This window comes from Gigantopelta aegis, chromosome 9 (assembly GCF_016097555.1).
Source record: "Gigantopelta aegis isolate Gae_Host chromosome 9, Gae_host_genome, whole genome shotgun sequence".
In the NCBI taxonomy this organism is placed as follows: domain Eukaryota; kingdom Metazoa; phylum Mollusca; class Gastropoda; order Neomphalida; family Peltospiridae; genus Gigantopelta; species Gigantopelta aegis.
In genome coordinates this window covers 51,201,683-51,482,067 of record NC_054707.1, presented here as the reverse complement: position 1 = coordinate 51,482,067, position 280,385 = coordinate 51,201,683, and the positions used below count along the sequence as shown (strand labels likewise).

At 37.5% G+C, this 280,385-nt stretch overlaps 3 protein-coding genes across 4 annotated transcripts; all 3 read right to left on the bottom strand.

The window, feature by feature from the left end:
- Positions 1-46,442: 46,442 nt before the first annotated feature.
- Positions 46,443-201,297, bottom strand: LOC121381627 (corticotropin-releasing factor receptor 1-like). Its single transcript, XM_041510963.1, has 13 exons — positions 201,275-201,297; positions 116,695-116,966; positions 95,654-95,890; positions 67,069-67,169; positions 66,029-66,135; positions 65,144-65,264; positions 60,345-60,498; positions 58,766-58,826; positions 53,956-54,022; positions 53,233-53,318; positions 50,345-50,480; positions 49,615-49,656; positions 46,443-46,667 (listed from the first exon to the last, which is right to left on the bottom strand). Exons 1-13 carry the CDS (start codon positions 201,295-201,297, stop codon positions 46,443-46,445), a joined length of 1,632 nt encoding a protein of 543 aa, XP_041366897.1.
- A 40,428-nt stretch (positions 201,298-241,725) lies between these two features.
- LOC121381626 (ATP-dependent DNA helicase Q-like 3) lies at positions 241,726-243,090 on the bottom strand. The gene is given in 5 exon segments (XM_041510962.1): positions 241,726-241,847; positions 241,850-241,972; positions 241,975-242,075; positions 242,341-242,460; positions 242,954-243,090. Coding segments are annotated over 5 exon segments (603 nt in total).
- Positions 243,091-265,197: 22,107 nt separating this feature from the next.
- On the bottom strand, positions 265,198-278,880 carry LOC121381889 (collectin-10-like). Of its 2 annotated transcripts, none has more exons than XM_041511285.1 (3): positions 278,386-278,880; positions 266,811-266,996; positions 265,198-265,585 (listed from the first exon to the last, which is right to left on the bottom strand). In XM_041511285.1, the coding sequence occupies exons 1-3, from the start codon at positions 278,705-278,707 to the stop codon at positions 265,362-265,364; spliced, it is 732 nt and encodes a 243-aa protein (XP_041367219.1). In that variant the 5' UTR covers positions 278,708-278,880; the 3' UTR covers positions 265,198-265,361. The 2 variants fall into 2 exon arrangements, with proteins under 2 accessions (XP_041367219.1, XP_041367220.1); XM_041511286.1 differs by lacking the exon at positions 278,386-278,880 and adding an exon at positions 270,285-270,409.
- Between the last annotated feature and the right edge of the window lie 1,505 nt (positions 278,881-280,385).

Genomic DNA, 280,385 nt, shown 5'->3' with positions numbered 1-280,385 from the left:
TATGGCCCTTGAACTTATGGAATACAGAAATATGTTTTCCCCCAATGCCTCGGGCTATTGAGCTGAAATTTTGCTTATAGTTTATAGTGTATCATTACAGATCAAGTTTGACCTTCATGACGATTTACCTATTTTTGTCAGATATATGTCCCTTGAATTAATGAATTTAGGAGATACGAAATTTATTTTTCCGAACTTTATTTTTGCAATGCCTCAAGATATTGAGCTAAAATTTTGTATAGAGCTTTATCATATTACAGATCAAGTTTGACTTTCATGACGATTTGGGAAGGGAAGTACCCCAGTGGTAAAGTGCTCGCTTGATGTGCAGTCGGTCTGGGATCGATCCCCGTCGGTGGGCCCATTGGGCTATTTTTTCGCTCCAGTCAGTGCACGCACCATGAATGGTACATCAAAGGCCGTGGTATGTGCTATCCTGTCTATGGGGTGATGAATATAAATATCCCTGGCTACTCCACATTCATTACAATTCATTATTATAATATGTACTCCACATTCATTAGTATACATGTACATAATAATAATGTACACATCCTATTTATACACTTCATATTCATTACAATACATATAATCTACACTCCACCTGCTTTATTATACACATGATTTACACTATTTTCTTTATTATACATATAACCTACACTCTGCATTTATTAATATAAATGTATTCTGCATTCCACAATTATGATTATATATATATATGATCTACTCTTCACATTCATTGCTATACATACAAAAAGGAATGTGTTGCCTCGATTATATGAATAATAATTAACAGGGAGTGCAGATTATGTGTATAAAAAGGCATGTAGGGTGTAGATTATAAGTATAATAATCAATGGGGAGTGCACATTATATATATGTATATTTAAAAACACAAAATGTCATTTGGAATGATTGTCAATTGATAGTAATGAAGGGGTGTGTATATTATATGTATAATAATGAATTGGGAGTGCAGATTATATGTATAGTAATGAATGGGGATTACAGATTATATGTATAGTAATGAATGGAGGGAGTGCAGACTATATTTATATAGTAATGAATGGGGAATGCAGATTATATGTATGGTAATAAACGGAGAGTGTATATTATGTGCATAATAATGAATGGGGAGTGCAGATTTTATATATAATAATGAATGGAAAGTGCAGCTTATATGTATAGTAATGAATGGGGTGTGTGTAGATTATGTGTATAATAATGAATGTTGAGGGTAGGTTATGTGTATAATATTATATGTGTATATTATTGTATAATACGCTGATACCCACATATGTTACTAACATGCACCAAAATTAAGTTACCTTTATTTGATTTTCATTCTTCAAGTACAAACATTTTCCATTTTTAAATAAAAATCGTTGAAAGGTCGTCTAAAATTCGCTTTTCTTCCATTGTCTTTCAGATCGTCCATCTAACTTCCTTTAGTTAAAACATCATAAATGTCGTTAAACAAACAATGGTTGTTCATGTTGGATCTTTAAGCATACTGAGGTGGGGTGGGTCTGATATACTTATTTTGTGATTAAACAATATGAACCTGTTTAAGACCAAGCTTTGCAATGTTAACTCCATATAATTTCTGTCATATTAATCGGAAGTAAGAGAAGCCAGTGATGGGTGAAGAGATTCTGGGATCCATCCGATCTCCACATATGATGAGTTATTAGTTTTATTCTGCAAATTTGCAAGGGCGGATCCAGACGAGTTTTAGCCTTTTTGGGTCTGCCCCTGATTCATATACACAACACCCTAGTTTAGATTCGCCACTGAGATTTCTACCAACTTTTTCAAAGTGCACTGGCTATACAAAAGTCAAAAACACTAAAAATATAATTATAATTATGTGAGTGGTTAAAGCTATATTATACCCTACGTGTAATAGGGGATGGCATATTATTCAGAGGGAGTGCATATTATACATATAATATAGACGGAGGGAGTGTATATTACACGTATAATATGCACTGGGGAGTGCTTATTCTACGTATAATGTTGACTGGGGAGTGCAAATCCAGGGGAGTGCAAATAATATGTGACACCGGTACCAGGATGCGAACCTCTCTGATTGTACGTTCAGCGATTGTTTATACTTGTCAACACTTCTGTCATTGGAAATGTCAAAGGTTAAAAGAGCCACCAAGTTATTATATACTCTTCAAAAAAAGAAACGCAAAAGGGTACAAATGGGTTATAACTCCGATTTTATGTTTCCTACCGGTTCATGCTTTGTGAATATAAGGTCATTGCATGTCCCAAACACATTCCCACGGTTACATTCGATAAAACGCAGCTACTGTACAATAAAGTTCCAAAATGTGAATATTCGCAAAAACGCAGCCACGTGCAAACCATGTCACCACTGCACGTGCGTTGTCTGCACGTGCAACATGAACACCGACAGTATAAAAGTGCAGGGTGTTCGCTTGCCTGGCCTCTGTATCCGGCCGACAGTTGACAATCCAGGACATGCCACGTCTCAGTGAACCGCAGAGAAACAATGCCATCGGCCGACTAGACGCAGGCGAATCCAGAACGGCCGTTGCCAGGGCATTCCATGTGTCCCCAAGCACCATCTCCAGACTGTGGGACCGTTACCAGCAACATGGATCAACACGTGACCTCCCTAGATCCGGTCGACCACGGGTCACTACCCCCGGGCAGGACCGCTACATCCGGGTACGCCACCTTCGGGAACGATTGACTACTGCCACCTCCACAGCCGCAGCAATACCAGGTTTGCGCAGGATATCCGACCAGACCGTACGGAACCGCCTACGTGAGGTAGGAATTCGTGCCAGACGTCCAGTTCGAGGTGTCATCTTAACACCACAACACCGTCGACTCCGACTGCAGTGGTGCCAGATTCATCGACAATGGCCTCAACTGCGATGGAGACAGGTGTGGTTCAGTGACGAGTCCCGATTTCTGCTCCGACGTCATGATGGAAGATGTCGCGTGTATAGGCGTCGTGGTGAACGTTATGCGGCAAACTGCGTGCAGGAAGTGGACAGATTCGGCGGGGGTAGTGTCATGGTGTGGGCAGCCATCTCACACACTGGCAGAATTACCTGGTCCACGTGCAGGGCAACCTGAATGCACAGGGCTACATTGACCAGATCCTCCGGCCACACATCGTTCCAGTTATGGCCAACGCCAACGCAGTGTTCCAACATGACAACGCCAGGCCTCACACAGCACGTCTCACAACGGCTTTCCTACAGAACAACAACATTAATGTCCTTCCTTGGTCATCGATATCACCGGATTTGAACCCAATTGAGCATCTATGGGACGAGTTGGACCGACGCCTCCGACAGCGACAACCACAGCCCCAGACCCTGCCCGAGCTGGCAGCAGCCTTGCAGGCCGAGTGGGCCACCATCCCCCGGGACGTCATCCGTACTCTGGTTGCTTTAATGGGCAGGTGGTGCCAGGCAGTTGTCAACACACGCGGAGGCCACACCCGGTATTGACTCCAGATGACCTTGACCTTGGTGGTGTGTCCTATCACTTACTCACAATGGACTAGAGTGAATTGTGAACAATCCTGCAACATTTGGTAATTATCGGACTCACCATTCAATAATGAAATCAATTCTCCAAATGTTACGACAATGTGGTTTTGCGTTTCTTCTTTTGAAGAGTATATTTTACCATATACATGAACTTATAAAAAGGAAAGGCAACCCAGCGCATTGTTTCTTCAGCTGCAACATGGGTGAGATGAGAAACACTTTCTTTGTATATGCATCAATTTATAAAAAGGAAAGCAATGTTTGTTTAAAGACACAACAGCATAGTATTTCACCAGCTGCTTTGATAAGGTCAAAGTTCAGACACAGTAGCTTTCAAACAGGTATAATTTTCAATGGAAAGGAATGTTTGCTCATCGACCAATGAAAACTGAGCATCTCGAACATTACAGATTTGAGTGCCAAAAACATGTACATATATGTTGTTGGGTATCCAGAGTTAATTTTTTCTAATTGAAAGTACAAAGGATGAAGCATATGGTGGCCACCTTGGATTTTAAAAGAAAAGGAATGTTTTAATGACAATTCGCATAATACTTAATCAGTGGCAGGGCCAAAGTTCAGAAACAGTAACTTTGTTAACCATTCATGAAACATCCTTCTTTTAACAGAGCATAATTCATAAATGTATTAAAAGGAAAGGAATCTTTGCTCAACATGGTTAGTTCTGTCAGCATTGACCAATGCAAACTGAGCATCTCAAACATTATGATATTGGTAACTATGTTTTTCACTATGCCTAATTCATTTTTGCTGTAAGTGTCTAGAATAATTTCTCTTCCAACAACCAAATTATCACCAGGAATTACTTTATTGCCTATTGGTGGCTAATATTAGGTTGGATACCGTTATTGCCGCTTGCGGCTATATTTTAAACTTATTTTCATGCTTATATCAAATTATTGTTCAAGCACTCTTTCCTAGTACACACACCTCAACTATCTGGGAACTCTGTTCAGGATAGTGGTTTAGCTGTTAGTGGTTAGTGAGAGATAAGTAGTTGTAGTGGTCATACACCTACCCACTGAGCCGTTGAAACTCGCTCTGGGTTTGAATTGACATAATTAAATAGAAACAAAATATTTATTAAAAGAAGAAACCTCAAATTTCGTTTTATTGAAGCATAGTTGCTCGTGTAAATTTGAATACAACTGATTCAAGAGAACCAGTCACCCACGTAACTGAGAACTAAGAATTGACAAATAGAGCGCTTGTCTAATTTATATAATTTTAAACAGATGTACCCCATGAAGGGAAATGAAACAAGAGAAAAACTGAGAACATTTTAAGCCATTTTAAGGAGCATAAGTTTACAACTTCAAAGGTAATTAGGACAACTTCCAAAAATTAACTTAAATATCAGTGCCTAATGAAATGAACTGAACTATCTTCTCTTAATTTGTAAATGGTATGTGTTCCAACGTAAAGTTTACTGGTTATCCATTTATCAAAAAGTATATGCACAGCTATCACCTGCCTTGTGGTGGCTGGAAAATAAACGAAGTACTACGTAATGAAGACATGCAAACGTCACTGCACACAGTCCACAACTGAACTCATACTATGTTCATTTTCAAAGCTTCTTCAGACTTTAGGATATCGTCCATTTCGTTTCGAAACTCCCTGTAGGATGAGTAGATGGTTGGTATTTCTATAAGTCGTCCACAAGTGTGTGCTATGATGCGTCTTTCAAGGCGGTCTATTGGGCAAACATTAATTTCAATGTGTTTTACACTTAGCATGTTAGATCCTGTGAAGAATCTCAAAACCCGTGTTTAACCTTTTTCGTCTTGAACTTTCACATACTGGGTTAAATATAATAATACCCGGTGTCGGTCCCACACGGTGTTAAATAGCCCAATAATTTAAACGCATATAAAACAAAATGTAATAATCATTCTGATTTCATTGCAGTAAAGATTTGACAAGTATTAATAGTAAGAATGTGCCGAGCTGTCTGTCACTGTGCAATTCTTCGACTAATGGAGTATTTGCCGTGACTACAAGTACACGCTAAATACATTGTCTGACTTAAATACCAGTGTCTGTGTGCATAAAAAACTCTTTCAATCGCCTTAAAGGGACATTCCTGAGTTTGCTGCAATTTGTAAGATGTTATCGACTAACAAAGACTTGTTAACGATTGTAATTACAAATATATTTTTCTGCATAAAATATTAGTGGCCGTATATTAAACGTTTTTCTGATCGTTCTAATATTTGTACTAGGTTAAATTTCATTTTATTTCTTAAACTATATTTTTTCATACATACGAAATTATTTGAAGACAAAATCCAGTTTGGGCTTCTTACAAATATTAAGACAATCAGAAACACATTGAATATACAGACACTGATATTCTAAACAAGAAAATATATTTAATATGTAAGTCTAATCGTAGAAATATTTTATTAGTCGGGAAACATCTTATAATGCAGCAAACTCAGGAATGTCCCTGTAATGTGTGTAGAATCATAATAGATGTATCTCCCAATTTTATTTCATTTCAACTTATTTTCGTGCTTATATCCAATTAAGATTCAAGCACGCTGCCCTGGGCACACACCTCAGCTATCTGGGCTGTCTGTCCAGGACAGTGGGTTAGTTATTATTTGGTTAGTGGTTAGTGAGAGACAAGAAGGTGTAGTGGCCTTAGACCTACCCATTGAGCACTTGTGCACTCGCTCAGGGTTGGAGCCGGTATCGGGCTGCGCACCCTGTACCTACTAGTCTGTAGTCCAATGGCTTAACCACTGCGCCACCGAGGGCGGTTATCTTCCAATAAGGCATTTTAGTTTTTCCAATATGCCTGTAGCCTATATTTAGTGTGTATCTGGTCGTCATGATGTTTGTGATAGCCCAACAGCGGACACTTTCTAAATATGACAAGAATGACAACGATCGTTTGCTGCACTGATGGAATACCATTAAAAGAACTCTTTTTTTAATGGAACATTTTCAAGTTGAAAATGTTATATTAAGGGGAAATAACTCTGTTAAGAAAAGATTTACAGAAGACCTAAACATAATTGGCAGTAATTTGTGTTTAATATAAGCCTTAGTTTGGGTTAAAATTCCTTTATTAGCTGTAACCCTTTCATTATTTAATATTTAATTATGTATACATGAATACAGTATGTTTTGGTTTACAAGTTTATTAGATTAATTAAATCAATATAATTAAACATTATATTTATAATACATATAATAATCAACCGCGGATAGAGGGGGAGGGTATTAGGAGGGGGGAGTGCACTCCCATTTCAAAAACGCCCGGAAATTCTATTGTTTAACAGATAAATACATACATGTACAATGAATGTTCTAAAACATCGACCCCTCCTTTAAAATCCTGGATCCATCCCTGAAAATGTGCATTATATTATGTATGTATGGTATTATGGTTCGGCCCAAGAAAACATATTTTACAATGATTAACATTACCAACATTTTCCTACACTTTTACAATAAACGTCAGCTGTTGATCTTTAAACATTAAAGATAATACAGTCTATTTTTAAAAAACGTTAAAATAATATACATTTATCCTGCGACCATCGTTTTTATTGACAGAATATAATGACGGATAAAGTAAAGTAATATCCTGCTACTAGCAGGATATGACTTTTGACATCACTCATGTGACGTCACACGCATAGCTTACCTTACAAAATCGCTTATTTGACCTCTAGGTCATCGTACAATGTGACTGAAATAACATAAATAATAGCTTTTTCCTTAATTTTTATTGTCTGCAGGATAAAGATAATAACTAGTTAATAACGTCGGATATCTGCTTTATACTGTTCAGGCCGAATGAGAAATTCCGCTGGGCAGAGATTCGAGGAATTTTCCATGTTATCTTCACAGGATAAAGCAGATATCCGACGTCATTAACTAATTATTCTCTATGTCTGCTAGTTAAACAGGTTTCGTTAAAATATGTCATTTTTGGACGGTCTGTCTCATCAAATGGATAAGTTACTTGGAATTACGTAGGTAATTAAAACAGAAACAAATGTCCGCTATTTAGGATCCACAGAAAATGCTCTGACAGGACGACGTGTGTAACGTGCCATCAAAGTTATATAATAATTCTAAACATCTGAATTTATGGATGGATTAACAACTGTTATATTACAAAAATAGACACTTGTCATGATGACAACACCACTATTTTTCAGTAACTAATGACGACATCCTTAATTTCTAACTAAAATAAATTAAAGGGACATTCCTAAGTTTGCTACATTATAAGATATTTCCGACTAATAAAATACTTCTACGATTAAACTTACATATTAAATATATTTACTTGTTTAGAATATCAGTGTCTGTATATTTAGTGTGTTTCTGGCCGTCTTAATATTTGTAAGAAGCCCAAACTGGATTTTGTCTTCAAATAATTTCGTACGTACGACAAAATATATTTCAGGAAATAAAATGAAATTTAACCTAATAGAAATATTAGAACGATCAGAAACACGTTTAATATACAGCCACTAATATATTATGCAGAAAACTGTATTTGATATCTGATTACAATCGTTAAATAGAAAGAAGTGCTATGATGCGTATTTCAAGACCATCCATTGGGCAAAAGTTAATTCCAATGATTTGAGCTTTTGCACAGTTTTAAAGTGGTTCTTTGTTAGTGAAGTTTAGGCTACAGCTGCTATAGAGTCTAATGCATATTTTGGTTTCTGTATGAAATGCTCATGGGCATTCTAATTGTTTCATGTAACAGTCTATCCTCCTTGAAATAGCCAATCATTTCGTTTAAAATGTTAACCCTGTTTATGGTGAGAGTCCGGATTGGTGTTGAGATATATAACAAAGGAGATTGGCTTGCAGATTCTCTTAATGGTGATGATGTGGATACTTGGGAAGACTGAAAACGTGTCAGCTCATCTGACGACACGTACCCGTCTTGCAGCTCCTGGAAGTGTTCGACTTCTGTGCTGATAATGGTACAGTTAGGCGTACAGCTTTCTCTTGCAGTGCAATTCAATATGTCTAGCAACTCGTTCCATATTTCTTATTTCGGTAACTCTTGAAATTCATTTCTATCCAATTCTTCCATTGTATGTACTACTTCGGTGACTGGTTGTTGCAAAGGTATTGTGTCATTCAAGGTGTTTATTGTGTTGTGGAACTGGTCCAAATTCTATAGTCATGTTATTCTCCTGTGAATGTCCCCCTGGCTGTTTCTTTGTACACATGTATAACCGTAGCATTTTAACTCTTGTATTCTCATATAATTTCCAACAGTGATCTCATCGTCGATATAAAAGTCAGTAATATGACATTCAAAGTTATCTTCGGGTCCTTTCATTAGACGTTCCTCCAGGAAAACCCCCAACTCTTTTGCTTCATCGAGTAAGTCTTTGGCTCGTTTTGATATAGCTACGATGCGTTGCCGAGTACCCCCACCCTTTTGGCTGCGAACTTGTTTGTAGTCCGACATATCTTCACTGTAAGCCATCCAGCCCAGTTCTATACGCCTGTGTTCCCGTTTTGCGTATTGTCACGGAGATCCTATAATACCCGTAACTGAATGAAACACGATTGTCCAAATATCTCTCCTAACTGTATATCTATTAGATCTCTCTGTAACGGGCGGTTATACCCGCTGTGTGGCTCGTCTAGGTATGATCAGAGATACGATCTTATATAAAGTATATGCAATATAGCACGTTTAGTTCACTAGAAAACACAACAAAACACAATACACTTTGGAATCTGTATTAACCTACGCTGACAAATGTACTGCCGCAGTAGTTAATTAATAACAACAATAATAACAACCCAGAACTGATCACTTAATTAGTTAATCTCTAGGTGTCTAGTTTACACAATACGCTAATCACTTCACCGTGACACAACACTCACACGTGTGATAATTGAGAAACGCTGCCAGGAGAACTTAATTAATAAAGGAATTACAACTCTATTCCTAACTGGTTAATTTTTAATTAACCCTTAACTACTCATTCAGTAACCTTGTAACACAGAATTAATACTGGTACCTATCACAATAAAGACAATAACCTACAGTTTACCTAGGTCCTCTAGGATGACTGATTAAGCTTTTTATAATTATTTAGGACAGTGAGCCTACAGATTACTGCGTCAGATGACCGGCAGCACCGTCTAAATAATATTGGTATAATACAGTATTAAAATATTTAAAGTCACATCAATCACATCAAGGTTATACACAGAGCAGAAATAAAAATTATTTACCAGTCCGGAAGGACAGCGATCCCTGGAAGCCTTCCTATGTTTCTCCCCGATATCTCTAAAACCCTAGCTATTTATTCAAATCTCCCAGAGACAGCGAATATCGCCTGGGGTACAAGGCGGTACCTCACGTATCATCTGATATTTCCACCTCTCCCAGAGTTGGTATATTTTTCTCTGATCGTCAGACTGGCTGTCGCCATTCCGCGAGCAATCCCCTGGTTATAAACAGCACTAGCGGAGTTATTACGTAACTACTGGCCACATGGCTTCCGCACCTACGCTAGGTGTGTATTAGAAAAGCTCGACGACCGTCGCGCAAAGGTATCACGTAACAAGTTTCCCCTCTGGGCTAAGTGCATATTGGAACAGCACACGGCCCTCTAAAACAATTAATATCGCCACAGGCGAAAAGAAATTAAGAGCATGTACCGTCACACGTATATATTTCAAATGTTTGAGTTAGACCTTGCTTCATGTTCTGCGTGTTTTGTTTGTGTACCATCTAGCCCATCTGGTAGACGTTTCACCAGCTTTTTATTTTTTCTTTCCTTTGGGACATGTCCTTTGTAAAATGTATTCTGGCGAAATTGTCTGATGCTATTCTGTCACCATATTTAGGCAAATACTTTGCCAGATCTTCATCAAAATAATTACCAGTACATTTTTTATCAACCTGAATGAAAATAAATGTACACATTTATTACAAGTTAGCAGATTGGCCTAATTTTGACTAGAATGCTGAACATGTAGAGATGCACGACAAACTCGATTAATCGAAACACCACTTATATATAATATGTGTGCGTGCGTGCGTGCGTGCGTGCGTGCGTGCGTGCGTGCGCGCATGCCTATTTTGTCGTACGTGTCTACATGCTATATAGACCAGTAAGTAATTGCAATAGATGGGTATACCCACCTGGCAACGGGTTCTCATCTCCGGGCCAATCGCGTTATGGAAGTACAATATTATTACGAAGGAACGCACTATTAGTATGAGGGAACATGATATTATTATTATGAAGGAACAAATATTTATTATGAGGGAACATAATATGATTATGAGGGAATACAATATTATTATGAGGGAACGCAATATTTATTGTGAGGGAACATAATATTATTATGAGGGAACATAATATGATTATGAGGGAACATAATCAAATTATTTTCACGTCTGTCGTCTCCGGGGCTCCGTATGAAAGAAATAATTGACGAAAATCATATTTGTTCTATTTCCGACACTACTTTATTTTAATATTTACTCTATGTATTTTTATTTCAGTATCTGGGTTACGATATTCTGTTTAGAATATAGTATTTCGTGTGGACAACGCCGGCACGATAGCCAATAATGTTATTTTGTTTTATCACGTGATGTTTCATGTAACGTCCGTACAACATTCATACACTGACAGAACATCATAAGATTGCAACGAAGAGAGTCTGCCAATCTTTTCTCTTGATGCTCGTTGATTCCAGCATGGGTTTGAATAATATACATGTATCATTTATTGTATTTGGGACATTATTATAAACTGTATAAACCTATCTGGTAAACTGTAACTAATAATTAATAAATGAACATATATTAAAGTAATTTTTAGAAGTTTAATTTTAATGATTTAACTAAAATAATAATGAACAAAAAATGTATTTAATTAAAACTAGCTATGATAAATCCATGAACTCCGACTCCGCCTTCTTTTTCCAACGAGTGTGTTACACTGATACATTTAAACCAGGCATAACATTATCATGAACAAGGTGTGGTACAATCACATGATAAAGCTAGGTTCAGAATATCATGTGCCAGCATAAAGTTGGAAAACTTTCTGCTGTCACGACTTCTACGACTGTCCAATTGCTACTCTTAGCGCTCTTACAACTCGATTCTCGTCGTATAACCAATCCATTAGTTGTTACTCTAAGCGCACTCGTCATAATTCGGGAGTTGGGGAAATTACAACGCAACCGTCCAGTTGGCCAACGTCTTCGTAACACTTGACAGTCTGACCTTAGCATTTCATGGATAAAAAGTTAAACACATTTACATGTATAGTTATTTCATATTTAGAAGTTGTTGTTATTGGTGCCATGCTGTTAAGTCTTTTAAAGGTACAAATAATTACATGAACCATCCACAACCGTCCCCATTACTTCGGCGTATTCATCTCCTTATAACTTCTCGTAAATAAATCACGGCAGCTTAGAGTAAAACATTAGCTTTAGAAGATAACTGTGGCACACATGCCGAATTGGTAAAGTCGAGTTATTTCCCTTTGATAATAATTTTAGTTCAGCAACTGTAGTTTTTATATACTCTTCCAAAAAAGTAGGGGAACTCTAATAAGAATTTACAATTGCCAAAATTGTAAGGTATATTAGCTGTGGGGAATGGTTATATGACAATAGTGAATTAATTGGGCAAACATTACACCCGTTAGTTCAGTATTACAGTAGGTTTTACGACCACCAAAAATCTTGAAGGACGACTGGGGTCAGAAGTGAAATTTGAAAGTTGATGTTTTTTTCATCAGTAGTGGGTGATGTCACGATGTGTCAGACATTCATTCAGTCGACGAGGCATACCGCGTACGAGTCTCCCAATGGCCATTTGAGGGAGTCTGTTCCACTCCTCTTGCAGCGCCTGACCAAGTTCTACTAACGTGATCGGCGGTCTTTGCCGTTGACACACACGTCTCCCTATCATGTCCCAGACGTGTTCAATGGGGGAAAGGTTTGGGCTCATTGCCGGCCATGGCATTCGATATATGTTGTGCTGCTGGAGGTGAGCGTTAACGATTCCTGCACGGTGAGCACGGGCATTGTCGTCTTGAAAACCAAAACGTCGACCCACACGCTTAGCAAATGGGACGACAAAAGGTGTCAGTATATTGTCCTGGTAGTACTGCCCAGTGACCCTTCCTTGCACAATATGGGGGGGGGGGGGTGTGTGTGTGTCTGTCAGTCATAGCGATACCACCCCACACCATAACCGATCTAACGCCCAATCTGTCATGAAATCGCATTGTGACGTTGGCGTGCCGTTCATTTCGTCATCGCTAGACCCGACCACGCCTGTCAAGTTCAAAGTGAATAGGGACTCATCTGAAAACATGACACGTGACCAGCGACGAATACCCCAGTTCTAACGCTCCTTGCACCATTGGCGATTTGTCAAGGTAGGCACAACCCGGGGCGCTTAATGAAGTGTGAACCTTTTCAGTTTTCTTAAACCCCCCAATTAATGTACTATTAACATGAAGTTGTCTGACATTACGTAATCCTACTATTCTGATACGACTGCTAGTGATTAAACACGTCTTCCAATGTCTGTGATATCCTTAACACCTCTGACCCTAGCTTTTCGGTAATGTAAAATATGTTCGTCTGTTAGAACCTTTTCACCATTAGGACAACACAGATATTGAGAGAGGAAACCCGCTGTCGCCACTTCATGGGCTACTCTTTTCGATTAGCAGCAAGGGATCTTTTATATGCACCATCCCACAGACAGGGTAGTACATACCAGTCATGGTGCACTGGCTGGAACGAGAAATAGCCCAATGGGCCCACCGACTGGGATCGACCCCAGACTGACCGCGCATCGAGCGAGCGCTTTACCACTGGGCTACGTCTCGCCCCTCCGAACTAGTAATGTTCGAACAGATATAGTGCCAACTGTTGCCTTTAAAACTAAATATCGCCTTAGGTGCTTACGTCATACGATCGCATCACAGTGCTCCACGACTGGCGTCATGTCTATGGGGAAATGTAGCGGGTTTCTCTGAAGACCTACGAGTCAAAATTACCAAATGTGTGACATGCAATAGCTGATGATTAATAAATCAATATGCCCCTCGGGTGATTTTTAAAACAAGAAAAAACTTTAACAAATTTGTTAAAGACTAAATACTGCCATTGGGTCGATAAAAGGATGAATAGAAGACAGGTCTGTAGCTTCGCTAGATTTCCCGTTTTCACTTCATCATAGCTACTGGTATCATGGGTGAAAAACGGGTACAATGCAACATTCAGCTTTGACGACTTGTGCCATTGTAACGTGTACGACATATGGTGTCTTTGTTTGTGACTAAAATTACCTATTAAAGATGTTTTCTTGTTTTGAATATCAGTATCTGTATATAAACAAGGTGTTTGTTGTCGTTCTAATGTTTGTAGTAGCCCAAAACAAAATATATTACGAAGTAAAATGAAACATGACTGCTACAGTAGCACACGACTGCAAATACACTGGCTGTACAGGTACTGGTATTCTGAATACGATGACGTTTTTCACAGGTAATGTTCGTCTCCATAAAGACTCTGCTAGGTAGAAACGCCTTACAATGGTTTCAAACTCAAGACAGTTCCTTTAAAGGGACATTCCTGAGTTTCCTGCAATTTTTAAGATGTTATCGACTAACAGAGACTTTTTAACGATTGTAATTACATATCAAATATATTTGTCTGCACAAAATATTAGTGGCTGTATATTAAACGTGTTTCTGATTGTTCTAATATTTGTACTAAGCTAAATTTTATTTTCTAAAAATGTTTTTTTCGTACGTACGAAATTATTTGAAAACAAAATCCAATTTGGGCTTCTTACAAATATTAAGACGACCAGAAACACATTGAACATACACGCACTGATATTCTAAACAAAAAAATGTATTTAACATGTAAGTTTAATCGTAGAGATATTTTATTAGTCCTAAACATCTTACAATGCAGCAAACTCAGGAATGTCCCTTTAACATCACCAGTTCACGATAAATGAGACGTTGTACAGCCACTACATCGTCTGAACATGTCGTCGCGCTAAATATAAAGGACAAGATCAAATATTCTAAATGTTTCACTTTTAATTAGTAGCATAGCGAGGCATGGTGGGCACTGTAATTTGTCTTAGTGTTTCAACTATTTTCACTGTAAATGCTGCACTAAAAATAAACTAACTACAGTGCTATATTATTTGGTCTTTGTGTGTGTTACTTTTATCTTCATTTTCTACAGATCCAAGCATTGTAATCTGGAATAGAGAAACAAATCAGAAAGCGCACAGCACAAAGTACTGGATTAAAAAGAAATGAAATACGCTAAAGGCTACACGTGGAAAAACCCGACCTGATGCACCGCGTAAATACAACGTTACTAGATGGTTGAAAAACGGCTTAATTTGTTTTAAAATGACAGCAGTAAACTGCAAACTTTATGTGTAAAAAAACAAACAAATTACCTTTACTGGTAATATACTTTACTTGACTTAATCACATTTTTATACACAAATATTTAAAAGCCTGTGTGGAAAGTAGCCCAAACCATTAATGTCAAATTCTAAATGTCAGAAACTTGTATCATGATTTTTTTATGCTACCCCCCCCCCCCCCCCTCTCTCTCTATCTCTCTTGAAACTGTGTTAATATTATGTCGACTTGTTACCTAATAGGTGCGGGACGTAGACCAGTGGTAAAGCGTTCGCTTGATGCGCGGTCGGTCTGGGATCGATCCCAGTCGATAGGCCCATTGAGCTATTTCTTGCTCCCGCCAGTGAACCACGGCTGTTATATCAAAGGCCGTGGTATGTGTTATCCTGTCTGTGGGATGGTGCATATAAAAGACCCCTTGCTGCTAGTATAAAAGAGTAGCACATGGAGTGGCGACAGCGAGTTGCCTCTTTCAATATCTGTGTGGTCGTTAACCATATGTCCGACTCCATATAACCGTAAATAAAATGTGTTGAGTGCGTCGTTAAATAAAACATTTCCTTCTTCTTGTTACCTAATAAAAACAACAGGCTAATAAAGTTGATAAAAATTGCCTTTTATAGATGAAAAATTACTCGTGGCACTTTGAAACAGGGGCCTATTTCACAAAACATTGTAAGTATACGTCTGCAACTGGCTGTTATACCAGGCATATATTTACACGTGTTTGGCATCTATTTCACACAGAAAAAAATTACACCATTACAGAAGATGGAGCATTTTAAAGACAAAAAGAAAATGAAATACGTGCACTTTTAACTATATTTGTTGTACTATAATAGTAATAAGAATTGTGGTTTAGTCGTAGACTTACGTTTACGTGCTTAATTAGGCTTACGATGTTTTGTGAAATTGGGCCCAGACCTGTGTGTTACGCGCGTGAAACTGCATGCATTTACAATGTTTAACCACCTGCGTTACGCGCGTGAAACTGCATGCATTTACAATGTTTAACCACCTGCGTTTATGAAAACCAGGCTTCGTAAATCCGGCCCGTCATGTGTAGTATAGTCTGTTGCAAATTGTGTCTGTATTTTACATTTTCAAACTGTCTGATGTTTATTATGCCCGTGCTATACAGTAATAGGTCCAAATAATGGTAATACAGTTTCAAACACCCATTGTATAAAATATGTATATGGAGAATGAGAGACAGAGAGAGAGAGAGAGAGAGAGAGAGAGAGAGAGAGAGAGAGAGAGAGAGAGAGAGAGAGAGAGAGAGAGAGGGGGGGAGGTAGATAGACAAATACATACACACGCGCACGCACGCACGCACACACACACAGATCCAGAGAGAGAGAGAGAGAGAGAGACAGACAGACAGACATACAGAGAGAGAGAGAGAGAGAGAGAGAGAGAGAGAGAGAGAGAGAGAGAGAGAGAGAGAGAGAGAGAGAGAGAGAGAGAGACGCCAATTCTTTTCGTTTTTCTCTTGACCACAGTGTATTCACAAATTACCAATTACATAGCACAAATACGTCTTCAAGCTGTGCCGATTACTTTCGGAAAATTAAGGTTACACGCAAATGTTTGACCAAACCTATGAATATCTTAGTAGAACGCGTCGAACAATGGAAGGAAACAAATTAAACTGATTGACAACTAAAACGTGTGAAATCGATTGGTCCTCGAGGCTAGCTCAGACCCTCCAGAAATGATCGTGGACACCAATAGAGATGTTGGGGGTTCGCTTGCGCTATTATTCCCCAGGCACTTTAAGTAATTTTCCGGCAGTTAGCCAACTTATAATAGCATCGTTCCTGATGACGGAGCCTTAAGCGCAGTCACAAATATGCTTTTTAATTATGACGGCAAATGATTTCCTTCATATTGGTTTCATCTAAGCCGAATGAAAAACTGAGTACTCAGAGGACTCGACCAGACTGGTGAGGTGTTTGTTGTCGACTCGCTTTAATTACCCACCCTCAAGTTAAATGTAAAACATTTCGTTTGGATGCGGTTGAGAAAAACAACTCACAATACTGACAACCATAGTGAGACTATCTGTCTGAACACAGGGACAGAGCAGGCGCGCGTGCAAGAATGTTTGGTGGGTGCGGAGGTCGAGACTGTTGCGAACGAAGTTTATATAGAGGTTCAACCGGCTTCGGTGGTCTCGTGGTTCAGCTATCGGACATACGGCTGGTAGGTACAGGGTTCGCAGGACCGGTACCGGTTCCCACCCAGAGCACGTTTCAACGACCCAATGGGTAGGTGTAAGACCATTACACCCTCTTCTCTCTCATTAATCACTAACCACTAACACTGTCCCAGACAGACAGCCCAGCTAGCTGAAGTGTGTGCCCAAGACAGCGTGCTTGAACCTTAATTGGAAAAAAGTTTGAAAATAAGTTGAAATGGATTATAGAGGTTTAAAGTTTGTTTTCTTTAACGACACTACTAGAGGACATTGATTTTTTTAATCATCGGCTGTTGGGTGTTAAAAATTTGGTAATTCTGACATATAGTCCCCAGTAAAATGTATTGGAAAAAACAGAGAAGAAAATCATATTTTTATATGCTGGGCTAGGGTAGTCAAAGACTCTTACCGTTATACCTCAAACTTGAAGCTTAACTCCCAATTTTACCTGACTTACTTTAAGGGTGAGGGGTTGTAGTATGTATGTTGACAAAAACGCTGTATTTTAGCCACATATGTTACCATTGGCGTCTATGTGATTTCATTTGGTGATATCCTGTGTAAATCGCTAAGCTGTTGATTTCAAGCTAAACCTACATTTGGCGCTAAATGAATGATTGTATCACATAAAATTTCAGTTGAGGCAGTTAGTAATAGTGTGTGCGTCACAGGTACTAACACTGTTTTGACCTTGACGTCTCCACCTATCACTTGTGGAGTGATACTTTGATACAAAACGCTTATGACAATACTTTGTGTTGGATGTTCCACTAAAGGCTGAATAGTTTGTCAATATTTTACAGTGACCTGCTTGTACGTTTTGACCAGCACTTTACACTTGAAGTTTTATATTGATTGTGATCATCATTTCATTTTTGCATTTACCTTAGTTTAACACCCAATTGCTAATGTATTTTTATTTTTCGTGCTTGCGTATCGTTAAAACTTCATTAATTAATTCTTGAAAACAACTTCTTTTTTTTTGTTATGGTACTGTATATACATTGGAGCTTTATCAATTTAATTATTTTTATTTAAAAAAAAAAAAAAACAGTGAATAATCCGGGGATTTTCTATGCACCACCCTAGACACCACTAAACCAATAAACTAGTTAAAGCAATCGACAAAATATAATTTTAATTTCCCTATAGCAGATGATATTCGTCTTCGTGGGCAAGCAGTACAGTTTGATTTATTTATAATCTTGGATAATGTTTTTAAAAGAACGAAAGAAAGAAAGACATGTTTTATTTAACGACGCACTCAACACATTGTATTTACGGTTATATGGCGTCATAGTCCGGGATCCAAGGGCTTGAAATTTTTATGGACCTGACTCCGCACAACACACTTTTACTATTATTTGTTAGATCAGACCTCCAGGGTAAACAATTGGGTGGTCTGCTTTGCTGGAAACATTGAAAACAAAAAATATGACCATATGTTCATGTATACTGCTTTTTGTTGAATCGCGGGCTCTATTGAATCAGGGCATTTGAGATTTCATCAACTGTTTTAGCAGTTAACCACATATAGTTTTAATTACTTTCCCTATTGGACAGGCAGAAGTACAGACAGCAACCAGCCACGCAAATTGATGTATATCCATATTGTTTTTTAATTTTACTTTTGAAATTAATGTGTTTTATACCCGAATCTAAATTGGTTAAAAGCACACTATCTGTATGTACATTAAAACAACTGTAGTTTTAGTATTTTATAACTATCAAACCCTAAACATATGGCAAACTGTCATATGTATACGCCTGTTAATATTTACATGCTAGTGAGTAATGTTAGTGAAACTGTAAAATTACACGTCGATCATTTTATGGAAGCAGATAAAAGCTGTAAAAATTAAAACCGTAATAGAAGGCAGATCAGTAATGAACTTCACATAATATACTACTCAAAAGAATTTAAGGGTCAAAAATTTATAACCAAATAAGTTTCAGAGTGTATTAGATTGATGATGTAAACTACACCAATTTTTTTATTTATTGTTCCATATTTACAAAAAAACACAAATAAACGTCACTGTATACAAGAAAGTCACATGACATGCTGTCAAAGTTGAAGGTTGTCAAACATGGATTTTACACATTAGAACATTCGTTTAATAGTGTGTGAATCCACCCCTGGCGCGAATACACTCGACACATCGTTGCCTCATGCTGTTGATCAGACGTCTGAAGAACTCTTGGGGAATGGCCTGCCACTCTGCCATAAGAAGTTGACCCAGATCATGAAGGTTGGCCGGAGGGGCATGGTTTCCCGAACTCTCCTGCCTAATTCGTCACAGGCGTTCTCTATTGGGGCCAAGTCAGGCGAATATGCTGGCCAATCCATCCTGGCGATACCTTGTTGTCTGAGAAAGTCCGTTACCACCCTGGCGCGGTGGGGTCTGGCATTGTCATCCAGCAGAACTGCCCCGCCGCCAATCTGCTGAAGGCCTGGGAGAACCAACGGCCGGATAATCTCATTCAGATAGCGGATTCCATTCAGATTGCCATCCACCACATAGAGGGGGGTCCTGTGGTGGATAGAGATGCCGCCCCACACCATGACGCTGCCACCACCGAACCGGTGACGTTGTCTAACGTTAACGTCAGCGAAGCGCTCCCCAGGACGTCTGTAGACACGAACCCGATCGTCGTTGAACTGGAGACTAAACCTGGACTCATCAGTGAACATCACTCGACCCCACTGAACACGTTGCCACCGCAGATGAAGCGTGCACCAGTGACGTCTGGCCGTTCTGTGACGTGGTAGGAGTGGTGGTCGAACAGCCTGGCGACGGCAGCGTAGATTATTGGCTCTCAGACGATTGCGTATGGTTTGATCGAGTTCCAGTCGCAGTCCGCAGATTGTCACGTAATCGGCGTGCAGTGGTTGTGCGTTGACGTAGAGCCATATTGGTGATGTAGCGGTCCTCTCTATTTGTAGTGCTTCGGGGTCTTCCCGAACGTGGACGATTTCGAACACAATTCGTTGCTTGGTACCGTTGCCACAGTCGGCCAACGACACTCTGACTGACACCAAGTCTCAGAGCAACATTTCTTTGCGTATTGCCATCCTGAAGCCAAGCAATAGCCCTTCCTCGATCTTCGATAGTCAGTTGAAGTCGTACCATTGTCGAATTTGGAGTGTGCACCGTACACGAACGCAAGCTCCAATTATACGGAAATTCAGCATTGGGAACATGGAATACACGTGCAAAGCGTGCAAATGAAGCGCTTTGTGAAAAAGCAAGTCATGGGCACTTAGCAGACCTTTCGCTTTCGCCCTAATTTACGTGCAAATGTAAGCATGTTTTCGCCATTAGAACTAGTTGACAGTGTTAATGACAGTGGATTTTAATTAATTTATGGGTTGCTTAGACCCACTTTCGTCAAAATGGAACAATACCATGCGTGACATTATGGTCTAGCTAATATAATTGACATTCAGAAAATAATGTCGAAAATATCGTCTGACCCTTAAATTCTTTTGAGTAGTATATATATATTATTAACAGCATATAATTGAGTGTTTATTTAAATAAATATTAGATGGTTATTTAGATTTTATGTCCAGGTCAGTGGGTTAATGGTTAATTGTTTGCCGTTACTAGAATGCCTTTAATGAGCTACAGTAACAAGAGGTTTTGTAGGGAAGAACATAATCATTTTTTTAATATTATTAAAAAAAAATTGCTACAAAAATATTGCGTAGTATATGTATAAATGTAACCATACTATTTGTTTGCAAAAATTTTGGCAAAGCAGACCACCCAATTCTATCACAAGAAGGCCTATTAAAACAAATAAAATACAAAATAAAAGTGTGTTAGGTGAAGTCAGGTTCAACCCATTTTTGAGGGCTTTGAGACCTGTGGATCCCGGACTATCAGACATATGGTTAAGAACCACACAGATACTGAGAGAGGAAACCCGCTGTCGCCACTTAATGTACTCTTTTCGATTAGCAGCAAGGGATCTTTTATATGCACCATCCCACAGACAGGATAGTACATACCACGGCCTTTGGTGTACCAGTCGTGGTGCACTGGCTGGAACGAGAAATAGCCCAATGGGCCCACTGACGGGGATCGATCCCAAACCGACCGCGCATCGAGCGAACGCTGTACCACTGGGGTACGTCTCGCCCAACATTGTTTAAAGTGCCTCTGTAAGAACACATTTGTATTAGATATATGGAAGGAAATAGTGATTACATTAATATATCCGATAGTTAATTTTTAAAAACGTGACCCGTTTTTTAATAGTAATTTTTGTTTTCTGAAACGTCTCGATAGAAAAACACCTGTCCGATGACAGCAGAGCTAATTTTAGCCTATTGCATGCAGAAATGGGTTATTTCAGAGGTTCCCAGCGAACTCGCTACCACTTTACAAAGTGACGGAACGAAGTGATGTTATTGAAGATGGTTCCTTTTTCGACAGTTTCTTGGACTTATTCTTCACGTCAAAAAATGATAGTGATAGACAAAGCAAAGGTGACTTGCCGTATCAGTTCGAGCCTGAATTTGATAGTGATGATCCCGAGATAGAAATGCGATTATGACTGTCGAGATCATATCGGACCAGTTGGAAAAAGCCAATGCCGAACGTTTTCAAGACTTGAATAGTTAGGAAGGTAAATTTTCACTTTGTTTTGTTTTACAAACTATATACTCCTGGAGCTGGGGTACTTTTTGCATGCACGAGAGGTCCCCTAAATCACCCTCCATATTTGGTGAGGGAACAACCTGGGCCATCATTAAAGTCAGGGTGGACATTCTGATTCCTGGCAATAAGTGAGAAATTTGAAAATTAACATGGTGAAACAGTGACAAAAAATTAGGGGTAGGAGAAATTAAATTTTACATATCTTGGCGAAATATCAATATATCATAACATTTTACACACCAAAATGAAGCTTGTAGTTTCCCCTGTAAAATAAAGACGTTTTAGACTGGACTATTTTCAAGGTCAACACAGGTCATATTATGACGTCATACGGGTGTTGCTTTTAAATTACGACCCCTCCAAAAGTGTAATGCACCCTAAAAAAATCAGAATAAAGATAGACATTGTTTATTTAGCTTTTCTGCACGAAGACATCCTAGGTACGTTTTTTTTTAATCATAACCTTTGAAAAAGGTAACATATTAACCACTTAGATGACATTTGAACTTTTGACAAAATCCCCTATTACTAGATTTTTGGTAAGAAGTGAAAAACTTCACAGAACTTGCAACAATAATGTTCCATTTGGTAAATTTCATCATCTACCAATGCTAAAGTGCAAAGAGATATCTGAAAAATGTTCTTGACGTTAGCTGACCTTGATGGTCGAATATGGGGTCAAAGGGCTGCGAAGCTAGCCATGCGATGTAATCAATGTCCGGCAATTCGTGGATGTTCTATTGTCCGTCCCACAGTAAACGCCTTTTTTCATACTATGCAATTTACTACAAATTATTTGTTTCTGAACCGATTGATTTGTTAGTTGCAAAAACAAAATAGTCTTTTTCATTATTTCCAAAACGCATTTACTTGTCTTCTTACGTCAAACCAAACTGAAATTATGTACAAAAAACAAACAGTATTCACATATCTGTATTACAAAAAAAGAAAATTGAATGGTTTCGTGCACTGATTTTTCGTATTTTGGTTCTATGTGTCGGCTTGGGGCAAAACATGCACCGAAGCCGAAATGTCTCGAAAGCGTCGGTGTCATACATTTTGATTACTGACGGGTAGCCAAGCCCCGGTGTGACGTCTCATGTCATTACGTAACTCGGTGTGTAGCTTCAGTTAAAGTTACAGTCTCTGGTTACCATATTATAACATCATGTACAAATATGAAATACAAGCTCAAATGCACTTTTAACAACCTCGTGTGTGTTCGCTATGAACGGAGATCGTCAAAAGTATACACGTGCGTTTGCCGATTTCAAATTGTAGGGTTCGTCTCAAAAATGGAAATGAGAAATCTTGCGCTGTACGAAGAACGTTCGGTTGAGGATACGGTACTAGAGTCTTTCGTTAAAACCGGTTTAATCTTGACAATGTATTATCGACAATCGTACCTTCCTATTTCAGAATTAATATTTTATAAAGTGTTAGTAGAACTTTTAAAGTTTAGTTTGTATACTAGTAACACATTGATCATGTATATATTTTAAAAATAAAATATACTAAAGTAGACAATGAACGTTTTCACTTCTTAATTTTACGTGTGTTAAAATCGACAAATTCAAATAAATATTCTTTCGTTTGGAAAGGGTAAAGTTAGTTTTTTTTAGTTGTTTGTTGTTGTTGGGGTTTTTTTGGTTTTGTGTGTTGTTTGTTTAATGACATCAATTGGTGATTTTGACATATAATCTTAGAGAGGAATCGGGTGCATGTGCAGGGGGAGGGTATTGGAGATCCAAACCCTTACTTGCCCATTCTTAAAAAAAATGAAATATATTTTCTGGGGGAGCATGGCCCTATATAAACTTCGCTCAACACAGTCTATAACCCCAACCCCGCTGAAATACCTGCACACGCGCCTTGGAAACCCGCTACATTTTTTTTTTTAGCAAGGGATCGTTTATATGTAACATCCCACAGACAGGATATCACATACCATGGTCTTTTATATACCCGCCCATGAGGATCGATCCTAGACTGACAGCATTTCCCCAAAACACCTTTTTGTGTCTAAATAATGAATAAAAATAACACATAGTCTTGAAAAATGTTACGTAAATCGAACACAACACCCTCTTCCTCTAGCCCTAAAGCGTTACGTAATTATTAACACCCCCATACATGTAACGCGTATGCTAATCGCTGGCCACTGTAAAAATGTCAAGGCAAATCCCTCACCGACCCCTGAAAAGGTGTTGTACCATACCTCTATGGATATAAATATGTTTTGGAGATATGAAACGACCCCTCGATCAAGACAGTTAAATTTGTTAAAAATCACGTAAGAAGTTCATCGCCTGCGCAAATCACGTAAAGTCCCAGTTCTACTGGCGTCTCGCTAAATGAAGAAAAGCAAAGCTGGCCATTGCGTTTGTAGTTGACCTAGATAATGTAGATAAGCGAGCATTGTGAAACTATAGCGATGTGGTGGACCTTTTATGTACCAAACAGAACTGGATCATCTATTCTAAATGCTTAAATAATAAAAATATTCCACGGACTGCCGCTTTAAGTGTTTTTTCCAGAGAGGGTTAAAAATGCGATCGATTATTACAAATTATATGGTGGAAAAACCCCGGCTTTTCGGATCTTTTTCAAATTTGGTACGATTCATATACATTGTAAACGTGATATATAGGTAACAAAAGATAACAAAATACGTGTTTTATTACAGAGGCACTTTAAACAAATTGCACATAAAAATCGAACGCTTTTGATATTTCCAAAACACTTTTCATTTTCATTTTACGTCATTCCAAACTGAAATTACTGACACAAAAGCACGTTTATTTGGGACAATGGTGAGACTAGATGTAGTACATACAACAAGTAAAACAAGCCTGAACAAAAGAACAATCGTCTGAAACAAGTATATCGAACTCGGTGTCAGCGGTATGACCCGACTGGTGACGTTAATTTACACTAAACGATATCGTGTCGATAGACAGCTCATCGGAGTCGCTGGCAGTTTGACATCTCAGTCGATCCACTTCCCAATAATACAGCATTCAGCGGCAGATGAAACGTACTTATTGTATCACTGGCTGTATAATATCGAGTGGAGATGGGGCAGGTAATCCATAGATTGGCGGCACCCGCCCGCCTTTTTCTCTCATGTCAGTCGACTCATTTGTGTGGAGTACATGTCATTTAAAATAGGATCTATATATAGGCGAACAGGATGTCCTACTTTAAAAACGGAATGATTATAATCTGTTAGAAGGATTTTCATATAATTTATCAATTCTTACAGGCAGACTGCAGTCTAAGTTATTTTCCTGGTTATGTTTTTTTTTTTACTGCTTTTATCAGTTTGTTGGTACAGGTGTTGACGGTCATGACCAGGAGTGCATTTGACAGACTTTGAACCAGACATGGAGCCAGAGGGGTGATGTTAAACATGATATGAAATTCGTGGTGAATGAGAGTTGATGTTGGTTTTGGATTGAATACTTTAAAGGGACTGGTGTGAGTCTGCAATCATTGGAAGATATTTCCATCTAACTGAGCTCTTTTTGGCGACCTAAAATTAAGTTTTCAATACATTTTCTTGTTACGAATTTCAGTGTCTGTATATTCAATGTGTTTGCAGCCGTGTCCCAATGTCTGTGGTAGCCAATTTTAATTTTATTTCGTAATATATGTGTGTGGGTTTTTTTTTTTTGCACGTACGGAATTATTGGACGGTAACAAACATTTGGACGACAACAAACTCTTTGTTTACACAGACAGTGATATTCTAAACAGTAAGATGCCTTTAATATGTAACTGTAGTCGTTGAAAAGGATCTGTTAGTCGTAAACATGTTACAATGTTACACACTCGGAACAGTCTCTTTAACGTTGGTGCGACGGGATTTAGCTCAATCGGTTGAGTACTCGCTTGAGCTGCTTGCGTCGCGGGATCGAACCACCTGTCTGTGGGGAAATACATATAAATGATCCCTTGCTGAATTAGGAAACGTGTAGAGTGGATTTCCTTTAAAGGGACATTCCTGAGTTTGCTGCAATTTTTAAGATGTTATCGACTAACAGAGACTTTTTAACAATTGTAATTACATATCAAATATATTTTTCTGTATAAAATGTTAGTGGCTATATATTAAACGTGTTTTTGATCGTTCTAATATTTGTACTAGGTTAAATTTCATCTTATTTCCTAAAATACTGTGTTTTCGTACGAACGAAATTATTTGAAGACAAAATCCAGTTTGGGCTTCTTACAAATATTAAGACGACCAGAAACACATTGAATATACTGACACTGATGTTCTAAACAAGAAAATATATTTAATATGTAAGTTTAATCGTAGAAATATTTTATTAGTCGGAAACATCTTACAATGCAGCAAACTCGGGAACGTCCCTTTAAAGACTGCGTGTCATAATTGCCAAATGTTTGAACTAATAACCTACTATTAATTAATCAATGTGCTCTAGTTGTATCGTTAAACAAAACAAACTTTAACTTTAACTTTGCATAACGATGCTAATTTGTACAATTGAAAAGTTTTAACGAATACAAATTTAAAGTTTGTTTTGTTTAACGACACCACTAGAGCAAATTAATCAATGTAATGAAATCATATTTAACGACACCCCGGCACAAAGAAAGTCCACATCGGTCAAACTAAGTTAATATGATGATCAGCATCAATCTAAAATTACTGACAAAAATAGTGTATAGATCTATGAAAGAGTCACATTTGTCAACTTCTGTCGACTCTACAATTTTCTTATTAAGCTAATTTAATATACCAATACTATTAAATATTCCATAGTGGTATGTAGACTAAAAATAATTAAGACCTATACTAAAACACTCATAAATTAAGACCAAACCCCAACATAATTAATTTCCCCAACCCTAACTATTATCTTTACACTATATTTTGATTAATTATATGTTACGTTGATCATGTAGGCATTTTGGATTAACAGCATTGGACCTACAAACGCAATTGTAATTTATCCAGTAACGAAAGACAGTGTAATCAGACGTAAAGTAAAAGGCGAATAAAGTGAATGTGGCCTCAACATAAACGATAGGAAGATCTATGCATTTTTATTAACTTTACGATTAACGAATATTTGCAATAGAATGACATAGCACACACAACTTGACATGAACATGACATAGCACACACAACAGGACATGAACATGACATATAGAATACACAACAGAGCTTGGCATATCAAAGACAACAAGACATGAACATAACATAGCAAAAAGAACAGAAGCTGAACATGACAAAATAATCACCATAAAAACTGAACGTGACATAGCACTTGCGACAGAACCTAAACATGACATAGCACTCACACCAGAACATGGACATTACAGAGAACTCACAACAAAACCGGAACATGACGTGGCACACACAGCAGAACCTGCACATGACATAGTACACTCAACAGAACCTGAAGAAGAACATGACAGAACGCACATACAACATATCATGATCGTGACAGCACAGGCAAGAGAACTTGAACATGACATATCACTCATAACAGACCCAGAACATAATTTAGCACACACAACAGAAACCGGAGGATAGATCACTTAACACTCAATAAAGCGCGGAGAGAACACTGCACACAACATAGTCCGGGGAGATCACTGAACACGCATCATAACCTAAAGAGATCACTGAACACAACAGAACCCGATGAGATCACTGAACACAATAGAACCTGGAGAGATCACTGAACACAACAGAATCTGGAGAGATCAATGGAAATTCAACAGAATATGGGGAAATCACTGGACATTCAACAGAACCTGGAAAGATCACTGGACGCACAACAGAACCTGGAGAGATCACCAAACATACAACAGAACCAGGAGAGTGCACTGAACACAAACAGAAACCGGAGAGTACACACAACACACAGCAGAAGATGGAGGGATCACAGTTCACTCAACAGAACCTGGAGAGAACCCTGCATACTCAGCAGGTGGGCATGGTATAGTATTCACTGCTTCTGGATTTGATATTCAGTGCACACCCTCATTGGAAATGTAATCCTTTGAATGAGCTTTACTTGAACCTGGTGTATCCCAAACCAATAAGACGCTAAACATAGTGTCTTCATTAAAGGATCCCAGCTTCAGTTTGATTAACTATTCTGGTTTGTCTGATACACTAGCTGATAAACCAGGTACTCTTGAAACTAGTGAAGCGCACCCTAAGGCAGCAGAACCAAGACCTATTTGCAAAAGACTCCCATGGCGCAAAGAACACGAAAAGAACACTGCACGCAACATGACATCAGCATTTCTGATGGCTCATGAGGAACGAACACTTGACACTTGCCTCAAAAAGGAAAAGGTTTTGTACGGACAAATAATCTGATTCTGATGCACCATCATCAAACAACGAACATGGAAGACTACCACCAGATAAGGTCACACACAATCAAGGGTGGGTCAAAGAAAACAAGGATTTTACGAGTCAGAGTACGTTTTTCACATTATTATTTTGTTCAACTGGTGATTTTATTTCTCATTTTATTATTAACAAAAGTAAAAATAACGTTTTCACATAATATTTTGTTTAACCGGTGATTTTATTAATAAGTACTTCTACTTGTTTTTCTTTTTGAATGTTTGCTTGTAAATTTCTTTTTGTTTACAAGTTTTTTCCCCTTTTTTAAATAAACATGTGATTTTCAAAACTGAAATGTTTTAGAAGTGATGGTTCTTTCGGTATAAAGATTCAAATTTAACTTGATGTACTGTTGGTCGTAAATGACGCATTTAATTCAATCATGAATAATTGTCGTAACTACTACTATTTAAGCATATAACTAAATATATGCTATAAATACCGCAAATATACAAATAAATCGTAAATATGTCCAGGTTTCGTTGTTATTAGACAGGACGTTGTCCAATGGTAAATAGTTCGCTTGATAATCGGTCGGTCTGGGATCGATCCCCGTTGGTGGGCCCATTGGGCTATTTCTCGCTCCAGCCAGTGCACCACGACTGGTATATCAAAGGCCGTTGTATTTGATAACCTGTCTGCGGGATGGTGCATATAAAAGATCCCTTGCTGCTAATCGAAAAGAGTAGCCCATGAAGTGGAGACAGCAATTTCCTCTCTCAATATCTGTGTGCTCCTTAATCATATGTCCGACGCAATATAACCGTAAATAAAATGTGTTGAGTGCGTCGTTAAATAAAACATTTTCTTCCTTCCTTTCCTTTATTGTCATTGAAACAAATTTAACATCTTAACTACTGATCAAGAAAAACAGTTTTTCTTCATTATCTCGGCTTTTTAAAATGCATTTTGATGCACTTACGTCCTTCTGGCTCTCACGCGTGTGAAGTTTCATAAAAATCGGATAAGAAATGAAGTCGTTAGAGCGGCGACATTGTATTTCTATTTTAGTAACAGTGACCTTGACCTATGACGCAGAGAAGTACATTGTCATTCAAGATAACATTATCCTTTTCCTATATATGTGAAGTTTCATGAAAATCGGTGAAGTTGCTAGAGCGCTGACGTCGTGGTGTCACATACTGGCAAGATCCTATATACTCTCGACGACTCGTCGCGAAGCGATAACACTCAGTTCGAAAGTAGTGTTAAAGTTTTGTATTTAATCTTTCTCAATTTTAACTTGTAACGGGGATAATGGCGCACTCGGGGACTAATAGTCCACCAGATAAAAACGTTAGAAGACAGAGATGAAAAACAGAAAAACAAAATTAGAGTTTGAAGTTTCCAGAAGGTTTTTATGAAATCACTCTATTGTTTTCCTACAGTGATTGTAAAAGCAAAAAGATGGTACAAACAGGATTTATATTGACTTCTGTCATCTTGAGATAGCCATATTTGAAACGGAATCGATACCAAATGCACAGGAAATGTTTATTTTTGTAAATTATCGTGGTACAATTTCTTCTTAAAACTAGATTTGTGCAAATGTTACTTGCAGCTTCCAATTAGACGGATATCAAGAAGACATCATTATCCACCAGGAACAGTTTATTTCAGTGTAAAATAGTTTTATTTGGTATAATATCAATTCCAGTTGTCCCCAGAAGACGGAAAAGGAAATTATTCGATGGGAACAGGAACGTAGACAAGTTCATTGATGGTATCTTGGTGAAAGAACATTTATCGGTACAGAGAAAGGTTCTCAAAAGACTTCAACAAGCAAACCTCACAGCTAAACCATCTAATTGTTGCATACGCCTACACAACTTGGTGGGTTAAAGGGACATTCCTGAGTTTGCTGCATTGTAAGATGTTTCCGACTAATAAAATATTTCTACGATTAATCTTACATATTAAATATATTTTCCTGTTTAGAATATCAGTGTCTGTATATTCAATGCGTTTCTGGCCGTCTTAATATTTGTAAGACGCCCAAATTAGGAAATAAAAGGAACTTTAACCTAGTACAAACAATAAAACGATCAGAAACACGTTTAATATACAGCTACTAATATTTTATGCAGAAAAATATATTTGATACGTAATTACAATTGTTAAAAAGTATCTGTTAGTCGATAACATCTTAAAAGTTGCAGCAAACTCAGGAATGCCCCTTTAAGTTATAGTATTACGACTCAAAATCATACCTCTGCGTTACTTTAAAACATGTTTGACACAATGTTTCATAAACTATAAATTTTAAATTATTGAAACGACCAATAATTGCACGTATGGATGACTCTCTCAGTGCGTACTTAAATTTTTTATTGAAATTATATATTCACTGTATAGTAATATTTATGTGTCCTAATTAAAAAAATATCGTTGATTAAAATCTTTTTTCCACACGTTAGTTTATAATAGGCGAGACTATTTAATATTGCGAAGTTCATGTTCTCCCTATTTTGGTACATGCATTCATACTATATAGTTTAAATGATGGAAGGGAATGTTTTATTTAACGACGCACTCAACTAGTTTAAATGAGAAAACGTCAAGTGTAAAGTTGTCTACTCACTTACGGATTTTCATTTAATTTTCTTGGAATTACTCCTTTTACAGCAAAAGACCTAGATATTTCGGCCGACTTTCCTTTCACAGCATACCACAATCAATAATAATGTCAATCGTATTTTAGATTATATTTGGACATGTGTTTTAGTCATTAAACTGTGGATTACCAACTTCGTGCAAAACCTATTCTGAATTCCAAAATAACGAACAAGGTTTAATTATTTAAAAGTAAACTCGCTAGATATTAGGTTCAATGGTAAGAAACATAATGTCTGTCACAGGTGTCTCGCTACGCGAAGAGTGTCGTGGCATCGGAATTACTAATAAACAACACCTGTACTCATCACAGTCAGTGGTGACTGAACGAACACAGCAGAACTACCATTTGTAGGAGCATATACAGGAACAGAGAAACAGGGGTGCTGCTTGGGCTATTCCTCCCCTCTCCGCCACACACACACACACACAACAACACACACACACACACACACATACACACACACACACAACACACACACACACACACACAACACACACACACACACACACAACACACACACACACACACACACACACACACACACACACACACACAACACACACACACACACACACACACACACACACACACACACACATACACAACACACACACAACACACACACACACACACACACACACACACACACACACACACACACACACTCACACACACACACACACACCACTTTTCCTTGTTACTGTACTCGGAACGTTTGAAAAATGTGTTGAGTGCGTAGTTAAATAAAACATTTCCAGAACGCTTGAAATGCCGTATTTTATCACATGGAATTAAAACAAAAAATGCTTTGAGGGAACATGCCCCGAATTCTTAGCTTCGTGCGTTCAAATACATACATAATCACCACACTGACAGTACCTCACACCTCACTTTCAACTAGACTCCGCGGGTCCTGATATGTTACCACAAATTGTCAGATAACGTCAAGACATTATATAAAAGTACAAGTACTCAAGCAGTTGAAGCTGTCTGTGTGTGTGTGTGTGTGTGTGTGTGTGTGTGTGTGTGTGTGTGTGTGTGTGTGTGTGTGTGTGTGTGTGTGATTATAGATTACATTAATCGTCAAATACATAAAATAATAAAATGGTATCGATATCTTCCTTCGTGGGCCACGTGGGAAATACGGTCGATAATTATACTACGTGTATATCAGCTTCTCTTAAACCTAATATTGCCTACCTATCATTTATGCAGAAGTTGTTCTAAATAATTAATATGTGACACTACGAAGACACCCTGCACATGGGACTATGATGAATAATCACAAAGCGTAAAGCTCTTAAGTTCATTTCTCAGTGATTCATCAGTATAAAGCTGTGTTTATATTCCACTGAGCTCTGTCCAATACAAGTTTAGGTTTTTATAAGCTAAACTGGCAGTTCTCCTACAAGCTGTGCAGGAGGGATGAACCACCATGTTACGGATCTCCTAGGCGAGGAGCGGTCTTCCTAAGGACGAGCACCTGATAGTGCATCATGGTGAATCACGACTTGGCCTAAAACATCCTTTCGACTCTACCGTGTGCAGAGATACGATTTTGATCATGGAATACGGTTTTTGTGATTTAAATTCTTTAACATACTTTGATTTGGTAACCCTAAAATGGTGAATTAGGTTCAAGTACGTCTGTTTCAACCAATCTCAGAATTGTCGGGCTGGTGTGTACAAGACAGGGTGGTTGGTGGGGGTAATACGGCTATAAAATTTACAATTTTAATTAAGAGAAAAAAAAATCAAAACTAAAAAGAGATTTGTTTGCGTCAGCCGTAAATAAGGAATAAATTAGTTGTAAATGGATCTGGCAGACAAAACGAACAAAACAAAAGAACCGTTATTTAAAAAAAAAGAGAAACAAAATTCTACTACTTAAGCTCCAGGGCCCCGTTCCACGAAAGAATTGTAGCTAAGATAAATTGTAGAGACTTACGGTGAATTTTACAACTGGCACCGTAAACTTTACAGCCGTTCCACAAAGCAACCTTACGGTAGTCGTAAGTGCCCCTTTAGTGATTAAAATATTCTTTACGAAGAAGTACGAATTAGTTAAATAATGAATTGGTTACCGACTTTTCGGAACACCTTAGATGTATTCATTGGTATCGGACATCCGTGAAGTAACTTTGTCAGTTTATTTGCTAAGCGATAACTCGCTCGATGCGTGGTCGGTGTGGGATCGATCCCCGTCGGTGGGCCCATTGGGCTATTTCTCGTTCCAGCCAGTGCACCACGACTGGTATATCAAAGGCCGAGGTATGTGCTATTCTGTCTGTGGGATGGTGCATATAAAAGATCCCTTGCTGTTAATCGAAAAGAGTAGCCCATGAAGTGGCGACAGCGGGTTTCCTCTCTCAATATATGTGTGGTTCTTAACCATATGTCTGACGCCATATAACCGAAAATAAAATGTGTTGAGTGCGTCGTTAAATAAAACATTTCTTTTTTCTTGCTAAGCGATAATTGCCGAATGCATAAGACATGAGAGTTATCTCCCGTATTTTCGTGTGAAAGTCTATGGCCTAGAATGTTTTTCATCGAACGCCGAGTTTTATAAAAGGTATTTGGTATATATTAGATCTATTTTTATACAAAAAGTTAGTATCCTTCTTCGAAAATGACCAAATCATCATTTAACTGCCATTTGACAGCTACGTTAGTGGCTTACAACTGCCTCGTACCTATTGTAAAATGTTCACAGTAATTTACGCCGTGGATAGTAAGCTACGCCTACGCTGCGTCGTGGAACGGGCTGGCGATCGTAGAACCTTAGTGAAGGTGGCGATGGTAGGCATTTACGGCGATAGTAGTGCTAAGATAGCTTCGTGGAACGGGGCCCACGAACATAAGCGTACGAGACAGAGGGACAGGTTCTGGAGCAAAACCTCAAATTCGGGCAAACATAGATACACTCGGGATGTTGTGCTAACCTGAGACCTTTCTACTACGTATTTCCATTATTCTACTCCTACAAATTAGTTGTAATTCATGTAAGAATGCATAGAAATTCGTTTGCAACCCTAGATAGCTGTTTGATAGTAATTCAAATATAAATAAATATTGTTATCCAGATTCGGGCAGTTTCGTTTATTTTTGGCAAAAACAAGTCTGCCCCCCCCCCCCCCCCCCCCCCCCCCCCAATAAAAATGGAAGCCCGTACACCTATGCCTAGGAAGTGATTTTAGTGCAAAGGTTAGAACATAGGGTTAATAGATATTGTAAATTATGTTAAACCTATGTCCGGAGATATTCGGTTAAAGGTGATGTCTGGTAATACAGTAAGCAAACAACTATTATCATGTTCACCAGGAAAGTCACGGACTCAATAACTTCCAATTTCCTAAGTTGATATTGATTACTTATTACCCAGCTGCGAATATTAGTTAAACAAATCTAGATGTGTATGAATTGCACGATGTAAACAACATATACACGGATGAGCAGAGAGAAAATCATGGATGATTAATGTCTCTCTCTCTGTGTGTGTGTGTGTGAGAGAGAGAGAGAGAGAGAGAGAGAGAGAGAGAGAGAGAGAGAGAGAGAGAGAGAGAGAGAGAGACAGAGGGACAGAGAGAGACAGAGAGAGAGAGGAAGAGATTTATTTCTGTTGCTACATTCTTTTTTGACACCCAAACGGCGATGTATTTTGTAATGCTGCGGTGTTATGCATTCAATCGTAGCGGATATATTAGAAGAAGGGGGTGTTGGCAGCGTGGCAAGAACGGAGTGGATACAAATTTACGGTTTACGCCATAGACGAAAGTTACAGGCACAATTGTGATGCATATCTTCAGAGTTCGCTTTTGTGACTGCTACTAGACCATACAAGTAAGCCTAAACTAAGTAAATGTATACGTCGTACAGCTGACCTCGTTTATTTTAGGCTTACTTAGGTTACTGCCAAAAAATCTATCGACATTCATTACAGTAACCGATGTAAGCACTTTAAAGCTGAGCTGTATGCCCAGGACAGCGTGCTTGAACCTTAATTTGATATAAGCACGAAAATAAGTTAAAGTGAATGGACGTCCTTGTGGGTGACATTAATGCTAATTGCTAAGCCAGGGCAGTAATGTATGGGGGAGCAGACCCTATATTACCGCGTTGATGAACAGTCCTGCCACTCTGCTGGACACATGGACATGATTCGTCCTGTCGTTAACGCGATATGATTGGCGTCACGGCCGCCATGCGTGAAGGCATGTTATTGGAACAATATTGGGGAAAACTTAATGCTAGGTACTGTACTAATTAAACGAGAGTTTGCTGCCATAGCAAATGTACGAATGACTGCGTGTTAATAACAAATTGTAATTTATGTTATTTTGCGCATGTATCCAAACAGAACAGAAGACGGCACCTGTATGTAGTACTAAACCAAATAACTTCCGGCTGAGTCAAAGTTCGAGGTGCACCTAACATTTGATAGAGCGGTTAATACGACAAGTCCCGTCATTGGTAATAAATGCGAGTGAGTTTGTTGTAAAAAAAGGTTTCATATGCACAAAAAATTAACGCAATTTTATTTCATCTAGTATCACTATGTCAAGTTGCCTTGTGCTTGGAACATTAATGGCGTATCTGTAAAAAAAAGTACACAAATGTTGTACGGAACTAGGGTAGTCATATACGCTACCCGATATCTCTGACATGAGCAGCTTAACCCCCTTTTTTCTTATTCACTTTAATGGCGAGGGGTGGCAGTATTTATATCCGTGGCGTTTATATCGATTGATACGCTACATGTAGGAGTTTTAACCACATATATTACTATTGTTGTCTATGGGGTTTGCTCTCTCTCTCTCTCTCTCTCTCTCTCTCTCTCTCTCTCTCTCTCTCTCTCTCTCTCTCTCTCTCTCTCTCTCTCTCTCTCTCTCTCTCTCTCTCTCTCTCTCTCTCTCATTGCTGTTGTGATATGTACACTGTATGTACATGCACTGGCCTCTATCTGCAAGGTAGTGATATCATGACCCCCCCCCCCCCCCCCAAAAACAAAAAAAAACAACAGAAGAACAAAAAAAACAAAACAAAAAAAAAAAAAAAAAAACAAAAAACAGAACAAAGCCAACAAACAACCAATATATGTCATATAGGTATTTTATCAGGTATTTGCTAAATTCCTGTTGTATCATTTCTTTTCTGTGCCTTAATCTAGTGTTTGAAAGTATGTATTCACGAACTAATCTTAAAACAAAATATGGTTTGTTTGTTTTGTTTAACGACACCACTAGAGCACATTGATTTATTCATCATCGGCTACTGGATGTGAAATATTTGGTAATTTTGACATAGAGTCTTAGACAGGAAACCCGCTACAGCAAGGGATCTTTTATAGACCACTCGTGGCACACTGGCTGGGACGAGAAATAGCCCAATGTGCCCACCGACGGGGATAGACCCTAGACCGACCGCGCATCAAGCGAGCGCTTTACCACTGGGTTACAACACCTTGGGACATTTGGATTTGTAGCTTCATCAAGATTCAATAATTAATGTAAAGCTCTGTTTGCAGTTCATATGGTAATTGTGGATCAGGGGCAGCAGGAACTTTCATCTCAATTACAAGATTCCACTAAATGTTCATATTTCTATAAATATCTTGATAACGAGATTAGACTACAAAAATATCTTTCCATACCCTTCTCTACAGTATACAAAAGATTGATTACTAAGTTTAGGTTATCTTCACATAACTTGGCCATTGGGGTTGGGCATTACAACAACAACACTCAACGTAGCGATAGATTATGTATTTTCTGTGATATGAACGAAATTGAAGACGAGTTCCATGTTATCTTAAGTTGCCCTTTCTTTGATGACCTAAGACTTGTATATCTAAACAAATATTATTGAGTCCATCCATCCATGTTTAAGTTGGTTTCATTATTTAAAACTACATTCCCTGGAATATTTTTTATTATTTAAGCATATAGAACAGAAAATCCAATTACGTTTGGTTTCACTACGCTGGCTTATCCAGGTCAAAAACAAAGCCAGTATTTTGAAAGTGGGACACTTTTGACGGGCTCGTACCGATCTCGGTTTTCATTGGCTTATCACAAGTATAGAATTCCCCAACAAGAGATCACGTGAGATTTCGCAATTTTTGAACAAATTTAACTGTCTTGATTGAGGGGTCGTCTCATATCTCACATCATATGGATATTTATATCCATAGAGGTATGGTACAACGCCTTTCCAGGGGTCGGTGAGTTGGGGATTTGCCTTGAAATTTTGACAGGCCAGCTGTTGGCATACGCGTTACATGTAAGGGGGTGTTACTAGTTACGTAACGTTCTAGGGGTAGAGGAAGAGGGTACTGTGTTCGATTTACGTAACATTTTTCAAGACTATATGTTATTTTTATTCATTAATTAGACCTAAAAAGGTGTTTTTTGGAAATGCACGGTCAGTCTAGGATCGATCCTCATCGGCGGGTATACAAAAAGTCCATGGTATGTGATATCTTGTCTGTGGGATGGTACATATAAACGATCCCTTGCTATAAAAAAATGTAGCGGGTTTCTCTCTGAGCTGGATATAGGGGTACAGAGATTTCTTTAATAATCTTTGGGTACTTATATTTTCAATGGATAAGGGATACATTACCAAGTGAGTTATGTCTGCTGTAAACATAGTTCCAGTCCAGTGGATGTTCTGTTCACAACGCTTCCCCTAAAACTAAAATTACTTCTGATATTAGCGACTATATTGTCATCAGTGCATTAATGCCCGCGTGCATTACACTCTGTTCGAAATGTGTATGTTGTTGTTTTGTGCCGATGAACATCGGGTTCAAGGCTGAAATAAAGAACTGAAATTGAAAATTGAGTCATTTGACGATTCTGAGAGGTGTCCATTTGATTTAAACGTTTTTGAATAAAAAGAGGTGATTACACGGAACTCCATGTCAAATGTATAAACGAGCATCGCTAGGGGAATCCTAATTCCATTTTCAACGAGTGTCATCAATTCCAGACATCACAGACGACAGTGAGTGTAACTAGCTAGTTGATAACCTGATACCCCCTCCCCACCTACTAATACATCACCTACTAATAGGATATTAAACGAGCTTCCAGTTCGTTTCATGTTTATTGCCAGAATGAAATACATTTCAGTTGTTTCACGAATAGCGAGTTTAGCGAATTTATATCACTCAACTCGCTTGGTTTACGTTCCTGTAAAGTTGTAGTGCGCCAATCCATGATGTCATCGTGTGACTTCGAAGTGTCACGTCCCACTTGGCGTTCTAGAGGGACGTATCACTTTGATATGTACCAAGATATGTTTAACCATATGGGTAATAAAACGACGTACATGAGTCATGAGCACTGAGATAATCACGTTTGTATTATACTTTTAAATCGTATACTTTCTGCCGAAATGTTTGTAAACCACTTCAAATGTAACACCGATGGTGTTGTGAGCGAATAAAGTTCTGTTCTGTTCTGTTCTGTTCTGTTCTTGTCGCAAGACAACTTTCTTTTTTTTTCTTACGTCCGCCATCATGACAAAGACATCCTTTTAACTCTGCCCAGCAGATTACGAGTTCTAATCTGAAGTCTGTAAGTCTTGTTAAAGTATTTCAGCTTATCTCTTCAATCATACTATTCATTCGGCTCAACTTGAGACTATTTAATTAAAGATAATTGCCTGTATTTACCTTCCTTGTTGGACGTTGATGATCTCAAGTGAAGCCATTAATATTTATAATATTTCCACGCTGGCTTGATGATTTGATTATTTATTTTACAGTTCACACCTTATGTGTACTCCACGCCGCAAACAGGGTTTCCGTTTGAGCATGCGACATTCAATTACGTTTTGATTTGATTTGCAACTCTCTAGTAATTAGTGCTGAAACAACCATTGCCAACTGTTTGTGACCTGCTACTAGTAACTGGGTGTTATTCGATTAACAGCAACCCTACTCCTCTAGATGTAGGGCACGGAGACGAGCAACAAGAATATGTTTCTTACGGAAAAAGACGAGCATTGAGTTTTCGCTCGGCTCAAGTTGTTTAATAAAGAAAGATTTGGAAACTGAATTTTCAAACAATACTGGAAAAGCAGAAAGGGGTCTTTCATATGCATTTTCAAACAGACATGCCAGTACATACCGCGATTTGATGTGCCAGTCGTTGGGCATGAGATAGGGGGGGGGGGGGGGGGGGGGGGGGGGAAACAAAAAGTCCTTCGCACCTTAAGCACACGTTTTAGCATTGAGTTAATCCCGACTATATTACAAAAAACCCCAGAATATGATCGTGATCTAGGGCGGTCGGTAAAGCGTTCTCCTGATGTGCTTGGGTCGTAGTATCCAATCCCAGCGATGGATTCATTGAGTTTTTCAGGTCCCACCCAATGCTTGTCGACTATCAAAGGTCTTGCTATGTGATTTCCTGTTTATGGAATCCCTTGCTGCTATTCCAGATTGGCTGGCGTGTGTGTCGGTAGCGTGTTTGTTTTAATTTTCTCAAACATATACAATCATGAATTTACGCAAACCGAATTTTTGGAGGTCCATAAAACCTAATATTGCATTCACTGATGGTCAATCACGGTAATAATTTATTGTGTGTACTGTATTTAAAAGCCAACTCGTGTTTTCAGAATATACTATGGACTGGTGATAAAATGTATCAAGTATTAAAACTCACAAGTGGCAGGAAATAATTATATGTTTAAAATTAAAAGTGGCAGAAAATAATGATATGTTTAAAACTCACAAGTGGCAGGTACTAATCATATGTTTTAGACATCAAAGAGGTAAGACGCCCAGTGGTAAAGCGCTTGTTTGATGCGCGGTCGGTTCTGGGATCGATCCCCGTCAGTGGCCCCATTGGGGATATTTCTCGTTCCAGCCAGTGATCCACACCTGGTATAACAAAAACTGTGCTATGTACTAGTTATCATCTTGATGCTTCATATAAAAGATCCCTTGCTGCTAATAGGAAACAGTAGCCCAGTGCGTAGTGGCAGCGGGTTTCCTCTCTCATTATCTGTTTGGTCCAGTTCTACATCTTTTCCACAGTGCTGGAATAGATATTATCTTGTTAGTATGGTGTTTTGTTTGTTGGTTTTATCAATGTGTTTGTGGTTTGTGGTAAAGTGCACTGGTACTTCTGTTACTTAAAATATGTGAATCCATGACAGCCATTTTAATGACCGTCAAATTGAGGAACAAGATACGTTAAAGACAAACATCGAGTTGTTCTTGCTGTATTATTAAACTATCTGATTGTATACGGCTTAGCTTCAGACAAATAGGAAGCTACGAGTTTGTAATACAAACAGACATTCACAAGGTCGCGTTTTTGTCTCGTTTTACTTGCAACTGGGATAATATTTCAGGATTTTAGGGAACTGGAAATCTGTTCACGTGAGTGTTATTTAAGTAACCAATTGTTCGGTTAGGTCAATTATTTTTACAAACCCGGCAAAGTACCCAATCGTAGCACACCAGTACCATGGTTCTGTACTACGACAACATTCGAAATGTATTTTAAACTAATTGATTTTATCTCGAGATTTTTCAAATTTAATTTTTTGAATATGTGAATAAAATTCCACTGCTTCTTTGCTTGTATTGTTTAACGACACCACTAGAGCAAGTTTTATTAATCATTGGCTATTGGATATCAAACATTTGGTAATTTTGACATATAGTCTTAGAGAGGAAACCTGCTACATTTTTCCATTAGTAGCAAGGGATAGTTTATATGTACCATCCCACTGACAGGATAGCACATAGCACGGCATTTGATATACCAGTAGCTGGAACGAGAAATCCACTGATCCTAAGTTTGGAATTTTAAAATGTTTGATATAACAAATCAGCACATAACCCACTGGCAGTTCACGTGATTTAAAGGTTGCCTACTCGATACACGACAGAACGACGGTTCGCGTGAAATATTCGGCACTGTCTCAGCATATCATAAACCTTTGTTTACGTTGGCTTTCATACAAAGCTGTATGATAAAAAGAGTGACTATCCAACAGTAAATTTTCCCTTCATGTTGAGCAATATTTCTTCTGCTCCAGCATTTTGTGTCTATATTTGGCAACTTCTGAGATACCTTAGGGCATGCTCATCGTATGCCAATTTCAAAGACCGACATATCGTTCTAGTTATTTTTGTTAACAGGGTTACAACATCCAAATACTCCTGAAAGCCTCCAAAACGTTTTTATTCTAGAAAGAAAGAAAGAAATGTTTTATTTAACGACGCACTCAACGCATTTTATTTACGGTTATATGACGTCAGACATATGGTTATGGACCGCACAGATAATGAGAGAGGACACCCGCTGTCGCCACTTCATGGGCTACTCTTTTTGATTAGCAGCTTGGGATCTTTTGTATATGCACCATCCCACAGACAACGTAGTACATACCACGGCCTTTGATATACTAGCTGTGGTGCACTGGCTGGAACAAGAAATAGCCCAATGTTTTTTTTATTCTAGACACACAAAGGCCATCTCACTACATGACATATCACTGACTAACAGTATGTATGACGCAATATCATATTTTGATTCTGTGCATGCCTTTCCATATTTGTGATGAAAATCGTGTATATTTCGAGAATACCTGATATCATCACTGTTTTACAGTGATTCATGAGTGCATGTCGTCACAGGTGTATATTTCCAGCGCAGATATACGATTTCGATCACGAAATACGGTTTTGTCATTCAGATTGCGTATCCATGCTTATTACTACTATCGTTAATATGTACAGTATACTCTATTCCATCACGCTACTGTCACTTAGTATTAATCATGGTAGTAGCATTTCAAAGTTAAAAGTCTCTAACATGACAGAGGGCTTCATAAGTCGTCAAACTTGTGCCGATTCTTTTGTTCTTTGTACAATAAAATATCTTTTCAATTAACGACAGCTTTTATGAAACTTGGTCGCAGACGATGTGTGACAGATTTGGAAACGTTAGATTTTATTTTATTTCAACTTATTTTCGTGGTTTCTTTTCTTTTCTTTTTCTTTCTTTTTTTTAAATCAAATTAGGGTTCAAGCACCCTGTCCTTGACACACACCTCAGCTACCTGGGCTGTCTGTCCAATAACAGACGTCAGTGCTGTGACTTTACAGCCTATTGGCCGTTAAAGCAAGCTCTCTCTCACTCACTCTCTCTCTCTCTCTCTCTCTCTCTCTCTCTCTCTCTCTCTCTCTCTCTCTCTCTCTCTCTCTCTCTCTCTCTCTCTCTCTCTCACACTCTCTCTCTCTCTCTCTCTCTCTCTCTCTCTCTCTCTCTCTCTCTCTCTCTCTCTCTCTCTCTCTCTCTCTCTCTCTCAGAGTGAGAGACAGTACCGGAACGTGAACCCAGTACCTACCAGGCTCAAGTATCGTGACTTTACCACTACTCCACCGTTGTCTGTTACATAAAATGTATGGAAACATTGAAATGTGCGTCTAGTCTGTGACAATCTGCGGCGTGCTTTAGATTTTATGAAAACCAGGTTCTATTCACTACCAGTCAAGCCGTACAGCCTGCAGCAGGGACTGTCATACGAAACCAGTGACTAGCAGCGGTGTACTGGAGTTAATTTGGCAAGTGGATTGTGTTCTCAGTTACAGAATATAATGACGACTCTACATCCTGCAACAGATCACATGCCCCGGGCCCACGACCCCAGCGAGTAGCTTCGTTTGACAGAGAAGTGTGTAATAATGTTGGTGTAAAGAGCTCCTGTTGACTTCAACGAGAAAAACAATTCAAGCCATTTGTTTTAACACACATGGTCCCTGCATCGTATTACCTTTAATTTAACAACCGAGGCGTAGTTATTGGCTACTGCGTTGCAGACGTTTCAGAATATTTCCAGTATGTATATGCGTTTCTTCTCGATGTCAGTATGCTATGTGTGCGTTATTGGAATTTTAAAAATGTCAACAAGCATAGTGATTGTCAGTTCTATGGACATTTATTTCACAATATTACAACAGAAGTGGCAGATATCTACATTACAAACTTCTTAGTTCAGATAATGATTTTATTTTCTGCTGTCTAACATTTCACAGCAGAACGTGTGGCACTGAACTAGCATTACACAAGAAAACCCCCACAAACACGCTAATTAAAGTGACAGACCCTAGTTTGTAAACACCAAGGCATATTTTCACTAACAGAGCCATTTTTTGATAACTAAAATCATACTTTACTTAAATTTTATTGTTTAGCTTATCCATTTCTGTACATCCGAAGTGTTTCTGGTCATATTGGTGTTTTTAATATCACAAAATGCCTTTTTCATAGTTTTAAAAGCGCATGTGCGTCTGCGAAATAACGGTTAGGAAGTCGATCTTTAAATGTATTTCACCAACGTCACAAACTTTTTAAATTTTATCCAAATGTGTTACAGGTTTGTAGATTAACTAAATTTAGTATCTATTTTTACGGGTCAAAACTAGGGTCTGCGACTTTAAAATACTGACAGCCAAACCTATCGTGTTCTGTCTATTTTACACCACTAAACAACTTCCTAGACTAGCACTTACGTTTTACTTAATTATACATCAGTAGAATGTTTTGAAAATATATACACATGCATTTCTCTTGAGCAAATTAATATTTCTTAAAGCCATTCAGCCCGAAATATGACATGTTATAGTTTAATTCAACAGACCCTGCCGAACATATCAGATGACACATTTGTCAGCTTATTTCCCTTACTGTAGAAATTCAACAAGATATAATAGACAGCGGCTAATGCACTGTTATTATATTTTGTGTGGATAAAATATAAATGAAGAGATATGGCTATCACTTGAAATGAACATTTGACTTTCAATATAAGCAGACAAACAATATGATTTAACATCAATATTTCTTCACAAAAGGACACAACACGTTCATATACCACAGTCTAGAGCGCAGCCGCCATCCTTGACTATAAAGGCCAGAGTTTCCATCGATCATTGTCACGTTTCATCCTTTACCAAGAATAAGTCTCGTTCTTCGTTAAAGTGTAGTAACAGAACCGTGTATGCACACACACACACACACACACACACATGAACACACACAGATATATGTATATGTATACGTATACGTATACATATACATATGCATACACATACACATACACATACACATACACATACACATACACATACACATACACACACACACACACACACACACATATATATATATATATATATATATATATATATATTATATATATATACCGCAATCACTGTATTCATTGAAAATATATGATGACTAGATAAATCTATATATTTTTGGTCAGTGACCAAATATAGGTCACGTGACACAAGCCCGACTCGACTCGAGTATTTCAGACTAGATTTTCAAAAAAACATACTCTTTAAATAATTTGTTTTTGTATAGTAAATGCAAATAAAGTTTAGTTTTGCGATAACTACAACACTTGTATATTTGTTTATGAATTGGAGTTTTAAAACGCTTTTTCAGTGTGACAGAATGTAGCTAGCGTCTTACAAAGAATTACGTCATGTATCATGTATGACGTCATACGGCAAAAGCCTTGCTAGGTTGACGATATTGATTTGCGTACACAAAAATGGAATAATTATTTTTCGACTATTCCTGTAGGATTGCAGGATAAAAGAAATGACTGGTTGCTGTCTTAAGATATCGGCTTTATCCTGCTCAGGTCGAATGGCGAAGGTAGTTCGGCAGAGCCTCGCTGCATTCGCCATTCTAACCTTCGCAGGATAAAGCAGCTATCTTAAGACAATAACTAATTATTCCATACATATATATATATATATATATATATATATATATATATATATATATATATATATATATATATATATATACATATATATAATGCAAAGCATTGTCACGTAACAGACGTCTATTGAGTACCTATTGAATCTGAACGCAAATAGAATTATCAAAATTGTCATCTCTGCATATGCAAGGTGGTTTGACAATACTTTGATTCACGAGTCCAAGTCCAGTCTTTCATCATTAGGAACCTTCTTACTTTGTACTGATGTTTCGTACTTTGTACTGATGTTTCGTACTTTGTACTGATGTGTCTTACTTTGTAATGATGTCATCATGATCTGGAAAACACATTTGTTTGATCCTCCTTTGATCCGATGCACTATTTTAAAAGCAGAACACGAGATTATAATGACGCTTTCGCAGACATCTTTGTTTGGATGTCTTTTCTGGAAACAACCTGTCATTATAAAGACAATCTGTCACACTCAGACCGACACAGCACTTTGATTTTCACTTATATATTAACGAACAGGAGAAAATTACACCCTGAATCATAAATACCATCAGACGATAGAACTCGCTGAGACGATGATCCTTTGTGTGCACAGCTTGTTTGCCAACTGTAACCATTCTCGTTCACATGAGTAGTTTGGTGAAAGTTACAAAGCCAAGTAAATACTAAGATGTAAACAGAAATGTAAAATAAAAAATATTAGAACTGTATGCAACAGAGTGGACGCTGACGAACACATCTAGCATTGGTGATATCAGAATATTATCAGAGCCGCGGACGTAGAACAGCTGTATATCAGAGCAACTTCGTCTCTTGTGTGAGCACACGCAAGAAAACCCACAGGCACATACATGGTACACACTGCAAACCTCTCTCATCAATATGAATTTCTGTTCAAATGTGACGAAACATCAACCACAAGCAAACCTCGCCTATTAAAGGGAGCTATCACTCTCGCTCCCCATCACTCCCTTGAGACTAGTTCTGTCATGTGAATTTGTATGGTACCATTATGATAACATCATAAATGTCTTCCCATAATCTCAGTTAGGGAAGCAATTAATCACATTAAGTTTGTTTTATCCATGGCAAGGTCTGCATAAGCACTCAAAAGATTTAACACTGAGCAATAGATCCACAATCCTTTGGAAGTTCAACGTCAGGACGACTCTTACACAGAGTAACAAACACAATCTCCAAAACCTTTCAATGGACCATTCATTGAGTGATTATAACATGTTTTCGTCCTCGAATGATTACAACATGTTTTCTTCCTTGAGTGATTACAACTTGTTTTCTTCCTCGTGTGAATACAACATGTTTTGTTCCTCGACTGATTACAAAAGGTTTTCTTCCTCGTGTGAATACAACATGTTTTGTTCCTCGAGTGATTACAAAAGGTTTTGTTCCTCGTGTGATTACAACATGTTTTCTTCCTCGAGCGATTATAACATGTTTTCTTCCTCGAGTGATCACAATATGTTTTCTTCCTCGAGTGATTACATGTTTTCTTACTCGTGTGATTACATGTTTTCTTTCTCGAGTGATTAGTACATGTTTTCTTCCTCGAAAGATCACAACATGTTTCTTCCTCGAGAGATTACAACATGTTTTTTCCTCGAGTGATCACAACATGTTTCTTCCTAGAGTGGTTACAACATGCTGTCTTCCTCGAGTGATCACAACATGTTTTCTTCCCCGAGTGATTACATGTTTTCGTCCTCAAGTGATTACAACATGTTTTCTTCCTCAAGTGATTACAACATGTTTTCTTCCTCAATGACTCGGGACGCGCCACTGTTGCGCATGCTGGCGCTGCCGTTGTACTTGCCGTTGATGCTGGTGAAAGCGATGCTCGTGCTGGGAGGGTCGCGGATGCTGGAGCGTGCCGGGGATCCTATGAACGACGTCTTCGTGTACCTCGACGTGATGCTACGACTCTCCTGGATGTTGCTCACCTTCTTGCGCAGGACAGCCTTCACCTGGGAGGCAAACAGCATGTATGATCATTAAAAGGGGACAGTGTTAGATTTTGCAAACGTAAAACTTTAAGTTACTTTCTAAAAGGCATATGAATTTTCTTTTCTTTTTATGGCATGATACACACACATACATATACAAAGATGAATGGATGGATGGATAGATAAATTACTGGATGCAGAAATGGTTGGATGGAACGAGAAATAGTCCAATGAGCCTACCGACGGAGATCGATCCCAGACCGAGAGCGCATCAGGCGATTGCTTTACCACTGGGCTATATTCTGCCCTCACTTTCGCCTGTGATGCAAACAATAAAACATGTTTGATCAAAGGGTCAATGTACGGTTTTGCAAAAGGGTGACTGTATGGAAGTAAATAGTTTGTTAAGCTGATTTCTAAAAGCCATATCAATATTCTGTTCACTTTATGTAGCGATACACACATATACTCCCCCACACGTATATATTCACGCAAATGGGTGGATGGATGGATGGATGTACTGGCATACAGAGACAGACATACAGGTAGATAGATAGGTAAAGTTTGTTTTGTTTAACGACACCACTAGAGCACATTGATATATTAATCATCGGCTATTGTTTGATGTCAAACATTTGGTGATTCTGATTCATAGTCAATAGAGGAAACCCGCTACATTTTCTTAATGCAGAAAGGGATCTTTTATATGCACTTTCCTGCAGTCAGGAAAGCACATACCAGTTGTGGTGCACTGATTGGAAGGAGAAAAAACAGTCAGTCGAACGGATCCACTGAGGTGGTTCAATCCTGCAACGCAATCACCTCAAGTGAGTGGTCAACCGACTGAGCTAAATCCTGCCTCAGATAGATAGATAGATAGATAGATAGATAGATGGATGAATAAGCATACAACACCCGTAGATAGATAGATGGATAGATAGATAGATAGATAGATAGATAGATAGATAGATGGATGGATGGATGGATGGATGAATAAGCATACAACACCCGTAGATAGATAGATAGATAGATAGATAGATAGATAGATAGATAGATGGATGAATAAGCATACAACACCCGTATATAGATAGATAGATAGATGGATAGATAGATAGATAGATAGATAGATAAATAGATGAATAAGCATACAACACCCGTAGATAGATAGATGGATGAATAAGCATACAACACCCGTAGATAGATAGATAGATAGATAGATAGACATACAGACAGACATATTGATAGTTAGATATATAGACAGCTATACAGGGACACATATACATCAATCAATATATACCTTAATGGAAATCGATATGAGATAATTTCAAGAGGTATGTAACTTTCAAACACGTGGGCTTTATTATGGGTTTATTCTTTTCAATGAGTTGGCTATATGTGAACGAACTATATATAACAACGTTGGTCACCTAAATCTCAAATCAAACACATGCACTAATACACTAGATCACAAACACGCTACATCCATCCATACACCATACCGAAAATATCTATAGCTGCTTTAAATAGAATAAATAACGAGAAATGGTGACACTAGAATTATCATGAGAGGGTGAATATAAGGAGGTCTGGTATTGACGTTTTCATCTGGAGATGCAAACTGGAAATAATCTCTACAGACAGCTCACTCTCAACACTAATCAAACTCACATAAAAGAAATATTAATTCTCTGATTTATTCCCCCATTCCAGGTTTTGTTAAAGTGGAATAAATCCACCAAAGTAAAATATTAATTCTTTGATTTATTTCCCGATTCCTCGGTTTGTCAAAGAGGAATAAACCCCATGGTATTCTTCAGTTATTGGTAGGCTATCAGTTATATGTGGAACTGAATCCAGACCTTGGAATCAAATCCGATAATGTGATGTAAACGTGTAGTCAGTGCCGGATTTATAAGGGGGCAAAGGGGGCAATTTCACCGGGCCCCATTGCCAAAGGGGCCCCCCAGACTAAGAACTTCCTTTATCAAAAAAATTTAGTAATTATAAAATTAGTTAATTTTTTATTTGTCATGTAATTTAATTTCTATGTTGAGGGGCCCTCCGAACCTAAAGTGCCCCAGGCCCCCAAGGTCTAAATCCGACCCTGCGTGTAATGCTGTTCGGCTTTCTGATATCATTTAAAACATTTTTATTTGAAAAAAGCCTTGCGACTCTTTAGCTATAGCGAACAGAAATATACGCCTCCACAATGTATATTTTTAATGTGGTCACGAGTGCATTTTTCACAGACAGCGTAGTACATACCATAGCATATGATATACTATTCGTGGAGCACCAATTGGGTCAATCCACTGACGGGAATTGAACCTACAAGCCATAGTAAGTACTCTGCTACTGAGTACAACCCTATATGGTATGGCATGCAATTTGTTTCTACTGAAATGTTTCCTCCCCTTTGTATTAACCACTGACAACTTGCTATATCGGGTGGCCCTACTGAATATGGAATTTGTATACAACAATGTATAGGGACTGTAACTTTGATATTTGACACCCATTACTTTCAAATATCCATATATTAATGGCGTAAAATATCAAAATTACAGTCCCCACACTTTTTTTTTAATAATTCCATATTCAGTAGGGTTATCGTGTTTTTCCGCCTACCCGATATAATTGGAACAAAACCCAAAACACACCGAAGCTGTTTTTTAAGAAGCGATCTTAGCGCTAAGATCAGCTTGAGTTCCCAATTACCTTATTCGCTAAGAACACCTTAGGTTCATAAGGTAGATATTCACTTAAGGCGATCTTAGGGCTAAGATGGCTTCATGGAACCGTGCCCACATCTGTAGTTCGCGTCAACACAGACGCAGGGCGCTTTGTCACATTCATTTCCGTGCGTTCCTTTCTCGATCGGTACCATACTCGCCAGACCCAAACCCTGACCAAGACCCAGCTCCGGTATACTTAACAAACGTCAAAGAATCCGCCATCAGATACTCACCTCACCATTGAGAAAACAGTAGAATACCGCCACAAACAGACCCTAGGGGAAAAAAGAATGAAATGTTTTATTTAATGATGTACTCGACATTGTTTACTGTTACATATATATAGGATATCTAACATATGATTAAGGACCACAGTGATGATGAGAGACGAAATCCCATGGACTATTGTTTTCCATTAGCAACATGAATGAATGTTTAACGACACCCGAGAACGAAAATACAATGACTACAGGGTGTCAAACTAAGGTAAATGCAAAAACGAAGTGTCCATTAGTAACGATGCAGTCGAATTCAATGCAGTCGAATGGGCGTTTGGCAAAATAATTGTCGATTCCATGAATGTCTGTTTAGTAGCTCGTCTATAGGAGGACAGCCACTTATGAGGAGATCTTTTACTCGACAATACACCCTGTACTTATTCTAATGAGCTCTGTCCGCTGCTAGTTTTGATTTAGTAACCTATTGGAAGTGGCAGTCCTCTTTGTGACGACGCAAGAAGGATGACATCTCCCGTAAAGCATCTTCTCTGGAGTTGGTGTCTATAGACACAAGTTCGTGGAATCAACCACTCTTTTGCCAAATGCCTGTTCGACTCTTCATTGTGCAGAGTTACGGCGCTGGTCACAAATTACGGTTTTTTATATCAGATTTAATATCGATTAGTATATCCATTTGTTTCGGCCTGTGACCGGGGACACCAAGTGAAGGATGAATGTGAGGTACCTGGAAGGACTGCAGCAAGGCGTTGGCGTACTGGAAGACTGTGTGCACCACGTGGTTGTTGCTCGGCGGGATGAGGAAGAGCACGTACGTCACTCCAAGCAGAGGAAACAGGATGATGGTCGCCTTCACGGCTTTTCTGAAATACACGTAGCAAATACACTGGTTATTATATGCATACGGGGCAGCGCTCCCATTTTTGTCAAGGGAAACAGGTATTTGGTCAAATTATTAATAAAATAAACAAAAATGCCCGAATCTGGATACAATTTTACAAGGTTTATTTATATTTACCTTACTACCAAACAGCTATGGATTCCAAACGAATCGCTACACATTTTTATATGGATTAATTTTAGAATCAGACAATCAACTGTCACGACTGTCAACGTTGTAATTTCCCTCACTCCCAACGTACGACGGTTGTGTTCAGATCAACAACTAATCGGTCGTAGGAGTCCATTGCGACTAGAATCAAGCGCTCAGACTAGCAACTGTACAGTCGAGAGATCGGTGAGTTGGCCAACTTAGTCGTGACAGTTGGTAGTCTGACACTAGCATAATAATATTGTGAATAATGGAAGTGCATAGTGAAACGTTTCCAAGACAGCTAATGTTTCCCGAAGGAAGGAAGGAAATATTTTAGTTAACGACGCACTCAACACATTTTATATGGCGTCAGACATATGGTTAAGGACCACACATATATTGAAAGAGGAAACCCGCTGTCGCCACTTCATGGGCTAGTCTTTTTTATTAGCAGCAAGGGATCTTTTATATGCACCATCCCACAGATAGGGTAGTACATATCACGGCCTTTGATATACCAGTTGTGGTGCACTGGCTGGAACGAGAAATAGCCCAATGGGCCCACCGACGGGAATCGATCCCAGACCGATCGCGCATCGAGCGGGCGCTTTACCACTGGGCTACGTCCCGCCCACTTTTTCCCGAACGTCTCCATCGCTTTTTGCATGAAAGCCCAGATTTGCCTAGCACCGCGGGCAGTGTGTGTGGGTTGGGGGCAGGGGGGTGGGGGTGGAGGGTGTTAGGGAATGAGGTTAATGGACGTGGAAGTGGTGGTGGTGGTGGTGGTAATGGTGGTGGTGGAGATGGAGGGAGGGCCTATGATTATACGAGTAGTAAGATAAATAGTATCTAAAAGGTTTTAAAGACATTTAAACGTCTTTTCCGAGTGTTTTTCCAACACTCAAAAGTGTTTACAGATGCACTTGCACAATAACGTATACACCTGTATATTAAGATGGCAGTGGGATGTTGTAATGTTACATTCAGTGTACGGTTTGACTGTGGCGTATAGGTCATCACCACGAAGTGTTTAAAACTGATATCCAACATATGTGGTATTATCACCACGTGATAACAGAAATCTTACATAGTGTTTTGTTCAACGCGTGTGTAAAACTAACTACATGTACTAGTATACTAAAGTCGCCATACACGGCAGTGGTACATTAGTTTATAGCTGATGTTATTTTTTCTGAATATTTATATTACACATTTTGTAACAAATTATTGAGACATTACTATTCATAATACTGTTTAAACCAAAATTAAACTATATTTTAGTTTTTAAGTTTTAGCACGTTTCAGCCACCATAGTTTTCACAATGGCTGCGTTATAATGTAAACTGTTGGAATCAAAAGTATTGAAGTCGATTCCGCCCAAGGGTGTTCGGGTCCTGGTTGGAGTTTTTGGGTGTTTAGTTAGACTGTACATAAAGACGACACACAATACAGCGTAGCGCGCGTGACGTCACACTGACGAGTTTCATCCACTGGTACTAATTAAACACACAGCAACTCCAACCAGGACCCGAACGCCCCTGGTTCCGCCGTCCATGATGTTGCAATAAAAGAAATATAATGTTTCACCATTATTACTAACGACATAGTGTCCTATGGTGTAGGAACATAACACGAAACAAAAATAACCCTCAATGAGTCTAGCTTGTGAAATATGTCTTGCGCTATGCAAACATGGCGATTAAAAAGAGTCTTAAAACTTCAATTATAACATCATCAGCAAAAATATTGCTTTTAATGGTCAATACCTAACTGTAAGTAAATGATGATGAATGTTTATACTGTAAAATAAACGTTCACAATGTAAATACTAACAGCTTCTGAGCAGTTTTCAGTTTACGAGAAACAGCTGCTGGGAGTCTATTAAAGATCAACATTAATCATGGCAGGATGTACTAATGGCGCCACCACATCGAATGTTACGACTATTCCATAAGGTGGTAATTGTCAGCTGTTTGAACCTAACAAATTAAAATAACATCTCTGTCTCTCTGTACCTGTGTCTGTCTCTCTATCGATATCTGTCTGGCTACTCTTTCTTTGTCTGTCTGTATGTCTGTCTGTCTGTCTGTCTCTCTCTCTGTATCTCTCTCTCTCTCTCTCTCTCTCTCTCTCTCTCTCTCTCTCTGTGTGAGTCTCAGTCTGTCTCTCTGTCTCTCTCTCTGTCTGTCTGTCTGTCTGTCTCTCTCTCTCTCTCTCTCTCTCTCTCTCTCTCTCTCTCTCTCTCTCTCTCTCTCTCTTCTCTCTCTCTCTCTCTCTCTCTCTCTCTCTCTCTCTCTCTCTCTCTCTCTCTCTCTCTCTCTCTCTCTCTCTCTCTCTCTCTCTCTCTCTCTCTCTCACACACACACACACACACACACAAACACACACACACACACACACACACACAGCACAGGAATGCAGATATGATACAGTCGCTAACGCAAATTCATACACACACACGTGCACGTGTGAACATGCACACACATACATACACAACCAAAAAAGAAGAAAATACGTTTTTAATAAAGGTCTATGAAAATAAAATGTGTTTTACAGCACAGAGTTGACTGTATTAACATTACCTGTACTGTCTTGTCTCGATGTTTGGTGATGCTTTCAGCTTTGTTATCAGTACCCAGATAATTGAGGCCAGAAAGAACATATTACTCTGGAAGACAGACATGGAAAAGATGCAGTTAATTAAATAATTAAAATGAATTACTACAAATTCAAAACTCATGAAAATAACACTGCAAAATAAAATATAGTGAACAACAAAAGAAATATACGGAAGCGCATTATGCGAATCATTTAACATACTTTTTTTATTATAAAATTAATTTGGTAAATAGCCTGTCAAATGGGCTTAAAATGTTCACAAGACGTTGATAATTTTAATAAATATAAAACTTAATAGGATTAACCCTGAACATTTTAAAAATAAATTAAAAAAAACTCAAATAATACTCGCGTTTCTTGTGTTGATCAGTATTTATTTAAGGCTAATACTCTGAAGAAATAATTATGATAAAAATGTGCCTGATCCATTTGTTTGAATCAATGTAATTATAGATGCGTATGCAAATTGTGAATCTACTTTATACACTCTTTCGTTCAACGTGTGTCTTAGCGTCTTCAAAAAATAAGTACGTGTATATTGAAATACAATTTGCACAGATTAAAGATTAATGTTGTAATTTTTTTTTAGAATATTCGTTTTGTAATGAAACCATGCTAGACAGAACACCGGAAATCGGTTTCTGTTTTATTAGTTATTGTCTGTGAAAACATTCTGAAATCCTTACCACTAAAACCCAAAAGATGGGCACATGTAGAATGAAACCGTAGTGTGTTTGAGATGGAAACCAGCAACTGCAATTAAATACAGAAAATAAGTTCCAGTTTTACCAACGAGCACTCACACCAAATCAATTACCATTGGCGATAATGCTAACATCATCCAAAGTAACGTAAACACCGACGAATGCACACAAAGAGATTGCAGTCCGTATTTAATCTTCTCGCACGGAAATGGGTGCTACACGGAATTTAAAAAGATTTAAATAAAGTTATTACTAGCAATCTCATTTCGTTGAAAACTGCAGTTGCAATTTTTATGTATCTTATACGGGTTTTAATCCTCAGAGGTCGATACATAACACCTGCACATTGAATTTACGAGTATTAGAAAGAAAAACCAGAGCTGAAAGTACTGCATTGGGAAAATGTTTGTGCAACTGTAAACCCCTTAATCAGGCCAAAGGAAAGATATCTGGAGTCGGGGATACAATCTGTAGTGTGGGCGCAAGCCAGGTGTCGATCAAAACAGCCGTACGGTATCGGCCTGTTATTTGGTGCCAAATACATTTCAGTTGCATTCGGTGATGTTGTTTTGTTTTTGTTATTGTAGTTTTTGTTTGTTTGCATAAGCGTATGAGAATGGGGGCGGGGGTAACTGCCCCCCCCCCCCCCCCCCTTCCCCCTAGTGCTGAAGCAAGTCCTCAAAAGCGGGCAAAAACGATAGAGATATTCGGGCAAAATGTGCTAATCTGAGGAAAAAGTAATTGTAATCCATGTAAAATTGCGTAGTGATCCGTTTGTAGCTGTCGTTATCCAGATTCGGGAAATTGCGTTTAATTTGGACAAAAACCAGTCTGCTACCCACTCCCCTTCAAAAAATAGGAACCCATACGCTTATTATGTTTGTTTGTTTGGTAGATGTATTGTATTTTGGTCGTCGTGGTGGTGGTGGTATGTGTGTGTTGAGAGAGAGAGAGAGAGAGAGAGAGAGAGAGAGGAGAGAGAGAGAGAGAGAGAGAGAGAGAGAGAGAGAGAGAGAGAGAGAGAGAGAGAGAGAGAGAGAGAGAGACTATTATAGCAAATCGCCAGCACAGGCGCCAAAAACCTTTCTTCTGCATCCATATATGGACACGGACCTTTGTAGTAATGTTGATATAAAGTGCTCCTACTGGCAGTAGCTAGTGGGAATTCCCTATTAGCTCAGTTGGTAGAGTACTGGAATTTCGTAATGAGAGTCCACTGAGGGGAATCGAACCACTGAGGGGAATCGAACCACGGACTCTCAGTTCGAGAGTCCAGTACTCCATACCAACTGAGCTAATAGGGAAAGTCATAGTATACAGTTTCACACAATGAACTGTAAGTAATTTACAGACATAGTGCTTAGATTATTCTGAGGGAGATTCCTATTTAATAAAATCTAATTAAAATTAGCTCCACTATTACATGTGGATCAAACAGCAGCCCGTTGGAGCTCATGTCCAGTTGACCTTTCATTCGACCAATCAAAACCGTACTTGCAAAACCATGCCAGTGATTTGAAAAGAATTTTAAAACATTCGGGATTATGCCGAGGGTATGCGAAATGATTCGGGTGAATTACGAAGTATGCCGGAAACTAATTTCAATAATATTTTTAATATAAAATTCATTTCAAGACGAAAAAAACACCGTGATGGTATAGCCATAAAATCTGTTTATACAAGTATACAATCCAGAGTTTATTACTGCACTTTTCCCCCTGTTTTTTTCAATGTTGAAATAGACCAACAAGTTCGCCTATTGCATAAATAGTCTCGCCCGATATTTTTAGAATTTGTATGCTCCCGAATAACGCTATAAAAGGTGAAGTGTAATTGGTCGATATTTAAATTGTTATTTATAGATGAAATGTCACCAGGACATCGGAGTCCACGCAATGCTGTTAGATCTACTGTTAGAACAGTAGAGCTAATTTTAATCAGACTGTATGTAATGAAGCGTCAAAAAAATGCCATTATGTAAATATATCTATTTCTCTAACTTTGTTTTGTTCTCTTTACCGTTTACTCGTTTTAGAGGGTGGGTGGAGAAAATGTGGGCGATGCACAAACTATCAACGACGGTAATAGTTAATTAAATCAACTGACCGACCTCGGTGGCGTCGTGGTAGGCCATCGGTCTACAGGCTGGTAGGATACTGGGTTCGGATCCCAGTCGAGGCATGGTATTTTTTAATCCAGATACCGACTCCAAACCCTGAGTGAGTGCTCCGCAAGGCTCATTGGGTAGGTGTAAACCACTTGCACCGACCAGTGATCTATAACTGGTTCAACAAAGGCCATGGTTTGGTGCTATCCTGCCTGTGGGAAGCGCAAATAAAAGATTCCTTGCTGCTAATCGGAAAGAGTAGCCCATGTAGTGGCGACAGCGGGTTTCCTCTCAAAATCTGTGTGGTCCTTAACCATATGTCTGACGCCATATAACCGTAAATAAAATGTGTTGAGTGCGTCGTTAAATAAAACATTTCTTTCTTCTAAATCAACTGACCTCACACTCCCAAAAGGAAGTCCACCTGACACGAGGCCAATGAATATGCGTTATAAGAAATATCACTTGTAGACACGCGGCGCAAGCACTGCTGGATTATAATTAACCCACAGATAGCCTCTGATAAATACGATCTTTACACAATTAAACACATCTTGTAGCGCGATACCAGTGCTTCAATGAATTATGCGGGAATGCGTTACTAGAAGCACTTTCGTTGTAAAGGTATACGTAGTACGTATCCGTTCAGACGGAGGCAATAGAAAACCTGGTGTCGCAATGGTCCAGTGGGAAGGAGAGTAGTTTAGGCAGTAACACGTAATACACACACGTGGTCTTATATCTTGTCTCACAGATATACCGAACAACAAAAGAAACGCAAACTTTTAATTTATTTTTCTTTTCTTAAATTATTCACTTTAAAACCCAATATTTTTAATGTCTATTAAAATTAGAGAATAACTAGTTAAAGACATCGGATATCTGCTCTATCCTATTCGACCTGAACAGGATAAAACAGATATCCGACGTCATTAACTAGTTATTATCTGTATCCTGCAGACCATAAAAATTAAGGGAAAAAGCTATTATTTCTGGTATTTCAGCCATATTGTACGATGACCTAGTCTACGTCAAACGAGCGATTTTATAATGTAGCTATGCGTGTGACGTCAAAAGTCATATCCTGCTACTAGAAGGATATGACTTTGCTTTATCCGTCATCATAATCTGTCAATAGAAACGGTGATCGCAGGATAATAATATATCTTGTGATAATTTTCGATCCATTTTGACATATTATTTACCGAATTAATTTCATCATGAAACTAATGTATAAATATGTTAAAATATCCGCGTGTATTTTATTGTTCAGTATATTGTAACAGCCTTATCGTGTTTAGAACCTCATTTCCATATAAGAAAAAAAAAACCTAACTGAAAACATGTTTCACCAAAACTTTCACAGAAACGGTTAACAAACGTGCACTATATACATCTATTTTACATTCATCAAAGAGACTGTCGTGAATTCTCTGCCATTGTAACATGTAAACTACTAACAGAGCAGTTTCAACATGACTGAAATGACATTTTCTTATTTAGAATACCGGTATCTGTTAGTCCAATGTGTGTCTGGTTATCTTAATATTTGTAAAGTATTTATTTGTTTTATACGTAATGAGCCATTATTCAATATCCATTAAATACAAAACCTGTTTTACTTAACTACTCCACTAGAGCACAATGATGTATTAATCATCGGCTACTGGATGTCAATCATTTGGTAATTCTAACATACAGTCGATGAGGAAACCGGCCTTGGTGGTGTCATGGTTAAGCCATCGGACATAAGGCTGGTAGGTACAGGGTTCGCACGCAGCCCGGTACCGGCTCCCACCTAGAGTGAGTTTTAACGACTCAATGGGTAGGCAAGACCACTACACCATCGTTTCTCTCACTAACAACTAACCCACTGTCCTGGACAGACAGCCCAGAATGCTGCCCAGGACAGCGTGCTTGAACCTTAATTGGACATAAGCACGAAAATAAGTTGAAATGAAATGAGGAAAGCTGCTACAGTTTTCTATTAAAGGAATACTGTCACAGATTTAAGGACCTTATTTCTCTAAAAATGGATAATAAATAGAAATTACATTAATTGTTGGAAAGCAAATCTAGCTATTGCATCACATTAACTGAACCATGATGAAGTGAAATCCATGTTAACCCTCTCGACAATTTTAGTTTTTGAATTATGGACCATTGCCATAATTCAGTTATTTTTTTACAAAATATCATTTATAAATGAAGTATGATGGTTATGAAAATGGTTGAATAAAGTACATTTAGGGACAAATCAAATTATTTTTGTTCAGGTACTATTTGTTAGACCATTAAATAGGTCAGTGGTCTGTGACAATATGCCTTTAACACCCAGGGATCTTTTATATACATTTATACACTGGCTGGGACCGTAAAAAATTTTTTAAATCCCAGAATGGGTCCACCGAGGGGGTACGATTCTACGACCAAATCACCACAGGTGAGCGCCCTTTAGAGAAAACAAAACCCATAAAACAAAACCATCCCCCAAAACGAACAATAAATCCAAAACTAAAACCATAAACAAAGAAAGCATCGTGTTTCGCATGCCTCAAGATACTGGTAGTGAGGCGATATGACATCTTTGAAAGGCTAACTAATATTTCTATATACTAGTATGTACATGTTGGTATGTTATTTGGTCATTATAATAAGAAAGAAAAAAAAAGAAACTCAACTTACTTAAAATCATCGAGATTATATTTCACGATGGCCCAAGCACCAGTATATATAAATGGAATGCCTGTAAATAAAATTTAAGACGTAATTCGTAAGGATAAAATATACAATACAATAGTTATAACTTTCTGTCATCAGTAGAGACGCGTAGGACCTTGAGGCGGGAGGGTGCAGGGGCGGTGGAGAACCCGAGGCAGAACGGGGAACCAGAACCCCCATTTGAGGACACAAATGTACGTTTTGGGTCATACTATATATGAATAAAGATAAAAATCTGGTCTGTTCCCCCATTATAGACTGTGTACCCCTCCACTGGAGCTTGTGCCCCACAATCCAGATATTGTTCCTACGGTCCTGCATGAATTAATAATGAATTTAAAAGGATTCACACTTAAGAGACAAACGTGCTGAGCTCTTAATAAGTGGGTATACATGTAGTACAATTTTATTGTTGCTTACTTTTAACTTAATGTATCGTTTGTCCTGGCACTCAAAACAGAGAAACACACACACTGATCAATGTTATATTTATCATGTATAGATAAAACAAAATGTTAAGACAATCGAGATGGAAAAACTTACAGATTAAATATCCTAAAGTTTGAACTGTACAACACAGCCTTCTTCGGGAAAATTTAGATATAAATACACCAATAACGTAAGTTTGTTTGTTTAACGACATCACTAGATCACATTGATTAATTAATCATCGGCTATCGGATTTCAAATATTTGGTAATTCTGACTGGTAGTCATCAGAGAAAACCTGCAACATTTTTTTTACATTTGCAGCAAGGGATATTTTATGTGCATTTGCCTACAGACAGTTGTGGTGTACTGGTTGGAACTAATAACATAAATGACTGTTTTTGTTATTGCTTTAATAAATTAAACAGCAGGGACCGGTTGTTCAGTCGGCAGTTAGTTTAACCAGTGGCTAACAGAAATTTTTAAAACCAAGGACTGAATCAATAAAAATAATAATTGAAAACGTGATGTTGAAACTTGATTTATAACAATCAAAGGTATCCGTACATAATCAAATCTAAAGGGTTTTTTTTCGTATTTGTGCAAATATATAAATTTAAAAGAACGATATCAGACTAACCCAGCGTTAATTCAACTATGCTTTGAACAATTGGACCCTGGACTTCTTTTAGGCCAAACAAAATACATTTCTGGGCTCTGGTCAGCGCGCGCGTCGATTTGGACCCTCGCGTGTCAATTTTTTTTTTTTAATTTGCCGCGGTATGTCGTCTATTTTTGTAGGAGTAACCTATGGATTGTACACACACACACACACACACACACACACACACACACACACACACCGTGCTACCCTTTAGGAATATATTTAGGGTGCCAAGGCAAAGGAGGGGCACCATGACCATTAAGGATGGACAAAGGCAGATTAGGAGGACATAAAAAAACCCTTTAAATATACCCACCTTTTAAGTGCAATCCATGCTTTAAAAAAAGAAAGAAAAAACCCCCATCAATTCTAGAACTTTGGTCTGTCCAGAGACCGATTGTTTCTTGAAGCCTTAAATAAGATATATAATATGTAACCCACTAATACTTACCCCATCCTATTATCAAGTAGTACCACAGTCGGATCTTATCGGCCGAGTACGCCCACACAATAATGGTGAAAAGGTAGAGCCCTTCAACAAACATCCAGAAGAAATTAGTTCCGTGGAGGTAGTTGTACAGCGCAACCATTAACTTGCATATCCACTGAAAACACAGAAGCAATGATTATTATTAACATGCACACAACATATTAAAGGTAATGAGTATGTTGTGTAATGACACCCCAGCACGTTTTAAACTACGGCTATTTGGTGTCTAATGTTGTTTTGACATTAGGTCTACGGAATAGCAGCAATGGAACATTTATATACACCTTCCCATAGACAGGACAGCATCAGTTGTAGGGTATTAACTGGGACATAAAAAACACAACTGAAATGCATATATACATTGTGTGTGTGTGTGTGTGTGTGTGTGTGTGTGTGTGTGTGTGTGTGTGTGTGTGTGTGTGTGTGTGTGTGTGTGCGCGCGTGTGTGTATCCATGTGTGTATGCGCGCGCGCGCGCGCGCGTGTGTGTGTGTGTGTGTGTGTGTGTGTGTGTACATACATACATACATACATACATAGCTAGGTCCATCAAGAATGACAACCATGGCACATGAAACGGCCATCTACAACTGAGGTTATGATAATCCTACCCCACCCCAACCAACCAACCATTAAAAAATCCATCCCAAATACCCCCCCCCCCCAAAAAAAAAAAAAAAAAAAAGAAGAAGAGAAAATAATAGTAATAATAATAATAATAATAATAATAATAACCCAAAACCAAACAAACAAAAACGGTATTAGGTGCTGAATGCGGGAGATGGACAATTTATTTATTTTTTGATGTTTTAAATGTTATTTAGAATGGCGTGAATATATATATAATAGAATAGCAAAACATTTATTAATTTCAAGTGCTCTCTTGTTTTCAACAATATCGCCATATGATACTTTAATTTAGTCTGGTATATTCCAAAGTATACACCCACAGCAGAGTCATTAGAACTGAGCACAAAAGTGTTTGGTAACCAGATGTTTACAGTAAATTGTTTGATCGTTTGAACCAAGTTTGAAACAAATATTAAAAAAAAAAACCATTAAGTTACTCAGTGGCCAATCTCAAACATTTAATGTAACTTCTTACATTTCAGAAATTATTTGCTAATACCAGTCGCGTGTTCAGGAATTTAACAGGGGCAGGGGTATGTGTCTAGACTGAGGCGACCAGAGTTTATAGTGTGATGTCGAGTCATGCTCCCCCGGAAAATATACTAGAAAAAAATCTTGAACGGGAGATGGGGTGGGGATGGATGGGGTGGAGTAGTGGCGTTTCGTACCCCTAAACCCTCCCCTTGCACACGCCCCTGATTACATGCACTTTGACTATTTAATATTGAATAACATGACGGTTTTCTAACAAAAGCCACACCAGTGTGTCTGAACTGAACATGACGTGTGTGGTAAATGTGACGACGTTGTTGCCAACAGGAATTAAAATTAATCACGCGATACCATCTCTTAAGTTGTTATTCTTCGCATGAATGCGACACAGACAAAATTCTTGCGTCGTGGTATTACTGACTCAACTGATGTGCAGCCACCACTGTATATTTAATGACCGACGCGTCATAACATTTGCCAAACCGCATGTAAAGTTGAAATTATTCCTATTGTGTCTTATTAACCGTTGTCAGAAGGAATATATTAGTGTAGGTATATGTACACCGGTGCCCTCGTTGGTTTTACAGATAATTGTTTCCTCTGGGCCATAATGAACAGCAAATGGTCGGGTTAATGAAGAAACGCTCAGGGTTAGCACCTGTGAGTCTGCCTTTGAGTAGATTTTATAACCACGAGACAAGGAAACTGTTCTCAAGTTAATATAGACAAGGACAATGTTCTGTAGTTAATATCTGGGGATAAGGAAATACAATCATAACGTAACGTAACTTGACGTAACGTGACGTTACATTACGTTACGTTATGTAGGCAAGCGTACTGCGATTTCCGTTTTTAAAAAAACCCACGCTTCAACGCGTATTTCGTTTTAATGCATGTCTTGAACTAATAACGCGACAACCGCCCACTTCTGATACCATGTGTGGCGTAACGTGACTAACATAACGTAACGCAATAAAACGTTCACTCGACTGGCAGTACACGTGAGACCTGCACGTGCATCACGCCTTATGTTAACAACAATAAAGAGATGGTGCACCACACTACGGTACAGTGACGATATCGGATGTTTGTAATGGTAAAATATACAACACTACGGTACAGTGACGAGATCGGATGTTTGTAACGGTAAAGTGTACAACACTACGGTACAGTGGCAAGATAGGATGTTTGTAACGGTAAAGTATACAACACTACGGTACAGTGGCGAGATCGGATGTTTGTAATGGTAAAATATACAACACCACGGTACAGTGACGAGATCGAATGTTTGTGAAAGTTAAGTGCACCACACAACGGAACATTGATGTAACCGTATGTCGAGACCGGATGCTTGTGTAAGTCAGGCTTAAAGGGACATTCCTGAGTTTGCTGCAATTTGTATAATGTTATCGACAAACAGAGACGTCTTGACGACTGTAATTGCATATCAAATATATTATTCTGCATAAAATATTAGTAGCTGTATATTAAACGTGTTTCTGATCGTTCTAATATTGGTACTAGGTTGAATTTCATTTTATTTTCTAAAAATGATTTGAAGACAAAATCCAGTTTGGGCTTCTTACAAATATTAAGACGACCAGAAACACATTGAATATACAGACACTGATATTCTAAACAAGAAAATATATTTAATATGTAAGTTTAATCGTAGAAATATTTTATTAGTCAAAAACATCTTACAATGCAGCAAACTCGGGAATGTCCCTTTAAGCTATGCAATAAGATACCGAGGATACGTTCCTCAAATAGCGTTAACTCACGTGCGAGAAATTATTTTCCACTTTATAAAGTGTCAAGAAGTGTGTGTGCTAGTTAAGTGAGTTAGCGTGTAACGTACCGCTGATGTTTGCGGAAGTCAAGCGTTGCGCACCGACGGCAGTGTTAATGTCGGATATGTCTCAACTGGCGGGCGTTCCTTGAACGATGACGGCGATAACATATGTCTGCGATACGACACCGTACAACTGGACGATGGCCGTAACAATGGCAGGTGTCCACGCAATTCATTTATTTATTTTAACTGATTAAACTGGTGCGTGAATTGATGTAAACAGGTGGTGTGGGGTTTTTTTTTAACGCACAGGATGAAAATAGCCTGATGTGAATGAACAGTTAATAATAATTATAGACATAGTTTGATCGGGTTTCTAAGTGTGCAATGTAGGCAAGCATACAGTGTGATTTCCGTCCACAGACCTACGCTTCCACACGTCTTTCGTTTTAATACATGTCTTACACTAATAACACGACAACCGCCCACTTCTTAAACCATATGTTCTTTTCGACAATGACATTAAATCCTGTCTACTGACGTGCGATGTGTTGTAATTAGTATGATTAGTATTAATCACAAATATGCGTCATGTACTTCAGTGATAAAGCGCTTGTTTTGTGTACCATAGGAATTTGGATCGATATAGAAAAGCATAAACAATTTAGAATACCATTGAACAGAAACATGTGGATTCACTGATGAGCATAATCAGAAGAGGTGAGCCAAATTCGCCGGCTTCGACTCCCTGACCCCTCCCCAACCCCGCCTACATATAACTAAAAAGAAAGAAATGTTTTATTTAACCACACACTCAACACATTTTATTTACGGTTATATGGCGTCAGACATATGGTTAAGGACCACACAGATTTTGAGAGGAAACCCGCTGTCGCCACTACATGGGCTACTCTTTCCGATTAGCAGCAAAGGATCTTTTATTTGCGCTTCCCACAGGCAGGATAGCACAAACCATGGCCTTTGTTGAACCAGTTATGGATCACTGGTCGGTGCAAGTGGTTTACACCTACCCATTGAGCCTTGCGGAGCACTCACTCAGGGTTTGGAGTCAGTATCTGGATTAAAAATCCCATGCCTCGACTGGGATCCGAACTCATTACCTACCAGCCTGTAGACCGATGGCCTAACCACGACGCCAACGAGGCTGGTCTGACATATAACTAAGTGCATGTTTCGAAACATTCAAATAAAATGTTCACTTTAGTCATCGAATTATATTCCTGGCAACGAAAGAAAGAATTAATGTTTAACGATACCCCAGCACGAAAATACCCGTGACAAAAGCCGTGACGTACAATCATCGGCTATTGGATGCCAAACATTTGGTAATTGACAGTCGTAGAGAGCAAATCCACGACATTTTTTTTCCATTAGTAGCAAGGGATATTTTATATGCACTTTCCCAGATAGGAAAGGAAATACCACGGCCTTTTACCAGTTGTGATGCACTGGTTGGAACGAGAAAAAACAAATCAATTGAATGGATCCCCTGAGGTGGTTCGCTCCTACGACGCAAGCTAAATCCTCCCATTCCCACCCCTGACGTATAGAGTAACACCAGTAAAGGCCTCACCTCGAGGTCAGTGTTCCAGAGGTGCAGCATGGTGTTGTGTAGGATGGTCCACACCACGTTCCGGCACCCCCCCCCCCCCCCCCCCACACACACACACACACCCCGTGACGTACAGATTAACACCAGTAAAGGCCTCACCTCGAGGTCAGTTGTTCCAGAGGTGCAGCATGGTGTTGTGTAGGATGATCCACACCACGTTCCGCCCCCCCCCCCCCCGTGATTTACAGATTAACACCAGTAAAGGCCTCACCTCGAGGTCAGTGTTCCAGAGGTGCAGCATGGTGTTGTGTAGGATGATCCATACCACGTTCCGCAGGATGAACGTCAGGATCAGGTGGCTGTGGATGAGGTTCCGCAAACACCGCAGACTCCTGCAACCAACATGTTCTTATATTAACACGTTGGAACTATTTAATACCTGTGTAACGTTATGGTCCTAATTCGACAACATACTATTACTAACTGACGTGGTTCCATGCGTTTCAAATTGAGTGTTTTGAACATAACTATCCTTAAAAGGTATTTTATAGTAAGTACCATACAAAATACCGGCTTCGGCGGTGTCGTGGTTAAGCCATCAGACATGAGGCTGATAGGTACTGGGTTTGCAGCTCGGTACCGGCCCCCACCCAGAGCCAGTTTTAACGACTCAATGGGTAAGTGTAAGGCCACTACACTCTCTTTTATCTCACTAACCACTAACGATTAACAACTAACCCACTGTCCTGGACAGACAGCCCAGATAGCTGAGTTGTGTACCCAGGACAGCGTTGCTGAACCTTAATTGGAAAAAAGCACGAAAATAACGTTGAACTGAACAGAACTATACACATTGTAACAAGGGAACGCGTTCGGGAAATAAAAGACTTGCCAAACTCATGTCTTGTTGGTGCTCAGAATTTACAATGAGCCGTCTATTATGTCAGAAATGATTTCACATGTAAAATCATTGATTTCAAACAGATTTTGTGTGGAGATCAAACCTGAACCGCTCACGTGAAATGCAAAACTACTGTGAAGCATGAATCATTGTTGAACCGTCAACTATCGAGTCCAGATAATGTACTAGAACCAAATGATGTGGCAACGTTATTCGCCATGATTAGTTGATCAATTAATGATCCGATTAATTTACCTGAAGTAGAGAAATATAGCAAGAGCAACCAGCAGCGAAACCGTCGTGAGAATGAAGCCGACATTGTAGATAATCCTCACACCAAGGTCGGATTTCGAGGTCAGTGCCTGAGAAGGAAAGAAAAACATCAAATAAACCATATAAATCAAACCTGATCAAGTGGACATCATCACTTCTGTTCTGTCGCTGGTCCTAAAACGCGGACGGAACTTAGCCCAGTGGTAAAGGGTTAGCCGGATGCGCGGTAGGCCTAGGATCAATTCACATCGGTGGATCTTTGGAGAACAATTCTCTCATTCCAGCCAGAGCACCACGACTGGTATATCAAAGGCCATGGTATGTGCTATCATGTCTTTTGGATGGTGCATATAAAACATGCCTTGCTAATAATGGACAAATGAAGCGGGTTTCCTCTTTAAACTATTTGTCAAAATCTCAAAGCCAATGATTAATAAATCAATGTGCTGTAGTGTAGGTTAAACAAAACAAACTTGACCTGTAACTAGTCCTAAAATAGTTGTTCAAAGCAAGATTAAGGGAACCGTAGGTTAGTATAATATATTTCATTTGGATACGATTACATACGGGTTTCAAACGGATTTTAAAACACATTCACCTTGGGATGTGAATTTATATGGTATCAATATGGTAATATCTTAAAAGGCAAACTCATGGGAAACATTAATCATTCCCCCCCAAAATTTTTATGGCGATGTCTCAAATAATGTGCAAGTTAACGACAAAATAGCTGTAATACCCCAAAATATGTTTTTACATTGCATAAAAGCGACTGCCAGCGACTTTCAAATTATATTATAGGAATATAAAAGGTATCTAGAGGCAGAAATCAGAGACTGTATCGAGTGATAGCTAGTATTATTTCCAGCCTGCCGCAAGAACACCAGGAAGCGAACGCTCGCGGACTAGTTGACTGGTATACCATCATCTTCTATCACATCACATTCATCTAACGTTAAGCGTGAAAACCAGTCTAGCGATGTACCGCGAACGCTCATCCTCATGAATATGACTCATCTTACCTCCAAAAGAAGGTTGTTATTGTCTTGTAACGGCAAACAGTTGTGGTAGTCGGAGCGGTCCGCCCAGCTGCCGTTGGCGTGACACTGGCGTGTGGCGTTCTCTGAAATATAGACACGGTAATTACCGGAGGATCACGACACAATTAGCAAAGTCTGGGCTGGTGAAATTTCTAGAGTAACTCTAAATGTCCGACAGTCTATACTAATTGGTACGTATGTTATGGGTGTATACCACGACATCCAATAACACTGACGACAGTAGTAAAATATGTGGCTAACACTGCTACACGCAACGTTTCAGTCAACATATACACCAAGGTGACACCATTGTTATGAATACTACCATCCGTCACCATCAGCTACTCTCGATTCACTAATGTCAAAACCTATACTAGCTCTGCAACTTTCTTTTTGACCGACCGTTCAAAATTGCGCCCAATTTCCTCAACCAAATTTGGCGCACTTGTTCTCTTTGGCATAATTCTTGCTCCATTAAAAATTCCATAGCACCATCACCCACCCCCGCCTGCTACCGACCTTGGTCGGGCTGCTGGTGCTCCCTTGCACCTGCCAGTGCAGGCGGTCCCTCCTCGCCCCCCCCCCCCCCCCCGCCACCGCACCTTTCCTGTCCTAGACAGAGAGGCGTGCGCTACAACAGTTTGTTCTGAATGTGCACGTAAAGCCCTATGACCTGACCTGACCTGACCATCAGGGTTAAGATGTTCATTTGATATGTAACAAAAATTATCATCCTGTTTTTAAAAAGACCCCGTACATGTTTCAAGCATTATAATAGCTGGTACAGTGACACTGGTCTAAATTAAATTGCAGGAATTTATTAGTCAGATAAAACAATATTTATTGACAGTAAACACTGTCATATTTTTCACCAATGGCAAGATTGATAGCATTAAAGGGACAGACCCTAGTTTCAGCGCGTGAAAATTAACACTAAGTTTAGTTAATCTACAGACCTGTAACACATTTGGATAAAGTTACAATTGAGTGAAACATCAGTCTGTGGCTTTGAAATAGTGAAATACCCTCTAAAATAGACTGAAACTCGATTCCATAACTGTTACTTCTCAGACGCACGTGCTTTTTTAAACATATGAGAAATGCAGTGTGCGATATTAAAAACACCAGAATGACCAAAAACATTCGAATGTACAGAAATGAATCATTTAAACAATAAATTTTAAGTAAAGTATGATTTCAAAAGCGTCTCTAATAGTCAAAAATATGCCTTAGCGATTAAAAACTAGGATATGTCCCTTTAACTGTGGAATGAAATGTTGAGCGCAGTTGGACCCACTGAGATAATGTTTAGTGTACTGCTACCTTAAGGCAGTTTAATTGTGATGGGGTGGGTTTTGGAGTGATGTTTCCAGAAACCTTTAATGTGTTAATTTATTGAGGCATTATCTAACTGCACTAGTTAGCCATTTTAAAACAAAATTAATCGCCGATTCGTCTAAATATTATATATTGGACAAACACCGGAAATAAATAATGAGATATTTTCCAAGAACTCTGCATGCTTATTGTAAGGGTAGCAAGGATAGTTTGAAATGAGAGCAAGAGTAAATGTTTTGACAAAAACCGGCTGACTAAAATTGTTTCTTCAATTCACATTAAAACCAGTAGATACAAACACAAAAGCAGACGCTTTATAGTCCTTGTGATCACCAAAACTATTAAACAGGATTCTTCTTTAAATTATATTGATATTAAATGACTTTCTCTCAGGTCTCTTGTTGACGATTCATGGTCGAAACGTGTTTTCAATGAGGATCAATTCCAATTCAAACAAACGATTCCGCTTTTAAAAAAATCCACAAAAATTCTACTTGAACCGAATGATAATTTACGCGAAACCGTTTGTGAGATGATCGATAATTCAGTGTAAAAGGAGTTTATCTAAGCGTAGTCCTGGGTGTAAACCTGTGTTGTATATGAACCAAAGATCACGTCTCAACCCCCCCCCCCCACCCCCCACTCACCCCCCCCCACCCCCCACCCACCCACCCACCCCAAAAAATGAGACTCAGTCTCTGGTCAGACCAAAGTTTAAAACTTGATGCAGCGATGCGGCTCTCTCTCTCTCAAATAAAAAAGTTAACACGCGAAGGTCAAAATCGACGCGCGCGCTGACCAGAGATAAGAAATTTATTTTGTTTGGCCTTAGATAACTCTTATGACGTGTATCAGGATTTAACTTAATCGATAGAGAGCTCGACTGGAGTGCTTGGGTAGAAGGATCGAATCTCTTCGATAGACCCATTCTTTGATTGTTTTTTCCGTCCCAACCAGTGTTCTACAACTAGTATATGAAAGACCGTTGCATGTCCTGTCTTTGTAAAAGTGTATATAGAAGATCACTTGCTGTTAATGAAAAACAAAATGTAGCTAGTCCAGCGGGTAAGGGGGACAATCCTTCACTTTTTGGGGAAAGCATGAAACTTTGCAGGTGGGTAACACATCCCAATACAATTAATTTTCGATTAGGACCCATCTCAGAAAAGCCCCCTTGTGGCGGCCATCTTGGATTGTAATATGGCCACCATCCGGTGTATAGTTCCCTCAATATCTTCAATATTAGGGCAGGTACAGACATATTTTAAATGGCTACCCCATGTTTTCCTAGTCATAGAATCATACGAGACCATTTAAAGCAGCTGCCGTTAGTGGAATGCTCTCGATTTCTCTGGATCTTTTTGTGAATAAGTACATCCTAGCCTCATCTACACTATCCAATACGCATGTACGATCGTACAAAAGAACCACGAAATGCTCAAGCATAGTAATGAGATCATTGGTGACATCCTCAGGCTGCAATGGCAGCTTTACAAATGTTTCTGCTACCTCAGGGTAACTCTGCCACGTTTGCCATGCTGATTTGTTTTCCATGGTTTGAAAAGAAGGACACAGTGTCACACCCAGTGAAAGGATGAAAAAAGGACAGCGCTTTGGATTTAGCTGGACCAAGGTGAGCTGCAATTTCATGTATCGCAATCCATCAGAACTTCTGACCAGTTCCAAAGGCCAGCCACATTTCCTGGAGTCCAGTCGAATGGAAACAAGATGTTGCAATGACAGCAACATCTATATCAACACTTCGAATCATGACTTTTCCATGCCCACATTGGACAGCATCCCTGACGTGCAACATAATTCGGGTATCAGCCTCCTCCTGTGCACATGGCTTGAGTTCCTGAATGTTCATATCCTTGACAGAACAAACAACCGTTTGACCAGTGGTGGATATGATGACCTTGTCTTCGGAATTACATTTAGCACATTTGTAAGCTAGAAACTCAAACAGTTCTTTCTTGTTCTCATCATTGCGGAGAAAACCTGACCAATTGCCTGGTACTCTTGTATCCGAAGCAACACGTCGTCGTGTACCTTCACCTCGGCTTTCCCTAGTGTAAGCCTTGAGACTGTTGTCTAGATACACATCCCACACGAGGAGATGGTATTTCCCCCCTTGTTTAATGTTGCCTTTATCAGAAAGAGATCGTGGTGCAGGTTGGTTTTCGTGACGAAAGAATTCAGCAAGGTCCCCTTCTCGTCGTTGGCTTGCAATGTATAATCTGGAAAATAGTGCCTGGTCATTCTTCAATTCAGACACCTTTCCCATGATCTTACTTTTCTCCGTACCTGGTCTGCTGAACAGGGGCAATTTGTTCCGCGGAATTGTGGCATTGATAAATTTTTAATGTGTTCTGAGGCGATCCTCAATGTAAGAATCATATTGAGATTTCCCTAGGTCCTCTATTTTCCTGACTGTACTGATGACCTTTTCCGGCATTATAAGCTTTGAATTCAAATTCAGTAAGTCTTTGCTATCCTCTGTGAAAAGGTTGCCCATCTGTTCAATGGTCGTGACTAGTGAGCGTACATCATTGGCAAACTGCTCCTGGTTGTTTTTCGTCTGTTCGTGGTGCCGTCCGGGATCATTTGTTTTTGAACCGAACCCACTCTCAAATTCAGACACCATCCGTGCAATTTCAGGACCAGCTACCATCCACCTGCGCAATGCTCCAGGATGTTCCGTTAGGCCAACAGCTCCACCATCACCTTTAACCATGGCATTGACCTGTTCATGAGCTTGGTTCAGAGAAAGAGCAGAGAATGGTCGAGTCGTTTTCTTGGCTATTAAAGCACCTCTTTGAAATTCGGAATGAACATCAGGGCATTTGTCTTCTAATGGCACTGTATCACGAATATGGATGGGTAACCAGCGGGCATAGTTAGTATGGTCCAATGCGAAAAACCAGGGTGCCAACTGTGCCATTGATGCGGTGTATAAGCCAAAGTTGGACTGTCGAAGAGAGTGAACAAACTGCAGGATGGTGAGCTCGAAGCCAAGCACAGTTGACCAGTATTAAAACTGTGGGTGCCTCATTGACTCCAGTGGACACCACTCTGGGAAATCCATAGACTCGTTCTTATGACTTTCCGAGTGTTTGTATGCAAAATATGCTTTCTGCTGTAACATTTAGAGCAGCAGCCGTCACCTGATAAGCTCGCCTTATCTTCGTATGGTGAGATGCATGTAGAAAAGCTTCAGCTATTCCTGCACTAGCTATGTCAGCCTGGGTCAACGCATCTACCCATTCGCGTCCATCCAACAAGTCTCCAATTGTCTTAAGGGCAGCCATTTCAGTGTAGAGTCCGCCCAGCATCATTACGTACTTGTTCTCCCCAAACATTGAAGGATATTTCCACTGCACCTGTTTGGCAATCGCATAGAGTGGTTGGTCAAGGGTGAGAACTGGAGTTTGACCAGGATTGAGAAGACCTATTGCAGCTGCATTAGTCTTCATTATGTGAGTTATCATTGCCACAGTATTCGACTTCTCTCGGAATAATAGCAGCAGAGCTATTTCTGTTGTTGGCCTAGGTGATTCCCGATGGCTAGCTGCATCACAGGCAGCCCATGAAATCCAGTCATTGTCTCCAAGCTCATCATCTCCACATAGTTCCATCTGTTTTTCCAGCCAAGCCAGCCAAGCATTCTCTGATTTTCGGTCTTCCACCCAGCCATCGGTAGGTGGCTTCATAGGCCTAACTGAAGCAGGGACAAGGACATTCTTCGGCAAGAGTTGGGCTGGGGCAACTGTTGTGTAGGCTAGGGGGCAGCTGGGGAATTCGTTTGGCTTAACCTTTGTCTGAAAGAGATACTCTTCTATGCTCTTCCCCAGGATTGCCTTCGGTTGGATGCTGGCACAAAGAGTGGGCACTCCCATGGAATGAATCTTTGGCTGTAATAGCACTGGGATTGTGATCTATATCATCACCTTGTCCTGTGGTGAATACACCTTTACGTCATTGGGGAGGACAAACTACACCGTCCTTTTCGTATTATTGGCCTTCATAAATGATCTCATAGCATGAAAACATAGGGGTAGGAGTTGAAAGTGTTTTTGTATCTGCAATATTCTGAAAGATATGAAAGAAAATAGGGTTCAGACGGCGGCCATCTTGAAATTCATGATGGCGGACATTACAGGAAGTCATAAATGGTATCATATGATTCTATGACCACGAAAACATGGGGTAGTCATTAAAAATATGTCTGTACCTGCCCTAATATTGAAGATATTGAGAACAATATACACCGGATCGCGACCATATTGAGATCCAAGATGGCCGCCACCATGTGGCTATTTTGAGATGGGTCCTAATCGAAAATGGAAGGTACGGAGGTCTACTACGTGCAAAGTTTCATGCTTTCCCCACAAACTGAACGATTGGTTGTTATCTGGCTCTTAACCGCTGGACTAAGCTAATTCTCTTGAAAACTACGTGTCAGAATTACCAAATGTTTGACATCCAATAGCTGATAATAATCAATGTCCTCTTGTGGTATCGTTAAACGAAACTTTACTGTTTAAACCCCGGATGGAATGGAGTGGGACAGTCGATGATTTATTTACTTACCCATAATGCTGTATTATAAACAGTTTACAGTTCTGTTGATTCTTTAGGTTTGCATGAAACTGCATATAAACATATACACGAAACTGCGGCTTTAAACATTGATCTGGCTCTTTTCCTTTTTCCCTGTTGACGCGGAACGTAACTCAATGGTACAGCGCTCGCCAGATGCGCTGTCGATCTAGGATCGATCCCCTTCGATGGGCCCATTTGGCTATTTTTCGCTCCAGCCAGTGCTGGTATGTGCTATCCTGTCTGTTGGATGGTGCATATAAAAGACCCCTTGCTACTAATGTAGCTAGTTTGCCCTAAAAACAACGTGTCAGAATGACAAAATGTTTGAGATCCAATACCTTATGATCAATGTCCTCTAATGGTATCGTTAAACAAAACTGAATGAAACGGAGAGGGACAGTCGACGATTTATTAACTTACCCTTAATGCTGTATTATAAACAGTTTACAGTTCTGTCGATTCGTTAGGTTTGCATATAACTGCATTTAGAAATAAGACTCGAGACTATAGCTTTATGATTGTTGTGTCCTTTTTCTTTTTCGACCGGCCTCGGTGGCGTCGTGGCAGGCCATCGGTCTACAGGCTGGTAGGTACTGGGTTCGGATCCCAGTCGAGGCATGGGATTTTTAATCGAGATACCGACTCCAAACCCTGAGTGAGTGCTCCGCAAGGCTCATTGGGTAGGTGTAAACCACTTGCACCGACCAGTGATCCATAACTGGTTCAACAAAGGCCATGGTTTGTGCTATCCTGCCTGTGGGAAGCGCAAATAAAAGATCCCTTGCTGCCTGTCGTAAATAGAGTAGCCTATGTGGCGACAGCGGGTTTCCTCTAAAAACAGTGTCAGAATGACCATATGTTTGACGTCCAATAGCCGATGATAAGATAAAAAATCAATGTGCTCTAGCGGCGTCGTTAAATAAAACAAACTTTACTTTACTTTACTTTTTCTTTTTCGCGTCTTAGTGTATCAGTTTAGTGCGTTGTTTTGGCGTGTCTCAGACGTGTAGGTTTTTCACGACTATAGCGCATGCATCTGGTGGCATGTTTAATGGGTGTGAACTCCACCGACGTGAACTCCACCGATGTGTTTCACAGCCGTGGACCTCGTGTGTTCTCTACATGCAACATGAGCCTCAGAAACGAAACCTGTGCTTAAGTATGAATTAGTAATCTTTATTATGGTAAAAATAGAAAAGAAAGAAAGAAAAGAAAACGAAACAAGGCAAAGAAATGCTGAATGCCCCGGCATATGTACGTCATCACATCACAACGAGCACTTAAAAGGGACTACATTTGTATATTATCGTCATTAGTATATTATGGATTGCGCAATAAAGGCTCTCCGACGTCATTTAACCGTAAATAAAATGTGTTGAGTGTGTCGTTAAATAAACCATTTCCATTTCCAATAAAGGCTCATATAACTGTATGCGGTGCGTGCGTTCGGTCCGACTGTTACATCAGTGTGGTTTGCGTTTTGGGCATATAAACCATACACAACTTATTTCACTGCGGCGCGCGTGCGTATTTAGACGCGCGCATCGCAAGAATCCAATTTAAACGCTTTCATTAAAACTAACGTATTTCGATATTTGTGTAACCGGACCGCACGCACGCGTCGCAGCCAGTCGATATGAGCCTTAAATGTATTGTTACTTAATAATGAGCAGTGAGGCCGGAAACGTTCAGCAGGTATAACATCAGCTACATTTATTGTATTTTCTTTTCAAAAGAGCAATGTGTTTTTGGTTGCAGTTATAGCACACCACCGTATTTTAAATTGTAGCGTGCCAACATAATTTATTAAGAAAATACAACATTATAATTATATTTCTTTTCCTGTTTTCTTAAACGGATGAAATTATATTGTTGTTTAATTTCCATGGCAACTAAAAGTGAATATGTAGGTTGACTATAACAGCCATTATGAAATGACAATGTTAATGGCAGACATCCACCTTAAAAAAAGCGTTCTATATTGAAGAGCGCCTTTTATGTTAGATAATAAAAACGGCATACGGTGTGCCAATTACCCGCCTGAAACCATTCCGCCCATAAACGTCTTTAACCTATGAACGCTGTTCAGCGGATTTCGGTAGACGTGAATAACAAAAATATATTTCCCGGAACGTGAACAAAAAAAACAAAAACAAAAATTATAATTAGGTCAGTGTTAGGTACTTTTTAAAGGGTTTTTTTTCTGTATTGTTACACTTTTCACCTACGTATTATCAATCAATAAAAATGTGCGGGGGTGGGGGGGGGGGGGGGGGGGGGGGGGGGGGGGGGGGGTTTACATTAAAAAATAAAGCCGGCCTTTTATTTAAGTATGGCCGGATTTTTAGAATCACTTTTTTTTACGCTTTAACAGAGATGTCATCATTTAAAAGAAGAAACAAGTGTTTTATTTAACGACGCACTCAGCACATATTTATGAACGGTTATATGGCGTCGGACATATGGTTTATGGCCACACGTGCAGCTAACAAGAGAGATAGTTTTCTGTCGCTATTCCGTGTGCTAAGTACTGTTTTCGGTTAGCAGCAAGGGATCTTTTATATATCACACGCAAGACAGTACATACCACGGCCTTTGTTACATCACATACTAAACCTGACCCATTTACGGCTAAAAGTACAACATATACATGGTCTAGATTTAACGCAAAAACGTCTATAACATCAACAGGGGCGGGACGTAGCCCAGTGGTAAAGCGCTAGCCTGACGCGCGGTCGGTCTAGGATCGATCCCCATCGATGGGCCCATTGCGCTATTTCTTATTCCAGCCACTGAACCACGAATGGTATATCAAAGCCGTGGTATGTGCTATGATGCCTGCAGGATGGTACATATAAAAGATCCATTGATATTAATGCAAAAAATATAGTGGGTTTCCTCTCTAAGACTACAGGGGGGTGGGGGGTGGGACGTAGCCTAATGGTAAAGTGCTCGCTTGATGCGCGGTCGGTTTGGGATCGATCCCAGTCAGTGGGCCCATTGGGCTATTTCTCGTTCCAGCCAGTGCACCACGACTGGTATATCAAAGGTCGTGGTATGTATATCCTGTCTGTGGGATGGTGCATATAAAACATTCCTTGCTACTAATGTAAAAATGTAGCGAGTTTCCTCTTTAAGACTATATGTGAAAAGTACCAAACGTTTGACATTCAATAGTCGATGGTTAGTACATCAATATGCTCTAGTGGTGTCGTTAAACTAAAAAAAAACTTGAACTTTTAACCATCGTTAACACGTTACACGTTTGCAAATTATTTGCTCCATCCTATCAACTTCAATATAGAAAACGTCTTCCTCTACAAAGCAGTGTGCCATGAAACAATAATTATTACAGACAGAGCAGACCAGTTGTGAGGTTATATCTCCTATACTGGGCAATGGGAAGATAACTGTAATATGTGGTCAGAAGAACTCGTATAAAACTATCTGCGTTCAGCTGACGCGAGTGTTTCATGACGTTACGAAACGAACGCTAGCCGGGTTTTTGTGCGTTTAAGAAATGGATGTGATATCATGTGAAACCAGCCTATTCATTAGCGGGCGATCTCGACAGAATGCTGTCCTCTTTTTTTTTAAGATTAATAATAAATACATGAACTGATTTTACATTTCAGTATCTACATCTATAACCCTGACTTAAGTTTCCTTAATTAGTGTGTGAGGAACATAAATATACGGAAAACATGACACAGCTATAATACAATACAATACAATGCTATCTCTACTGCAACCATTGTATGTTAAGGGGACAGATTCCCATTAAAAAGAAAAAAAAAGCAAACATGAACTGTATAACAACAATAAACAACAGATATTTAATATTCCACACAGACATAAATACAGATACACACATGTACGCACGCACACACATACATTTACATTCGTACACACATTCACACATACACACATACACATACACACACACACACACACAGACAGAGAGAGAGAGAGAGAGAGAGAGAGAGAGAGAGAGAGAGAGAGAGAGAGAGAGAGAGAGAGAGAGAGAGAGAGAGAGAGAGGGAGAGAGAGAGAGAGAGAGAGCAAGCGAGAGAGAGAGAGAGAGAGAGAGAGAGAGAGAGAGAGAGAGAGTGTGTGTGTGTGTGTGTGTGTGATAGAGCGAGAGAGAGCGAGAGAGCGAGAGAGATAATCTCTGTTCTGGTCTTAGGGTCAGTATAAGAACTTGTGGTACTACTATTATTACTGTGCACTTAATAGTATGAGGGCTGGATTTGTCTCAATCGATATACGCTCGCCTGTCATACTTGGGTCGCAGGCTCGAATCTCCTCAACGAAAAAGCCGTTGTATGCAGACACGACGGAAGCAATTGACTATGAGGGGAGGGGGCGTAAAGCAAAGTTTCTAGGGGAATCTGTGGTATGCTCCCTCTAAAATTTTGAAACCGAGATGTCCTGAAATGCAAAATTCATCTCTGCCTGAAGATTTACTACCAATAATATTTTTGATTCAGGATTATTGCAGGACTAGAGCCCCAACACCCTCCTCCAGCCGCTCCGCAGTGCCTGGTATGTGTTATCCTGTCTTCAAGAAAGTGTATATAAACAATCCATTGCTACTAATGGAACCAATGTAGTGGGTTTCCTCTAAACATTACGTATTAGAATTACAAAATATTCACCAGTAGCAAAGCAAAATTCAACTTTCATTTCAATTTCAACCACATCAATTCTTCGCAGGTTACACAGATATAAACGCATGTTTTGTATGTACGCGCATGATACTATATGTACTTGAGACGACGATAAACATAGTTCTGTCAAAACAGCCAATACGTTTTGCACGCATGCTTAAAATGCCACTACATCTTTTGCGTGAAACTATGCTTATCATCACTCGTGTGTAACTATTCCTCAAATTGAAATAAACACTTTAAATGACATTAACGAGGTTTTTTGGTGTAATACTAACATTCTAAAATGTTGCATGAGAAATAAGCAGTAAGTGAAACACCACGTGCCTTCTATACTAGAATCTTCTCTAAGAGTGTAAGGACAAAAGCGGAAAAAGGCGTGCGCTACAACAGCTTGCTCGGAATGTGCACGTTAAACCCTATGACATGACATGCGGCAAAAGTCACAGCGGTGTTCTTTAGACTCAATCTCCCGTTTGAGCCCTGCCCAAGGCCTGTCACTGAACATCAGCTCAGTGGTGTGTCGTGTTATCTGGAACTGGAGCATCACACGCACACAAGAATAGTACTTTATTTATATTTATAAGAATCGAACCAGCGCCATCGTTTGTCCTTGGTCTGTAAGTACTTCGGGAAGACATGGGCCGAGTTTAGCCACACCGAGCAGAGAAACGTCCGTTAGACTGGTTTATGCTCTTAACGTTAAACTATACGGCCACTTTGGGAACCAATCAAATAGTCAGCGACCGTTAGCGAAACGTTCGCTGGCTGAACTTAGTTATGGTGTTCTGTGATGATTTATAGGCTTTGCTCAGTTGTAATACGTCACCTGTGGGATAATATCTCACTTCTTAAATTATATCTTAATGTCAGAAAGAGTTTCTCACACGTGATAATGGGCATAGTTTCACGCAAAACCAAATATTGAGTGGCATTATGAAATCCAAAATGGTTATCCCAAACCTGAATTTTACTTCTGAAATGTAGGTTTATCATCAAACATCTAATTCCTATCATTTTAGATACCGAGGTAATAGACGACAAGACAAGACAAGAATTTATTTATACTCAGACCGTGGGCATGGGAGGAAAATACATATACTATTTATAACATTCACGTGACAAGATGGTCGATAATAGCAACCATGAAAAAAAACATGTCTCCCCTAAATCTTATTAATGTAAATTAAATAAAATTATTTGAATGCTTGACTCTTGAAATATAGGTCTGGCATCAAACATCAACTTGTAGCTTCTTTCATATTTAGATACTGAGAAAACCTCCAGTATGGCGGCCATCTTTACATTCAAAACGGCTACCGTAAACATGAGTTTAAAAAACTGATAAGAACCTTTTCCTTGACAAGTGGCCTCAGACCACAATTAATTTCGCTATATGTTTCTATATAGCCTTAGTGGCTATAACATTTTTATTAATATCAGCAGGCCCGTGAAGTTTTGTATGTACCTTTGCACGGGGGACACATACCCTGAAAAGGACAACCCCTGTTGTCTAGCTCTTTCTCCCAGCATATTGGTTTAAACAGACACACCCTCTAAACCAGGCCGGAGTACACCCATTTTACACAAAAAGCACTACTTTTGCATGGGCCGGAATTACCACAAACAAGTCTTCAATGTCAACAAGTTACACATGTTTACAAACTACATGCTATCCCCTGTCACTTCAGTCAAACAGTTGCCACTTCATAGCTGTCTGCCATGAAATAATCACAGTCAAACAGCAGACTACTTGCGCGGTCAAATTTCCGGATTTTGGACAACCAAATGGGAAGATAACTGTAATCTGAGGCCAAGTGTTGTATTTAAAATGCATTAAGTGTTGTTGCCAAGATTCTAGCCAAATGTTTCAGAGACGTCATCTTTCTGTGAAGGTAAAAAGCTAACAACAAACGCACAACAAAGTATTGATTAATGGTCTACAAAATATTTAACTTTCAAAATATCCAGTCTACTTATTTACCTTTATTACTTTGTGAAACCAGATTTTAACCTACCGTACTTTACACGGAGGGAACTTAGAACTATTAGTGTGAGCGCCAATTGTTGTCGAGCGAAGTAAACTTTGTCAAGTTGCCTCTCTAGTTCAAAGATCAAACTAATCTATAGTTAACCTTGGTAGATTACTTTCTTTCCGTTTGTGTGTTTAATGGCAACTTTAATTAGCCAATAACATACTGTAAATCACATATTGTTTTAACGTAAGTGGTAAATCTGTTGACCCTGGCAGGTCAACACGATCAATAAGTAACAAACAGTTCAGTCTATGCATAAACATCAATGATTTCTCAGTTTTGCGATACATTTCACATTAGGTAACCACTGCTGAGGAACTAAACTATAAGATTTATCATAATGCAATTCTCAACAGGACTTGCATTTTTCGGTATGCATAATTCAAGATGGCTGTCAGGCATTCTATCTTCTGACTGAAGTCATTAAGATGATATTTGAGAATGACCAGTTGGGAGTCTTAATGGCCCAACATGATACAAATTTAGTCTGGTTATAGAATATGATTTAAGACGTTTGTAACAACTGAAGACACATTTTAAGAACAAAAACAAAAATGGTACACATCACTTAAACCATTTCGGATTTAGCTGTTTGATAATACCCAAGGTCACAGGAATGAAAATGCATGCAGTTACTACATACTACCGCTATGGTTGGTTTCCAATAGCAGATGTTTAATTGAAGTAATTTTTCAGTCAAGGGATGAATAATATACATGGACTATATTATGTCCTTGATTTTAAATAACACTCTAGTTAGAAAACATTTTTTTTTTTTTACCAAATGTGTCGTGTGAACACGCCAGCTTTGCGTGTGAACCATCGAGGTATTAAACCTGCATCAAACCTGTCAGCTGTAGATCACAAGCGAAGCGTTGCTGACATCAATCACGAACCGTGTTAATTTGGTCAGTGTTTTAACAAGGTGAACACAGAATTCTTTTCTGTCGTGTTTTTCATTGTACATATATTTAACTTTATGCATGCAATATTGTCTTCGATTGGTTGAGAAGGCTATTTTTGAGAGGTTGTTTCGAAATAACTTTTTTTTCCTTCTGAATTTCCTGTTTGTAACGTTTTAATGGCATTGAATTGTGTGCGGCTCTTGGAAATCCGGGCAGGAAATACATGGGTTTAATCCACACAGCTATCTTAAGCTCTCTTAAGAAAGCTCGCATCGCCCTTACAAGTATTTCTGCATTGGACTGCCAGATCGCGCATTTGTGAGAGTTTAGTGAATCAGGCCGAGGGTTTAAATCGTAATTTATATCACAACAAGCGGTCAGTTGGCAAGTCAAGCACCACGTGTTGTGTTTATGTGTTTAACAACTATTCGTAATACAAATATATACTTTCTTTCGGTTTTTTTGCATTGGACACTTATTCTTGAATGTAATCGACTCTCCCCCCCCCCCCCTCCTCTCCTCTCCTCTCTTCCTCTCTCTCTCTCTCTCTCTCTCTCTCTCTCTCTCTCTCTCTCTCTCTCTCTCTCTCTCTCTCTCTCTCTCTCTCTGTCTGTGTGTGTGTATGTGTGAATGTGTGTACGAATGTAAATGTATGTGTGTGCGTGCGTACATTGTGTATGTGTATTTATGTCTGTGTGGAATGTTAAATATCTGTTGTTTATTGTTGTTATACAGTTCATGTTTTTTTTTTCTTTCTTTTTAATGGGAATCTGTCCCCTTAACCAGTGTAAACATACAATGGTTGCAATAAAGATAGCATTGTATTGTATTGTATTGTATTATAGCTGTGTCATGTTTTCCGTATATTTATGTTCCTCACACACTAATTAAGGAAACTTAAGTCAGGGTTATAGATGTAGATACTGAAATGTAAAATCAGTTCATGTATTTATTATTAATCTTAAAAAACCCTATAGTCTATTCAGTATCAGGGTGATTAACAATGATGTAATAAGTATATAAAACCAGTCAGCTGGCGGGATTCGAACCTAGTGCACAGTCACCGTGTAAGAAATGTTATGAATAAAGCTGTTTCGTATTCGTCCATAATATGCTCTTTGTTTAAACGTCGGTTTATTGCGTGTCGGTGTACAAGCCGTAATACGTGACAAACGGCCCGCACCGTTTACGTCATAGCGGGGGTAATTACAACAAAACCCCGTATTTGCTAATATGTTCTAACGTGGATTTTACTTCCGGTATGTTTTTCTATTGGGTCACGTCGGAAACATTACACCGCTCCATTGTGAGTATTCCCATAAAGACTAACATAAAGACTAAATTTACTTGCTTCTGTTAATTCTTTTCACAGACAAAAAAAATTGTGCATTATTATAATCCTTGCGTACCCATTATCGTTATCACCTTTAATGCAATCAGTTGTCGTCCAAAGTAAACCTTTTATTTTTGGCACACTGCTTAATCCCCTTCTGTGACCCCCCCCCCCCCCCCCCCTTCTCGGTGGACCCATTCTCAGATTGATTTGCTTTTCCCCAGTCACACTAGTGGCCGATGACTGGTATATCAAAGGCCGTCATATCTGGTATGTCTATGGGACAATGCATACAGACGATCCTTTGTTGTTCATTGAAAAACGTAGCGCGTTTCATCTACAATACCATACTACTGACAGCCAGTAGTATGATGAAGTAATATGCTCTGGTGGTGTCGTTAAACAAAACAAAATTTATTTTTCTCTAAATACGTAGTAATCAATAACATTATCAATTATATTTACCCATGACCTTCCTCCAAGAAGAAGCGGGACGTAGCCCAGTGGTAAAGCGCACACCTGGTGCGCGGTCAGTCTAGGATCAATACCCGATGGTAGACCCATTAGCCTATTTATCGTTCCAGACAGTGTACCACAACTGTTATAGGCCGTGGTATGTACTACCCTGTCTGTGGGATGTGCACAAAAAGACCCCTTGCACATAATTTTTTTTTTAAATATATATTTTAAATTATTTATTTATATATTTATTTTTGTGAAATAAAAAATCTTGAGGCTAGCGTTGTTTAAAATATTATTTTAAATGCCCTAAATCTAATCCACAACAGAAGTTAACAAATAAACATATCATTAAATGGGTGTTCTCGGGCGGTGTGTTTTTTCTCTCAAAATAGCCATGAGTAAAAAAAAAAACTAAAAAAAAAGGTGTAAACTCAGCACATTTACTCTTAATGACTGGCAGTAAGATATCTTTTATATGCACCACCCAACAGACAGGAGAGTACATACCACAGCCTTATTTGCAGCAATACTGTTGTGGAAACTGGTTTAAAAGATATACAGCCCAATGGATCCTAGATCGATCGAGCATCAGGCGGGCGCTTTACCAATGGTGGTGAGGGTATGTGTGCCCGCGTATGTATACACACACACACATAATCCACACACACAATCCACACACACGATGAAACTAACATATATTTTGGGCGATACCACAAGCACACCCACACTCCTGAGCTACGCTACAGGAACATGTGCATATGCGTCATTCCAGACCATTTAACTTAGAACACGAATTATAACTATGTGCGCTTGTTTGGTGGGTAATTAATTTCAGTGGTTAGCCTATTACAGTAATACATGAATAGTTCATTACAAACCAGGCTGTTTGATGTTGGTCCGCTGTGTCGATTTATTCGTGTTATTAACCGTATTTGTTGTTAAATGACAAATAGCTAATCTAGAAAATACATCTGATTTTCACAGTGGCAAACCAATACCCCACGACTGGTGTGTCAAAGACCGTGGTATGTGTTGTTATGTCTGTGCTAAAGTACATTTAAAATGTCCCTTGCACCTACTCGAAAAACATGTCATGCTTGAATAATTTTCTGATGGAAGCACGGGTGAGACGTAGCTTAGCGGTAAAGCGCTCGCTTGATGCGCGTTCGGTTTGAGATCGATCCCCGTCAGTGGGCCCATTGGGCTATTTCTCGCTCCAGCCAGTGCACCACGACTGGTACACCAAAGGCCATGGTATGTGGTATCCTGTTTATGGGATGGTGCATATAAAAGATCCCTTGCTGCTAATCGAAAAGAGTAGTCCATGAAGTGGCGACAGCGGGTTTCCTATCTCATTATCTGTGTGGTCCTTAACCATATGTCTGACGCCATATAACCGTAAATAAAATGTGTTGAGTGCGTCGTTAAATAAAACATTTCTTTCTTTGATGGAAGCACTGGGTTTTGCGTTGTCAATGTCCACGATTTTGTTATCAACTATTAAAGTGGGATCAATGTCCATCCGACTATTTGTCGGTACTGCTGTCTGTTAAGTGTTTGTTATGGTGTTTTAATCAATTATTAATAACTGTACTGCTATGTATATAAACAAGTGGAAATGTCCGTCTTGCTGGTAATGTGTTGTCAACATTTGTACTAATGTCTTTTTATATCTAATATTGTCTTTATTGTTATCCAGGTAGTTATGTTTCATGCACGAATGTATGTATGTATAGTTTATTTAGTTTATTTAGTTTATTTGATCCATGTAGTGTAATTTTCATTCTAAAAATGGGTGTATTTTTGGATAGTGCAAAAGCTTACCGTCATTATCCAGTAGTGTAATTCAACATTTACCCTATATGCTGTTTTTATTATAAAGCTTAAAAAGTTTTAACTTGTAACGTGATGCCAAGGTCTGTTTTGTTGTTAGTAGCATGTTTTCAGTCTTTGTACTGGGTTTTTCCAAGCTATCATATTTGTAGTGTTTGATAGACATTAATTTTGTATACATTTATGCTTAATTCGAATAGATGAATACATAACACCACCGCTAGTAGTGTTGCTTTAGAAACTGTCACCATATCGGCAGTGCCTGTCACTAAATTGGCAGTGCCTGTCACTATATTGGCAGTGCTTGTCGCCAATTGGCAGTACTTGTCACCAAATTGGCAGTGCTTGCCACTATATTGGCAGTGCTTGTCACTATATTGGCAGTGTTTGTCACTAAATTGGCAGTGCCTGTCACTATATTGGCAGTGATTGTAACTAAATTGGCAGTGCTTGTCACTAAATTGGCAGTGCTTGTCGCTATATTGGCAGTGCTTGTCGTAATGTTTGTCACTATATTGGTAATATTTGTCACTACATTTGTATATTATTATAATGTTTGTCACTATATTGGTAATGTTTGTCACTACATTTGTATATTATTATAATGTTTGTCACTATATTGGTTATGTTTGTCACTACATTTGTATATTATTATAATGTTTGTCACTACATTTGTATATTATTATAATGTTTGTCACTATATTTGTATATTATTATAATGTTTGTCACTATATTAGTAATGTTTGTCACTATATTTGTATATATATTATAATGTTTCTCATTATATTTGTATATTATTATAATGTTTGTCACTACATTTGTATATTATTATAATGTTTGTCACTATATTGTTAATGTTTGTCACTACATTTGTATTTTATTATAATGTTTATCACTAAATTTGTATATTATTATAATGTTTGTCACTATATTGGTAATGTTTGTCACTACATTTGTATATTATTATGATGTTTGTCACTACATTTGTATATTATTATAATGTTTGTCACTACATTTGTATATTATTATAAGGTTAGTCACTATACTGGTAATGTTTGTCACTACATTCGTATATTATTATAATGTTTGTCACTACATTTGTATATTATTATAATGTTTGTCACTACATTTGTATATTATTATAATGTTTGTCAATATATTGGTAATGTTTGTCACTATATTTGTATATTATTATAATGTTTGTCACTACATTTGTATATTATAATAATGTTTGTCACTACATTTGTATATTATTATAATTTTTGTCCCTATATTAGTAATGTTTGTCACTATATTTGTATATTATTATAATGTTGTCACTACATTTTAAATTATTATAATGTTTGTCACTATGTCGGTAATGTTTGTCACTACATTTGTATATTATTACAATGTTTGTCATTATATTTATATATTATTATAATGTTTGTCACTATATTGTTAATGTGTGTCACTACATTTGTATATAATATAATGTTTGTCACTACATTTGTATATTATTATAATGTTTGTCACTACATTTGTATATTATTATAATTTTTGTCCCTATATTAGTAATGTTTGTCACTATATTTGTATATTATTATAATGTTGTCACTACATTTTAAATTATTATAATGTTTGTCACTATGTCGGTAATGTTTATCACTACATTTGTATATTATTACAATGTTTGTCATTATATTTATATATTATTATAATGTTTGTCACTATATTGTTAATGTGTGTCACTACATTTGTATATAATATAATGTTTGTCACTACATTTGTATATTATTATAATGTTTGTCACTACATTTGTATATTATTATAATATTTGTCACTATATTAGTATATTATTATAATGTTTGTCACTATATTAGTAATGTTTGTCACTATATTTGTATATTATTATAATGTTGTCACTACATTTTATATTATTATAATATTTTTCACTATATTGTTAATGTGTGTCACTACATTTATATATTATTATAATGTTTGTCACTACATTTGTATATTATTATAATGTTTGTCACTACATTTGTATATTATTATAATGTTTGTCACTATATTTGTATATTATTATAATGTTTCTCACTACATTTGTATTTTATTATAATGTTTAACACTATATTGTTAATGTTTGTCACTACATTTGTATATTATTATAATGTTTATCACTAAATTTGTATATTATTATAATGTTTGTCACTATATTGGTAATGTTTGTCATTACATTTGTATATTATTATGATGTTTGTCACTACATTTGTACATTATTATAATGTTTGTCACTACATTTGTATATTATTATAAGGTTTGTCACTATACTGGTAATGTTTGTCACTACATACGTATATTATTATAATGTTTGTCACTATATTTGTATATTATTATAATTTTTGTCACTATATTAGTAATGTTTGTCACTATATTTGTATATTATTATAATGTTGTCACTACATTTTAAATTATTATAATGTTTGTCACTATGTCGGTAATGTTTGTCACTACATTTGTATATTATTACAATGTTTGTCATTATATTTGTATATTATTATAATGTTTGTCACTATATTGTTAATGTGTGTCACTGCATTTGTATATTATTATAATTTTTGTCACTATATTAGTAATGTTTCTCACTATATTTGTATATTATTATAATGTTGTGACTACATTTTAAATTATTATAATGTTTGTCACTATGTCGGTAATGTTTGTCACTACATTTGTATATTATTACAATGTTTGTCATTATATTTGTATATTATTATAATGTTTGTCACTATATTGTTAATGTGTGTCACTACATTTGTATATTATTATAATGTTTGTCACTACATTTGTATAGTATTATAATGTTTGTCACTATATTTGTATATTATTATAATGTTTGTCACTACATTTTAATTTATTATAATGTTTGTCACTATATCGGTAATGTTTGTCACTACATTTGTATATTATTATAATGTTTGTCACTACATTTGTATTTTATTATAATGTTTGTCACTATATTGTTAATGTTTGTCACTACATTTGTATATTATTATAATGTTTATCACTAAATTTGTATATTATTATAATGTTTGTCACTACATTTGTATATTATTATGATGTTTGTCACTACATTTGTATATTATTATAATGTTTGTCACTACATTTGTATTTTATTATAATGTTTGTCACTATATTGTTAATGTTTGTCACTACATTTGTATATTATTATAATGTTTATCACTAAATTTGTATATTATTATAATGTTTGTCACTACATTTGTATATTATTATGATGTTTGTCACTACATTTGTATATTATTATAATGTTTGTCACTATATTTGTATATTATTATAAGGTTTGTCACTATACTGGTAATGTTTATCACTACATTCGTATATTATTATAATGTTTGTCACTATATTTGTATATTATTATAATTTTTGTCACTATATTAGTAATGTTTTTCACTATATTTGTATATTATTATAATGTTGTCACTACATTTTAAATTATTATAATGTTTGTCACTATGTCGGTAATGTTTGTCACTACATTTGTATATTATTACAATGTTTGTCATTATATTTGTATATTATTATAATGTTTGTCACTATATTGTTAATGTGTGTCACTGCATTTGTATATTATTATAATTTTTGTCACTATATTAGTAATGTTTGTCACTATATTTGTATATTATTCTAATGTTGTCACTACATTTTAAATTATTATAATGTTTGTCACTATGTCGGTAATGTTTGTCACTACATTTGTATATTATTACAATGTTTGTCATTATATTTGTATATTATTATAATGTTTGTCACTATATTGTTAATGTGGTTGTATATTATTATAATGTTTGTCACTATATTGGTAATGTTTGTTACTATATTTGTATATTATTATAATGTTTCTCACTACATTTTAATTTATTATAATGTTTGTCACTATATCGGTAATGTTTGTCACTACATTTATATATTATTATAATGTTTGTCACTATATTTGTATATTATTATAATATTTGTCAATATATTGGTAATGTTTGTCACTATATTTGTATATTATTATAATGTTTGTCACTACATTTGTATATTATTATAATATTTGTCACTATATTTGTATATTATTATAATGTTTGTCACTATATTAGTAATGTTTGTCACTATATTTTTATATTATTATAATGTTGTCACTACAATTTATATTATTATAATGTTTGTCACTATGTCGGTAATGTTTGTCACTACATTTGTATATTATTATAATGTCTGTCATTATATTTGTATATTATTATAATGTTTGTCACCACATTTGTATTTTATTATAATGTTTGTCACTATATTGTTAATGTGTGTCACTACATTTGTATATTATTTTATGTTTGTCACACATTTGTATATTATTATAATGTTTGTCACTATATTTGTATATTATTATAATGTTTGTCACTACATTTTAATTTATTATAATGTTTGTCACTATATCGGTAATGTTTGTCACTACATTTGTATATTATTATAATGTTCGTCACTATATTTGTATATTATTATAATGTTTGTCACTACATTTGTATTTTATTATAATGTTTCTCACTATATTGGTAATGTTTGTCACTACATTTGTATATTATTATAATGTTTGTCACTTCATTGGTTATGTTTGTCACACATTTGTATATTATTATAATGTTTGTCACTACATTTGTATATTATTATAATGTTTGTCACTACATTTTAATTTATTATAATGTTTGTTACTATATCGGTAATGTTTGTCACTACATTTGTATATTATTATAATGTTCGTCACTATATTTGTATATTATTATAATGTTTGTCACTACATTTGTATTTTATTATAATGTTTGTCACTATATTGGTAATGTTTGTCACTACATTTGTATATTATTATAATGTTTGTCACTACATTTGTATATTATTATAATGTTTGTCACTATATTGGTAGTGTTTGTCACTACATTTGTATATTATTATAATGTTTGTCACTTCATTGGTTATGTTTGTCACTACATTTGTATATTATTATAATTTTTGTCACTATATTGGTAATGTTTGTCACTATATTTGTATATTATTATAATGTTTATCACTATATTGGTAATGTTTCTCGCTACATTTGTATATTATTATAAAAAAATTCACTATATTGGTAATGTTTGTCACTACATTTGTATTTTATTGTAATGTTTGTCATTATATTTGTATATTATTATAATGTTTGTCACTACATTTGTATTTTATTATAATGTATGCCACTATATTGTTAATGTTTGTCACTACATTTGTATATTATTATAATGTTTATCACTAAATTTGTATATTATTATAATGTTTGTCACTATATTGGTAATGTTTGTCACTACATTTGTATATTATTATGATGTTTGTCACTACATTTGTATATTATTATAATGTTTGTCACTACATTTGTATATTATTATAAGGTTTGTCACTATACTGGTAATGTTTGTCACTACATTCGTATATTATTATAATGTTTGTCACTACATTTGTATATTATTATAATGTTTGTCACTACATTTGTATATTATTATAATGTTTGTCAATATATTATTAATGTTTGTCACTATATTTGTATATTATTATAATTTTTGTCACTATATTAGTAATGTTTGTCACTACATTTTAAATTATTATAATGTTTGTCACTATGTCGGTAATGTTTGTCACTACATTTGTATATTATTACAATGTTTGTCATTATATTTGAATATTATTATAACGTTTGTCACTGCATTTGTATTTTATTATAATGTTTGTCACTATATTGTTAATGTGTGTCACTACATTTCTATATTATTATAATGTATGTCACTACATTTGTATATTATTATAATGTTTGTCACTACATTTGTATATTATTATAATGTTTGTCACTATATTGGTAATGTTTGTCACTATATTTGTATATTATTATAATGTTTGTCACTACATTTTAATTTATTATAATGTTTGTCACTATATCGGTAATGTTTGTCACTACATTTATATATTATTATAATGTTTGTCACTATATTAGTATATTATTATAATGTTGTAACTACATTTTATATTATTATAATGTTTGTCACTATGTCGGTAATGTGTGTCACTACATTTGTATATTATTATAATGTTTGTCATTATATTTGTATATTATTATAATGTTTGTCACTACATTTGTATTTTATTATAATGTTTGTCACTATATTGTTAATGTGGGTCACTACATTTGTATATTATAATAATGTTTGTCACTACATTTGTATATTATTATAATGTTTGTCACTATATTTATATATTATTATAATGTTTGTCACTACATTTTAATTTATTATAATGTTTGTCACTCTATCGGTAATGTTTGTCACTACATTTGTATATTATTATAATGTTTGTCACTATATTTGTATATTATTATAATGTTTGTCACGACATTTGTATTTTATTATAATGTTTGTCACTATATTGGTAATGTTTGTCACTACATTTGTATATTATTATAATGTTTGTCACTTCATTGGTTATGTTTGTCACTACATTTGTATATTATTATAATTTTGGTCACTATATTGGTAATGTTTGTCACTATATTTGTATATTATTATAATGTTTATCACTATATTGGTAATGTTTGTCACTACATGTGTATATTATTATAATGTTTGTCTCTACATTTGTATATTATTATAATGTTTGTCACTACATTTGTATATTATTATAATTTTTTTCACTATATTGGTAATGTTTGTCACTACATTTGTATTTTATTATAATGTTTGTCACTATATTGGTAGTGTTTGTCACTACAATTGTATATTATTATAATGTTTGTCACTATATTGGTAGTGTTTGTCACTACATTTGTATATTATTATAATGTGTGTCACTACATTGGTTATGTTTGTCACTACGTTTGTATATTATTATAATGTTTGTCACTACATTGGTTATGTTTGTCACTACGTTTGTATATTATTATAATGTTTGTCACTACATTGGTTATGTTTGTCACTACGTTTGTATATTATTATAATGTTTGTCACTATCTTGGTTATGTTTGTCACTACATTTGTATATTATTATAATGTTTGTCACTTTATATTGGTTATGTTTGTCACTACGTTTGTATATTATAATGTTTGTCACTATATTGGTAGTGTTTGTCACTACATTTGTATATTATTATAATGTTTGTCACTATATTGGTTATGTTTGTCACTACATTTGTATATTATTATAATGTTTATCACTATATTGGTAGTGTTTGTCACCACATTTGTATATTATTATAATGTTTGTCACTATATTAGTTATGTTTGTCACTACATTTGTATATTGTTATAATGTCTGTCACTATATTGGTAATGTTTGTCACTACATTTGTATAGTATTATGTTTGACACAATATTCGTAATGTTTGTCACTACATTTGTATATTATTATAATGTTTATCACGATATTAGTAATGTTTGTCACTATATTTGTATATTATTATAGTTTGTCACTACATTTTATATTATTATAATGTTTGTCACTATATTGGTTGTGTTTGTCACTACATTTGTATATTATTATAATGTCGTTAAATAAGTAGTGTTTGTCGCTATGTAAGTAGTGTTTGTCGCTATGTTAGTAGTGTCTGTCACTATGTTGATAGTTTGTGACTATTTTGGAAGTTTGTCACTATTTTGGTAATGTTTATCACCATATTGGCTGTGTTGTATTCATGCCACGATTACGTTTGTCCTGCAATTTCCAGATTTTGATTGAAACTGAGACTGACCTAATATACCGAACCCCATTGAAAACACACACCAGACTTGTAGTTGTAAAAACGATATGAAAAGAAAAATCAATACATTTTACTAAAATTGTATAATTCAATGTATTCTGGTAGGTAATAAATAACATAAAATGTGTATGCCAGTTATTGTTAAGGGTTATTGTATGTTCTGTAGCAACCGCACACGTGCAATAAATATAAAAACTAAAAATAGAATGGAGATCAGCATATTTCTGGTGATCGTGTTTTGTAGAACGTAACAAACTGTAAAATCGTCAATATAAAATAACAACGATAATCGCTTCTCATATCGACTATGTAACACAAGATTAAAGGCTGTATGTCTAAGACTAACAGCATGATAAAGCCGGTGTCTTGAATGGCCCCAAGTCAATGATAGCGTGATTGGAGTGTATATAGCCGACCAGTGAGGACAAGAGTTGAACAACTGAAACATAATGGCAAAGAAACAGTGTGAAAAACCACAGTGTCTACAGCTTCAAACAATGTATTGCACAATCTAATTAAACTTAGCTCCACTATTACATGTGGATCTAACAGCAGCCCGTTGGAGCTCATGTCCAATTGAACTTCCATTCGACCAATCAAAACATTACTTGCAAAATTATGCCAGCGATTTGAAAAGAATTTGAAAACATTCAGGATTCTGCCGAGGGTATACGAAATGATTCGGGTGAATTACGAAGTATGCCGGAAACTAATTGCAATATAAAATTTTATATAAAATTAGTTTCAAGACGAAAACAAACACCCGTGATGGTATAGCCATAAAATCTGTTTATACTAGTATACAATCCAGAGTTAATAGAGAGGTTTAGATTGATTACGTGTACGTGTAATGTGACGTCACGCGTACTCGCAATGAACTTGTAGAAACACTGTTTAGAAACGACGTTGTCCGTACGCGTACGTGTGTGAAAAGAAAACTACATTATGATTGGACCAGCTTTCTTCATAATGTAAAAATTTGACTGTCACAAAACACATGTGTGCGATACATAGATTAGATGTAGTAGAACTGAACATGATGGCTTTATATTTTAAATGAAAAACTGACACGCTTTCACAACAGTGGCGGAACTATGGGGCGCCCCCCCCCCCCCCCCCCCCACACACACACCACTGTTTCACAAGCGATTTATAATGATTTATTCGACACTATTCTTTGTAGAATAACTGTAAAACAGTTATATATACATTCAACTTTTAAAACAATATAATTTAAGATGTAGAATAATATAAATAGAAAGTTTATCTTCTACAAGTTTGTACATACGTGTAAACTCGGCGCCACACGTTTATGTCGACGTGTAACGTGTAGAAATATCACGTGACGCGCTAAAAATGACGATGTAAAACACTCAAGTAGGTCACCACACGTAGGCGTACAGGTACACGTAAGAAATCTAAACCTCTGTTATTACTGCAGTTTTCCCCCTGTTTTTTTCAATGTTGAAATTGACCAACAAGTTCGCCTATTGCCTAAATAGTCTCGCCCGATATTTTTAGAATTTGTATGCTCCCGAAGAACGCTCTAAAAGGCGAGGTGTAATTGGTCGATATTTAAATTGTTATTCCTGCCCCGGAGGCTGGACCCGTGGTCGGCGTGCCTGAACCTTCATTGGATATGGGCACGTAAATAGAGTTCCTATTCCCATTCCCACAAATTGTTATTTATAGATGAAATGTCATCTAGACATAGGAGTCCACGCAGTGCTGTTAGATCTACTGGTAAGACCCAGTGAAGCTAATTTTAATTGGATTGTGTATTGCATGACTGATCAACTCTTGAAACTGTAATTGTATGTAGCAGTTACCCATCAAGAATTCATTCATTCATTCATTCATTCATTCATTGTTATTTTTGTCCTTATATTCAATTAAGGTTCAAGCACGCCGTCGTGGTCACACACACATCAGCTACTGGGCTATCTGTCCAGGACAGTGGGTTAGTTGTTAGTGGTTAGTGAAAGAAATTGGTGTTAGTAGCCTTAGTCCTACCCACTGAGTCATTAAACTGCCTCGGGCGTGGGAGTCGGTACCTGGAAGCGAACCCAGTACCTCCTGGCTTAAGTTCGATGGTTTAACCGCTACACCACCGAAGCTGGTCATCAAGAGTATTGGTATATTTTTAGAAAATGACTCGATTCCCCTTTCACAGTGTGAACTCATTCATAATGTCCTGGTCCTATTCCTATATGTGAAGTTTCATGAAAATCGAATGAGAAATGAAGTAACTAGAGCGGTGACATCATATTTCTATTTTTAGACCTTGACCTTTGACCCAGACAAGCAAAACACGAACTAGTTAAAGATACCATGATCCTATTTCTATATATAAAGATGAGAAATGATGTCACTAGAGCGGTGAGGTCGTATGTCTATTTTTAGTATTAGTGACCTTGACCTTTGATGCAGACCAGGAAAATGCGAACTCCTTCAAGACAGAGGGGTACCAGACGTTTCGCCCCCAAGCCAGTTCGCCCCCAGGTCTGTTCGCCCCCAGTCAGTTCGCCCCCAAATAGGATGTCAGTTCGCCCCCACGTGCGTAACCAGTTCGCCCCCACAAAGGTACCAGTTTTCCCCCATAATAGCACCCCTATGTCGATGTGAATGTGTGATCTGGACCCATCTGTGTGTGGCGAGCTTCCTCTAATGCAGCCTTATATGTGTAAAAGTGCTCTTTTTAATTTTCTGAAGAAACACACACACACGCGCGGGCCTCTAAAGAAACAATACAACAATTGTTTAAAAGTAACAAATAATTGGGAGTTGGGGGCGAACTGACTAAAAGTTTTGGGCGAACTGACAAATAGTTGGGGGCGAACAGGCAAACAGTTGGGGGCGAATCGACTTAGGGACGAACTGCCTTGGGGCCGAAAAGTCATGAATTCCGACAGACTGTATCATTAAATAAAACATTCCTTCTTTCCTTTCTTCAAGACATGATGTTCCTATCCCTGTAATATGTGAAGTTTTATGAAAATCGGATCAGAAACGAATACGTACGGGCAAACGATATATCCCTTCGACGACTGGTGGCAAGGGGATACTGAAGTTGGTGCGTGTACCCACCCGATCACCTAAAACGGACTTTGTGTAGTTTTTATATATTAGTATGTTTTATGAACAACTCCACTCTTCAAGACCAAATGACATTGTAGAAAATTCATAAAAATAGCATTTCATGGGCAAAACCATTTATCAACATGAAATATTAAACAACGCCTTCTTGTTATCTTGTTATCTCACCTGTTTTTGGTTTTTCAAATTAAATATAAAAATATAAACTTTTTTTGTGCCTACATTTTGTAGAAAAAAGGACGCTCACCAAGTAATTTTCATATAACCTAATTAATACTTCATCTATAAATAGATGTACTAATTAATACTATATAATAATATCAATAGATGTACGAATTATATATATATATATATATATATATATATATACTATAAATAGATGTATTAATTAATAGTAGAATACGATCAATACATGCACTAATTAATACTCTAAATATATGTACTAATTAATACTCTATAATACTATAAATAAATGTACTCACGTAGCGGGTCGACGCCGAGCAGGTCCCTGGGGCAGGAGACGACGGCGAGGGTGTTGGCGGGGGTGTGGTGCCAGCAGCTGAAGCCGTCCCACGTCGTGTTGCAGTACACAGCGCCGGTGTCTGAAAAGAGTGCACTCAGAGTAGCGGCATTGTCACAGGCTCGCTTGTAGCGCAACTGTTTCATCTCAAACAAAATCACCGCGTCCTCGTACGCATCCATACCGACAGTGTCTCTCACTGAACAGTCACGAATACACACTCACGAGGTACCCTCTTAAACGTATTTAACGAATACACACTCAGGAAAAGCAGCCGTAAGCTATTTGACGAATACACGTTCAAGGGAATTCTCTTAAAAAGAATTTTTTTAATGAATACACATTCGCAAGAATTGTCTTAAGATATTTCGCGAAGTCACACTACATTTAACTAATTCACACCCGCAAGAATTCTTTCAAGATATTTAACGAAGACACCGTTACAAGAATTCTCTGAAGGACATTTTTATCATCACACTATAGCAATGTCTTATTATACTGTCGGCTACTGACAGAAAAGAAGCGACACTTCGTAAGCAAAGGCGTCATGTGGAATTACACATGCTTCCCTCAAAGAACGAGTTCAATACATTCAAGAGTACGGGAGACAAGTGCAAGCGCAGTAACAAATTACCAGTTCGATACTTAATACGGCGCCACTTGTTACAGGGGTGTGTATCGCACGACACAACAATTACGTAACCCCCGCACTGTTAGGTTTACTGTTAGAATCACAACAAAAATTATTGGTTGGTGACGCCGCTAACATCAATCTGTTGTCGATTTCTGCTATGCGTGTGAAGGATCATTGGTAATCACTCATGCGGAAGCCTTCTGAAAACTTATCTCACATTCACCGTTGTTAAAAATCTTGTCAAACCCAGTGAGCGCAGCGCTAGCGAACACATTCCAGTGATAAATATTCAAACGTTAGAATCAATACGAAAAACATCCACACTGTGATAATCTCTATTTAATCTGAACTGTTGATACTTTTTTCTGTGATCGTTTTTGTTTTCTTTTTTTTCCTTTTCCCACCATTGTAACGTTATGCAAACACCACGGAAGAAATCAAATTCAGTAGTGAAAATCAGTAGAGGTTAGCAGGTGAAAAACGCTAATATCCTGGCCGCTTTATCCTCGGTTCGCGACTTATCATTAGCATGCAGTGGAAGCACTTGTTCGCGTGCGAGTCTCGCTCTCCTCGCTCGGTTTTTAACGGCCCTGTGTGATTTTTCTATTGTCCATAAAGACGGCCTGTGCCTAGTAGACGTGTAACCATTAGCTTTATTAGTGCTCGAGTCAATTTGGACGGCCGTTTAACAATTAACAGAACACGTGGAGGCTATTGTACCTCTAGCCGTCTTTAACGTCGTATCAAGTGGGTGTCTTTCGAGTGGTTTTCTAAGGATTCAGTCCTCTTACGACATTGTTTGCTATTTGGGTCTAAAACTTAGTGGTGTTTGTTCTCATCCAGTCATACCTGGTGTATAGTCATCAACAAAATCACCGGGGACCGAGGCGGATGCAGAATGTTTGTAGGGAGAGTGTACAACGTTTAGAAAGGACCACATTATTAAAAAAAAAAAACAGGATCATTTGGCAAGCTGATCAATACAGACAGACAGATATACACCTCATTACAACAGAATAATATTTAGCATATAAATACAAGCAATATATATTATAAAATTGTAATGAGCCACTCTATACTGAGTTAGGGGGCGGGACGTAGTCCAGTGGTAAAGCGCTCGCTTGATGTGCGGTCGGTTTGGGATTGATCCCCGTTGGTGGGCCTATTGGGCTATTTCTCGTTCCAGCCAGTGCACCACGACTGGCATAACAAAGGCCGTGGTATGTGCTATCTTGCCTGTGGGATGGTGCATATAAAAGATCCTTTGCTACTAATGGAAAAAAATGTAGCGGGTTTCCTCTCTAAAACCATATGTCAAAATTACCACGTTAGACATCCAGTAGCCGATGATTAATAAATCAACGTGCTCTAGTGGTGTCGTTAAACAAAATAAACTTCTATACTGAGTTATGAGAGACTATTCGCTAAAACTATTTAAAAGACAAAGTAAACAACCCATACAATACAGTTAAAACAACGGCAACACAAATAAAACAATAAAATATATACAGTTAAAATATTATACATATTATATAAAAGGGATTTTCGATATTTAAGAATGCTATGGAATATGTGGCATCTAAGATACAAATATCGGGACAGGACAAGAAAAGTTCTGCATGTCGGTGCAATACGAGAAATACGAGGGTAATTCAGGGGTAGGGGATGCGTACCTTTAGCACCTTCTCCCTGGAGCATTTCATATTCCAAAATATTAAATCATATCTAGTTACCTGGGCTGTGTATTCAGGACAGTTGGCTAAGGGTTAGTTGTTAGAGAGAGAGAGAGAGAGAGAGAGAGAGAGAGAGAGAGAGAGAGAGAGAGAGAGAGAGAGAGAGAGAGAGAGAGAGAGAGAGAGGAGTCGATGAACTGGCCTTACACTCCCCGGTACCAGAATGCGTACTCAGTACCTACCGGCATTACGTCTTTGTTTTGTAGATGTTAACCGTGGACACAGTCTCAAATTAAATTGTTCCCAAAGAAAAGAAAGGGAAGTGAAAAACCCGATATGCAGAAATAATCATAAATAATATTTAAAAAATAATAATACATAACTTGTTTGTACTAATTAGGCATTTTAAATTTGGGCACATACTTAGATGGTTCACCAAAAATAAATGCTCATTGTTATTATAATTTATAAAAGGTTTCAAGCATTTAACAGTCAGTTAGAACATACAATTAGCTCGGAACTGGAAGCTAGGTTGATTTTTTCACATAAAAGTGTACAGTACCGTAACTGTTCAACCAAATAATTTGATTTTAGGTTTTGAAACAATGTACTTGGGTTAACAGCCTAAAGCTGTAGTTTACACCAGAGCGTAAATAAAACGCGAACAGGCCATTTGACATTAATAGTGCAGGCGAATAGAATTAGAGATCAAATACTGTAGTAATGATAGGCTCAGACTACCAACTGTCACGGCATAGTTGGCCAAGTTTCTGCTTTCACGATTTCTACGACTGTCTAGTTACTAGTCTGAGCGTTCTTAAAACTCGATTCTCGTCGTATAACCCATGAGTTGCTAATCTGAGCGCACACGCAATTAGGGAGGTGAATAAATTACAACGCAACCGTCGAGTTGGCCGACTTCGTCGTGACAGTTGACAATCTGAGCCTAGCATAACATAGACATACTAGTAGTCAATGCTGGAAATATAACTTATCATTTTTATTTGGATATGAATATATTTATTAAACCACACCCACCATTGTTTTGTATATGTACATACTGTATATTTCTAAAGTTCTGTATGCTCTATTATGTAATGCATTAAGTTGATGAATGGAAAAAAATAACCCACCTCAAAGTAATAAAGAACTTCAACTTTAATTAACAAACAATGTTATTAGTAACTTATTTTCTTTGTTTCACTAGAACAGCCCCGCTCATTAGGCCTACACACGTGCACAATTGCGACCATGGGTAAACAATTAGCTTTAATTTGCATTACCTTTCATCCACCACACTTGAGCAAACAAAAACACGTTACATTTAGCCGCATTAACCATAGCATGAAAATAAACATGTTTCTTGGCTAACACCATAGTTTACATTCTACTGATTGCGTAGTAAATTGATAAATATATGTTGCTTCTCTGAACAGTTACGAAAACGAAAGAAAACAAGATTATTTTATGAAAAAATAGGACAATTCAAGTAAAACTTTAATTCAAAAATAAAAATTTAACATAGAAGCATACTGGCCAGCCCATTAGAGGAATAGATAAGTATATACATTAAACATAAATGAATTGAATAAAATATAACCGGCCTCGGTGGCGCAGTGGTTAAGCCACCGGACTACAGGCTGGTAGGTACAGGGTTCGCAGTCCGGTACCGGCTCCATCCCAGAGCGAGTTCTTAAGGCCTCAGTGAGTAGGTGTAAGGCCCTCTTCTCTCTCACTAACCACTAACTAACTAACTAACTAGTTGGGTTATTTACCCACTGTCCTGGACAGCGTGCATGAACCTTAATTGGATATAAGCACGAAAATAAGTTGGAATGAATGAATGAATAGAATAGCATTGAATTTAGTTAAATAGTATTTTCACAAAATAATCAGTGTCATACATTACTAATAACCAGACCTTAATCTGCTTTTACTTCATTAACATTTAAGGTGCATGGACACGAAACGTTCTGGATTGGTATAATGCCACCTTGATGCAACTGCATGTATCCTGTCATTTTACATTTAACCGAACAACAACGCATAGTAAAAAACAGAAAGAAATGTTTTATTTAACGACGCACTCAACACATTTTATTTACGGTTATATGGCGTCAGACATATGGTTAAGGACCACACAGATTTTGAGAGGAAACCCGCTGTCGCCACTACATGGGCTACTCTTTTTCGATTAGCAGCAAGGGATCTTTTATTTACGCTTCCCACAGGCAGGATAGCACAAACCATGGCCTTTGTTGAACCAGTTATGGATCACTGGTCGGTGCAAGTGGTTTACACCTACCCATTGAGCCTTGCGGAGCACTCACTCAGGGTTTAGAGTCGGTATCTGGATTAAAAATCCCATGCCTCGACTGGGATCCGAACCCAGTACCTACCAGCCTGTAGACCGATGGCCTAACCACTACGCCACCGAGGCCAGTTACAACGCACAGTAATCTATTTTAGATGTTTATCGATTACAAATTATGTGTTTAACGTAGCGTAACACATTCTGTGGCTAATTAGAAATATTTGCATGGAATTTACACGAACATATGTTGCTAGTATTTACCACCGCCCCGCCCCCCCCCCCCCCAAAAAAAAAAAAAAAATCAAAAAAAAAAAAAAAAATCAAGTGATTGAAAAGAACTGCATGTTGTAATCAAGCATCAGATTAGCGCTTGCAGAAGAAAGTGAAATTCAATGTTATGTTACTTAAGCTGTTACGCTACACACAAATGCATTTCGATTCTTTGGTAGTTATGTATTGATATTCCATTAATAACCCAAGTAAAACATTTAGTAAATATCATCAATAAAGACCGCCCCATGTGTCTCAGGGCAGACCGTACTGAAGAGGCTTTAACAAAGTTGTGTAATGGCGACTTCTAGTTCAAAGTATTTACGGCGGTATCAAGAAAAGGTTGTGCCCCGGTTTGTGGATATCAGTAAATAAAAACACAGACACTCAGAATGCATTCTAAGCTGTTATTTAATGATAAATGACAGATACAAATGCAATACCCATTTTTACGAGTTGTTTTAAATGACAAATCCTTAACCATGACAGATGGGGTTCAAATACTCACTGTAATAAAACAAACGGTGAATATAATTCATCTAGTACTATACAGGTCTACCGATAATGTCCGAAAAAGGGGCAGGGGTTAACAACAACAACAACAACGACAACGACAACAACAATATGTATAAACAGAGTGGCGTTGGGCGTGACAGGTCGAAAAGTTATATATATATATATATATATATATATATATATATATATATATATATATATATATATATATATATACACGCTAACGATATATGGAGTGAGAGTGGGGGGGGGGGGGGGGCACGATCTCCAGTAGAAGGGAGCACAGGCCATATTTTAAAAATCTTTATTTATAAATCTTTCATTCTGAAACGGAGAGGGTTTGGACTCCTCTCAACCCGGTTCCCACGGGCCTAGCTAATCATCATAAATGATTACCCGGTCCCTTGCCACTAACTTGTTTGTAGCCCTACAATCAGCTCGGGTGTCCTCTAGATACTTTGACCACAGCTAAAGAACACTCGAGCTACGTAACTGCCTACTATCAGCTACCTAAACGTTCCCCTACTATTGGCATCCCACGACACGACATAGCTTAATGTTGTCATAAACCACAATGGACATTTACGGCAGGTCTAAGGCACCTACAAGCCACTACCGTTGATTTAACTAACGCATACAAAATACCTTCGTTACAAAACGTTTTGTTTAGGCCATTTACATTTACAACCTTCAATATACATATGGTAGACAACTCTGATACTTTAAGCATTCAAAAATAATCCCTTCAGAAATGAACTAGCTGTGTTCCGAATTGTGGCTAACTAAAGTATCATTTAATTTACTATCACCGACCTCGGTGGTGTCGTGGTTAAGCCATCGGACATACGGCTGATAGGTACAAGGTTCGCATACCGATACCGGCTCCCACCCAGAACGAGTTTTAACGACTCAGTAGGTAGGTGTAAGACCACTACACTCTCTTTTCTCTCACTAACAACTAACCCACTGTCCTGGACAGACAGCCTAGATAGCAGCTGAGGTTGTGCCCAGGACAGCATGCTTGAACATTAATTGGATATAAGCACGAAAATAAGTTGAAGAAGACATCTTTGCATTATTGTATTCGTTAGATGGTTGCATACGACTATCTATGTTCACTTTGTGAGAAGGTTATACGACAATGGCCCTTCAGTCGTAACTCAGATCGTAAGTTACTAAACTCAACCACAGCTACAATTCTGATGTGGTTCGCGGTCCAGACGTACTTTATTTGTTTTATTTGTCCATTAAAAACACCTTTGGTATACTTCTGCCACCAGTTTGGTACATTCGAAGTACCCATTCGGTGACGACGGGTCCACGTGTTAGATGGTCATCTTAAACCCTTTCTGACCGCAGCGCTGTTGTGACTGACATCTGAACAGTTTATTTCACGCTGGCCGTTCAGCAACGGCATTTGAGGTTGATACAAACATAATTATATATACAGTTATTACATATGTGACATGATGGTTTACAGGTAGATTGTACAAATAAAACATTACATCAAAGTATTGCACACAATGAACAATATATGACTTAATCTATGTAACGAAACTTACTAGCAATAAACAAAATACCTTTCTGGCCAATTAATATGTAAAACAATCAACACATTCACCTTTAGTTCACGTGGCGATTTCACTAACGACAGCTTAAACGATGAATATCAGTGAAATAAAAGTGTTATCAGTCACTCAGTGACAATAACACATTTTAGAGTGAAAATTTCACGATTTCACTCTAAAATGTGTTATCGTCACTGCAGAAAGTGTTATCTTCACTGTAACAAAGGCGGTACTATTTTTAAAATAAAGGTAAATTGCCAAAAGTTATATAATAAATAGAAAATTTCATGTTTTTTGTCAAATATGATTTATATCTCATCTCGTGAAGTTTGCAATCATATCACACTCGTCAGATACGATTGCAAACTTCACGATATGAGATATAAATCATATTTGACAAAAACAAACACTGGAATATCCTCTATTTATTACATACATATCAATGAAATATATAGATTTACAGAAACCATAAAAGGAAAATATAGAAATAGTATTTACTTTTTTGAACAAGTTCATGATTAGATTATCTCCCTTGTAAAATATTGTTTTGATTATTGAGGCCAGTGTCGCTTCCTGGAGTACGAAACTAAATAATGAAGACACAATGTATTGTCATTGAGTGTAAGTGAAAAATTAAACATGGCATTCGATTCGTTGTTTTTGTGGGGGTTTTTTTGGATGATCGCTTCGTTAGGCATATTTGCTCGGCAGTATTATTAAATAAACGTTAATTTAATAATTAAATAAAGATCATTTTTATTAGAAATTCTTTCAAAAAGTCTATGGTCAAGTACATTTTCTGGAAAAGTTCTATTGGAACAAATATATCATTGCGTTACGTGTTTTCGATAGGATATTAACAAAAAGCGAAAGATAGTGTCAAACATTAAGAAAAATGTATATAATAAATAGACCATTTTATCTTGTGTTTTTTCGAATATGGTTTTTATATCAACTAGTGACAATCTAATTAAAATTAGCTCCACTATTACATGTGGCTCTAAAGACTGCCAGTTGAAGCTCATGTCCACCAATCAAAACCTTACTTGCAGAATCCTGCCAGTGATTTAAAACTAACAACACTGCGTAGTCCCCAATGTCCAGGTAACATTTCGTCTGTAAATAATAATTTAAATATTGACCAATCACACTTCGCCTTTTATAACGTTATTTGGGAGCATACAAATTCTAAAAATATCGGGCGAGTCTATTTAGTGGCCGCAGTACAGCGAACCATACCAATACGTACGGGGTGGGTTATCAGTCTTCAGTTTTACATTAAAAAATATTTATTTATTTATAAAATTAAAAAAAACTAAATCAGTCTTCAGTTTTACATTACAAATTATTTATTTTATAAAATAAAACATGTTTTAAGGCATTCGTAATTCACACGAAACATGTCGTATACCCTCAGGATAATTCGGAATGTTTTCAAATTATTTTTAAATCACTGGCAGGATTCTGCAAGTAAGGTTTTGATTGGTGGACATGAGCTCCAACTGGCTGTCTTTAGATCCACATGTAATAGTGGAGCTAATTTTAATTAGATTGAACTAGTGATGTATGAAAACCATATTTTCACTCATTGCTTCGTAATTCGTGAAAATATAGTTTTCACACATCACGAATTGACATTAAAATCTTATTTGAAAAATCCCCATGAAATAGCCTCTATATATTATAATATAATATGTAGACATTGGCTAAATATTCTATTAATTTAATTTAATGAATAGTGTCATTACTTTCTCTTAGAACGTTTGCACGTATATGTATAATTATAGAAGTCAAGGTCGTTTAACGGTGAACTACACTTCATGCTTGGATCGTCGATCACCTGGTGACATTGAAATTAGGTCAACGCATATTAACCGGAAGAGCGTTGATCGAACCAGCGCCAAATTCGAAAAGCCACGCGTTAAAATAAGACATTCTATATACATGAAAATAGGCACCAGACTACGAGTCAGAATTACAAATTTTTTTTGACATCCAATAGCCGATGATTCATTAATTAATGTGCTCTAGTGGTGTCGTTAAACAAACCAAAACACCAAATGACCACGTTGGAAATCAATGAACTAGGTCGCGAACGTTAGCGTTGCTCGCTGTCGCTGAATGTAGAGCTGGATTGTGTGCAAAAAGCCCACCCCCTTTCCGAACCTTCGCTCCAGGGCAATATATGTGTTTGTGTGTGTGCGTATACGTGTGTGTGTGTGTGTGTCCCCATACGTTTTGGCACCTTCGTAAGCCCGTGTTAACTATAACACGTTTTCAAATTATTTGGAATTCCGTTCTAAAATGGCGTTGCAAGGGGGCACTTTGTAGCAGCGGCGATGTTTTTAATATATATATATATATATATATGTATATCTGTGTGTGTGTGTGTCCCCATACTTTTTGGCACCTTCCTAAACCCGGGTTAACTATAACACGTTTTCAAATTATTTGGAATTCCGTTCTAAAATGGCGTTAAGTTAAATATTTAAAGGTTATTGCCCGAAACTCAATGTTTAGATAATGCATTAAAAAAAAAAATTCCCGTTTCCCCTAACTATTATAATTTGAATTTTTAAATTACCCTTACCACGCTTACCCTTCTGCCCTGGACCAAACCAGTGACCTTGCCAGGGGTAGGGTCTCGGGAGAGAGGGGCTTATCTGAACCTTGAAAGGATGTGGGCATGCAATATGTGTTTGGAGTCTGGAGTACAAGAAATGCGGGTTGTGTATGAGCAGAATCAGCACTGAATGATCCGTCTACTTGTTGCCATGGCCAACCAGATTTAGTGACAACGTATACAGGTCAGTTCATACCTCATGCCAAACTGAAATGTAGGTCGTCGGTCGACGCTTTGTAAACTGCCACGCGCTAAAACACACTAAAACGTGTGTTTGTTTTGTTTAACGACACCACTAGAGCACATTCGCCGGCTGTTGGATGTCAAACAGTTGGTAATTCTGTCATGTGTTAGAGAAACATTTTCCCGTTAGTAACAAGGACTCTTTTATATGCACTTCCCACAGACAGGACGGCACATACCACGACCGTTGATATACCAGTCGTGGTGCACTGATTGGGACGGAGAAAACCATATTGATATGAACGGAACTGATCAGTGGTAAGCGAGTCGACCATTCGTCAATTAGTTTTGGCGGTGAAGTATGAACATCTAGCATTGGATCCACGTTAATACGCACGGACATGCAGAGTGCATCACGCTACACACTCGAGCGGAGCCATGGTCGCGTTAATTTCCTTTTACTGCACTACTCGGGGGATTCCCAGTCGGAAAGAATCATCACACACCAGATAAATCGTATTAAATTTGGTATTATTTCCACACTGACAAATCTGGTTATATTTGGAATTCTCTGCCGTAAGTAGATTGTCAGCAAACTCTGAGATTTATAAACATGACTGAAAGGTTGTAGAGGATACAAATTAATTATAGGTATACAGATGTACCAAGGACATGTTTGTAATTCATAAGATATCAAATAAGAGGGGTTTTCATCAATATTGTCTTAAATCTTTACGCGCGGTTTCCAGCCTAACGCCTTTTTGGACATCCGCGTGATTTTTCGTGAACGCCGCATTAAAACGTTACGCTTCAGTCTGGAACTATAGTCCGTCTGCGGCAAAAGGGAACAGACGAAAAGGCTTATAACTACATAGTGTTTAATGATAAAACTTCTTTTTTTTAAAGCCATACCAATTCTTATAACATGTTTCGCTGCAGGATAAAATTGATGACAAGAAAAAGTTTCTTTACAAATGATCATCAAATTGTATAGATTAAAGTTCATGTCTAACACAGAGGATAAAAAAGAAAAATGCTGCTATAGCCAATCTATGCAGTGTCACCGGAAGTAATCGATAATGCAGTATATCGAGACTAAAGACGTAACTGAGAATGTTTAACATTGGCTGTTCCATCAGCTGTCTTCAGCCCTGTACCAAGGCGATTTAATACATACAATTTGATAGAAATTTGTAAGACACACACACACACACACACGCGCGCGCGCGCGCACCAAAAAAACCCCAAACCAACAAAAAAACCACCTTTTTATTTACTTTGAGAATATTTTCTCAAATGGTTTAACGAGTTGGTATGGGTTTAAAAGGTAATAATATGTTTTGATATGGATTTTAACGTTATTCCACATTGAGTTACAGATATGCCAATTTATCGGTTCCCTTTTGATGCAAACTGACTATAAATGGTCAGCTGATTCACAAAACAAGACATCAAGTTTGCTGAAATCTTTCAAATGAATTTTGTTTCAAAGGTTAACAATAAAATAAAGTAAACTTAAAATCAGACACTTTTTTGTTTGCCAAGTTACAGTCATATATTAGGAGATGACATTACGTACCTGTTTTCATTTCTAATAAAAGCTATTACAATTTTATTTTTAAAATATTGAAAATCCTGCATTAATATTGCAGTTTGGCTAAAAAGAAAAAGAACCAAACGATAACTTTCTTGTATAGTGATGTAATTTGTATGATTTGCCCTGGTCTGCTATTATAGTGTGCGTACTGAAAACATGTCACGTATACGGTGTTCTTGTACAGTGATGTAATTTGTATGATTTGCCCTGGTCTGCTATTATAGTGTGCGTACTGAAAACATATCACGTATACGGTGTTCTTGTACAGTGATGTAATTTGTATGATTTGCCCTGGTCTGCTATTATAGTGTGCGTACTGAAAACATGTCACGTATACGGTGTTCTTGTACAGTGATGTAATTTGTATGATTTGCTCTGGTCTGCTATTATAGTGTGCGTACTGCTATTATAGTGTGCGTACTGAAAACATGTCATGTATACGGTGTTCTTGTACAGTGATGTAATTTGTATGATTTGCTCTGGTCTGCTATTATAGTGTGCGTACTGAAAACATGTCACGTATACGGTGTTCTTGTTTCGAATAAAGTTTGGAACATTTTACGTAGGTATTTTGTAAGACGCTTTGAAGCATCTACATGAAAGCAAAAGTAGGAATATAAAGTATAAAGCAAAAGATATTCAAACTGTATAGCTCTGAGTTCATAATTTTATTACAATGTTAATTTTTAAAGGTGCTATGTTAAAAATGCAATAATGTAGGTTCCCGCCAAAAATATTGATTAATTCTTGCTTTGAAACATAAAGTTTATATCTTCAGCTATATGCCTATGCGCGTGCTATAATCTCACCGTGGTGCAGGGGTGTAACATTCTCTTTGAGAATGGCCAATACAGCACAAATTGAAATTTTATTTGTGATATTTGTATTTTTGCACAGTTCTTTACACTGTTTTTATTTAAATCTTGAATTTTTATATTGATGTTGATCATCACCATAGTTTGTCACCCAATAGCCGATGTATTTTTCGTGCTGGGGTGTCGTTAAACATTCATTCATTCATTCATTCATTATAAACATTACAACCAAATATTTCCATTTACTAGTAATAAATAGTATTTTAGGAGGGAATCTTGAGTGTGTCACACGCATTAACTAGTGACGTCACTGTCTTATGCATATTCATTCAGCACACTAAATATTTTCCATAACGAAACAACGATGGTGATCATGCTATATTTAGCCATAAATTATTCGGGGAAACCCCTCTTGTCGTCCACCACAAGACGTTTAAAATTATTATTCTTAACGACACCCCAGCACGAAAAATACATCGACTATTGGGTGTCAGACTATGGTAATGCATATATAGATATCACAAATAAATGTAAATATACCTCGACAAAGATAGTTTCCGGGTCAGTTTTACATTTCAAATGTCATAATGCGACAGAATGTAGAAATATCTTACAATACAATACTTGTCCCAACCAGTGTCTCATGATTGGTGTATCAAAGACCATGGTATATGTCATTATTCTTGTGATAAGGTACGTATTAAAAACAAACTAGCTAGAAGAACAGAAATACAACGAGTTTTGTCTCATATATGTGTCAGAATTATCAAATTTTTAATATCAAATAGCTGACGATGATTAACCAATTTGTTCTAATGGTATAATTGATTTTGTTTTAAACTTTGTTTAAAATTGAAAATGCAGCATTAACTAATGCATTACGAATTGAAATTATGCATATTACTAAAGGTCTGCTCCTAGTGTAGCTTCGTGCAACTATAAAAGACAATGCATAAATTGTATCTATTTTAGATTCGAACAGTAAGTTAAGGGTAATAAAATATAAAACATGTTTTAGTCGTTCCTTTTAACAACTTGTAATAGGAAGCTTTCGAGTAATCAAATATTTTACAGCATATTGCAACGGTTTTGACGCGATATGAAACGCTCCGAAATGAAACCTCCATCATGCTAATAATAGAAAATATGATAAGTGTCCAATGAAATTAGTAACAAGGACGACATTCATCCAAAAAACGCTGGCCTGTATTGAGCATTTTAAACTTAATGAGCTGAATTTGCAAAACCTGTTTTTATTAGACACAGGTGTTTGAGCATTGTAAATGTATATAGTTACACGCACAGGTGTTTGAGCATTGTAAATGTATATAGTTACCCGCACAGGTGTTTGAGCATTGTAAATGTATATAGTTACCCACACAGGTGTTTGAGCATTGTAAATGTATATAGTTACCCACACAGGTGTTTGAGCATTGTAAATGTATATAGTTACACGCACAGGTGTTTGAGCATTGTAAATGTATATAGTTACACGCGTGTAAGACATAATAATAATAATCAGGCTTTGTAAATTCGACCCAATATTTTATTTCTAATAACATTTTGCTATAATAATTATTTTGGTTTTGTTATCGGCAAAATAAATAGTGTCAGATCATGTTTCTAACATATTCTTTCTTTGACGTAGCCATTTTTATTTTTATTTTATTTTATTTTTTGTTTGGTGCTTTATTTCAAATTAATAATAAAAAATATTTTTAATGTTTTAAAAACAAAAATAATAACAAGATAAGAAAATGATGAATGAAGTCACTTATTAGTACTTATAACCAATTTGTCAAACACATGTCAAATTTGTGATTTTATACACCTCCACAGAAGTGGTGCACAATTATACTAGCTGTTCTAGAACCCGGAGGTGTTCGGAGACAGAAGTAATTTGAGACGGCGCTATTTAATTTCATTTGGAAACGTATTAGATTTATTGAAGGTAATGAAAATTGAAATTGATACAGTGTAGCTTGCAGCAGCAGCTGTAGACGTTTTTTTCCAGACTAGCCAAGGCGAATTCTGACTTAACCCAATTAACAATCGTCTTCTGTGTGACACACCAATGCGGGACATTCGGTGCAAACGCCACATTCTGGTGGCGTGAAATCATTTGAAGGCGACGAGAAAAGATATATTCGGTAACCGAAATATGGTAGAATCATTTAATCATTTAACGAATTATTTTAAAATTTTTAAAAACATTTTGACTGCAGTACAATCTGAACGACAAAGCCGTAATACACGATCAAGGCCGTATCTCCTGCACATTGCAGTGGAATGAACATTTGGCAAAATAGTGATCTCATGTTGAGGAGGACAGCCACTACCAAGAAGATCCTTTACTAGAGATTTCATTTCTCTTGAACCGTCACATACTGCCACTCTCATACTAGTTTAATAAATGAAAACTATCGCCGGAGTTTTAATATACTTACATTGATGTTTGTATTGTATTGCATTGTACGTTTCCACCACAGCTCTTTATTGCTGTGGTTTTACATAATTATATAATTAATTTTTAATGTAAATAATCATATTCATATGTTTACCGTTGTTTGAAACCCAATAGCTTATGTGTATTTTTGTGCTGGGGCGTCGTTAAACATTCATTCATTCATTCATTTGCGGGAAACTGGTTTGAATAAAGAAACTTACCACCCTCCTAAGATACTTTGAGTCTACTTAGTACAGAGATACATTTTTTATATTATGGTAACGGTTTTGTCGTCAAGATTTACTAAAAAGTATGTGGTTTACGAATATAAACTGTGGTAGCTTCACTCTTCCAAATACTTCAAACAGATAAGAGGGGGGAATATATATTTTAAGATATATAATTTTTTTAAATTATTATTATTATTTTATTTTACAAATGAAATGTTCTCCTTCAGGAACTAAGCGCTCTTCATGACACCTCCAGTAAAATTTAGGAGTCCCTGTTTGGGGTGGGGGTGGATTTCAGGTATCAAATGGTCGGATCCGACGACTGGAATTTGTATGATCTATTCTTTGGATTGAAATGAAAACGGTGGATTACCCTTTCGGGGTAGCATTATATGTGTTAACGAAATGTAGATTAAATAATCGATTGCCCATCTGGGATACACCACTGTGGTGCTAGTACTGGCTAAATGTTACGGTTGTCCTTATTAGCGTTTAAAACAAAATCCATGAGGAATATATAACACATTTCTACTATAAAAAAGATTAATTATTAATAGCATTTTCTTTTTCAATTATTGCTTTTTTGGTTAATTGTTGAAGAAAATTATGACATGGCACAATTTCTTTAAGACTAACTAGTCTGGGTTTGCGAGATAACTGAGGTCGAGATAACGATGTTACACTGTAGATAATATGTAATAGCTTCGTGACACAGAGACGTCGTCAAGACGGATATCTCGAAGTATGCTTAAAAATTAACTTGGAATTAACATACTTTACACAGGTGCGCCGCTAATGAAAGAAAGAAAGATGTTTTATTTAACGACGCACTCAACACATTTTATTTACGGTTATATGGCGTCAGACATATGGTTAAGGACCACACAGATTTTTGAGAGGAAACCCGCTGTCGCCACTACATGGGCTATTCTTCAGATTAGCAGCAAGGGATCTTTTATTTGCGCTTCCCACAGGCAGGATAGCACAAACCATAGCCTTTGTTGAACCAGTTATGGATCACTGGTCGGTGCAAGTGGTTTACACCTACCCACTGAGCCTTGCGGAGCACTCACTCAGGGTTTGGATTAAAAATCCCATGCCTCGACTGGGATCCGAACCCAGTACCTACCAGCCTGTAGGCCGATGGCCTACCACGACGCCACCGAGGCCGGTCCCACTAATGAAAGCTCATCAGCATTGGTGGTGTGGTTATGTTCTGGGTTCAAAGCCCGGTGCCGACTCCCATCAGAGTGAACTGTATCTACTCTGTATGTAAAGTGTAAGGCGACTATACCGAATTGTTTCTAACAAATAGCCATTAACCCACTGTCCTGAACAGAGATCTGAGGCGTGCGCCCAGGGCAGCTTGCTTGAACTTTAATTGGATATAAGCATGCAAATCAAGTTAAAGGGACATACCCTAGTTTCAGTCCATGAAAATGCACACTAAGTTTGGTTAATCTACAGACCTGTAACGCATTTGGATAAAGTTACTATTGAGTAAAACATGAGTCTGTGACTTTGAAATGGTGAAATATCCTCTAAAAATAGACTAAAACTCGACTCCATAACTGTTACTTCTCAGACGCACGTTCGTTTTTAAAAATATGAGAAATGCATTTTGTGATATTAAAAACTTCATGATGACCAAAAACATTTCGAATGTACGGAAATGAATAATCTAAACAATAAAATCTAAGTAAAGTTTGATTTCAGTTATCAAAAACGGATCTAATAGTAAAAATTATGCATTAGTGTTTAAAAACTAGGGTATGTCCCTTTAAAATAAATACGTAAATAATACTGAAAGCTCTGTGACTAAACACGACCGTTGGAGGACCAGGTGGTATATATAGACATCTTCGTCTATTAGTCACGTACACAATGTTAAACATACGTGCTTCGGTCAGAGTGGGCGAAAAGGCACACATGTGACCAACAACAAAAGTGCGAAACAAAATAATGAAAAAAGAGAGATTAATAGACGAACGAAAACAGAAGACCTCATCGATCACCACCCATAACCCAATGACTTCCTGGATCTCGGACAAATCCCCCTGTAAATGGCTAAACAAACGGTAAAATTATGGAAACTGTTTTGTTCCACACAGACACACGTACGCGCGTACTCACCACACTACATGCATGCACGTACACACCACACCATACTCACGCACGTACGCAAAACACACAAAGCATTTGCCCACATTAGTTTTACTACCATTGTAACAAAAAGGTGTGCTAAATACTAATTTTCCACAAAGGTTGGCTTTGGTTACTTAAAAACCAATTTCATAAAAACAATTATGATCAGGAATAGTTAGGGTTTCACCTCCACCCCTACCACCACAGCTATATGTATGAATCCTGCCCACACCCACGTCATTCGTACAGTGCGATGAGTTGGCTTTTTGTGGTGGTTTGTGGTAGGCCTAGTGCTATTTATAATACTTAAAGGCCTTTTTAACAGTTTCCGGTCCGTCTGACGGCTTCTCCTCTTTTATTCTACACTGCCGATAGCTTTCCCTGTATTTACCCGATGCCGCTTTTCCTAAGGATCTTTCTCAGTTTCTGTGCTCAGGTCCAGTCGACTGCCATACACACATCGTGCTAAATATTGCGTACAAAGAAGAATTCCATAAATACAACCGTAATGGGCGCCGCCATCTACTATGTCACTTAACACAGAAGTGGCTATATACAGGGCGGCCGTGTTTATAGCCTCGGCTAATGAGGGCTGGCTATCTACATGGCGGTTGTTTGGGGGCTTTTTTTTCTTTTTTCTTTTTCGTGTGTCTGTATGAGGTGGGGTGGGGGATGGGGATGCGGATGGGTATGGTTGGGTAAGACTACCACACACCACCTAAACTTTCCAGTGGGTATCACGAGTTACATCTAGTATCAATATATTATTGTTGTAATAATCACTACAGAACCGAATCCAGAACAAAGATTAATGTACCTCTGAAAGCGTCAGCGAGGACCGAGTTTAGTATGGACTGAGCACGTTTTTAACAAGATGTTGTAAATTCGATCGTGAACGAGATATACATTATATAGTGCGATTTGATAGTGGGTCCTGTGAGATATTCAGACGCCAGGGATAAACAGCAGCCATCATTTGCGCAGGATCTTGACATCCAGATTCCAGTTTAAGTCTGGGGTCTTAACTTTTTATAAGCACGGGTTTAAGAAAGAACAATTTAAATCGGTTGCCATGGTGATGTTTATTTTGCTGCAGTGGAAAACTTGCAGCTTGACAAAGATGGCTTACAATTAATGGCACATAACCTGGTTTGGGCAAACGTGACCATCACAATTTTAAACACTAATTAGCATGAGACTGTTTTGTGTCATTGGTTGTTGGTGAGATTTTCAAATTAATGTTTGTTTCCACACAGTTCAAGTTTACAAAACCTGAAATAAAAATGCGCTTGTATTTTAATGATTAAAATTACATCTTAAATATATTTCTTGTTAAAGTTGTTTAGAATATCAGTTTCTGTATTTATAATCTGTTTCTAATAGTCCTATTGTTTGTAGTAGCCCAAACTGGGATTTATCACTCAATAATGTTGTCTGTACGAACAAAATATATAATAGGAAATGAAATGTAATGTAAACTACTAGTATTACAAAGATTAGGACGACCAGCAACACATTTGATATACAGACACCGATATTCTAAATGAGAGAATACATGTCCCCATGTGGCATGGTATGAAACAAATCACAGCTCAGATCAGGTCTAAGAAAACGTATGGTCATATTCACTCTGCGACCTTCAAGGGACATTTCTGAGTTTGCTGCAATTTTTAAAGGGACATTCCTGAGTTTGCTGCAGTTTTTAAGATGTTATCGACTAACAAAGACTTTTAACGATTGTAATTACATCTCAAATATATTTGTCTGCATAAAATATTAGTGGCTGTATATTAAACGTGCTTCTGATCGTTCTAACATTTGTACTAGGTTAAATTTCATTTTATTTCCTAAAATATAATGTTTTCGTACGTACGAAATAATTTGAAAACAAAATCCAGTTTGAGCTTTTTATAAATATTAAGACGACCAGAAACACATTGAATATACAGACACCAATATTGTAAACAAGAAAACATATTTAATACGTAAGTTTAATCGTAGAAGTATTTTATTAGTCGCAAACATCTTACAATGCAGCAAACTGAGGAATGTCCCTTTAAGATGTTATCGACTAACAGAGACTTTTTAACGGTTATACTTTTTCTGCACAAAATATTAGTGGCTGTATATTAAATGTATTTCTAATCGTTCTAATATTTGTACCAGGTTAAATTTCATTTTAATTCCTAAAATATAATGTTTTCGTACGTATGAAATTATTTGAAGAAAAAAGCCAGTTTGGGCTTCTTACACATATTAAGACGACCAGAAACACATTGAATATACAGACACTGAGATTCTAAACAAGAAAATATATTTAATATGTAAGTTTAATCGTAGAAATATTTTATTTGTCGGAAACATCTTACAATGCAGCAAATTCGGGAATGTCCCTTTCAGGAGTAATATAACTTTGAGACTAACCACATATCTTTATGTAACAGACAAATATAAGACAATCAACCCATGCAAATGAAGCATGCATATTAATAATTTGTATGGCTAACCTTGGATGGCAGTGACGAGATGTTGAACAACGTCATCGTAGTGGTCGTCGGTGCACATCGTTGGCGTTGTGACTGGGGTGTTTTACTCCAGTTACAGACACATAGTAGTTCAACTTACTTTTCTGTATGGACAATGTTTGCTGCACTAATCGTTGGACGAGATCTGCCGAGTGACAAATGGCGGGACAGATCTAATTCAATTGTTCTTTTCACGCGACGAACAAGTTGTACAGCAGTTAACATTTTAGCATATTGTTTTCAGTATATAGAGAAAGTTTCTAGCTTCTGTCGAACGAGAGCAATTTTGATCTCAGCCGCTCTTCTTGAGATCCACAACATGTTTTGTTTTATTCGTCCGTTTATGACTTGGTTTGAAATACATTTAATACCTTCTATTCACTATTCAAGTGTGGATCATGATGAACATTTTACAAAAGGTTATTTGCAACATTTTGTTATTTTCAAACATGGCTGTTGCATTTGCCATGAACGCTTTTCAATTACACCACACAAAACAAGAAACTAAATAAAATATTAAAACCCCAAACTGACATTCATATATTATATATAAGAAATACGCTGTGAATATTTTCTACGTATACTTCATAGTATATGATATAAGCTAATGTAGTAAACAGTCGTAGCGTATTTCTCAGCTACTTAAATTTTGTTTAAAGCTTGATGTCATATTTTATTATGTGTAAACATCGAATATTCAGTGGATGGAACACCAACCTTATCAGAGTTTTCTTCGTATTCGTAAATAACCAAAGCGAATAGAGTGGCCATTATATATATTTACTTTACGACTCAGTTCAAACGTAACTAACGAATGAAAGCGATTATTGATGTCATTGATGTTCGACGTCATTAAAGGCATGTGACCAACTGCTACTTACACATCGATCCCAGTAACGTGGCTGTCGTTCACAAGACGTAACGAGTTATTATGGAATCATTCGCGTCACTATTCAAAAAAGATCGTATATAATCAGTGTTGTTTTTCACCAGCCAGACAGCTATACAATCAGTCGTTGTTGTTGTTGTTTGTAAACAAAATTTAAAGTATATTTTATTTATTTATTCATTTATTTCACGTATTCCTCCATCTGTTCATCTTTTTCTACATCTTATTTGTTTTCATCACATATTGATAACTTCCAGAGTTTTCTCTCTTTGAATCTCTGTATAAATGTAAAACTGAAATATACTCTTCAAAAACAGTAGGGGACTCTAATAAGAATTTACAATTGCCAACATTGTAAGGTATATTAGCTGTGGGGAATGGTTATATGATAATAGTGAATTAATTGGGCAAACATTACAACCGGTAGTTCAGTATTACAGTAGGTTTTATCACCACCAAAGATTTTGAATGGCGATTGGGGTCAGAAGTGAAATTTGAAAGTTGATGGGTTTTTTATCAGTAGTGGGTGATACCGCCATGATGTGTCAGACATTCATTCAGTCGACGAGGCATACGGCGTATAAGTCTCCCAATGGCCATTTGAGGGGGTCTGTTCCACTCCTCTTGCAGCGCCTGATCAAGTTCCGCTAACGTGGTCGGCGGTCGTTGACGTTGGCGCACACGTCTCCCTATCATGTCCCAGACGTGTTCAATGGGAGAAAGGTCTGGACTCATTGCTGGCCATGGCATTCGATAGATGTTGTGCGGCTGGAGGTGAGCATTGACGATTCGTGCACGGTGAGCACGGGCATTGCCGTCTTGAAAAACAAGACGTCGACCCACACGCCTAGCAAACGACAAAGGGTGTCAGTATGTTGTCCCAGTAGTACAGCCCAGCGGTACTTGTTTCTCATACAAAATTGTATGGTATTGTATATAAACCCATGATTTACTTGCAACAGTAATTTCCTGTACATCTAGTCATGTGGAATATATATATAAAAAAAAAATAATAATAAAAAAAAAATGTTTTATTTAAAGACGAACATGTTGAACATTTTATTTACGGTTATATGGCGTCAGACTTATGGTTAAGGACCACACATATATTGAGAGAGGAAATCCGCTGTCACCACTTCACGGGCTACTGTTTTCGATTAGCAGCAAGGGATCTTTTATATGCACCATCCTACAGACAGGGTAGTACATACCACGGCCTTTAATATACCAGTCGTGGTGCACTGGCTGGGATGAGAAATAGCCCAATGGGCCCACCAACGGGGATTGATCCCACACCAACCGCGCATCGAGCGAGCGCTGTACCACTGAGCTATGTCACGCTCGTGGAATATATAGTGATGGAAAGAAATAAGGGATCACACCAACACTTCATTTTCTGTGGTTTGTTTTTAAAAAGCCATTTATTAGTAGAAATACAGTACAAAATATGAAATTCTTCAACTCGACTGTTACTCGGACACATTCACTAGGAAGTCGGGAGTTAAATGAAAAGTCAGAAATCACGTAAAGTTGCAAAGAATGACAAATCGCAGTTCTATAGGCAATCTTTATCATTTATAATTCTTCATTCCTGTCATTGCGTAAAACGAACCCCTAGAAATACAGCTTCAAAGTTATCCGACTCACGATCGTGTCCGACTTAGGTTCAGTTTACCCTACATCTTGAAATAAAACACGTCACCACTTCGTGCAAGACGATATTGATTTATGATATTAAAAAAGTGATATTCTTAATGATAATTAGCTTTCCAACAAATCTTTGTGACATTACATATTATTCTGTGAAATCCTACAGTAAATCAATAGTTATGTGGGCTATTTTAGCTTACTCTGGTTAACCGTGAATGTGAATTCAAAGGTAATTGTTTACAGGCGGAATATAGAACTATGTCGTATACTGACGTACATATAGCACAGATTGTTGTCATGTTTTGCTTTGAAACAATCGTTAAGTATATAATACCTATATACGGGTGGATCTAGAGCGAAGAGCTTCTGTGGGTGTACACGCCCACCTAAGTGTTGCGTGGGACTCGCTACACTAGTGTTAGAGGGGCGGGTATGGTGGGGATGATAAAATATTAGTTTTGAAATCATACACGAAACCATTCCCATCATGTTATGCTTTAGAATACCTTTCCAAAGATCTATAAACGGACTTCAATATAAAACCATTCCCATCATGTTATGCTTTAGAATACCTTTCCAAAGATCTATAAACGGACTTCAATATAAAACCATTCCCATCATGTTATGCTTTAGAATACCTTTCCAAAGATCTATAAACGGACTTCAATATAAAATCATTCCCATCATGTTATGCTTTAGAATACCTTTCCAAAGATCTATAAACGGACTTCAATATAAAACCATTCCTGTCATATTATACTTTAGAATACCTTTCCAAAGATCTATAAACGGACTTCAATATAAAACCATTCCTGTCATATTATACTTTAGAATACCTTTCCAACGATCTTTAAACGGAATTCTATACAAAACCATTCATATCGTGTTATACTTTAAAATACTTTTCCAAAGATCTACAAACGGAATTCTACACAAAACCATTCATATCGTGTTATGCTTTTAAAGCCCTTTCCAAAGATCTATAGGCCCAATGTTTACAAACAGTGTCAGTTGGCAGGATTTGAACCTACTGCACATTTCGCAAGACATCTGACAGCCCGCGACATTAACAGCTCGGCCACCGGGTCTTCCGTGTGCAATCAGCATAATGTTTTAACTCTCCAAATGAAACTTTACGACCAGTCGTAATTATAAAAAATGGGTGATAAATATGTACATATTTGGTATAAAATGTTTGTTATTTACTTTAGTTAAGGGATTTGACAGAACAGAATAAAACTTTCTTACACTCAACTCAGTCCGTTCCACAACGGTGTTAGAGGAACCATTGTGCCGACATTAATGCTGGTTTTACCCATTGGGTTCTTTCTGTGTTATTCGGCGATCCTCATCTAATACTCCACATTGCTGCTAAACGGAAAGCGTATCTTATGTAGCCCCAGTGTCTTATCTTTTATACTCCAATGCTCTCTCTCTCTCTCTCTCTCTCTCTCTCTCTCTCTCTCTCTCTCTCTCTCTCTCTCTCTCTCTCTCTCTCTCTCTCTCTCTCTCTCTCTCTCTCTCTCTCTCTCTCTCTCTCTCCGTCTTTCAAGATACACCTACACTTTTAACAAAAGAATCCTTGATAGACCAGAAGTGGGGTATAACTAATATTTGTGTCCATTCTTTGCGAGGTGTATTGTTGAATATCCCTATAGTTGTGTCCATACTTTGCGAGGTGTATCGTTGAATATCCCTATAGTTATGGCCGTGGGTTCCGTTGGGATATTCACGGATACATCGACTGGGTATAGTGGTTAAGCCATCCAAATGAAACACATTACATCACTATTCAAGAAAAAAAATATCATACGAACTACATCGCTAATCAAAAGAGTTAACCAAACAAACGATTTTAATGCAGAGTGTTCAATTTTTAAAATCTAAACTTGAAATAGCCTTTATTGGAAATGAAAACATATGTAATATCATCTCCTAATATTTGAATATTAGATTACAACTTGGTAAACAGTTTCTCTGGTTTTAACTTTACATTTTTATAAATTTAATCTTTAAATAAATATTCCCTTCTTTTAAAAAACCCCAACATATTGTTTACTTCTAATCTTAAAGGGACATTCCCCGAGTTTGCTGCATTGTAAGATGTTTCCGACTAATAAAATACTTCTACGATTAAAGTTACATATTAAATATATTTTCTTGTTTAGAATATCAGTGTCAGTATATTCAATGTGTTTCTGGTCGTCTTAATATTTGTAAGAAGCCCAAACTGGATTTTGTCTTCAAATAATTTCGTACGTACGAAAAAAACTATATTTTAGGAAATAAGATGACATTTAACCTACTACAAATATTAGAACGATCAGAAACACGTTTAATATACAGCCACTAATATTTTATGCAGAAAAATATATTTGATATGTAATTACAATCGTTAAAAAGTCTCTGTTAGTCGATAACATCTTAAAAAGTGCTGCAAACTAAATGTATGTCCGTTTAAGAGGGGAAAGAACAAAAACCAAGTCAAAACCTTTTTATACAATGTGTAAGGGGATGCAACTACTGTTGTATTTTCATGTGTACATAATTAGTTTTCCTCAGTGTAACCGCTGTGATTGTCTCAAAGGAATAGTCACTAAAGATCGACATAGACTGAGCTTCCACTGACCGGTCAATACATGTCGCCGCAAAAGTCACAGCGCCTGCACACCGGATTCGGTGACATGCTGGTTGAGGTTTCAATGTACCAAATCAATTCCCTTTGCCGATAATGTTAAAAGGACTTTGCATCCATTATAATATCATTCCAACCAGCAGAGTCGTTTTGGCAACTAAAATTACATACTAAATATATGTTCTTGTTTAGAATATTCAGTGTATTTGCGGTCGTATGCTAATGTTTGTAGGATTGGGAAAATGTAGCGGGTTTCCATTCTAAGACTATTATGTCAGAATTACCAAATGTTTGACATCCAATAGCCGATGTTTAGTAAATCAATGTGCTCTCGTGGTATTATTAAACAAAACAAACTTTAATGTTTGTAGGAGTCATTCTTCATTTTATTTCGTAATATGTATTTTTTCGTACCGTGCGTACGAAATTATTGGAAGGTAAAATCCTGTTTGGAGTACTACAAACATTGGGACGACAACAAACACCTTGTATAAACAGACACGGATATCCCAAACGAGAAAATATCTTAAATAATACAATTTTGATCATCAAAAAACCCAGAATGTTGTACACAGGTTACAATGGAAGAACACTAAGGGTAGTCCCTTTAGAGGCGCATACCCTAGTTTGAGCCGTGAAAACGAACACTAAGTTTATTAGTTAATCTACAAACCTGCACACACATTTGCATAAGATTATAACAGAGAAGTTAGTCTGTGATGTTTAGATGCGGAAATACCGTCTAAAACATTTCTAGAGCTTGTCTCGATAACCATTACTTCTCAGACGAACGTGCGTTTTTAGAATTATGGAAAATGCATTTTGGGGTATTACAAAAACCTGGATGACCAGAACTACTTAAGGTGTACGAAAATGAATATTCTATGTAATCAAATGTAAGTATTTCTATTTTAAATTATTAAAAACGGCTCCAATAGTGAAAAATACGTCTTAGTGTTTAAAAACTACGGTCTGTCCCTTTAAAATTCGTGTTTAATTAAGACTGTGTAATGAATTTTTCACAATTTAATTTTCTGCATTTTATTGACTTTAACAGTTTGACTCAAAAAAAGTGTAAATTGTCCACCATAACATTACAACTACATGTACGTGTTTCTAGTTATACCTACAAATGAACGGACATCATCAAAATAACTAAGTAGCCATACATTGTTATTTATGGTACAAATAACAACAAAATGATTCCTGCCCAACAAAGTGTATTTCATTTCGACATTACATTACCCAATGACTGTGTAGACATCATAATGTGGCATGTTGGTTGAATATCTGCACCGGATTAGAATATTTGGATTGCCTTTGGAGAGCGCCGTCTCCATTGAACAAGAAAAAGTTTCAGAACGAGCACCTGACAGTAGTCGGGCAGAATAAGGGTTATACCTTGAACTAGGGTACATACAATATTTTATGATGGTTTTATGTCATTTAGGGTTTTCTGATTCAGAAACTGTATGATGACACTTTGTCATCATTGAGCAATTTTTTTGACGGTCATTTTAAAAGCACCACCCCAGGCTAAAAAATTACTGTTTTTTCGAATAGTCTCAATGTATTATGCTATAATGTTTTATTTGTACAATACAATTAGAAGACCCATACCTATTTGGATAACGAATAATACAAAACAACAACAACACTATACCAACTTTTCAGGGGCGTTTGCTGACGGCCATCTTGGTTTTCAAAATGGCCGCCATTTAAACATTTGTTTTTACAATATTACCGCACCCAGGCAAATAAACGAATTGTTTTAAGTTATATACAGGTAGGTGGGCAAGACTATTTGTAATCTGTATTGGTCAAAATAAAAATAGTAACATTTTAGGTGGAGGATTTTCACAGAAGTAAGTTAAAAATAACAGATTTAAAATTAAAATCCCAAATTTAACCTAATTTTCACCTTGCAAGGAACATAATATTTTGGCATAATTTCTTAAATTAAATATTGATTTTTATTTTAACTAATGTTTATAATATACTTTAGAGTATTTCCATGCATGCCAGAGTAATATTTTATACTTGTATTAAAGGGATTGGACTATCCTCAGTTTGTAGCCGTTTTAAAATGTTTTCGACAAATAAAATATTAATGCATTATTAATTTTTTTTTTTTTAATGGTTTCTTGCTTAGAATTTGATTATCTGTATAATCCATGTATTTCTGGACATTGTAATGTTTTGTATCTCAATATTGATTTTTGTCTAAAATAATTTTGAAGGTAAAAATATATAATTCTTTCCAATGGCCAAACGAAATTTTAAAACATTACGACCAAAGGCCATTCCGACTGTATTTATTAGTATAATGTTCTATATGTAAAACATTTTAAGGTAAGATAGTGTTTTAAAAGACCTGAAAAATCAGGATGTGTGTTTATTTTGTTGGTGGGGCAGGCCGATGTTTGCCCAAATTAAATCAAAATGCACGAATCGGGGTATCAACGTTTATTTATATTAGCATTACTGTCAAACAGATTGCAACTAATACTGATGTTAAAATGATGGAAATACATGTTGAACACATTTCAGGCTAGCTCATTCTGCCCGAATATCTCTATTATTTTTGCCCGAATTTGAGGGATTTTCCCTAGCGCAAGATGGGCAGCTGTCCCCGGCCCCCTGACACGTACGCTTATGGGAACAAACAGAAGTCTTGCTAGGTCTGAAAACATAGGCCAGTCAGTCCTTTTAATAAACTTTAGAACCAGGACCCAACACGTTACCAATTTTAGTATGTCATATATTAAAATTATTGTAATATGTAACAGGCTATACAAGTAACTGTTAAATTAATAAAATCACCTGAATCACATGTACCAGATATCAGGTGAAATTATTTACATACGTAAATGCAGGCATAAGCTGGTAGCTGTCGAATTTCATTGGCTATGGAACGTTTGCATTGCATGGTTACGTTATGCATCTTAAATACAGTAGAGATTCAAAAAAACTTTGTTAACAATAGGGACGTTTTCCTCTAAATAATCTGAGAAATATTTTAAAAAAAATACTTATGGTTCCTTTCTTGAAATATTGTTCTGTGCACATTCCTGATCTGATTCAGAGGTACTTTCATTTAAGAAAGCTGTATAAAGGTTTTTAGCGTATGGCTGTAATACCCTCGCAACTTTTGTAATCTGAATCTGTGCAGAAATACGGTTATTGTCTGTTATATGTTAATGGAAGATTCGTAATCATCATGTTACATACACTCTGTCACTTTTTATACTGGTTATGTGGATTACTGGAACCAATTTTCTTGGAAAAAACGTTTCGTTTAAATGGCGAAGTCTCTTTACAATAAACACCTAATTTGAATTGGCTGCCTCCTACTTTGAGACATAATTCACAGTGAAAAGTATGACATTACTGTTTTTCATCATTTTCATCATTTGAGGCTTGTTGCCTATCCTATGCCATGTATTTGCAAACAATGCTGCAAGTTAACTCTGCTGTTTGACATGAGCAGTTATTTCTGAAGCAGGCATTCTTAGCAGTACATGCACATGCCATTACTTCCATAAGCTCCGATGGACCACTGCAGACACACCAGTACAATGACTGGGTATGTTGTTTATAATTTCGGATATATTCACATTCAGTTCTGGTGATCGGCAGCTTTTCACAGCATGCTTTTTTAGATTTGCTAGCTTGATGTGCTCAGCCAGAGCAGGATAAGTAGGAGACCGACCTTTGATTCTACTACTTGTGTAGATGGTGTGTTTTAAGTGTTTCATACAAATGTCCCATCACCTACTATATACCAGTAATGTTGAAGCATGATGTTGGTCTGGAGGTACTGGCAGAACAAGAGGTAAATCTATACTCAGATGTCGGAATTCGGTTTGTGACAAGACGAAGCATCTACATTATTTTCACTACAAATCTGAATGACAAAACCGTATTCCGTGATCAAAATTGTATCTCTGCACAAGAAAGATTCGAAAGGACGTTTTAGGCAAAGTCGTGTTTGCTTCCATTAACCACTGTAGTCGGGTTGCCAGATGCCAAAAGTTGACCTAACCTTGAACTAGGGTACATACAATGTTTTATGGTGGTTTTATGTCAATTAGGGTATCCTGAATCGGAAACTGCATGATGACACTTTGTCATCGTTGAGCAATCTTTTTTACGGCCATTTTAAAAACACCTCCCCCAGGCTAAAATTTTACCGTTTTTTAGTTAGGCCTACTGTGTCATGCTATAATGTCCTATAGGTACAAAGTTATTACAAGACCTCTACCTATTTAGATACCTTTTTCAAACATTAAATAATAAATACAAATATAGAGCAACATGTAAGCAGAGTTTACTGGTGGCCATCTTGGTTTTCAAAATGGCCGCCATTGCAAATTTATTTTGTTCAATACAACCACACCCAGACAAAACTAAACTTTGTTTTAAAGTGATCTGATCACAGCTGAACAGCGGTTTGCTATACAAGACGAAACAATACAGTCGTCCATGAACCACTTGAAACACACTATATTTACAAGAAAATGAGACATTCCCCGAATCAAAAGTCTGCTTCCTACTGATATTGCATTAACTGAGCATATCAAGCAAGTTAAAACCAAGATGTGGAAAGCTGACGATTAACAGAACCCATGGAATGTAAATATATCTGACTGTGATTGGGAAATTATAAATGGCATACCCAGTCATTGTACTGGTGTGTGCTCCACCAAAGCTTATGGAAGTAATGGTATGTGACTGCTTTGCTAAAATGCCTGCTCATGAATAACTGTTCATGTCAAGGGTTATCTTGCACCATTTTCTGACAATGTATGGCACCGGACATTTGTAATAATCCTAAAAACTATGCATGATGAAAATTACACTGATGAAGAACAGTAATGACATCATACATGCATATTACATGTTACAGTATAAATTATGTTTCAAAGAAGGAGGCTGTCAATTAAAAATTGGTGATTGTTTTAAAAGGACTTCGCATTCAAAATAAAACCTTTTCTCATAAAATCTGACAAAAATATGCGTTAATCTACTAATATATAAAAGTAGTATAAACATTTAAAAGTGTGTGATGTGACGATTACGAATCTGCCATTAGCATATTAAATATGGTATCTCTTTACAAAACTGTTTCCAAAAGAAGTTACAATAGTCGTGAGTGCATTGAACCATGAATCACTGTAAAGTGTTTTGTCTAAAGAGTATGGTTACATAACCATCTGTAGTAAGAGTGCCAGTTTTTTTTAGCATGCACTAGTACGAACATGCGCTATAGCTTCCATAAACAAAGGAAAATCTGAATGAGCACAAAGATGTGCATAGAATAATATTTAAAGCAAGGAACAATATAAGTATTTTACAAAAATATTGATCAGATTTAGATTAAGGCTTCCCTTTCTATTAGCATTATCGTAAATATGTTATTTCATCTGTACCGTATTTAATGTGCAAAATATGACTGCGTAAACCTTTTATTAGCTAATCAAATTTGACAGCTACCAGTCTATTTTAACATGCCTGCATTTACATATGTAACAAAGTTCACCTTATATATCATACATGTGATGCAGATGATTTTATATAGTTACTTGTCAAATTTTTATAAAAGATATTGCTTTTTGGTAAAATTTCTTTTGAAAGATGCTGTTTCAAGTCGTTTTTAGACATATACTCAATAAATACAATTGTTATATTACAATAGTTTTAATATATAGCATACAGGTTACAGATATTCTTGCATATATAGTGATCATGGAATCATGTCTAACTACCTTTATACCACTTTAAAACAAAGTTTAGTTTTGTCTGGGTGTGGTTGTATTGAACAAAATAAATTTGCAATGGCGGCCATTTTGAAAACCAAGATGGCCACCAGTAAACTCTGCTTACATGTTGCTATATATTTTTTATCTATTATTTAATGTTTGTAAAAGGTATCTAAATAGGTAGAGGTCTTGTAATAACTTTGTACCTATAGGACATTATAGCATGACACAGTAGGCCTAACTAAAAAACGGTAAAATGTTAGCCTGGGGGAGGTGTTTTTAAAATGGCCGTAAAAAAGATTGCTCAACGATGACAAAGTGTCATCATGCAGTTTCCGATTTAGGATACCCTAAATGACATAAAACCACCATAAAACATTGTATGTACCCTAGTTCAAGGTTAGGTCAAATTTTGGCATCTGGCAACCCGACTACAGTGGTTAATGGAAGCAAACACGACTTTGCCTAAAACGTCCTTTCGAATCTTTCTTGTGCAGAGACACAACTTTGATCACGGAATACGGTTTTGTCATTCAGATTTGTAGTGAAAATAATGTAGATGCTTCGTCTTGTCACAAACCGAATTCCGACATCTGAGTATAGATTGTTTTCAGCATAAATGTTTGAAAATATTTGCATTTCACTTTCTCAGTAAAGGCTCCTAATATTTGTGACATGTATTTCATTTTTAGTTTGCGTTATTTGTTTTTCATTCGTTTCAGCCCCTTTTATTTCTTTGTTTTGACAGACTAATGTTTTTTGTTTTTTTACAACATTATCATGAAAATTGGCAATAAATATTTTGCCACAAGTGAAGCACCGGTGTAGCAGTGTAAGCGTGGCACGAGAGCGATGGGCCACTTCAATCACACCTCTCCCCACCCCCGCCTTGTTGCCTGTCGTCTCATAGCATGACTCAGACAGTGTGCCAGTATATAACAAATCCTGGCTATACCAATGGAGTGATACCAGAACACATTTTAATCATGCATCTGATCCAGTGCAGACATTCAACCACAATTACCGTGTCAGTTGCGAAGTGTGGGTGACACCTAGTATTTATAAAGTTGTTTGAAGCTGCACTAAAGAGGCAGACCTACACAAAGAAATAAGAATGACGGAGAACAGGCTCAATGAACGAGCCATTACGTATTGCGTTTTCATTCTTAGATCACCAGTAATAGGCTTGTGTATTTTCCAAATCGAAATGTTTTTATGCTTTATGAAGTTGTCTGAAGCTCTCTTTGAACAAACACTTTCGACAACCTGCACTAAAGAGACAGACCTACACAATGAAACAAGAATGAAAGTGAACAAGCTGAATGAATCATTCACAACTTATTGTCACTAATGTAATCGAATTATGTGTCAATGAGATTTTACGTTATTCAAGTTGTATACTAACACTACCCGGTATATCTCTTTCTATATGTATATATTATGTGCTCAAGGGCCATTAGGCCTAAAATTAATGAATGAATGCTTAACGACACCCCAGCACGAAAAACACACCGGCCATCGGGTGTCAAACTATGGCAATGCAAACAAATAAAGTGATGATCAACATCAATATAAGAATTCAAGATTTAAACAAAAACAGTGTAAAGAACTGTGCAAAAATACAAATGTCACAGATAGATACTGACTTTTACTCAAAATTTCCATTTTGTGCTGTATTGGCCATTCTCAAAGAGAATGTTACACCCCTGCACCACAGTGAGGTTACAGCACGCGCAGGGGCCATTAGGCCTAATGCGAAATAAGTTATTATATTGCGTTTTCATTGTTAGATTACCAGTAATAGGGCTGTGTATTTTCGAAATCGAAATGTTTTTGCTTTGCAGCAATCCTGTAAATCTGTGTCTATTTAGTTTTTGTCGATGGTGATCATTCATTTGCATGCTTATTCTGAAGCATGTTATGGTGCGAAATATTGGTATCGGACAAATGATTCTTGCTTGTTTTGTGTGTGTGGTTCGGTTTTCTTTAAAGATTGTCAACACAATACAGTGATAGAGTATAATATTATATGTGGTACTTATAAAAACCGATTCCACCGGCTTAACCATACATCAGTCATTGGTGTGAGCTAATTGTGGTCATATATTCATTTACCAGAACAGCATTGATATTGTGGACCACTTGGTCTATATGATGCAAGTTTACCTTCAGGTATTTAATAGATGAATTAATTCAAAACATATACCGATATTTATTTTTGCAGGAATTTTAATTCAAGCAGTAACAACATATGGTTGCATAAGAAAGTGGGTGCAAGGTCGTAGGAGTGGATAAGGCCGCTCAGGAATCAGCATGACCCCTGTTGAGCCAGCTTTTTAACTAAAAAACCAAAAACAATAAATAAATAAATAAATAAATATATAAATAATTGAATATTATCCTGCTCAAAATATAATTTCGCCAAACAGTGTCATCAAAATATAATTAGCTCCTTCGAATATCAGAATGCAGTAAATAGCATTTGTTTAAAATATGGTTAAGGGTCATTATCCCACATCCTTGATACGTGTTCGAGTCAAATGAAGCCTACCAATAATTTGGGGCTTCCTGGGGACCTGGAATGTAATAATTTAATCCTTACATCTCCATAATTGAAATAATTACTCTCTTTATTATTATTTTTGTGGCACATTTTGAATTAAACATTACAATATTTCAATTACGAAAAGGTTTTATAAGTGAATACCCTTTACATCAAAACTGAGTCACTGACATTAAAAATTCTCACCAGTAGTGATATCAAATGCTATGAACTGTCATTTAACTTTTAGCCATTACGTGGTGGCCATCTTGGAATCAAGAAATGATGATATACTTCTGTATTAGAAAACGAATTATTAAATTCCTTCTATCCTAAACCCCATTATTTGAAATGTAAAAAAACTAATTGTTAGAATGCAAGATATCACTATTTCTAATATCACTAATATTCCAGTTAGCAAGAAGATACTATAAATACATTCCGTAACTCCTAAAACCCAGATAATGTCATCATTACCTTTGCTCGATCTAGATTGTGTAGACTGCAAAACAAAAACCCTACAATATTCAGGTTCTGTGTTTCCTGATGGTGGCCATCTTGGATTAAAATGGTGAAATATTGTCTTGATTAAAATGGCTAGTTCACAATTAATTATGTTGCTCCTAAGACCCAGTAATAGACTTCAAAATGTTTTTGTTTTTGTTTTTAATTTAATAACTGTTTATTTTTTCTTGACCATTCCGTTGTTGACAAATATCAACCCATGCAAAGGGAGAAGACATGGGTTGTTACAGTAATTTTATATATAATTTATACACACACAATGTAGTTACTACTTTATAGGCAGACTTAATTAAAATAATATATTCACAAGGACCTGGATTTTAACAAGTATCTAGAGTAAATGAAAGTATATAATGATATATGAAAATGAGAGAGAGAGAGAGAGAGAGAGAGAGAGAGAGAGAGAGAGAGAGAGAGAGAGAGAGAGAGAGAGAGAGAGAGAGAGAGAGAGAGAGAGAGAGAGGGGGGGGGGGACAGAGAGGAAAAACAAATATGCACACACATACACACACACACACGCACGTGTTTTGATTATGTACATATTTATCATTATTTATAACAACATTTCAGTGGTCTGTAAAAAGAAGTAGGATATACAATAGGCATACAAATATGAAGGTGTTTTACTTTACATCAATTTTACGTGACCTGTTGGGGCTGATGAAAACAAATGAATGAACAAAAGTAATTTTAAGATTATATATCAAATAGAGAATGGTACATTGCCCACTTTGTAACGAATTTATTAAAGCAGTTTTTACTGTAGTGAATATGTTTCTCAATCAGGTATCTTTGTTTAACTTCGTTTTGGAAATGAGTAATGTTTAACTGCACATTTTGCACTTTGCATTTACATATAAAATACTTAGCTAACAATAGTAATAAATCGAAAATATTATCTGTTTTAGTATTACTTTTACATCCAAATATAACAAGTTCAAATGATAAATTTAGGTTAAATATATGATTACAAGATTTTAATAACCAATTCAAAAAATTGTTCCAAAAAAGCTGAACAACTTTACATTCCCAAAATAGATGTTCTATAGATTCTCGCATTTCATGACAAAAAGTACACATTTCACTGTCAATAAGTTTTAGTTTATAAGCAAACGTGTTCGTAGTCAGTATCCGGTGTAAAATTCGATATTGGAACCATCTTAATTTTATTTCTTGAGTGGTTATAAATGGCTTTAAATAGATAACAGACCAGTTTAGGTTGGAAGTGAAATGAAGCTGCAAGATGCAAAAACCACAAAGAACAATTGTGGATGCCAAACTGCAAGGTTTTGTGTTCTGCCAGCCGACTATTAGATTTTACACACCCGGATTAGACCTCCTCAGTTCAAATTGCTGTAGCTAATTAGTGATACCACAATTTAGAAGTACTACAGGCCCTGAAATATTCCTAGGACCATACCAAATGTCTTCCTCTCCTTCTGCGTTCAGTTTCTTTATGCTCCTTGAATTCAAATCGTGAATTTTACCGCCTCCATGAACTCCACAGTCAGCAGTAGGTCGTCTCTTTCGCCCCAAAGTTTTTCTCCGATTTTTCTGGGTTGTGGCCAGATGTTTTGTTTGATACTGTCATATGTTGGACATCTTTGCAGTACATGCTCTGGAGTTTGGGGTTAAATGTTACAGTGGCACTGAGGTGTTGTTACCACTTTGAGTTTAGAGAGGTGTGCACCGAGTCTGCAGTGCCCTGTCCTCAGTCTGAATATCATTCTTTGTTCTCGTCGGTTTAGGTGTATGATGGAGTCACTTGGATAAGTACTTCCTGTCCTTGTTTTCCAGGCTGTGTTGAACTTTCCTTTTATGGGAGTCTTCATCTCTGGAAGTGACACTCTGTGACGGTGTTGTTAGCATTCCGATGCTTGTTTGGCTATACCCAAACTAAATCAAGTATTAAACATTTTGACCCGGTCTTAGCTCTTGGACTACAATGGCAAAAATGGTAGTACATTGTATAACTGTTTTTAATTAAATTATGATAACCTTTCGTCCAACCAAAATATGTCGACCTTTCGCCCAACCAAAATGTTATTTTGTACTATCTTAAATAGGCCTACCACAAGTATGTGGTATTGTCGTAATTGCGACATACTATGTAGGCTTAATAGGCATCGGTTGTTGAAGTAAACCATTATTCCTGCTATTAAAAAAAAGAAGAAAAGAAAAGAAAAAAATCCGATGAATGCATACTTCTAAGATATCGACCAAGGAAAAGAACGGATAAATAGTCGCTTTTTATGGCGAGCTAAATCACTGGTAGGTGTTCTGTACTGTGTACGTTGAAAATAATTACACTGGCTGTAGTGATAAAGTGTAAATGAATAGTTAGCCATAATTACCTGTGTGAAATATGGCTGTCAGCTAGCTAGGTCTGGAGGCTACAGATTGTATTTCGTGCTGTAATTAACTGCGGGTGAAAGTTGACTCTTGTGACCGTGTTTCATCATATCGTTACACTGATAATAATTTAACGCGTTCAATACCACGTGTAAATATTGCCGTGTCTGGTAGTCTTTGTGGAATGGCTACTTCATACATTATGAAGTTCTGCGTTCAAAAGACGAGAGTACGCCATAGCGTTTGGATAGTATATTGTTGTTGTTTTGCTTTTGTTGTTTGTTTGTTGACGATCTATAGTGTTATTACACATATCTTTATAATGCAATACCATGTACTGTATACATTTGTATTTGTATTAATATATGTACTAAGTAATGTACTCCTATTATTTGTAAACCATCTTGTCAAAATCAGAATATGTATGTTCCTCATACGCCGATGCATAACGGCCTGAGTGTAATAAAGTGCTGTTATGTTCTGTTCTATTCTGTTTGTTTTGTTTGTGTTGAGGGTTTTTGTGGTTGTTGTTGTTGTTGGTTGGTTGGTTTTGTTGTGGTGGGTGTTTTGGGTGTTTTGGGGATGTTGGTTTTTTTGTTTTGTTTTTGTTGTATATTTGTTGTTTTATTTTATTTTATTCATGTCTCTCTCTCTCTCTCTCTCTCTCTCTCTCTCTCTCTCTCTCTCTCTCTCTCTCTCTCTCTCTCTCTCTCTCTCTCTCTCTCTCTCTCTCTCTCTCTGTGTGTGTGTGTGTGTGTGTGTGTGGTTTTGTGTGGAGATGTTGACTGTTATTCACGCAGTATGGAATTGACAGTTATTTTGTTCGTGAAGATATTACGTAACCACATATGCTTGAGCGATTCAGTCCCATATCTTTCATTATGAGCACATACTGTCATTTGATCATTTCACACAGCCTGCAGAGTGACCCTAGAGTTAAATACCTGATGTGTTAACACTGCATTTTGATATACACATCCAACCAATGACATCAAGGAAGTAATGCATAATCAAAACAGCACAGCCTCATGCTAAGCTCAAACATTCCGTAATTCCGACATGCAATCTTAGAGAGAAAACCTGCTACATGTGTTTTCTTAAGTAGCAAGGGATCTTTTATATGCATTTTCCCCACAACTGGAGAGAATATACCACGGCCTTTGATAAACCAGTCATTGTGCACTGGTTGGGACGAGACCCCCCCCCCCCCCCCCCAACCCAACCCAGACAATGGGTCCACTAAGGTGATTAGACTCTATGACGCAAGCACCTCAGGCGAGCGCTCAAGCGATTGAGCTAGATCCCGTCCCTTGCTGCCTTCTAGTATCAGCATTAATCATTATATATACTGACCCCTCCTCACCCCTCACCCCTCCCGTCTGCCGCGTATCTGGTGCTTAGGATCATTTACTGTTGCTGTACTTATTGACCAACACACACCCTGGTGGATATTCTATCATGGTCAAAATTCTGCATTACAGAACCCAATTCTTACCAGCCATGGGGTTTTTTTTATGGAATGCCTGCCCCCAACCTGTTCAAATGGTGTACTGCCTTCTAAAGTTAAAGTTTGTTTTGTTTACCGTCATCACTAGAGCATAATGATGTATTAATCATCGACTATTGGATGTCAAACATTTGGTAATTCTGACATGTTGTCTTAGAAAGGAAGTCCGCTACATCTTTTTATTAGTATTTATATTTATATGCACTTTCCCACACAGGGATGCGAACCTAATTCCTACCAGCCATGAGGCCGATGACTTAAGCACTTCGACACTTTGACATAGGACAAAACCGAGTCCATCGCATCTCAGATGAGCGCTCTACCACTCAGCTAAAATTCAAACAAGTGTCGTCGTGTGAAAAAAGGGAGGGATGTAGCCCAGTGGTAAAGCGCTCGCCTTATGCGTGGTCAGTCTGGTATCGATCCTCACTGGGTTATTTCTTATTTTAGCCAGTGCACCACGACTGGTATATCAAAGGCCGTGGTATGTGTTATCCTGTGTGTGGTATTGTGCATATAAAAGATCCCTTGCTACTAATGGAAAAGTGTTTCCTCTCTAAGACTATATGTCAAAATTACCCAATTATCCAACAGCAGATGTTAATAAATCAATGTGCTCTAATGATGTAAAATAAACCAAAGTTTAACTTTAAACTTACGTGTGTTAAGCAAAACACCCAAAACATGGCATGCGAACGAAAATAGTCTTTAACTCTATGCCAGGGGTAAAAGATTTCCGGCAACTCCGTTGTTTAAATATAGGTCAAATTTTGCCTGCGATCGATCAACGAGGGAGTGATGGATATAACCGCCGGTGTTATTACTTATATTAGCCTTTACGCTTTGATACCAAACATACACATTTGTTTTTATAGGGAACAATTTATTTATTTATTATGCCGTTTACGAATTACTGCGTTTTCACTTTTACGAGTACACGTTTTAGATCCTTTTTATTGTCGCGTTTACGGATCTGTCGATCCTAAAAATCATGAAAGTGGAAAAAAATTGACTTTACACTTTGATGGAATCTTCTTTACCTCCTACATCATGTAATCAAAGTAAAGTACTTGGATTGAAACCTAGAAGAATCGTCCCCGACAATATTTGTAATCTCTACACGCCGTGAACCTTCCGATAGGAAACAAAGGAGGGATTTACTGCACCGATTTCGTAGGGACTCTTCGGCCGATTTCGGTGTATCTCACTCATTCGGAACACCTCGACCTTTTCCGTCGTTAAAATGATTTTAAAGAAGTTAATGCAAATTATTAAACTGGATGGTTGGTAACGAATAATGAAATTTTATTGTATTTAAATGTCATTCTGCAGTGCTCAAGTTTTAGACTAGATTAAATTTTTATGGAATTCGTTTTCGACGACCTCATATAGTATGTATGCTGTAATTAATATCTTTAAAATAGTTCAGCATTTTCTTGTAAAATTTGTTTTGTTCAACGACACCATTAGAGCACATTGATTTATTAATCATTGGCTATTGGATGTCAAACATTTGGTAATTCTGACGCATAGTCATCAGAGGAAACCCGCTATATTTGTTCATTAGCAGCAAGGGATCTTTTATATGTACTTTTCCACAGACAGGAAAGCACATACAACGGCCTTTGAGCAGATGTGGTGCATTGTTTGGAACGAGAAAAACCCAATCAGCTGAATGGATCCACAGATGTGGTTCGATCCTACGACGCAAGCACCGTACCTCAGGCGAGCGCTCAACCGACTGAATGGCATTGAATAAACAGATTAAAAAAAAAAAAAACTCACAAAAATAGAGCTATGTTTTTCCAGGTTAAGTTCTTAGGGGTTTTGATGAAATCTTATCACAGAATCTGTTGGAATGCCGCTGTCAGATCGTGGGTAACAAAACAAACTCAAGATTCGTGAGAAGGAAAAAACAGTGTAAATAAATGAAAATAATACAAAGCATTTACAAACTATTTCTTACACACCCATTGGTGAGAACATCATGCATTATTTTGTATAAAACATGCGTTGTTAATCCACGTATGTTAGCCATTTCAAGACATACGACTGCCTGCTCCTATGTGGTGACCAGGTCACCAGTGTAAAGCATCCAATGAAATAGAACACGGTGGAAATATATTACACTGTGACGTATAGTTAACCAGACAATCAAGTGCAACGGCTGTAAACAACATTTCGTCGAAAAAGATGTTAGAATGTGTTTAAAACCTGGTTTTTGAGGATATGGAAGAAATAGAATAATACATTCGTGTCCGTTAGACACCATTTATCTCACAACTCGTTGTTTAAAAACGTATCAAACTCGCTTTTGCTCGTTAGATACATTTTAAAACAACTCATTGTGAGATAAATGGTATCTAACGGCAACTCTTGTATTATTCTCTATATATTTTTTTTATATTACGGTTCTTTGATCGATAGCACGTCGTGGGTGTTGCTGGATTGGTGTTGGGTTCGCTGTATCTGCAAAGAGCTAGTCCTTGGGGCACTTTACGTTTTTTTAACCTCAAAAATCTGCACTGATCTGAATCAACAGCCGCAAGATATGACATGTCGGTGACCTATCTATGTCAAAAGGAAGAAAGGCATTTTAACGGGTCTACCGGCCTCGGTGGCGTCGTGGTTAGGCCATTGGTCTACAGGCTGGTAGGTACTGGGTTCGGATCCCAGTCTAGGAATGGGATTTTTAATCCAGATACCGACTTCAAACCCTGAGTGAATGGGTAGGTGTAAACCACTTGCACCGACCAGTGATCCACAACTGGTTCAACAAAGGCCATGGTTTGTGCTATCCTGCCTGTGGGAAGCGTAAATAAAAGATCCCTTGCTGCTAATCGGAAAGAGTAGTCCATATAGTGGCGACAGCGGGTTTCCTATCAAGATCTGTGTGGTCCTTAACCATATGTCTGACGCCATATAACCGTAAATAAAATGTGCTGAGTGCGTCGTTAAATAAAACAGTTCTTTCTCTTTTTTTAACGGGTCTTGATGAAGTAGTGGCTAAGTCATCGGACTTAGGACTGGCCCAGATGCAAGCTGTCAGTTTTAACAACTCACTGGGTAGGTGTAAGGCCAATACGCCGACGTGTCTCTTACTAACTACTGACAACTAACCATTAACCCATTGTCATGTACAGAAAACACAGATAACCGGGATATGTGCCCAAGACAGGTTGCTTGAACCTTAATTCAGGCCTTGATCTTAACATTTTTAGTGGTAGCCCGCCGGGCTACCAGGTTATGAAATCTGGTAGCCTTGAGTAAAAATTAGTATCCCCATACTTGTTATGAACATTATTAAAAAGACGGAAAAAAGCAAGATTGTTTATTTTTATTAAAACATGTTGTTTTGGGTGTTTAAGCATCTTGTTGATTGCGTAGTGACTGGATGTGCCAAAAAATCTAGTATCCCGGAGAACTACCATGTTTAGACATCTGGTAGCCCAAGTGAGAAATTGGTAGCCAAAACACACCGGGCTACCATTAAGGTCGAGCCCTGCTTAATTGAATAGAAATACCAAAATCAATTTTTGAATCAAAAATGTAATTTTTATGCAAAACACTTTCATGATATAACCTAGATTTCATAATCGATTACTACATCGCGTGAGCCTACATTCATTTTCGATTTCAATCAATCATCAGAACTCTAGTGGTATACATATTAAAACAATATTTGTGTACGAAACCAAAATGGTGGAAGCTACGAAGAATGATGATAGTTAACCACGGTTTTTAATTAAATAGATGAATCAACTTACAAATTGCGTATTTTACTACCCGTCATCATTCCTTCTTCGTTTCAATAAGAAATAAGTGTCAGATGGGACCACTATGATATGGCATGCACTCTCATCCATTAACAAAGATAACAGATTAAACGTAATGGAATACTGTCATTAATGAACATTATTATTTCCTTTTCCATTTTGTCTTATGAGCCCGTTAACCCATCCTCCGTGGGCAATTATGATGCAAGAAGAACTCATCATTTTTTTCTCTTATCTGGGAATAGAAACAGACAGGCTGTATAAAAGACGAAATAAAATACATTTCCTATTAATTTTTATAGTCGTTTTAATTACAACTAGATAATAAATTGATTTCTTTCACGGATTCAAAATACAGCCCGCTGGTTTATGCCTACTTGTTCCATTGTGTACATAGATTAAGTTTAAAAACAGGAACAAAAGTATAGTAAACATTAGATGTGAATTCTAGAATGAATACATTTGTTATCTTATTCAAGAAAAAAAAGTTATATTTTAAGTGGGCGGCAATTGTATCTTATTTCAGAAAAAAGGTATATTTTAAGCGGGCGGCAATTGTGTCTTCTGTTTGTTGATGTTCTATTACTTTTTAATATTTTAAATGTACTTAGCTGACAAAACGCAGATGATGTTTTTCGGGGACGGGAGTCTTTGTTGACATTTAGAACACGTGACAGAAGAATTAAAGTTGCTAAAATTCTTATATCCTCGTGTGTTCATTTTTCGTAAGGCTGAGCGTGTTCGCAATTTGTTATTACCTATCGTAATAAAAATAATAAAGTACGCTGTACTAATATTACAGTGTTGCCGTTTCTCCTTTATTGTCTCAATCCATTAACAAAATTAAATAGCATGATGAATTGGTAAAGTTTCACTTCTAGGTAATATACTAATGGCCCAAACGACAGCTGAGAGTTCTCTTATGTGGCTCACCAGGAACTGGAATCAACACACCATGGCCACTCCACAATTAAATGTTATTCAATGTTCTTATTATTTAATTCATAGTTGTTAAAGGGACATTCCTGAGTTTGCTACATTGTAAGATATTTCCGACTAATACAATACTTCTACGATTAAACTTAAATATTAAATATATTTTCTTGTTTAGAATATCAGTGTCTGTATATTTAATGTGTTTCTGGCCGTCTTAATATTTGTAAGAAGCCCAAACTGGATTTTGCCTTCAAATAATTTCGTACGTACGAAAATGAAATTTAACCTAGTACAAATATTAGAACGATCAGAAACACGTTTAATATACAGCCACTAATATATTATGCAGAAAAATGTATTTGATATGTAATTACAATCGTTAAAAAGTCTCTGTTAGTCGATAACATCTTAAAAAGTGCAGCAAACTCAGGAATGTCCCTTTAAAAACATGGGTTAGCAATGCAGAAGATTATAACCAAGATACGAATTTTACAAACACAAATTATTCCTCATTAGACTCCCTTCAATGACTGCAATAAAACCAATATTTTGGAAATAAATTGAAACAACAGGGCATACAGGTTTAGTCCATTTTAACAAAAGTCGATAGTGTGACATAATAATTTTAAATAATAATTCAGGACTATATGAGTGTTTCTATAGGTCTAAAATAATGCCACAGATTGATGAGAAAACAAAAATGTTCCTACATTAGAGCTAATTTTGTTGTCCAGTGAAAAAAAAAACCTTATAAAAATCTAGATGAGTTCACATAATTGATGACTATATGAATGTTTCTATACGACTAAAATAATACCAGACTGTTGTAAGAGAACGGTAATGTTCGTACATTTTAGCTAATTTTGTTGTCCTCTGAAAACAAATATCTAAATAACGTCACATCCCAACTCTTGATATGATGGCTAAAATCATTAAAATATAAAAACGCCTTAGTTGTATGGCACCCACGAAAATTGAAAACCCGCGAATGGTAGACCTGGAAATATGCATGAATATATTTATCATACATGCATATATTGACTCAAAATACCAAGTATATAATATTATGTTGTTTGTTTTTAAAAAGAATTATAAACGTAAGGATTCAATATGAAATAAAACAGGTTGGAAGTTGTTTACCAGAAATGAAATGTAGCTCAGTAGCTGAGAATTAGCTTTGAAACTTTACTTCGTACACTCGGGTAGTCAGCATGTGAGGAATTATTGTTCAATGGATATTCAGAATGACATGATGGTAACAGGAGTTTTTCGTAAAATATATACAGACATGATTCACAATAACTGTAAACACCATTTTAAAAATAATAAAGAAACATGGTGATAAGACAATTAAATATAGTTATAAAATGTATACGAGTCTTTGTGTTAAACATTGTTTAATAATATTGGAGATATGCGTCGATGATACTTCCCTTCTTTGTTGTTTACCCGCTTCAAATTTGAGCACCACGACTGGTATATTAATGGTTGCTAGGTCTAAATGAATTTGAAGATATATATTAATTACTCCACAAACTGTAAGACTTTATATCTTCAATTTCGTGTCGCAGCTAAACAAAACGAGTAGATGGATAAAGGCTAGTAAAGAACACATGTTGGTCAAATCTGTTGTTTGATAACGTGTGACAATGTAATATGAAAGCTCTGACAAACGATACTGGGATTAATTTCCTACTGATACTAAGCTGTGATAAGGACAGCAGACGTTGACGAGATAGCTTGTCAGGAGTGTAATTGTTTTGTTGGACAAGTCTACATCTGCCCGTTCCGGTCTGATTCTAGAAGCCGCAGGATGTGACATAGTTGAAGAACACTAGAGTTAATTGCCTTCTATGCACTTCTATGTTTGTTTGCAGGTTTTGTATTTTTGGTGGTGTTGTTGTTTGTTTAGGGGTGGGTGGGTTTTTTGTTTGTTTGTTTTTTGTGGGGGTTTTTTTTTGGGGGGGGGGTTGCTTCGAGGATGGGTGTGGGGGAGGTGTTTGTAACATAGTTGTAAAACACAAGAACTAGTTGCCCTCTCTGGACTGTGTTTGTGTAACTTAGATGAAGGGCGCTAGGGTCAGTCACCTTCTGCAAATACTGTTTTTATAACTTAGATGAAGGATGCTTATGCCAATCACTCTCTATGACCTGTTTGCATAACTAGCTGAAGTAGCTCTATGAACTATATAGTTTATGAAGCCACAACCAGTGAGGCACCAAAGTCAAAGTACACGGATAATGGTATTTATTGACTCGTATATGGAGAAGTGCATATAAAATAGTTCATTTTGCGTTTGAACATAAGCACCCCATGTGCATGTGTCATTAAACAAACATTATTGTTCATTCCTTTTATTCCAGAAATAACTAATAATGTCGTTTGGGTCAAAGGTATCGTTAGATTCGATTCATAACAGACAATAGCAATGCGGAAGTGATACAATCTCTCCTATTTTCCTAATTTCCTAAATAGTTATCGTTTGATTTTTGAATTGAAAATATGTATTCATTTATGCAATATCTCCGCTGAAAATAAAACATTGTTGATGAACACATTATAAACCATGAGTTTGAACTGGCTATTTTCGAACACCGACAGCACAATAGGATGTTGAAGAAGTAGTTTGTATGTAATCTACAATAGCTGGGGAAGATGGCACAATGAACTAGTGAAGCATGTACCATAATGATAAGAAATAATTCGCAGATGACAGATTTATTCCGCGATATCTACGTAAACCCGGCCAGTCAGTACGCCATTGACCCACATACTGAACTCTAATGCACGCTGGGAGATCGTCAAAGAATAAGTTCACTATCTTCGCCACTAGAGTATGCACTGTAATTACGCTTCTTGTAAAACATTACGAATTGACTGCCAAAATAGAATCAGATACATAGCGGTGATTGCATGGGCCGCTACTGTGAAACCGTGAACGCAAAAACTATCTCGTAATATCAAATAAGCACATTTATTAGTGCCAGGCCATAACAAGTCGGGCATTGTCCAAGGAGATCGACAGTTTTACATATAGATTCTAAAGATGGGCAGCACCGACGCTATTGCGTTGTCAGAACGTCTTAATGAAGTTGTGCGCGACTGTTTATCAGTGAAAGGCATATGAACTTCGCCTTGTGACTGCCGCTCAGACGAGCTTTTCTGATACCATCTGCTCGCTGATTGAGACGCCATCAAGGTATTTGTGTATGCAGTCCATGGTTGTCTAATTTTGTCACATAATTGCAGCAGCTTCCGAACGTAATCCACTTGGTTTCCTCTGTGATAACGTTTGAGTCGTCCGTTTTTCAGAACATAACCTCATCAAGTGCAAAATCATTCCAATCAAAATGGCATTCCGCCCGCATGTTTGTGCCTAAAATACAGCATACATTGTTCTCCGAAATATGTTACTATAAATGTATGTGTTTGTGTGTGTTTGCGCGCGCTCAATGGTAATTTGATTATATAGTGTTATATAGGACCGACACTTTGTAATTCCAGGCACTCTACCGACTGAGCTATGTTCCGTCCCCCCCCCCCCCCCCCCCACGTACTAAGCCAGGTATTAAGTGGTTCACTGATTAAAAAGTGGCAGAGGGGTACCACATGTTTTGGAGTGGGTTTTTTTCTTTTTCTCTTTGGGGGGGGGGGGGTTAGAATATGAACCTAGTGGACCCCTTTGTCTACGTTTTACCTGGACACCTATATCAACAGCCTAATATTAGACTGTAAAAAATAGTTTTAGCATCAAAATGGGGGAACGAAAAAGACAGTAACTCTTAACATTGATTTTTCACTAGTCCTTGTTTTCTAAATAAGGATACATTGATAGCTAGATATCTGCTACCCGAGCTGTATAACAAACTATATGTGCCCAGCTTTCAAAACAATACGTAATTTTCTTTTTGTGTGAGCGACTACCCATACCCAGAAGTCACGAACAGGAACTCAAATAACGATAATTTCAATTTTAAGGTGAAATCGTTAGATTCATTACACGAACAGGATATAGCACTGATGAGAAAGCCTGAAATAGCAAGCTATCAATAGTAAACTGCCATGCTTTCATTATTTACTGACATAACTTTGGATATATAATGTATTAATTATAGTGCGACATATAAGCCAAAGTGTGTCCGATTTGGAACTTTTTAAAAGAGCTTATATTAGAAAAATAAATTTATGAGTTTAGAAAACAGCACGCGAACTGAAGAACAAACCTATAGTCCGTCCCACAGGGAACGCCATTTTTTATTATGGAATTTACTGCAAGTTATTTATTTCTCAGCCGATTGTTTTGTACCTTGCACACAAAAATAGTTGGATTTTTGTTTTCCAAAACACTTTTACTTTTCTTCTTTGTTATTTTTTAAGTAGAAGTTGTTTCATCAGAACATAGCTTTGTAACGCCGCATAGAGCTCCTGACAGATAGAGCTCCCCGAGGAGCTGTATGCGTCGTTAAAGAACTGCATAGAGCTCCTGTTCCATAGAGCTTCCGAGGAGCTCAATGCGTCAATATGTCCGATCGTCCCGCCCAGCTCCTCTACTACAACATAAACTACTATTTTTTACTTTAAGTTCTACTCCTTTATTTCTCAATCATCGTCATATTCATCATCATCTTCACCAATTATCATAACCATCATCATCAATTATCATCATCATTATCATTATCATCATCATCACAATAATCATCACTATGTTCTAAAACTTTCGTCTGCCATCATTTGCCTCATGAATGTAGGTTAAAAGTTATCTTTAGCTTAACATCTCGATTAAATTATGGCCCGGTGTCCTGATTAAAAAGGATTTCTCTGCGAGATAATAAATGCGTATGAGATTACTGGCATGGTGAATTCCATCTCTTACAAATGCAGGGGTCTACTGTGTGATATAATAACAGAGCACATTCACTGGGGGCCAACTAGGTAAAACCAAAATACGTTTCGCTACGAAGTCCAGTATTGGCGCTGCTGTGACAAAATGGTACACCGCATGATCAATATTTTTAAAAGCTATTAGAATTCGTAGAGTATCATAGACATTTGAATTATATGTTTCCATCCGTAGTAGATTCTCAATGAAGAAGAAGAAATGTTTTATTTAACGACGCACTCAACACATTTTATTTACGGTTATATGGCGTCAGACATATGGTTAAGGACCACACAGATTTTGAGAGGAAACCCGCTGTCGCCACTACATGGGCTACTCTTCCGATTAGCAGCAAGGGATCTTTTATTTGCGCTTCCCACAGGCAGGATAGCACAAACCATGGCCTTTGTTGAACCAGTTCATGATCACTGGTCGGTGTAAGTGGTTTACACCTACCCATTGAGCCTTGCGGAGCACTCACTCAGGGTTTGGAGTCGGTCTCTGGATTAAAAATCCCATGCCTCGACTGGGATCCGAACCCAGTACCTACCAGCCTATAGACCGATGGCCTGCCACGACGAGATTCTCAACGAAGTCTAAATGTTATGTACTGTAAGATATTGATCATGCAGTGTACAGTTTGGTCGTAGCGCCACCTATACTGGACTTCGTAGCGAAACGCCCTTTCGTTTTACCTAGTTGGTCCCACGTGACACGGGGCGGGACGTAGCCCAGTGATAAAGCGCTCGCTCGATGCGCGGTCGGTCTGGGATCGATCCCCGTCGGTGGGCCCATTGGGTTATTTCTCGCTCCAGCCAGTGCAACACGACTGGTATATCAAAGGCCGTGGTATTTTTATCCTGTCTGTGGGCTGGTGCGTATAAAGATCCCTTGCTGCTAATCGAATAAGAGTAACCCATGAAGTGGCGAGAGCGAGTTTCCTCTCTCAATATCTGTGTGGTCCTTAATCATATGTCTGACGCCATACAACCGTAAATAAAATGTGTTGAGTGCGTTGTTAAATAAAACTTTTCCTTCCTTTCCTTCTGGAAGAAGCTATTCATCAAGAATTTGATATCGTTGAGATACTTCTGTACACAACGCAAAAGTAGCCATGATAATTATTTACCACCGCATATGATGATGTTACGGGTTGTACTGATTACAGTGAGACATTATCGGAAGTGAGGAGCTCTATGCGTCATGGTGAAAGACCCATTTTAAAGTTGATGTGTACCTTCGACTCACAGAACTCGCGGGAGCTCTATGCGTTGTGGCCTAATTCCAACCCAGCATTCCGGGAGAGGTTGGAATGTTTAAAAAGAGTATCTATCTATGATATTCTAAAGGACATTAACATGTATTGTCTATATGGTAGGGGAGGCTGGAGTGTTTAAAATACATGTATATGGTATTGAAAAGTGCATTACCATGTAATTTCGGAGAGAGGGGGCATCCCCAACACACTGATTTTGGATCCGTGCCAGTAAACTTTGGTGCTTTGCTATATCTGTTAATACAATTTGTAGATTTTAAACTAGTTATGTTAAACAATTGATTAATTAACTATTCGCCTTACAATAAGTGCAATGCAGGAATGAAATGAGTTTGTTTCGGCCTATCAGATATTCGTGGTACTGATATTAATTCAGTTACCATTGTGCATGACCAAATAGCTGCAACCCATTCGTATAATTAATTAGAATCATTCTGAATACTGGTATTTAAAAAAGACGGGCTAGTACGTGTGTAGAAATATCAATTTTTAACTCGTGTTTCAACTGGTCGTGACTTTTAAAAATGAAAAGAAAATCACGGGGGTAAAAGAAAAACATGGCGATATCATTTCCCTTTCATTAAGTCATGTTTCGGATTATTTTTTAAAGAATTGAGAATTAGTTCGCTTAGCATTGTTACCCATACGTTCTCATTAAATTTACTATATAGTCTCTCCAGATTAATTTTCAGTTCATTAACAGCGCTGTTGTAGTTTAAATTCTGTTGAGGTTTGTTGTGTTATTCATCTCTTTGTTGTGCGGGGGTGGGTCTTTATCATATCGTTTGGAGGGGGAGATGTTACATATCAATATATATACTCGCGGAAAAAATTTCCTGTCCACCACAGAATTGCATGTTACTTGAAACCTGGTCATGAAATTTCAGAATATGATTATGTAACCAACCCTTCGATATTACAGAGGTGTTCTGTCAGTTGCACATTCTATTCAAGTTTTATGCGCACAGCTTGCCTTATGCGTATTTCGGGTCACGTGCTTCTGTTTGACGTCATTCGTCTTATCATTGGACTGCAAAACGACAAATATCACTCAGGAAAACACATTTGTTGCTATCTGATTGTTACCAACGTGATGTCAGGCCACTCAGAAAATGGACATCTTCACGAGATTCGTATGCCTGAAGTTGGAATGATACAACACTTTGTTGCTAGATGCTGTGGTGTTCATTATCGTTCATCAGAACACCATACAGTGTCAGTGGAGAACAAGATATCTTCTGAATTTAGGGAGACTACATGTGACGTCTCATTTGCAAATTGCCTATATAAGGCCAGTTAGTGGAAAAATTGTACGCAACCGGTTACCTGACAACAAAATAAGACCACGACTGTTCGTCAATACGTTGACCTGTTACAACATCATCGACGACGAACCAAACATAGTGTAGACTACACTTTAGGTTCAGAAGAAGGACTAGTCGATCACACTTTTAACAGATAGTAAATACATCAAAACGTTTTACTTTATTTACAAATATAAGTATTACTGAGATTTTAATTATGTGTGTATATATATATATATATATGTGTGTGTGTGTGTGTGTGTGTGTGTGTGTGTGTGTGTGTGTGTGTGTGTGTGTGTTTGTGTGTGTGTAATTCGATCTCAGATAGCGTGCTAAAACCCATTCACGCGCGGTGAATCGTGTCGGCTTTTGCTGGACAATTGAACAATTAATCTGTTTTGCCTACGATGAAAAGTAACATTCCCAAGAAAAACTATCATTTCTGCAGACAGACGCCGACGGAACTTGGCCGAAATGTACAAACCAACCCTTCCCAAACGTTTTATTCAGCATGGCCCGTTACAAAACAATGGGTATTTTAAATGTTGTGCAAAGAGATGTGACACGTGTGCACATTCTGTAGAAACTACTTCACTGCAGGCTCCTTGGGATAAAAGAATATGGTTTTCGAGAATACTTTTAAAATGACGTTTTCTTACCACCTGGTGCAATTCTTGATGGAACAGAAATAACATGTATGTACTTACCTTTTTATACATTTTATTTCTAAATTGAACAAGGTAAACATTAATGCCGTTAAATTGATAGCCTGGCATGATTGAGCATGCGCACCAGCCATTTCCTCTTAGTCGTACGGTTTTCGATTAAACGAGGATATATAGTATTCAGGTGAACTATTTTTGTCTCGTTTATTAAAGAGATGTTTGTATGTGTGTAGAAGAGTCCACTGAAACTAACGTGTATTTTTGACATCAAACTGTCAAGTTTATAATGAGCGGACACCTGCGCCCTGGTAAAGTTACTAACAACGATAATTGGTATTATGGTACGTACCTCATCAGATGTTAAGCGCAGACCCGGTTTTATAACAAGTACGTCATTAAAATACATCAGATTGCTTCTGCGTACTAGCTTGCCTAACAGGACACGTGATGCTATTAAAATAGGAAAACTGAAAAGATCAAATCATCAACAGGAACGTCTACTGGCATAGCCGGGGGGGGGGGGGGGGGGGGGGGGGGTGAATTGGGCCATGCCCTTCCAGTCACACCTCATTTTTGACCACCGCCTTTTATATTTCTCTGTCGCACCAAAACATGACTTACAAACAATGTGGCTGCACCACCATCCTTAAAGGGACATTCCCGAGTTTGCTGCAATTTTTAAGATGTTGTCGACTAACAGAGACTTTTTAACGATTGTAATTACATATCAAATATATTTTCCTGCATAACATATTAGTGGCTGTATATTAAACGTGTTTCTCATCGTTCTAATATTTGTACTAGCGTAAATTTCATTTTATTTCCTAAAATATCTTTTTTCGTACGTACGAAATTATTTGTAGACAAAATCCAGTTTGGGCTTCTTACAAATATTAAGACGACCAGAAACACATTGAATATACAGACTCTGATATTCGAAACGAGAAAATATATTTAATATGTAAGTTTAATCGTAGAAATATTTTATTAGTCGGAAAGATCTTACAATGCAGAAAACTCAGGAATGTCACTTTAATATGCTTTGACACCCAATAGCCGGTGTTTTTTGTGATGGGGTGTCATTTAACATTCAATCATTCATTCCCTCTTAATGTAGGTGGTTTCACCAATATAAACAGTAATAACATTTTTTTATCTTTACATTTGATTATCCATGGATATATTTTGTTGTTCTAAATCATGTTTCAACACTATGTTTTCAATTATTATCTGTATTGATTCAGTTCTTGGTTTTGACAATGTCTGTTAACCACTGATTAAGCTCACTATCGCTTGAACAACGGGCCCTGGGGTACGCCAATGGAACCGTCTGTTTGAGACGTTTAGAAAATATTAGTAACCATCTATATTATGCTCACGTCTCGAGTTCAGCAGTGAAACACATCAATTATGATGTGAGATATGATAACCTAACATCTAATCAATATCTGGCGTGTTCACACCTCTCGCAGTCGATATTAACGCCACGTAATCCGGAAACAACTAATCCTAAACTGAAGAAGTCTTTGCCGTGATTTCCGATGTAGTGCTTCTGCTAGTTGTTCCTGGGCGTGCACAAGGTCTTGGTTCTCAAGCACTTGATTGTTGGCAGGTAGATGGTTTCGCGTCACGTACTGGTAGCGTGCATTGGACACAGCAGAAGCAGAATGAATGTTTAACGACACCCCAGCACACAAAAATAGCTCTGCTTTTGAGTTTGTCAATGAATAGTAAATATATAAATACATTGATGATCAACACCAATATAACAATCATCAGAAGCAGTCACGATGTTGTGTTCATGAGAGTAATTGATCAGCCTGGGAACCGTTCCATGGAGCCATCTTAGCGCTAAGATCACCTAAGTGCATACCTACCTTATGCATTTAAGGTGATCGTAGCGCTAAGATCGCTTTGTGGAACGGGAACCTGATCCACTTTACAGTTATAACATGAATGGCCCATAACCATAATTAGTGTCTTGTTAGTAAAGGATGTGGTTTTCTGAATAGCCTGGGTGGCAGTCCTCCTGCAGACAGTTCAGGAAGGATGTATTTCCCTGGGCAGTGGCAGTCCGTATATACAAAAATCACGCGACGTGACTACCATATCTAAACGTCCATTTGATTCTGCTATATGTTACTACAGTTACTAAACCGCAGTGAAACACTGGCTAAAAATGGAAGGGCGACCATCTGAGACAACCAACTTCTGTATTCACAACCATCATTCCACGGTCGGTATATGAAAGGCCGTGGTACGTGCTGTCCTATTTATTGAAATATCTTATCGCCAATCGGAAAGGTTAGCCCCTGTGGACGGAGCAGTTGTTGGGGGGTTTTCTCAGTAAACAAAATAAACCTCTGTTCGCGAAAGACAGCTGAGATTCTTTACGAAACTGCTAAAATTGACATAAATTGTTGAATCTTTAAAGTTTTGGGGTTTTTTTGTTTAACGACACCGCTAGAGAACATTGATTTATCAATCATCTGCTATTGGATGTCAAACATTCGGTAATTCTGACATAGTCTTAGAGAGGAAACCACCTACATGTTTCTGTTCGTAGCAAGGGATATTTTATATGCACCATCCCACAGACATGATAGCACATATCACGGCCTTTGATATAACAGTCGTTGTGCACTGGCTGGTACGAGAAATAGCCCAATGGGCCCACGGAATGGGATCGATCTTAGACTGACCGCGCTTCAGGCGTGCGCTTTACCACTGGGCTAAGTTGCACCCCTAAAATGTTGAATAGTGACTATTATCAATACAAATGCACACAGGCCAGAAGGGTACATAGATCCAACATTTGGTTGTCGTAATAAAATTTGATCTGTTACAAATGTTACTGTTAGTGACAAAGACGTCATTTGTGTGGGTACTGAAGCCGAACGACGTGACAGAACAGTGACGCGACGACCATATCTAAACGTCCATTTGATTCTGCTTTGTGCAGAGATACGAATTTAGATTACTGTGAAATCACGTTTATATCTGGAGGCCTAATATTCGTGTAATTCGTGGACTACAGCAGTCAATGAATTTAAGAACACAACGAAAATATAATACATATATACATATAATTCAAGATTCTGATACAACTTTTTCGATCCACGAAATTAAGTACCCAATAAAGTCCGTATTTTTGCAAAACAAAAATATAGGATTTCACATTATAGTAACGGTTTTCTCTTAGAGTACAGATGACGATGACATATGGCATGTCTCTTAGAGTATATATGTCAATGACTTTTGTCATAGCAGTACATATTGTCCTCAAGACCAGAGTTCATGTTCTTTGTAACACGCCAGAGGTCTCTGCATATGCTTTGTATGTCACAAATGGATAGTCTGGAGCTTCCATAGCGCTCTGTGGAATGGTGCATATAAAAGATCCCTTGATGCTTTTCGAAGTAGCGGCTGTACAGTTCCTCTCTAATTACCTGTGTGGTCTTTAACCATATGCCAGACGTCATACAACTATAATTAACATGTGTTGAGTGCGTTATTAAATAAAGCATTTATTTCTGTCACAATCATCCAATGAAAATGAGCGCTCCACTTTTCTTCATCAGAATCATCAGAAATCATCTAATAAGATACCCCACTTGTCGACCCTCCTTGTTCGACCCCACGACTGGTATATTAAAGGCCGTGGTATGTGCTATCCTATCTGTGGGGTGGTGCATATAAAAGACCCCTTGCTACTAATGCAAAAAAATGTGTTAATGGCAGGTCAAGGTCAGGTCGTCCCAAAGTAACCACCGCCGCTCAAGATCCCTGGACTACGCAGAATTTCTGACCAGACAGTTCGTAATCGGCTGAGGTAAGCAGGAAGTTTCCCTAGAAAACCAGTGCGACGTAACGTTTTGACTCCATGTCACTTAGTGGAGCGTCTGCAGTGGTGCCAGCAGAGGGTGAGATAGACACGTGTCAGGTGGAGGACTGTTTTGTTCTCAGATGAGTCTCGTTTTCTCCTGTCACGTGCTGATGAAAGCATGCGTGTCAAAAGACGTCGAGGAAAACGTTGTGCTCCAAAGTGTGTGCAACAAGTCAACCGTTTTGGTGGTGGCAGTGTCATGGTGGTAGGACAGGTCTTGTGCAAGTGGCAGGTGCACTGACGGGCATCAGATATTGAGACGAAATCCTGCAGCATCACGTCATTCCGCACATGAACGTCAACGGTGGAATATGTCAGCATGATAATGCCAGACCACATGTTGCACGTGGGTTTTTTTTTAAACATGTTAACATGCTGCACGTGTTAGTCAGGAGTTTCTGCAGCGCCACAACGTCCAGACATTACCTTGGCCTACCCGTTCGCCAGATTTAAACCCAACAGAACATCTACGGGATGCACTGAATCAGCGTGTGCGCCGGAGGAATCCACCACCTCAGACACTTCCACAACGTCTTACGGCACTGCAGCATGAGTGGCAGAACATTCTATTATTCCCCAACGTGTTGTGCAACGTTTGATTCCTTCCATGCCTTGCCGTTGTGAAGCTGTCAGCAGGGCTCGTGGTGGTCATAACTAATACTGACATTTTGCCCACCCCTATGTCACACACATGCCTGTGTACATGTTTCAGGTGGGTTTCCATAGATACTGTTTCTGACATGTACAGAGTAATCCCCTTCCCATGACGTCTTGATCTTTGGTCTACCAGTTTGTTTGTTGGGTTGTTGGGTGTGGTTTGTTTTTTTTTTGTTTTTTTTTTTGGGGGGGGGGGGGGGGGGGGGTTGGGTTTTTTGGGGAAATGAAAATCAATGTCAAGTTTCTCTCTTTTTTTTTGAAGAGTATATGTAAAATATCAACCTCGTCTAATTAATCGGTATCTGCCGAGATAAATACCGATTAACATAGACGAGGTTGATATTTTCAATATTGAAAAATACTCGTTGCGAGTCCTCTATGTATCTCTTACATGAACTACACATATACGTGAACTACATTCGCTACACCACAGTAAAACACCGGCTAGTAATAGGAGGGCAACCATCTGGGACAACCAACCGCTGTCGTCAGTACCAGTATTCCACGGTCGGTATATGAAAGGCTAGGGTACGTTCTGTCCTATTTATGGGAATACCTTACCGTCAATGTAGCTGCAGCAGGTATCTTCTCTCAATTTAAATAAATAAACCTCTGTTCTCGTAAGACAACCGAGTCATCTAAACTAGATGTACGGTAACCTTAATTGATCGCCCAATATCCACTAAGGCCCCAAACACACCTAAGCTGGGTCTGGGTTTGGCGAGTTGGTTCTGTGAAAATATAGCCCATGTTCTATGCCGTCTGCTGCCATATCTGCAGTTCGCGCCACAATAGATACAGAACGATGTGGTCACACATTACATTTTGTTTCTTGCTTTTTTATTTGGTACGATAGTCTCCGGATCCAAACCCAGACCAAGGTCCGGTGTGTTTTGGGCCTAAGGTATGCTATGACTAAAATAATGCTTGAATAGTTATCAATTATATACTGACCGTCTTTGATGGCAATATCAGGTTTTATGGACCGAAGAAATTTCTTCGGTCCATAAAACCTAATATTGCCCAAAATGTGGTCTATAATTGTTTTATTACATAGTGACATCCATAAGACTCGTACATTCCTGCTTTATTCATCACAATCGAAATACGCCAATTTCTCCGCAATGCGTTCTAACTGATGAGATTTAGTGACGTCACGCAATTCTTTGACGTTACACATTCATGACAAGCCTAGGAATTCATGCAGAAGTAAACAGTTGAAACATTACCAAAACAAAGATTAAATTTAGAGACAACCAACCACAACGCCAGAAAGAGTGTCAAGATCATTTTAATTTTTAAACAAAATGTGATAAACATACATTTATAGTGAAGTTACCGATTACTTCCAAATGTAACATTATTTGTAACATAAAATCCAGGGAGTACCTAATCCAACTGGTTTTGGTGCATCATGTACGTTTCTAAATCAACGAGATATTCCTTACGAAATTTAACGAGTACTGACCTTGTCTGTGTCATATTTTCGTAATTAAACTCAGTATGAATAAAGTTGTTATCTGTCTGTGGAAGTACAGGAAAGCGTTTTGTCACAAGTTTGTTGTTGTTTATACTAAGATTAGCAGTTGAAGATGCATTACGTTACCTATTCATTAATTGGGTATAATTTTTTCTCTTCTTTGTTTTCATTGGATAAATCTCCGAGGGCAATAGCACTTTTGATGTGACCAGTGGGCTGATTGAGGGCAATATCATTATTTACGGATGGTCATGTGACTGAATTTCGACCAAATAAGAATACAGATATTTTCTCATTATGTAATAATGATTATGATCCATATGACATGCAAACAGGCCAGAAGGGTACATACATGCTGAATTTGTTTGTCAGGTTAAAATTTTATCTGTCACGATAATTACTGTTAGTGACAAACACGTCATTTGTGTGGGCAATGGACCCTAACGACGAGACAGAACAGTGACAGAAAATGCACTGGTACACAAACACTTAAGTCGAGGCTTCTTTCTTTGGCACGCAACATGCTTTAAGCGTAATAAAATCAATATACAGTCATCAAACTATGTGAATGATTATATCTGCAGAAAATATCATCATGTCCAGTACAAAAACTATAATAGTGATAGCGGTTTTAAGTGACAGACCCTAGTTGTTAAACACTACGACGTATTTTTCACTATTAAAGGCATACTGTCACGGATTTAAGGACCGTATACTCTAAAAATGGATAATAAATAAAAATTACATTAATTGTTGGAAACTAAATCTAGCTATCGCATCACCTTAACTGAACCATGATGGAGTGAAATCCACGTCAACCCTCTCGGCAATTTTAGTTTTTGAATTATGGACCATTGTCATAATTCAATAATGTTTACAAAATATCATTAATAAATGGAGTATGGTGGTTATGAAGATGATTGAATAAAGTACATTTAGGGACAAATCAAATTATTTTTGTTCAGATAATACTTTGTTAGACCATTAAATAGGTCAGTGGTCTGTGACAATATGCCTTTAAAGCCGTTTTTGATAATTTAAGTTAGAAGTACATGTACTTACATTTTATTATTTAGATTATTCCTTTTTGTACAAGTAATGGTTATCGAGACAAGTTCTGGTTATTTATAACCTTGTCCAAATGTTTCAGGTTTGTAGATTTACTGAACTTAGTGTCCATTTTCATGGGCTGAAACTAGGGTCTGCATCTTTAAAGTTAATGTTTCTTTTGTTTAACGACACCAACAGAGCACAATGATTTATTAATTAGTGATATGTATCAGGCGAGCACTTTACCAGTCGGCTATGTACCGTCCAGATAGCGGTTTAGCTAAAACTACTGCTTACATACAACTCCATTCTCCATCTCTGACAAAGAGATATACTCTACAAAATTAATTAAGAGTCAGTACGCTTATAGTCAGCTGTTGCTGTTTTGTAACAGGTGATTTCTAAATGTTGTTTGACTACATTTTGACCAGTGATGTAAAACCAAAACATAAATGGATTTTGTACCATATTGTAAAGAAAAATGCAGAAAATATTTACTGGCCCTTAAAGGGCATTCCTGAGTTTGCTGCAATTTTTAAGATGTTATCGACTAACACAGACTGTTTAACGATTGTAATTACATATCAAATATATTTTTCTGCATAAAATATTAGTGGCTGTATATTAAACATGTTTCTGATCGTTCTAATATTTGTACTAGGTTAAATTTCACTGTATTTCCTCAAATATTATTTTTTCGTACGTACGAAATTGTTTGAAGACAAAATCAAGTTTAGGTTTTTTACGAATATTAAGACGACCAGAAACACGTTGAATATACAAACACTGATATTTTATAACAAGAAAATTTAATATGCAAATTTAATCGTAGAAATATTTTATTAGTTGGAAACATCTTACAATGGAGCAAACTCAGAAATGTCCCTTTAAATAAGTTTGCTGAGAATAATATATAATGAATGAATAATGAATGAATGAAATGAACGAAAAATACATCGGCTATTGGTTGTCAAACTATGGTAAATGCAAACAGTAAGAGATGAATAAGTAAATGAATGCCTCGTCAATTGGAGGACAGCGACTCCTGAAGAGATCCTTTACTGGAAAATACATCCTTCTTCCACATCCACAAAGAGGACTGCCACTCAAAGATTAGTTTAAATTACTGAAACAAAAGTAGCAAGTCATTGCAAAATGTGAAGAATGCAATCCGGAAATTTGTCCGCGCAAGTAGTCTGCTGTTTGACTGTGATTATTTCATGGCAGACAGCTATTAAGTGGCAACTATTTGACTGAAGTGACAGGGGAGAGCATGTAGTTTGTAAACATGTGTAACTTGTTGACATTGAAGACTTGTTTGTGGTAATTCCGGCCCATGCAAAAGTAGTGCTTTTTGTGTAAAATGGGTGTACTCCGGCCTGGTTTAGAGGGTGTGTTTGTTTAAACCAATATGCTGAGAGAAAGAGCTGGACAACAGGGGTTGTCCTTTTCAGGGTATGTGTCCCCCAGGCAGGCAAAGGTACATAAAAAATCCACGGGTCTGCTGATATTAATAAAAATGTTATAGCCACTAAGGCTATATAGAAACATATAGCGAAATTGATTGTGGTCTGAGGCCAAATGCATTTGATTTGCGGAATCGCTGTTGCTAGTTTGTGCGGCAGAACTGTGGCAAGTCACAGCAACACTGACGTTATCGCGTATGTTGCGCTACCTATCGCTGTGACGTGTGACCTATGTGCACTGGCCTTCAGTGATATGAATAATGCATACATTTAGAAGTTCAAAACTATCCAGATGAATTAAAAATAAAGGCGCATTATTATAATCGAATTGATTAATTTGTCGTTATTTGACACGCATTAGTGAGAAAATGCCATTTTGAGTTATTTTTACATTAGTGTCGTTAAATAAATTAAAATTAATCGATTCAACATATATAATCTTGGCTTGGTTTGCTCGACTGTGTATAAATTATGATGAATCCTGTAAATAAAAAATAGGAAGGAAATGTTTTATTTGACGGCGCACTCAACACATTTTATTTACGGTTTTATGACGTCAGACATATGGTTAAGGAGCACACAGATATTAAGAGAGGAAACACGCTGCCGCCACTTCATGGGTTACTCTTTTCGACTAGCAGCAAGGGATCTTTTATATACACCATCCCACAGACAGGATAGTACATACCACGGCCTTTGTTACACCAGTTGTGGAGTACTGGCTGGGAGAGAAATAGCCCAATGGGTCCACCGACGGGGATCGATCCTAGACTGACCGCGCATGAAATGAACGTTTTACCACTGGACTACGTCCCGCCTCCAAATAAATAGAAAAATCGACCAATCAAGGATGGACAACGTGCAAAGCATACTCGATGACTATAATGTGACAGGTATCAATGAAATCATTTGGTTGTAAAACAAAATTATGGAACGTAGTCTGGAGGTATCATTTTTATATTTGAATACAAAGAGTAATAAATAGTTTTGGCCGTAAGCCGTCAATTTGCAACTCCCAAAGAACCTCTCTATTCAGGTATGAGAAAAGAACCAAATGCGTAGTTCGATCTAATATTCAGGAAAACAAGAGGGGGGGGGGGGGGGGGGGGGCAAATATGACCAACTGTTACGTGACTTAGCAATCATGAAAAGACGATTTGAATCTGTTACTGATCACATGTGGATTCTGTAAAAGAAAATCGATTTGACCACATGGAACATTTATGACGTGGAATTTATTATATGAAATTGCTACAAGCATTGTTTCCAACAAAGATATAAAAAAAAATTATTTCAGTATTCACATTATTTGTTGATCTAGAAAGGGTTACAGGGGTCTCGCGATCCCCACCCACCAGTTTGAAATGTCCTTTTTAATTACCGTTTCAGTTTGTTTTGGGTTTTTGTTTTAATTCATCATATACAATATAAACACTAAATTGTTTCGAAAACGCATCATTGAGTATCTTTATTTCAAAGTTTTACAGAGAGCATGTCCCAAAACCATCTTACAGTTCTATTTCCGTTTGGGCGCACGGCTTATTTGCTTTCAATAAATTCCATTTGCCCTTTTCAAAATATTATGACACTCGCCCCCTTTACAAACTCCTGGATCCGCTCCTACAAACTGATAGGTTATACAGAATATTTGTCAGTTAAACGTTTAGTAACAAAATGTGTTTCTCCTCTCGTCTAGTGTATGACTGCCATGGTTGCGTTTAATATTGCAGAACGTGCTTACAGCGAGTGTTATTTGCGGATCATACCTAATACGCACCAACCTTGATAAAACTGCAACTGACTTCAGTTTACTAATATTTAAAAACCTTGTGTTAAAAGCAAATGTCAGGTTCCATTAGTGGCGTCCATATGACTAACTATATATAACACAAATAATAAGTCACAGAATTCAAATTCTGTTTAAAAGCGATATGTTTGTGTTGGGCAGCAGGAAGTCTATGGAAACTGAAACTCCTTTTGACATGAGAAAGGAGAGAATTCCTCAGCTGTTTATGTTTGTTCAATTTTTTAATTATACTTTCCACATTAAGGATCATGCTACATTTCTATATATAACAAACCTATCTATATACAACACGACATTTTAGTATCTTTGATGTTGTTTTGAAAGGTAGGAGTAGTGGGGTGGGTACAAGTGGGTGTGATGAGGTGTAAGTAAAACATATTTTCAAACAAGGTGTTTCTATGGAAAAACAGAAAACACCCGCTTGATCCTGGTTAGTATAGGTTTGTAACAGCAGGCAAACTTGGAACATATTTTGGAATTTTACAAATATTAATATGGACCTCACTCACAAACGTATCTCAAACTACCCCTGCGCGTGCTGTAACCTCACCGTGGTGCAGGGGTGTAACATTCTCTTTGAGAATGGCCAATACAGCACAAATTGAAGTTTAGAGTAAAAGTCAGTGTCTATCTGTGATATTTGTATTTGTATTTTTGCACAGTTCTTTACACTGTTTTTTATATATATCTTGACTTTTTCTATTGATGTTGATCATCACCTTATTTGTTTGCATTACCATAGTTTGACACCCAATAGCCGATGTATTTTTCGTGCTGGGGTGTCGTTAAACATTCATTCATTCATTCATTCATTCATTCATTCATTTATCTCAAACTATTTAAAATGAGTGTTATTTCTAATTATAACCTTGAATTTATTTTCATTGAGAAAAAGCCCATTAAAAAATAATAATAATAATAATAATAATACTAATAATAATAATAAATAAGATAATAATAATAATAATAATAAATAAGGAATTTATGATTTCGAGGACTGGTATTAATAAATCTCGACTTACATTCCACAAAGAATATTGTCTTCAGTCTAAACTGGTTTGTATGGAATTCAAGTCATTGTTATATTTATAGTACTACTCGTTCTAAATATTTGGCTATGTTTTGATGTCGGATCTAAGATCATGTGCAGAACATGTTCAAACTGAATATGTTAACAAATACCCCATGACAATTACCATACCTACAAACTATATTAGGAAAGACCATGCATGTTTTCACATGTATTTTAAAATAATTTATTAGAAATGCCATATATGAACATCAAGCTTCATTACAATCACAATTGAGGTTTTTGATTGTGTTTTGGTTCTTACCATCATTGCGACCATTTCGTATCAAAATATGTCTGAAGTGAAATAATTTACAAATGAACATTATTTCACACGGAATATAACCTCGATATCAAATGAAATCCTGAGTCATTTGTAGGGTAGCAAGGGAGTCTCTTGTCCCCCTCCCCCCGGGAAAAAAGTACATATGTTATTTTAGTTTACAAATGCTCTCTCTCTATTATTTTAACTATACATTCAGTTAATTTAGGCTAGGCACGACCTTGAAAGTTCAAGTAACATGTTATAAAAATCTAAAAAAATGAACAGATTAATTTTTGACGTTCGTGGAAGAGTGACCTTCTGAACCGCTTTACTCACTGTATGATTGGCGCAGCACTTCAAATATTCAAATGACGTATGAATATATGGTGCGAGGTCTTTTTTAATTTTGAATGATGGCAAAATTCTAATGACATCATTTTATATAACTCTAGAACATTATAAACAAGTACATTACATTTCACTTGTCAGACCTTTGCTTTACTTTCAATCTAAAATTGCTATTCAAATAGCTTTGTTTGTTGACCATGAACCCATCCATCACTCTTGGAGCGTCGCCGATTGAAAAGCATACAGTTATTTTTATTTATTTACTGGTACCGTTTTACTTGGTCAATAAATGTAGGCTCATAACCCAGTTAATTTACCTCTAATTTGCAAAGCTATCAAAATCTGAAAGTATGTGATCTGAAAAATATCACATGGCTTTATATATTTATTATGTGGTTCAAATATATAGGTACACATATTAATAAGCAATAATGACGGTTAAATACCGACTTACCTTGAAGTGCTTCAACAATTGAAGCAAAGAAAAGCCGGCAGTATTCATCACTTTTATTAAATGACGGGGCCTCTGTTATTAATTCTTCACTTTCCAAATATACATTAAAGACTGACATGTTGGCTCGAGAAGACGCCGTGTATCGGGTAGATGACGTCGTGATTTTACCGTCTTAACACTTGCCCAAATACTCAAAAGTTTTGTCTTGTTTTTTCTTATTATTAAATATCTTCCAACTGGCTTGACGTGTCACAGATGACAAATGTCCGTTCCAGATGAACTATCGTGTAGACAGTCACTAACAATCTATGTCCACCATATCGCTGTCCTAATGTCGTCTATACACCTATTACATACAGTTAATAAACTGTGTTCATTTTGAATCACGCACGTGACGAGACGATCCAAACTAAAGCCTGTAACAAATCTCCGTTGTTTGTTTGTGTCCGTTACATCGACTGTGATTGGGAGTTCGTTAAGAACTCTCCGACGATCTCCCAAGGCGCACCTTCAACGACCGTTCTGAGGCTGTATTATTTTCTATATAACCGACCTTTCTGCAATTCCCTCGCTACATAATTCAGCGCTACAGTCACGCGTCATTTGGGCATGCATACGTTTGTCAACGGTAGAACGTCCTACACTGGCCCAATACTCTGCCTATACTTGAAGGTGATGAACACACTAGAAGTAGACGGACATGTTATAGTATCTCAGATTAAGATATTTAAGCAAAGGTAATGAGAAACGAGACAGCTGTGGCCATTATCTTAACGTCTGCTAATGACGATGTTTTCTCTTAATACCAACAATACATATACTTCCAACAGTGATCATCGTACTGCAGTTTATTAATAATTAATATCTCATGATAACAGGATTTAGTAAATGGCTTAAGATATTACCAATATTTCTCTGTAGAATACCGGCCTCTGTGGTGTAGTGATTAAACAATCGGACTTAAGGCTGGTAGATACCTGGTTTACATATCCCCTGCGCGTGCTGTAACCTCACCGTGGTGCAGGGGTGTAACATTCTCTTTGAGGATGGCCAATACAGAACAAAATCCCCTTGTTTTCTTTGGGATACAATTAAAGTTTTGAGTAAAAGTCAGTATCTATCTGTGATATTTGTATTTTTGCACAGTTCTTTACACTGTGTTTTTATTTAAATCTTGAATTTTTATATTGATGTAGATCATCACTTTATTTGTTTGCATTACCATAGTTTGACACCCAATAGCCGATGTATTTTTCGTGCTGGGGTGTCGTTAAACATTCAATCATTCATTCATGGTTCGCATGTCGGTATCGGCTCCCACCCAAAGCAACTTTTAACGACTCAATGGATAGGTCTAAGGCCACTACTCCGACTTCTCTCTCATTAACCACTAACGAACTAAAAAAAACCAACCCCACTAATCCACTGTCCCGGTCACACAGCAGAGACGTGTGCCCAGGACCGTAATTGGGTATAAGCATGAACATACATTGAAATGAACTAAACGAAATTTATGCAGTAGTTTTTAATATTGTAAACAACCAATCCGCGTATTTCCCCAGGTAACTGTAGTATCAAAGTGCACAAGTAAGAATTAATTAATTAATTAATGTTTACGGAAGCAAGGAAGGAAATGTTTTATTTAACGACGTACTCAACACATTTTATTTATGGTTATATGGCGTCAGACATATGGTTAAGGACCACACAGATATTGATAGTGGAAACCCGCTGTTGCCACTTCATGGGCTACTCTTTTCGATTAGCAGCAAGGGATCTTTTCTATGCACCATCCCATAGACAGGATAGCACATTCCACGGCCTTTGATGTACCAGTCGTGGTACACTGGCTGGAGCAAGAAATAGCGCAATGGGCCCACTGACGGGGATCGATCCCAAACCGACCGCGCATCAAGCAAGCGCTGTACCACTGGGCTTACGTCTCGTCCCTTAATTAATGTTTAATGACACAAACAAATATACCGGCTATTGGCTTTCAAACAATGGCAAATATCTAACTGAATTGATCATCAACATCAATAAAAAAAAAAATTAAAACCCTTCAAAGTTAAGTTGGAAACAGATAACCTGGTACATATCAGTAAATTGTGTTGGTTTTTTGTGTGTTTTTTTCTACTACTACTAATGCGACGACGTCATCGCCGTATTGCGTGGTGGAGAACACCATCAATTCCGCAAGCTAGTAGAAACGATATCTGAGATGGGGGCACAATCTCTAGTAGGGGCCCAAGTAAGAGTTATATTTGCACATTGACACACAATCTATTTTTTACATTTCCGTCCTCAAGTGTGTGTGTGTGTGTGTGGGGGGGGGGGGTGGGGGTCTGTTCTGTTTGCGCCGATAATATATCTGAACTACAAATGCATATGTCAGATTAGTAACATCTTGATGTATCTGTTTGCGCTGGTAATACAGCTGAATTAAATTGTGTGTGAGACCACAAACATTTTGGTTTGGATCTGTTTGCGCCGGTAATATAGCCGATATACACACGTCGAAAAGGTTACCTATTGATTTCTGTCCCTTAACATTGCTAATGCAGTTCCAAGAAAAATCATTATGGTGTGTTGTAACTTCCTTCTATTTTGAGAAAAACTCCAATAAAAATAAAGCCGAGCTTTCCAAGTGGTCACTTCATGTAGATTTTTTCCTCGAATTTCCTCTCGTGTAATACGTCAAAACCAATCTGTTCCCTGTCGGTGATACGGGTATACCGAAAATAGTTTTTTTGTTAGCACGAGAACTAGGGAAAAGATCGCTGTGTAAACAGTATCGTATTTTATCAAGTCTAACTTCATTGCAAGTTTGATATGATTCAATGGAAATTATATCGGCGTATACAATGAATATGATGCTAGATAATTATTACAAACGAAAAAGCATATAAATTTTACGATCAATGCAGATAAACAACTTCCACTTGTTTGTGTGCTCTCATTACACAAACTACTGTATAAATAGCATACCATCAAAACAGATGAATTAAAGACATAGTAATAGAAACATTACAAAGAGTGACTCCATTTACAGTGATATTTAAACTTTTCGCCATAGATAACCACATACAGAAGAGCATATTTGAAACTATAGAGATGACGCCTTCGTAAGTTAAAAACGTCTATGTTAAAGTCCATACAACTCCAATACAGGCTTTGACATGTCTAGATGTTTGAATGACTGCCGTAAACAGATATAATCCGAGGCAGGACAAGTGGGGATTGACGTCTAATAAGCTTAACCCAGTAGGTCTAATCTTGAAAACTCATTAAACTTATTGTAGAGGTGAAATCATGTATTGGATTTGTCACTGGTTGTTAGTCTGGTGCTGCTCAACCCACGACCTTATGGCAGGACTTCGTTTGGACGCGTTATCATCAACTCGGCCATGTGTTCAAGTTAAAACTCGTTACTTGGTATCTCTCATTGTATGCAGATCTGAAACAATGCCATATCATTCTGGCACAGAAGTTGTTCCCGGGACCCCTGTGCGTGCTGTAACCTCACCGTAGTGCAGGGGTGTAAAATTGTCTTTGAGAATGGCCAATACAGCACAAATGGAAATTTTGAGTAAAAGTCAGTATCTATCTGTGATATTTGTATTTTTGCACAGTTCTTTACACTGTTTTTGTTTAAATCTTGAATTTTTATATTGATGTTGATCATCACCTTATTTGGTTGCATTACCATAGTTTGACACCCAATAGCCGATGTATTTTTCGTGCTGGGGTGTCGTTAAACATTCATTCATTCAGAAGTTGTTCCATCAGGGTTATGTTGTCCAGGGACTCCTGGGGGCATTCAAAACGTTTTATGGTAGACATTTGGAGGCTATATCTACTAAATAGTAGATCATCACTGACCAAAATGATCGCCGATGCTGTTCCATATTTTTAATTTGTGCATACCTTTTCATCATTTTACATGAAGCGACGGACTTCACAACGGGGTTGGCAGTGCTCTTGGCGGGTGACACCGGAGGTGCTGAATGTGTTCACCTTTCGCGAACACTTAATATCATCACTTTTTTGACAGTGATTCATGAGTGCGTGTTATCACTGCATTATTTATTCCAATGATCTCTGTCCTGTGCTCATTTTTATTTCGTAAACTAGTCTTGGAGTGGCAGTCCTCTTGGTAGCGATTCAAGAAGGATGAAATCTCCTTGGGGGTGGTTGTCCAAAACGAGGCACTAGAGAGCTTCGTGAAATCAACCACTATTTTGCCAAATGCCTATTGCATTGTGCAGAGATACGATTTTATCGTTCAGAATTACCAACAATGTAGCATCGATGGCATGTATATTAATATTAATTTCATATATCTATGTCATATTATATGTAATTTTTCTCAGCAAATTTACAAACAGAATTAACTATTGATCCAACTTACTACGCCAATGAACATCTTCATACTCACAATATCATATAACAAATACAATCAACTTCTATACTAGTAATTACAAATCCAACAGAGCATGTAAAATTATATATGAAAAACAAATATAATGTGTTAGAAAATTATAGGTTGTTCTGTTGTTTTTTGCAATAACTGCATGTTATCTCAAAAAGCTGGTGGGTCTTCATGAGAGGATTGTGTCGGCGTGACGTTTATAACCACAGTGGGTTTAGTCATCTCGAGAACGGCAAGTCGTTTATAAACTAGGCTTGACGCTTGAGATTGTAATACTTTACCAAATAGTTATAAATCTTTGTAAACGTTTCATTTTCCCATTACATTTTTAAATTTCCCGTCATCTTACTTTTCTCGTATACCCCCCCCACCCCCCGTCTGTTTGTTTGTCTCTCTTTCGCACGCGATCACGCACAAACATACGTCTATCACTCTCTCGCTCGCTCCCCATAAGTGGACCAATTGAGCTATTTCTCGTTCTAGCCAGTGCACCACGACTAGTATATGAAAGACCGTGGCATGTGCTATCCTGCCTGTGGGATAGTGCATATAAAAGATTCCTTGCTATTGATGGAAAAATGTAGCGGGTTTCCTCTCCATGACTATATGTCAAAATTACAAAATGTTTGACATCCAATAGCTGATTATTAATAAATAAATGTGCTCTAGTGCTGTCGTTAAGCAAAATAAACTTTAATTTTCACTCGCGCGAGAGCGCGCGCACAGGAACACAAAGAAATCCACACACAGATAAACACACATGGTGACAATAAGCTAATACGATTTTTTAAACGTGTCAAACAGGCTTATTCAGTGTTTAAAGTGAAGACGGGAAATTAATAAACTTATTAATATGTTTAACGATTCATGGCCAAAAGTAACACACTTTCTCAACACTCCGCAATAATTGGATTGTGGACAGACGTCAAAAATCAATTTCGCGCCACTAATGACTTACAAAGTCGGGATAATGTTTTGTTGTTCGCCCAGTGAATTAGGAAGATGATTACTATCGACGATTAACTGTGTGGGGGCAAACAAATATTTATGAAACATGTCAACTACAATAAGATTCGTAACCAGGGTTATAGGTGGGATGAAGTTAACATCGGCCCGCATTGATTTGACGAACAATTCGAAAATAGTACAAGTATTGTCTTCTTCTAAACCGTAGTACTTACAAAAACCAGTCGGACTGGGTTTTTCCGAAGACTATCTGGAGAAATTCATCTCTTGTGTATATGAAGTACTAGTACATCAAATTCTATGATATGGAAACAAACATTTGTTTTGTTTAACGACACCACTAGAGCACATTGATTTATTAATCATCGGCTATTGGATTTTGGATTGGATAACGTATTAATTAACGTGTCTATATCTATCTCTGACTTCGCCAGTGACTGGGTTCGGGACAGAAGGGGGTTGGGGCTACTGGATGTCAGACGTTTGATAAGTTTGACATATAGTCTTAGAGAAGAAAACCCGCTATATTTTTACATTAGTAGCAATAGATCTTTTATATGCACCATCCCACAGACAGGATAGCACATACCACAGCCTTTGATGTACCAGATATGGTACATTGGCTGGAACGAGAAATAGCTCAATGAGCCCACCGACGGGCATCGATCCCAGACCGACTGCGCATCAGGCGAGCGCTTTACCACTGGTCTACGCTTTCTGGCCTTGGAAATGTGTGTGTAATATATCCATTGATGCTTTATCGGTAGAAGTAGCCTGCCCCCCCCCCCCCCCCCCTCTCTCTCTCTCTCTCTCTCTCTCTCTCTCTCTCTCTCTCTCTCTCTCTCTCTCTCTCTCTCTCTCTCTCTCTCCAAATGTCGAAATGATTTGTTTCATTATGTTAGACACCAAATAGCTTAAACCCTGCTCCCGCTTCGTGAAAAAGCAAGCATTTCTTTCCTTTTCTTCCCTTTGTGCATGAATGTTTCCTTTCAAAGAGCATCTAAAGAAACCTGCCACTTCTTTACAAATAATCAATAAAATTAATCCTAGCCAACGTTTAACCAAGGCATAAATAGCTCTCCTCTGTAATAAAATAGTTATGTATTTATTAAATGGAAACAATATTCGCAAACGAATGACTGTTTTAGCCACAAATCTCCTGTCACAGGAAGACTGCTCGCGGAGTGTTTGAGTGAAAGAGTGCAATTTGTAGGAGCTCTTTTCAGGCTGTGTACACTTGTGCCAAGTACCGATGTAATCCAACAAACATCGGCAATATTTCAAGACTGATGGCTCGAGCTAGCCTAAGGGGTATGATACAGTAATGAGACGTCAATCTACAGTAGACCGACCATCTTTAATTTGTGTATGTGTTTTCTAAAGACATCTTTTAGTAGTACCCCAAATATCTACACGGGTCAAAGTTCGAGGTACACCCAAAAATTTAATTCTACAGTGATAAATGTGACAGGGTTTTGTTGTCATAAAATACGACTGGCTGCTCCTAGGTGATGACCAGGTCACCAATGTCATACGTCCAATAACAAACTGGCGCGGTGGAAATCGATTGGACTGTGACGTATAGTTAACCTGACAACCATGTGTCTGTGACGCGTAAGTCAGCTATAAGTGCAATGGCTGTAAATACTTTTAGTCGAGAAAGATGTAAATTTTTTTCTTAAAACCTGGTTTTTGATGATATGTAAGAAATAGTACAATACATTCGTGTCCGTTAGATACCATTTATCTCACAACTCGTTTAAAAAAACGTATCAAACTCGCTTTCGCTCGTTAGATACATTTTAAACAACTTGTGAGTTAAATGGTACTAACGACCACTCGTATTATTCTCTATATATCCATGGTGCATTTCAAGTGGAGTTTTCAGTGTTCAATGATAGCGAGCGATGCTAACGTTCGCGAACTATTTGATTGGTTCCCAGTGTGGTCATTTGGTTTAAGGTGAAACGCATAAACCAGTCTAGCGAACGTTTTCTCCTTTCTGTGTGGCTTAATTTAACCCAGGTTGTCCCACTAATCTCTCACCGAAGAGCCCAGATAGCTGGTGTGTATGTGACTAGACAGCGTGCTTGAACCATATAGATATAGTCATGAAAATGAAGTTAAATTAAAATACATTGAACACAGTTGAAATTGCATCATTCATATTAACTAACCTATTTTTGTTTTCATTTTAAACTTTGTTTCTTTTTTAAAATTCCAATTAAGATTCAAGTATGCTGTTTTCGTCAGACATCTCATGTACCTGGACTGTCTGTCCAGGACAATGGGTTAGTGATTAGTGAAATAGAACTCGATGTAGTGGCCTGATATTACACCTACCCGTCGAGTGGACAGAACTCGTTCTGGGTTGGAGCTGATACCGAGGATCGAAACTAGTAAATGAATGAATGAATGTTTAACGACACCCCAGCACGAAACATACATCGGCTATTGGGTGTCAAACTATGGTAAAGGTCGAAACTAGTATTGACCAGCGTTAAGTCATAGACTAAACCACTACAACAACTAGGCTGATAAAGAACCAAACATCTCTCATTAGTTTATAAATTCAAATCATTCAACCTACTTCGAAAAGGTTGATCTAATACGAGGATTAAAGATTTTTACACCAGTATACATCTGTGCTGAATATTTACTTATTTCGTTCTTATTAAACACAATAATATAAGTGCATCAAAGCTACCGTATGATACGATATTTGTTAAACCGTTGTCCTGAAATTCATCGATATTAAAGGGACATTCCTGAGTTTGCTGCACTTTTTAAGATATTATCGACTAACAGAGACTTTTTAACGATTGTAATTACATATCAAATATAATTTTCTGCATAACATATTAGTGGCTGTATATTAAACGTGTTTCTGATCGTTCTAATATATGTACTGGTTTAACTCTCATCTTATTTCCTAAACTATTGTTTTTGTCATACGTACAAAATTATTTGAAGACAAAATCACGTTTGGGCCTCTTACAAATATTAAGACGACCAGAAACACATCGAATATACAGCCACTGATATTTTAAATTAGAAAATATATTTAATATTTAAGTTTAATCGTAGAAATATTTTATTAGTCGGAAACATCTTACAATGCAGCAAACTCAGGAATGGCCCTTTAAAAAACGTTTTTAAATACTTAAACACCTGCGGTTAAGAAAAACAACCAGGCTTCGTAAATACGGCCCTACTACATCTTTACAACTATTCCAAAATATTGGATCGACGGGTTTACAAATACTAGGTCATTCCTTGAAACGATCTGAACACACGCATAAAAGTAATGACACGATGTATTTGATGTGTCAGTGATTCTCTTGATTAATTAATGAGAATAGCCGATATAATAACTAATGCATTGAAACGAACGTTTAGTCCGCGTAGTGAGCTATCCGCTATGACGTAGGTTGAACGCCATGTCATTTTAATGTTAACATAAAACACACCCAAATAAAATGTTTGCGAATGTAAATGGAGATCTTTTATATTATTTTAATATAATAAATAGGCCAATAAACATCGTCTGCAATGTAAGCTATAATCAATGATTCTCTTCTCTTTTTTTTCTTCCGCTTTTTTTAGCGCTCGCTTGATGCGCGGTCGATCTGGGATCAATACCCGTTGGTGTGTCCGTTGTGCTATTTCTCGTCCCAGCCAGTGCACCACGACTGGTTTGTCAAAGGCCGTGGTATGTGCTATCTTGTCTTTGAGGTGATGCATATGAAAGATTCCAACCTATCAATGAAAAAAATGTAGCAGTTTTTCTCTCTGAGACAATATGTCAAATTACCACATGTTTGACATCCAATAGCCGATGATTAATAAATTAATGTGCTCTAGTGGTGTCGTTAAACAAAACACAATTTAACTTTCTTTGATGATTACAAGTAGGTTGAGCTATGTAATATTTAAATAACATATTGGTTTGAAGTTACTTATGTCGTGGTACTAACTGATAACATCTATTCAAGTGTTGTACTGTCACTTGTATCACAGCAACACGAGGCGATGCTCTTGAATGAGGGTGGATAACGAAACAATTTCGTGTTGACTTTTTACACGGTACTTGTCAGTTGAGAGCATTCCCTAAAATTAATGAACCCCTCGACAGTTTTATATTTTTCACAGAATATATTCTGACATAGAAATTGCATTGAAATGTATGGAGTAATTAATTGTGTTGTGGCACCTTGAAACCAGTGTTGGAGGTCTGTGATTCGGATATACCGATCCTGCGCACTACGAGGACGTTCTTTGGTGGATCCACTGACGTTTAGTCGATTAGTACGTGTACTGTCAAGTTTGTAACACAAAAAAAACGTCTGGGATCGTCACTGATACTGATGCCTGTTTGAAGCATTCCATATGCTCTCTCGTGGTCACTAAGGGTCATGCATGCATGATTAAATGACAAGCTAGGACGTTATTTGTTGTTTTTAAACACTGATGGACCTTTGTGAGCATTTCCGTAAGCATTTGATGCCCAAATTGAGTAATGGGTGGTTATTGCATCATTTGGACACAATTATTACAAACATTAACGGTAGCAATTTTTTTTTTGACGAACTTAAAGGTGTTATGTGACCTCTTAATTACCTTGACCTTTATATGGCTATAGTGACATATAAATTGGCATACCTTGGCAATGCATGTGCTGACTGAGATGATGTAAATATGTAAACTAATAGGTTGTTTTAAGCCTGACTGACTGCAACATTGTTCAAGGTCATTAAGGGTTAATGTCACACCTAAGGTCAAGGTCAAAGGCTTTAGACATATCTTAGCACTGGGTGCTCTGACCGAGAGTATCTAAACACGCAAAATGATAGTGTTTTATGATTCCGAATCAGTTCAGATTTTTTCTAAGGATATCAGAGGACAACGTTATACTATTAAGGTCAAGGTTAATGAGTGCAAATAATTATATTTTTCGTGAAGATGGTATTTTTTATTTAGAAGTCATTGTCAACGTTATCTTTATCGACGTTCAGCTTGCCCACATTTGAGCAGTCCATATATTTACAAAACCAGGGTTTCTGCCAGAGGGTAAAGTTGTGTACCCTAAAATCTTGGAAATTAATGGATACACGGCTGTTAAATTGTGTCCAACCCATAACAGCCTAGTAGGAGCACTTTTGGCCTGTTTTGTTTTTATTACATACCCTCAGATTATTTTGTGGAACTGACCATGACATCTATATTTTACGGGCTCTGGGACTGCCTTTCTTGCGTAATAACTCCCAATGAAGAGCACGTAGAGTATCCAGGCGACTTCACTGAGTATACTTTGCAGATAAATCGCTCGAATGAACCGATATTTCTTGAAATAATGCAGTAATATCTGAGTGTCAAGAGCCTCAACAACGTGCGAGTCATTGCCCATGTTTGCACAATTTTAATCATTGGGAGGTAGCGAAAGGTAGGCAGAAATCCATTTCTGTTTTGACACTTCAACAAATGTTCTACCACAGTCTGCATCTGCGACAAAGTGAAGACCAATTAAACCCCTTGCTTTTTCAAGGAGGCTAGACACTGATAGCGTTCAGCTTTGACTCTCGTTCGATACCAGGTGCATGTAGAGGGATCATTGTGTCAGCTTCATCATGGCTGTGAGTCGTCATGCATTCTGGCAGTATATCTGGAGTGGTGAACCTGACTTCGTTGTCATATGATCCTACCAAGTCCAGCTTTGATTCTTTGAATGTCTCTAGAAAAGCATCAGCAAGTAGCTCTGCCGATTGGGATCTTGTTTTTGAGTTTGCAAATAGTTCTTTTAATAAAGGGTTTGCAATGATCATTCCATCACGAATCACAAATTCCAATGCAGATATGTTCCGGGCTCGTGTAGCTCCTCTTTTTTTTATTCTTCAGAGATACCTCCAGGTATCGGTCGAATATGCACTATGGCTGTATTCTATCTTGTTTTTTGACACAGACACTAGATCTTGACTTTGTAGTTAATATTCGGTCATCTTGACTTTGTAGTTAATATTCGTTCATTTCGTAAATATCCTACGTATGCAATGTAAAGAAAGACTCAGAGCTTTGGGTATGCTCCACGAACCACTCGGCGAATTGCTGGCCAAACACTCAACATGTCTCAGACAGTGATTAATCGTTTTGTGGACCCGACATCGAATGACTCAAAACGTGGATAATCGGCCTTATTCAGACTACCATAGGGCCACAATTCCAGTTCAAGATCGCAACATCAGAAACTACGCTTTGAGCAACCGATGCCAATCTGTATCTCAGATAGCCAAACACCTCCGTGTCACAGCTGGAATGAGAGTCTCGGGTCAGACGATTCGAAACAAACTGCGTGCACATCAGCTCCACGCTTGCCGGCCTTATGTCATATCTCTTTTGATGGGGAGACACATTGCTGCAAGACGCCACTGATGTGAACAATGTAGACAACGGAGGGCATATCAATGGACCTGAGTTTAGTGACATCCCATTGAGCGTTACGCCGAGGGCAATATGGAAGGTCATGACAGTTTTGTAGGGGGATGGAGGGGGGGGGGGGGTGTCAGTTATGAATGGGCTCGAATCACCAGTACTCATCTTCAGATTGTCCAAGGGAGAGTCACATGCAGACCCGTACTATCGGAACAATATCAATATATGTACCCTTCATGCGTGTCGCTGGCCGAAATGTCAATTGTCAAGATGACAACGCCCATGTTCATGGTAGTAGAGGAGCGACGGCATTTATGCAACAGCAAAATATCACACATTTTTAGCCAGCTCTGAGTTCGACCTTTCACCCATCGAACAAGTCTGGGACATCATGGGGCGACGTCATATAAAACGTGTATGTCAGCCGACAACGTTGGCCGGAATGTGTCAAGAATCCCCCAAAATTAGATTGGTCGCATGATAAGGTGGATACCTCGCAGGATCCATGCATGTTTGGCGAATCGCGGTGGTTTCATCCGTTACTGACCATTGAAGCAAAAACGTTTAATTCACCCGCTCTACACTTGGCATCAGTGTGTGTTTCATCTGGTCATATCAAAGTACTAGTACCGAGACATGAACATTTCACACTAATGTACTATCTAATAACCCCTTGTGATTTTGCAATAATACCTATTAAAATATATAATGAATAATCTCCATTATTTAACGTTATATTTGAATGCCCCTACTTATATTTTGCCAAAATCAATGTGCTCTAGTGGTGCCGTTAAACAAAACAAACTTTACATTTTGTCAGAGCATGCAGAGCAGCCATACATATATTAATGGATATATGTAATTCACCAGCGAGAACCACCCATTAGTTAAGGGCACGTTTGTAGAGTTAATGGTCCAGATTGGTTACATAGTGATATAACCTTTTTTTCTGATTAAAAGTGTCGCAATGATTTAAGTTTACTTTTATAGCCAAATAATATAAAAACACATAACGGTAAAATATATTAAATAAAAAGACGATATGAATCTTAAAATTATATTTTAAGATCTTCTAAAAACGAAAAAGGCGTATTGTTTTAGATGTGTTTTTATGGGTTTTATGGTGTTCTACTTAAAAAAGAAACTGAATAAAGCTGCGGTATCGAATGACATTGTCTGTTCTGGATTTAGTATGTAATAAGAAATAGTATCTCGTGACTGATGCGTACTATATTTGGACGTTTATTACTGAGCCGCATCTCTATGACACGATGTAAGTAATATGCTGGGTAGTTAAACCATCGGATTTAAAGCTGGTTAGTACTGGTACTCGGGTATCGTTGAACATTCTTTCATTCATTCATTCGTTCGCCCATTGGGTTGTTTCTTGTTCCAACCAGTGCACCACGATTGGTACATCAAAGGCTGTGGTATGTGCTATCCTGTCTGTGGGATGGTGCATATAAAAGATCTCTTGCTACTAATGGAAAAAATGTAGCGGGTTTCCTCTCTATGACTATATGTCAAAAATACCAAATGTTTGACATCCAATAGCCGATGATTAGTAAATCAATGTGCTCTAGTGGTGTCGTAAAACAAAACAAAACTTTTTAAAACCCATTCATTCGTTCATCGAGATGTACGACCACTATACTGACTTCGAATTCTTAGCTCATATCAGTCGGTCGAGTGCTTGCTTGAGGTGGTTGCGTCGCAGGATCGAACTACCTCAGTGGATACATTCAACTGATTGGGGGTTTTTCTCATTCCATCCAGTGCACCACAATTGGTCAACGGCTGTGATGTGTGCTTTCCTGTCTGTTGGAAAGTGCACATAAAAGCTCCCTTGCTACTAATGGAAAAATGTAGCGGGTTTCCTCTAAGACTACATGTCAAAATTACCAAATATTTGACATCCAATAGCCGATGATTAATAAATCAATGTGCTCTAGCGGTGTCGTTAAACAAAATAATCTTCAAATTCTCCCACACTAACCATTAACCCAGTGTCCTCCAAAGACAGCCAAGGTGGCTGAAGTGTGTGTTCAGCGTGCCTGAACCTTAATTGAATATTGACAGGAAAATAAAATAACAGAATACAATAATAATCTTAAACCTAAATCATGGAACTGCTACCCACAAACCTCCACTCGAAAATCGTTTTTACTGCAGTTATTTCGAACAATAATTTTGTTTTTCGTTTTTGCTGGTTGTTTCGAATAAGAAATTTTCTCTTCGTTTTTGCTGCAGTTGTTTCGAACAAGAAATTTTCTCTTCGTTTTTGCTGCAGTTGTTTTGAACAAGAAATTTTCTTTTCGTTTTTGCTGCAGTTCGAACAAGAAATTTTCTCTTCGTTTTTGCTGCAGTTGTTTCGCTTAAGAAATTTTCTCTTCGTTTTTGCTGCAGTTGTTTCAACAACAACAACAACAACAACAAATGTTAAATGACTTCTTTTTAATGTGATTTCTCTGCTTGACACCTAGTATAGATTACACACATCAAACAATTCTATGGAACTAATATCATTTCTGTCATGGAACATAGACGGCCTGAAACACAAACTTAAATGTCCATCAATACAGGAACAACTATATGTACATGATTTTATCTGCCTACAAGAGACCCATACAAGTACACACAAAGCAGAAACAGGCAGCATCACATCTTTTTTACATGGCTATACTTCTAGCATAAAACACTGTACAAAAAACTCCAAACATGCACGTGGTAGAGGATCTGGGGGTCATATTATTCTCTACAAAAACAAATTCCATCGGTATGTAACAGAACTAAAAAATAACAATAACTCTACGCTATGGCTAAGAATATCGGGGCAAGCCATCTGGAAGAGCACTGATCTTTTCCTTTGCTCCTTGTATATACCTCCTGTAGAGTCCCCCTACTTTCAAGATCAATTTGCCACCCTAGAAGCTGAAATAGCAACCTACAGCATGGCGGGCACTGTACTAATAATGGGAGATATTAATGCTCGCACTGCTGACACAGTTCTTAAAGACAATATACCGCATGATACAGATGACTTCCTACCCCTTCCTGAAGGATATACTCCAGATTATATATCCAAAAAACGAAACTCACAAGACACGTCTATTAACTCACATGGCAGACATCTCATAAACGTATGCACAACAACAAGCCTCCGCATTCTGAATGGGAGAAGTCCTGGTGACTATTTAGGTAAATTAACATGCTTTAATGCACAAGGAACAAGCGGTGCTGACTATGTTATCTGTGAAGAAAAGGGACTTTGCGATATTACAAGTTTAAATGTTAAGGCTATGTCTCCTCATTCCATCCACTGCCCACTATATGTGATTATGAAATGCAAACAAATGCCAATACTAACAGAAGAGACGACACTGCATCCATTGCAAGACAAACATAAAATCTATGATGACAACAGTACAATGTATCAACAAGAACTTCTATCACCTGACTCGCTTAGCAAAATACAAAACTTTATGGATCCTGAAATATCTGTCCATAACATTAACCAAGCTGTTTGCTCATTAAATGACATCGTGCTAACTGCAGCGTCTAGAATGTCGCCAACAAAAAGATTAATCATTCTAAAAGGACCCAATAGAAAAAAACATAAAATCACAACTTCTAGACTCCAAACACAATTCATGGATCTAGCTAGGCAACTAAAAGCAGATCCATTTAATGCTAGCCTGCGAACAAGATTAATGAGTACAAAGAAAAAAATACATAAAGCCAACAAACAGGTAGAGAGGGACCTAAAAGAAAAATTATATAACAAAATGGAGGACATATAAAATAATAACCCAAAAGAATACTGGTCTATTATTAACAACATTATTAACAAAAGCAAAGATGACATCGATCTCCCTAACGAACTTGTAAAACGTATGACAAATCACTTCCAATCCTTAAACAATGACACCAATTCTCACACGGATGAAAAATCACAATTACTCAAAGAAGAACTCCGTAAACGGGAAAATTTACAAAAAATATTCCCTGACCTTGACGGCCATATTATAACCCAAGAAGTCTTAATAGCTATTACATGCCTAAAAATAACAAATCTTGCGGGCTTGATCTAATATCTAATGAAATGATAAAATTCGGAAAATCAGTATTACTTTCTTCTCTTGTTAAATTGTTTAATGCGGTGTACAAAACTGGCATATTTCCAAACTATTGAACTAAAGGATATATAACTCCAATTCACAAAAAAAGGATGCAAAATGGACCCGACAAATTACCGAGGAATAACTATAACAAGCTGTCTAGGAAAACTTTTCTCCACGATACTGAATAACCGCCTAGTCAATCATTTAGAAAATAAAAAGCTATTATCAGATAACCAGTCTGGCTTAGGAAAGGTAGAAGAACAGCCGACAACATACTTATTCTTAAAACCCTAATAAACAAATATGTAACCAAATTACACAAACGACTCTACATATGTTTTATTGATTTTCAAAAAGCATTTTATACTGTGTGGAGAGAAGGACTTCTTCTTAAAATTTTACGTCTTGGGATTGGCGGGAAATTCTACAACATTGTTAAATCAATCTATGACAAAACTGAAGTCGCAATTAGGTTCGCAAATAACATTACAGATACATTTTCCTCAAATATAGGGGTAAAACAAGATGATACACTCAGCCCTGCCATGTTTAACATTTTCATAGATGACCTAAATTTTCAATCAACTATATGTGCACCTGTTACACTACAAAAAAGAAAAACTATCCCATTTCTTATGGGCAGATGACCTCCTCATCCTGTCTGAAACCCCACAAGGCCTTCGGGAATGTCTTAATAGTCTTGATGACTTCTGTAAGCTATGGCACCTAAATATAAACCATTCAAAATCAAATTTTATGATCATACAAAAAGGGAAAAGCCCCACAACTACTAAACTCTACCTAGATAACAATACAATTTCTCAAACAAATGCATAAACGTATCTGGGTTGCACTATAAACTCAGCTGGAAACTTTACATAAACTAAAACTGTACTCAGTAATAAGGGATCAAAAGCACTCTTGAGATTACACCAAGCTTTCTCGGGTGTCAATCCACCCCCACATATATATATATATATATATATATATATATATATATATATATATATATATATATATATATATATATATAATCAACTGTTTGATACACTAATTAAACCTATTCTACTCTATAACTCGGAAGTATGGGGCACGGAACTGCATGGCAAACTAAAGAAACACAACCAACACAAATTCTTTGACATATTAGAGTCTGAACCCTTTGAAAAATTACATGTAAAATGCATCTTCAAGTCCCACGAAACAGTGTTAACATTGCCTGCAGGAGTGAACTGGGGCGCTACCCACTTATAAATAGCATACATACAAATATTTGTAAATATGTTATGTACCTAGAAAATGTACAAGAATTAAGATCTATATTATATGATGCAGTATCCTGTAGCAAAGAGCTACAAACACAACACAACATAGGCTCGCATGCTTATTTACAAGATATGCTTGATAGCAACATTGACAAAAGTCTATCAACTAACGCTAGAATTCACCCAAAATCAAACTCTAGCTACGTAAACAAAATCCTTGATGACAGATATTACGCACACTTTAAAATTAAGCTACAGAACTCTGAAAAGCTGCAAATATTTAAACATATTAAAAACAACTATGAAATGGCAAATTACTTGAAATATATATTTAAAAAAAATACAAATTTTAGACAAGCTCTCACAAAACTACGTTTATGTGCTCACAGACTGGAAATAGAGGTAGCACGTTATAAGAATATCCATAGAAATGACCGTATATGCCGGCTGTGCCAAAAAGAACCAGAAGATGAGTTTAATTTTTTGACTCGATGTCCAATAAATAAGCATTTAAGAAAAATACTATACTATAAAGTTGGTCAAATATGTTCTGAGTTCACATTTCTGTCTGAACTGGAAAAATGTGTCTTCCTTCTTGACAGCCCAGAACAAGTAACTCCAACTGTTGGCCAATTCTGTTATGAAATGTTCAACCATAGGCAAAACGAACTTACCAGACTCTCTACTACAACACCAACTTGAATAAACACGTATACACATTCGGTGACACTGCACACATTTACGTGTACATGTCATATAACTATTACACGTATATAATCATTGTCATCATTATTATTACTATGTGTCTGATCTTACCATTTTATATTCTAATTATGTATGTTGTCCAATGTATACCATGCCATGTTTATATGATTCATATATAAATAAATGATTTGAAGTTTCGAACAAGAAATTTTCTCTTCCTTTTTGCTGCAGTTCGAACAAGACATTTTCTCATTGTTTTTGCTGCAGTTGTTTTGAACAAGAAATTTTCTCTTCGTTGGCAATTTCCTTCTTCAGTTTCAAGGTCTGATGAAGTGCTTGTCTTCCTTTTTAAATTCCGCTTCGCACCATTAAGTATAGAAACCAGAGCCCGCGACTGGAGATTTACCCATTACCTTGTTTTGGTCCTGCTAGAGAGCTGTTAAAATACCAGACACATGAAGCCTTACCGATTACTTTCTTCAATTATATACCCAACTAAATTAATGGCCTGTTTACCTCTTTGTTCAGTATTGCTTGTGGTATAATTATAAGCAAAAGTCGTGCATACGGAGGAGATTTTGGTATTTTGTGCGATATTTGAAAACAATGTCACAATCCACAACTGGCCCTTAATTAATTTTGCGGAGTATCGTTTCTGAGCGTCTAAATGTTTGTAATATCTTTAAATTACGTTTATGCGGGGAAAAAAGGAACGGCTAATTGTTTTAATTAATAATTTTTCAAATTATGAACTTTGTAAAATATATATCTTATTTTTGTTAGTCCATTTTATGTTAACCACGCCAACGTGTTTTTGTCTTTTTATACATTATAATTAACCGATTAATATCAAAGGTATCCAGCTGTCAATCTCATGTGAATAAGCTCATGCTCAGTTATTTAATATAGGAAAATAAAACTGATTGTGTGTCTAATGAGAAATAACACAACGTGACGCGTGCTATATTTAGAAGTGTATTACCTAAGACACTACTGTATGATATGGTGTAATACACGAAGTAATTTTAAAATAGAACCTATTTTTCATATATATATATATATATATATATATATATATATATACATATATATATACATATATATATACATACATATATACATACATACATACATACATACATACATACATACATACATACATATACTATTAACATCATCTTACACTTCCACCATGGATCCGCTACTCATAATCCTCTACTTGTAAACACATACATTAACTAAATTTCTCTTCGTTGACGTTTTGCTAGTGTTGTTTCGAGCCCTGAATCAAACACATACCTGCCTTTCTCCGCGATCGTTCTAAAGGTAGCTTTAAAATTTATATCATAAATTTAGGAATAAAGTGAACTAATTATTCGAGTCGCAATGTGGCATATCGACTTTGTTCATTTGAGGCTATGGAGTTCTGGCCGTGCTGGTAGTTGACGTTTTACAAAATCAATGTTCCAAAACGTGAAAGCACAATATTATTAAACATCGTGGGTAAAATCCAGCTTCAGGGCCTAGCTTTTAAAATTACAAATCATTCTCGCGAAGTTACTAGAAATAAGCATGTGCAGCGCGGCATCAATGGTGGATGTAAGTGGCGGTAGGGACACCCCCCCCCCCCCCCCCCCTAAATTGTGCGATAGTTATATTCCATTGTATTTTTACAATGGACAATCCGAGCAATCCCTTCGGGAACGTCTGTAACCTTGCCCCTCCCCCTAAGTGAATTTTCTGGATGCGTCACTAAGCTCCTAAACATAAAGAAGAACCCGAGGCCAAATCAGTTTTCAAATGAGATTATCTCTGCACAAAACTGATGCCAAGAGAAGTTATAATAGTGAAAGTGTTGATATTTAGTTATGAGTCACTGCCAGGTGTTTTGTTTACAGATAAGACCTATTTTGACACGATATATAATACCAACTCCGTTTTTAGGAGGTTTGCAATTTTATAACGCGAACGTACAAATGCCAAAACCTTTGTACAGCATCCGTAAACAGGGGGGACATATGACATATGAATGCCCATATATACTCGTAATATTATGTTCATAGAATAATATTTCAAGCAAGGGACTGCAAGTTGTCTACAAACATATTGTTCAGATTATTTAGGAGGTGTCCCTTTAACAGACCGGCCTCGGTGGCGTCGTGGTTAGGTCATCGGTCTACAGGCTTGTAGGTACTGGGTTCGGATCCCAGTCGAGGCATGGGAATTTTTAGTCCAGATATCGACTCCAAACCCTGAGTGAGTGCTCCGCAAGGCTCAATGGGTAAGTGTAAACCACTTGCACCGACCAGTGATCCATAACTGGTTCAACAAAGGCCATGGTTTGTGCTATCCTGCCTGTGGGAAGCGCAAATAATAGATCTCTTGCTGCTAATCGGAAAGAGTAGCCCATGTAGTGGCGACAGCGGGTTTCCTCTCAAAATCTGTGTGGTCCTTAACCATATATCTAACGCCATATAACCGTAAATAAAATGCGTTGAGTGCGTCGTTAAATAAAACATTTCTTTCTTTCTTTCCCTTTAACAGATATCTTGTCTTGCTAATTATCGATGTCGGTCTATTGCCGTCGTTAAAGGGCGAAAGTCTACATTTCGTTTAAAATGTCATTTTCTAATGTTTCACTTGTACAGCGTCACGACACTGATCAACACAAAGGGTAAATCTGAGATGTTCTAGACGACTAACTCGTGCTAATGATGGAAATCTCTCTCTCTCTCTCTCTCTCTCTCTCTCTCTCTCTCTCTCTCTCTCTCTCTCTCTCTCTCTCTCTCTCTCTCTCTCTCTCTCTCTCTCTCATGATGTCATCAGGGCTCGTGGTGGTCATGACCGATACTGACATTTTGCCCACCCCTATGTCACACATATGCCTGTGTACAAAGTAATCCCCTTCCCATGACGTTTTAATCTTGGTTGTTTGTATCATGCTACCAGGGTTGTTGTTTTTTATTAATCTTTGAAAAACAATGTCACCTTTCTTTCTTTTCTTTTTTTCCAAGAGACATATAAATCGCCAAGACAACAATTTAAACCATGACCGGCGATGCACTTGAAGCACTATATACCAAGCAGCACTCAACTTTAAACAAAACATTAAATACTGCAATGTCTGGTAAATTCGTATAATGTGATATTTGGGAAAGTACAGATGTATCCATCTTTGCAAGCATACTGAAATACCTTGGCATTTGATGGGTGGAGTATCACGAAAACTGGTACAAACGTTTTGTGCTAAACTGGGGTACTCAAAGACACTTTCTGCTGTTCCGAATTGAACAAAATACGCACCTGGTGTAATATTGCGTGCATGGGTGATGTATACAGTATGTTAATTGAAATAACCTTATGGTAGTATTGTTGTCTACGGGATTTCAGTTGGTAGAATGCATCTTGTGGCATATGTTCACTATCGCTACTTGATCAAAATTTAATATGTTGAATCAACATTAAAGCATACTAATTGGTTAATTAGCTAACACTTGGTTTTTCTACTTTGCACTGACCCTGACCTTGGTCGCCACAACTGTACTTTATTAAAAATGGACCGGAATCGGTGGCGTCGTGGTTAGGCCATCGGTCTACAGGCTGGTAGGTACTGGGTTCGGATCCCAGGCGAGGCATGGGGTTTTTAATCCAGATACCGACTCCAAACCCTGAGTGAGTGCTCCGCAATGCTCAATGGGTAGGTGTAAACCACTTGCACCGACCAGTGATCCATAACTGGTTCAACAAAGGCCATGGTTTGTGCTATCCTGCCTGTGGGAAGTGCAAATAAAAGATCCCTTGCTGCTAATCGGAAAGAGTAGCCCATGAAGTGGCGACAGCGGGTTTGCTCTCAAAATCTGTGTGGTCCTTAACCATATAATCATGAATTCCATTGTTACGGAATTACAAAAATTCCCAAATAGGCATATTCCAACTAGAAATATTTGCTCGATATAGTGGCGAATGTGAAGAACTATTGTCCAAGCCCATGTATATAGCTTCATTTTCATGTTTTAAAGCTTACATACATTATATTACGTGGCCTGCAGGGATGAGTTTGGGGGGAGGTTACTGTGACGGAATTACACTCTCTGACATAGCATTCTGAGATAAAGTACACTTTCTTAAATTCCTGCTCAGTATTATATTTTAAACATACCAAACCGACATGAATATTTTGAGTAGGTATCGAGATAGTTGTAAATGTCTCAGTTGTACTTGGATATCAAAATATCTTTACCTTTCATAAATTAATAACTCCCTTACCCACTGTAATTCCGTCACGTGACGGAATTACAGATGCTGTAATTCCGTCATATCAATATATTTACCATTAAAACAAACTATGATTCTCAATCTTTTATTCAAAATAAAAGCACAGTTAACAATTTGACACCAGGACATGAGATAAACACTGGCCAATGGGCATCTCATACCGGTAGGCCTACCTACATGTACATGCGACACGTGGAATTGTGCCAACTGTGCTCACCATCAACAAGGCTTAATACTCAACAAGAAAAACTGGACCTCATGCAGCTTAAACACGAAAACAGCTCAGACGTCATGGTCCTCAGACAAACTCAACAAAGAAATTTTGAACTATAAACAGATCCTCAGAGAAACTCCACCAAGAAATATTCAACTGATCCTAAGCGTCAACATGAAAGTGGTCGTCACCAATAATATTAGTATACTGTAGAATCGGTCAGGAGCCGTTGCAACCTTCCAGATGGCAGCACTCTCAATTTATGTAATGTTTTTTCATACTAAAATGTAGGTGCTGCCACCTGGAAAGTCACAACGGCTCCTGGCCGATTCTACAGTACTAACGAATACTAGTCCTCAACTATCTATCTATCTATCTATCTATCTATCTATCTATCTATCTATCTATATATATATAGATAGATAGAAAGGAGTAATATATCAAGCTACCGTTAATACACTCGATAACAACAAGCAAGAAACATACGTTGGTTTGACCGAGAACACATTTAAGACGAGATATACTGCGCACACGAGCAGTTTTCAAAACGCAACACAGAAGAACGCAACAGCGCTAAGTCAGTACATTTGGACACTGAAGGATAGATTCACCCCATACACCATTAAGTGGAAAATTTTATCCAAAGCAAAATCATACTCTCCAGCGAGCAAAAGATGTAACCTCTGCCTGAAGGAAAAACTGTTCATAATGTATAAACCTGAAACCAGCACACTAAACTCCAAGAATGAACTCGTATCAGCATGTCGACACAGACGCAAATACATTCTGTGCGCATACCACACATCACCTATTATAGACCTGCATAGTGACGTAACCTCGACGTCACAGAGTCCATTACGTCATCAGCTTTCCGTTGACGGTGTAATTAAATCTACATCTGATGAGTGAGAGCAATAATTCAACTCTCTCACGAAACAAGCCTGTCATGTAGAGAAAAACATACACTTTTTAACGATATATATATATATATATATATATATATATATATATATATATATATATATATATGTCTGACGCCATATAAGCGTAAATAAAATGTGTTGAGTGCGTCGTTAAATAAAACATTTCTTTCTTTCTTTGTCTGTGTAAACTAGATGTCTGTTGTTGTCCTAATGTTTGTAGAATTCAAAACAGCATTTTACAGTACAATAATTTTTCGTACGTTGCAAAAAAAAAGATATATTACAATATAAAATAAAACATGACTGCTATAAACATTAGCACACGACCGCAAACACACTGGTATTCTAGATACGAAAATGTACTTAATATGTAAAAAGGCTGTGTTATTCGGAAACATCTTACAATGGCTGCAAACTTAGAACAGTCATTTTAAAAATAATAAAGAGAGGTTATTACCAGAGTGTTTTTCGGTATCGTCAATATCATATATTGGGAATAAAAATTGTATTACATTATTTTTATTCCTAATATATATGATATTGACGATACCGAAATACACGAGGGTAATAATCTCTTTATCATATATTCTCTAGCTTAATACAGCATGTTTTTGTAAATTGTACACGCAACTTTAATTCCAGTCCGCCATTACTAGATATTCAAATGACGTAAGAATACGTGGCGCGGTGTATTTTTTAATGGAAATGACGTCAAACTCGAATGACGTCATTTTGGATGTCCTTACATCAAAACAAAATAGGGCTTAATGTTGTTGTTTTTGTTGTTTGTTTTGGGGTTTTTGTTGTTTGTTTTGGGGTTTTTGTTTGTTTGTTTTTGTTGTTGTTGTTTGGGTTATCAAATTCTTATGTAATGTAAGATATTATATGATAAAGGTTGATGTGACGGAAGATGCTCTTAATTTTTGTTTCGCCTGTGGCGATATTAATTGTTTTAGAGGGCCGTGTGCAGTCCCAATATGCACTTAGACGAGATGGGCACCTTGTTACGTAATACCTTCGCGCGATGGTGGTCGAGCTGTTCCCAATACACACTTAGACCAGGTGTGGAGGCCATGTGGCCAGTAGTTACGTAATAACTCCGGTAGAACGGTTTATGACCGGGGGATTTCTGGCGAACTGGCGACAGTATGTCTGGTCAGCTAACAAAATATATCGACTCTGGGTGTGGTGGAAATTCACATGATAAGATTCGGTCGCGCGTACTGTCTCCGGACCAGTCTGGGATTTTATAATAAATAGCTAGGATTTTAGAGATATCGGGGAGAAACATCTAGGAAGGCTTCCAGGGGCAACGTTGTCCGTCCGGACTGGTAAATATATTATTTCTGCTCTGTTGTATAACCGTGATGTGATTGATGTGACTATAAATATTTTAATACTGTATTATACCAATATTATTTAGACAGTGTTTCCGGTAAACTGACGAAGTGAATTGTAGGCTTCACTGTCTAAAATTATTAAAGCTTAGCCAGTCATCCTAGAGGACCTAGGGAAACTGTAGGTTATTGTCTTTATTGTGATAGGTACCAGTATTAATTCTGTATTACAAGGTTACTGAATCAGTAGTTAAGGGTTAACTAAAAATTAACCAGTTAGGAATAGAGTTGTAATTCCTTTACTAATTAAGTTCCCCTGGCAGCGTTTCTCAATTATAACACGTGTGTGTGTTGTATCACGGTGAAGTGATTAGAATATTGGGTAAACTAGACACCTAGAGATTAACTAATTAAGTGATCAGTTCTGAGTTGTTATTATTTGTTGTTGTTAATTAACTACTGCGGCAGTACATTTGTCAGCGTAGTATTAATACAGATTCCAAAGTGTATTGTGTTTTTGTTGTGTTTTCTAGTGAACTAAACATGCTATATTATATATACTTTATATAAGATCTTATCTCTGTTTATACCTAGAGCCGACCCACTCGGGTATATGCTGCCCGATACAGAGAGATCTAATAGATATACAGTTAGGAGAGATATTTGTATAATCGTGTTTTATTCAGTTACGGGTATTATAGGATCCCCGTGACAGTTGATATTAAGCAAATGTTTTAAATGTGTGTGTCACGGGGATCCTATAATACCCGTAACTGAATAAAACACGATTATCCAAATATCTCTCCTAACTGTATATCTATTAGATCTCTCTGTATCGGGCAGTGTATACCCGAGTAGCTCGGATCTAGGTATATCAGAGATACGATCTTACATAAAGTATATATAATATAGCACGTTAGTTCAATAGAAAACACAACAAAACACAATACACTTTGGAATCTGTATTAACTTTAAGCTGGCAAATATATTTGCCACAGTTAATTAATTAACAACAACAATAATAATAACTACCCAGAACTAATCACTTAATTAGTTAATCACTAGGTGTCTAGTTTACCCAATATTCTAATCACTTCACCGTGATACAACACACACACGTGTGATAATTGAGAAACGCTGCCAGGGGAACTTAATTAGTAAAGGAATTACAACTCTATTCCTAACTGGTTAATTTTTAATTATCCCTTAACTACTCATTCAGTAACCTTGTAATACAGAATTAATACTGGTACCTATCACAATAAAGACAATAACGTACAGTTTACCTAGGTCCTCTAGGATGACCGGCTAAGCTTTATATTTTTAGAACAGTGAAGCCTAAAATTTAGTTACCGGAAACACTGTCTAAATAATATTGGTATAATACAGTATTAAAATATTTAAAGTCACATCAATCACATCAAGGTTATACAACAGAGCAGAAATATATATTTACCAAGTCCAAACGGACTAACGTTCCCTGGTGGTCTTCCAATATGTTTCTCCCCGATATCTCTAAAATCCTATCTATTTATTCAAAAATCGGAGAGACAGCGAATATCGCCTGGGGGCACCTCACCTATCATGTGAATTTGCCCCAACTCCCAGAGACGGTATTTTTCCTTAGATGGCCAGACTTACTGTCGCCTAGTTCGCCAAATCACGGTCGTAAAACCGCACTATCGGAGGTATTACGTAACTACTGGCCACATGGCCTCCACAACTGGTCTAAGTGTGTATTGGGAACAGCTCGACCACCGTCGCGCGGAGGTATTACGTAACTAAGTGCCCACCTAGTCTAAGTGCATATTGGGACTGCACACGGCCCTCTAAAACAATTAATATCGCCACAGGCGAAAAGAAATAAGAGCATGTACCGTCACACACCCCCATCTCAAAAAGGATATTTCCTCTACTCTAGGAATAGGGAAATATGCTACATTTAAACAAAAACAAATATGCGTTAACCGACGCATCCGGGCATTTATAACACATAGTAATAAGGTGACTACCAGTAATCACACTGAGTCTCTGAGTCCCTGGTATACAATAAAATATATAAAAACAAAACAGAAATCAAGAATGTCAACACATTATCATAACGTTCAACTTAGGGACAGGGCATCAGCGATTACATTGGATATGCCCTTGATATGTTCAATGGTAATTGGGAATTCCTGCAGAAAAAGACTCCATCTCAAAACTCTCTGGTTGGTGGCTTTCATTCTGTGAATGAAAGTAAGCGGATTATGATCAGTAAAGACCACCACTTGATGCACTGCCGATTTCACGTAGATCTGAAAATGCTTCAGAGCTTGTACCGTGGCCAAAGCTTCCTTCTCTATAGTGGAATAGTTCACCTGGTGTTTGTCAAACTTTTTGGCGAAGAAACTTACAGGATGGTCCAGTCCATTTTCGTCTTCTTGGACCAGCACAGCTCCAGCTCCCACGTCACTGGCATCCACAGCCAGCTTGAAAGGCATTCGGTAGTCTGGTGCTGCCATCACGGGAAACGAGGAGAGCATCTGCTTAGGACGGTTGAATGACTTCTCGCATTCATCTGACCACTGGAACTACGATTCCTTCTTTTTCAGTGTCGCACGTTTTCCAGGTTTTCTCCGATAGGCATGCTGTCGAATCGGTGTAGCGTTGGGTTCCAAGCGCGCATAATGGATTAAGGTGTTGGTAACCGTTGGAAGGTCCTGACAAATGGAAACATTGTCTTGTATCAATGTAGTCAACTTTGCTCGCTGGAGGCTCAAGTCTGCTAGAATCTGGCTGTTGGTTAATTTGATCTCTGCAGTCTTGACGTCATCACAGGAAATTGAGTGACTCAATTTGGACAGGTAACTCTGGAACTATCGGCAGTCTGTCAAAATAACCTTTTAGCAAATTGATGTGACAATGCCTACTTTTCCTAACCCTATCAGGAGTGTTTATCACATACCCTGTCTCATTAACCCGTTTGTGCACAACATAGGGACCGAAATACCTGTTCTGTAATGAACCCCGTTTAATGGGAAGGTACAGCAGCACCTTATCCCCTGGTTTAAATTCCCGACTGCTAGTCTTCCTATCAAACACTGATTTTATTTTGCTCTGAGCATGGTTCAGTTGCTTCCTAGCCTTCCTATCTCTAACTCTCTTATTCATTAATACTCCCTTGTCCATATCATAACCTGATATCTGATCCTCCATCTCACCCTCTGTTAACAATGTAGTGCGAGCTGCCAACAATTTTGGATCAGCCCCCTGCTTTAGAATTAACTCTTGTCTATTACAAGGTAAGTCCCCTCTATCAAACACAACTGGTTCATTTACCCTCTGCGGGGGGTCAACAGGTTCCACCACATTTAGTTCGTCAGTTGACTTATCTACCATTTTACTGATAACCTCATCCACTCCAATTTCATGGCTCACACACGTATCAGACAAATCACAAATATCCTCTGGGTCTCGTGTTACCGTCACAAACTTCGAACACAAGAAAACGTTATGTAACCGGACAACCATTTTTTCTCCACTAACCGAGGTTAAGGCCAAACTACGTCCTGTATCTGAATTCTCTATACCAGCTAAACACATCGACGTGATCAGTGACTGACTACACCCGGTATCTCGATAGATTGATATTGCCTTAGGACTCAATTCTTGTTTCACATCACAAACCATACCAGTGGACATATACGGGTTTACTTTCTCTGTCATGGGACTAACCATTAACTCTCTCGCTAACGGAGCTGACCTCACTAAACCGACCACTTGCGCATTATCGCGTTTCCTTTTAAAACAGTCCCCGACAAGATGGTTATCCTTTTTACAGTAACTGCAATGTGGACGAAACGTTCGTGCATTGGCTGATAATGCAGGATTATCCTTACTTTGCCCACCAGGTGCATTCCTTGCCTGACTAGCTGACCAACTAGATGACTCTCCCCGATAGTTACTTTCCAGGGAAAAACCTGGCTGAAATTTCTTCTTATCACCCTGTTGTATAGAGCTACCCTGTACTGCCTGAGCTTTGTGTATTAACACGTAATCATCTGCCACTATGCCTGCCTCCTCTATTTTTTTTATATCATGATCCTCTAAATGAATACGTAAGCTAACTGGTAATCCATTTTTAATGTCTTGTAAGATCAACAACTCCCGTAACTCGGTATATGACTCTACCTGATGAGAAACAACCCATTTATCAAACAGCCCTGCCTTCTTAGACACAAACTCACTATAAGACTGACTCTGCGTTTTTCTCAACTCGCTATACCGTAAACGATAATCCTCAGGTCGTAATTCATAAGCCCTCAACACTGCAGACTTAACTAGGTCGTACTGACTTGCTCGCTCATCACTCATTGAATTATAAGCTACGCTACCCTTCCCCTTAAACTTAGACACGGCTAACAATGTCCACTTAGACTGAGGCCAATTTAGTTGCTTGGCGGCCCGTTCAAAAAGTTTGAAGAACATATCTACCTCCTGGTCGTCAAATACAGGCACTGATCTATAAGCCTCCGACATGTTAAATCCATTTCCTACTTCTCGTCTAACTTCTTCAGTATTCAACTTTAACTCATGTTCCATCTTTAACTTTGCTAACTGGAATTCTCTATATCTATCTTCTCTATCCCTCTCTTCTCTTTCTCTCTCTCTCTCTCTCTCTCTCTCTCTCTCTCTCTCTCTCTCTCTCTCTCTCTCTCTCTCTCTCTCTCTCTCTCCCTCTCTCTATCTTCTCTATCTCTATCTTCTTTCTCTCTATCCCTCTCTTCTCTTTCTCTCTCTCTCTATCCCTCTCTTCTCTTTCTCTATCTTTATCTTCTCTATCTCTATCTTCTTTCTCTCTATCCCTCTCTTCTCTCTCTATCTCTCTCTCTCTCTCTCTCTCTCTCTATCCCTCTCTTCTCTTTCTTTCTCTCTCTCTCTCTCTCTCTCTCTCTCTCTCTCTCTCTCTCTCTCTCTCTCTCTCTCTCTCTCTCTCTCTCTCTCTCTATCTAATGCACGTTCTTCTCTTTCGTACTCAAGTTTTTTAAAAGCTAATTGTTGTTCCACACTTAACTCATTTATCTCTATCTCTGGAACAATCTCACTGTCCTCCATAACAGGCCTATCACCAAAAACGTCCTGTATAATAATTGTCTTTATATCACCTAAGGTTTTAGCTGATGTTAAATCAATTTCTCGCTCACCCGCGATTTCAACTAATTCGGCCTTACGTGCTCGTTTAATCTCCACTACACTGAGCGTAGGCCTATCCAGCAAATTCTTATCCATGTTTAGATATGACGCACTTATTATTAATTAATTTTCTAGTGAACAACGTTGCTACTTCTAGTTAATTTGTAAAAATTATTTATAAAGCCCCCATTTACAAACAATACTTTTTTAAATATGCATGTCCCGTTTCAGATCCGGGACGACCGCCCCAATTTTCACTCCTGTCACGGGGATCCTATAATACCCGTAACTGAATAAAACACGATTATCCAAATATCTCTCCTAACTGTATATCTATTAGATCTCTCTGTATCGGGCAGTGTATACCCGAGTAGCTCGGCTCTAGGTATATCAGAGATACGATCTTACATAAAGTATATATAATATAGCACGTTAGTTCACTAGAAAACACAACAAAACACAATACACTTTGGAGTCTGTATTAACTTTAAGCTGACAAATATATTTGCCGCAGTTAATTAATTAACAATAACAATAATAATAACAACCAAGAACGAATCACTTAATTAGTTAATCACTAGGTGTCTAGTGTACCCAATATTCACCGTGATACAACACACTCACGTGTGATAATTGAGAAACGCTGCCATGGGAACTTAATTAGTAAAGGAATTACAACTCTATTCCTAACTGGTTAATTTTTAATTAACCCTTAACTACTCATTCAGTAACCTTGAAATACAGAATTAATACTGGTACCTATCACAATAAAGACAATAACGTACAGTTTACCTAGGTCCTCTAGGATGACCGGCTAAGCTTTATATTTTTAGAACAGTGAAGCCTACAATTTACTTCGTCAGTTACCGGAAACACTGTCTAAATAATATTGGTATAATAAAGTATTAAAATATTTAAAGTCACATCAATCACATCAAGGTTATACAGCAGAGCAGAAATATATATTTACCAAGTCCAAACGGACTAACGTTCCCTGGTGGTCTTTCAATATGTTTCTCCCCGATATCTCTAAAATCCTATCTATTTATTCAAAAATCGGAGAGACAGCGAATATCGCCTGGGGGCACCTCACCTATCATGTGAATTTGCCCCAACTCCCAGAGACGGTATTTTTCCTTAGATGGCCAGACTTACTGTCGCCTAGTTCGCCAAATCACGGTCGTAAAACCGCACTATCGGAGGTATTACGTAACTACTGGCCACATGGCCTCCACAACTGGTCTAAGTGTGTATTGGGAACAGCTCGACCACCGTCGCGCGGAGGTATTACGTAACTAAGTGCCCACCTAGTCTAAGTGCATATTGGGACTGCACACGGCCCTCTAAAACAATTAATATCGCCACAGGCGAAAAGAAATAAGAGCATGTTCCGTCACAGTGTGTTATTCGAGGTAACGTAATTATCACCTGATACTCTGAAAGTATTGAACTTAAAACGAAAATAATTCATTTGTAATGCCTTTTGTTCGTGATAATTTGTGTGTGAAACTTGAGTAATTAAGGACGGTTATTGGTGTGAGACGGTGTAGTATTTCTAGTAAGCCCCTGCGCGTGCTGTAACCTCGCCGTGGTGCAGGGGTGTAACATTCTCTTTGAGAATGGCCAATACAGCACAAATTGAAGTTTAGAGTAAAATTCGGTGTCCGTAAAATTCTGTGATATTTGTATTTGTATTTTTGCACAGTTCTTTACACTGTTTTTGTTTGAACCTTGAATTTTTATATTGATGTTGATCATCACTTTATTTATTTGCATTACCATAGTTTGACACCCAATAGCCGATGTATTTTTCGTGCTGGGGTGTCGTTAAACATTCATTCATTCATTTATTTCTAGTAATGGCGCAGCATCTTTCGCCCCACTGTGTATTGCAACTGTCGTTTACTTGATTTAATTTCGAGGATTGCAGCTTGCAGGCTGTCACAATGGTGTAGAAAAAAACCTCGAATTGACTGGAGAGACGGACAGAAGGCAGTGTCTGATTGACAATAATGTCTTTGATCTACTCATTACTGGTGGTGTCAGGTACAGCACTAAATGTCATCGTTATTACTTCAAAGTACGCTGTCATAACAGCACTGTGTTTTCTATATTTTAGGTGCATTTCGTGTTGTATCACACACGCGGTTTGTATAGGAACTAATATATATATATATATATATATATATATATATATATATATATATATAGACACACACACACACACACACACACACACACACACACACACACACACGCACGCACACAGCAACAAAAAACGTCAATGTTAATTCGGTTTTCTTTAATTTATTTAAAATTATTCAGTTTGAATTCTATGTTTTTAGTATTATTAACATTATTTATATCTTGTCATCATCTTAGGCCTATTTTCCTAGTCTATATATATATATATATATATATATATATATATCGGGATAAAAGTATCATGAAACAAATGCATACATGTGCTAAAATGTTTGCGTATTTTTTGTTCGGTATATCTGTATAGCTGTAGAAAAAATCCAAAGTAGACTATTTTTTAATAAAGTCTCTGAGCATAGTTAGAAATATAATTCTAAAGAATATAGTGAGAATTACGCTCTCTCTCTCTCTCTCTCTCTCTCTCTCTCTCTCTCTCTCTCTCTCTCTCTCTCTCTCTCTCTCTCTCTCTCTCTCTCTCTTTGTCTCTCTCTCTGCCACCCTACAAATATTGTAGCCCGTATGCCTATTCTGACTTATAGTAAGAGGATTAGAGTAACCGGCTCGTTATTTAAAAAAAAATCATTTCCTTTAAGAAATCAGAAAAAACGAACACACTCTCTCTCTCTCTCTCTCTCTCTCTCTCTCTCTCTCTCTCTCTCTCTCTCTCTCTCTCTCTCTCTCTCTCTCTCTCTCTCTCTGTGTCTGTCACTCTCTCTCTGTGTCTCTCTCTGTTTGTCTCTCTCTCTCTCTCTCTCTCTCTCTCTCTCTCTCTCTCTCTCTCTCTCTCTCTCTCTGTGTCTGTCACTGTGTCTCTCTCTGTTTCTCTCTCTCTCTCTCTCTCTCTCTCTGTCTCTCTCTCTCTCTCTCTCTCTCTCTCTCTCTCTCTCTCTCTCTCTCTCTCTCTCTCTCTCTCTCTCTCTCTCTCTCTCTCTCTCTCTCTCTGCCACCCTACAAATAGTGTAGCCCGTATGCCTATTCTGACTTATAGTCAGAGGATTAGAGTAATCGGCTCGTTATTTAAAAAAAAAATCATTTCCTTTAAGAAAGCAGAAAAAACGAACACTCTCTCTCTCTCTCTCTCTCTCTCTCTCTCTCTCTCTCTCTCTCTCTCTCTCTCTCTCTCTCTCTCTCTCTCTCTCTCTCTCTCTCTGCCACCCTACAAATAGTGTAGCCCGTATGCCTATTCTGACTTATAGTAAGAGGATTAGAGTAACCGGCTCGTTATTTAAAAAAAAAAATCATTTTCTTTAAGAAAGCAGAAAAAACGAACACCCCAACACCACGCATTCCCGTTATAGTCACCTATATAGTGGACAATTTGGTTAATATAACGTGGTCATCCTGACACATTCGGACACTTATGATAAAAAATAACAACGCCTCATCCTTTCTCCGACATTCATGTTTCCATACATCCAATCTAGGGCAAATGAAAGCTGACTTGAGAGTACAGTGTTTATATTGTTAGAGATGTAAACTGGAGATAAATCTTTATAACTGTTTTAGTACCGCTCTTTATGGAACCGCTTGTCTTGATTTCCGTCACACGAGACTGTTTAATTTGGTTTTAGTTACGTTCGCTTCTGGAAAACGAAATTGTGTTGATGGATTAAAATAAGAGTTTTGTACAATCTTCTATTTTATTATAGGAATCTATGGGAGTGAGATTAAGCAGTAATGTGAGTTATAGCAGTTATTTAGTACATGCGATTTCAGCCAATATGTTCAGGAATTCCATAGCAGTTATTGGGTGAACATCTCCATGCATCTTAGTTGGATATCTGTTTGGTCAGCGCAGTTGGTCACATTATTTATGACCTCTGTATTTTTATTATATACCAAAACGAACATCATTTCTCTGGTTGCTAACCCAAAACCACTGAGTAATCCTATAACAAAACACACGATTCATCTCGGCTCTAAATTGTTTTCTTTTCATTAATTTCATTTCAATTTATTTTCGTGCTTATATCCAATTAAGGATCAATCACGCTGTCCAGGGCACACACTTTAGCTGTCTTGGCTGTCTGTCCAAGACAGTGGGTTAGTTGTTAATTGTTAGTGGTTAGTGAGACAGACGAGGGTGTAGAGACTTTACCCATTGAGTCGTTAAAACTCGCTCTGGGTGGGAGCCGGTAGCGAGCTTCGAACCCTGTATCTACCAGTTTTATGTTCGTTGGCTTGACCGACGCCACCGAGGCCGGTTTCAGGTGGTTTCCTAAGGTCTATATCGAGGCTAACCCAAAAGTAAACATGTCTTTAGTTCTGTGTTTATCAATGATGTTTGAATATCCTAAAAGAATACATTTTGTAGCTTGTCTTATATTTTCAACAAGAAGACAAGTAGTGAAATTCCGATGGTGTGTGATTATAAAAATCCATTATCAATTGTGTGGGGAAATGTTAACTGTAATTGTTCCTCCAGTTTAGATGGTGGAATTGATCTGGAATTGGTATGTCGGGGTTTAGGTTTGTTTTCATGTGTACATAAAGAAAAATTATATTAAATAATTATTAATGGTAAAATTAGCGATTTATAGGGTCTATTCTGGTCAGTATGATAATAGGTGTACGGTAGTTATAATTCAAATGATGAAATCCTTCTTAGTTTCAAGATATGATTCTAACCGATTGTGTGATCGAAAGTTGATCGGTTGGTGATAACCGATAATAACCGATGATCAATGATCAAATTACAACCGATTCCCAATTAGAGGCTCTGACTTTGTGTAATTCATGTTGCAGTGCAGACAATAGGTCAGCTGCCACTAACAATTTACGTCAACGATCTTAGTCTGTATGACAACGTGCTGGCCATCACTCCTATATACTATGACATAAAGTTTGTTCGTTTTGTTTAACGACACCACTAGAGCAGATTGATTAATTAATCATCGGTTTTTGGATGTCAAACAGTTGTAATTCTGACACGTAGTCATCAGAGGAAACCCGCTACATTTTCCTTAATGCAGCCAGGGATCTTTTTTATGTACTTTTCCACAGACAGGAAATCACATACCACGGCCTTTGACCAGTTATGATGCACTGGAGTGGAACGGGGAAAAACCCAATCAGTTGAATGGATCCACCGAGGTGGTACGATCCTGCGACGCAAACACCTCAAGCGAGCACTCAATCGACTGAGCTAAATTCCGCCCCACTACTGTGACATGACAAAGAAGCAAATATTTTAATGTGTTACGATGGATGGGTGAAAACAGAAAATGTTTCCATGTATTACTCTTTACTCCACCAGTGACTAGCCTCGCGATATCTTGATGCAGATATGTCTGATATGAACTGGGCAGTATCATTGGTAGTTACCGGCCTTGGTGGTGTCGTGGTTAAGCCATCGGACGTAAGGCTGGGAAGTACAAGGTTCGCAGCCCCGTACCGGCTCCCACCCAGAGCGAGTTTTAACGACTAACAACTAACCCACTTTCCGGGACAGACAGCCCAGATAGCTGAGTTGTATGCCCAGAACAGCGTGCTTGAACCTTAATTGGATATAAGCACGAAAATAAGTTGAAATGAAATGAAATTGGTAGTTACACATCATAGACATATATTCTACTCAAATATTACAACAAAAACAAAACATGCATGCTATTACACGACATGGTCATCTCTGGAAATTCAAAATGTCAGCGAATCAGTCCTTTTGGGAGAAGCTTCATCATCCACAATGGCGAAGAAAGCTTCAAGATACATTGCAATGTATATAATGTAATGTATGACTTAATTCTATACAGTATATATCATTTGTTATTGGCAGATTCTTTTCTTTTCTTTTACTGCCTTTCAAACCATCGGTAACCCTACACGAACGGTTTAAGCACTTACAAACTTGGTTAACCGTGCTTTGTAAAACACCCATACAACCAGTATGTAGTTAAAGTGTGGACAGGTTTGCTAAAATAAACACGGTCCCTAGTTGAGTACATATATAGTGACCGTGTTACAGCGCTATTACGACATCTCATCACGTTTTAAACCACAGCTGTTTGGTATATAAAATATGGGTTTTTCCACATAATTTTGGTCAAAAGAGAGAGAGAGAGAGAGAGAGAGAGAGAGAGAGAGAGAGAGAGAGAGAGAGAGAGAGAGAGAGAGAGAGATACCACTACGACCACCACTACAACCACCATCACCACCACTGCTACTACTACAACTACTACTACCACCACCACCAGTAAAACAGCAAGGCATCTCTTATGTACATTGCCCCATATATAGGATAGTCATTGAGAACTGGTTGGCACGAGAAGAGTCTCTACAGGATGATCGACCTTTCGCACCTCAGGCAAGTGCTCTACCACTAAGCTACACATTGATTTCCGCCATGTGTTGGAGATCGATTTAAACCAATATTTGCTGATCCATGCTGACGACTTCGACATCAAAGCCAAACCGTCCAGCGATTAACCCTACTGATATCGATACCAAATTAGGACGCTATTTAGAAAAGAAACCTTTTTTCAGATTATGTCAGAAATAAAATACTACTACTTTTGAATGGCTCAGATACCATTTATCTTCTTTGGCTCGTTACCTTTGTTTTGAAACAGTTTACTGTAAGATAAAGCAAACCTGTGCTCTCCACTTGAAAACTAAAATGTACGTCTTTTTGGCCATATTTTATATAAATAAACATTAAAATGTGGCTTGTGTATTCGCCCACTAGAGATTGTGCCCCCCCCCCCCCCACACACACACACCTCTCTCTCTCTCTCTCTCTCTCTCTCTCTCTCTCTCTCTCTCTCTCTCTCTCTCTCTCTCTCACACACACACACACACACACACAACACACACACAACACACACATACACAACACACACACAAACAACACACACACAACACACATACACACACACACACACATACAACACATACACAACAAACTCACGTACAACACACACACAACACACACACACATACAATACATACACAACACACACAAACAACACACACAACACTCATACACACACACACATACAACACACACACACAAAACACACACACACACACAACACACACACACTTATAAATGTTGTTCCTATTCGCTTGTAAATGGTACTTATCTGCGACTCATGTGTTCTTTACCTTGTACACTGTATCATAATTGAGATGGTGTCTTTGTTTAAAACATAATAATACTAAAATAGGTCCCCTTCACTTGTTATTGTTATAATATATTTATATTCCATTATAAACATTGTAATGATTATTTAATGCAGTAAAGATAATCTCAAAATTATAAAATATTAATTAACGTTTGTTTGTTTTGTTTGATGACCCCACTAGAACACATTTATTAATCATCGGCTATTGGATGTCAAACATTTGGTAATCGTGACATACAATCTTGGAGAGGGGAAACCCGCTACATTTTTCCATTCGTAACAAGGGATCTTTCATATGCACCATCCCATAGACAGGATAGCACATACCACAGCATTTAATATACCAGTCGTGGTGTACTGGCTAGAACGAGAAATGTCGCAATGGGCCCACCGACGGTAATCGATCCTAGACCGACCGCGCATCAAGCGAACGCTTTAAGACAGGGCTACGTATCGCCCTAAAATATTAATTACTAGTAAGTACTTGACTCAAATGTTGAGCAAAATACTTAAAACATAATTACAGAAGTCATATCCATCCCAGCAGTGTCAAAATTAATTCTGACATAGATGACATATTGCTCTAAAAATGCCAACCCACGTTATATTCCATTAATTGTTTTTTTCATTTCAACTTATTTTCTTGCTTACAATTAACGTTCAAGTACGCTGTCCTGGGCACATACCTCAGCTATCTGGGCTGTCTGTCCAGGACAGTGGATTAGTTGTTAGTTGGTTAGTGGTTAGTGAGAGAGAAGAGGGTGTAGTGGCCCATAGAGTCGTTAAAACTCGCTCTGGGTGGGAGCCGGTACCGGGCTGCGAACCCTGTACCTACCTGCTTTATGTCCGATGGTCTAACCACGACACCACCCAGACTATTCCATTAGTATAGCGCAATAGCTAGTTTGGAAGGGGAGAGTACTCGTGAATAGTGATACTTGTTTCCATAGATGTATAGTAATTATATTATACTTGCATAAGAAGGACTTGAATTATTAGGATCATGAGCGATATTGTCTTGTTCACCAGGATAGACCCTATACATCGCTATTTTCATCTATTCAGTATTTGTTTTCTTTCTGTCTACATATATATATATATATATATATATATATATATATATATATATATATATATATATACACACACACACACACACACACACACACACACACACACACACAGTGAAACTGTTTTTTAAGCTGGACACGCATGGACCAAGTAAAAAGTCCTGTTTTATCAGGGGTATCTAGTTTATGAAGGTTATTTTCTATACTGGTATTTAAAAAGAGACTATAAAAATGTTTGGTTTGGAGGGAATTCTAGTTCACAGAGGGTCTGGTTTTTAGGGGTTTCACAGTATAAATATATAATATAATAGTGTACACCAATGGTGGGGAGTGATTTATAGAAATACATGTAGCTATACAGGGCTCGAAACGCTTGGCTGTCTACCTGTCTCTGCCAGAAGAAAACATATAATGACAGGTAAAACTAAATATTGCTGAAGGTTTCTGCTTACCACAAATAAACTATAAGTTACAAATTACGAAATAAACATTCATGTCATTGATTCAGGCCACATGCAGACCACAATTATTTATATTTCTATAGCAGTAGCGTCTATATAGCAGTTTTAGTAATATCAGGAGGCCTGTGTTGTTATTTTTTCAATGCACTTCTGTCTGTCTGGGGGCAACATATCTCGGAAATGACAACTGCTGTTATACGGAAAGTGGTACCGACACTGTGCCTGCATTTACATAATGCTGGAGCTAGCGCCTTGTTCAGTAATCTCAAAACTACACAAACAGGAAGGTCTTGTTGAACCACAAGACTTCTGACTATACCATTGTCTGGAAATGTGTCCTGTTCAACCTGAGCTAACGACTGACGCATTTGAGGGTCAAGCTCATGATATAGCTATCTTTTCGGCGTTCACTTTAAATAGTCTGGTCCTCTGGTTAAAACACTAACATTACAATAGAGCTATGTCCGTCATTAGCGAAGTAGTATTTGTCTAGAAACGCTGGTTATTAGGTTTAAACATCATAGTATGCCTTTTACAATGTATTCTTGTTTTGGTGGTGGTCGGGGTGTTGTTTGGTGGAGTTTGTTTCTTTTTGTTTTGTTTTTGTTGTGGTTTGTTGTTTTTTATGTGGGGGTTTTTTTTTTTTGGGGGGGGGGGAGTTATTAGGGGGTTTTGTGGGTTTCGTAATTGTGGGTGTGTGTGATTTTTTCTTATTTTGTTATTATCATTTGTTTGGGGGTTGTTATTGTTATTATTTTATGGGTTTTGGGTTTTGTGGGGGGTTTTGTAGGTTTTTTTGTGTTTTTGTAGTTTTTTTGTTTTGTTTTTGGGTTTTTTGTTGTTGTTTTTTTTGGGGGGAGGGGGGGATCGATTCTTCTCTATCGATCTAGTCTCGTTTAAATGTACTCGGATTGATGGAATCTTCTCCAATAATCATTAAAATGACAACTTTTTTCTTCATTTCCCCACATCTCTTCTTATTAATATCCTAGTTTTCATAAAGCGTTTCTCGTGGCAGGAAGCGGCTTTTATTGTACAATAATGGTGATGGTGGACACGCTGTGAAATCTGGCCGCTTTCTTATAGACCGCACATGTAATCGATATACTGAAACGACGTCAACACTGTTATGTAACAATATAATACATGGGTTTATTATACAACACAGTCATAATGGAATACTGCATCTAAAAGTAAAATAAGATGCATTATTTTATGTAGAGTGAAATGACTTTCGTCGTTCACTACCGGAACTACTTTTATGAATACAGAACAACGTTTACATTGTTAGCTTTTAGCCGAATCAGTTTCGAATACAGGGTGAGAGTTGTATGGGTGAACTGCATTAAAACAAATGCTGTACGTTATTCAAAGCTCAACAAATTGAGCAAACACCTAAATTAGGAATCTCCTTAAAATTATGCTAAATCTACTTCTTTTTTCTTGTATTTGCAATAACAAATCATATACTCTCGCCGATGTAGACGAAAAACGTGGTCGATTATAAATGATTAAATAATATATACTCTTCAAAAAAAGTAGAGGAACTCTAATAAGAATTTACAATTGCCAAAATTGTAAGGTATATTAGCTGTGGGGAATGGTTATATGATAATAGTGAATTAATTGGGCAAACATTGCAACCGGTAGTTCAGTATTACAGTAGGTTTTATGACCATCAAAGATTTTGAAGGACGATTTGGGTCAGAAATGAAATTTTAAAGTTGACGTTTTTTTATCAGTAAATCGCAAATTCAAACAAAATTGACTAAAAACAAAACAATAACAACTGTATGATCAACAGAATAAAAAGGACTGACAGAAATAATGTTCCACAGTTATTAATGGACCATCCTGGAAATTGTCAAAATCGAGAATGACACCCCACGCACATGTACGTGGCAACTGCGTGATGCATGTGCAAACTATGGAATGTGTTTCGGTGTGTTGATAAACAGACCTGAACGTTCTTTACTAGGATGTCTGTGGTCAAAACGTATATTCAATCTAATAGTTGATATTAACATTAATATTTCAGGTTGCCTACTGTTTTTTAAAGAGTATATATAAAACCCGAGATTACAGCTTTAAGATACATTCAATTAGAGTTGCACAGTGACCAACGTATTACTTATCCCGCCCACTAATGATGTCAAAGCGATAAGACGCACATTCGTCTGAATATAGTTTAAGTTTAGAAATGTTCTAAAAGAATCGTTGTTTGACATTTATAATCATATTTATAAAAAAAGGGACATTCCTGAGTTTGCTGCAATTTTTAAGATACTTTTTAACGATTGTAATTCAATATCAAATATAATAATGTATCTGCATAAAATATTGGTAGCTGTATATTAAACGTGTTCCTGGTCGTTGTAATATTTGTACTAGGTTAAATTTCATTTTATTTCCTAAAATATTTTTTGTCGTACGTACAAAATTATTTGAGGATAAAATCCAGTTTGGGCTTCTTACAAATATTAAGACGACCAGAAACACATTGAATATACAGGTACTGATATTCTAAATAAGAAAATATATTTAATATCTAAGTTTTATAGTAGAACTATTTTATTAGTCGGAAACATCTTAGGAATGCCCCTTTTAATGTGTATAAATATAAAATATCTGTGCATGGATCTAATGATACCTAATACTGACATCTAAATATTCAGCAAATGTTGAGCGGATATATTAAAGGTAAGTGATTGAATGAGTGTTTATTTGTTTGTTTATTTTTAATTATGTGGGTGGGGTGTTTTTTTTATCAGGACCGATGAAGCAGGAGGTGGTGTGTGTGTAAGCATTGACTTAGCCAGTATTATATATTGTGGGGAGGTGGGGAGGATACCCAAATCAGTGTAATTAAGTTTATAAAGAACAATAAATATGCTCAATTCTGACATCTACACTTGATTTCATGGATTCCGCGGCAATCACCGAATAAATCTCCAATGTTCGTACATGTATATTTAAAAAATGTCCTAACATATTAAGTCCTAAAATTCAAATTGTCGTGTTTTTATCATGATACACACATATGTCCTTGATGGGAATGAATCGGATGATGAAGTGAATACTAAGTGAAACCTTGCAGTAGAAATGCACACCTACATACTGAGTCAGGTAATATAGTCTGCTCACCGTAAACAAAGTAATATATATTCCCATATGTTACCTAAGAAACGGAGATACTTTAGGCATATATAAATTCGATAATATAAATAAAATCTTCATAGGTTTTTAAACCATTTTTATTTTAAACTATATTTAATTAAAAATGGCTATTAACATGTTCTAAAACCCAGTATAAAATATTCATACTTACTACTAACTTATCTGTACAATGCTCACCACAAGCTATCCATCGATATATTACCTGTCTATGTTCTGAAAAACCAAATACCTCTCGCATTGATGCTATAAGTCGATTTTGGGTACTGACATTGAACAACGTCAAAATTATCTTGACATTGATTAGAAAAAAAAGGAACCATAACAGTTACAATCAAGGATGGTTTGCAATTTTAACAATCAAGTCCTACGCAATTACATATGCCCCTAGTGGTGTAGTGGTTTCCTGACTACAAGTCTGTGTGACGTGAAGTGCTGTAATGTAGCGTAGGCTAACCTGACAAGGTGAAAAGGAGGGCAGATGCACGTACGTCCCACCCTCCCGGTACATAACCTCTCCACAGACAAGACTACCTCGGTGACCCATGCTCTGTCAGCTTGGCACACCACGGTAACTGGGCCATCTGGACCCAGGCTAGACTGATGGGGATCTCGGAGCACCTAGAGCCCCAGAGGTGCAGTGTGCATGGACAGTCTGGCACTCACTAATCCAGCCCCGGCTATGGGCAAATAATACGGACAGACAGAGGACGTAAGTCATGGAAGACTGTCTAGGAGAAGGAAATCTCTCACCCCAAAACCTGAGCAGGCAAGGCCCGATAGTCTTGTCAAGCAGGTAGCCTAGGATAAGAACACGCCAATCTAAAACAGCACTGGGAAGATAACACTCACTAGTGACTGTCCTGGTAGACAATTTATTTAAGAGAAGGACAACTCAGATGATAAATCACCCGGGTCGAATGGACTCGATAGCCCTGGCTGGTAACCATTCTTGGGGAGGAGGCTTAATACCCTGAATAAAAACATCAATAACCGAAGTCGGAAGACATCAGCCATCGCGGCGTGGGAAATAATCGGATGTCTACGCTTTACAATCATATGGCCGTACAAGTATCATTAGAAAGATGTGGTGTCGTCCTGTTTCATCGCAGCCAGGATGGGACGGGGCCTGGTTCCCAGTCTCGAAGGGGCCCAATTCAAGCTACTGACCGCGGCTCTGAGTTTCATGCCACGACTGGAGGAGATCAGAGTAGAGCTACCAATCTACAACAATTTCGCATGATCCACTGGAATGCTGAAGGAGTGCGACAAAAGAAGACAGAGCTGCAAAACTTCCTCAAAACACAAAGCATTGATATCTGCTGTATTCAAGAGACCCACCTCAACAACTGTTATAGATTCTTTATCCGAGGCTATGAACTTCACAGACAAGACCGGGAAAATCGACCAAAGAGTGGAGTTGTTACACTCGTCAAGAACACTACTTCCTCTGTTGAAGATGAAAGATCAAGCGACGCAGACACAGAATACATCACCGTAAAACTTATTCTACAACACAGGAACGTCACTGTCTGCAATCTCTACAGCCCACCAAACAAGATGATTTAGCTTAACAACATTCAGCCTGATGATTAAAATTGGATTGTAGTAGGCGATTTCAACAGCCATTCTCCCAGCTGGAGGTATCAAAGCCTAGATGCCAAAGAAGAAGGTAGAACAATAGATGATCAGCGAGCATGTAATAAATAAACCAGATGACCAACACACATTCTACTCCAGAGCGTGGCGAAGCACTAGCAACCCTGATCTTGCCATTGTCACTGATGACATCCAGAAGATCAAGTGTGCCAGCAGCTCGGAGGTAGTGATCATAGGTCAGTCATCCTGAACATAATAAAGCAAATCGAGCGCACTGAAGGTAAGTTACAACCTAGTTGAAACAACAAAAAGCAAACTGGGATCTCTTAAAAAAAACTGACTGACTCTATCACCAGAAAATATCTATTTCAAAAAGCAGAGTGTTGACCAAAACGTCTGCAGCTTCACAACTGCCATCCCCGATGCAGCAAAGCAAACAATACCGAGGGGAAGAAGACGAAACTACAAACCATTCTGGAACTCCACTCTCGACAAACTGCACAAAGAGCTAAGTGAGGCCAGGGATATTATGGAGAAAACTCCAAATAATCGAGATATCGCTAAATACAACCAAGCCAAAACAGCATTTATCGACAAAAAGATAAAACAAACTCAGACAAGCTGGCAGGAGAAAACCTCATCCTTGAATCTTGAAAAGGACACAACAAAACTTTGGCAACTTACAAAAATGCTGAATGAAGACGACACACAGAGAACTAAAACAACTCTCAAACCAGAAAAAGACCCCGTCACAGGGAAAGCAGCGGCAAACATCTTTGCCAAAGTCTACCAATCTGAAAGTGAAATCAAACTCTCATCAGGTAGACTAGGGGAAGTCAGAAAAAAGATCAGAGAATTGAAGAAAACTCCAGACCCAGCGATTAGCTCCTGCATGACAAAATGTTTGAGCCTACATGAGCTTGATGATGCACTGAGAAAGCTCAAACAGAAGAAGGCACCAGGCCATGACGGAATCACAAATGAAATACTAAAACACCTCGGACCTAGAGCAAAGCGAACCCTCTTGCATTTTTTCAATCAAAGCTGGGAACAGGAAAGGTCCCAGCAAAGAGGAAAGAAGCCCACATTAGACCTATCCTTAAGAAAGGAAAAGACAAGCAAGAGACACGAAGTTACAGGTCAATCAGTTTCCTCAGCTGCGTGGGTAAACTGATGGAAAGAGTCAGCAACAAGCGACTTCTCTGGCATCTGGAATCCAACTCTATCCTGACTCCTACACAGACAGGCTACCGACAACATCACAGTACAGAAGATTAGCTGGCTTACATTACCCAGGAAATCGAGAATGCCTTCCAAGAGAAAAAGAAAGTGCTTGCAGTCTTCTTTGACCTGTCAAAGGCCTTTGACAGAGTCTGGAAAGAGGGGCTGTTGCCCAAACGTCTGGAAGCAGATGTCAACGGGAAGATGCACAGATGGTTGAGTGATTACCTGTACCAACGCACTGCAAGAGTGGAGATAGACAACATAGTCAGCAACATCGTCAAAATAAGAGAGTAACCCTGTTCCTTGTCTGACATCACAGCAGTCATACCAAAGTAGGTCTCTAACACCATACATGCTGATGACCTTGCTGTGTGGAGATCCGGGGAGCATATATCAACTGCAACCTTCATAATCCAACTCACCATTAACAAAGTAAAGGATTGGACCACAAAATGGGGACTCCAGCTCAACCAAACAAAAACAGTTTCAACACTCGTTTCCCTCTCTACTCAAAAGGAGAAAGTGAAGCTAGAAATTGAAGACCAGCCAGTGCCACAATCAGATACACCAACTTTCCTGGACTGACACTAGATACACAGCTGACATAGAAGTCTCACATCCATGCCGCAGAGGCAAGGGCTGTCAGGAAACTGTCATTAATGAGAAACTGGCTGGGACTAATTGGGTGCAATTCCAAGATCCTCAAGCATGTATACACCGGAACTATAACACCTACCATGGAATAAGCCTCTCCATGCTGAACAACAGTTTCAAAAGCAAATAGAAATAAGTTGGATAAAGTGCAGCACATGGGCCTCAGAATCATCCTTGGTGTTATGAAGAGCACTTCAACAAGAGAAATAGTAAAAACAACAGACCTTGAGCCTCTGGAGTCCAGGCGAGAATATAAGGTCATCCAAGGAAACAAGATGAAAATACTGTTGCCACACCCCTACATCAAAAGCTCCAGGACATGACCAAAAAAAACCCAGACTTAAAAGGCAAAGTTTCAACCATTATGTGAATGACCTGCAAAAAAATGCATACTATTGTGTTCATGCAAAATGCCAGTCAATATGAAGAGCTTTCAAATTGGATGTTCCAGGACTTACAATAAAGGGGGAGCAATCACCATCTCAACAGCTGGCACTCACCCTAGAAATGACAGACAGGCGATATCCAAAGACAACCTGGATCCATGCATTCACAGATGGCTCAGCAGAGAATGCTATATGAAAAGGTGGAAGTTGAGCATACTCCAATAATCCAGATGGCTCCTCGGCCTCCCTCTCCATTCCAGTTGGTGAGCAAGCTCGAACTACAGAGCAGAATTGCAACAGAGTTTCTGATAGAGAAAGAATAGTGCTTCTAACAGACTCCTTGTCAGCTCTCCAGTCACTTTCATCAAGACCCTCAGAACTTCTGATTAGACAACTGCAAAAAAACCTGAATGCTTTTATTCAAAGCTGCAATGTGATACTACAGTGGATCCCTGCACATGTAGGAGTTGCAGGCAACAAAGAGGCCGACCAACTGGCCAAAGCAGGAACCTGCCTCCCACAACCCAACTCTTCCATATCATACAGTGAAGCGAATCCTAAAGCGAAAATTCAAAGGTGATTGGAAGACGAGGATTGGTGGAAACATTAACCAACTAGACAGAAAAGAACAAACTTTAATCTTGTCTTCGCACTGGACATTATGGCCTAAAGAAGCACCTAAAAAGGATAGGACTTGCAGAGGTGGCCCAATGTGGTGCTGAAGAGCAAACACCGGAACACGTTCTACAGACCGCACCCAAAAAAGAATTCGACAGAAATGTTGGACGGAAGACACGTCCCTCAACACCAAACTCTGGGGACCTGTCGACGACCTCCGGTAAAGGTTGCATAGTACCAAAGAAGAGAGTACCGTGTCAAGGTTCGACGTGCACCGTCAAATATTTACGGAGTAAAAGCAGCTGTGGGTGTGATTGGTAGTAATATGTGACATTGATTATTTGTGCAAATACTGTTATCCATTGACAATAAATAAATACACTTTTATTTGTTATACAGTTGTTATGCAGTATATACCAGAGGTTGAAACTAATGCGGGGTACCCCCAAAAATGGAACTGCAATTTCCAGCAAAAATTACGGTTGCTATTAAAAACATAAATTAAATCTCTTAAATGATACGTGACCCCCCATTTTCTTGCAGCTAGATTAGATGTGAGGTGCCACACTTTCTATTGCTGTACTTCCTGGGTGTGTTGAAACGCTGCTTATATCAGTTTTATTAGTAAACGTTAACATTATCGGCAATAGGAATTGATTTGGTCTAATGGAACCTATAAGGCACACTTCATCGCCACATCCGGATTACTGATATGACGGCCGTAAAAAGATTGAACGCAGAAGAAGACGAAGACATATGCCCCTACACTAGGATTTCACACAACAGCCAAATAGTTGAATCCAAATTCGATTTGTTGTGAAATGGTTGGAGACAGTACTGGAATATATAAAAACACAGTTTAAAAAGGGGTGAAACAAAATTTCATATTTTCTAATTCTACTCAGAAATCTCATAACATTGTATGAATGGATTGTTTTGTTTGGTGTTTGTTTGTTTGTTTGTGTGGGTTTTTTTTTGGTTTTTTTTGTTGTTCTCTGTTTCTTTCTTCTTCTTCTTTTTTAGGGGGAGGGTGTTTCTTGGGGGGGGGGTTTGTTTTTTTGTTAGGTTTTTTCTGAGAGTTGGGGAATTGGAATGGGGAAGGGGTAACTCCTTCATTACTAATATCTGAAAGCATAATTTCGCAATGCAACTTCCTGAAAAGCAATCATAAGCTTGGCGAATAAGTGTCTCTCGGTTGAACACATTCTCTGTAGGTGGCTAAGTTTATGTATAACGAAATCTGATACGAGTTGTAATTCTCAGTTGGGGTTTCTCTAAAAATCCTCTCATTAGCGTATTGTAACCTAACGTCTCATACAGACTTCTCACTGTTACGTCTTCTCACAAATTATGATCAAGCTATAAGACCTCTGCTAGTAGAATTCTCGGCTGGAATTCGCAGACGATGCAGTTCTGAGGTTGAGGAAAACGTGACAAGCCAGCGATGAGCATGTGGGTCTTAGTATAGATTATGATCTTGAAGCAGCGGGAGTCGGCAGAAATAACTAAATTATAACTCTCAGAAGTTAGACACAGATTTGCAAGGAAATGCGGAAGTGATGCTTTAGGGCAGTTTGTGTGTGTGTGATTTGTTTTGGTCGCTTGCGCGGGTGCGGAATACGGTATGCGTACGCGTCAAAATATCGATTTTATTTATTTAATTATTGACAACAGTGATTCGATATTATCGGCAGCTTTCGTGGATCGGGCGATTAAAATTAGTCAGGTCCACCCAAACGGAAAACGGCACTTGAGTAACATTGGAGATAGAATCAATTTTAATTGTACATTTTTGTTTTACATACACATAATAATAATTATGTGATATTACCCGTTGTCACTTTTGAGATTTGATCCCGTCCTCACAGCATGACCAAAATTCATTGTTTTGTCACGTGTAAGTTAGGGTCTCACTACACAGATGTCATCTGCCATTGAAATCCATGTTAAATTGCCCAACTTCAAATGAGAATTGCCAATAGGACGGGTCCTCGTTGGCACTAGCAACATACACCATTGCGAACATACATTATTTAAGCATTTATTTTTACTCCAAAATTTAAAACATTTCCGTCTCAGTTTTATGCTATACGACCGCATCTGGCTATAGTACCGGTCCGAACAGATCGTTCATTAACCGATTCACTCCGGTTGTCTCTTGCGCTATTCACCCATGTCCCCAAACGTCAGTGCACAATATTATAAAACAACATGGACAAAATACTGCCAAAAGGCTTACGATTAAAGCGGCAGTATCCGGAATATTTTTATTATTTAAGGGACCGTAACAAAAGTATATTGAAGCCAGAGAGACTAAGTCACTTAGTCTGGGGGGGGAGGGGGTTTACGATTTCACCATCTCCATTTAGTCATTTTATCACTTTTGGCTTCATTTGCTTTGAACTTGAAAATCATCATACAAACACAACCCAAAAGGCTTCAAAACACTGGCCAAGGTATTTATTGTCGACCTACTGCCCATGCAAACCAGGATATCAAGGTGGCTAGGTATGTATTACAGTCAACTCTCGTTATAACGGCCATGTTGGTACCACACAGGTCTTGCCGTTGTAACGATCGTAAAGAGTTGGCTCTCTTAGTATGACAAGTGGTTTGGCAATCATGTGTAACACTAATAAATAATAAAGTAATGAAACAAACAAAACAAAAAACAAACAAACAATTGTTGTTATACATCTTGAGCGTGTTTAGGATGATTTTCTTTAATAAGAGTCACTTCTCTTTTTTCACTTATCGAAATTTGCGTGTGGCGTCGTGTCGCGGGTGGGTGTGATATTTTCTCCCATTAAACCGCATTAAAACATTTCACGATATATTGTAACTTCTAATTAACAAAAAGAGACTTGACAGGAACAACTCAACTCTGCATCAAGATATTAACAACAATACAAGTTGTTTAAAAAATCTCTACCTTGCACATCAAGCGCTGGAATAGAGCCGAAAAACGGCAATTGCAACAGCAAAAAAGAAGAGAAAAGAAGCATAAATTATCTTAAATTGCTGGAAAATATGACTTGAGAAATAGGCCAACTTGGAGCTTATGTCATTGGCGTCTGATGAAAGATACCAATGGGCATATTGTCATTGGATGTATAGTTTAATAGTTAAAAAGCCTTTCAGAGTGCCTTGGTTGGCCTCATATCACTGTTTAAAAACATTGTTTCACTATGTGCATTCATGAATAAATACTGTTTGTATCTTTTATATTACTACTGTCTTCCTTTGGTCTTTTCCAAACCTTGTTCTGTAACGTCAATTTGGATGAAGCCAAAGTCAACTGCCCATTTAGTCTTTTTGAGGGGGGTGGGGGGTCAGAATCAAGACTAAGTGACTTAGTCTCTCTGGCTTCAATATACTTTTGTTACGGTCCCTAAGCATATACAACAGAACATCCAATTACGTTTGGTGCATATATGACGCCGCACTCCGCATAGGTTTCACTACGCTGGCTTAGGGACGGTCCATAAATATCGATGTGTTTCACAATCCGAACAATGTTCGGAAGGGGGGGAGGGGGTAAAAGCCATGTTCGGATTGCTTTTCAGGTAAAACATCGGTCCATCGAAGGTCAATGTTTCGTACACATTATATCAATGTTTTTATGTTAGGATTAGGGGAGGGGGGGGGGGGGGGTCAAACCCAATCCTAACATTGTTAGGATTATGAAAACCATTGACATTTATCGACCGTCCCTTTTCCAGGTCAAAAACAAAGCCGGTATTTCGAAAGTGGGACACTTTTGACGGGCGCCTACCGATCTCGGTTTTTATTGGCTTATCACAAGTGTGGAATTCCCCAACAAGAGATCACGTGAGATTTCGCAATTTTTGAACAAATTTAACTGTGTTGATTGAGGGGTCGTCTCATATCTCCAAAACATATTTATATACATAGAGGTATGGTACAACGCCTTTCCAGGGGTTGGTGGGTAGGGGAATTTGCCTTGAAATTTTGACAGTGACCAACTGTTGGCATACGCGTTAGGGGTAAGGTGTGTGTGTGTGTGGGGTGGGGGGGGGGTTACTAATTACGTAACGCTCTAGGGGTAGAGGAAGAGGGTACTGTGTTCAATTTACGTAACATTTTTCAAGACTATATGTTATTTTTATTCATTACTTAGACCTAAAAAGGTATTTTTTGGAAATGCGCGGTCAGTCTAGGATCGATCCCCGTCGGCGAGTATATAAAAGACCATGGTATGTGATATCCTTTCTGTGGGATGGTACATATAAACGATCCCTTGCTAAAAAAAAATATAGCGGGTTTCCAAGGCGCGTGTGCAGGGATTTCAGCGGGGTTGGGGTTATAGACTGTGTTGAGCGAAGTTTATATAGGGCCATGCTCCCCCAGAAAATACATTTCAAATTTTTTTAAGCTTGGGCAAGTAAGAGTTTGACCTCCAATACCCTCCCCCTGCACATGCACCCGATTCCTCTCTAAGATGATAATATTATGTCAAAATTACCAAATGTTAGACATCCAACAGCAGATGGAAGGAAGGATAAGTTATGTTTTATTTAACGACGCACTCACAACATTTTATTTACAGTTGTATGGCGTCGGATGATTATTAAATCAATATGCTCTAACTTTGATGTCGTTAAACAACCCCCCCCCCCCCTAACTTTACCCTTTCCAAACAAAAGAATATTTATTTGAATTTGTCGGTTTTAACACGTACAATTCAGAAGTGAAAACGTCCATTGTCTACTTTAGTATATTTTATTTTTAAAAATATATACATGATTAATGTGTTACTAGTATACAAACTAAACTTTGAAAGTTCTACTAACACTTTATAAAATATCAATTCTGAAATAGGAAGGTACGACTGTCGATAATACGTTGTCAAGATCAAACAGGTTTAATCGTATCCTCAACCGAACGTTCTTCGTACAGCGCAAGATTTTTCTTTTAATTTTTTGAGACGAACCCTACAATTTGAAATCGGCAAACGCACGTGTTAACTGAAACTGACAACAGGCAGTCGTTTGTGTTTTGCCGAGCTATGGCGGCACAGGTGACAAATCAAGCGTATACTTTTGACGATCTCCGTTCATAGCGAACATACGAATTTTTTAAAAGTGCATTTGAGCTTGTATTTCATATTTGTACATGATGTTATAATATGGTAACCAGAGACTGTAACTTTAAACATACATATTGTTTTAATTCTTCCACGATTCCTAGACGTGAATATGTGAACCACAATATGTGTCACAGTTAGGAACTGTAGTGGATAGTGATCACTGAACTCTCACCAGGAAGTGAACTGTGTAGTGAAACCTAAGCTAAAACCGATTGATCGATGACACATACGGTAACTGCATGTGCAAGCGTACTAACTTAAGTTTCAGTTGAAAAAGACGTTTCAATTATTTCAAGCCTGTTTTATTAGGATATGATATATATATATATATATATATATATATATATATATATATATATATATATATATATATATATATATATATATATATATATATATATATATGTATATATATATAAAATAGTCTAATAGTCGATATTAACATTAATATTTCAGGTTCCACTACTTTTTTGAAGAGTATAGCTTAAACCGATCACATCGTTCTGATGTGTATAATAGCATCAAAGTAACTAATTTTATTCTAGAATTTGTTCTCTTTTAGCGGTACTTGTTTCTCATACAAAATTGTATGGTATTGTATATAAACCCATGTTTTACTTGCAACAGTAATTTCCTGTACATCTAGTCATGTGGAATATATACTGACACACAATGAAAACGCAAAAACAACTTTTCATTGCAAATAACGACAAAGTATTAATGAATTGATGGATAATGTAATATGACATTAATGACTGGTATTCATGAGATACATTCACATGGAAACATGGCCAGTTATCATCAGTAATCGAGTTGCATTCGTAATCGAAAAGTTCACCCCCCCCCCCCCCCCATATCAAGGTCAGTATCTGGTGTGTCCACCATTGGTTCGTGAGCATGCGTGAAGACGACGGGGAAGGATTGGCACAAACATCTCAAATAAGCCACAGGAATGTTCCTCCACTCATCCTGCAACGCCAGTGCAAGCTCAGCGAGGTTACGCGGTGGTGGCTGGCGGTGACGTACACGACGTCCTAACTCATCCCACATGTGTTCAATTGGGTTCAAATCCGGTGAAACGGCGGGTCAGTTCATAACCGTGATACCGGCTTGTTGCAAGAATGCCTGGGTAATCTTGCAGTATGTGGACGGGCATTGTCTTGTTGAAACAGAAGGGGGACCTCCTGGTCTTCGGTGACGGCGCAAAAGTGGTTAGAGAACTGTTCTTAGAATAACGTCAACATAACGCTGTGCTGTAAGGGCATCGTGGACAATGATGAGATCACTCCGGAAAACACAGTTGATTGCCCCCCCCCCCCCCCCCTCCATACCATCAGACAACCGCCGCCAAACCGATCACGTTCCTCACACATCCGTCAGCGTACCGTTCATGGAGTCTCCTGTACACACGTGCTCTTCTATCGGCAAAGGAGACAGAGAAACGGAACTCATCTGCGAAAACAATGCTCCGGTAAAAGGCTGGTGGATGATTACCATTCTGGACAGCAAACTGTAGTCTCGCAGTACGATGTCGCGGTGTCATGATGTTACCGTTGTACCGGCGTCAGCATCTGAGTTCAGCCGTTCTGAGTCGATGGATGACCGTCATCGGATGGATAGGCCTTCCATGACGTCCTATCGTGTTGCTTGTTGTCATCGCCGCAGTTCTGAACCGGTCACGGAGGTGGTGTCGTGGAATCTGCCGATCTTGGCGTGGGGTCGAACGGGACGTTGACCAGGTCGAGGTCGATCACGGACACTTCCGGTCTGTTGATGACGTTCAACAAGTCGTCCAATAGTTGATGGATGGACTCTGAAGGTCCTAGCAACTTGGCTTTGCGAAGTCCCCTCTTGAACCATGCCCAACGCTCGCTCTCTTTGTTCTTCTCTGAGTCGTGGCATTCTTAATGTGACGAGGAATATGACACCGTTACGTGACTTTTATGTGTCCACATACTGGCATTTCACGTGCATTGCATGCAGCATGATTGAGCATGTAGTGAACGCATTTCACACCATTTTGTGTGTTTCTGCTATTGTATGTGTAACGAGAACAAACCAGGATTAAAACCTAGACAAAAGTACCAATCAATGGCGTCCTCTCATAAATTGTTATTTAAGTCCAATAAATATATTTTTCATTAATCACAACAAAATATTGAAAAATATCTGTTTTGCGTTTTCATTGTGTGTCAGTATATATATATATATATATATATATATATACACATACATACACAGATACATATAGACACATATACACATATACACATATACACATATATACATATATATATATATATATATATATATATATATATATATATATATATATATATACATATATATATATACATATACATATACATATACATATACATATATATATATACATATACATATATACATATATATATATATATATATATATATATATATATATATATATATATATATTACATTCATACCGGTGAAATACTATTAATCTTACTACTCGTTGTTTAAAAACATGTCAAGCTCAGGTTTTGCTCGTTGGAAAATAAGTGATATCTGACGACCATTCGTGTAGTATTCTCTGTGTAAAAACCAAGTGTAACATAATATTCAGCTGAGTTTATGAGTGTGTATTGGCTTACACTAAACCAATTCTCATAATTGATAATGTTATCATTTTAACTGACAAACAAAAGAAACAGGTGAAACATATTTATGTAAGTAATTTATCAACCTACACAATCATATTGAATGAATAGCATCGTCGCTTTAATGCCATTGCAAGAAAGTGAGTCATCATCTGACATTTAAGGCTGTCAATCTTGAGCTATTTCTAATATAAATCATTCAGAATAGTTTACTCAATTTTCGCTTCTTTCTTCGAGTTAAATTGGTTTCTGTCTCCAACATAGTTATCATAACACATTTTGTTAACCAGGACAAAGCTGCTACAGAATGTTCGCACTTTGAGGTCTGACTATTAGGGGTGTCATGGTACACCTACCTCAAGATATGATACGTATCACGATACATAGCCCACGATACGATACGTATCACGATACATAGCCCACGATACGATACGTTTCACGATACATAGCCCACTATACGATACGTATCACGATACATAGCCCACGATACGATACGTATCACGATACATAGCCCACGATACGATACGTTTCACGATACATAGCCCACGATACGATACATAGCTCACGATGTCATACGTATCACGATACATAGCCCACGATATGATACGCATCACGATACATAGCCCAAGATACGATACGTACACGATACATAGCTAACGATACATAGCCCACAATACGATACGTATCACGATACATAGCCCACGATACGATATATACACGATGCACAGCCCACGATACGATACATATCACGATACATAGCCCATGATATGACACGTATCACGATACATAACCCACGATACGAGACGTATCACGATACAAAGCCCATGATACGATACATAGCCCATGATACGATACATAGCTCACGATACGATATATACACAATACACAACCCACGATACGATACGTATCACGATACAAAGTCCATGATACGATACATAGCCCATGATACGATACATAGCCCACGGTACGATACGTATCACGATACATAGCCTACGATATGACACGTATCACGATACATAGCCCACAATACGATACGTATCACGATATATATCCCACGATACGATATGTACACGATACATAGCCCAAGATACGATACCTACACGATACATAGCTAACGATACATAGCCCACAATACCATACGTATCACGATATATAGCCTACGATACGATATATACACAATACGATACGTATCACGATACATAGCCCATGATACGATACATAGCCCATGATACGATACATAGCCCACGGTACGATACGTATCACGATACATAGCCCACGATATGACACGTATCACGATATATAGCCCATGGTATGATACATAGCCCACGGTACGATACGTATCACGATACATAGCGCACGATATGATACGTATGACGATACGTAGCTCATGGTACGGTACGTACACGATACATAGCCCACAATACAATACGTATCACGATACATAGCTCACGAAACGATACGTATCACGATACATAGCCCACAATACGATACGTATCACGATATATATAAACGATACGATATGTACATGATACATAGCCCACAATACGATACGTATCACGATACATAGCCCACGATACGATACGTATCACGATACATAGCACATGGTATGATACATAGCCCACGATACGATACGTATCATGATACATAGCCCATGATACGATCCGTAACACGATTCCTCATTTAGTGTGTTTTCCTCGTAACAAAAAGAAGCTGAAACTTACACTAAATAATTTCAAAAAAGAAATAAACATGATAAAAGAAAATGTTTGTTTTGTTTAACGACACCACTAGAGAACAATGATTAATTAAACATCAGTATTAGATGACAAACATTTGGTAATTGTAAATCAGAGAAAACCCGCTACATTTTTCAATTAGCAGCATGGGATCTTTTATATGCACTTCCCCACAGACAGGAAAGCACATACCACGGTATTCGACCAGTTGTGGTGCACTGTTTGGAATGAGGAAAAAACCCAATCAGTTGAATAGATCCACCGATGTTGTTCGATCCTGCTATGCAAGCACATCAAGCGAGCACTCAACCGACTGAGCTAAATCCCACCCATGATAAAAGAAATTCAGTAAGTCCAATACGATTTCTAAGTCTGAATATAATCTGTGTAAAATACAGTATTGAGGGGGTCACTAATTTTAGGGAGTGCACGCCCTTGACAACTGCCATGCAACAATCAACATAGGTTGACCACAAAACGTTTCAGTTAGACACGCTCATGTCAGAACAGCGTCTTGTGTTGCTGTGATGGCAGTGGCAGTATATCACTTGCAGAGTTTTTACTAGTTATATCCTAAATGTAACAAGTAACTTCAAACCAATGGGTTATTTTAATACTACAGAGATCAACCTCATTGTAATCATCAAAGGAAGTTTTCAAAAGGCATATCAGAATTTTGTATTATGTTTTATGAGGAACTATATCAGGCTGCTACGAATGGAAAGACGTCATAATTGAAGCAAACTTAGACTGGTCTCGCAAAACCTGACGATATTCGTTGATAACGAAACCCTTAAAGTTCATTAAAACTGTAGTTGTGTTTGACACAAAGTCAGTAAATCTTTCAATATGATTCTTTTTATTCTTTATTTTCTTTTTTGACAAACATCATTTGTACTTTGTATCAGTAAATCTTTCAATCGCTTCTTTTTATTCTTTATTTTCTTTTTTGACAAAAATCATAGTTTGATACTGTTTGATACCTAGTCCTGTTTCCAAAATCCAGCGTACCGTGTATGATAACCATTGAAAGGTAATGGGCAGATGTACAATGGTTTAGCAGTACAGATGTATTTTAATAAAAGGTAGTGAGCAGATTTTCAATGGTTTAGCAGTACAGCTGTATTTTAATGACAGGTAGTGGGCAGATGTTCAGTGGTTTAGCAGTAGAGGTGTGTTTTAATGACGGGTAGTGGGCAGATGTACAATGGTTTAGCAGTACAGATGTATTTTAATAAAAGGTAGTGAACAGATTTTCAATGGTTTAGCAGGACAGATGTATTTTAATAAAAGGTAGTGAGCAGATTTTCAATGGTTTAGCAGTACAGCTGTATTTTAATGACAGGTAGTGGGCAGATGTTCAGTGGTTTAGCAGTAGAGGTGTGTTTTAATGACGGGTAGTGGGCAGATGTTCAATGGTTTAGCAGTACAGGTGTATTTTAATGACGGGTAGAGGACAGATTTTCAATGGTTTAGCAGTACAGACGTATTTTAATGACAGATAGTGTACAGATGTTCAATGGTTTAGTAGTACAGATGTATTTTGATGACAGGTAGTGGGCAGATTTTCAATGGTTTAGCAGTACAGACGTATTTTAACGACAGGTAGTGGACAGATTTTCAATTGTTTAGCAGTACAGATGTATTTTAATGAAAGGTAGTGGGCAGATTTTCAATGGTTTAGCAGTACAGATGTATTTTAATAAAAGGTAGTGGGCACATTTTCAATGGTTTAGCAGTACAGCTGTATTTTAATGACAGGTACTGGGCAGATTTTCAATGGTTTAGCAGTAGAGGTGTATTTTAATGACGGGTAGTGGGCAGATTTTCAATGGTTTAGCAGTACAGCTGTATTTTAATGACGGGTAGTGGACAGATTTTCAATGGTTTAGCAGTACATACGTATTTTAATGACAGATAATGTACAGATTTTCAATGGTTTAGTAGTACAGATGGATTTTAATAAAAGGCAGTGAACAGATTTTCAATGGTTTAGCAGTACAGATTGATTTTAGTGAAAGATAGTGGGCAGATTTTCAATGGTTTAGCAGTACCGCTGTATTTTAATAAAAAGTAGTGAACATAATTATTTTCAGTGGTTTAGCAGTACAGATGTATTTTAATAACAGGTAGTGGGCAGATTTTCAATGGTTTAGCAGTACAGCTGTATTTTAATGAAAGGTAGTGGGCAGATTTCCAATGGTTTAGCAGTACAGGTGTATTTAATGACGGGTAGTGGGCAGATTTTCCATGGTTTAGCAGTACAGACGTATTTTAATGACAGATAGTCTACAGATTTTCAATGGTTTAGCAGTACAGATGTATTTTAATGACAGGTAGTAGGCCGATTTTCAATGGTTTAGCAGTACAGATGTATTTTAATGAAAGGTAGTGCGCAGATTTCCAATGGTTTAGCAGTACATGTGTATTTTAATGACAAGTAGTGGGCAGATTTTCAATGGTTTACCAGTACAGGTGTATTTTAATGAAAGGTAGTGGGCAGATTTTCAATGGTTTACCAGTACAGCTGTATTTTAATGAAAGGTAGTGGGCAGATTTTCAATGGTTTACTAGTACAGCTGTATTTTAATGAAAGGTAGTGGGCAGATTTTCAATGGTTTAGCAGTATAGATGTATTTTAATGACAGGTAGTGAACAGATTTCCAATGGTTTAGCAGTACAGGTGTATTTTAATGAAAGGTAGTGGGCCGATTTTCAATGGTTTAGCCGTACAGGTGTATTTTAATGACACGTAGTGGGCAGATTTTCAATGGTTTAGCAGTACAGATGTATTTTAATGAAAGGTAGTGGGCATATTTTCAATGGTTTAGCAGTACAGATGTATTTTAATGACTGGTAGTGGGCATATTTTCAATGGTTTAGCAGTACAGATGTATTTTAATGACAGGTAGGTGGCATATATTCAACGGTTTAGCAGTGCAGGTGTGTTTTAGTGAAAGGTAGTGGGCAGATTTTCAATGGTTTAGCAGTACAGATGTATTTTAATGAAAGGTAGTGGGCAGATTTCCAATGGTTTAGCAGTACAGATTTCCAATGGTGTAGGTGTTTAATGACGGGTAGTGGGCAGATTTCCAATGGTTTAGCAGTACAGACGTATTTTAATGACAGATAGTCTACAGATTTTCAATGGTTTAGCAGTACAGATGTATTTTAATGACAGGTAGTAGGCCGATTTTCAATGGTTTAGCAGTACAGATGTATTTTAATGAAAGGTAGTGGGCAGATTTCCAATGGTTTAGCAGTACATGTGTATTTTAATGACAAGTAGTGGGCAGATTTTCAATGGTTTACCAGTACAGGTGTATTTTAATGAAAGGTAGTGGGCAGATTTTCAATGGTTTACCAGTACAGCTGTATTTTAATGAAAGGTAGTGGGCAGATTTTCAATGGTTTACTAGTACAGCTGTATTTTAATGAAAGGTAGTGGGCAGATTTTCAATGGTTTAGCAGTATAGATGTATTTTAATGACAGGTAGTGAACAGATTTCCAATGGTTTAGCAGTACAGGTGTATTTTAATGAAAGGTAGTGGGCCGATTTTCAATGGTTTAGCCGTACAGGTGTATTTTAATGACACGTAGTGGGCAGATTTTCAATGGTTTAGCAGTACAGATGTATTTTAATGAAAGGTAGTGGGCATATTTTCAATGGTTTAGCAGTACAGATGTATTTTAATGACTGGTAGTGGGCATATTTTCAATGGTTTAGCAGTACAGATGTATTTTAATGACAGGTAGGTGGCATATATTCAACGGTTTAGCAGTGCAGGTGTGTTTTAATGAAAGGTAGTGGGCAGATTTTCAATGGTTTAGCAGTACAGATGTATTTTAATGAAAGGTAGTGGGCAGATTTCCAATGGTTTAGCAGTACAGCTGTATTTTAATGACAGGTAGTGGGCAGATTTCAATGGTTTAGCAGTACAGATGTATTTTAATGAAAGATAGTGGACATATTTTCAATGGTTTAGCAGTACAGATGTATTTTAAGCAGGCGTATTTTAATCAGTGAACATTCATATTTATGTTCGTTCGTTTTGGACGTGCGGTTACCGTACCGTCACGAACAGTCAAACGGCAGCAGGTTCGAATCCCGGCAATATAGTATTATTTTATCGAAACAACACAATATTAGACACATCAAAGCAGATATCATCCAGGTGAAGATCGCTTGAGACATGGCTCAGATGTACAACGTCAGTGTTAAATCTACGGAGGTATTTCCTGATCCAACCAATTCCCCATGACCAGTATATCAAAGGTGGCATGTGTTTTTTGCTATACTTGTATAAGTTAAAATGTGTTTTGTTTAACGACACCGCTAGAGCACATTGATTAATTAATCATCGGCTATTGGATGTCAAACATTTGGTCATTTTCACATATAGTCTTAGAGAGGAAACCCAATATATTTTTCCATTAGCAGCAAGGGATCTTTTATATGCACCATCCCACAGACAGAATAGTACATACCACAGTCTTTGATATATCAGTCGTAGTCAGAGGAAACCCGCTGCATGTTTCCATTAGCAGCAAGGGATCTTTTATATGAACTTTCCCATAGAAAGGAAATCACATACCACGGCCTTTGACCAGTTGTGGTGCACTGGTTGTAACGAAAAAAAAACAATCAGTTGAATGGATTCTGCGACGCAAGCACCTCAGGAAAGCATCCAACTGACTGAGCTAAATTACTTGTACACGGGAAGATGTATGATGCATGAAAGTGCACCGCGTGGCAACCGAGTATTAGTTCGTTCACTAGATATAACCCATGGGGTGTGATGGCCTTACATTCGGCTTTCCCTAAACATTACGACCGCCGTGTAAATAGGCGTTCCTCATTAGCCACGACTGTAGCTACTTCTGTGTAAAGTCAAAGATGGCCGCGACCATGGTGGTTTTATTTATATAATTAACTTTGTAAGCAATATTTAGCACGATGTGTGTAAGGTAGTCGAGATCCTTGCGAGGTGTGGCATCGAGAAAGTACAAAGAAGGCTGTCGGCAGTGCAGATCAAAAGAGGATAAATGGTCAGAAGGATTGGAAAGTGTTAAAGGGACATTTCTGAGTTTACTGCATTGTAAGATGTTTCCGACTAATAAAATAGTTCTACGATTAAACTTACATATTAAATATATTTTCTTGTTTAGACCATCAGTGTTTGTATATTCAATGCGTTTCTGGTCGTCTTAATATTTGTAAGAAGCCCAAACTGGATTTTGTTTTCAAATAATTTCATACGTAAAACAAAAGAAAACAAAAACAAAAACAAAAAAAGAAAAAAAAAAGATTTTTTTTTTTTTAAAACGATCAGAAATACGTTTAATATACAGCCACTAATATTTTATGCTGAAAAATATATTTGATATGTCATTCCAATCGTTAAAATCTCTCTATTAGTCGATAACATCTTAAAAATTGCAGCAAACTCAGGAATGTCCCTTTAAAAAGGCCTTGCGTATTATATTATATTATATTATATTATATTATATTATATTATATCACATCATATATATATATGATGTGATATGATATGATATGATATGATATGATATGATATGATATGATATGATATGATATGATATGATATGATATATGATGTGATGTGATGTGATGTGATGTGATATTATATGATATTATATATTACATTATATTATAGATACTAACCCACGAAACTGTGCTAATGACAGGTGACAGAAGTTCATCAGATCAAAGTGCGATTAAACCTTACATGTAGTTGGATAAAAGGTCAACACACCACACCATACTACACTACAGCACACTACACCATATTCCAACTGGGGGTCGAAAGTACGCAGACCAAAAATTAATTGACAGGCCATAGAGTTTCCTGTCGACATCCGCCCTGTAATTGAGGGCAACCGCGGCGAATTTCAGTTTGAATCCTTAATTATCCAGTTGTTCCTTTTAATTACTTTTTCGCTGTCTTCTTTCTCAGGTCGTTTTGTTTACGAGCTGTACTCGGTAAATGGGGACGGGTGTGAGGGGAGGGGAGGCTTTCGTTATAATTATGATGTATGACGATTGCAGCATTGCATTTTCGTTGGCAGTAATTATTTACTTTTTGTTGCAAAATTGTACAATGTGGTTTTATGATGGAGAGAAATAAGGGAACACATAAATAGTAAACTGCAATACTGACTGCCACCAGACGACTGTCACGCAGTATCAAGACGTTAACCGTGTTATTGACAATAAACCACTCAAACTCAAACTACGTCTCTGGACGGAATTGTCATTCAACTGATTGTTTTTTTTTCTCGTTCCAACCAGTGCACCATAGCTGGTAAAAGGTCGTGGTATGTGCTTTCCTATCTGTGGGAAATTGCATGTAAAAGTTTCCTTGCTGCATTAAAAAATGAAAATGTTGCAGGTTTCCTCTAATGAGTCAGAATTACCAAATGTTTGACATCCAATAGCCGATGATTAATAAATCAATGTGCTCTAGTGGTGTCGTTAAACAAAACAAACTTGAACTGTAGTGAATTAAATTTCGTTCCATCAGTATATAAATAAAATATATTAAAAAACAATTTATAATTACTTAGGTAGATGAACACAGCAAAATAATCTTTGATAAACGAATGTTCCGCATTTTGGATAAATTGGCAGAGTTTTGTTCATGAAGCATCAGGCATATTTATTTCTAAACTATATCTGTGGGAGGATGTAATTCTTAAAACCGCTCTCTCTTTTTTGAGGTGCGTACCTTAACTGCTGAGCACAACATTGATTTTGAAACACTACAAACAACAGAACGATATAGAATTCCCCACAATTGATCATTTAAGCGACAAAGTATAGATAATCTGTATGTTATCAGTTAAAGCTGTAATGGTCGAAAAACTGTTTTGCGCTGTCTAGTCTTTAAATGATGTAATAAAACAATAACGGCATTGAGATGATGTCGATAATGTGATACTAAAGAGCTAATATGACAGTATCAAATGAGAATTCGGTCGATGTTTATTTTATTTGCTTCATAAAAAAATCATAACGACGTCAAGCCTGATGTCACATTACAGTTATCTAAGATCTGATAAACTCTCTTGATTTGCTTAATCTTCGGATAAAAGGTACATTTGTAATGTAACTGTCGTCAGGAATAGCCCTAAATACACTATGGAGTAATTATTTCCACTGATAACTGGTATTATGAAAGTGGTGGCCTGCGAAACACCACTGCCCTCAAAACTGACCATCTGCAATGTTTCTTTAACTAAATTTGTATTTGCTTTGACAAAGAATTAAGTTGCGGAAAATTCTTATTTTTTGTTTAATGAAGCAGATGCCTTCAGTAATGAATTCCACAGACAGCCGTAGGAAGCAATATTAAAAAATACACGCAGTTCAAATGAAAAGAATAAACACACATGAACCCTATGGAATAATCGGTTAAAATAATTTCCTAATTTTGAAGAAATTAAGGAATTACGTCTCCTCTGTTTTTATTGCACTGATTCAACCACGGGAAAACAGAAATCTCTGTAGACTCCCTTGGCATCGACCTGCATCGAAGCTTGCATACAACAGTGTTTTACCGTGTATTTTCAACAAAACCTTCAAGCAATACGTGGCTTATGTTTTGTGGCATAGATGTGTGGTCTAGACGCCAGAAAACGCCATTTCTTCCAGATAGAAATAATTTGATCTACACGGTATCCTAACCTGACCCACAATACCTTGTTTTTGCAGCTAGCTCGTCCCATTTTGTAATAAACGACCCATTTTGTAATATGTACCCATTTTGTAATAAAAACGACCCATGTTGTAATTAAAAAAAACTACCCATTTTGTAATAAGTACCCATTTTATAATAAAAAACGACCCATTCTGTAATAAACATAGGTGTCCATTCTATAATAAAAAACGACCCATTTTGTAATTTAAAAAATAGGTGCTCATTTTGTAATTAAAAAAATACCCATTCTGTAATAAATGCTTTAAGACGTTGGAATATGTCAAAGCCTAAAGGTATTAAATATATATTTACAAATTTAAATCATTTTAAACATTCGGTAATAGAGGGTCCACCTTGGCTGCGAAGAGTCTCAATTGGGTCCCCCAAGTAGATGAAGTAAATTTCCTCTTTCCAGCCAGTGCTCCACGACTGATATATTAAAAACAAAGTATGTACGTTTACTAGTGACAAGGACTTGCTGCATATCAAAACGAGTAGCCTGTGTGGATGCAGCAAATTCAGCCAGTAGTCTTTGAATTATAAATATAGTAGCAACTGATTAAAACACTGGCCTTAAATAAAACGGGTCAAGCAATTATTTTTCAAGATAACAGTCGCCAACTTTGACTATCTTACTTCCACACCACAATTTCCATCCTAATTCTAGCGGCACCCTGGACATGTTTGGTATTAAATCAGTTACATACTTCGATATATGCACTGACATTCAAAGCGGCACTAGTCTCCTAACTAATCTGTATGACAAAAGGGATGACTTCAACTTTCCAATAGTAATTTTTTCCTTTATGCAGAAAGATATATCTTCTGCTTCAGCTTTTGGCGTCTACATATCACAAAACCGGTCTCGGTGGCGTCGGGGTTAGGCCATCGGCCATCTATAATAGAAATTTGGAGGCTATATTTACTAAATACGATGCATCACTGACCAAAATGATGGCTGATGCTATTCCATATTTTGAACTTGTGCATATCTTTTCATTTCTTTTTTGAAACTCTTGCACATTTATTTTTGCATCGTTTTAGATGAAGTGGCGGACTTTACAGCTGTGGTGGCAGTATTTATGACGGGTGTCACCGGTGAGGCAGGATATGCTCATATTTCGCGAACACCAGATATCATCACTGTTTTGAACGTGATTCATAAGTGCATATTATCACTGCTGTATTTATTGTAATGAGTTCTGTCATGTTCTAGTTTTAATTTAGTTAACTAGTCATGGTTGGCAGTCAAACGGAAGTAGTGTCCAGTAACGGATCTCTCCGGCAGTGGCTGTCTTTCTATAGACGAGTGTTGAGGCCCATTTTGTAATAAACGACCAATTTTGTAATATGTACCCATTTTGTAATAAAAAACGACCCATTTTGTAATAAGTGCCCATTTTGTAATAAAAAACGACCCATTCTGTAATAAACGTACGTACCCATTTTGTAATAAAATCGGACCCATTTTGTAATAAAAAATAGGTACCCATTTTGTAATAAAAAAAATGCCCATTCTGTAATAAAGGCTTAAAACGTCAGAATACGACATAGATGTTAAATATATACAAATTGAAATAATTTTAAACTTTGTGTTTAGATTTTTTTTCAGTGGTTGGGAGTTCGTCAGGGGTACGAATATGTCTTAAGTTTTATTCTGTAAGTGAACCTATTCAGTTTTTCCGTTCATCCATTACTCCAGACCGCTCGCTTGAGGTGCTTGTGTCGCAGGATCGAACTTCTGTGGACACACAAATTGGGGTTTTTGTCTGTTCCAACCAGTACCCTAAAACTGGTATACTAAAAGCCCTGGTATGTACTATCCTGACTATGGAAAAGTGCATATAAAATATCCTTGCTGTTTTTCGTAACCCATCGTGTGGTATTATCTATCATGATCGGGGCGGGATCTAGCTTAATCGGTTGAACGTTCGCCTGGGGGACTTGGGTAACAGGATAGAACCTCCTCGGTGAACACATCAATTGGGCTTTTTGCCGTTCCAACCAGTTCCTTCTCCCCCCCCCCCCCCCCCCCCATATTACGCCACGACTGTTACATTATAATCTAAGTGTAGATATGTGTAAGAGAAAGTAACCTACATGAATGTGTTGTAAAAGCCGTAGCAGCTGAATGAAAACAGTGGGTTTAATCAACAACTACTTAAGCTGAAATACACTCAAACTAGTATCCGTCAAAAGTGACTTCCCACTGACACTCCCTCCGCACACACCCCAGCCGCCCTACCCCATCCCCCACCCACCACGAGAAAGTGAACAATACACATGAAACACATGTGATCATTCAGCCGATGGTTGTGGAAGTTAATCTACAATTATTGTGTACAGGTACTGTCCATTAACCGATTTACCGCTTACACTGTACTTTAGTTTGCCGCCTGACTATGTGCTCATATGCGGTCTTGAATGCATATATATATATATATATATATATATATATATATATATATATATATAACTACCCACACTTGCCTTTCTTATTCTTATTCTTCTTTTGTTATGGTTACCGGCAATATTAGGTATATATATATATATTTCTTTCTAAACTTCTATGTACATTTGCTAATAATCCCATAAATATGAACATTTTAAATATATACACTGTAATAATATTACAGAATTTTGAATAAGATTTGATGTATTTGAATAAATTGCTACACAACTAACTGAACGATCCCATAGATTAAAAATATACCATGTGAGACACTAGAAGTGTCAGGAAATGTTAAATCGTAGCAACTGAACATGAACTATCCCTTATGCATGACAATAGGAACTATTTAAGTTAATTCATAAATGTGCTAATAATATTTCGATAAGGAACATTGTGTATCAAAACCGGTTTATTTCTTACATAAATTATAAGCATGTACAGGTACTTCCTCCTGAAGTCAACACAAAATATTATTATATATGTATGAATTCACTGAAAAATAAACGTATGTTTTGAAAAGAACTGGAAAAAAAACCCTTGTTTTCAAAACTATAAATTCACAGAGACACACACAGATAAATACAAAGATGGACACACAGACACACACAGAGAGAGAGAGACAGACAGACAGACTGACAGACAGACAGACAGACAAGCAGAGAGAAAAACAGACAGATAAGCAGAGAGAAACAGAGACAGAGATACAGATATAATGAGACATACAGAGAAACAGTGAGGGAGAGAGAGAAACAGACAGACAGACCTGTATTGCAAAAAGAACTGAAAGTTGTTGGCCAAACTGTCATCGTTTCTAACAAAGGAAAGTTCTCCTTGAATAATGAAAATTTTCATGAAAAAAAAAACTTTATCAAAACTATATATTCACAGAGACACACACAGATAAATACAAAGATGGACACACAGACACACACACACACACAGAGAGAGAGAGAGAGAGAGAGAGAGAGAGAGAGAGAGAGAGAGAGAGAGAGAGAGAGAGAGAGAGAGAGAGAGAGAGAGAGAGAGAGAGAGATAGAGAGAGAGAGAGACTGACAGACAGACAGACACAGGCAGGCAGGCAGACATATATACAGAGAAAGCAATATAGACAGAGATACAGATAGAATGAGACATACAGAGAACCAGTGACGGAGAGAGAGAAACAGACAGACCTGTGTTGCGAAAAGAAAACCAAACTGTCATCGTTTCTAACAAAGAAAAGTTCTCCTTGAATAAGGAAACTTTTCATGGGAAAAAAAACCTGTTTTCAAAAATATATATTCACAGAGACACACACGGATAGACAAAACAACAGACACACAAACACAGAGAGAGAGAGAGGAGGAGGGAGGGAGGGGGAGAGGGAGAGAGAGAGAGAGAGAGAGAGAGAGAGAGAGAGAGAGAGAGAGAGAGAGAGAGAGAGACAGACAGACAGACAGACAGAGAGACAGAGACAGCGAGAGACAGAGACAGAGACAGAAACAGAGACAGAGACAGAGAGAGAGAGAGAGAGAGAGAGCGTCCGTTTGGTTGCGTAAAATTTATAATTTTCTTTTCCTAATACAACTTATTCTAACATTATTATTATGCAGAAGCAGGATGTCGTTAGAGGACTGCCGAGATAGAATAATGATTAGTGATCGTAACCACCATATGATGAATAATATGAATTTAAAAATGTAAGAAATTCGATCATTTCCAAAATATATCGTTTATGATAAATTTCCCAAAATATAACGCGGAAACAACCAACCAGGCACTGTACCATCTGCGGTGTTGTGAGAATAACTGTCGTATTCTCAGGCCAATACCACTGTTTTTACCCGAAATTCTAATTAATTTCTGAACACTTATAACTTTTTCAAGTGCGCCACATAAACGCAGTCGTTCAGCTAAGAAATCGTCAATATGTATTTCTGGTAAGAAAGATTCTGTCAGTTTTCTAAGTCCTGTGGATACCCTATTAAACGTTCCGAGCATGTGACAGTCATCATACATACACCATCTAATGATTTCCTTAAAAATCTCGTTTGGTAAAGCCTGTCCGTCACCGCACTCCCCTTTGTTAGATGCATTAATTATACCGGTGTTGCTAATTAGACATTCCGTATCACCGTCAGTTACTGGTGTGGAATGTGTTACAAGAGAAGGATACTCGTGATCATCATCTCATATAGAATCATCGTCAGACTGTAAACGATGTATAGTGCCATGAACTATTTCGGCTGAATTACTTAAACTGACGTAATGTTCCCCGTGACCTTCAGCAATATGACCAAGAACGAGTGTTGGCAATGCTGGATTAAAATAAGTTGAGGGAGATGCATGAGGTCCAGACTAGAAAATATTAAAATGTTCACAAAGAACAATTGCGCAGCTCGCTGCAGGGTGATATGATCACCGAAAGTACCACTATTCTCCATATTAGTAAGCTTATTAGCACAGCATATATACACAGTATGTATAAACGCACAAGAGAATCAATTATTATATTCATCAATTACACGCTTTTGGTTTTCATGTTAGGTAATAATACAATGAAATATATAAACTAAATGTTACCTACATGCATAAAAGTATTACATTCACAAACAGTATAAAAGAAAAGTGACAACTAGTATGCTTTTAGACAAGAGAGTGCCTTAACTTATAATTTTTATGCCAAACTAATACACTTATCAATATTAATTAAATCTTTAATGTATGCTTCTTTAACATCACAAAGTATTTTAATCAGCTGTTGCTGTTCCGATAATTATGATACAGACTACCCACACAAGCTACTATTTTTGATACACAGCTGTAGAACATACTTGGTTCTTCATACCCCAACCGAATAGCACTGGTTGGAACAAGAAAACAATGTATATTTATAGGGTTAGCGTTAGAAATTTCGTATCCCAGGCGAACCATCGACCATCGAAATAAATCTAAACACAAAGTTTAATATTATTTCACTTTGTATATATTAAACAAAGGCCTACACCTATGTTGTAATCTGACGTTTTAAGCCTTTACTACAGAATGGGCATTTTTTTTATTACAAAATGGGCACCTATTTATTATTACAAAATGGGTCCGATTTTATTACAAAATGGGTACCTACGTTTATTACAGAATGGGTCGTTTTTTATTACAAAATGGGTACATATTACAAAATGGGTCGTTTATTACAAAATGGGCCTCAACAGACGAGGCACTGGATAGAGATTCATGGAATCAACCACTATTGTTTCTAAATACCCTTTCGACTCTGCACTGTGCAGGGATATATTTCACTTTTGTTCTGTGTTTTTGTCCCGTGATCAAAAACTGTTCCATTTGTTTCTACATGTATTATCCACGGTTAAAGACAGTAGATAAGCTGTGTTCATATTTACAAAGCTTAAACTGGGTTAAAATAATTTGATTTGTCCCTTAATGTATTTTATTCAACCATCTTCATAACCACCATGCTCCATTTATTAATGTCATTTTGTAAAAATAATTGAATTATGGCAATGGTCCATAATTCAAAAACTAAAATTGCGGAGAGGGATGACATGGATTTCATGAGGTGATGCGATAAGCTAGATTTGGTTTCCAACATTTAATGTAATTTTTATTTATTATCCATTTTTAGAGAAATAAGATCCTTAAATCCGTGACAGTATGCTTTTAACTAGATTGGTTTAGTTAAAACACTTTTGGTTGGAAATGACGAGCTATACCGGCATAAGATGGAAGTGTAGTTATCCAAACTTGGGCAAGACATCAAAACAACAATGGACTATGCGTCTGTTAGACCGTTGCTAACGCACTTACTGCTTATTCTGACTGTGACGTTACGGTCACTTCCGCCTTGTACTAGTTTACCTAAACCAGTCTGCATTCACACTTACATTTAAACTGCTTTAGTTATACCAGTTTAACTAAATCACATACCGAAGTGTTTATGAAAAAATTGCGTTCACACATACATTTTAAACAATATTCCATTTATATCAAATAATATTTGTTTCATAATTACAACGGTTCATATATTTCGTAGCATACTATCATGTTTTAGGCAACAAGGTTTCCAATCAGTATTTCATTCCTGAGTTTCAGCTGATGGATGCTATTAACTCTTAATCTACTAAGCCCAGTCCGCGTTAGTGGCTGTATACATCCAAACAAAGCAACTCTGTGCTTGTACTTTGATGTTGAAAGATGATCTGATACGGTCAAACACACCTTCTGATAACAGCAGCGTTACTGGCAGAAAATCATTAATTAGATACCAACGTCTTTATCGGCAGGGATGGAGTTCGTTCTTGGTGTCACACCTGCACGTTGAACGCCGGATTTAAAGGGACAGACCCTAATTTTTAAACATTAAGGCATATTTTTCACTATTATAGCTGTTTATGATCACTGAGATCAAACATTACTTATATTTTATTGTTTAGATTATCCATTTCCGTACAACCGAAGTGTGTCTGGTCATCCTGGTGTTTCTAATACCACAAAATGCATTTTTTATATTTTAAAAAACGCACGTGCGTCTAAGAAATAACAGTTATAGAGTCGCGTTTTAGTCTATTTTTAACGGTATGTCAATGTCACAGACTCTTATTTCACTCTGCTATATCCAAATTCGTTACAGGTTTGTAAATTGACCAAAATTAGTGTCCATTTTTACGGGTTGAAACCAGGGTCTAGGTGAAAAATATACCTTAGTATTTAAAAACTAGGGTCTAATGTTTAATGTATAAGTTACAATGTATAAGTATAACGGTTTAATGTATAAGTTACAAAATGACATAAAATATATAAACAGTGGGAATGACTCGGGGGTCAGTACCAGACGAGTCGGTTATATTAGGTGAGAATGTTACAAACTAATGGAAATATTCAATGAAAAACGTTTAAGATAACAAATAAAACCTTGTTAAATCAGTAATGTTTTGTTTTGGGGTTGGGTTTTTAATAATAAAAGAAAAACGTTCCGTTGTGGCACTCTGATTAAAATAGATTGCTTATATAAATCTGAACGAGAAAACCGTTATCTGCAATCAAGACAAAATAGTGGCAAGACAGTGGTTGGTTCTATGATTCTCTATCTAGCGCCTCGTCTATAGGAAGGTAGCCAATCCCGAAGAGACCACCACCCCCACCCCACCCCACCCCACCCCACACACACACACACACTGGACAACACACCCTTCTTGCACAGCCACAAAAAGGACTTTAAAGGAGTTTATATTGGAGGGGGGCAACTTTTATATTGGGGTTCCCACCCACACTATCTTTTAATAACAGGTGTTTTGAGATGATTTTATAAAATATAGTTGTTGTTTTAAAAAAAATTAAAGGTTTAACTTGGGGCATGCCCCCCCCCCCCCCCCCCCCCCCAACCACCACCACCACCGACAAGACAAGACAATACTTTATTTACACTCGGGCCGTTATACAACGGCATAGGAGGAATATATGCATAAACATTTTGTTATATACACTACGCCACTGGCAAAAAAACTTAGCAAATGTAAACAAGTAGCTGATCCATCTGACGGTTTCACTATCTATCAAGGCCAAAGAAACGCGATCGGTCATTCCGTGCATATTAGGCTTCCTTGAAATTCATGTGGCTAGTTACTAATAGTGAATAAATTAATCTCGCAAAATCTTAGTTATATTCGTGTTTCCCACACACAACACTGAGATGTTGAAACTTAACAAAGATGCTGCTGGGAACATGTTCGTGTCCATGGAGAAAAAGGTGTGGCACCTTGTGTTTAATCTACCTACAAGAAAACGCGTTGCCATATGACATTTAAGATATTATTGGAATGTTTTGTTTCTTACCGACCTTCATTTCCACAGACATTACAGGTTGCATTTACTTTTATCGAACTATATACCAGTTGTTACTTCTAGTATATATTGCACGACAAATGTACACTAATAGACAATAGTATTTGTACAAATAGATAGTTTCACATATTACTGCCAGTCAGATTGTGTTCCTTCCACTGATTTACCCACAAAATGAAATAAATGAAACTACAAAATGTATAAACCAGGGCCGTAGCTAGCGGGGGGGGGGGGGGGGGGCAAGGGGGGCAGTTGCCCCAAAACAAATCCGGAAAGCATTATAGAAACTTAAAGAAAATTCTCTTCTTAACTGTTTAAGGAGTTTTAGACTATTAACTACTCAGTTGCCCCCCACCCCACCCCACCCCCAGACAAAAAAATCCTAGTTACGACAGTTTAAACTCATTGTCAAACTTCGATCTATGCATAATGATTCAAAACGACAATAGGCTCCAAACGTAGCTATATGACAGAAAGATGACTTCAACTTTGCAACATTCAATTGTCCCCTTATGGGATGCAATATTTCTTCTCTTCTACCATTTGGTATTTACATATCACAGCTTCTCAGTAATTCCAGGGCATGTTCATTTATACCGATTGTAAAGAACGCCATATCATTTGGCACAGAAGAAATCATTTCTTAGTATTATGGCATTCAACATTATACTATACGGAATGGTACCTTGGCTTGCAAATACACCTATGGAGAAAGTGAACAAAGTTGTCAAAATAGACCTTTAATTCTGTCTTGTGGGATATGACTTATTATTGCCATGTTTTTGACGTTTATGTATAGTCTGTAAAAATGTAATATTTGATTGTGTCCCTGATTTTATACCATATAACTATTAATCATGAATATATGTCTTTGACTGTTTGATAAAAGCTGTCATTCCTGTTGGGAGCCAACACATTCGCCCATGACAGGCGTGCACTACAACAGCTTGTTCTGAACGTGCACGTTAAACCCTATGTCCTGTCCTGTCCAAAGCTGTCAAAACATTTTGAAGTTAAAATCGTACGTGTACATGCTTAATAATGAGTTTGTAGTTAGGCGGCGTAAAGCTCAGATTTTGTGTGGTGGCCGTTGTGTTGGGGTCGAGTAATACGGTCTTCAGCTATTTCTGATACTTTAGCAATGTATACATAACTGAGAACGAGAGGGGATCTTAATTTTAAAATAAGAACACTTGGTTGAGACCAGAAACATCTGTGCCAGCTGTTATCGACAACAATTGAAAACGGTCTGCTGATACCGTTTCAATGTAAGAGATTTTTTCTTCAAATAAAAAAAGAAAGAAAAAAAGAAAGAAAAACGACTATTAAAACGTAAAGTGTCACTGAACATACCTGAGTTGTTTAAAGGGACATTCCTGAGTTTGCTGCAATGTTTTAAGATGTTATCGACTAATAAAATATTTCTACGATTAAACTTACATATTAAATATATTTTCTTGTTTAGAATATTAGTGGCTGTATATTAAACGTATGTCTGATCATTCTAATATTTGTACTAGGTTAATTTTCATTTTAATTTCCTAAAAAATATTGTTTCGTACGTACGAAATTATTTGAAGACAAAATCCAATTTGGGCTTCTTACAGATATTAAGACGACCAGAAACACATTGAATATACAGACACTGATATTCTAAACAACAAAATACATTTAATGTGTAAATTTAATCGTAGAAATATTTTATTACTCGAAAATGTCTTACAATGCAGCAAACTCGGGAATGTCCCTTTAATGATGTTTGCAAATGTTTATTGTCTCGTGTACGTAAATAATGTTACACAAGAAATCAGCCTGTTATTCCAACTCGAAAATCCATAGTTGTGAAAATTTTAATGAATGAATGAATAAATAAATGAATGAATATTGTGATATTTTGCACATAAGAAAGAGTGGCCAGGAATTGGAACATAATACAAATACTACAATCTGGGGAATGTAAATGTTATTTAAGAAACACGTCGAACTAAAGATATACAGTTTCAGTTCTAGTGTAATTTAGAGAGACTATAATTTATTTGTTTTTAAACCTGCATAACGTACTACTCGTGGACTCGCTTGAGACGGTTATTTCTGACCGGTGCTTCTTCAGATTATATTAATATTAAATGTATAATGACTTTGTGAACAAATGACGACAGTCTTTAAAGATAAATACATCGTTCGTAGCATGCCATGTCCTCTTGGTAAAATAAAATTAAAAACAAAAACCCAGTTCCGGGATCGCATAAATGTATCACCATGAGTGCTGTTAATGGTCACATGTTACTTATATGGTATAAAAAAACCTGTTTTCGTCTTTCGCCAATGAGAAGTTTCAAATCCTGATATGTGAAGGTTAAATATATTTTACGCACAATCAGTAATAGATGCAGCCTAATGATGAAGTAATCAGATACCTGTACATGTAAATGTAAATCTATAACTAAAAAAGAAGAAAGAAAAGCACAGAAGTAGCGGAATATATTTGAAAGTGGGATCATTGTTAGTGTGATGGCTAGGGAAATACTGGGCCGCACCTGACTAAAATATGTAATAAAATATTAGTAATAAAAGTTTTCTACGGCTAGACCAAAGATGCACTTTTGGGCAGCCCTGTTGCGTAACTGAGTCATAACAAAGTTTACACAACATTATTTCGCTTCATACTTGCATAAACAAAGAAAGAAGTCTAAGGTCTTACTACACACATGTCATCTGCCATTGACATCCATATTAAATTGCCCAACTTCAAATGACGATTGCCAATACAACGGGTTCTCGTTGGAACTAAAACATACACCATTGTGAGCATGCATTATTATAAGCATTTATTTTCACTCCAAAATTCAGAACATTTTTGTCTCAGTTTTTTGTTGTTGTTATTGCTATATAACCGCATCTGGCTGTAGTACCGGTCCACTCCGGCTGTCTCTTCCGCTATACACCAATGTCCCAAAACGTCGATGCACAATATTACAAAATAACGTGGGCAAAATCCAGCCAGAGGGCTTACCATTAAAACTACAAGTTGTTTTGATTCTTCCCAAATTACTAGAAGTGAATATGTGAACCACAACATATGTCACAATTAGGTGAATTAACTCTCACCCGGAAGTGAACTGTGTAGTGAGACTTTAAGGTCTATTAACAGATTTTGTCAAACTTGGTTTTAAGTCACATTTGATAATTTGAGGTACATTTACACCATGAAAAGCCATACTAGACCAGTGTAACTTATGAACTCTGAACAATATACTCAAAGATAGATGCACCATACCATTCAGTAAAACTGCATATTATGCCATTGTTACTCCCCGTAACAGATGGGCATCAAACAAATAGCCACTACATGGTAACGTGTCACCTTTTTGGTAGTTCTGATATTATATAAGGAACATACAAATATGAACTCTCACCTGGAAGTGAACTGTGTAGTGAGACCTAAGTGTTAGAGTTTTACTTGAATCGGGAATAATAATTGAACATTATCAACGTTTATTGTTTAGTTTATTAAATATTTCTTTTATTATTTTGACTAGTCGACAATACATGTTTGTAGCTGACAGGTGGGGGTGAGTAACTGACTAAGAACCATTTTCCATGTTTACGGTTTCTGGCGCGGAATGCGGAAAACGAGTACATAAAAAGATCGATGCGATGGTTGTTTTCTTAAGAAAGCGTCTCGTTTTTCCCCGTCAAGAACCGTACATATGGAAAACGGTGTCAAGTGTTGACTGATCGGCTATTATCTACATCATATTGGGAATCACTTCAACAAATATTCTTTGTATTTTAATTCAATAATATTTGTCCAAAACAGAGTAAACTGTCCGTTATAAATACTTATACTTAGGACATTTTATCTTTCATGTTAGTTTAGAAATCATTTACCTTTTTGTCTTAATACATCCAGATAAAAAAAAAGTTACTAAAATCGATAGCGCTGTTTACTGTGTCCGGAAGTTATTAAGACAATGTTTAATATCTTACCTGCCATTAGTTCCGGCAACGTCTGCTGGAGTAGGCACGTGGTTGTGTAGATTTCGGCGCTGATCACAGACTCAGTTCTCTTCCCATCAGACGTGGCTTTTCAAATAGTCAGTCTACAGTCTTGTCACAGAGCCAGATTTCAAATCAATCCAGCATTATTCACGTTTCCTTGTATCTATGGTTACAGTCCAGCTCTTTAAAAAGATCACACCGTTAAAATCTGATCATACTTCTTAGAACCTGTTAATAAATTATGTAAAATTTTACAGTAATGTATATATTTAACTTTCAGATTTTATTTAAAAGATTATGAATTTGTTCAGAAAATATTGTTTTCTTTATCTCTACCCGATTCAAATAAAGTGTCAGTGACATTTCGACATGTTGCATGCTGTAATAATAGTACCATGTAAACAAACAAATAAAACCAACATTGGATCTAGGAATACCCGATTTTAACGATTTTGCCACGGTCAGATGTCTTTAATGTTATAAATAAATTGACGCCTTATCTGAACAGTGTAATAACATTTTAGATGATTAGATATTTAAGAAACGTCGATGCCAGTGTAACGTGCAAGTATTACATTAATAAAATTATTTATGGACTAATGATTTTGAACTATATTGATAACAAAAAACCGTACCTACCTTTGATAAATCAATTTCCGTAGCAGTGTAAATTGAACATCGGTGGTGAATTCATTCTTAATACAGTTTATATGTTTTTCCGATTTACAAATCTCTATTAAACACAACCCGTTCTCTGCTATATACTTTCAAGAATGATAATAAACTTAACAGACTGCAAAGGAAATTTCTAATTATTTTCTAATATTTAAAAATCAAAGCTCTGCAGTCGCTTAATATAGTAAGCTCATATTTTTCTCAGCTCGTTTTGATTGTTACTTTCTTACATAAACATAACCGACAAAGTTTATGTTACCGTGATACGACAGATGGAATTAAGAGTGTAATATCTCGCTCGGGTCATATTAATGTAAATAAAATGTCATGAAGAATTCGGAACTTGTTCTCCCGTAGTCTTGGTAACTTACAATGCACGTTTCATCCTTGACTAAGATAAGACACATGTTCGTCAGGAGCGGATCCAGGATGTGATGATGTGGATGTAAAACACGAACCTTTGAAGAAAACATTATAAACGTGTCTTTTTTTAAGAATGGGGAGGGCGAACAGGTTGGGACTCCATATTGATCTGTTACTGTCTATAGGTATAATAAACATGAAGGTTATATATAATAATCACATACAATCATGTATGCAGGGTGTTCAGTGTGGAAAGGACGGCAGTAGGGCGGGTTTGATTTATTGGGCGCGGGGGGCAGTGGGGGATGGGTTGTTTTGGAGCGTGTGGTTTGGAGTTGTTGTGGGGGTTTTGTTAAGGGTTGGTTTTTGTTTTATGCATCTAGTATAGTTTGTAAGAAAGATTCCAAGTGTGGGTGCGGGATTCAGCTCAGTCTATAAATCGCAAGATCGAAGCACTTCGGTGGATCCATTTAATTGATTGGGTTTTATCTCGTTCCTACCAGTGCACCACAACTGGTATATCAAAGGCCGTGGTATGTGCTTCCCTGTCAGTGGAAAAGTGCATATAAAAGATCCTTTGCTGCTAGTGGAAACATGTAACGGGTTTTCTCTGATGACTACGTGTCATAATTACCAAATGTTTGACATCCAATGGTTGATAAATCAATGTGCTCTAGTGATGTATTTAAACAAAACAAACGTCTTCTTCCTCGACCCCCGCCCCACCCTTACGCGAAAGGAATATTAAAGCACAATTTATATTAGAGCTATTGATGTGTAAATACTGTTATTTCGACAGACACTTGGTCCAGACAGATAGACAGACAGACAGACAGAAAGACAGAAAGACAAAGAAAGAAATATAGAAAGAAAAAGAAAGAGAGTGGTGGAGACAGGGGTGAGGGAGGAAGATATTACAAATATTAAGATGATTTGAAACACATTGAATACATAGACAATGATATTCTAAACAAGAAAATATATTTAATATGTAAGTTTAATCGTAGATATAGTTCATTAATCGGAAACATCTTACAGTGCAGCAAACTCAGGAATGTCCCTTTAACGCATTCAGATCTTCTTAAAATCAATTAATTTAAGACAAAAAGGGAAATGTTAAGTAGGCGTTTTTGACATGAAGGTTTTTTTCAATAATGGATTAAAAATTTTTTTATGACAGATCGTTTACACCTAATGTATAAAAGTTCATGAGTCAGTTGTATATGTATCAAACTCCTTTAATGAATGAAACATTATACATGTAATTTCTTTGTTATACTTTATTTTTTATTTTTTTCGTTTGTTTTATGTTCGTGTTTACTATGTATTAATGCCGGCATCGATGGTATATATATTGTTTGTTATTATTTTTATTTTTTTTAACATTCATTCTATTTCAACCTACGTATGTAGAAAGACTGGGTTCTCGTTTACTATTAGAAACATTATATCTACGGGTATTGTATCCAGCGCGTGTATTGTAATTATATAAAAGTAAAGTTTGTTTTATTTAACGACGCCACTAGAGCACATTGATTTTTTATCTTATCATCGGCTATTGGACGTCAAACATATGGTCATTCTGACACTCTTTTACAACAGACAGCAAGGGATCTTTTATTTGCACTTCCCACAGACAGGATAGCACAAACCATGGCCTTTGTTAAACCAGTTATGGATCACTGGTCGGTGCAAGTGGTTTACACCTACCCATTGAACCTTGTGGAGCACTCACTCAGGGTTTGGAGTCGGTATCTGGATTAAAAATCCCATGCCTTGACTGGATCCGAACCCAGTACCTACCAGCCTGTAGACCGATGGCCTAACCACGACGCCACCGAGGCCGGTTATGTAATTATATAACAAACAGCTTCTATTTTTCGTCTGTGTTTAAATATGGGAGGCTGAAATCTTGAAGTAAACTCTGCTCAGATGATTCTCAACCTGAAAAGGTTTGATTTGTGGATTGTGGTTGAAACGATAACGATTAATCATACCCATAACAATTGAACCCACCAAATACCCCACACCCACACCCACACCCACACCCACACACCCACGCCCCTCCGTGCTGGAGAAAATCCTCAAATTCTGGCAAAAATGTTAGAGATATTCGTCCAAAATGAGCTGGCCTTTTCACCATATATTTCCATCATTCTACACACAAAATTACTTGTAATCCATGTAAAAATTAATAATGGTTTACTGCAACCCTATATAGCTGTTTGATAACAATGCAAATATGACTAAATGTTCTTATCCAGATTCAGGCATTTACGATAAATTTGAGCAAAAGACAGCGCCCCCCTCACCCCCACCCACCCACCCACCCCCCACCCACCTACCCCCACAAACACACACACACACGCACACACAAATGGGAGCCCGTACGCCTATGATTAGACCGTATGTTGGATTTTATGTCGGAGGTTTAAATATAAGAGACCCTTGAACTAAGTTTAGATTTAGATTTACAAGTACAAGTTCATTACAGCGTTAAGTTGTTACAACTTATAACAAATAAAATACATTGATATAAGGAACAATGGAAACATCATAGAGATAATTTGTTTGTCTCTTATTTTGTTCGCCCATAGTAAGTATTTGACATGGTTATTTATCTCATTATTTAATTGCCTCCAAAAGACAAGAGGGCGAGACGTAGCTCAGTGGTACAGAGCTCGCCTGATGCACGATCGATCTAGGATCGATTCCCATCGGTGGGCCCATGGGCTATTTCTCGTTCCCGTCAGTGCTCCACAACTGGTGTAATAAAGGCCGTGGTATGTACTATCCTGTATGTGTGATGATGCATGTAAAATATCTGTTGCTGCTAATCGAAAACAGCAGCCCATGACGTGGCGACAGCGGGTTTTCTCTCAATATCTGTGTGTGGTCCGACGCCATATAACAGTAAATAAAGTGTGTTGAGTGCGTCGTTAAATAAAACATTTCCTTCTAACAGACAAGAGCGCTAGCTGTATTAGTTAGAAAAAAATTGGGGTGCAAAAAGTGGGGCTTTTTTAAATACATTTCTTTGTTAAACTTTAGTATCGTGAATACTGAAGATTTAACTAAAACTCATCTTCAGTATGATTCATATTACATTTCATGAGCCGTCGATTATGTAAGAAACGACCTCAAAATCCTTCTATTCAAAGCGATTATGAGCGGAGATCAAAGCTGAATTGTTACTGTGAACAACAGATCCTCTTTCAAAGCGAGCTTCAATCTGAACGATGAATCGTGGTTGAGCCGTCAATAGGAATACAAGCTTTAGTATCGACATTTGGGACTTAAGGACATGTTGAATTCCCAGCGTAATCAATGTAGTCATATGTGTAGTCATATGTCGATGAATTATGGCTAAATAAAGGCATTAACTAATTCAGTTCAATTCAATTATTTTATTACTTTAACCTACCACCTTGTCAGCTTAGCATACACACGCGATATATTGGGTGGCTCGAAAAAACGACAACCCTACTGAATATAGTTTTAAAAAACAAAAGTAATTTCACACTCATTACCATATGGATATTTACCACCTTCAGTGAAAAGTTTAGGCTCATATGTCAAATATTGTTAAAATAAAAATCGACTTGAAAGTTAAAAAATGCGACGCTAGACAGTAAGGCAAGAAGAGCAATCGTCGCTTTTGTTTTACATACAATTTTGAATCTGTTGCTATTTTAACAATATTCGTTCTATGGGCCCACAATTAATACTGAAGGTAGAAAAATATCCTTATAGACATGGGTGTGAAATATCAATGCTACAGTCCATATACTTCTAATAAATCTTGCTATTAAAAAATTGTACTAATTACGAAATAAGGATTTGAAGTGAAATCATGGTAAGATATTTTATTGTTATTGTGTAACCCTGGATGTACTGTAACCTCACCATGGTGCAGGGCTGAAACATTCTCGTTGAGAATGGCTAATACAGTACAACTCCCCTTTTGAGGCACCTTGTTGGCCGTAAGGTGCAACTCGTGAAGATGGATGATGGGATCCTGGTTGGGGCATACCTGCGGGCATGACTTCTGACAATACATCACTTTAATTTGGCCCGGAGTTCAAACAGACGGGTGGTCAGGAAGGCCCGACCTGATCAATCGGCTGGTCATGTTAAGCTCTAAAGCATACAACCCTTTGTTTTGTTACATTAGCCAAGAACAAACATTGTTTGAATGACCATTTGTATTTGTTGCTCTTGGGGCGGTAGCTAGGGTCAATCAAGTGATTTATTCTTTTTTATTGCCTGAGTATATACTATGTATCCCTGGCATGATTGTCTGGAGGTTTTCCGCAGCTGCATGTACCCTTGTCGCGATAGTGCCCAAAGTGGAAAGCGGAACAACAGGTACAGCAGGTGAAAGTAGAAAAGCACCTGTCTTTTACTGATGCTAGATACATTGTAGATACTTCCACTAATTTGGCACCAGGTAGATCGTATGCCACAGCTGTGAAGGTTTCTACAACCAGTGTAGCTATTCAAACTGACTTGACTTGGCCAAACAGTGAGGATAAATTTCAGAAGATTTCTGATCTTGAACAGGTTCAAAAGCAAACTACAAAAGCTGCTAATAACAAAATGTCAAAATCTGCCCAGGTGTCTTTGGATTCTGGAAATCCACCAAGAGGCTCATCTTCTGGGGAGCCAGGTCCCAGTAAGCCTCCGCCACGAAAAGACACTAAGAAACACAAAAAGGATTCTTCTTCGGGACGACTGAAGAAATATGAAAAACAGTTGGTTCCGACCAACAATCTTTTTGAAGCTTTGGCTGATTTGGATGATAAAATTGATATAGTGCCAGACGATTGTTCTCAACCACACAATTCTCATAAGCCAAAGATAACTCCCGTGCTTCCGCCTAATAATTAATCAGTCATTCGGTGAAAGAGCCGTGGTTTTAAGGCCCAATTTTATTAACTAAGCCTTTTAATTCAAAAACATAATCCTATTGCAGTGTGTCTTCAAGAAACTTTCTTGGAGGACACAGGTTATATTACTATAAGAGGATTTAACCTCTGTGATAGGTTTCATGAAACTGAAAATAGATAATCTGAATGTGTTTCAATTCTTGTTAATGACAACATTCATCAGAGTATAGTGACATTGCATACTAATTTACCAGCTGTGGCTGTAAACGTTACAGCTCATAAAACTATTACTCTATGTTCAGTTTACTTGCCACCGCGTAGCCATTTAAATTGTAAACCAAGGGATCTTCAAGATCTTATTGACCAGCTCCCTACTCCCTTTATTATTATGGAGGATTTTAATGCTCACCACACTTTGTGGGGGTGCGAGGATATTAATATTAGAGGAAAACAATTGGAAGACTTAATTCTCAAAAATGACTTACTTTTATTCAATGATTAAAGTAATACATATCTTCTAATCTCGATTAAGATTCAAAACTTCTACTGGCGTCGTTTGAATCTCGACGGCGAGTAAATAAATCAGCACTGGAAATTTTACAGGACGGATTCTGACACTAATATCGAACGTTCGTAAAAATCCAAACACCTGTTGTCGGCAAATATATGTTCCTCTAACATGATCGTTTTTTACATACCTGACAATGTCAAGATTAGTAAATTTCCAAGCTTTTAATCCTTCTGACGTTCAAAGTGACTCCATTTTTTTTTTAAATGACTGAATATCATCCTATAGTCTGTTCTAAAGATTGTTATTATTATTGTGTACATTCCACCTTTATTGGCAGTCCATATTTTTCTACTGAAATTGTATGTTTTGACTTGCATCTTATATGAGTCACTTTGCATTAATGCTAAACATTAAATAAATTTATATAAATAACTGGAGAAAAAATAATATATATATAGTCATTTATTAGTAGTTGGACTATCACATAGTGAAAATATATACAATTAAAAGCACACATTTTTATTACATTTTTATATATTATACTGTGTGTGTGTGTGTGTGTGTGTGTGTGTGTGTGTGCGCGCGCGCGCGCGCATAAATATGAACAAAGCTAAAAATGTGCTTTTCATGGGACAAAGAAATAGATATTATCAGACACCAATAATACAAATAAAAATATTAACATGTATAATACATGTATCAAAATGTAACTGAAACTTAGTTTTTGAAAAATACATGGGTTACACCCAACAGCCTCTGCTACACCACCCCATCCCCTACATTTTTCTTCAATCGCCCAATCCTATCTTTTTCCATATGGATACATATTTATTTACACAAGCATACTTATCGAAACACACACTACAACAAACACAAAGGCAACATGCACACTTTGTCATACATTTCCCATCACATGTACCAGCTGTTTGCAGTTCTATGGCATCCATTCCTTTAACAGACAACGCTCGCAGAACTTCCATTCGTGCACACTTTTCGGCCGCTATCACACCCTTACACACTGCAATCATACTTTCGGACGTATTTCATCCATGCTACGGCCATAAGCATAGCAAATTGCATATGCTTGATGGCCGTCCCTCCCTGCCGTCCCAACCTCTTGCCAGTAGCTTAAAATGGATTTTGGGACCCCCAATGAATAATAACTGTTACATCTGGAATTTGTATCCCCATCCCAAAGGCTATTGTAGAAAATAAAACCCTTAATGTACTGTCCCTGTTTATGAAATTATCTAATATTTTTTCAGATGTAAATCTATGGATTTATGAAACATGTTCACAAGGCTATGTTGAATTCCTCTAATAACAAGCAAGTCTTTTATGTGGTTGTACAGCATGGCAGCATTGCTCACAGTCCTAAAAATGAAACAAACAGATTCAGTCAATTACTAGTTCACACGTTATGTGTGTCTATGTGAGTGGCCAAACATACTATATTTGGCCTTAGGTAGTCTCTATTATCACAGGCTACAATATGATATTTGAACAATTTTAAACCAAAAATTAAATATCTTTGTCACTTATAACGTAAGACGAATATAATTTAAGGATTCTTGTTTTCTCCAATGACAAGTAGGTACTTTTTATAATATGTTAACATTTTTTCCAAAGAATATAATACCTGCAATACACTATCATTTTAATGGCTTCTTTCTGTCTTTTTAAAATGTACTTAAACAACCAGTCTAGATCAGTTTCATAGTCTTGTTTAGAACTACGAACATCCAGAAAAATGTTTGCTCTGCAAAAACAAATAATACAAAATAGAAAATATATTTATAACTGTCAATTATGTAACCGATAAGTGTGTGTATATATAGACATGTGTCGTGGTTGAAATTGAAATCCGGTACAATCTCAGAATTAAACTATTAGTATTACATGGTATCTTGATGAAGGTATTTTAATGTCATACATTATAACAAAACAATACATTATAACAAAACAGCATCATAAATACAGCTATACAATTAATACAGTAAACACTGAACTATTCACATTTTCCAACTGACAAAAAAAGAATTACATGTGCCACTATAAATCTATATAGCAATATATCAGTATTGTTTTTTTGTTTTCATATGTGGGTTTTTTTTATCTGATCTACTGGTAGGATCTAAGATTCTACCTGCAGAAAGTGGAATTCTAGTTTCTACCGATATATATATATATATATAATATATAATATAACTTTTAATATTCTGTCATATCTACTATTGAATCATTTTACCAACCTATCTGGTACCACTGCGACAGTCAATGTGTCATTCTCTCTTAAGCAAAGGGTTGTGAAAATGTCTTTTCGCACCTTTTCATCACATGTAGCAGTGACTGCTAATACCGGTGAATCTATTAAGCTTCTCAAATTCATTACCTCTTTGTAAACTGGTCTGAAGTCTTCTCCCCTTAAGGTAGGACGTGATAATAAATAACGGCATGAAACTGGCAATTGAACACAAACAATCTCAGCTACTCCTTCCATTTTTGCTTCAAATAATAAATTATTATGACCATTTCATATGAGCTCTACGTTTGTCTAGAACATGATTTTAATACAAACAACATTCACTCACTCACTAGCACGCTCTGTTTAAAATTTTGGTTTTAGCCTAGTTTATACTTTGGTTGCAGCAGCGGCAACATTAGCAGCATTGTGTTTAGAAGTGTCACTGTCAGTGTTGACTAGCAGTGCTTACTTCTTTTTTTGGATTTGACGTGCACATTCAGAGGAAGATCATTTATAGCTCACGCCTTGCCTACACCAGCGTTAATGCCAAGGCGATAATAATTTATACTTATCACGACATACTTCTTTTTTTGGATTTGACGTGCACATTCAGAGGAAGATCATTTATAGCTCACGCCTTGCCTACACCAGCGTTAATGCCAAGGCGATAATAATTTATACTTATCACGACAGATAGTGTGTCTACATAGGGCGTCGATTAAATTACCTATTGCACCTCAGCTGGACAATCTACTACTGAATGACAAAAAAACCCACAAAAAGCAGTTATATTACAATTATAATACCATTCTGAAATACAGTGTGATTCATCGCATGCCAGCAAATATAGTTTTGACTTCAAATCTTCGGATAAGAACAATTTCCGCCAGTATTTCGATATTGCCGTCTCTGGTGATATAAAGATAACTGAATATCGTTCACGTTTTATATCTGAAATTATAATTATTAAAAGGTTTCTGATATTAAATGTCAAGCATACTGTATTTTTTATACTAGATCTACAAAAAAAAAACCTCTGCCGCCAAGTAGGCTACTATTTTTCTATTAGCAGCAATTGTTCGTATGTATGCACATTCCCATAGATGGGACAGCACATACCACAGCCTTTATTGAACAGGAAATTGCCTAAGATATTCAGTAAGAAAATGGATCCGACAACGTACTGCGCGTCAGCCAGACGCGCTACCACTAAGTACATCCCGTTCCACACATTATAAATGGAGCGGTAGATCAAACAAATTTTGCTTATATAAAAATAAGTGAATATGAAGCGAAGTACAAAGTAATTAAGATCCATGGATGGCTCCATAATATATTGTATTACTACTGAGAACAAAATAGTAATGGTTGGTTGATTATATTTATTTTCGTCCTTACATCCAATTAAGGTTCAAGCATGCTATTAATGTTAGTAGAAGAGAGGAAACCTGCTACCGCCGCACTGTGGCTACTCTTTTTCGATAAGTAGCAAGGGATCTTTTATATGCAGTTTCCCATAGACAGGATAGCACAAACCCTGGCCTTTGTTGAACCAGTTATGGAACACTGGTCGGTGCAAGAGGGTTACACCTAGCTATTGAGCCTTGCGGAGCACTCGCTCAGGGTTTGGCGTCGGTATCTGGATTAAAAGTACCATGCCTTGACTAGGATACGAACCCAGTACCTACCAGTCTGGAGACCGATGGCTTAACCACTGCGCCACCGAGACCGGTCGGATATAGGTGACAGGCAGTCACTAATATACTCGCAGGCAAGCTAGGCAGGCATTTTCGTTATACTTACTGATATTATCCATGTAATGCATATGGGGGGGGGGGGGGGGGGGGGGGGAGAGAGATGTAGGGGTGGGGTGGTGTAGCAGAGGCTGTTGGGTGTAACCCATGTATTTTTTAAAAACTAAGTTTCAGTTACATTTTTAATTATACATGTTAATATTTTTGGTATTTGCATTATTGGTGTTTATATGCATTTATAGCTAAGGGGGAGATGTAGGGGGTGGGGTGGTGTAGCAGAGGCTGTTGGGTGTAACCCATGTATTTTTCAAAAACTAAGTTTCAGTTACATTTTGATACATGTATTATACATGTTAATTATTTTATTTGCATTATTGGTGTTTATATGCATTTATAGCAATGGGGGGAGATGTAGGGTGTGGGGTGGTGTAGCAGAGGCTATTGGGTGTAACCCATGTATTTTTAAAAACTAAGTTTCAGTTACATTTTGATACATGTATTATACATGTTAATATTTTTATTTGTATTATTGGTGTCTAATAATATCTATTTCTTTGTCCCATTAAAAACACATTTTTAGCTTTGTTCATATTTATGCGCGCGCGCGCACACACACACACACACACACACACACACACAGTATAATATATAAAAATGTGTGTTTTTAATTGTATATATTTTCACTATGTGATAGTCCAACTACTAATAAATGACTATATATTTTTTTTTTTCCAGTTACTTATATAAATTTATTTAATGTTTAGCATTAATGTAAAGTGACTCAAATAAGATGCAAGTCAAAACATACAATTTCACTAGAATAAATGGACCGCCAATAAAGGTGGAATGTACACAGTAATAATACAAATCTTTAGAACAGACTATAGAATGATATTCAGCCATTTTTAAAAAAATGGAGTCACTTTGAACGTCAGAAGGATTAAAAGCTTGGAAATTTACTAATCTTGACATTGTCAGGTATGTAAAAAAACGATCATGTTGGAGGAACATATATTTGCCGACAACAGGTGTTTGGATTTTTACGAACGTTCGATATTAGTGTCAGAATCCGTCCTGTAAAATTTCCAGTGCTGATTTATTTACTCGCCGTCGAGATTCAAACGACGCCAGTAGAAGTTTTGAATCTCAATCGAGATTAACATATCTTCATGCTGCAAGTGGTTCTTTCACTTTCATCGATGTAACCCTTTGTAGTCCTTCACTTTTTGTTGATTTCTCCTGGAAAGTTGGTCCAAACTCTTGTAGTAGTGACCGCTTTCCCATTATTTTGGAGAATGATGGACCTCCATCAGTTGAAAGGGTTCAAAGGTGGAATTTGGTGAGGGCAAATTGGGTTCAGTTTCAGCATGTGTGCAGCACTCGTCTGCAACAGTGTTTACGTGATACTGACTTTTATTCTAAATTTTTATTTTATCTATCTGTGATGTGTGTATTTTTGCACAGTTCTTTACACTGTTTTTATTTAACTCTTGATTTTTTATCTTGATGATGTTCATCACTTACTGTTTGCATTTACCATAGTTTGACGCACAATAGCCGATGTATTTTTTTGTGTGTGCTAGGGTGTCGTTAAACATCTATTCTATTCTATTGTTATTGTGTACAAAGCCAAAACAAGGGTGCGCAAAGTGACTGATGTCGACCTTAGTGGGCAGAACTAATTGACTACGTTCATATAAACTTTGTTTACACTGAACGGTCCTATAACGGATCCAGAAGTGCCCTTTTCATTTACTTATTTTTTTAATTCATCATCCACAATATATATATAACACTGAGCGTGTTTCTGGGCACCTGTATTTCAAACATTTCTGTGGCAGATTTCGCCAGAACCTTCTTACAGATCTCGCTCCGTGTAGGAACTCGGCTCATTTGCTTTCGGCGAACACACATGCCCTTTTTAAGCGTTCGTGACCCCTCCCACCACCCACGCTTTACAAAATCCTGGATTCGACCCTGATGTCGATCACGCCAGAAACAATTCCACATGATGTAAGATCTTTCAGTTCGAGGACGGAGATCAAACCTGAATGAGATTTGAACCATGAATCGCCTTTTCTCATCAGTCGTTTAACTTCAAGTTTGAAGAGCTTAAAACTTGAACTAGTTCGTGGTGATACATTGAGTACCTCCCACAGAATTCGTTTGAGTGTACGTAAATAGATTATTATTTATAAAAGCTAATATGCTAGCGATAGGATTCTGAAGAAACTCCGCCACAAAAGGATTATTAATTTGGTCACTTTATTAAGATACATAAACTGATTCGGGAGATGAGCACGAACTGCGGTAATTCATTGCCAGTGTTATTGGAGGGAAGCTAATCATTACTGGTCGAATGAAACCGTGTCTCGATATTGCTTTCCCTCTTAGCACGTGTCAGGCTTAGATGAACTTCAATATTTCGTGAAGACAGAACATTCAGGTAGCACTATACCAAATAACATCCGGCTTGGTCAAAGTGCGAATTGCACCCAACATTTGATAGTCCAATCATTGGTGATAAATCAGACAGTATTTGTTGTCAAAACAAATTTTGTCTGAGCAAAGAAAGAAAGAAATGTTTTATTTAACGACGCACTCAACACATTTTATTTACGGTTATATGGCGTCAGACATATGGTTAAGCACCACACATATTTTGAGAGGAAACGCGCTGTCGCCACTACATGGGCTACTCTTTCCGATTAGCAGCAAGGGATCTTTTATTTGCGCTTCCCACAGGCAGGATAGCACAAACCATGGCCTTTGTTGAACCAGTTATGGATCACTGGTCGGTGCAAGTGGTTTATACCTACCCATTGAGCCTTGTGGAGCACTTACTCAGGGTTTGGAGTCGGTATCTGGATTAAAAATCCCATGCCTCGACTGGGATCCGAACCCAGTACCTACCAACCTGTAGACCGATGGCCTAACCACGACGCCACCGAGGCCGGTTTGTCTGAGCAATAATTGTATGCAGCTTTATTTTATCTACTACCACTATGTTAAGTAGCTTTCTGCTTGAAATGTGTATGGGGTACCTGTAAAACCACTAGTAAGTACTACAATCCTGTGCGAAACTAAAGGTGTTGTAAACACATCCGGTTATAACGCAAACGAGCCATGAAAAGTTCCACGTTTTTCAGTTGAAACTTTAGGCTGTACTATTCATATTTATGGGTCATAATTTGGGATATTTATGGGTCATAATTTGGTTGATATATTACACATAGTATTTTAGCCACATACGTTAACATTACCGCCTATGACATTTTATTTGGTATAATACAACCTCCAATGAGAGTTCTCGCAGACCTATGCTATAGCTGCAATAAAAGCCAGCTCACCGTTAAGACCTTTACGTTGTACTTAATCAGCCGTGGTATTAATACTACGCGTACAGGAAAGAAAGGGAATATAATTTTGTTTAACGACATCTCAACACATTTTAAACAATTGTTATTTTGTGTCTGTCTTCATATATGGGGCGGGATGTATCACAGAGGTATAGCGCTCGTCTGGTGCGTGGTCGGTCTGGTGTCGATCCTCGTCATGGGTCCTTTGGGCTATTTCTCGATCCAGCCAGTCACGATTGGTATATCAAAGGCCGTGGTATGTGCTATCCTGTAAAGGAATGGTGCATATAAAAGATCCCTTGCTACTCATTAAAAAACTGTAACGGATTTCCTCTCGAAGATTGTCAGAATGACCAAATGTTTGAAATCCACACGTGTTTTGTATAGTCGCTCCTGTTTATAGTTACATATGTTTATTGTATAGTCATACATGTTTATTGTATAGTTCCCCCTGGTACGGTATAGTCACACGTGTTTATTGAATAGTTACAACTGTTTATTGTACAGTCACAAATGTTTATTTATAGTCCCCCTGGTATCGTATACCGGTAGTTACACATGTTTATTGAATAGTTACAAATGTTCATTGTACAGTCACAAATGCTTATTTATAGTCCCCTTGGTATTGTATAATTGCACATGTTTATTGAATAGTTACAAATGTTCATTATACAGTCGCGAATGTTTATTGTATAGTCGCACATGTTTATTGTATAGTTACAAATGTTTATTATATAGTTGCACGTGTTTTGTATAACGCACCTGTTTATGATATAGTCGCACGTGTGTTTTGTTTAGTCGCACCTGTTTATTGTATTGTCATACGTGTGTTTTGTATAGTCGCACCTGTTTATGGTGACTCCTATTTATTGTATAGTCACACGTGTTTTGTATAGCCGCACCTGTTTATTGTATTGTTACACGTGTGTTTTATATAGTCGCACCTGTTTATTGTATAGTCACACGTGTTTTGTATAGTCGCACCAGTTTATTGTATTGTTACACGTTTGTTTTGTATAGTCGCGCCTGGTTTTAGTGACACCTGTTTATTGTATCTATAGGCACGCGTGTGTTTTGTATAGTCGCATCTGTTTATAGTGACGAATGTTTATTGTATAGTCATACGTGTTTATCATATAATCCGATCTGTTCATTGTATAATCAAAAATATTTATTGACTAGCCACACGTGTTTATTGTACAGCTAGATCTGTTTATTGAATAGTCACCCTTGTTTATTATACAGACACACCTGTGTATTGAAAAGACACACATTTTACATGTAAACACACCTAGGCTTATCTTTCTGATTAACAGTTGTGAGTTTTTGTTTGTATGACTATTTCATATGCAGAACAACATACAAAACAGATTTTTTTTTTTTGTAATACCAGCTCTGTAGCACTAGACAAATAATGGTAAAGTGAAGGATATTAACCTTATCTTAGTTACCTATTGCGATTTGCGTGTTGAAGGTAATGCAGTTAAAGGGAAATAACTCGTGAAATAACTGTTTTACGTGGAAATCGAATTACTTTACTTTTAAATAGCATTTGATGTGCCTATATCCAATTAAGGTTTAAGCACGCTGTCCCGGGGACACAGCCCAGCAGCATGGCCTGCTTCTCGAGGCTAAAGAGTGGAGTCGGACAAAAGTGTTGTGGTTTTAAGGGGTTAGTTAGTGAGCTTTAATCGAAAAATTGGTGTTTTAAAATTAAATTAAATGTACGATCGTCGTTCTAAAGTTTTAAATGATCAGGGGCCCATTTCACAAAACATCGTAAGTTTACGTCTGCGACTAGCAGTAATACCAGTAATACATTTACACGTGTTTGACATCTATTTCACAAAACATCGTAAGTTTACGTCTTCGACTAGCAGTTATACCAGTCATACATTTACACGTGTTTGACATCTATTTCACGCAGCAAATTACATCATTACGGAACATTTTAAGGACAAAAGAAAATGAAATATGTGTACTTCAAACTATATTTCTTGTACTATAATAATAAGAAGAATTGTGTTTTAGTCGTAGATGTACGTTTACGTGCAAAACTAGGCGTACGATGTTTTGTGAAATTGGGCCCAGCACTGCAATTTTAAGGATCCTCTTGATGCCACGAACAATGGTATACCCACCAAGGGACATTCCCGAGTTTGCTGCAATTTTTAAGATGTTATCGACTAACAGATACTTTTTAACGATTATAATTACATATCAAATATATTTTTCTGCGTAAGTTATTAGTGGCTGTATATTAAACATGTTTCTGATTGTTCTAATATCTGTACTAGGCTAAATTTCATTTTATTTCCTAAAAAATATTTTGTCCTGTTTGGGCTTCTTACAAATATTGAGCATGTCAGAAACACATTGAATATACATACACTGATATTGTAAACAAGAAAATATATTTATTATGCAAGTTTAATCGTAGAAACAGTTTATTAGTCGGAAACATCTTACAATGCAGCAAACTCAGGAATGTCCCTTTAAACCTACAGGTTAGGGTTTTGGGCTAGCTCTGACCTGTACTGGTTAAAATATATAACAACATTGTTAAAAAAAAAAATTAAATGATTTAAAATATTGGTTTTTGCGATATGCCAAGAACAAAACCAATAAACAACCACCGAGATAAAAATAAAACAATGTTTTATTTAACGACGCACTCAGTTACGGTTATATGGCGTCAGACATATATGGTTAAGGACCACACAGATATTGAGAGAGGAAACCCGCTGTCGCCACTTCATGGGCTACTCTTTTCGATTAGCAGCAAGGGATCTTTTATATGCACCATCCCACAGACAGGATAGCACATACCACCGCCTTTGATATACCAGTCGTGGTGCACTGGCTGTGACGAGAAATAGCCCAATGGGTCCACCGACGGGGATCGATCCCAGACCGACCGCGCATCGAGCGAGCGCTGTACCACTGAGCTACGTCCCGCCCCATTATATTTAGTAGTGATAAAATATACCCCCTCCCCCCAAGAAAATATTTTTAAAATATATTTTTTTTTTTTTTTTTTTTTTTTTACTCTCCGATGTTTAGACATAATATGTAAAAAAAATATGAGAAATCCGTTAACATTGAACATTAATTACAAATGTTCTCCTGTCAAATTGAGTGTCAGAATTTATCGATTTTACTCACCGTGTGTGCAGTGGAACAAAGCGACAACGTGAAAGGTGATTTGCACGTGCAGACATTACTCAACATGTTCCGCGTCACACAGACAAGATAAAACATACCACGGGTTTTGTCCAGTTGTGGAACAATGGTTGTAACGGGAGGTGGGAGGTGGGAGGGGCGGGAGACCAATCAGAGTGAGTAAACCAAGGAGGTTAGTACAGTCGAGTCCATTAATTTTAAATCATAGAACATCTCCCAGAATCTCGGCCCAACACCTCGCCAATGGCTCGCCAGGCATTTTCCTTCTTCATTTGGTCTTTAAAATCGGACCGAGTCGGGACGTACAAACACTTAAACGTTTGAACGTCACTGATTAACCTCTCATCTATGTTTTGCATGTTTTCCATGTCTGTCGAACCAATGTCGTGCACTCCCTGTTGTATGTGTTGTGGAATGATGTGGCTAGGCCGGTTTACGGCAAGTACTCGCTGGCGTTTCAAGTATAAACCTATGCGCTGGCGAACGCCGGCAGCCGCCGGCTGCGGGCGTATACTAGAGTATTACGGCGGGTCTGAGATAGACTAGACAGGCGTCGACCCAACCAGCCGTCGAACGTCAATGAACTTCGACGAGCATTAAGCTGGATTTATACTTTTGACGCCGTCACCCGACGTAATTCGCTAGCATACGCTACGCCGGTTGGCGGTGTCAGTTGGCGACTGCCGGCAGACATGACCGCGCGTTTAGCGTCATTGTCCCAAGTGTAAACCAACGCTCCCAGCGCCGACCTATTTTCAAGGCTCCACGTAGATATTTTATTTTATCAGATTTTAAAATGGCTGACATAAATGCTAATGCAGCAGTTATAATTAAAAATAAAGTTTGTTTTTATTTAACGACGCCACTATAGCACATTGACTGTTTAATCATCGGCTATTGGACGTCAAACATAATGGTTATTCTGACATAGTTTCAGGGGAAATCCGCTACATTTGTCCATTAGTAGCAAGGGATATTTTATATGCATCATCCCACAGACAGGATAAAACATACCAGGGCATTTGTCCAATTGTGGAGCAATGGTTGGGATGGAGAAAAACCCAATCAGAGAATGAGTAAAATATGTGTTGTGGAATGATGTGGCTACTGCTGATTGGCTGAATTGCCGGTGTAATGTGGTATTTGCAAGCGCACATCATGAACGTTCAACACAATTGAAATCTGGAAATTTCTATGCCGACATGCGCCGGTTTACAGCGAGTGCTCGCTGACGTTTAAAGTATAAACCTATGCGCTGGTGAACGCCGGCAGTCACCGGCTGCGGCCGTATGCCATGGGCGTCAATCCGGCTTTAAAAGTTGGGGGGGGGGGGGGGGGGGGGGACGTGTTAGTGTGTGTGTGTGTGTGTACATTAGTGGTTAAACTTCTTTTTTTTAAATTTGTTGTTGTGTTGGTGGTGGTGTTGTTGTTGCTTTTACTAAACGAAAAAGGGGGGGGGGGGGCATTTATATAGATTGTCCCCCGGCGTTGAAAAGTGAGGGAGACGCGTCCCCCCTGTCCCCCACCGATCGACACCCATGCCGTATGCTAGTGTATTACGGCGGGTGACGGCGTCAAAAGCATAAATCCAGCTTTACTTGAGGAATGAAACAACATTACACAGGCAGAAATCAACACACTTGTCAGTTCCATGCGGCGGCGATACAACGCAGTCGTCAATTCGCGAGGAGGTCACACCCGATATTAAAGGGACAATCCTGAGTTTGCTGCAATTTTTTAGATGTTATCGACTAACAGAGAGTTTTTAACGATTGTAATTACATATCAATTATATTTTACTGCATAACATAGTAGTGGCTGTATATTAAACGTGTTTCTGATCGTTCTAATATTTGTACTAGGTTAATTTTCATTTTATTTTCAAAATACGAAATTATTTGAAGACAAAATCCAGTTTGGGCTTCTTACAAATATTAAGACAACCAGAAACACATTGAATATACAGACACTGATATCCTAAACAAGAAAATATATTTAATATGTAAGTTTAATCGTAGAAATACTTTATTATCCGGAAACATCTTACAATGCAGAAAACTCAGGAATGTCCCTTTAATGTGTGATTTTTGTTTATGATCTTACCACATTTTATCAATAAATTCTTCCTTGTATTGTAAATTTCGGGCCATATTTCTTTTCCAACAAATGCACCTTAGAACATTGTTTCAATATAAATATAAACCTATTTTGGTTTGTTTTTAACCTTTCCAAATATCTGCTGTCAAATGTACCGGAACTTTCTTGTTTGGTTCAGTATATATCGGACGTCTAAAGCACGTACTGAAATGGGTAGAGGGAAAAAAGGGAGGGAGGGAAGGGTGTAGTCAGAATGAAAAGACGGGGAATGGATCGTGAATTTCCATATAGGATATTCCGTTTAATGACATTCTAGAACTTAGTTGTCAGAAGCTGCAACTTTTTTTCTTTTTTTTCTTTTTTTTTATCCCATTGCCCCCTTTCCTTTTACTCCATCTCATTTCTTCCCGATCTGGCAACTCTCCCAATCTTTCAACTTCTTTTGCTGTCCACCTCCACATGCCAGTCCTTGTCTCTCCAACCGCGACAGGTCTCTTGTGTCTATCCGTGCCACATACCTGACATTTCCCATCAGCCTTGTAGCTGTGGGCTTGGTCTGACCACTTCGGAGAGTGTTCAGTAGTTACTTCTGGCATTGTTAAGAGGTGCCTATTATGCTCCCCTACTGCAACTTTTATTTGGTGGGTTTAGAAGAGTGGGGTTTTTTGCAGAAAACTGAAGATCCACTTTAGAAATGAAGGATTTTAAAGGTGACCAGGGCAGACCATTAAATATTATACCACGCTTAGGTTGTTTTCCCATTGACAAAATTGTGCAATACATCTGTATAACTGCACATTTTGAAACGTTACCTCTCACTGAGCCAAATTTCCTTATCGCGTTATGCAATATAATTTATGGTTGCACATCAGCATTAATTATTCAGTGCAAATGAACCCAATTTCAATGTCATAATATATCCTATGAAAACTACAACAATATCGAGACGGCCACGTGACCGCTTGTTTTAGGGAGTATTTTCCCTTGACAACTGTCTTGAAAACAATCGACAGAGGTTGACCAACACATTTTTTGTTAGTCACCCTTAAGAAAGACCACCGCCTCATTTCCCTGTTATACAAGTGCCAGTTAACCCCTTGCATGGTTGCTATTAGTACTAAAACTAACGAGTGACTTCAAACCAATAACGTATTTCAATATTTCATCAAGGAAAGATTGTAAAAGGTATTTCAGAAGTTTGGGGTATTATTATTAATGAGTGGGGACCTGTTTCCTAAACTGGACTTTATTAAGCTGCTACAAGTAACGACTGCCACAAGAAATAACGACGCGACAAATGGTCGTGTGATGTCTTATTTTAGGCTCAGACTGTCAGCTGTTATGACAATGTTGGCCAACTCGACGGTTGCGTTGCAATTTTCCCCAACTCCCTTGACTTACGATGGGTGCGCTCAAATTAATAACTATTGGGTTATAGGACAAAAATCGACAGTCGTAGAAGTCGTCAGAGCACAAAGTTGGCCAACTTTGTCGTGACACTTGGCAGCTGAGCTAAGCATTAGGGACGTGGTACTAGTCAGTTGCCTGTAAAATCTTACGAGCATAGGCATAAGGGTACCATTTTTTGTAGGGGCCAGGCTCCGAATTAAACGAAAATCCCCGAATCTGGATAACAACATTTATTCATATAATTTGTAGCATTACTGTCAAACAGCTATGTAGGGTTGCTAACAATCACTGCTTATTTTTACATGGATGACAATTAATATTTTGAGTAAAAAGAGGGAAATGCATGTTGAAATTCCTTATGGAATTGGGGAAGACGTCAGTAAAACAGAATATCCTCCCTTTAAAAACATTATTTTTACTGCAGCCTGTGGTAACTGGTACAATGATTGTGTACATATTTACACAAATCGCTTGAAGGACACTGTTTCTGGCAAAACCGGCATGGCTTTTATTGTTAATGGCGGTATTTCTTCCAACCTTACCCCAGGACATGCCAGATTAACAAACAACCTATCTGTCTATGCTACCGAATTACTTCAATACTCCTTTCTTTAGTTTGGATTAAAAGTAATTACATTAATTTGAAACAAAAATTTGTAATTTTCCAGACAGTTTGAGCTCCTTGCAATCATTAGAATCTAAAGTTTCTCAAAGACAAGACCTAACAAATAAAATATATATTATCTATAATGAGCTCAGTCTCTTGGGGCACACAACTGTTCTCGAATGGGTTCCAGCCCATATAGCCATCCCAGGGAATGAAGCCGCCGATCGTTTTTCCAAACATTCCTTGTTCCATGCGGCCTGAAGATAGGGCCATCAGAAGTAATTAGTGTGGCCATTCCAAAAATATATATTCTATTTGGCAAGACGATTGGAACCACAGGACTAGAACATGACACTTCAGTCTTAAACCTGTTGTACATGTTCCTGGGCTGACATTCACTAATATTAAAAATACAAAAATCCTAACACGACAGCTCTGGTGTCTATTATATATAAATTGAAGTTGGAAGACTCGCCTAATTGCAGTAAATGTGGAAAAATGGAAGATGTTTCTCATTCTCTTTTAAAATGCACAAAACATGATATATTTCTGACGATTTTATAAACACCAGTCAACTCTTTTAATATATAACTTACGTCCAGAAATATATTAAATTCACCAAAACAAATTAAATCTGCAATTGACAAAGCAGTACTGGCTTTTGTAAGGACCACTGACGTAAAGATTTAAGTGTTTTAGATTCAGTGCGTTGTTAATTAAAATATTCCTTCCTTCCAGTGTGTTGATTTAGCTGCAGATAACTGACTTGGGTAAAAAGGATGTGTAATTATGTCGTCAGTTATCAGTAAGTCTTTATATAATGTGGGGTTTTTTGCTCCTAGAAATATTAGAGATGCATTAATGATTGATTCTTCTTTTCATTTCGCTTTTGTTGAAAATAATAGATGTTGCTGGAAAGCGCTTCTGTATTGATTCATCTACAGATGACTTCTACAGATGACTGACTTACGTGACTTACGAATTGATGGAAACATATTTCCTTGCGTATAATGTATATACTAGTATACAAAAGAATTCGGCACTACATTGTACAAACATTGTTTCTTTCGTTTGAGGAACGAATTAGAAAGTAATTATTTTCTCGTTGGTCGAAGTACATAAAGGTTGGTAATTTGCGTGTTTGGTTGGGGGTGCTGTTAGTGCACTATATAAGGAGGTGGCAATGTGTTTTTTATCGTCTCGGTTTTCAATAAATAAATAAAGTAAACGTTTGTGAGAAACGATTGAATAAACTGAAGAACACATATAACTAGGTTTATATAATTTTACAATAATGAGTTTTTAAAACTTATATTCCATTCATCTCCACACCAAACGTGCTGGACTTGGCGTAAACTGTTTTGGAAATAATGTTCTACTTTTTGTGCAGTTTATATTAAAAACATTAGTTAAGACATAAATGTCATTTCATTTCAACTTATTTTCGTGCTTATATCCAATTAAGGTTCAAGCATGCTGTCCTGGTGTCACGGGGATTCTATAATACCCGTAACTGAATGAAACACTATTGTCCAAATATCTCTCCTAACTGTATATCTATTAGATCTCTCTGTAACGGGCGGTTATACCCTAATGTGGTTCGTCTAGGTATGATCAGAGATAAGATCTTATATAAAGTATATATTATATAGCACGTTTAGTTCACTAGAAAACACAACAAAAACACAATACACTTTGGAATCTGTATTAACCTACGCTGACAAATGTACTGCCGCAGTAGTTAATTAACAACAACAAATAATAACAACCCAGAACTGATCACTTAATTAGTTAATCTCTAGGTGTCTAGTTTACACAATATGCTAATCACTTCACCGTGACACAACACCCACACGTGTGATAATTGAGAAACGCTAACACACACACGTGTGATAATGGAGAAACGCTTCCAGGGGAACTTAATTAATAAAGGAATTCCAACTCTATTCCTTACTGGTTAATTTTTAATTAACCCGTAACTACTCATTCAGTAACCTTGTAACACAGAATTAATACTGGTACCTATCACAATAAAGACAATAACCTACAGTTTACCTAGGTCCTCTAGGATGACTGGTTAAGCTTTTTATAATTATTTAGGACAGTGAGCCTACAGATTACTGCGTCAGATGACCGGCAGCACCGTCTAAATAATATTGGTATAATACAGTATTAAAATATTTAAGGTCACATCAATCACATCAAGGTTATACAACAGAGCAGAAAAATATATTTACCAAAGTCCCGTCTGAACTAATATAGATCGTTCAGTGGACGACGACCGTTCCCCTGGATACTTCCAAATGTTTCTCCTCGATATATCTAAATCCTAGCTATTTATTCAAAACTCTCAGAGACAGCGAATATCTGGGGGTACATCGCGGCACCGAATCCCTACAAGTGCTATTTCCACCGCGACCAAGCGGTATATTTTTTCTCAGATCGTCAGACTTAATGTCGCCAGTTCGCTAGAGATTCCATGGTCGCGCGGAGGTATTACGTAACTACTGGCCACATGGCCTCCGCACCTGGATGGGTGTGTATTAGAAACTGCACACGGCCGTCGCGCAGAGTACCGTCACACCTGGGCACACACCTTAGTTATCTGGGCTGTCTATCCAGGACAGTGGGTTAGTTGTTAGTGGTTAGTGAGAGAGAAGAGGGTGTAGAGGTCTTACACCTACCTATTGAGTAGTTAAAACTCACTCTGGGTGGGAGTCGGTACCGGGATGCGAATCCTATACCTACCAGCCTTACAAAGACATAAACAAAACAGGGGGGACGAGACGTAGCCCAATGGTAAAGCACTCGCGCGATGCGCGGTAGGTCTGGGATCGATCCCCGTCGGTGCGCCAATTGAGCTATTTCTCGTTCCAGCCAGTGCACCACGACTGGTTTATCAAAGGCCGAGGTACCTGAATCATCTTTGATGGTTCTTTTGAATATTTTTAATAACATCTGGATTTCTGAAGACTTTCCTTCTGATTGGAGGAAAGCTATTATCATTCCTATTCCCAAGCCTGGTAAGGATCCAACTAATCCTACTAGTTATCGCCCTATCGCTTTGACAAGTTGCATTTGTAAAACCATGGATCGAATGATCAATCGTAGACTTGTCTGGTATCTTGAATCTCACAAATTGCTTACTAACGTGCAACGTGGGTTCAGATCTAGACGTAGCACGGTTGATCATCTTGTTAGATTTGAAACGTTTTTAGGGAAGCTTTCATCCATAATCAGCACTTGGTTTCAGTAGGGGTTTTTATTCGGAGAAAGCTTACGATACCACGTGGAAGTATGGGATTTTAAACGACCTCCATGGCATGGGCTTAAGAGGTCGACTTCCTGTTTTTATTTCTCAATTTTTAAAAGATAGATCTTTTAAAGTCCGGGTGGGGTCGACTTTGTCCGACATTCACCCACAGGAGATGGGTGTGCCTCAAGGTAGTATCCTGTCTGTAACTTTATTTTCTGTGAAAATTAACAGCATCACCCAGTGTTTAACACCTGGTGTGGATTGCTGATTATATGTCGATGATTTTCAGATTTGTTACAGATCGTCCAATATGAGTATCATTGAATGTTCATTGCAGCTTTGTTTGAAAAAACTTTATCAATGGGCAACTGACAATGGCTTTAGATTCTCAAAGGCAAAGACGGTTTGTATGCATATCTGCCAGAAAAGAGGTCTCCATTTAGATCCACAGTTGTTTTTGGACAAAAATCCAATTCCAGTTGTGGAGGAGACTAAATTTCTGGTGGTGTGCCCCATCTCAAATACTTTAAAAAGAAGGGCTTAAAAGCTCTAAATATTTTTTAAATTATTGGTAATACGGAATGGGGAACAGACCGGAAGGTTATGCTCCGTTTGTATAGATCTTTAGTTAGATCAAAAATTGATTATGGATACATTGTGTATGGGTCGGCATGCAAGTCTTACTTGCATATGCTAGATCCTATACACAACCAGGTACATCTCCTGTAGAGAGCTTGTACGTTTAGGTGCTAGACGTGCAAAGCTTTCTCTGCAGTATGCCACCAAGATTAAATCTTTACCAAAACATCCTACACATGATGCAGTGTTTAACAACAAATATATGAAGTTGTTTGATGCAAGGCCGAATGCTATTCGTACATTTGGTCTTCGCATTCAACGTTGTTGGGTTTTTTGTCGCTTTCCAACATTGATTTAACTGACACTTTGGAAACTCCTTCATATTTTGTTTTACCACCTTGGTGTATTACACCACCTAAAATTGTGTTTCATCTTGCGCATCTGAAGAAAGATCGTACAGATGCTGTGGTATATAAACAATTGTTCATGGAAATTCAAGACAGGTACCGTGATTACATTCCTGTTTATACAAATGGATCACGGGATGGGAATTTTGTGGCTTGTGCTACAGTTTTTGCATCAGATACTATCATTTCCATGAGACTGCCTGACTCAGCATCAATATTAAGTGCTGAAGTTTGGGCAGTCATTAAAGCCTTGGAAGAAATCAAGGATTCTAGTGCGTCCAAATTTATTATTTTTACCGACTCACTTTCGTGTCTCCAAGATTTGCACAATATGAAGCTGGACCATCCCTTAATTGGGATGGTATACGAAAGTGTGTCTTTTTATCTATTGTCAATAAAGATGTTGTATTTTGTTGGGTGCCCAGCCATGTTGGTATTAGGGGTAATGAAAAGGCAGATTCTGCTGCCAAGTCTGCTTTGGATTTGCCTCATGCCAGGGTTGGTGTACCGTATACTGATTTTAAATATAGTATCAACCAATTTATCTTTTTGACTTGGCAACGTGATTGGGACGGTGCGGTTGCGAACAAGCTTCATGCCATCAAGCCGGTCTTGGGAGACAGTGCAGGAAGGATGATATAGTCTTGTGTCGTGCCCGCATCGGTCATACTTACTTGACCCATTCATTTATCTTGAAGAAAGATCTTCCACCTCAGTGTGAGCACTGTCAGTGTCTTCTGACGGTGCGACACATTTTGGTGGAGTGTAAGCATAAGTTGGTGGAGTGTAAGCATTTGTCAGCAATTCGAAAATATTTATTTAGACAAAGAAATGTAATGGAATCATTTCGATTCCATCAAGAAATTATCTTACAATATTTACGTGATACTGACTTTTACTATAAATTTTAATTTTATATATCTGTGATATTTGTATTTTTGGCACAGTTCTTTACACTGTGTTTTAATTTAACTGTTGAATTTTTAGATTGATGTTAATCATCACTTACTGTTTGCATTTACCATAGTTTGACACCCAATAGCCGATGTATTTTTCGTGCTGGGGTGTCGTTAAACATTCATTCATTCATTCATTCAAAGGCCGTGGTATGTATTACCCTGTCTGTGGGATGATGAATGTAAAAGAACCCTTGCTGCTAATCGAAAAGAGTAGCCCATGAAGTGGCTACAGCGAATTTCCTCTGTCAATATATGTGTTGTCCTTAATCATATGTCTGACGCCATATAATCGTAAATAAAATGTGTTGAGTGCGTCGTTAAATAAAAGATTTCTTTCTGAAACAGAGGTGTCTACAGAACAGAAAGGAGGCGGGATCTAGCTCAGTCGGTAGAGTGCTCGACTGAGGTACTTCAATCGCAGGACCGAACCCTTTCGGTGGACCCATTATGTGATTGGGCTTTTTCCCATACCAACCAGTGATCCACGACTGGTATAGTAACGACCGTTGTATGTGCTGTCCTGTCTGTGGTAAGTGCATATGAAATACCCTGCTACTAATGGAAAACAATGTACTGGTGTTACTCTGAAGACTACGTGTCAGAATTACCAAATGTTTGACATCCAATAGCCGAAGATTAACAAGTCACTATGCTCTGGTGGTGTACTTAAACAAAACAAACAACCAGAACAGAAATTTTTTACACTCCATTCCATAGGGGAACCTGAAATATTAATGTTAATATCAACTATTACACCGAACATACGTTTTGACCACAGACTTCCTAGTAAAGAACGTTCAGGACTGTTTATCAACAAACCGAAACACATTCCATAGTTTGCACGTGCATCACGCAATGGCCACGTACATGTGCGTGGGTGTCATTCTCGATTTTGACAATTCCCAGGAAGGTCGATTAAACACTGTGGAACATTATTTCTGTCAATCTTTTTCATTCTGTTGATCACACAGTTGATATTGTTTTGTTTTTAGTAATTTTTATTGTTTGAATTTGCGATGCGGCGTATGCAACGCGATGAGCGTCTACGGGCTATTGTCATGCTACAAACGGGCAGACGTCAGCGTGAAGTGGCCAACACCTTTAATGTTTCGAAGTTAGTGATTAGCAGACTATGGAACAGGTACCAACAAACCCAAAATGTTGACGATCGACCCCGTTCAGGTCGTCCCAGGGCAACGACAGGAGTACACGATCGATTCATCCGTAACCAGGCTCTAAGAAATCGAGCTCAAACGGCAAGTCAAATTGATGCAAACCTGCATCAGGCTATTGGTGTCCGAGTTACGGGTCAGACGATTAGAAATCGTATTCATGCAACCCACCTTCATGCTCGACGGCCCCGGGTTGTGCCTACCTTGACAAATCGTCACATTGCCTACAGATGTGAAGGGTGTAGGGAGCGTCAGAAATGGGGTATTCGTCGCTGGTCACGTCATGTTTTCAGATGACTCCCTATTCACTTTGGACTTCTTTGACAGGCGTGGTGGGGTCTGGCGACGACGAAATGAACGGCACGCCAACGTCACTTGCGATTTCATTACAGATTTGGCTGTGGATCGGTTATGGTGTGGGGTGGTATCACTATGACTGACAGAAACACCCCCCCCCCCCCCATATTGTGCAAGGAAGGGTCACTGGGCAGTACTACCGGGACAACATACTGAAACCCTTTGTCGTCCCGTTTGCTAGGCGTGTGGGTCGACATTTTATTTTTCAGGACAACAATGCCCGTGCTCACCGTGCACGAATCGTCAATGCTCACCTCCAGCAGCACAGCATCTATCGAATGCCATGGCCAGCAATGAGCCCAGACCTTTCCGCCATTGAACACGTCTTGGACATGATAGGGAGACGTGTGCGTCAACGTCAAAGGCCGCCGACCACGTTAGCGGAATTTGGTCAAGCGCTGCAAGAGGAGTGGAACAGACTCCCTTAAATGACCATTGGGAGACTGTGACGGAACATGCTCTTATCTTTTCGCCTGTTGCGATGTTAATTGTTTTAAAGGGCCGTGTGCGGCTGGGTTACGTAATACCCCCGCGCGACGGTGGTCGAGCTGTTCCCAATACACACCCAGACCAGGTGTGGAGGCCATGTGGCCAGTGCCAGTTCTGTTTTACGACCTTGTATTCCTAGCGGAATGGCGACAGTAAGTCTGGTCATCTAAGAAAAAAATGTCGTCTTGGTCGCTGTGGAAAATTCACATGATAGGTGGAGTACCGCGATGTGCCCCCAGGCGATATTCGGATTTTTGTAATAAATAGATAGGATTTTAGATATATCGGGGAGAAACATTGGAAGTATCCAGGGGAAACGGACGTCGTCCACTGAACGATCTATATAAGTTCAGTCCGGACGTGGTAAATATATTTTTCTGCTCTGTTGTATAACCTTGATGTGATTGATGTGACTTTAAATATTTTAATACTGTATTATACCAATATTATTTAGACAGTGTTTCCGGTAATCTGACAAAGTAAACTGTAGGCTTCACTGTTCTAAAATTATTAAAGCTTAACCAGTCATCCTAGAGGACGTAGGTAAACTGTAGGTTATTGTCTTTATGGTGATATGTACCAGTATTATTTCTGTATTACAGGTTACTGAATGAGTAGTTAAGGGTTAATTAAAAATTAACCAGTTAGGAATAGAGTTGTAATTCCTTTATTAATTAAGTTCCCCTGGCAGCGTTTCTCAATTATAACACGTGTGTGTGTTGTATCACGGTGAAGTGATTAGAATATTGTGTAAACTAGACACCTAGTGATTAACTAATTAAGTGATCAGTTCTGGGTTGTTATTATTATTGTTGTTGTAAGTAATTAACTGCGGCAAATATATTTGTCAGCGTAAGGTTAATACAGATTCCAAAGTGTATTGTGTTTTGTTGTGTGAACTAAACGTGCTATATATATATATATATATATATATAAGATCTATCTCAGATTATACCTAGAGACGATCCACTCGGGTATTGGACTGCCCGATACAGAGAGATCTAATAGATAAACAGTTAGGAGAGATATTTGGATAATCGTGTTTTATTCAGTTACGGGTATTATAGGATCCCCGTGACAGAGACTCATACGCAGTATGCCTCGTCTGACACATCGTGGAGGTATCGCCCACTACTGATCAAAAACGTCAACTTTCAAATTTCACTTCTGACCCCAGTCGTCCTTCAAGATCTTTGGTGGTCATAAAAAATCTACTGTAATACTGAACTACCGCTTGTAATGTTTGCCCAATTAATTCACTATTATCATATAACCATTCCCCACAGCTAATATACCTTACAATTTTGGCAATTGTAAATTCTTGTTTGAGTTCCTTTACTTTTTAAAGAGTATATTTCACGAAAAACGAAAAAAAAAACCCCAACTTTTTAATCGTTTTTATTAGGGTTTTTTTTTTTTTTTTTTACTAAACTCCATCTTTGATTATTTCGATAAAAAGTATTTAGATCAGAGTAGTGCTTATTTACGTTATTTCGGTTGTTTTAATTTTGTATAAACACGGATGCTTGTTTTTTGTTGTTTTCTTGTTGCTGTTTTTGTTGCTTCTTTTCTTCTTTTCTTCTTCTTTTTTGTTTTTTTGAAGGGGCGGGGGAGGGGGGGGGGCGGGGAGGGAAGGGGAAGTGTTGTTAGTTTCGGGTTTTGTTTCTTTGTTTTGTCTGCATGTTTTAAACACTCTATCTCGCCAACAGCGCCATGTGTAAAGGCAAAGGCACACAATACGAGAGTAGTCGATTGCATATAGCATCTGATGAAATCGTTGTGTTTGTCCTGTGACAGTCGGCTATTATTGTGCGAGACAATCGTATGGTATGTCGTTGCCTTAATACAGAGTGTACTGTTGTGTGTCTCAGTGGTTGAATTGTTTTGATGAAAGATTCTCAGCAATCTGAACTTGGCTTACTATTGGTCCGTCAAAATATATCAAATTAACGCCAACGTTTTAGGATCACTCGATTGAATTTTGAAACTGCCATGCAGTGTTTTGAACGAACACGGAGGCGCAACACAATACAGTCTCGGTGTAAAACCGGATGTGTTACAAAATGTCCGAGAGCGCCATCAGACGGCCACAGACCACAATGTTTCTATATAGCGTTAGTAGCTATAACATTTTTTATTAATATCAGCAGGCCCATGGATTTTTGTATGTACCTTTGCCTGCCTAGGGGAAACATACCCTGAAAAGGGCAACCCCTGTTGTCCAGCTCTTTCTCCCAGGATATTGGTTTAAACAAACACACCCACTAAACCTGGCCGGAGTACACACATTTTACACAAAAAGCACTACTTGTGCATGGGCCGGAATTACCACAAACAAGTCTTCAATGTCAACAAGTGACACATGTTTACAAACTACATGCTCTCCCCTGTTAACTCCAGTCAAATAGTTGCCGCTTCAAAGCTGTCTGCCATGAAATAGTCACAGTCAAACAGCAGACTACTTGTGCGGACAAATTTCCTGATTTTCGACAACCAAATGGGAAGATAACTGTGATCTGTGGCCAGACATGACCGATTTCATGTCGGTATTTGTAATGCTTCATACATCGATTGTGTCAATGTAATGTATAAAATGAAAAAAAAGAAGAAAAAAACAAGAGCTACAGTCTGTTAGATTTTAATACATTTTATCTTTAATATGTTTTAATAACATCAGGTATGCTTGAATGGATCTGGTTAAACATCTAATAGAACAGTGTTAGTGGTTAAACTACACAAGACTGAATCAATGTTACAGGTAGATTATCTGGTAGTGATTCAGTGTGTTATGGTTTGATGATCTGGCAAAGAAAGCCCACGGGATGACTACAAGGAATGTCATTCCACTTGAAGTAGTAGAACCAAGCCATCGACGTGCAGCGTTCTGTGTCGTGGGAAGGTTCCCCTTGTGCCCAGTTAGTCCACGTCACTGGGGAGCCGTCTGCCCATCTGAGAGAACCTTCAACAGCAATGTCATCAGCTCCAATCTGGAAATGTTTCTGTCGAATGGCTGCAAAAATAATAAAGTGTTAGGTGACATGACGTGACGTTGTGCATATCGTCATTTGTAAATAGTATACATATATTTATTTATCGGAATCGCTATCTGTCTGATTCTGTCTGTCTGTCTACAACAGCCTCAGTTGCATGCACACATAAATCTACATATAAAATCACATAAATACACACACACACACACACACGGGTTCTTTCTTTCTCTCTCTCTCTCTCTCTCTCTCTCTCTCTCTCTCTCTCTCTCTCTCTCTCTCTCTCTCTCTCTCTCTCTCTCTCTCTCTCTCTGTGTGTGTGTGTGTGTGTGTGTGTGTGTGTGTGTGTGTCTCCACCCACCAACATATGCACATGCCAGAAATGATATTGTGAGTTAAGCGAAGTTTGTCTTTAATATTAATTTAACACCTGTTTTCTTTATGTATTCATAGAAACAACCGTAAACCCCGGAATATTACGTACAGTGATCATAATAAATTCACCTGGCTCATACATCTCATTCCAGTGTATACAGACACGGACGTTTTATTCCATGTGATTTAGTGCATATACAAGTAGCATGTACAAATACTAAAATGAATTATTATAGCAAACTTTCATTATGTTAAAATTGTTAAAAACATCATTGCAGGTATTTAAAGATATTGATATTATCAAACCGAAAGTTAATAATTATAGATGTACTGGCTTCTTGTTTCATTATGTTAAAATTGTTAAAAACATCATTGCAGGTATTTTAAGATATTGATATTATCAAACCGAAAGTTAATAATTATAGATGTACTGGCTTCTTGTTTCATTATGTTAAAACTGTTAAAAACATCATTGCAGGTATTTAAAGATATTGATATTATCAAACCGAAAGTTAATCATTATAGATGTATTGGCTTCTTGTTTCCTCAGATGATATCTGTTAATCATTACCCAACTAGGAATGGTGTTACAAGACTCGTGTGGGATGTAAACAGCGTGCACGCACGTACACACTTAAAGAATAAAGTAAGATATGAGTTGTCATTGTGCGTGTACGTATGCGTATGTGTGTGCGTGTGTGTGTATGAATAAGAGTTACTGCTCTGCATTAAAATTACATTTATTGAGATGAACTGCATACGCAATCTGCTATGGTTTAGAATTGCTTTGCATGCGTAAACAAAGCTGTATTAAAATCCGGTTCCAATGAAAACGACAATAACTATGTTACAATTAACATTTGCTGCCCTTACTTGACGATGCCCGTAGAAAGTCGTACAAGTGGTTGAAGGTTGTCTCGTCTTTAACCATGGCCAGGATTCCTCCTTCATCTTGACAGGTTAGTTTGGCTTGTGCTTGAGCCACCTCGTCCTCGTGAATCTTGTAGCACAAAGCCAGCGGTCTGTACACCACGTAACCCTTGTCATACGGACACCAATCTGATACGGAAGAGAAAACTTAATTTTAAGACATTTGGCATACGAACACCAATCTGATACCGAAAAGGTAAGCTACATTTTTTTAAATCTTGTTATACGGACACCAATCTGATACCGAAATGGTAAGCTACGTTTTAAAGACTTTGTTATACGGACACCAATCTGATACCGAAATGGTAAGCTACGTTTTAAAGACCTTGTTATACGGACACCAATCTGATACCGAAATGGTAAGCTACGTTTTAAATATCTTGTTATACGGACACCAATCTGATACCGAAATGGTAAGCTACGTTTTAAAGACCTTGTTATACGGACACCAATCCGATACCGAAAATGGTAAGCTACGTTTTAAAGACCTTGTTATACGGACACCAATCCGATACCGAAAATGGTAAGCTACGTTTTAAAGACCTTGTTATACGGACACCAATCCGATACCGAAAATGGTAAGCTACGTTTTAAAGATCTTGTCATACGGACACCAATCCGATACCGAAAATGGTAAGCGACGTTTTAAAGACCTTGTTATACGGACACCAATCTGATACCGAAATGGTAAGCGACGTTTTAAAGACCTTGTTATACGGACACCAATCCGATACCGAAATGGTAAGCGACGTTTTAAAGACCTTGTTATACGGACACCAATCCGATACCGAAATGGTAAACGACGTTTTAAAGACCTTGTTATACGGACACCAATCCGATACCGAAATGGTAAACGACGTTTTAAAGACCTTGTTATACGGACACCAATCCGATACCGAAATGGTAAGCTACGTTTTAAAGACCTTGTTATACGGACACCAATCCGATACCGAAAATGGTAAGCTACGTTTTAAAGACCTTGTTATACGGACACCAATCCGATACCGAAATGGTAAGCTACGTTTTAAAGACCTTGTTATACGGACACCAATCCGATACCGAAATGGTAAGCGACGTTTTAAAGATCTTGTTATACGGACACCAATCTGATACCGAAAATGGTAAGCTACATTATAAAAACCTTGTTAAACGGACACCAATCCGATAAAGAAGAGATAAACAAGATTTTAAAACACTTGTCAGTCAGATACCTATTTAATACAGAAGAGATATGCTAGATTTTAAAACACTTGTCAGTCAGATACCTATTTAATACAGAAGAGATATGCTAGATTTTAAAACACTTGTCAGTCAGATACCTATTTAATACAGAAGAGATATGCTAGATTTTAAAACACTTGTCAGTCAAACACTTATTTGATACAGAAGAGATAAGCTAGATTTTAAAACACTTGTCAGTCAAACACCTATTTGATACAGAAGAAATAAACAAGATTTTAAAACACTTGTCAGTCAAACACTTATTTGATACAGAAGAGATAAGCTAGATTTTAAAATCCTTGTCATCCGAACATATATCCAATACAGAAGAGATATGGACACCAATGTGGACAGAAGAGAAAAGCTACAGTTTTAAACTCTTGTCATACGGACATCGACATGATTCAGAAGAGACCGGCCTCGGTGGCGTCGTGGTTAGGCCATTGGTCAACAGGCTGGTAGGTACTGGGTTCGGATCCCAGTCGAGGCATGGGATTTTTAATCCAGATACCGACTCCAAACCCTGAGTGAGTGCTCCGCAAGGCTCAGTGGGTAGGTGTAAACCACTTGTACCGACCAGTGATCCATAACTGGTTCAACAAAGGCCATGGTTTGTGCTATCCTGCCTGTGGAAAGCGCAAATAAAAGATCCCTTGCTGCTAATCGGAAAGAGTAGCCCATGAAGTGGCGACAGCGGGTTTCATCTCAAAATCGGTGTGGTCCTTAACCATATGTCTGACGCCATATATCCGTAAATAAAATGTGTTGAGTGCGTCGTTAAATAAAACATTTCTTTCTTTGATTCAGAAGAGAAAAGTTATATTCTGAAACCCTTATTGTAAGGGCACTAATTTGATACAGAAGAGAAAAGCTAGATTATAAAATAGTCATACAGACGCAAAACTGATAATTTAAAAAAAAAAAGAAGATTTTAAGCCCATGTTGTACGGACACCAACTCGGTACAAATAGAGAAAAGTCAGATTGAAAAAAAAAACCTGACGGGGAATAGGTAAGTTAGGTTTTAAAACATTTACTGTACGGACACTAATTTGATAAGATTTGTTCGTACTTCACTTGTCAAACAACGTTTAGAAACCATCTATGATCTTGCTAACAGCACACCACTAGCAGAAACTAACCCAAAAGTCTATTGACCTTACTTAATATTGTTCAGTATAAGCATGAATATTTTAAGTAAGAACTGTGTGTTTGCGTCAGACAATATATTTAGAGGAATAATTCAACCGAGGTTTTGTGTAAATCGAACAATAAAGACATTATCATTCTTATCTAATGTCATAATAATAATAATTAGCATTGATTTATTTGTATAATGATTTGCTGAAAAGATGAAGGCAGCCAATTAATAAAATCGATCCAGTGAGTTCATCTCATGTCGTTTATAAAATAGTCAAAATGTTAACCAATGGGGTAGAAAATTAATATCTCTTTGTAAGTCTAGTGGGCTGAGAATTGTGAATGGCAGACATGCTGGTGACAAAAATGGTAAAATTACTTTTTATAATACTAATGGCACTAGTCTTATAGACTATGTCCTTGTACATGAATCGTGTTTTGATATAATTCAGCAGTTTGCCTCTGGCACATTTAACTGTTTTTCAGACCATGCACCGGTATGTTTCTCAGTAGCACATTCCTTTAATGAAATGGTTAACGAGGTAATAGACGAACCGAAACAGAATAATACTAACGTTAAGTGGAATGATGAGCACAACGAGGATATTGTTAAGAAACTTACTGAAAATAGAGATAACCTAGTAAACATATGCAATGTGACTGACTATCAAGTAACTATAAATACATGTGTGGATGATTTCACACGCGAATTGAACAATCTCATATTACCTTACTGTTCGGTTACAACACCTAAATATTTTGGAGGAAATAGAAAAAGTTCAAATGTTAAAGTTGAAGATAAACCATGGTTTAATGACATATGTAAAGAACGATACAGACAATATAGAAAAACCATCAAAGTTTTTAACAAAAATAAATCAAGAGATAATCGTATTAAACTTATTCAAGCAAAAGTAACATACAAACAATTAGAACGCAAATTGAAAAGACATTACAAGTCCACACAAGGTAATAAATTAAATTATTTACGAAAAAACAACCCGAAAATGTTTTATAAACAATTTGAGAAACGAAAACATGTCAAATCAGAACTTACTAGTGATGACTTTTATAATAATTTCTGTCATCTTGCGTCTAACAACCCGACAACCAATAGTGAAGTTGAAGATTTCCTAACTAATTATGACATGAATACTGACGATCAAATAGAGTGCTCTTTAGATCAAGACATAACCGAAAGTGAAATATCAAGTGCTATACATAAGTTAAAGAAGGACAAATCTTGTTGCTATGATGGTCTTCTTAATGAATATTTTATTAATTGCATAAATGTATTGATGCCATGTCTATTGATGTTATTCAATGCTGTTTTTAAATCAGGCAATTTCTCACAGAGTTGGGCAATAGGTTGTATAGTGCCAATTTTTAAAAAGGGAAATGCCAATGATACGGATAATTTCAGAGGCATTACCTTAGTTAGCTGTTTAGGAAAACTGTTCACCACTATTATGAATGAAAGACTGTTTAAGTTTGACATGGAAAATAATATTATAACTGATGCACACTTTGGTTTCAGAAAAAATATGTCTACTGTAGATGCAATTTTTGTTTAAATGCTTTGATAAATAGGGCATTAAAGTCTCGCAAACGGTTATATTGCTGTTTTGTTGATTACAGAAAAGCATTTGATTTTATCAACAGGCAAATGTTATGGTATAGTGATTCCCCTAGAAATTAGGCAAGGCATGGTAGACAAAACACTTTAAGGGCATTTTCACCATTTTGGGGGCATTTGTTTTTTATTAAAAATACACAAAAATTAATTGAAATAAACATTAATGTAATTTATGTGCTTACTTTAATAAATGAATGGCAAAAGATATAAAAGGTATATTTTATTAATTAATTGTTTAATCTCAGGGCAGCATGGTGCTGATTATGGCAAGATGATGCTAGACTATTGAGGCATGGTGCTGCACCATGCTAAAACAAGCTAGGGAAAACACTATGGTTTAAATTAATTAAACAAGACATCAGAGGAAACATTTTTACTATTATACGGTCATTATATTATAATGTTAAATGTTGTGTCAAATATAATAATATAATTTCTGATGTCTTTATATGCAAAAATGGATTATTACAGGGAGAAGTGTTATCCCCCATATTATTTTCTATGTATGTTAATGATTGTGAATTGCATTTCTGATAATTGTCCATATATTGATATACAGATGTTAAATATTTTTCTTATAATGTACGCCGATGATATGGTTCTTTTAGCGGAGACACCCGAAGGACTACGAAAAATGATTAATTCTCTGTCAAATGGGATTTAACAGTAAATACGAAAAAGACCAAAATAGTTATTTTTAGAAATGGAGGTCGAATTCGAGACAACGAGAAGTGGTACTTTAATGGAGGTAAACTTGGTGTTATCAATGAATTTATTTATCTTGGTGTTTTATTTTTCTACAAGGGCAAATTCCCACGCACACAGAAGCGATTTGCAGAACAAGGGCGTAAAGCATTGTTTTCTTTAATGAATGTATGTAAAAAATATTGTTTTCAATATTGAAACAATGCTGTCTGTTTTTGATACATATGTAAATTCTATTTTAGCTATGCTTCTGAAATATGGGGTTTCCACAAGGCCCTTGATGTTGAAAAGCTGCACATACAATTCTGTAAAAGACTATTGGGTGTTAAGTCGGGAATGTGCAACGAATTTGTTTATAGTTAACTTGGGCGTTTCCCGCTGCAAATCACAAGAAAACTAAGAATATTTAAATACTGGATAAAATTACACAACTCAACTAATTAGTTGGTACGCGGTATATATGAAGAAATGATACAATACAATGATAATTGGTTAATGAATATTCGGCAGGAACTTAACATGCTTGGTTTGAATTACATTTGAAATTTAGATTATGTTGACAATATATGTTATATTATTATTAAAGAAAGAATATGCGACACATTTAAGCAACTCTGTTATAGCAGGACAATTACAACATCCAAGGGATATTATTACCAGCATTTATTAAACGAGTTCAAATTACAGTCTTACGTTAAATTACCAATAGATGAACGATATTTAAAGGAAATATGCAGAATCAGAATATGTGCTCATAAATTAAATATAGAATCTAGCCGATATCGTAACATCGAAAGATCAGAAAGAAAGTGTACAATTTGTAAGACAAATGTTATAGAAGATGAATACTATTTTATAATGCAATGCTCATAATACAAAGATTTGCAAAATAAGTACATAAAAATGTATTATCACAGGCGGCCAAATGTTTTTCTATTTATACAGTTGTTAACTGCAAGTAACAAAAAAGAACTTAATAACCTAGGAAAATATCTAGTACAAGCAAACAAAATTAGAGATCAGCTATTACAGTAAGTAAGGAAAACATTCTTTTTTTTTAGTATCCCTAATTACTTTTAAGAAAACCATACCCACTATGTTTGTGCACACATATATATATGTTTTGTATATACGCTGATGAGTTGTAAAACTTAAAGCTAATAAAGAATTGAATTGAACATAATGATGAAATAATACCAGAAAGACAAATCATTATGTTTTATTCATCATTATGTACATTTTGATATATAGAAACAAAAGCAACAACCCGCAAACCCCCTAAAAAAAGCTATGTTATCAGGGCCGTAGCATTATAGAAACTTAAAGAAAATTCTCTTCTTAACTGTTTAAGGAGTTTTAGACTATTAACTATTCAGTTGCCCCCCCCCCCCCCCAAAAAAAAATAATAAAAAATTCCTTTTTTTTTCTTTTTAACTTATTTTCGTGCTTATATCCAATTAAGGTTCAAGCATGCTGTCCTGGGCACACACCTCAGCTATCTGGGCTGTCTGTCCAGGACAGTAGGTTAACTGTTAGTGGGTTAGTAGTTAGTGAGAGAGAAGAGGGTGTAGTGGCCTTACACCTACCCATTGAGCCCTTAAGAACTCGCTCTGGGTTGGAGCCGGTACCGGGTTGCGAACCTGTACCTACCAGCCTGTAGTCCGATGGCTTAACCACTACGCCACCGAGCTATTCCTAGCTACGGCCCTGGTTATGTCGACTTATATAATATGTCAATGCAGCTGACAATATCTATAACGAACGCGCTCGTTTATTACACCTGCAACTGTGTGTCTGTTCTGTACTAGTAATCGATGGTGTTAGAATGATGGTAAATGAGATTATAGCTACCAGGCAAAACTGAAAGGAAAATCCAGGCGCCATTAACGATTTGCACTGAAATAATACTCTGCGCATTTAATGCAACTGCTTATATTACAAAATCAAAGTTCAGTTCTGTTGATGTTAATAAAGGTTTACAGCAGAGAACGTAAATCGAAGACTGGTTTAAAATGATTCCTGAAAATGTTGTAAGCACTTTCATCAGCTAATGTGTTTCTCTTCCGCTGTTATCAGATGATTTTAATGGATAACATACATAGCATAAACAAACGGACATTGTATATAGTAGAGAAATTGTAGCATAAAAGCACTCAGTTCCTCGTTTTTCAAGAAAGGAAATTCAACGAAATAATTTACATAAATAAAATAAAATCAATATCTGCTGTTTGGTAACATGAGTGAAACAAAATAATAACAAACTAAAAAACAGTAAAATATTTTATTTATTTTTTAAAGTTTTCATTAAACAAAAATAATATTTTATATATATATATATATATATATATATATATATATATATATATATATATATATATATATATAATTATATTTCCCCAACGTTCGCACTTGCCAGAAATGCTATTGAGTCAAGCACATCTTAACTTTACTACTGATTTATATCCTGTTTTCTTTACGTATGTTTAAAAACACATGAATATGTATACATGTATATCAGATTCCAAATTGAACGTAAAAACATGCAACGCCAAAAGCTAAGTGAAATTTTATCTACTTTTGTTTACTTAAACAGGTGGTCAATGTGTCCACCGTCTAGATAGTAGACTGCCTTCAAATCGATTTTCTGATACAAAAACAAATTCCCAACGGGATTTCTTGCCATCTCTCTCTAATTGTGTCCTTTAGTTCATATTCGTGAATACTGCCATGTCATAAACAAAGGTAGAATAAATTTCACTTATCTTTCGGCGAAAAAATATTTTATATAAATATTTATTGTTCCAGATCATATAGCAGTGTCGGGTCTAGGAGCCCCGAATCACTGCTTTACATATATACTGAACCGCAAAAGAAACGCGAGATTTTTAAATGTCATTTCTATATGGTAAATTATAACAATTTATTTCGGGGATGTAACTGTCAATATTACAAGACATGCTGGTTTATGACTGAGACCCAAATTGCAGGTACCCTTTCAACTTTCCATGAAACGACACGCCAAAACGCACCTGTCTCGAAGGCCGTGGGTGGCAGTCGCAAAAAATTGTCATGAAAACCGAAATGCACGTGCATCTCGTGGAGGTTATGGGTATAAAAACCAACTTGAACCGCGTTCCTGGCATTCGTAATTTGCACGCATCAGGTATGACCCGATTGTCAGCAGCGCAGAGAGAACAAGCTATCGGCCGATTGCAAGCCGGGCAGCGTGCCCTGGTTGTTGCTAACGCTTACAATGTCCATGTCAGCACCATCCATCGTCTACAGCAGCGGTATATCAACACCAACAGCACTACAGACAGTCACCGCAGCGGGCGCCCCCGGGTGACCACGCCCAGGCAGGACCGCTACATCAACCGGCAACACCTCCATGATCGCTTCAGAACGGCCAGCATGACAGCTCGCGCGACCATTGGCACTGGACAGCGACCCATCAGTGACGACACGGTACGACGTCGACTGGCCGCCAACAACCTGTTTTGCCGACGTCCCGCTCGAGGACCTGTCCTCACCGCCCGCCACCGTCAGACACGACTACAGTGGGCTACACAGCACCAACATTGGCGGCATCAACAATGGAGTCTTCTCTGACGAGAGCCGGTACTGCGTTTCCAACTCGGATGGCAGAGTGAGGGTGTGGCGTAGGAGGGGTGAACGCTACAGAGACGCATGTGTGTCCTGGAGAGAGACCCGTGGGGTGGCCAAAGCATCATGGTTTGGGGTGCTATAGGCCTGAATCAGAGAATTGGGCCCCATTTGTTCCAAAATGTTGGTGCAGGCAGAGGGAATGGCATCACAGCGCAGCGCTACGTTGACCAGATTCTAACACCTCACATAGTGCCCTTCTTCACGCGTCACCATAACCACGTGTTCCAGCAGGATAATGCTCGCCCCCACACGGCCAGGATCACCATGGACTTCCTGCGTCAGCACAACATCAGAACCATGCCGTGGCCGGCTCTCAGCCCTGATTTGAACCCGATTGAACACCTGTGGGATGAAATCCAGAGACGGCTTAACCAGGTGGTCCCACGGCCGACAACTCGTGTGCAACTGAGTCGTGGTGCACTGGCTAGAGGATAGTGATCTATGTAATAGTTATATCATGGTTTTGATGAGTTAACTGTATTTAGACGGCGGCACGAGACGGGGTCGAGTACCCACCGTCTGAATACAGTCAACTCAACAAAACCATGATATAACTGTTTTGTACCATGATTGACACTGACAGCTGTCGTGAAGCCACACCCTTCGTATGACGTAATAACTTTCGCGCCCATTTACATCAGTTGATCTTGCGTCAGTTGTACGCTAGCGGTGACGTGATCTGTTTCGAAAACGGATTCGACGGATTTTGTTTTTAGATCTTGATGATTACGCATTATCGCAGCTGGCTTCCAGTATGGAAAATGATTACTTGGATGATCTGACATTATCTCAAACCTGTGACAGATGAGGTTATCGAACGTTTAATTTCCGAACAGCAGAATAAAACACAAAAATACGAGATGGGCGATTAAAATCTTCAACGTATGCCAAGATATTCGAGGCGATATTTCCGACTTGCACAAAATGGACGCGTGACATTAGATCACAGTGCTTGTTCGCCTGTTGGATTCTGATTTTGTAATTTTCATTTCTAATGCTCAAGATTTGCTAAAAAAAAACGTGCACGTTTAAGTTAAAGTCGCAGACCCTAGTTTTAACCCTTAAATATGGACACTAAGTTTAGTTAATTTACAAACCTGTAACTCATTTAGATAAAGTTACAATAGAGTGAAAGAAGAGTCTGTGACGTTAAAACAGGAAATATCCTTAAAAATAGACTACAAAGTCTTGAATCAATAAACCGCTACTTCTCAGACGCACATGCGTTTTTAAAAATATTAAAAATGCGATTTTTGTTATTAAAAACACCAGGATGACCAGAAAAACTTCGGTTCTATGGAAATGGATAATATAAACAATAAAATATAAGTGATGTTTGATTTCAGTGATCATAAACGGCTCTAATAGTGAAAAATATGCTGTAGTGTTTAAAAACTAGAGTCTGTCCCTTTAAAATAGTTGAATAGGACTACATAATAGTTTGTATCTGTGTGATGTATATTTTTATATCTGAGATTTAAACGAGAACAGAGAAAATAGCGAACAAGAGGGAAGAGAATCAGAAGGAAGAAGATTTCGAAGAAAAAGAAGAAAACGGAAAGAAGTTGTTTTGAATCATATAAAACCTGATACTCTGCGATCTCCAAACAAGTCATGCACTAAATAATGTATACATTCTACATTATAATCAATATTCATTATTTTCATAATAACAATATTTATCATATAATATCTTACATTTTCAGTGCAATCAAAGTATGTGATATTTTCAGATCACATTCTTTAAGAATTTGATAACTTTGCAAATTAGGTGTAAATTAATCGAGGTCACGGCACTAGGTTTAGTGACATTTAAGCAACCGTACTAAAGTGACACTCCATAACGTATGCATTCAACGTATGACGTATGCATTCATAGTCATCAAATAAAAACATTTCAATAGCAATTTTACACTGAAAGCTGTCCAGCGTTCAGAAAACAAAAACAAAAACGTTCTGCACTAGTTTAGTTTGATGTAAGAACATTCAACATGACGTCATTTCCATTCAAAAAGATACCGCGCCACATATCCTTACGTCATTTGAATATCTAGTAATGGCGTACTGGAATTAAAGTTGCGTGTAGTTTACAAAAAACACGTATTAAGATTGAGAGTATATGATAAAGAGATTATTACCTCGTGTGTTTCGGTATCGTCAATATCATATATTAGGAATAAAAATAATGTATTATGCTCGCCAGAGGCTCGTATAATACACTTTTTGTTCCAAATATATGATACTGACAGTACCGAAAAACACTGGTAATAACCTATATATATATGCTTTTCCATCTCTTTGGTAAAACTCTTGCACACTTATTTTTTCATCTTTTTAGATAAAGTGACAGACTTGACATCTGTGGTGGCAGTTCTCATGACGGGTACCACCTTTGGGGCAGGAAATGCTCACATTTCGCGAGTGCCTGCTATCACCGGGACCGTAGCTAGGATTTTTTGTTGGGGGTGGGCAACTGAGTAGTTAATAGTGCCCCCTTGCTCCCCCCCCCCCCCCCCAGCTACGGCCCTGATCATCACTGTTATGACAGCGATTCATGAGTGCATGTCATCTCAGCTGTACTTATTCCAATTAGCTCTATCCAGTGCTAGTTTTTATTTAGTAAACTAATCTGGGAGTGGCAGTCCTCTTGTGGCGACGCAGGAGGGATGAAATCTATTTTAAAGAATCTCATCGGGAATGGCTGTCCTCCTATAGACGAGGCACTAGACCCATGCCAAATACCCATTCGACTCTGCATTGTGCAGAGATACGGCCCTGACCATGTATTACGGTTTTGTCGTTCAGATTTGTTGTAGTCGTTTGTAGGTTTCCCAGTCGTGAAAAGTCTACTAATTGACCATAACTTTTAATTTTGTAAATGGATTGTGAAAATAAAGAACAAATGAGCACACTTTAATACGGTCAGTAAAGTTTTCTTTTGTATTGCTGCTAGGGCGAGTAGTAATAACGGCATGTTCGCTTAGTAATAATGTATAATACAATGTGTGTAGACATAAGAATTTTGATTATGGCAACGGCAATTCATTTAGAATTATGTATTTGTTCTGCTTCATAATATAGCTTTGGAATCAAAACGATTCCTCTTGTGTTTTATATCACCCATTCACATATCACACTTATCTTCACTTACCTTCTGTAATCTGAAAGTACTTAGTGTCTGGCCTGTCGTCTGCATCAGTGGTGTCCACGAATAGAACGTTGTGTAGTTGGCAGACGTGAGTGTCCGATAGAAAGAATAACGAGACACACTTTTCGTTGCTGAAACACAGAACAGCACACCAGATCAGTGATGTAATGTTGTATTTCCTGTCAATAACATTGGTCTCCGTGGTAACCAGTTTGTTGGTGAAATTACTTACAATTCTTAAAACACCAGACCTAAAATTAGCATTAGAGAGAACACACACTTCGAATAGGACAATCCACAATAGAACGCCATGCAGCCTATTCATGTTAGTCGTCAATGCAGACAGAATTATACGAAACTAGTTCAAGAACTTTGTTTTCAAATATTAAATTTAAATCTTTCACTTTTAACAAATTAGGGTCAAAGAATATTGTAATAATTATCCAACTTTTTTATTTGTTTCTTGGTCTGTTCATGTATTTAAAGGCTTAGCTCAACAACTGGATTTACGTTGTTGGGTTCGTTTGGATCTACTAACGTCAGAGATAATTGTGCACTTTAGGAAACTTTTGTCTTCCAGGAGGTGGTTTTACCGGTTCTGACTGCAATTATATCTTATCAGTTCTTCCTACAAAGTACACGAAACTGCCCCTAGGCTTATTCGATGCCGCGTGTTGTGTTAAGGCGGGACCATGTTTTTTCTTCACCTTTATGATGTATATTATTGACTGCAGTAATTTTAACATTATTTATAAATCATCCGCTATACATGCACCAATTAATACGTCAACGTGTTTTCACGAGCACGTGATTGTTATTGAAATTACAAATAGTATTCTAATTAACATTAGAAGAATATGGTAAAGTAGTGAAGGGTTAAAAGCTATTTTAATGAACTACTCTTGTCAAGTTACTAGCACACAACATCTGTTATGTTAAGTTTCTATGAGACACAGACTGTATATATATATATATATATATATATATATATATATATATATATATATATATATATATATATATATACATATATATATATATATATATATATATATATATATATATATATATATATATATATGCATATATGCATATATGCATATATGGGGTGGGGTGAGGTGGGGTGATAACTCCCGAACGGGCTGCGAATTCAGTACCACGACACCAGTGAGGCCGGTAGAGTCGCATCAAATAGGTAGGTAGGTAGGTATGTAGGTAGGTAGGTAGGTAGGTATTAACGTGCACATTCAGAGTCAGTAGTTGTAGCGCCAGGGACCTAGCTTGGGATGTTCAGGTGGTACGCAGACGTTTTTGGCGATAGAATAAAGCGCTATTGGCATAGAGCATACACGCATTTACATCAGATATTTTAATAAAATAATATATAATATAAATATTTGTAATTTAGGTGGTACGCAGCTGCGTACCTGCGTATATGGAAGGTAGGCTCTTGAGCGCACGCCTGTCATAGTCGCAGGTGTCGACTTTCGCCGGCTCCTTAACTAAGACATAAAAAGGTCGCATCCATAAGCGTACAAGACATGCTGCTGCAAAACCCCACATTCGGGCAAAAATGATACAGATATTCGGGCAAAATGTGCTAACCTGAGACCTTTTTACCATGTATTTTCATAATTCTACCCTCAATATTACTTGTATTCCCTGTACAAATGCGTAGTGATTCGTTTGCAACCCTACATAGCTGTTTTGTAGTAATGTTAATTTGAATAAATGTTATCCAGATTGGGGTATTTTCGCTGAATTCGGGCAAATCCCAGTCTGCTCCCTACAAAATATGGGAGCCCTTACACCTATGGTCGCATCAAAACGTGGCCGTTGGTACACGTACGTCAGAGTATGCTGGGGGGTATTGTTAAACCAATCGCCAACGATTAAACGTGTCCGTTCAACGCAGGTTTGATCACTGTCCTGATCTACCACTCGTAATTGGATAACCTGTTTAGATTCTTTGCGTTTCCCTTTGAACGTTGTGATATCTGCCT

Bases quoted from the DNA above. Each gene is read 5' to 3' on its own strand.
- LOC121381627 (XM_041510963.1), bottom strand. From the start codon at position 201,297: ATGGCTGATGTCTTCCGACTTCG. The intron at 54,023-58,765 runs GTAAGTTGAGTT...ATTTAATTGCAG, and splicing joins TATAATCTCGATGATTTTAA to TTGCTGGTTTCCATCTCAAA. The intron at 49,657-50,344 runs GTACCTCACATT...TTTTTCCCCTAG, and splicing joins CCTTGCTGCAGTCCTTCCAG to GGTCTGTTTGTGGCGGTATT.
- LOC121381889 (XM_041511285.1), bottom strand. From the start codon at position 278,707: ATGAATAGGCTGCATGGCGTTCTATTGTGGATTGTCCTATTCGAAGTG. The intron at 266,997-278,385 runs GTAAGTGAAGAT...CTTCCGTATCAG, and splicing joins GTACTTTCAGATTACAGAAG to ATTGGTGTCCGTATGACAAG. The intron at 265,586-266,810 runs GTAAGGGCAGCA...TTATTTTTGCAG, and splicing joins CTTTCTACGGGCATCGTCAA to CCATTCGACAGAAACATTTC.